The sequence below is a fragment of the Capra hircus genome, chromosome 7, assembly GCF_001704415.2.
Source record: "Capra hircus breed San Clemente chromosome 7, ASM170441v1, whole genome shotgun sequence".
Taxonomy (NCBI): Eukaryota; Metazoa; Chordata; class Mammalia; order Artiodactyla; family Bovidae; genus Capra; species Capra hircus.
In genome coordinates, this window is record NC_030814.1 from 14085167 (window position 1) to 14344999 (window position 259833).

Here is a 259833-nt window from a genome sequence, read left to right on the forward strand (position 1 = left end):
AGAGTTTCCTCTGGCAGTCTTTTTCACCCTTGAAATGAAGAATTCACAGAAATGCATTCAACCAGACCTGTTCCCATATGCAGCTCGCATCAAGCTTTCTCTCAGAGTCTCCAGCCCTTCTCTCAGTTGTTTCTTGAAATGGTTCACATCGGCAAACACCTCACTGAGCAGCACGATGTCCATCTCCGAGCACCCTTGGGTGTCGGTCCCTTTCACATAAGATCCACCCTGTGAAGACAGAGGGCACGATGTGGGCAAAAGCTCAGCCAGCCTTGAGGGGAGTGCAGATCCCTGGCTGTAGCATGTTTTAGGGTCAGTTAACACTGTGAATCGGAGAAGGCGATGGCACCCCACTCCAGTGCTCTTGCCTGGAAAATCCTGTGGACGGAGGAGCCTGGTAAGCTGCAGTCCATGGGGTCGCTGAGGGTCGGATACGACTGAGCGACTTCACTTTCACTTTTCACTTTCATGCATTGGAGAAGGAAATGGCAACCCGCTCCAGTGTTCTTGCCTGGAGAATCCCAGGAGCGGGGGAGCCTGGTGGGCTGCCGTCTATGGGGCCGCACAGAGTCGGACACGACTGAAGTGACTTAGCAGCAGCTGTGAATAGCTTAAATATGTGCTAGTTTACCTTCCCTCAACTTGGAGGAAAAAAAAAAAAGACAGGAGAAAAAGTGATCTACGATGGTTCACAACTGAACTTAGGTTCAGTTATGGGAAGAAAGCAGAATTTGTAGGAAAAGTATGAAAATCCTTATGAAAAAAGAGAGCTAGAAGTTCTCACTTTCTGCTTGAGAACCACTCGATTGTGAGGAGTCCACAAAGGTGGGAGTTAAATTCACCACTAGTACATGTGGTACCTACGTGTCCTGAAATAAACCCATTCCTACCAGTTAGAACCTTAAGTGACTGGTGCTTCGGGAGGGCATTTGTTTGCTATATTTCCAAACAGATCACCAATGAGTTTAATAAAGTATTCTGTCATTATAATTAATGAGTACTTATTGCAAATCTCTTAACTAAATATAATTTTATAAAAGTCAAAACTTAGTTAGCAGCACAGCCTTGCTCTACTTAGCACTCAAAGAAAACTTTAGGTTGCAAATTCCCAAAGGAAGCTCTTTAGCAGTAAAAGAAGCTGTTACCTATGATTTGGGAAACATAACATCCACAAGGTAAAAGCGACCTGTCAACAGACTGTGACAACACGATTTCTCAAGAAGTTTAGAAAACATTGTAAAGCTCTGAGTCCTCTGCCATCTACTGCATGTTAATTTCTTAAGGACTTCCGTCAGGCACCATGTGGCTCGCTCAAGCAAGCAGCAATGTGCCAATTTTACTCTTGGCACTGACCTAGCCAACCTTTTTTTGTTGTTTGGAGTATAATTGCTTTACAATGGTGTGTTAGTTTCTGCTGTACAATGACATGAATCAGTCATATGTACACATAGACCCTCTCCCTCTTTGACCTTCCTCCCGCCACCCCTATCCACCCATGGATGCCATCACAGAGCACCGAGCTGAGCTTCCTGTGCTAAGAGCCTGTTCTGAAAGCTGTGATGGCAACTGCTGACTTTAGGATGATATGCCTCGGTTGACATCTAAGGATCAAGAAGCTGCCTGTGCAATCCCAGAAATGCCGGCCCTGCTACAAATCCAAAGACAGGAAGTCATTGCCAGAATTCTCAGCTTCAGAGTCGCCCTGCACCTGCTACATCTGGACTAGGTAAAACAGGTACCCTGTGCCCTCCTGCCTTGGCTCTGACTTAACTCAGTTCTGGACTCAGTCTTGTGGTAGTGCAACCAATTGAGGAAACCCATTTTGTCACAGTAGCAAGGGAATGTGGGAAATGTAGTTTTTAGCGCTTCCTTAACCAGAGAGCGTTTGTAATGTGCTAACATGTACAGTCAACCCCCAAGAATGGAATAGAGGGCACAGCAATTTCACAACTTAGTTGATCAATGTCCCTTGTTTTCAGCCAGCACCTCGTGGGACTGAAATAAAACTCTGACTCCCCATTTCTAGCTCCTGTGATCATGCTTTATTTCTGTAGAAGAAAATATGCTGCTTCATATTCAGGCTTTTTCCACTGCTATATTAGGTAGCATTTAATCATACTCTTAAATCATCTTTGCTATTGTTACATTAAAAGTTAATACTTTTATTTTAAGTAAACAAGGATTTTCACCTTTTATAACATTTTCACTTTTATAACATTTTCACTTTCATAACAATCATGTGTGTACTTTAAACTGAAGAAATGGAAAAATGGTAACAAAAATGCCCTCAAAACTATGTCCTGTATTTTTTTTTCCCTCTAAACACTGATTAGATAGCATGTAGTTGTGACGCTAATGTTACAAATAATAACGATAGAAGGGAAACCACACCATCGTTGTCTTGGGTTCCCTTCATTGTGTTCAGGGAATTTTCCTTCAGGGCAATTTTCACAGAATGACCCTGTGCTCTGTGGACAACTGTTCCCGGACACAGTGAACTGTCTTTAGGCTGAGAGGAAGTCCATCAAGACAGCACCTACTCGCTTCCATAGACAGGTTGCTCAGGCATGAAACGGGGCTCTGGGGGACAGGCGTACCTCCTTTGCCTGAAATTCCCTCAAGCATTTAAAAGCATCGGTCTAGTGAGAGCCAAGTCCTTGGCCCTGCCAATGTAAAGGCACTTTTGCCCCTGGGATAAAAACTGCCAACTGTAATGGGTTCCAGCTGTCACATGGTTGAGTGCCTGCCCCGCTAGCCGGCAGCCTGCCCTGGCATTTCAAAGGGCTCCTAGCAGGCCTCTTACAGCCGCTGCAGAAGGCGAAGCTGGCCTCTGAACATGTGGCCCTGCCCGATTGATGTCCATCACCTCCAGGAGAGAGGAATGGCTTCCTTAGTGCTGCGTGGTCCAGCCTGAGGGCTGGGGGCTCAGATTACCTGGATCACTCGGGAGGCCGGCACCGGAAAGGAAGTCTGGATCAGCTGGAGCAAGGCACCGATCTCAGCTGCACAAGCAGCTCTTTGAGAACCAGAGGCAGGGCAGATTTTTCGGTCTGCATATCTCCATAGCTCTTGGGGACCTTTACACTCCAACATATTATGAGGTGAAAATCCTGCGGACATTTGGGCTTCATAGAGAAAGGATCAATATTTGACATTTGCTGCACAGAAATGGATGTGTGTGTGTCTAACACAAGCATCTACTTTTGTATGCAAGTTATGTCTAGTTAATTACCAGGACTGCCTTGTTCTGTCACAGGGAGACCTACCCTCTCTGCTGGTAAAGTGTGAGGGGAACCAGCAGAGTTCAGTCCCTGTGGAATTAGCTGGCATGTTAACTCTAAGTCCCAACAGAGAAATGGCTGAATTTCTCTGAGAATAAATTGAGATATCCATTCTTATGTCAGGAAAAGGTCTTTGCCCCGATTCATAAATCACTTTAAGTTTCTAAATGGAAAACATGTATGTTATCAAGTTTCAATAAAATGATCCCAGGATAAAGAAGTCTAAGTTAAGCCATCTATTCTAAAGGTCTTATACTGCCAGCCCACAGGCCAGATTCTACCTGAGGAATGTTTGCTTTAGTCCTGCACAGCGTTTTCAAAATGAAGAAACTGAGTCAACAGCTAGAAATCAAGAGATAGCACATTTTTAAAAATAAGGACATTAGAGGTATGTGAACTAGTGGATGTGTGTGTTTGTGTTTCAAGACAGAAATGCTGACAAGACTGGCCACACATTTCACAGGAAGGAACTGAATAACTGAACTCTTAAGTTCAGTAAATGTGGCATGTGAGCAAAACTGACAATAGACTGATTAACCAGAGGAAAAGCATACAGATTTTATTGATCTTATTTTTTTTTAATGTGTACAGAGTCCTTTCCAGAAAAGAAATGAAAACTACCAAGAATCAGATTCAAGTATTCTAAAGCTCCAATACTTTGGTCGCCTTATAGGAAGAGCCAGCTCATTGGAAAAGACCCTGACGCAGGGAAGTTCAAAATAATCAATATGCTGAATTGGCACATTTTGAGATGGCATATCCTGATGCCTTTCAACAGCTCAGAAGATTTCATAAATTTGCACTCGATAGATCATAGTGTGCGCATGCTGAGTCGTGTTTGACTCTTCGCGATCCCATGGACTGTAGTCCACCAGGCTCCTCTGTCCATGGAATTTTCCAGGCAAGAACACTGGAGTGGGTTGCCATTTCCTCCTCCAGGGGATTTTCCCAATTGAGGGTTTGAACCCGCATCTCCTGTGTCTCCTGCATTGGCAGGTGGATTCTCTACTGCTTTAGACATCAGGATAGAGCATACACACACCAAAAAATCCCTGAGAATTTGCAATAAACTGGCTCTCATTTAGGTTTACATAACAAATTCATATTATCATGGAGAATTAATTTTAGAGAGGCCTCTGGCAAATGCCTTGAAGAAGAACTCACTAATCCTTTCTGGAAATGAACTTTCAACTGATCCTTCCCTTTCACGCACATACGGAAGTTTCATAGAAATTGAATATATACTCAGCTATAGATAAAACTCAACACTTATCAGAGAACTGATATCAGACAGATTACATTCTCCGACCAATGTGCAATTAAATGAGAAATCAGTAACAAGATAGCTAACATATCCCATACTTTAAGAAAGTTTTAAAAACACATACTTCAAAAGAGTCACAGATCACAGAATAAATCACACTATAAATCAGAACATAGGACTAAACAATAATAAATTTTACATCAACACTCAGAGGATACATAGCCCCTTCTTTAAATTTCATCAATTATGCCAAATTAACATATTGGGTTTTTTTTTTGTTTTTGTACATTTTGATTCCTTTGCTTGAAACATAGTTACCCTTCCTTTTATGGACATTTCACCAAAAACTGATCATTTTTCAGTGACTATTTTATATTCGGAGCCAATTATTGTTTCCCGAAAAAATCTTTCTTATCTTAAAAGACTTTTATAGAGCAGCAACCACCAGTTACTTCAGGGGGCAGAACCATAAATATGAGAGCAAAAGGTGTATTACGTTAGTTTTGTGGTAATTTCTGATGGACAGACCATAATCTGACTCCCACTTGGATCCTGACATTCTGTCCCATTTTTGCTGCTTCTGAGTCGTCTCTCTGCACACTGCCTCAGCTTCCCAGCTTCCTCTGCCAACGTGGCTCTACAGAATTATCCCCCACGCCCAAGAGCATGGGCTTCCCAGGAGGCACTATTGGTAAAGAACCCACCTGCGAAGGCAGGAGACCTAACAGACATAGGTTCGATCCCTGCATCAGGAAGATCCCCTAGGGGAGGGAATGGCAACCCACTCCAGTATTCTTTTCTGAAGAATCCTGTGGACAGAGGAGCCTGGCGGGCTACAGTCCTTAGCGTCACCGAGTCAGACACAACTGAAGTGACTTAGGACACATGCATGCCCCAGGAGTATACAATCTCAAGTACATACCAGCTCCACCCTCTGCACTCTCTATTTGCCATTCTTGGAAGCAACCTGTAATGCTCTGATGTAGGGAAGCCACAAGTCGGTTTCTATGCTGCATAAACATCCATACAGAGAAAGTACTGGGCATCTCTGTTACCTCTTTTGCGGGCTGTAAAGTGATGCTCTTGTATTTCGTGGTTCTCCCGACTAAGGACTGTCCCAAAGCATCTAGAACACATCCTGCATGTTTTTGATATTTTTGTAGCCATGTAATTCACATTCCTTTCTTCTAGATTTTCCCAGTGTAGCTTCTGTGTCTCCATGGTTGACCTGTCACGTGGAGACTGAGGAAAAGTAAATACTTAATCCAGGAATTATAAGAGCTATTTCAGAGATCTGCTGGTTTTCATTTGGCTTCTCACTAAATGCTCCCATTCATGGTCACAGAGAATTCTCATTCTATGTTCTCAAAACATAGCAAAGTCCATTAGTTTGGTTTTTTTTTTTTTTTACACAGATGAAAAACTGCTGTAGATTAATAAAGCAATGAACCATGAGAACCATACTGCTGAAAAAAGTATTTTTAAAAAAGCACTAGTTTATGTTTTATAAAATCAAGAGAATGAGAGCCCAGTTCTTTTTCTGATGTTTACTTTTGCAGGCCTTGGGCTAATCACTCAACCTAATTGGGTCTTTGATCCTTCATTTGTAAAACGGGGGAGGGGAAAGGAGGGAAGGGAAGTCAATTAGTCTACCTCTAAGGGCACATTAAAAGTGAAAAATTCTAGGGTTGCAAGGACTCCATCCCCACATAAGCGCTTTGGAATAATAATTACAATAGCGCCTGCCCTGGATACAATGCCTGGGTCCAGGGGATTCTGCCCAGTGCCCTTCACAGCAGCTCTGCAGGATGGGTCGTTTAGAGCCAAGAAGACTGAGACACACGGCTTTAACCACTGCATCTGACCTGTGACCTGTGGCCTGTGGCCACGAGTTTTTCCTTTCAGTTTTCTGTTAAATCTTCATGAGAGAATGAAAAAGAAAACGAAGCCAAGAGACACAAAGCACGAGTATTTTAGGTAAAGGAGGAGGTTCTCGCTCCCTGCCCCCCACTTTCACTTCCTGTACCTCACTGTGACCCTGTTGCTTCCTGCTCAGGACTTCTTGGTCATATTTTTCACGGTGAACTTTTCCAAGATGCTTCTGTTGAAAGTGATACCTCAGAGCCCTGCCGCTGATAAAGTCACTCCCGCAGTGCTCACAGTTGTAGGATTTAAGAGTCCACATCCTTTCCCAGTGAAGTATCAGATTAGATCCTGTTGACGACAAAGCAAAAGATAATAAGCCCTTTGAAGAAAATCCAGTCCCTCAGAGTTAACCAGAATAAAGATAATATTGTTTCTAGTGTGCTAATTTGTGCTCTATCGGATGAATATTTTCCAAGAAGTTTATTTCTCACTGATATCAACTATGATATCATGAAAATAGTCATTTAAACCAGCTGCTGTAACTCCAGTTGATAAACATTAAGGAGGCTGTAAAGCCAATAAAACCAAGTGCAAAGCTGTGTGTGTAGGTATATAAGCACATTTTTTGAAAAAGAGTTTCAAATGAATCTGTGACCTCAGAGATGTGGATTTAGATATTATCTTTACTCGGGGACTTTCTAAGAGGTGTCATTTCTTCAATTTTTATCACTCAGTGAATTCCCATAAATGAGAAAATTATCATGAGTGATGATTTCTACGTCTTTCAAATTAACTCTGTTCTTTTTTAAAGTAAAAAAATGCAGAAAAAGTTTGTACCAAGGAACACAGTCTGGAAGATGTGGGCGATTCTATTCTCCACCTGGCTGCTTCTGAAGCTGTTTATATTCTTGTTGCTAAGTAACTCAACTTGCATTTGTACTAACTTGTCTGAAGCTTAGAGCTCCTTCCTCAGAGGTAAACATTGTGGGATTTGTAGTTACCGGTTTCTTAGCAAGTGGTCAGATTAAATATTTCTAAGTGCACTCAGATTATTTTGAAGCTGCTCCTGCAACAAATTATCACAAACTTTAATGGCTTAAGCATATAACATCACTTGCTTGTCGTTCTGTAGGTCCAAAGCCTGACATGGGTCACGCCGGGCTAAAATCAGGCTGCATTTCTTTCTGGAGGCTCTGGGTAAGATCCACTTCCTAGAGTGACCCACATTCCTTGGCAGGTGGGGCCCCTTCCTCTATCTTCAAAGCCAGCAAAATCCAGCAAAAGCCAGTGGGATCCTGTTCGCATCCAACCATTCTGATCGGTTCTCTTCCCCTCTTAAGGACCCTTGTGGCTCCATTGGGCTCAACTGGATAATCCAGGATAATCTTCCCATTTTAAGGTCCGCTATTAACAGCCTTAATGCTATCTGCAAACTTAACTCTCCTTTGCCTTGTAAGGTAATAAACTCAGAGCTTCCCAATATTAAGATGTGGACATCTTTGGTGGGGGCGCTGGGGGGGTCATTCTTTTTCACCCACCACACTGTAGCTCTAAAGTTCAATCAGGAATAGAAATGAATCCAAAATGTATCTGTATAAGGTGGAAGAAAACCAAAATGTATTCACTCCTTACAAAATCTTTGGTACTTAGTGGGCTCTGGAGACCTTTGTGTCAAGCAAGTTTGGAGTTGCTGGGTGATCTGCTACTGAGCAGATGCTGTTTCCACTGAGAACGGCACGGGTCCTGTCACATAAAGAAGATGTGAAAGCAATGTAGTGGTTCATGGCAGCACTTAAAAAAAAATCAAATAGAATAAAATTAGAGAATATTGAACATAGTGAAGGTAAACAACAATTTGTGAAACATTCTTGGACGACCAACCACCAAGTTTGCCTAGGAGTAAGGGGGTCCCTGTTAAACGCAGGATTTTCAGTGCTGAAGTCAGGAAATTCTCAGGCAAATTGGGACACGTTGGTTACTCTGTCACTACCTCAGAGACCTGGGTTCGATCCCTGTGTTGGGAAGATCCCCTGGAGAAGGAAATGGCAACCCACTCCAGTATTCTTGCCTGGAGAACCCCATGGACAGAGCAGCCTGATAGGCTACAGTCCACGGGGTCACAAAGAGTTGGACACGACTGAGTGACTTCACTTCAGAGACCACCTTGAAAATCAGCTTCTTACCCAGCCCTGAAGCTCCTCTGAATGGATGGATTGAGTCCCTGTAAGACCCAAGGTCGTGGAGTTTGCAGAACTTGATTCGATCTGCCCGAACTGTGATGTCTGCCCTGCCCTAGGTGTTCATTTCTGGGCCAGTCAACCTGGACTGAGATACAGTGAACCCAGGCAGACACATGACTCAATCTTATGTGCCAAGTTCTCTAAGGGGTGCTGAGGCAATGTTGGGCATTTATGGTTTACAGAAATGAAAGCATTTCAATCAGAGCTTCCCAGCTCAAACTTTCTGTCCAGGATCAGAAGAGCAAAAGGATGAAGAAAATGGCGGGATTTCTAGGTTTCCTCCATGAGCTGCCTCTCCACCCTTCTTTCACTTAGCATGATGTTTTCAAGGTTCACCCATTTATAACAGGTATCAGTACTTCATTCATTTTCACAGACAAATAGTATTCTATTGTATGGACATACCGCTTGTATTGTTTTTTAATCCACAAATTATTAGTTAATGGAAATCTGGGTCATTTCGACTCTTTAGCTATTATGAATAATACTGCTATGAACATTCATGCTTTCATGTATAGGTTCCTGTATGAACATATGTTTTGAATTCTTGGATAGCTGAGGGTGAAATTGCTAAGTCCCAGGATAACTCTATGTTGAACTCTTTGAGGAACAGCCAAACTGTTCTCCATATTTCACAAACTATGAAGTGGTATCTAATTGCGTTCTGATTTGCATTTCCTAATGACTAATGCTGCTGAACGTCTTGTCATGTACTTATCGACTATTTGTACATCTTTCTCAGAGAAATGTCTATTTACTTCGCTCATTTTAGAATAGGATTATTTGTCTTTCTATTGTTGAATTGTATGCATTCTTTATATTTTGAAAATCAACCTCTTATCAGATGTATGATTTGAAAATTTTGTGCCATTCTGCAGTTTGTCCCTTCATTTCTTGATTCTGTCCTTTGATGCACAAAAGTTTTAAATTCTGGGACTGCCCTGTTGGTCCAAAGTGGCAAGACTCTGAGCCCCCAGTGCAGGTGACCTGAGTTCCATCCCTGGACAGGGAACTAGATCCCGCATGCTGTAACTAAGAGTTTGCACACTGCAACTAAAAAGTTCTCACGTGCTACAAACTAAGACCTGGCGCAGCCAAATATATAATTTGTTTCAGGTTTTAAATTCTTATGAACTCAAAGCTATTTCCTTATGTTGTTTGTGCTTTTGGTGTGATACAGTGAAAAAAAAAAAAACAACCTGTTGCCTAAGCCAAGGGAAACCATGGGTAATCAGTCAAATTCCTTCACCCACCCTACCTAATCAAGGTTGCCTTTCCCTCATAGCTCAGCTGGTAAAGAATCTGCCTGCAATGCGGGTAGACCCCAGTTTGATTCCTGGGTTGGGAAGATCCGCTGGAGAAGGGATAGGCTACCCACTCCAGTATCCTTGGGTTTCCCTTGTGGTTCAGCTGGTAAAGAATCTGCCTGCAATGCAGGAGACCCCGGTTTGATTCCAGGGTTGGGAAGATACCCGGAGAAGGGATAGGCTACCCACTCCAGTATTCCGGCCTGGAGAATTTCAGGGACTATACAGTCCATGGGGTCACGAAGAATCGGACACGACTGAGCGACTTTCATTTTCACTCACTTTCACTTTCACAAAAGACTTGCTTGTCCTCCAAGTAACAAGCAACAGGTAGCCTAAGCACTAAGTTGTTTGACTGAGTTATTTTCCAGAAACTTGAAGTCAGTTGTATCTAGCTGGAGGTGGGCTGGTTAAGACTGAACAGGACACTCCATCCTCCAGCTGGGAATGCACAAGTGTGTATGCTTACTGACCTGTTTTGTTGCTGTTGTTGTTTGCTTAGTGGCCTTTTGATGGGCTTCAGATCCTGTTAAGGACTTCCATCTCTGAACCATAGCCTAGTTATGCCTGTGCAGAACTACACCAGTGGAGAACTGCGCCCGCGCCTAACTATAACCACCGGCTCTTTTTCCAATCACCTTTCTCCATTGTGTGCACCCCAGTGCCTCAGAGCTCCCCTCAGACCGCTGTTTATTCCAAAATAACCTGCCTCTTGCCTTGCAGGGAGGGCAGTTTGAGGTTTGTTTTTCATTCTTACTTAGCTGCGTTGCAAATAAATACTCTGCTGCGAACTGAAGAGACTTAGCACGCAAGCACTGTGTCTCAGAGTTTTGCCTTGGTGTGTGTTGGGTAGAACCAGATAGTACCTGGTTCAATGACAGGTATGGTGAGCCAGACAGAAGGTAAGTCCAGACACGCCTTTCCTCTGTGGTTCCTTGGCCCCTTGTGGGTATTGAGAGTCCAAGCAACTACCTGGTCGATTTGTTCCAGCAAGCGTCCACTTGATTTTCCCAGCCAGGGGCCGCCAACGTTTGGAATTTAGCTTTGTTTTGCAGTGAAGAAATGGTTTTGGCGTTTGGGGTTTGGAAGACATGTTTGGGGTGAGTAATCTTGTTAAAGAGACACACCTGTACTTTCATTGTCTGGCTGTCCCGCCCAGATGGTGGGTTGGAGGCCCAGCTTACTGAATTCGGATAGACAGTATAAAAGTTTACAGCTGCTGAAGTGGTCCACATCCGGGTTAAAGGCCCAGGGCTGTGATTTTTGATCTTTCTTATCTACATCCAATTGTCTGAAGTGTTAAGGGTTGACTCTTGGAGACTGAGCTTCTTGATGACTATAACATGTACTCTAAGAAAGATTTCTTTGCAGCAACCATCTAGAAACAAAATGAGATTATTTTTTTCCCCATTGCAAAATGAGAAATGTTAATTCAGTTCCCCCTTGAAGCCCTCTGGGCCCCATTCTCCAAAACTGGATGACATTAAGTTTGAATCTATGGAAAAGAAAAAAGATGGTGTCTTTTAATACACTTGCATAGCGCAAACACCCTTTAGGCTCAGAGAAAACTGGCCTTCGATTACAATACAATGTTACAACTGGATTTATTTTGGAAACAGGAAGAAAATGGGAAGGATTCCCTATGTACAGTCTTTTATCAGAATCAACCTGCACAAAGAATATGGAAAGTTATGGCCCAGCAAATGGGAAGGGGAAGAAACCTGTTCTTGATTCTAATGCGAAGGTGAGTGATGGCAGTGCTGCTCTTTCATTGCCACCTCAGCCCACTAGCCCTAACCCTAACTCTAACCCCTAACCCCAACCCTAACCCCTAACTCCTAATCCTAACCCCTAACTCTAACCCACACCCTAACCCTAACCCCAACCCTAACCCCTAACCCTAACCCCTAACCCCTAACCCTAACCCCTAACCCCAACCCTAACCCCTAACCCCAACCCCTAACCCCTAACCCCTAACCCTAACCCCTAATCCTCACCCTCACCCCAACCCCAAACCTAACCCTAACTCTAACCCTAACCCTAACCCTAACTTCCCCCTTCTCTGAAGGCTCCGAGAAATAGGAATGCTGTCTTCCTTTCAACCCTGCCAGGAGTTGGCCTGGGCTCTGGTTTTCAGATTCCACATTCATGATAATATACAGCCTTTGCCTTTCTCTTACTTACTTCGCAAAGGATAATACTCTATCTTGTTGGAAAATACATCTTGTTGGAAATGGTAGAATTTCATTCTTTTTTATGGCTAATATTCCATTGTGTGTACATGTATATTGTATGAGTGTATATATGTATATATGTATGTGTGTGTGTGTGTGTGTGTGTGTGTGTGTGTACATACACATAGACTTCCCAGTAGTGCAAGTGGTAAAGAATCCACCTGCCAGTGCAGGAGATGTAAGAGACGTGGATTTGATCCTTGGCTTGGGAAGATCCCCTGGAGTAGGAAATGGCTGCTTGCTCCAGTTTCCTTGCCTGGGAAATCCCATGGCTAGAGGAGCCTAGCAGGCTGTAGTCCATGGGGTCACAAAGAGTTGGACACGATAAGCACAGCACATACGTACACATATCACACCTTTATCCATTCATCTTAAATTGCTTCCATACCCTGGCTATTGCTGCTCTGAATTTTGGGGTGCATGAGCACTCTTGCCTGGCAAGTCCCATGCACAGAGGAGCCTGTAGGCTGCAGTCCATGGGGTCACCAAGAGTCGGACACGACTGGGCGACTTTACTTTCACTTTTCACTTTCATGCATTGGAGAAGGAAATGGCAACCCACTCCAGTGTTCTTGCCTGGAGAATCCCAGGGACAGCGGAGCCTGGTGGGCTGCCGTCTATGGGGTCACACAGAGTCAGACACGACTGAAGCAACTTAGCAGCAGCAGCAACAATATCTTCTTGAAGTAGTTGGTTTTTTTGTTTTTTACATATACATGGGAGTGGAATTGCTGTATCATATGGCAGTTTTATTTTAAGTGTTTTGAGAAATCTCCAAATTGTTTTCCCCAGTGGCTACACCAATTTCTAATCCCACCAGCAGTGTATAAGGGTTTACTTCTCTCCATGTTTATTATTTGTAGACTTGCTGATACTAACTATTCTGACAGGTGTGAGGTGATGTCTCATTGTGGTTTTGATTTGCATTCTCTGATTAATGATGAATATTTCATGTGCATGTTGGCCATCTGTATGTCTTTTCTTGGGAAACATCTATTCAAGTCTTCTGTCCATTTTTTAATTGGATTTTCTTTTTTTATACTGGTTGGTATGAGCTGTTGAAGTATTTTGGATATTAACTTCTTAATAGACATATTATTTGAAAATATTGCCTACATTCGGTAGGTTGTCCTTTAATTTTGTTGATGGTTTCCGTTGCTGTGCAAAGGCTTTAACTTTAATTGGATTTCTGTTGTCTATTTTTGTTTTAATTTATTTGCCCTAGGAGACAGATTAAAAAAATATATTGCTGTGAGTTATGTCAAAGAGTGTTCCACCTCTGTCCTTTTCTAGGAGTTTTATAGTTTCAGGTGAGTGGCTCCAGTTTTGAAAGTGCAGAGGCCTGTAGCTTAGCTAGGTCTGCTCAGAACAACCATTACCACACCTTTTTCCAATCACCTTTCCTCACACTCCCTGTGCTTCAGAGAGTCCTGCTGCTTTATTCTTTTTTTAAACTTATTTTTTTAATTGAGGTATAGTTGATTTACAATATTTTATTCTTTATCCCATAAATACCTGCACCCTGCCTTCAGGGAGGTGGCTCTGAGACTAATTTTCCCATTTCCTTGCTCGGCTGCCTTGTGAATAAACCTCCTTTGCTCCAAACCTTAGCATCTCATGCACTTTGGGCAAAATGAGCCTGGTTAAGTAAAACGAGGTCATAAATATTTACACCTATGTTTATTCTAAAAGTTTAATAGTTTTAGCACTTATATTTAGGCCTTTAAATATATTTTAATAATTTTTATATATGGTGGTGTGAGTTAGTGGTCAAAATTCATTTTTTACATATGGTATCCAGTTGTTCCAGCACGAAGTGTTGACTAGAGACTATCTTTTCTCCACTGAATTGTCCTGGCATTCTTGTCAGATCAACTGACCATAAATGTATAGGTTTGTTTCTAGGTTTAATTTTATTCCATTGATCTATACGTCTGTCTTATGCCTATACCATGATGTCTTGACTACTGTATGTGTGTAGCTGGTTTTGAAATTGTACATGTTAGCTGTCCAAATCTGTTCTGCCTTCAAGATTGTTTTTGACTATTTCAAGTTCCTTGAATTTCCATGGAATTTTAAATCAAACTATCAATTTCAATAAAGAAGCTGGCTGGGATTCTGATTGAACAGAAGTTCTATCTCTAGATTAATTTGAGGAGTACTGACATCTTAACAGCATTGATCCAATCTTAATTTCTTTCACCAGTGTTTTATAATTCTCAGTGTACAAATCTTGACTTTTTTGGGTTAAATTTATTCTGAAGTATTTTAGTGTTTTTGATGTTATTGTAAATGAAATTAGTGTCATAATTTCTTCTTTGGATTGTTCATTGTTAGTGTTTAGAAATACAACTGAGTTTTGTAAATCTTCAACCTTTTAAGCTCGCTAATTTTTTTTTACATATTTTGCTTATCATCTGTAATATAGTTTGATTTCTTTTCTAATCTGATTGTTTTTACTATGTTTTTTAAATTAATCATTGACTTGTTTAATCTTGTCAAATCGCCCTGGGAACTTCTTCAAGTATAACATTGCATGGCAGTATTGAGAGTAGACATCTTTGTTGTTTTCCTGATCTTAGGAGAAAACCTTTAAATCTTTTACGTGTAGTATTTATCAGTTTCATAGAAACCCTTTAGCAGGTTGAAGAAGTTGTCCTCTATTCTCAATTTGTTCTGTGTTGTTATCATGAAAGTGTGTTGGTTTTTGATAAGGTTTCATCAGATTTTTTCCAGCATCTGATGAGATGATCATGTTTTTATTCTTTTCTGTGATGTGTTAATGATTTGGGTTAAATTCAGAAGTGTTGAACCCACCTTTGAATCCTGGAATAAACACTACTTGGTCATGATGTATAATCCTTCATATATGTTGTTAGATTCAGTTTGCTAATATTCAGTATAAGATTTTTGCATTTCTATTTATACAGGATATTGGATTATAGTTTTCTTCTGCCTCTCCTATTGTATCTTCTGCCTCTCCTATTTTGCTAGGGCCATAAATTAAAAATGAACAGTAGGTAAAGGAAGAAGACAAGAATACACAAGAATTTGAGTACCTGAGCAGCCCCATATATTTGTTCCACTTAGAAACCATGACCCACCTGTTTCTCTCAACCTGCTCACAGTCAGTGGCTGGCCTGCATGAAGCAAAGGAGAGGTGCCACCACCCCAGAGACACTTCCTCCTTTCTAAGAGGATCTGTACAGTGGACTGTTCATATGTACGGAGCATCTCTGAGTTCAGTATTCAAAATCATGGAATACCTGTCTCTAAAACATCACCTTAAACGAACAGTGTGAAGACTGAAGCTGCAAAAATGATACAGGGAATATTTGCCAGACTGCATTCCCACTGAAGTCTAGTGCCCAGTATGCCCGAACACCCATCCCTCTCACTCATATTGTCTGAATGCACCCCCTATGTTTTTCTGCCTGTTTGCAAACCGGCCTGGTAGAGACTGAAAGGACATTTCCATGGAGCAGCTATAGGTCGAGGGGGCCGAGAGGCAGTTCTGTCTGTACTCAGGTGATGTTGCTTGGAACCACATTCCAACAGTCAGTACTGTGAGCTCGTGGGCTCACTTGGGACAACCGTCTACAACCATCTCCCCATCAGTGCCTCACAGGAACACTTCTGAGGACCAGCTCTCTTCCTGCCTCCCCCGTGAGGGCCCTTGTCTCACGGACCCTGGGGAGGACCCCTGCCAGCTCTTTTCCACCTCTGGGACGAGGTGGCTCTTCCTCCCTGGGAGATGCTGCTTCCCTGGGGAAGTGCCACCTTCCAGAACCCCTTCTGCAGCAGGTCCTGCTCAGGACAGTTTTTCTTGGTTGTCAGATTTCTTGAGGCCTTTATTGGACCACAGCTGTGCCTGGCCACTTCACAGGATGGTACAGGATGTCCTTTGGAGCTAGCTAAGCACCCATCTCAGAATACAAAGGGAAGTCCTTCAGTTTTGGCCACTCTATCTAAAACTAGTTTTCCCCAGTGTCCTCCCACAAGCACACTTTCCAGGATTCCTTCCATTTTCATCCAAATTTCCCCTAGGCTCTGTGAAAATCTGGGGTTTGTCCCATGACAGTTGTGTAGACTCTAAGACATTTTGGGACAGACAAGTCTACCCAGACTGTTCCTGGTCACTCCTGGTGAGCGCTGGGCTGAGACAGAAGCCACCAGAGTTCCTCCACCGGCCAGCTGAAGCTGCATCCCAAGCATCTTCTAAAAGACTACTGCAGACTGCCCCGAGTTAAGGTGAGGATCTTGGAGAGGTCAAAGATCAGAACTTCTGCTCTGAATTCCGGAGGCTAGAGGGTTGTTGTTGTTTAGTCACTAAGTCGTGTCCAACCCTTTTTTTGACCCCACGGACTGTAGCTCACAGGCTCCTCTGTCCATGGGATTTCCCAGACAAGAATACTGGAGTGGGTAGCTATTTCCTTATCCAGGGGATCTTCCTGAACCAGGGATCGAACCCACATCTCCTGGCATTGGCAGGCGGGTTCTTTACCCACTGAGCCACCAGGGAACCCAGGCTGGAGGGTAGTAATTAGAATAACTGAGGTGAGTGCCTCTCATCTAGACGCCAAGGAGATGGTACCTTTTCTGTGCAGTGTATTTACCTAATCATACTGTGGGAATTCATCTGTGGGTTCTCAATTATAGGCAGCTACAGGCTGTCTCCGTGCTAATGAACTTAGGTGTAAGTCAAGACTCCTTGGTTTATAAGTTCCTCTTCAAACACTCTCCTTATTCTTGCTTAGCTACACTGCGGAACTCCCACTAGAAAGCACCCTTACAACTTAGGTTGAGGGGAGCCAGGCTCTTTTATTGCTAATTAGAAGTTAGGAGAAACCTAGCAACTGAAACCTAGCAACCTGAAACTGAACCAGGCAATTAACTTCGCGCCTCTGTCCTTTGCTTGGAACGCCCCTAGGGAGGAATACCTGTGTGGTTACTCGGCACAGATCAGAGCAGTCTTTGGTTCTCACCATGGGACAAAAGGCCTTCTAGGCACTTCAACAGCGTCCAGAGAGATGCTTCTTGCATTGCACCCCCCAAATGAGCCTCAGAAGAATGTTGCCTGGGGAATGAGTGTCCCCCAACCTCACCCCGCTCAGCACAGTTGCTGTTATATGAGTGCTGCAGCCGCGTCCATTCTCGGAGCTTAAAACCTCCCACTGCGACACCCCTCACTTCAGTTCCTTGTGAACCCGAGTGCCCTTAACTATTTACCACCCACCACGCAGGCCGTGTTTATAAGACCCAGGTGGCATCCTCCCAGCTGCAGCCAGCTGCTCATATTACACAGTCAGGCCTCATGTACCCACCTAGTGTGGGGGGCTGGAGCATAGTAGATGATTATAAATATTTATTGAAATGATCCATGAGAAGCATGTTAAAAGTATGGCCTGGCTTCCTCGTTCTGCCGGTGCAATATGTGGCTGCTTTGTCTCACACAGAGTCAGGGTGCGCTCCACTATTATAAGCCAGTTTTCATGGCTAGCCTAGGAAAAAACTAGGAAGAAATCCATTCCGGTCCAAAAAGTAGCTGAAGTTTCCTTTTATAAGAACAACGTGTTTGTTTTAAATAGTTGATCAGCTGCTGGGAGGAAGGGTAGAGACTGCAAGGCGTCTGTCCAGAGCACGCAAAGCCACAGACCAGCCCTTTCACACGGGATGCCAGCAGCTAATGACAGGCCATTAGCTTCCTCGAGCTCCTGATGGACTTGGCCTTGTGCACTGAATGCAGATGCTTGAGGCACGATGCCACAGAGGTTAGGGACATGCCAAGTTCTGGGGGATGTCTAGGAGCAAGAGTGAGCAGTCCCCAAGGCCTGTGTGTGTATGCACACGTGCGTGCATTGGCGCTTTGGATGAGGACTATAAGTGAAAACAATTCCCCCAGAAATGACCAGGTAAGAAAGAGGCCATGAAGAGAGAGACAGCGAGTGAGGATGAAGTTGTCTGCTATGGCATGTGAGGATAACTTCTTCCCGCTCAGACTCCCCTGTGGGATCCTAGAAAAGCTCCATCACTCAGGAATGCTCTGGCTTCAGTGAGTTTTCTGGGAAGTCACCTTGAAGAGGTGCTGAGCTTTGAGTTCAGGCCAGCTCGAGGCAGGAAAAGACTACAGGCACAGACTTGGGGAAGGAAAGAGGCTACTGACATCCAGGTTATATCCTCCTAAACAGAGACTAAATGTGTGAAGTAGGTGCTTTTCTTTTTTTAAATCGGAGTATAATTGCTGTAGTCCATGGGGTTGCAAAGGGTTGAACACAGCTGGGCAACTGAACAACAACGTGAATTGCTTTCAGTGTTGCGTTTCTGCTGTACAGTGACGTGAGTCAGCCGCGTGTACACACACACACGAACTCCTTCTTGGACGTCCCTACCCGACCACCGCAGCCCATCTCCCTGGGTCATCACAGAGTTCTGAGCTGAGCGCCCTGTGCTATGCGGCAGCTCCCCACTAACCATCTGACACACGGTGGTGTTTACCCGTGACTCTCCCAACTCACCCCACCCTCCGCTTCCCCCCCTGCATCTGCATGTCCGTTCTGTCTGCGTCTCTGTTCCTGCCCTGGAAATAGGTTCATCTGTACCATTTTTCTAGATGTCACACAATGTGTTAATATGCTAATATGTTAATAACATCTGTTTTTCTCTTTCTGAATTTGAAAACTTTGTTTTAATATTGTCTCTTTTCTAATGACTGTGAACTTCTTTAAGATCCCGTTCTTCTGGCAATATGAGGAGGTCTGTCAAAATGTAGGAAAAAAAAAACCTACAGCAGGCTATACACCCATGGTCAGGAAGATCCCCTGGAGCAGGAAATGGCAACCCACTCCAGTATTCTTGCCTGGAGAATCCCGCGGAGGAGCCTGGCAGGCTACAGTCCATGGGCTGCAAAGAGTGGGACACGACTGAGAGACTGCACGGACACACACACACACACACACACACACACCCCTATGGTCTACGTTTCCCAGCCCCACCTGAGACAGAATGCCCATCTTGGGCTGACCTCATGCTAGTTTAGGAAAATGCTCCATTTTCAGCTTCTACCTGTAGTTGTTGAACATACGTGGAATAGGTGTATGATCCATCCACCCAGCTCATCAACCGTTATGGCACTTGGCCCCTCACTTGTGGTTAACCAACCCCCTTTCTCCCTGGTATCTCCTCTGGTGCTGAGGGCAGTTGGTCTGACACCCCGCTCACATTCGTATCTTCACCCTGAGAGATTGCTTCCATGAAACCACTTCGTGGAAACAAAGGGCTGGCTATTCCTTTGAGATCACAGGGTGTGAATGGTTCACATCCAGTTGCAAAGTTAAAATACTAGAACAGCCTAATTTAGCTTCACATTAAAATAATGAAAACCTCCTCTCAATAGTAAATTCTAATACACTTGTCTCCAATGAGACAGCATCCTGTAGGCAATTGTATATTTGTCTCAAAGGTGACACAAACTGTTTCTAATTTAAACACATAAATTTACCACATAATGTTATGTGATGGGGGTCTCAGATAAGGCATAAATGCCATTATTGGCACCATTACTTTATCTGTAAAAACGGAGTTATCCTAGGTCGTATGGAAGGTTCCTTCAACCACTAACAGATCTTAAAAATTTGGCTAATTTCTCTCTTATGCTGTAAATTATATATAACATTTTCTAGTTAAAAAGGAGACTTCAGCATGCTTCATTCCTTTGCACGTTTAAGGCAAATAAATTGAGAGAAAAGGCAGAAAAGAGTATTAACTGAGCACCTGTGAAGCACCAGGTCTATTTTCCTATATACCCTCACTGCAGCTTAGTCAACCGTCAGGATTTTATCGCATACTTATTTATAATTGCTCAAATTCAGCGACCCTGTGAATGATATTTCAGTCGTGAAAACTATATAACTTTCATGCGTTTTGGTTTCTTACTGAAGTGTAGTTGATTAACAATATTATGCTTTATATTTTCAGATAGCATTCAGCATTTGTCTTTCTCTGACCTACTTCACTAAGCATGATACTCTTTAGGTCTGTCAACATTGTTGCAAATGGGAGAACTTCATTATTTGTTATGACTAATATTTCATTGTGTGTATAGGTGTACATGCTACATCTCTGCCATTTATTGTTGATGGACACTTACGTTGCTTCCATATTTTAGCTATTATAAATAATGTCGCTATGAGCATGGAGTACATGCATCTTTTCAAATTAGTGTTTTTCGTTAATCCTGCAGTTCAGTTCAGTTGCTCAGTCGTGTCCGACTCTTTTCGACCCCATGAATTGCAGCACGCCAGGCTTCCCTGTCCATCACCAACTCCCAGAGTTCACCCAAACTCATGTCCATCGAGTCGGTGATGCCATCCAGCCATCTCATCCTCTGTTGTCCCCTTCTACTCCTGCCCCCAGTCCCTCCCAGCATCAAAGTCTTTTCCAGTGAGTCAACTCTTCACATGAGGTGGGCAAAGTACTGGAGTTTCAGCCTCAGCATCAGACCTTCCAAAGAACATCCAGGACTGATCTTCTTTAGAATGGACTGGTTGGATCTCCTTGCAGTCCAAGGGATTCTCAAGAGTCTTCTCCAAAACCACACTTCAAAAGCATCAATACTTTGGCGCTCAGCTTTCTTCACAGTCCAACTCTCACATCCATACATGATCACTGGAAGAACCATAGCCTTGACTAGAATGAGTACAATTGTGCAGTAGTTTGAGCATTCTTTGGCATTGCCTTTCTTTGGGATTGGAATGAAAACTGACCTTTTCCAGTCCTGTGTCCATTGCTGAGTTTTCCAAATTTCCTGACATATTGAGTGCAGCACTTTCACAGCATCATCTTTCAGGATTTGAAATAGCTCAACTGGAATTCCATCACCTCCACTAGCTTTGTTTGCAGTGATGCTTTCTAAGGCCTACTTGACTTCACATTCCAGGATGTCTGGTTCTAAATGAGTGATCACACCATTGTGATTACCTGGGTCATGTAGATCTTTTTTGTACAGTTCTTCTGTGTATTCTTGCCACATCTTAATATCTTCTGCCTCTGTTAGGTCCATACCATTTCTGTCCTTTATCGAGCCCATCTTTGCATGAAATGTTCCCTTGGTATCTCTAATTTTCTTGAAGAGATGCCTAGTCTTTCCCATTCTGTTCTTTTCCTCTATTTCTTTGCATTGATCGCTGAGGAAGGCTTTCTTATCTCTTCTTGCTATTCTTTGGAACTCTGCATTCAGATGCTTATATCTTTCCTTTCCTCCTTTGCTTTTCACTTCTCTTCTTTCCACAGCTATTTGTAAGGCCTCCTCAGACAGCCATTTCGCTTTTTTGCATTTCTTTTCCATGGGGTTGGTCTTGATCCTTGTCTCCTGTACAATGTCACGAACCTCCATCCATAGTTCATCAGGCACTGTATATATCAGATCTAGTGCCTGAAACCTATTTCTCACTTCCACTGTATAATCATAAGGGATTTGATTTAGGTCATACCTGAATGGTCTAGTGGTTTTCCCTACTTTCTTCAATTTAAGTCTGAATTTGGCAATAAGGAGTTCATGATCTGAGCCACAGTCAGCTCCTGCTCTTGTTTTCGTTGACTGTATAGAGCTTCTCCATCTTTGGCTGCAAAGAATATAATCAGTCTGATTTCGGTGTTGACCATCTGGTGATGTCCATGTGTAGAGTCTTCTCTTGTGTTGTTGGAAGAGGGTGTTTGCTATGACCAGTGCATTTTCTTGGCAAAACTCTGTTAATCTTTGCCCTGCTTCATTCCGCATTCCAAGGCCAAATTTGCCTGTTACCCCAGGTGTTTCTTGACTTCCTACTTTTGCATACCATTCAACTTCAGCTTCTTCAGCATTACTGGTTGGGGCATGGACTTGGATTACCGTGATATTGAATAGTTTGCCTGGGAGATGAACAGAGATCATTCTGTTGTTTCTGAGATTGCATCCAAGTACTGCATTTTGGACTCTTGTTGACCATGGTGGCTACTCCATTTCTTCTAAGGGATTCCTGCTCACAGTAGTAGATATAATGATCATCTGAATTAAATTCACCCATTCCAGTCCATTTTAGTTCGCTGATTCTTGGAATGTTGACGTTCACTCTTGCCATCTCTTGTTTCACCACTTCCAATTTGCCTTGATTCATGGACCTGACATTCCAGGTTCCTATGCAATATTGCTCTTTACAGCATCGGACCTTGCTTCTATCACCAGTCACATCCACAGCTGGGTATTGTTTTTGCTTTGGCTCCATCCCTTCATTCTTTCTGGAGTTATTTCTCCCCTAATCTCCAGTAGCATATTGGGCACCTACTGACCTGTGGAGTTCCTCTTTCAGTATCCTATCATTTTGCCTTTTCATACTGTTCATGGGGTTCTCAAGGCAAGAATGCTGAAGTGGTTTGCCATTCCCTTCTCCAGTGGACCACATTGTGTTAGACCTCTCCACCATGCCGGCATCACTTAGGTTCATTGAGTTAGACAAGGCTGTGGTCCTAATGTGATTAGATTGACTAGTTTTCTGTGATTATGGTTTCAGTGTGTCTGCCCTCTTGCAACACATACTGTCTTACTTGGGTTTCTCTTACCTTGGACGTGGGGTGTCTCTTCACAGCTGCTCCAGCAAAGCAAAATTCTCCAAGCCATGCTTCAGCAATATGTGAACCGTGAACTTCCAGATGTTCAAGCTGGATTTAGAAAAGGCAGAGGAACCAGAGATCAAATTGCCAACATCCGCTGGATCATGGAAAAAGCAAGAGAGTTCCAGAAAAACATCTATTTCTGCTTTATTGACTATGCCAAAGCCTTTGACTGTGTGGATCACAATAAACTGTGGAAAATTCTGAGAGAGATGGGAATACCAGACCATCTGACCTGCATCTTGAGAAACCTATATGCAGGTCAGGAAGCAACAGTAAGAACTGCACATGGAAAAACAGACTGGTTCCAAATAGGAAAAGGAGTACGTCAAGGCTGTGTATTGTCACCCTGCTTATTTAACTTCCATGCAGAGTACATCATGAGAAACGCTGGGTTGGAAGAAGCACAAGCTGGAATCAAGATTTCCAGAGAAATATCAATAACCTCCGATATGCTGATGATACCACCCTTAGGGCAGAAAGTGAAGAGGAGCTAAAAAGGCCTCTTGATGAAAGTGAAAGTGGAGAGTGAAAAAGTTGACTTAAAGCTCAGTTCAGTTCAGTCACTCAGTCGTGTCCGACTCTTTGCGACCCCATGAATCGCAGCACACCAGGCCTCCCTGTCCATCACCATCTCCCGGAGTTCACTCAGACTCGCGTCCATCGAGTCAGTGATGCCATCCAGCCATCTTATCCTCTGTCGTCCCCTTCTTCTCCTGCCCCCAATCCCTCCCAGCATCAGACTCTTTTCCAATGAGTCAACTCCTCGCATGAGGTGGCCAAAGTACTGGAGTTTCAGATTTAGCATCATTCCTTCCAAAGAAATCCCAGCGTTGATCTCCTTCAGAATGGACTGGTTGGATCTCCTTGTCTTCTCCAACACCACAGTTAAAAAACATCAATTCTTCAGCGCTCAGCCTTCTTCACAGTCCAACTCTCACATCCATACATGACCACAGGAAATACCATAGCCTTGACTAGACAGACCTTAGTCGGCCAAATAATGTCTCTGCTTTTGAATATAGTATCTAGGTTGGTCATAACTTTTCTTCCAAGGAGTAAGCGTCTTTTAATTTCATGGCTGCAGTCACCATCGGCGGTGATTTTGGAGCCCAAAAAAATAAAGTCTGACACTGTTTCCACTGTTTCCCCATCTATTTGCCATGAAGTGATGGGACCAGATGCCATGATCTTCATTTTCTTTCTGAATGTTGAGCTTTAAGCCAGCTTTTTCACTCTCCTCTTTCACTTTCATCCAGAGGCTTTTTAGCTCCTCTTCACTTTCTGCCATAAGGGTGGTGTCATGTGCATATCTGAGGTTATTGATATTTCTCCCAGCAATCTTGATTCCAGCTTGTGTTTCTTCCAGTCCAGCGTTTCTCATGATGTACTCCGCATATAAGTTAAATAAGCAGGGAACATTCAGAAAATGAAAATCATGGCATCTGGTCCCATCACTTCATGGGAAATAGATGGAGAAACAGTGGAAACACTGTCAGACTTTATTTTGGGGGGCTCCAAAATCACTACAGATGGTGACTGCAGCCATGAAATTAAAAGACGCTTACTCCTTGGAAGGAAAGTTATGACCAACCTAGATAGCATATTCAAAAGCAGAGACCTTACTTCGTTGACTAAGTTCCGTCTAGTCAAGGCTATGGTTTTTCCTGTGGTCATGTATGGATGTGAGAGTTGGACTGTGAAGAAAGCTGAGCACCAAAGAATTGATGCTTTTTGAAGTGTGGTTTTGGAGAAGACTCTTGAGAGTCCCTTGGACTGCAAGGAGATCTAACCAGTCCATTCTGAAGGAGATGAGCCCTGGGATTTCTTTGGAGGGAATGTTGCTGAAGCTGAAACCTCAGTACTTTGGCCACCTCCTGTGAAGAGTTGACTCACTGGAAAAGTGTCTGATGCTGGGAGGGATTGGGGGCAGGAGGAGAAGGGGACGACAGAGGATGAGATGGCTGGATGGCATCACTGACTCGATGGACACAAGTCTGAGTGAACACCGGGAGTTGGCGATGGACAGGGAGGCCTGGCGTGCTGTGATTCATGGGGTGGCTGGGTTGGACACCACTGAGTGACTGAACTGAACTGGATTGAACTGACTAGAATGTTGAATTATCGTTGTTTTTAACTTTTTGAGAACCCCCATACTATTGCCCATGGAGAAGGAAATGGCAACCCACTCCAGTACTCTTGCCTGGAAAACCCCATGGGCAGAGGAGCCTGGTGGGCTGCAGCCCATTGGGTCTCTAAGAGTCAGACCTGACTGAGCGACTTCACTTTCACTTTCCACTTTCATGCATTGGAGAAGGAAATCCAACCCACTCCAGTGTTCTTGCCTGGAGAATCCCAGGGACAGGGGAGCCTGGTGGGCTGCTGTCTATGGGGTCACACAGAGTTAGACAGGACTGAAGCGACCTAGCAGCAGCAGCATACTATTTCCCATAATAGCTGTACCAATTTACATTCCCACCAACCGTGTGGGATGGTTCCCTTAAAAATTTTTTTTCGCAGTATGTACTTTGATACACATAAACACACACGAGTGAAATGGTGTTTTTGGTGCTTTTATGGAATTATAGTTGATTTACAATGTGTATTCGTTTCAGATATACAGCAAAGTGATTGTTATACACACATATATAGTTTTTCAGATTCTTTTTGCTTATAGGTTATTATAAAATATGGTGTATGTAGATACTTGTGCCATGCAGCAGGTCCTTGCTGGTTGTCTAATTTAATTAATTAATTAACTTTAAAAAAATTAGTTATTTTCGTGACTGCACCATATGGCATGTGGGATCTTAGTTCACTGACCAGGGATTGAACCGAGGCCCTGGGCAGTGAGAGTGTGAAGTCCTAAGCACTGGACTGCCACAGAATTCCTGGGTATGAATTTCATATGTAGTACTGTGTACAGGAGTTTTAATCTCACACTCTTGATTTATGTCTCCCCTGCACCTTTCCCCTTTGGTCACCGTAAGTTTGTTTTCTATGTCTGGGGGTCTATTTATTTCTGTTTTTCTTATTCCACATAAAACTGATAGCATATGGTGCTTGGCGTCCTCTGGCTTGCTTCACTTGGTATGATAATCCTGAGACCCATCCATGTCGCTACAAATGACTGTCGGCTGGGGCCTGGTCTCAGTGTCAATACGGAGACTTCTGGGAGAGCTCATGAGTGAGTATTCCCTGAGTGTCCTTGTCCCCACAGTGAGCCACAGCTGCCTCCCCACAAGACCCTCAAGACCTGCAGGTGGGTCTGGCCCAGACCCCTTTGGAGTTTCTGCTTTGGCCTGGGTCCCAGTGCGTGTGAAACCTTGTGTGTGCTCCCCAAGAGTGGAGTCCCTGTTCCCCCGCTTACTGTGGACTCAAGCCTCGCTGACCATCAAAGTCAAATGCTCTGGGGACTCCTCCTCCCAATGCCTGAACCCCACCCCCCACCCCCAGACTATGTACCCTGACGTGGGGCTCAGAGCTGTCACTCCTAGGGGAGAATCTCTGGGTTATAATATTTTCCATCTCAGGGATCTCCCATCTAGTGGGTATGGGATTTGATTATACCATGAATGTACCCCAACTTTTTGCCTATAGAATATAGTGGCTTCTACTTTGCCTTTGGATAAAGAATATCTTTTCTGGTAGGTTTGAGTCTGTTTTCTCAGTGGTTGTTCAGAAGTTGGCTATGATTTTGGTATTTTCAAGAGCAGAGGTGGACTCAAGCCCTTCTACTCCACCATCTTGTCTGGATAATTTCTTTCAGTAAAGCCAGAACACCCGTGCCTAGAGATGCCCGGCATCCCTGCTTTCCCTTCTCCTCCCTTCCTTCTGCCCTGCTTCCTTTGGCTGGGGCCTCGCTCTGGGGGGAAGGACCTGATCCCCTCTGAGCTCCACACAGGGGCCCACTGGACTCCATCGCCACTGAGTCAGCATAGTTGCAGGCTGCCGCTGAGCCTCCCCTCAAGGCACCAGAGGGGACCAGGTTTTTCTGGTCTCTGCTTTACTGATTCCCTTTGATTGTTATTTCCTTCCCTCTGTTGACTTTGGGCTTTGCTTATTATTCTTCTCAAGATGAGGTTAATTGAGATTTTTTGTTTTCTTGAGATAGGTCTGTATTGCTATAAACGTCCCTATTTAGAACTACTTTTATTGCAGCTCATACATTTTTGGAAAGATGTGTTTTCATTTTCATTTGTCTTTAGGTATTTTCTGACTTCCTCTTTGATTCCTTCACTGACCCTTTTAATTTTTTGTTTGTTTTAGTAGCATGTTGTTTATTCTCCACGAGTTTGTGCTTTTCCCATTTTTCTCTCTGTAATTGATTTTTAGATTCATACCAGCATGCTTTTTCTAATGTATAGTACCTCTCAAACAAAAATACATTTGCAAATTTAAGGCTTAAATTTATAAAAAAGATTAGACTAAAATAACGTTCCTAACTTCCTAACTGAAATAACCTTATTCAATTAGAAAAAACCCACCTCATTTCCATATGTAATGATTTTAACATTCATATGCTTCAGAAAGCCGCTGGCAGTTTAACAACAGCAGTTGATATTTACTGTCGTTGTGATACAAGTAATACGCTAGGTACTTTATAGGCATTTTATTTAATGCTAACAAGCCAGAAAAGTGGATAGAATGCCTGTTTTATTAATGGAGAAAAATAGAGGCTAATAGGAATTAAGTGACAAGTGGGAAATGCTTGAATCGAGAATCACTTCCAATCCTGATTGATGCCAATCTTTGCTCTACAGACTGTCAAGTACTTTAAATTTCTAGAACACATTGACTTTGTCATTATGCAATAATAGTAATATTCTAATAATCTGATTCAAACAAAAAATTCCAAAGGCCTGAGAGGCGAAGAAAATGGAGGTAGAAACAACCACTAAACTCAGAAGCCAGCCAATGTGCAATCTTGCACGAAACACCCAAGGATCAGCTACACTCACGTAGAAGAGCAAGAACATCAGAAAGCACGAAACAAAAAGCCTTCCCATTTCCCATGCTTGGCTTGAGTGCAAATGGCACTGGAATAAGCAACACACTGACCTCACCAAGTACCCGCTTTGATAACTCTATCATTATGTCCTCCCTCTAGAAGAATGAGTGGAGAACAAGAGTGAAGTTTGTTCTAAATGTAAGAAGTCCTGATTATAATTCTGCTCAGCCAACAACAAAGATCACAGGGAGTCCCAAAGTACATTTATGTCAACTGGACTTGGTTGTATGCTTGGATCTCCATCCACGAAGGAAAATAAAAGTGAAGAATAAAATATCAAGCTTTGGAAGCATATGACCAATTGTTGGACCTAAAGGGTGGGCCGTAATAATAAAGAATGTTTTTCTCTGTTAATTGACACCCCTGTATGCCACGTGAATCAAGTGTTCATTTTACATACAAGTTTCAGTACATGTTGGATGCTTTTGTGTTTTATTGTGGGGGTGGGTTGTGATAAGAATTCAAGAAGTAAAGCATAAAAGAAAATATGCCTAATGAAATTCTTTTGTGCCATTAATTCCAAAAATTCTGAAATATTGAAAACGTGTGCCTGCCATTTCAGTAAACGACAAATTATGTCCACCATCAAGCCATCAGCACTGCAGCTGCCCCGGATGGTACACCCTGAGGGGAATTCAGACTGGAGAAAAACAGGATACTGGCCCGGGGTGTTTAAGATTCCTATCAAAGAAGTAATTTCAGTTGGTCTAGAATCTTGCATCTTCTCATTCATAGAAAAGCACTAAAATCATTAAACTTGAAGATGTCTTTTGTGTGTGTGTGTGATTAGTAGTAATCTTCTGATGTTTGACTGAAAAATTTTTTTCAGCGATAACTCCTACCATAGACTTCCACCTGGGCTTAGAGTGGTTTTTTAAGTAGTGGGGAGAGGTAGGCGGGTTGGGACCACCTCAGTACAGCCGCCAGCAGTATCATGGCGACCCAGAACCTCCCTCCCCAAGAATATGAAAGTGATGGTGACTCTTACGAAGTGTTGGATTTAACTGAGTATGCCAGAAGACAACACTGGTGAAATCAAGGGTTTGGCCACAGCTCCAGACCTATCGTAGAAAAACACTCAGTTCAGTTCAGTTGCTCAGTCATGTCCAACTCTTTGCAACCCCATGAACCGCAGCATGGCAGGTCTCCCTGTCCATCACCAACTCCTGGAGTCCACCCAAACCCATGTCCATTGAGTCGGTGATGCCATCCAGCCATCTCATCCTCTGTCGTCCCCTTCTCCTCCTGCCCTCAATCCCTCCCAGCATCAGGGTCTTTTCCAATGAGTCAGCTCTTCACATCAGGTGGCCAAAGTATTAGAGTTTCAGCTTTAGCATCATTCCTTCCAAAGAAATCCCAGGACTGATCTCCTTCAGAATGGACTGGTTGGATCTCCTTGCAGTCCAGGGGACTCTCAAGAGTCTTCTCCAACACCACAGTTCAAAAGCATCAATTCTTTGGCACTCAGCTTTCTTCACAGTCCAACTCTCACATCCATACATGACCACTGGAAAAACCATAGCCTTGACTAGACGGACCTTTGTTGGCAAAGTAATGTCTCTGCTTTTCAATAAATATAAAATACTCAGTAGTCACCCAGATTGTAGAGGGTGGAGTGAGTGGCTGGTGTGCGGGATTTTTGTTCCAGAAAGTTTGAAAACTTGCAGCGAATGCAGTAGGTGGTGGCTTTCTTCTTCAGATTGCCAGTCATGGCGGCTATATGCAAATCGACTAGAAGAGAGTTGAAAAAGATGTAAACAAAGAAAAAGGACAGATGAAGGAACGAGCAAATAAGGCAGCACCCGAAATCAATACTATAATAGAAGAAGCAGCAGAATTTGTCAGACAGAACATTGTGATGTCCAGGGGATTCACGGGAGGCTTTTTGCTAGGGCTTGCGTCTTAAGAAGATGAATCTTCTATCACAGTAGAGTCACCTCTGAGAAGAGACTTGGAGGTGACAAGATGGTCTCAACCTTACACATTGACAGATTCTCCAGGATGGACGCCAAGAAACAGCTAGCTGGGCAGTACCAAGCTCACTGCTTAGCATTTTGTCATCTGAAATTTGGCAGACGAGTATCTGCTGTAAAACAACCTATACAGTATATATATAATAGAATCCCTAAGCAAAACATGGCTTTCATTATTTTTTAAAAATTTGTGGCCATTAAAAATTTGCCCATAAAACGCTACTACTGGAGGTAGATATGGAGAGATTAAAAAAAAAAAAAACCTGTTGCATATATTCCCCAGTAGAATATTATCTTCATTTTATTTAAAAAAAAAAAGATACATGGTGATGACCCAGAGGGATGTTATGGGGAGGGAGGTGGGAGGGGGGTTCAAGTTTGGGAACGCATGTACACCCGTGGTGGATTCATGTCAATGTATGGCAAAACCAATACAGTACTGTAAAGTAAAATAAAGTAAAAATAAAAATTAAAAAAATAAATAAATAAAAGTGTGAACTCCACTGTAATTATAAGATACTTGGAGATCACAAAGTAAATAGTAAAAAAAGAAAAAGAAACAAACAAAACTCCTATATATCCTGTCCCCTCCTTCCCTCTTAGAAATACTCCGTCAGAGCTTTCTGAGGGGATGCCTTCCCAGACTCCAGTCCTCAGTACGAAATATAGTTCTACATTTTTAAGTTGTGTGTGTGTGTGTGTGTGTGTTTTTCCAGTTGACAGTTTTGGCAACCAACCAACAAAGAGATCCAGAACAGACTTCTCTCCCTCTCTTTAACTCTACAAGAAAAGGGAGCATTGGTATCAGCAGAGGCCCCCTTATCCTGTGTACCCTTCCTCAAAAAGTCTAGATGAGTTTAGATGAGTCTCTCTTAGGTCTCAGATACCTGGTTATTAGCTGATGAGATTTTGTCATTGTTGTTCAGTCACTAAGTTATGTCCGACTCTTTGTGACTTCAGGGACTGGAGCACTCCAGGGCCTCCTGTCTTCCACTATCTCCCAGAGTTTGCTTAGATTCATGACTTTTTTTCTTTTTTAAATTCATGACCATTGAGTTGGCGATGCTATCTAACCATCTCATCCTCTGCTGCCTCTTCTCCTTCTGCCCTCAATCTTTCCCAGCATCAGGGTCTTTTCCAGAGTCAGCTCTTGACATCAGATGGCCTAAGTGTGGGAGCTTCAGCAGCAGTCCTCCCACTGAATAGTCAGGGTTGACTTCCTTTAGGATAGACTGGTTTGAACTCCTTGCAGTCTAAGGGACTCTGAAGTGTCTTCTCTAGCACTACAATTTGAAAGCATCAATTCTTCAGCACTCAGCCTTTTTTGGACTTCCTTTGTGGCTCAGACAGTGAAGAATATGTCTACAATGCAGGAGAAAGTGAGAGTGAAAGTAAAGTCGCTCAGTCGTGTCTGACTCTTTGCAACCCCATGGACTATAGCCTATTAGGTTCCTCCATCCATGGGATTTTCCAGGCAAGAGTACTGGAGTGGGTTGCCATTTCCTTCTCCAGTGGATTTTCCCGACCCAGGAATTGAACCCAGGTCTCTCGCATTGCAGGCAGACACGTTACCCTCTGAGCCACCAATGCAGGAGACCCGTATTCAATCCCTGGGTCAGGAAAATCCCCTGGAGAAGGGCATGGCAATGCACTCCAGTATTCTTGCCTGGAGAACTCCATGGACAGCGGAGTCTGGCAGGTTACAGTCTATGGGGTCACAAAGAGTTGGACATGACTGACCAACTAACGTACAAACACACAGCCTTCTTTATGGTCCAACTCTCACATCCATACATGACTACTGGAAAAATCATAGCTTTGACTGTACCGACCTTTGCTGGCAAAGTGATGTCTCTGCTCTTTAATACATTGTCTAGGTTGGTCATAGCTTTCCTTCCAAGGAGCAAGATACTAAGTTTTATTTGGTGGTGGTTCAACTCCTCCCTGAAGAAGCAGGTTTTCTTAGAACCTTACTTGCAAGAAGAGATACCTGGCTTAACCTCCATTGAAAGACACTAGGAAGATTTACTATGTACATACAGAACTTAAACTTCCAGTACTTAACAGGAAATTAAAGGAAATCTTGCCCTTAAGATGGCCAAATTGAGATTCTTTAGAGGTTACAGAATTAATTTTTGTGTGTGTGCGTAGCTAGAGAAAATCTGGCTGGATAAAACATCTTTTCACAATTCTGTCCTTAAAGTAACAAAAGCCTTTCTAGGAAGGACTTGCTTTTTTCTCCCTGTATGTTTGAGATATAGACATTCCACCTGAACTTAGGCACCCCTCCTCGCAATCCCCCTTCCCGCCTGCTCTGGTTTGAGACCTGGGTCTCTTATCCAGAAGGCACACATTTGGTGTACATTTGGCAGCCAGTTGAATAGACTGGAATTCTGAGCTGGACTTCTGTCCAGCTGTGCTGGCTCTCAAGGATGTTCGTCATAAGGGCCCCAGCCCTCGGTCATCTTCCACTTCATTCTGCTTGCCTATACAGTGATGGCCCCTCACTTTCTTAGACTTTGGGGAAGTAACCTTTGTAGATGTTGTGAAGGCTGCATGCTTAGCACTCCCTTGTGGGAACACGCCTTGCATCTTATTGGTGTGAGTTGCTATGAAGATACTACTTGTCAGTGGCCAGGTGATGGACCCTTTAAATTGGAGAAGGTTTTACATTGGTAAATATTTAGAGAGCTCTCATTTTAAACAGCTGTTTTATTGGTACCTTTGCGGGGTGGTGGTGGTGGGGTGTGGAAATTAGAAGGTTTTACATATATGTGTTTGTGTGTGAGTGCTCATTCATGTCCAAATCTTTGTGACCCCATGGACTGTAGCCCACCAGGCTCTTCTGTCCATCGGACTTCCCAGAAAGCCAGCAAGAACACTGGAGACACACACACACACACACACACACACACACACACACACATGCGCGCGCACACACGTATATAACCTAGAAACTCCCTTAGTTTAAAATAAGCAAAATTTGGGAAACTTTTTTTTGTGCTCTAGACGTCCTCTAAGTGAGTCTTACAGTTGCTAATAAAACATGAGATTGTTAATTAACAGGGAAGTAAGAAACTGGTGGAAAGTCTAGACTTCTTGCCAACAAGTGGACATTTTGAAGGGACTTGTTCCAAAAGGATTAAAAAAAAAATCTTCAGGTAGTTCTCAAGAAATGGGGTAGATAAAACAGGTATTAATAGGATTAAAACAAAGGTTTGATACAACACTACCTAATGCTAGGGAACAATAAGGGGTCCCTTTGTTCCATTTAACCTTGAAGGGACCCAACCAAGTCTATTGTGTTTACCTTAAACAGTATATATATATTTAGCAGACTGGAAAAAATTACACTGAGATACCTGACCGGCAATTGCTTGTGGCAACGTTAGGCCAGCTAATCAAGTTAAAAGATTAAGAAGGCCCGCGCCTCACTGGGAACCTCAAAGCCTTTTTACAAAAAAAGTAGATAAAATGGCTGGAGGATAAACAGGAAAGCTTCTGGGACTCCTAGTAAGAGCAAGGCTTATTGATGATGGGGTCCTTGTGAAACCTGAAGTTCAAGGTCTAAAACTGAGATGAAAGTTTCCAAAAATTGGTGTATTTCCATGGGCTTTACATGACATGGTTACATCGCCTGTGCCTAATTAGATCGTGTGATAGACATTGATTCTCACTGGGGAATGTGTCCCCTGCCTACTTTAAGATGGGGCATATACATCTACCCCAAGGTAATATAAATTAAACATACTAGCAGAAACTGGTAGTGTTACCTAAGCCCACAAAATATTAGAAACTGGAAGCTAATACTCTGGGGTTCATAAAAACAATAATAGTTTTTTTTTTTTGCTCTGAGTTTGACTTGTTCCCTCAGCGAGTCTTTGTTGAATACCTTGTGCAAACTTCTGAAGCCCTAAAGAACTGAACCCTAAAATTCTAGAATGTGGAATTCCTGATTTTCAGTGTAGTTGGAAATCTTATTCATTAAAAAAAAAAAGAAGAAAAGAAAAAACTAAAGAAAATGTAGCTGGGCAAATCGATCTTTTTATACCATTTAGTTGGCAAATCGATTCTTAGCAGAGTTAAAAGCAACTGTCTAGCAGATTTCAACAAATCAAAAATTTAAGTACAGTCCACAATGACTTGAGACTGAGCCTGATTACCTCAATCAGATGGAATCTGAAACCAAAGGGAAAAAAGGAGGGGAGAGAGGAAGCCTTTTTAAACTCAAACCTCTGAAAAAATCTCCCTCATCAAAAGCAAATTCACAGCTTCATTAAGGATTTGTCATAGACAAATACAAATCTTAAGTCTTTTCCACAAATAGTAAAGCCTTAATCATCTGAGTAAATAAACTTATTTCACTGTTATAAACTAGTAAGTTTATATTGTAATGCCTGACTCATAACTAAGATTTTAAAGCTCTAAGATCTCTAGTTATGTCTGTTTATGTCTGTGCAAATTATTCATATGCCTCTATCTCCAGATAGGATTCCCAAAATTTATAAAAGTGATCTAATTTACTTAAAAGTGTTTGCAAATTAAATATTTCTAAGTATGAAGAAAACTGGCCAGATAGAATTTTAGGTTCATGTAATCCAGCAAATACTAATATCTGGTATTAAAGCTAGCTTAAGCTTGTTGGCTTAACCAATAGACCTATCTTATTTTTATTGTACCTAGGTGTTTTGAAGATCAGTAAGTTAATTATGTCTGTTGCAAAGTTTGTCAGTAAGCAGAATTAACCTGGTGTATTGTTTTTGCAAGTTATAAAATATAAATAAGAGTGTTCTGGTGAACTCTTTAGGAATAATGTTTTGGATCTACTTAAAATACTTTCTCCAGATTTTTGGTAACTTGAAACTTTAGAACTTTGCTAAGGTAAACGGTGGAACTCACTGAATATCCAGATTATTTCAAGTGAGATAAAATCCTGGAACATTAATTGCTGAAAACTAAAGATGTTTGATTATTAGACACATGTTGTAGCACGTTGAGGAGATACTCTATGAGAAAGCGCATGCTTTTAGAGGTTACAGAAAAGTTCATAAGTTTACCAATCAAGAAATACTGGTGTGTTCATAATTGCTTGCTTCTTAGTTTTCACTAGAAATCAAGGTTTTTAAGGATTGGGAGTTAAGCTACTGGAAATAAAGGAAATATTTTAGTATGCAAGGAAAGTAGGATGTGTGTTTTCAGCAAAAGAAAGTATGAGGAATGGAAATGTATTGTGTTAAGGGAAAAGAGATTTTTGCCCTAAAGCTGATTAATTCTAAATGCAAAAGAAAAATGAAGAATAAACTAAATAGGTACAGAAAATTGTGCAAAGATTGTGGAAGGGGAGGACTGAGAACAGTTTTGCACATGATTAGGCTGAGACTGGATTAAATTTAATTAGGTAAGTGAACTTTGTAATTCAAGGTAGATTGGTGCAGGGCTGGAGTTTCCTCTTCTGTTAAGAGGGAAAAGCTTTCTGGAAATGTTAGGCTACTTTTGATACACGATTATGAGTTTGTCTTCTAAATGATTTGTATTTACCTTAAAAATCTTTTGTCTCTCTTTGGTTGAATAAGTATTGTTTCAGTGACCTATGATTTTATTTGATAGTGTTTTAATGATCTGATAGTGTTTTAAAACTTTGATGTCTCTTACAAACTTGCCTAAGTGAAATTCTAACCAAAATTCTTCTGACCTGTAGCTAACTTTGGGATGCTTCAAAGAGTTCCTGAAATATTCCAAAGACAGATACTAAACTAAATGAATTTATTGGGTATATTACATGGGAAATACAGTCAAGTAAGTGGTGGCAAAATTTTCTTACATGGGTAGATATCATTAATATAGATGCTCCAAAATCTAAATCCTGGTACATCCTGGTATGTTATCAGGTCATAATTCTAGTTCTTAAAATGCTGTATGTCATAGAAATAACCAAGTTTCTTGTCAATTACATTATAGTCTTTAGTCACTTATATTAATAGACAATCATTATTTCACTCAGATGCTTTTATAAAGATCCTCAAGAAGATTCATAAAAAGGACTTTTGGACAAACAAGTTTCTGATGACTTTTATTTCATACTACTAAAATGGGTATGGTTTCAGTGTGTCTGCCCTCTGATGCCCTCTTGCAACACCTACCATCTTACTTGGGTTTCTCTTACCTTGGACGAGGGGTATCTCCTCACCACTGCCCTTCCTGGCCTTTAAAGTGGGATGGCTCCTCTAGGCCTTCCTGCGCCCGCGCAGCCACTGCTCCTTGGACACGGGGTAGCTCCTCCGGGCCGCCGCCCCTGACCTCGGACTTGGGTAGCTCCTCTTGGCCATTCTTGCACTGTCGCAGCCTTGCACTCTCGGCCGCTGCCCCTGACCTCGGACGTGGGGTAACTCCTCTTGGCCGTTGCCCTTCGGACATGGGGTCCACCTGGCTTCTGCCCCTGACCTTGGACTTGGGTAGCTGCTTTCAGCCGCGTTTAGTGCGCCGTCGTGGCCACCCGTGCTGAGTGTGCTATCTAATCACACTAGGACCACAGCCTTGTCTAACTCAATGAAACTAAGCCATGCCCTGTGGGGCCACCCAAGACGAGCGGGCATGGTGGAGAGGTCTGACACAATGTGGTCCACTGGAGAAGGGAATGGCAAATGACTTCAGTATTCTTGCCTTGAGAACCCCATGAACAGTATGAAAAGGCAAAATGATAGGATACTGAAAAAGAACTCCACAGGTCAGTAGGTGCCCAATATGCTACTGGAGATTAGGGGAGAAATAACTCCAGAAAGAATGAAGGGATGGAGCCAAAGCAAAAACAATACCCAGTTGTGGATGTGACTGGTGATAGAAGCAAGGTCCAATGCTGTAAAGAGCAATATTGCATAGGAACCTGGAATGTCAGGTCCATGAATCAAGGCAAATTGGAAGTGGTCAAACAAGAGATGGCAACAGTGAACATCGACATTCTAGGAATCCGCAAACTAAAATGGACTGGAATGGGTGAATTTAACTCAGATGACCATTATATCTACTACTGCAGGCAGGAATCCCTCAGAAGAAATGGAGTAGCCATCGTGGTCAACAAAAGAGTCCAAAATGCAGTACTTGGATGCAATCTCAGAAACAACAGAATGATCTCTGTTCATCTCCAAGGCAAACCATTCAATATCACAGTAATCCAAGTCTATGCCCTAACCAGTAACGCTGAAGAAGCTGAAGTTGAACGGTTCTATGAAGACCTACAAGACCTTTTAGAACTAACACCCAAAAAAGATGTCCTTTTCATTATAGGGGACTGGAATGCAAAAGTAGGAAGTCAAGAAACACCTGGTGTAACAGGCAAATTTGGCCTTGGAATGTGGAATGAAGCAGGGCAAAGGCTAATCGAGTTTTGCCAAGAAAATGCACTGGTCATAGCAAACACCCTCTTCCAACAACACAAGAGAAGACTACACATGGACATCACCAGATGGTCAACACCGAAATCAGACTGATTATATTCTTTGCAGCCAAAGATGGAGAAGCTCTGTATAGTCAACAAAAACAAGACCGGGAGCTGACTGTGGCTCAGTTTATGAACTCCTTATTGCCAATTCAGACTTAAATTGAAGAAAGTATGGAAAACCATTAGACCATTCAGGTATGACCTAAATCAAATACCTTATGATTACACAGTGGAAGTGAGAAATAGATTTAAGGGACTAGATCTGATGGATAGAGTGCCTGATGAACTATGGACGGAGGTTCGTGACATCGTACAGGAGATAGGGATCAAGACCATCCCCACGGAAAAGAAATGCTAAAAAGCAAAATGCCTGTCTGGGGAGGCCTTACAAATAGCTGTGAAAAGAAGAGAAGTGAAAAGCAACGGAGAAAAGGAAAGATATAAGCATCTGAATGCAGAGTTCCAAAGAATAGCAAGAAGAGACAAGAAAGCCTTCCTCAGTGATCAATGCAAAGAAATAGAGGAAAAGAACAGAATGGGAAAGACTAGGGATCTCTTCAAGAAAATTAGAGACACCAAGGGAACATTTCATGCAAAGATGGGCTCGATAAAGGACAGAAATGGTATGGACCTAACAGAAGCAGAAGATATTAAGAAGAGGTGGCAAGAATACACAGAAGAACTGTACAAAAAAGATCTTCATGACTCGGATAATCACGATGGTGTGATCACTCATCTAGAGCCAGACATCCTGGAATGTGAAGTCAAGTGGGCCTTAGAAAGCATCACTACGAACAAAGCTAGTGGAGGTGATGGAATTCCAGTGGAGCTATTTCAAATCCTGAAAGATGATGCTGTGAAAGTGCTGCACTCAATATGCCAGCAAATCCGGAAAACTCTGCAGTGGCCACAGGACTGGAAAAGGTCAGTTTTCATCCCAATGCCAAAGAATGCGCAAACTACCACACAATTGCACTCATGTCACATGCTAGTAAAGTAATGCTCAAAATTCTCCAAGCCAGGCTTCAGCAATACGTGAACCGTGAACTCCCTGATGTTCAAGCTGGTTTTAGAAAAGGCAGAGGAACCAGAGATCAAATTGCCAATATCCGCTGGATCATGGAAAAAGCAAGAGAGTTCCAGAAAAACATCTATTTCTGCTTTATTGACTATGCCAAAGCCTTTGACTGTGTGCATCACAATAAACTATGGAAAATTCTGAAAGAGATGGGAATACCAGACCACCTGACCTGCCTCTTAGAAATCTGTATGCAGGTCAGGAAGCAACAGTTAGAACTGGACATGGAACAACAGACTGGTTCCAAATAGGAAAAGGAGTACGTCAAGGCTGTATATTGTCACCCTGCTTATTTAACTTATATGCGGAGTACATCATGAGAAACTGGACTGGAAGAAACACAAGCTGGAATCAAGATTGCTGGGAGAAATATCAATCACCTCAGATATGCAGATGACACCACCCTTATGGCAGAAAGTGAAGAGGAACTCAAAAGCCTCTTGATGAAAGTGAAAGAGGAGAGTGAAAAAGTTGGCTTAAAGCTCAACATTCAGAAAATGAAGATCATGGCATCTGGTCCCATCACTTCATGGGAAATAGATGGGGAAACAGTGGAAACAGTGTCAGACTTTATTTTTTTGGGCTCCAAAATCACTGCAGATGGTGACTGCAGCCATGAAATTAAAAGACGCTTACTCCTTGGAAGGAAAGTTATGACCAACATAGATAGCATATTCAAAAGCAGAGACATTTCTTGCTGACTAAGGTCCGTCTAGTCAAGGCTATGGTTTTTCCTGTGGTCATGTATGGATGTGAGAATTGGACTGTGAAGAAAGCTGAGTGCCGAAGAATTGATGCTTTTGAACTGTGGTGTTGGAGAAGAGTCTTGAGAGTCCCTTGGACTGCAAGGAGATCCAACCAGTCCAATCTGAAGGAGATCAGCCGTAGGATTTCTTTGGAAGGAATCATGCTAAAGCTGAAACTCCAGTATTTTGGCCATCTCATGCAAAGAGTTGACTCATTGGAAGAGTCTGATGCTGGGAGGGATTGGGGGCAGGAGGAGAAGGGGACGACAGAGGATGAGATGGCTGGATAGCATCACTGACTCGATGGACGTGAGTCTGAGTTAACTCCGGGAGTTGATGATGGACAGGGAGGCCTGGCGTGCTGGGATTCATGGGGTCACAAAGAGTCAGACACGACTGAGCGACTTAACTTAACTAAAATGGGTAAGAAATTAATGGAAAAACCTGACCTCACCCAGATCAACAGGAATTATGAGCAATAAATGATTTATAGTTTTATGATTCTTTTTTTCTAAAACACTGCCTTTTAATCTTTTTCAGAAAGACTTTCTTATGTTTTGACCTGCAACAAGTTGGTAACCGTTATCTTCATTTACAAAAGGTATGATTTAACTCTACTTGATCCCTTTTGAATTTTTCTTCTCCAGCTGCTTCCCCTGTAGACTTGATGACTTACTGTGACCAGATCACATCCAGTTTACCTCAATTATTGTTTTAATCTGTCCTCTTGTTTCTCCAGCTATTTATGCCTTGTCTCTACCTGCTCTACTATGATTTTATTAATGATACTAGCTGTATTTACTCATATCCCTTCTGTAAGATGAGCTTCGCTGGTGGCTCAGATGGTAAAGAATCCACCTGCAATGCAGGAGACCTGGGTTCGATCCCTGGGTTGGGAAAATGGTTTTCTGTTGCATTTTGCAATGTTAACCCATCCTCTGACAAACCTAATGATGCCTGAACGTCTTGAGGCAGTTGATCAAATATAACTCTACCCAGAATAACTGTAATGGTGCAACTGTAGAAATGGAGAGAAGCAACACGGGAAATTTTTCCTGGGTCGTAATTCCTAGTGCTGTGGGAAAATTGGTCATGAAATGTCTCCCATTTATGACCACAAGGAGGTGCTATGGACAAAAAAGTTGCCCGTCATTTCAGTAATCAGTGAATTAGCCCCACCATCAAGCCCTCAGCCTCTGCACCTGCCCCCAACAGTGTACCATGAGGGTAATTTAGAAATGAGAAAAACAGGATCCTAGCGTGGATAAAATACATATCAAAGGAATTTCAATGAGCTCACTCTTTCCATATATAGAAAGGCACTAAAATCTCTTAACTTGGTATCTTTTGTGTGTGTGATTCACAGTAACTGTTTGATATTCAACCACATATTTTCAGCAAAAATGCAAAAACTCCAGTATATCCTGGCCCCTCCCTTACCTTTTTGGAACAGTTTGTTAGAACTGTGAGGCTGCTTTCCTGGACTGTTGTCCTCAAATAAAACATAATTCTCAACGTATAGATGATGCATTTATGTCAGTTAGCCTCTATAAATTCCACTGGAATAAAAACATTTTTTCTATAAGGTTAGCCAAAAAGTCTGTTCAAGTCTTTCAAATATGAATGAACTTTTTGGCCAACCCAATATATCTATAATGGGTTTTATTTCAATTTTTACTGTGCATGTCTGTGAACAAAGTATCAGAAATTGAACTAGTAGCTTCTGCGCAAAAATCTTTTAATTTCTAAGAGAATTCACCCAATAATTATTAATGGTAATAACTTTTTTAACTTTTGTCCTTTTTTTTTTTTCTTTAGAAGGCAGCACCCTGCAACGTGTGGGATCTTAGTTCCCTAACCAGGGACTGAACCCGTGGCTCTGCATTGGACGTGCAGAGTCTGAACTACTGGACCACCAGGTAAGTTCTGGTGATATTTTAAAAGTGTATTGCTTCAATGTGTATTTTTGTATGCCCAGAAATAGTGTCTTAATTCTTTTACCCCAAACTCTGCCTCAAAATGCCTAACTTTAAGTGCTAACAATTTACACAGAAGAATACTGGTTCTAATTCCAACACCAGAGAGCCTAAGATATTCTCAGTTCTCTCCCAAGAATCTTTATGGGAATTAAAACAAAGAACTTCTTACTGTAGATCTGACCAAATGGCTACTCAAGTGACCTGTGTATTTATGAGAATCATTTCATCCTAAAATACTTCCACTACATGGAGGGCATCCACGGAAAACTTTAACCCCACTCCACCCCAGTGAGTGCTTAGCAGTGTCTGGAGATATTTTTGGCTGTCTCACTGGGGGTAGAGGAGTTTCTATTTGCATTAGAGACCAGGGATGTTGGTAATCATCATACAATACCCAGGACAGTCCAACATGGCATTAATGAGTCTGTGAACCCTTGAGTTACACGTAGTAAAGATACCGCAACACTGGTGAGATAGGAAACGCTGCAAAAGACAATGAATATGGTTCCCGTTCTGGTACAGCTGAGATGATAAACCACTTTATATGTACTTTTTAAAAATGAAAATGGTCTACACAATATTTATATTTAAATACTTTTATTTTTATTTCACAAAAAAAGCAACAGTGTTTGCAGGTACACATGCCTTTCAGTCAGTGCTGGTCATATGCAAAACAAGGTATCGGAAGTATAAAGAAAAATAAGCCTTTTCCCTTTACAAGTGACAAAACACAATTTGCATATATAATATTATATATATACATACTATTTTCAAAATCTTTCACAAAAGACAAGATTATGATACAAATTTAGAATTCTACCCACAAGCTCAGATTCAAGAAATTGGAGATCTCTGTAAGTGTTTAAATACAAAAATGTGATACCTTTACAAGTTTTGAAGTAACTACTTTTCAAAGTGTTTGAGAGACTATTCTTCACAGCAACACGGAACACTTGGCTTTAATCAAGAAAGCTGTAAGATCCAGTTTTGTCTCAATGTGAGTTTGTTGATTAATGCAAATGTCCCAATTCTGCTGTAATCGTCACTTTGTACACATGAATATGTTACTGAACTGATGCTTACTACACTTCAAGTTCTGGAGCATTTCATTCAGCTAAGCCCTGACGTTTACTTCCTTTGAAGTATTTCAAATTAAGAACTGTTGAGAAGTACCACTAAATATGACCATGACTAACTCCAAAAAGATGCTCCCTTTTATTTATGGTCAAAGTTAAATGTGGCATGAATAAACTTTTATTTTCCGTACAACAGCAGGTATAAGTAACAGCAAAGTATAAGCAAATTTTTCATCACTAGAACCTGAGAGTCTGATATGGTGAATAACATCTCTTTGCAAATTTTCTAGGAGTCCTACCGTTCAATGTTTCTATAACAGTATGGCAAATCTTCAGCATTATATTGGTTATAAATTGCAGAACAAAAAAAAAACAGTGCTCAGAAGGGAGGGAAGAGAGGGATGGATGGATTTTCCACATGCATTTTCTTTGCGACAGATAAATACGGAGTCGTGACATTTACCATGTGGTGGATGAACAGTCAATGTGAAATATCACTGAAGAATGCTGAAAGTTCACACACAGGTCTGGATGTATGAAATGCATGCAAAGACATAGAGCTAAAAAGGCAACATGGGCTCACATTTCCGAGGACACTTGAAGATAACAGCTAACAGTGCAAGCACGGAAGACAAAAAGGAAAAATGAACAGGAATGCTTCAGCTAGTGGAGAAGGGAGAGGAGACGGATGCAGCCAAGCAGAAGAGCTCTGGGGAGGAAAGGGCCAACTCGCCCTCCCATGTGCAAGGCATTGGGAGTCAAAGAGCTTGCCACCCCAATTCTTCTTGAATTAGTTTTGGGGCCTATGTTGTCATTTACTAGAATGATGGCAATAACTCAAAAAGATTCACTCCAAAACCCAAAATGATTTCTACCGAGTACAGAAGAATATGTAACTGATGGAACTGGAGCCAACTGAGTTAGAATCCAGGGCCTCAGAAAGGAGCTACTCTCAAGGGTCTTCAAATGAGTTTGAATGAGTGCTGCTGAGAGATGAACAGCAAAAAAATTTAACCACGCCTGAATTGCCAAAGAACAGGTCGCTCCCTTCCTACCATTTCATTCAGTGCGAGTCAACCTGAGACCTGCTAGATGTGATTAGCTCTCACAACTCACCCGTATCCAAGCGTCTTCTCCCATCTTACGGGCTACATGCCTGGTGCCATTAGTTATACCACCTCAGTGCTACACCTTTAGCTCAGATGGCAAGGATCTGGTGGGACATTTTTTATTAGATACACTCAGAGCCCCGCAAGGGACTATTCAAGGAAAATAATGGGGGAAGAAAAGAAGCAAATCATGTATGTGCATGTATACATTTACATCTTCAAAGGCATATATCTGAGAGAATAAAAACAGCCACAAAATAGTAACTATACTGGCTCCAGCTGAAGGAGCAAATATGTGGGAAAGGAAGAAAGTAACCTGCTCATCCCGGGGAGCCAATTTTCATCAGTTCCCTACATAGCCATGTAAAGGACTAAACACAGAATAAAGCAACAAATGAAAACATTCATGAAGAACATTCCCCTGCCAAAAATATAAATCTCTATAAAACAAGCGAACATGCAACTCTTCTACTTGCTGTTACCACACAGGCAACAAGGGGAAGGGGAGAAGGGGAGGATGTCAGACACTTCTCCTCAATTTGCATTTGGTAACTTGACATCCACCCAAAGGACTAGGTATAAAATCAGTAACATGGAAACAGTTATATACACTTTTAAAAAGGGCATACCCCATCCCTTCCCACTAACTACTACCCACCCAATAATTCCTCCCTCCAAAAAAAAAAAAAAGATTTCTAAATTGTTGAACTACTGCCCATGTAGGCAGTCAGGGAAGGGAGTAGAGGAGATTTATCATACATCTGGACCTCCATGTTTCATTATGTACCTACAGATCCCAGCAAAGGACTGTGTACTAAATGAAATAACACACAAAATGTAGCAAACATTTATACATTAAAAAGTATATATATGTGTACACTCACACACACACAGACCTCTCCCATCCCTACCTCTCCAAAAGCAGAGGCCAAACATCTATTCCTCTGCCACTGCCCAGTGAGGGAAAGGGAGCAGGGAGATCTTTTATAGAATCAATCTCAACTTTCATAAAGTTCTAAAACAGTCATGCAAAAGACTGGATTCAAGATGAAATGAACACCAAAAGAGGCAGAAACATTTGTATACACTTAAAAATTTATATATCTTGCCTAACAAGCTCATCCCCCATTAAAAACCTCAAAAACAAACAACAGAAAACCAAATCCTCAAGTATTCCTACACTACACTACCGGTATACACAGACTACAGGAGAAGGATCGGGGGTGGGGATTTATTACACCCCGATCTGGACCTCTGCATTATATTTGATATTTAGGAGTCACAAAAGACACTAGGCTTGAAATGAAAGCGCAAATAAATGCAGCAAACGTTTATACACACACACAAAAGCAAACCCAGAAAAAGCTTCACCGCTCTGCGCCCCACAAAAAATTCTTCCAAAAACTATGCTACTAGTCATTGCCTAGACAAGGCAATAAGGGAAGGGGAGAGGAGGAGATTTTTTTTCATAGAATGAACCTTAATTTTCATCATGTACCTAAGAATCCATGCAAAGGTTTAGGTACAAAATGAAGTAACAGGAAAAAAAAAAAGGAACACAAACATTTATATACATTTTAAAAAGTATATATCCCTATGCTCCCAGGCAAGGGAGTGATAGAGGTAAAAATAATCTAGACTGCTCTACAAACATTACCCACAGTGGCGACAAGGAAAGGGGAAGACAGAAGATTTTCCTACATCCATACCTCCACATCTTGTTAGGGACCTACACATCCAAGCAAGGGATAAGTACAAAATGGAATAACATGATATTGAAACAACCACTGTATATATACAGATTTCAAAAGAATATATCCCGCCTCAGTCCCTTCCCAGCCCCGTCCCCTGCAAAATTCTAAAAGCCCAAACTACTTTAAAACTATTGACTACATGGATAAAAAGGAAAAGGAGGGAAGACTGCTCTATATCCAGAACTCTGTGGTTCATTAGCAACCTACCAGTGCAAGCGAAGGAGGGTGAGTGAGTGAAAGTCACTCAGTTGTGTCCAACTCTTTGCGACCCCATGGACTGTAGCCTGCCAGGCTTCTCTGTCCATGGAATTCTCTAGGCCAGATTACTGGAGTGGGGAGCCATTCCACACTCCAGGGGATCTTAACCCAGGAATCAAACCCAGGTCCCCTGCATTGCAGGCAGATTCTTTACCAGCTGAGCCATCAGGGAAACCCCCAAGTGAAGGGCTGTGTATCAAATGAAATACTATAATAAGGAAGTAAAAAACATGAGTATATATTTTAAAAGCATTTACCCTAATACCCACAAAAGAGCCCCTGAAACTAATCAACTACTCTACTAGCCATTGCCCTCTCAGGCAACACGGGAAGGGGTCAAGAGGAGATTGTCATACATGTGGACCTCCACGTCTCATTAGGTACTTTCACGTCCTATGAAAAGGACGTAGTACGAAATGATTAGTTATAATACAAAGTTATAGATTTATTTATATACATTAAGTACATACCCCACTGTCTCCCACCTCACAAAACAAAAACTACTCTAGCTACTGCCCAAAAAGGCAGTAAGGAAAAGAAAGAGGAGATCTCTCATACTCTGAATCTCCATTTTCATTAAGTACATATGCATTCATGCAAAGCAACACACCTAAAATGAAATATTAAAAAGTAGCATAACACTTATATACACTTGAAAAAAAGAAAATACAACCCTCCCCCATCTCTGCCCCCAAGAACAGACTAGATCAAGACAACAGAAACTGCAACTACTCACTTAACGTCCATCCAGGCAATAAGGAGAGGGGCAGATAAAACATTCCTCCAACTTTGGGACCTTCACGGTTCATTAGATCTCTACTTATCCGTGAGGAGGATGAAGGAAATACAAAATCAAACACCCACAAACTAGTGATTTAGATACATTTTAAAAAATACACACTCTGCTCTTCTCCCACTGTGGCCATCTCCTTCCAAAGAAGGAAATCAAGTAACTACTCTGTAGCTGTTGCCCAGGCAGGAAAACTTGAAAGGCTAGAAGAGATTTTCACAGGACAATGTCTCTTTCACTTTTCATCAGGATAAACTATACTAAGATGAAAGAATATAAAAACATCAAAACAAATGCATACATTTAAAATGTATATTCCCCTAAAGAACCCTCAAAGAAATCAGTCAACTAGTCTATGAGCTATTGCCCACGCAGGCAACAAGGGAAGGGGAGAAGAGGAGGGTTATCATACTTTCGGACTTCCACTTTCCATTTGGTACTTAGTTGCCAATGAAGAGAATGCAGCACAAAATAAAAAAAAGTAAAACCCAGCAAAAGTGAACACATAGGCTTTATGAAATACAAATGGGGATGTAAGGGAGGAAGAAAAGAGTCAATTCCAATTTTTTTTTAAAAAAGGCAGAGGAGAACTACATTATACCTATGAAATTCAGGTCTTGTTTTGCAAACTCAGCCCAGAAACTGCTGTCTGCACATCTCCTGAGATGCATACACGTTCCCTGCACCCTCATGACAGACACGAGGATTATGTAAATATTCAGCAACCTGACTACAGATTATCTTTCCACGTGCATTAGATTGAGTAGATGCTGAAAAGCCAACTCAGGAACAGGCAATCTATAATCCAACAAACTCAGCACTTAACTTTCATTTCTTCCTTTCCAGTGTTCAGAAAGGATTCTGTTCTGCACCCAGGAAGACTGATGTGGCTCAGTATCCTCTATATACCCAGAACTCTTCTGACAGCTCTGTTTCCACGGTGGCTAAAGTACACGTGAAAACACGAATGGTGAAGAACAGTAGTGTTAAGTGGAGCCTGCGACAGTAAGAAAGTTCGTGAACACCAAAACAGTGGCAAATAACACAAGTTCACTTAAAGAGATTCATATCAAACAAGATGGAGCAAGGCACAAGCTTATGGTAGCTGCTGACACTACTTCAGTTTAATATAGCTAATCAGTTGGTCTTAACAAGCAATTAGATACCAACAAACTGAACTCCCTGGATTTCTAGTTTTGTAGCCTTTCAGATTTCCAAAGCCTAAGCTTTCTTTTCTTCTACAGTTTCAGAGTTCCAATTTTGCGTTTCCTAATAATACGGTATGATGTGTCTTTTTATTAATTCAAGTCGACTCTCTCTCTACAATGAATGTAATGCTTGTCAGACAGTACTGAATTGTGTCATGGATCTGTGTGCTCATATAACAAAGAACCGCTGTGCTTCTATCTGAGTTCTCAGAAATACAGTGGTGAAATAAAATTCTGGGGGGAAAAACTTCAAATGCTCCAACAATACTTATTATACTACATGGTCTAGCCATTATTTAACCTTATATTCCTGACTTAGAGTTGGTTTTTGGAAGCCCTGTATAGATGGGATAGCAGAACATTAAAAAAGTATGGAATTTCACAGGAAAATCTGAGGTGAGGCCTATAAATGAAAAATACAATTGGTATGGATCTGGTATTATGGGAATGAATGGCTTTGAATACAAAGATAGAAATGGATTTTGAGTTACCTCCTTTTTAGCCCATGTTTTGATAAAGTTTTAATTATAACCCCATTCCAGACACACACACTCACAGGAAAGAATGATGTAATTCAAGATAAGATTTGCCATATGTGGAGCTAACAAATATTATAGAAACAATGTGAAGATGGGCAGGTAAAACATAAGAATCTTAAATGATTTTGAGAAGTAGCAAAGTTTAAACTCTGTATCAAAGTGGACTTTAGTAATATGGTTTTAAAAAAAAAAAACCCAGCAACAAAAAATCCTCCAAAATTTTAGTATTTTTCCCCACTCTAAAAATATAAAAACACACTTTCAAATATCGACTAAATTATCATTCATTTACTGAAGCACAAGAGTAGTAAAGACCTACAATCACCCTAGTTTCAAAAAAACATCTTCAGATGATTCTGTGATTCTCAGATAATAGTATTTTCTACTCTAAAATAGAGAGATAAGTGCTGTTTAGAAAACACTAAATTGGGAGAAACACACTAGGGCTAAGAAGGTTATCTTTAGTTTCTATTGCCAGTCTTTTCAATTTTGCTATATAAAAATATTTTCATAAAATAAAATAATTTTATACATAATTCCATATATTCTCACTTGATACCCGCCGAATAAAAAAAGGTGACCTTTCCCATTGTCTGATTCAGTGGAGTGTTTCAAGTGCTGAAAAATGGGTAAATACCCTTTTTATGTAAGTAGGTGTTTTCAAGCAAAATAAAAGTACAATAAATACTAGGAAGAAAGCTTTTCTCCTAAGAATCAAAGAAACACAACAATCTAGGTATAAGTCTGCATAGCTCAAAAAATTCAAGTACAGTATTTCCCCTTTAGAAGGAGTAAAATTGCCATATAGTTTTGGATACTTTCTTTCCTTCCTTGGCCATTCCCTATAATCTGTTAGTTTGGCCATTACAAAAGAAAACTTTGATTTTTCAACTAAAGAAAAGTACTGTTTCTGACTTTAGAAAAAATTCAAAGCCCACCATATTAAAATAAACCTAAATCAAGTTATTCCTATCCACATTCTCTTTATTCCTTTAAGGTATTATGGTGAACTTCAAATAAAAATGTTCAATTTCTCAAAGGCCCTATTTTAAAATATACTTCTAATATGCAACTCTATAATATAAAATGAAAAACCACCCAATGGGTATGATTAAGAGAAAGTGTCTGTGATCTATCATGCCAAAAAGCAACTTAAACAAACTGTAAACTGTAATTCTTAGTAAGAAAGTCATGATAAGAGATACCAGTATTAAAAAAAATGCCATAAATGCAGAAATACTTATTTGTAACACAAGGGATATCTATGGCAGGGAGTGATAAAGGTGTACAGAGATTTGGAGAACACTGGAATTCATAAGTAAAATAATTAACGCTAACTCGGTTTGAAATATTTTCCTGAAAGATGAAAAAGAAGGTGTTAAATATTTGGAAAATCTACTCTTTTGGCCTTGTTATTTAGCTTTACAACAAAAATTTAAAAATTCGGTAGCACCTCACTATTCTTCGGAAAAAAATATAATAGTTATAAACTTTTTCCAGAAAAGAAAGGATTATTCAAAACCCCCAATCAAAGTAGATCTGCACACCTGAGGTCAGTTCTCTATAGCTGCATGATTCGATGACTTCATTACTATCCTTTTTGATGCTAACTTGGAACCACATTCAAATAACATCTATTAACAAGAAGCAACAAATGGCTAACCAACCAGCAGCCTGCAAAGACGGTGGCTCCCATGGTAGCTCTTTCCTTATTTCATGGTGTCAACATTTAGCCAGAAACTGAGGACAGAATTGCAAAACAGATTTTTTTTTTTCCCATTTGAATATCTTCAAAGTAGAAAAATTACCCATTGTTTTTGTAGATGGTTGGCATACAGGTGAATGTAATTTGGTAATAAATAACTACACACTGCCCAAAGACATTTCAGAAAAGACAGATGAAAAAATACAGACTGGCCCTGAGCAAACTAGAACTCCTAAGAGTGCAAACAACTCAGCAGCGATCCTGGTTTCACCTTGGCTTTTGCAAAAGCAGCAGAGGCCCAGTTAACAAGCTCTCTGAACGGGTGATGAGGTACAGGTGTGCGTGCTACAGCCAATATGTCAGGGTTTTAAGATTCTTCTCCACCCACTGCATGTTCAGCTGAATGACTTCCAAAGCCTCCTGGACACAGCGAAGTTGAAAGGTGGCCTCTGACTGATTTTCAAAGAATGCCTGGACCTGTAAGTTGCACACAGAAGTATTTCAAAAGAAGAAAAGAAAGGCATACCGCAGCTTTGAATATCCTTTTCAAATCAGCTTTGACTTAGTGATGGCCGTGCTGATGTGAAGCTGTTTTAAAAAGGAATTCCCCTTACTCCCACAAGGATGAAGTGTTCAAATTTCAAGTGGCGGGGCGGGTGGGTGGTGGGTGGGGGAGCGGGGGGAGAGCGGAAAGGCCAAGTAACAGTAAATAAGTACAGTCTAAAGTTAGGCCTGGGGCCTAATTTTCCCCTCTGAATGGAACTCTTCAAAGACAGTCTAATCGCCAATTAAAAATAAACTTGGCATATGTTGATCTTAATTCAAAAAATCATCTGTATCAGATGGGAGACAATGCAACACTGTTGAGAATGAAGCAGAACTTTTCCTCCTTGCTGTATATACACCCTTTAGGAATAATCCCGTGCAGGATCATTAGCGTTGATGAAGGCAGACAGAGAAGGGACAGGGCTTTGCAGAAGAAGCCACCATCTGACTAAAACTGAGCACTCTGAGGTTTGGCAAAGGGATGGCCTAATCTCTCCGAAAAGCATCTGATGCAACCAACCTCAGATAAATGTGCCTTTGTTGAAAACAGGTGAGTTGATCCAGCAACGATACTTTGTATGGTATAGGACCCCAGATGGAACCTGAAGAAACACAAAGGTAAGGGCAAAAGGCAAAAAAGAATGAGTCAGCTGCTGGTAAGCCTAGTTCCTGAGTGCAAAGGACATGCTTATTGTAAACTCCACATGCCTGAGGCAGAGTAGAGTCCTGCTCCTGGGAACAGTGTGTGTGTGTGGGGGGGGGCGGTTGGGGCATCAGGAGTCACCGCACACACACCTCTCCCAGCAGGCAGGAGACCCAGAGAAATTAACAGCCCATGTTTGCCTCAAAAACAGCATCATACACCCAGAAGGTGTCATTACTGATTTAAAAGGAAAAAATGAGCGACTTGTGCTGTTGAGCTGGGTCTGAGTTTGTAAATGATCCCTTGGTAATGAGGAGGTGTTTTCAACACATGAAACTAAACAGCTATTGTGAAATAGTCCGCGGCCAAGCCAAGTGAGTTGGCTTCCCTGGTGGCCCAGATGGTAAAGCGTCTGCCCGCAATGCGGGAGACCCGGGTTCGATCCCCGGGTTGGGAAGATCCCCTGGAGAAGGAAATGGCAACCCACTCCAGTACTCTTGCCTGGAAATTTCCATGGACTGAGGAACCTGGTAGGCTACAGCCCATGGGGTCGCAAAGAGTCCCTCACAACTGAGCGACTTCACTCACTCAAGCTAAGTGAGCTGGTGCCAAGTAAGGTTGGGCTTGATTAGTACTATTACTTAAAACACCACTGTTAAATTGACTCGCATTAAGGAATGTTGTTTACAAATGTGACTGTTTCTGTGTTCGTTAAACTATCACTGAAGCATTTTCCCTCTCACAGCAAAGCGTGACTCTTCTGAACCAATACAACCCTGGGAACTGCTTTCAGATGCAAGGCTTGCGGATACTGAAAATTAGTAATTGTCTGAGAAACTTACTTCTGTACAAGCTTACTCCAGTTCTCTTTGACAAAATCCCATGCCAGTAAGTGTCCGGGAAAATGCCGGGCCACCGTTCTAATGATAAACGACAGCTTCTGCGTTCGGATGAGATCTCCATCGAGGCTCTTTTTCATTAACCTGGAGAGCAGAGCAGATTGAGCTTCCAAAATAATTATTCATGATGAAGTGATGACTGAATTTAAATTAATACCGGTCTCCTAATTAAAGCTCTGTGGCAATTCAAGAGATACAAGTTTTGGTTCTGTCTAAGCTTCGTTAACAGTGAAAACTAGTCGTGTTTCTAAATGAAGGAAAACCAATGAGATAAACACATAAATACACTGTTACATAGTAATAAATTGTTCTTGACGTAATAAGGACATTTAGGGGAAAAAAAGGACATTTAGGATATAATTTCCAGTAGAATGTATTATAATTCTGAAAACTGGTACTGTTTTTTTCTGTTAAAAACTTTGAGTAGGGAGGTATCTTATTACTCTTAAAACTGGGCTGTCATATAAAAATGAAGATACTTTTCAGAATGCACTCAATAAATTGATACTAACAATTGAATAACAATGTTTGAAATAGGTCATTACTATCTATCCTCATTTTATAGTTTAAGAAGCTGAGGTTATATAATTACCCCAGGGACACAGCTATTGCTAATAAATATAAAAGTTAGGCATTTGAACATAAGCATTTACTATGTGATAATATCTGCTTATATGAGAACACACATACCCCTAAAAGAATGCAGCAATATTTTTAACAGGAAAAAACCCCAACTGCTCATCAAGACATGATGGGTTGAATAAACTATGATAGGAGCCATATTATGGAATAATACACAGCTATAAAAAAAATGGGAGTAGGCTTTGCAGCAAATCTCAAGGACTGATCATTCACTAAAACGAATGTCACAAAACACTGGGCAGAGAATAAAGCAGCAAGTACACAGACCCGGACTGACAGTGTTAACAGAGGAGGGGATAAGAACAGAGGTGAAGGGTCAAACAAGAGGTCGTTTTATGTGTTGCTCCATTTCTTAGGTACTGTTTAAAGACTTTAGGGTGGAAATTTATCAGCACATTCCTGGTCTAAAACAAAATTATTCCTGATTTAAAAACAAACCTTTCTCTGTTTGCCTGGCTACTACTTTCAAGAAAGTGACCATTCACAGTGCATCCTTTGGAAAGTGGGTCTGGGCAGCTTCTGAAGCCATCTCGGGGACACTATGATTTATCTGAGCAAAACTGCACAAGCGAAGCAACAAGGCCCCAGCGCCTCCGTCCACCCCTTTCCGGGCACTGACTTTGAAGACGCTTCCAGTGTCTCTTGGCAACTCAGGGTGCCTTTCCCCGGTTCTTCCTGAGGGGACACCTACTCACTGCCCTTCTTTCCTCACATGAGCCTTCCAGTCCCAGGTCGTCATCAGCTGAGAAATTCAAGAGTCTGGCAGATTCACATAAAGGTGTAACCTGTAAGCTTTTTAGTAGTACCTTTTTCCTGAAGTGCCTGCATTTTCAAAGAGACGGCTGGGACAGAACCATGCCTTTGCCCAGAAAGAATGAAGCTAGGTGTGGAATTAAAGACAATGAGCCAAGGGAAGGAAGACATTTTTAATTCCACACCTAGCAGGGCTGTGACTCTTGGCATCTCCAGTTCCTTCTGGGCATAGCATTGTCGCCTGTGGGGACAGGTCTGGTCCCTGAGATGAACCCCGGCATGTGGGGTCTCCTCACCACCCTGCCCGGGTCAGGCCTGGCCTGTGAGCAAAGGGAGGAAAAGGGGGATCCCCCCCTCCCAAGGGTCTCCTCACCACCCTGCCCAGGTCAGGCCTGGCCTGTGAGCAAAGGGAGGAAAAGGGGGATCCCCCCACTCCCGAGGGTCTCCTCACCACCCTGCCCGGGTCAGGCCTGGCCTGTGAGCAAAGGGAGGAAAAGGGGGATCCCCCCACCCCCGAGGGTCTCCTCACCACCCTGCCCAGGTCAGGCCTGGCCTGTGAGCAAAGGGAGGAAAAGGGGGATCCCCCCCTCCCAAGGGGCTCTGTGCTCTTATGCTTTCGGTTTCCATAGATCATATTCCTCTGGTGGCTTCATACCAGTAAAGCTTCCGTACATCCTCCGAGCTGGCAAGAGCTTCGAGTATTTTATTCTTCTCTGCTTCAGAGCCTAGAGAGACGTATTTGCTTAAGAGGAATGACCAGCCTCCCTCAGTTTTTGCTCCAGCCTTGAACACGGTTGCCATGACATCCGTAGGCAGGCTGTAAGACAGGTGGTCCGATATGAGAACAGTCAGAAAAAACATTGAACACAAAGGCAAGGACTGACTAGGGGCAGGGCTTTGGGGGACTGAGCAGATAATACTAAAGAGTCTTCACTGTATAATTAATTGTTAGGAAAATGATTAATTCCGTGGCTGCTCCTTTCTTAGTGATGCGACTAAAACCATATGAATTCAACCCTGTAATTATTTACTGCTCACCCACAAAGAACCAGGCAGGTAACTGGCTGGATGCTGTGAGCAGGGAAAAAGAATGAGACACAGTCACTACCTGCTGGGAGGCTCACGGGCTATCATCAGTACAGAATGGTAAATACAGACATCGTAACACAGCGTGGTAAGTCCCATGGTAGAAATCTATCAGCAAGTGCAGCAGGAGGGGCGAGAACAGGGGTAGGAGCACAGTTTTCTGTCTTAAGATCTCAGAGGGCTTCAACAGGTTACCCCAATACCCTACACCCCAAGTCTCCACCTGGTGTTTGAATCTCTTCTCATATAACCAGTAAGAAACCTGGCGAAAACCAATCATCGTAAAACACATTTCTATAACTGCTAATGCCACCTGCTGTGTTTTATTCCTAAATTAAGAGAGACCTGTTTGATGCCTCAAGCTATTAGGAGGATGGCTATCAAAAGCCCAGAGAATAAGTGTTGTCAAGGACGTGGGGAACCTGGAACTCTTGTACACTGCTGCTAGGAATGCAAAGCAGTGAAGCCCCTCTGGAAAACGTTATGAGGATTCTTGTAAAATTGGATACAGAACTACCACATGACCCAGCAATACCACTTCTGGATATGAAAGAAATGAAGCAGGTCTCAAAGAGGTATTTGTACACCTATGTTCATAGCAGCATTATTCAGAGGAGCCAGAAGGTGGAAGCAACCTAAATGTCTATCAGTGGATGAAGAGATAAGACATCCAGTGGGTTACTCAGCCTTAAAAAGAAAGGATATTCTGACGTATGCTACAACATGGATAAATCTTGAGGACATTATTAGGCTGTCTATGACCAACCTGGACAACATATTAAAAAGCAGAGACATCACTTTGCCTACAAAGGTCTGTCTAGTCAAAGCTATGGTTTTTCCAGTAGTCATGTATGAATGTGAGAGTTGGACTATAAAGAAAGCTGAATGCTGAAGAATTGATGCTTTTGAACTGTGGTGTTGGAGAAGACTCTTGAGAGTCCCTTGGACTGCAAGGAGATCCAACCAGTCCATCCTAAAGGAAATCAGTCCTAAATATTCATTGGAAGGACTGATGCTGAAGCTGAAACTCCAATAGTTTTGCCACCTGATGTGAAGAACTGACTCCTTGGAAAAGACCCTGATGCAGGGAAAGATTGAAGGCAGGAGGAGAAGGAGATGACAGAGGATGAGATGGTTGGATGGTATCACCAACTAGATGGACATGAGTTTGAGCAAGCTCTGGGAGTTGGTGATGGACAGGGAGGCCTGGCGTGCTGTAGTCCATGGGGTCGCAAAGAGTCGGACATGACTGAGCAACTGAAGTGAAAGCCAGGCACAAAAAGACTTTCTGTATGATTTCACTTATATGAGGTACTTAGAGCAGTAAAACTCCTACAGAATTCCTTGGCTGCCAAGGGCTGGGTGAGGAGAAAATGGGGAGCAGTTGTCTTGTTCAGTTTTGCAAGGTGGAAAAGTTCTGACAATTCATTGCGTAATCATGTGAATATACTTATACTACTGAACTGCACACTTAAAGATACTAAAGTCTATATGGATTTCATCACAATTAAAACAACAGTCTGGTTTGAAAATCAGGTACATAGAGTTCGCCTACATTAACGCTCGGCTTTATAAACTCCATGATTCAGGACATAAAGATCCTGGTTTCACTACCTGCTGTGGGGCCCACGAGAGCAAGAGAGAAGCACACGTCACCTCTGAGTGCCATTGGACGCCATCCAGTCATTGAAGAGCTTCAAGGCAGCAGCGCTGCAGTTCTCCAGGCTGTGGGTGCAAGCAAAGTCCAGCAAGACCGACCGGAGCTCTCGAGTAGATGGGGTGCCCTCGTCAGTCCAAGTCTGCTGTTGGATTTGGCTTTGAAGCAATTTAAATACCTTGTTCTAGAGAGACAGAATGGATTATAGCAGAGTAGTAACAATGAGGGCAATCAGGAAAATCAGGACAAGATCTTTTTTTCCTACACTTACCCAAAAAAGAAAAAAAAAAGTGGGGGACATAGATATTACTCATTTAAATAACAATTGGCATATGAAGCTCACATGTGGTTGGGATGAAACCATTCAATATCACTGAGGCTATAAATAAGGTTGCTATAGCCAAGAGGGACTTAATGACATAGGACAGAAAGAATTAACGACTTTGTGCAGTAGGGAACCTTTCTTCTGTGTATACTCAGCTAGAAGTTGCTTTCCTGCCAAGAAGTATCATCTATAACCACTGCTGGAAGAAAGCTGAAACTTCCTGACCTGGTGACTGTAGCATCCATAAATCCATTAAGAAATGAGAGAAAAATATACTTCTTTCTGAATGTGTAGCTGCTTAAATGTTTCTGAATCCATTTTTAAAGGAATATTTAAAGTATCATCTAGCTTGATGCTCTAACAAGTTAATCTAATCAAATTAAGAAAATGATGCCTACAGGGAAGAAAGGTTGTTTATTTTTCCTCCTTCCCCAACTTTTTATTTAAAATTTTTCAAGCCTGCAGAAAAGCCACAAGAATAGCAAAACGAATAGCCATATGTTAGATTCACTGTTTTGTTAATACTCTTACATTTGTGTATAACACAAATATACACACACTGGTTTTTCTGGTTTTAGTTCAACCATATGAAAGCAAGTTACACATATCATGAGATTCTATTTATAAATAATTTAGCATGCAAGTCTCAGAAATAAAACTCCTATATAACCAATATAACCTATATAACTCCTATATAACCACAATATCTTATTACACTTAAGAAAATTACCAGTTATTCACTAAAATCATCTACAATGAAAGTCCATTGTTATAATTACCTCTGAATGAGATCTCATTCTTAAATAAGTATTTATGGTGTTAAGGCTTCCCTGGTGGCTCAGTGGTAAAGAATCCGCTTGCCAATGCAAAGACATGGATTCTACCCCTGGGTCAGGAAGATCTGGAGAAGAAAATGGCAACCCTCTCCAGTATTCTTGGCTGGGAAATCCCATGGACAGAGGAGCCTGGCGGGCTACAGTCCATGGAATTGAAAAAAAGTTAGACACGACTTAGCTACTAAAACAACAACAACAACAATGGTTTTAAGAAATCAACAGATCTCTCGTTTCTTTTCATCTCTTCCCATGACAAAAGCAAGCAAGCTGTTCATAATATATGGAACTATTTCCATACTCCAAGCTGTGCTGGAGGGAAGGAAAAGAGGGCACAGGGAACCTTAAAGTCATCATGTAAAATATGCATTTGTGAATGTCACTGAAAGGAACCAAAATTCTAACATAAAAATGCTTATAGGTATTTTTTAGATAACTTTCATGGCAACAAACGAGGAGGATCAAAATGAAACCAGTTTACAGACATCCCCTCCTGCAGCGTTCCTGGCATAAGAGGGTTTTCTGTCCCTGGTCCTGGAACTCTACCATGACCAGTCTTATTTCAAGCACCACAGACGACCGTGTACAAAGCCTCTTAACCGCCCTCCAAACTAGTTCAAATTCTTCACAGAGCGTAATGTTCTAGAGTGCCTCTGTCGGCACTTAAAATGAGTCCTGATCGGAGAGTTTTAAACTGCTGAGGCCGTTTTTCTCAGCAGACCTTTCTCTGAGGTCTGAGTAAGTCTCTTGAGCTGACTATGCGAATGGTTTTGAAAAAAGCCTCTGTATAAGAAGAAGGATGCGAAGTCTGTGATAAGAGGTCAACTCCCTTCTGCTCGCTTGCTTCAAAGGCAATGAAACAGCGAACAGACGCCTTGCGAAATGTGCGCAGGCTTGCAGTCAGGGGAGGGTGTGAAGTGGTGGGAGAGGCTACTTGCCACACTGATGGCGCAAGGAAGCTAACAGTGCGGCGCCCCTGCGGGGTGCCCGTGACCACCGCACACGCCGTCTTCAGCAGGCCTGGCCTTCTCGGTGGCATCACGCTGCTGCTGCTAAGTCGCGTCAGTCGTGTCCGACTCTGTGCGACCCCATAGACGGCAGCCCACCAGGCTCCGCCGTCCCTGGGATTTTCCAGGCGAGAGCACTGGAGTGGGTGCCATTGCCTTCTCCAATGCATGAAAGTGAAGAGTGAAAGTGAAGTCGCTCAGTCGTGTCCGACTCCTCGCGACCCCATGGACTGCAGCCCACCAGGCTCCGCAGTCCCTGGGATTTTCCAGGCGAGAGCACTGGAGTGGGTGCCATTGCCTTCTCCTAGCCATCATGATGGCATTATGACAAATGAGAGTGACAAGCGACTCATAACTGTCAAACAGAAACAAAGGAAGAATGAGAGACAAGAAAGGAACCTCCCATACTTGCAAAACCATTAACAACAACAACAACAAAAACACTCAGTGGAGAAAAATGGCAACCACCCTTGAGAGTTTATACTAAAACAAAGAAAGCAGTGGGGAAAATGGCACTTCAAAACACTGGAAAGTGAGGGAAACCTCAAGTGATGCTGCAGCCAATTCCTGGGTGTTTACTCCTTTGCAGTTATGGGGTGTAACTTTCTTTCCTTATTTATTTTACAATACTGTATTGGTTTTGCCATACATCAACATGAATCCACCACTGGTGTACATAAGTTCCCCCTCCTGAATGCCCCTCCTACTTCCCTCCCCATACCATCCTTCTGGGTTATCCCAGTGCACCAGCCCCAAGCATCCTGTATCCTGCATTGAACCCAGACTGGCGATTCGTTTCTTATATGATATTACACATGTTTCAATGCCATTCTCCCAAATCATCCCACCCTCTCCCTCTGTAACTTTCTTACTTACAGCCCATACCCAAGAGTCAAGGGGAAGTCCCCAAATTGTTGATTTTTAAATATATTTCAGGGGAATTCCCTGGTGATCCAATGGCTTGGACTCAACACTTTCACTGCCAGACCCCAGATTTGAGCCCAGATTGGGGAAGTAAGGTCCAGCAAGCTATGCAGTGCAGCCAAGAAAAAAAAAAAATTAAATGATAACATAAAAGACTTTATTTAAAAAATAATAGTTCTGTTTTTAGAAAATTTCAATTATAAAATATTTTTGTAAGTAACTGAGGTTATATCTTTAATGTTAATAGACCACAGCAAGTGCTTCAAATTATCTTTCCCTTTTATAAGTAAAATTTAACCTGTTTTTCCATTAGTCTACATTAATTTTTTGAAACCTAAACCCATTAAGTATCAGAATTCAATCCTCTGATTTCATAAAGTGAAGATGGTAGGGAGAGAGAATAAACTGATGAGTCTGATGCAATCTACATACACGCAAGAACAATGACACAAGATGACTTTAAAAATAAAACAGGGCAAGATGTTGGCACTTATTTATTACATTTTGATTTACTGCTTTAATTGTACACTGATGTTCCCAGGGAGTTCTTTCTTGGGTCAGCTAAGCTTCTTAAAAGTGAAGTGTCAACTTTTATTACAAAAGGTTTATCCCACCAGTTCCTCACATTAAAAGTGTGACAGAGTTATAAGTGATGAAGCAGGAATATGGCTGAGATCAGATTTCAGGGTCAGATGTGAACACTTTGACACAATTCAAACATGCCTCCAGACTACCCATCACACATTAGAGCAGACATCACAAAATGTGACATATAGGTAATATGTGTTATATGGGTCTGTGTAGCCTGAATAACAAAATGACCAATAAATGCACACAATGCTGTCATGACACTAACTTAAAAAAGTAATTAGACATCAGTCTTAATCACAAATACGACTTGATGATTGGATCCAAGGTCTCAGAAGGTTCTGCCATTCCAATCTCATCTACAGTGGGTCACATTTCATATTTTGAGAATTTTGATCCTACTTGAATGCCCTAAGATCAGAACAAGAATTTTAAAGAGAGAGTTTCTTGTTCCTGAATTAAAGCCATCATGACTTTTAACTTCTGTCATAACTTTTAACTCATCATAACTTTTAACTGTCATGCCAGTCAAGTGCATGAAGACGTACAATGGTAAAGGTCTCATAAACACACACTAAGCCTCCTGTTTCGATTCTCTAACCACCAGTCCCATGGACTGGTACGTTCTGCCACGTCCCGAGTAAACACATACCTGCCCAGCAAACTGGAAATCATCATTTGAGATGAAGATGCAGAGTTAGTTGAGTGTCACAGCAGGAAGATATTCAGAAGATCTAACTGCTGGAATTGAGTTCAGCATCTGTGCTTTCAGCACACAGCCAGCCTGAATTAACTATCAAATGCCTCCTGACACCAGGCCCTCAACACATTAATGGAGGCAGAAGAGTGACTTATGCCATCATGAAGTTTAGCAAGCCTTCAAACTGTTTTAATTTAAAATATTGGTGTAAAAAAGGGGGAAAATATAGCAAGAGGCAGCTTTGATTCTTCCAATAAAAGGGTATCCTCTGATAGAATTCAAGCTAGAACACATGAAAATACGGCCTTAAAACACAAAGAGGAGGGTCTGGCGCTTGGTCTGAGTCTTCAGCTTCATCATTCACGAGGTAAGTGACTTTGGAGAAGTCATTCAGTCTCATCTGTGTTAATGAGGGCAGAAATACCTATCTGCTGCTGTGTGCGGGTTAAACGAGGTCATCGGCATAAGCACTAAGCAGGGTGTGCAGGGTACAGTGAGTGCTGAAGTGTCCTTGTTCTTATATGTCCCACTCACTCATTCATCCCACATTTACTGAGTGTCACTATGGGCCAGGCCACATTCCAGGTGCTGGCTTTTATTAAGGTTGGTAGTTGAAAGCCTTATGAAATAGAAGAATGACAAAAATCTTGGTAATCAGAAGATACCTCAGAAATCATCTAACCGAAGCATCTCACTTCGGTTGGGGGTAGGGGGTGGGGGTGGCTCCTTGCAGGTCAGACCAGAAACTTGTAAGGAAGGGGCTTTGCAAGCTCTGTATGGCCCCCTGCCCTGCACTCCTTCCCCGTCACTGAGAATCACAGGGGATGCACAGTAGGACAGCAGAAAAGAGGATTTTTTTTTCAGGTGCAATCTAGCTCCTTCCTTTTACCAGTGAGGATGCCAAAATTCTAAAAGACTTACTCTAATTCCTGGCCCATCACCTTTTTCCTGAAAGCTGCCTTTTGCCTGCTCTTTGGAAACTCTGACTGGTTGGCAAAGCAAATGTTGTCTGAATGTGATCCAGAGAATTAGATGAGACAAAGAACTCGTCACTCCTCAAGCTTTTAAATACAGTCAAAATTTAATACCAGAAGTGTCTAAAATAACAACTGTTAAGACCAGGCAATTGGTTTTAGAAAAGGTAAAACAGTCTCCAAAACCAGTAGTGCTTTGCAAAGAAACTTATATTAACCAACATCACCATCCTTAATAAGATAGTTATCAGTGAGGACCCCCCAAACCGAATATTCCCAGTACAAACATAGTCATCATTTATAATGACCACCAGGAAATTAATGGGAGCCCTGCTTTGCAAAAGGGCCTATTCCAAGCATTTATTATAAGAAAATAAACCAAGAGTTGAATAGAGAAATTTTTCTTTTCATGTGATCTCATTTTGTCAGCAGTGTCAGAAGTCTATATACTTTGATATTCAGAAAAGGATACGTCATGGTAACCCTTTACCAGCTCCTCACAGTAAGAAATGACATGTTGATTCAAAGTTAAGATTTCAGCACCAGGAAAGTGATGAAAACGGAATATAACTGCTTTTTCAGTCTGTGACAGCTGAACGGAACATGAATAACATCAGTAAAGGCAAGCAACAAAGAGAACTTGGCAAAAAGGCAGACTTACCACCAGTCTTGAGGCCAGATCCATGTGCCCGAGTTTGTCAAGGAGGTTATAGATGAGTTCTGTCTGGAACAGGGCTTCAGAGATGGGTGCAGTGTAGGTCTCATTTCTAAGATAATCAATCAGATCGAAAGCTCTCTGAAGAGACACCTTGCCTAGGCTAATGGGTAAAAGAACAAAAAAGTAAATATGCCAGAAAAGTAAATATGCCAAAAAAGTATGCATGCTGAGAGAGAAACTATGTCTAGATGGGGGAGTGGGAATCCTGAAGACCTAAAATTTAAGCTTTGAGTGGTAGCTATTCTAGGGCTCCAGAGTCTTCAGTGAAGTGAAGTGAAAGTCGCTCAGTCGTGTCTGACTCTTTGCAACCCCGTGGACTGTAGTCCGCCAGGCTCCTCTGTCCATGGAATCATCCAGGCAAGAATATCGGAGTGGGTAGCTGTTCCCTTCTCCAGGGGATCTTTCCAACCCAGGGATCAAACCCAGGTCTCTCGCATTGCAAGCAGATTCTTTAACCATCTGAGCCACTAAAGAAGCCCGATATTCTGTAAAGTTAGATTAAATATCTTTGATTAAGTTCACGTGTGCAACTTAAGGTTAAAGACGCCTTTCAGGAGAAAGATGAACAGCAGCTCAGTTCCTTGTTCTATAAGTCACCTGTAAATTGCTACTGATTCAGGAAAAGTATCATAACATTTTAGATGAGAAATGATGAAGCACGCCAATTTTACTTATCATCAGTTACTTATATTGATCAGGTGTCAGAAAGAGGATTTGAATCAGAAAGTAATTTGTTATTTGTATGGGAATTTTGTCAAACTTGTTAAGGCGAGGGCCACTGTGAATTTTTAGTGCACACCTTTAAAAAATTGACCACTTGACAAAAATCACAACATGGATGGCTGAGATGGCATGAGGTCATCACGTAACAGGAAGGTCAAGAGCCGTCAGAAGGAACGCATTTGAGTGTTCCTTGGTGCTTGGGCTTCCTTGTTCCTCGGGCTTCCCTGGTGGCTCAGAGGGTAAAGCGTCCGCCCACAATGCGGGAGACCCAGGTTCGACCCCTGGGTCGGGAAGGTCCCCTGGAGAAGGGAAAGGCTACCCACTCCAGTATTCTGGCCTGGAGTCCCATGGACAGAGCAGTCTGCTGGGCTACAGTCCATGGAGTCACAAAGAGTCGGACACGACCACCCGTGTGACTTCACTGTCTTTCTTTTCTTTGTGTGTCTGGACCCACTGACGACCTAGGTCAGTGATCTTCCTCTTCAGAGGACATTGGCACATGAGGTCACTGCCATTCTGGGCTTTGGGCTTGTGTAGCTTGGGGGGCAGCTGGGGAGGTGAGTGGTATGCCAGCTCTTGAGACATATCTCACACTAATATATGAACACGAAGCTTTTACGCTGAAAGCACCGGCTTCTTGATAAGAATTCTCTCGTGAGTAAGGCAAACCCTGAACTTCTGTATCCATTTATTCAGCAAATTCATGTGTTGCGCTTGTCAGTATCTACAGTCTTGAAACATGATTTAAATCTTAGTATATAACTGTCCAGTATGCTTGTGCTGATGTTTCCAGATAGACAAGGGATATGTCTTCTATCTTCTCAGTTCTCTGAAATGAATTATACCTTCCAGGCAATACATGCTAGTTCTTTTCAATTGCTTTTCTTAAATGTCCTTTTCCTCAAGAACATTTACTTCAGAAAAAAAAAAAAAAAAGAAACAAAATTAGACCCAAGCCAAGCATACGCTACCCTGCAAGTTCAAAGATGTTGTTGATGAGGTTGGCTCGATCTTTGTCGCTCAGCACATAAGGATTTGTTTTCAGCTGTTTGATCAGCGCTTCCCAGTTGTCATCTGCGTAATGGACAATGTAATAGCCAGTCATGTCTGTATTGACCTTGATCCACTGCACTTCTTCTGTGAGATTGATGACACCTAATACAGACCAAAAAATGAGAGAGAGAGAGGTTAGGCAAAGAAAAGTATTAAATGAATACTATGTTTCAAAGTTAATAAGGTATTATTTTTATATTTTAAAATATTACGTTATTATTTTATATATGAATAATAATATAATAATATTATATATTATTTTTATATTTAAAAATACTTATATTATTTCTACTGAGATACTAAATGTCTGCCTCCCAGGGCAGTCACGTCCATGTCACCAAAGATCACCCCCATTCACTTAACAAGTCTTTATTTAATGGTAAACAAGGTTCATGTGCCTGCTCTCCTGGGTCTTACAACCCAACGCGTGACCAGGTGAGTAGGGTGTCATACAAACGTTGTCGATGGAAAAAGAAAACGTGGCATTCTGTAGGAGAACAGGGTAGAAATGCTTCACCCCCGGGGGAAGGTTAGGAGAGATTTCTCGGGAGAAATGACATCACCATTGAGACTTCAGGATATATAGGTGTTGTGAGCCAGGCAAAGAGGGGCTCGTAAGTGTTCAAGGCCCAGAGAGAAAGTGTGCATAGCACCCATGCACTGAACTGGCTCCCAAGCTCACGCTGGGAGTGTGTGCAGGGCGTGGCGCAGGGCAGACAGTGAGGAACAATCTGTTAGCAAATAAAATGTGTTCCCTCTCAGCCTTTTGTCTTCGGGCATGTTAACGGCCTAAGAAAGGACACACGAAGCCATTTTAAAAAGTCACATAATTCAAAGATAGCAAAATAAACATTAGGGAAGGACGGATGTCTCATTAGGCACAAATAAGAAATAATTGAGTTAAAATAATATAAAGCTGCTAATATACTTTGTGAACCCCTACCATTATATTTTAATGCCGACAGTAGAAATTTATATGGAATGACTTCAATTAATGCACGATTAATAAGAGCTAAAAAATGCAACCTTAAAAATATTACTACAAAAGTTGACTGCAACCTTTAAAATTACTAACCAGGAAACATCCTTTAAAGTTGGCGTTAATCCTTTAACGAAGATGTGAATTTTTTTTTTAATTTTTAAATTTTTATTATGTTTTTAGAAGATTTGATTTTAAAACAACAGTTAAGGGTACGCTTCTAAGCATCTTAAGGTTTTAATATTTATTAGACTATAAACCCCATGAGCATTACTTTGCTTACTGCTCATCTCTCAGTACCTAGAACAATGTTCCTAGGAGGTACTCAAGAGATACTTGGTGCATTAATGAATGAATGAACAAAACGATTATGTTACGGTAAGTGGTTTCAAACAAATCTAAATAAGGTTTGCAGCTTGATGATGTAAGTTTCTTCCCCACTTTCAAGTGGGGAATACAGTTTTTAACTCAAAAGAGAAAAGGGGAGTAGAGATAAGAAAAATCATCTAAACTCAAACAATAAAAGCATCATAGGTATATCTCCTACCAAGATTTTTCCTATACACATTTCAACTGAATTAATATTTAATATACTGGATCTATGTACGTTATTTTATACATTATATTATGCTTCTTTTTCACATATCAGATTCCATTTCCTGCCATTTTCCCTCTGCCTTCATATGCAGGATTCAAAATCTTAAGGATATTTTATTTTGGGACATACCCCAGTTTAACCCATCTTCTATTTGGAAATACTTAGGCTGTTTTAAAATTTTTACTATCATAATTATATATGAGGGGTTTTACACATAAAACGCTTTGGAAACACATTTAAACCTTTTAGTACCTGAAATCTAGGACTGATCAACTTGAAAAGCATGAATTATTTAAATTTATCAGATTTTCTTTAATACCTAAGTCACTCTAATTCTGAGACTGTCAAAGATTTTTAAGATGTAAAGATTTATGTTCTGATCACGTCTTAACATGACATATCAGATAATCAGTCTTTTTCATTAAAAACATTTTATACTAATTTGTTTTATTGCTGATATAGCAACAGATGGAATAGATTAGTCACATTAATTGTGTTTATTCCTTTTCTAAAGCAGAACACAGTTCTAAGGAATATTTGCATTGGTAAGAGTAGCTGCTTCAAGTGGATATATTTTTAACAAACCTATGACTAATGAAATTAACTTTATCAGTAGCTAATGCAAAAATATCAACACTCTCTAGGTCACCAAACAATTTCCTACCAGGCTTTTATCAAGAAAGGACCTTGGGAAAAAGAACTGAACAGCTTCAAATCTCCCTTTCCCAAAACAGGAGGCAAGGAATGATAAGCATGGCAATTTTCCCATTGGATGGAAATAGGAAAATATTGAAATACAGAGTCTCTTGGATGATAAGCAACTCGCTATCTTGTAAACCTAGCCAAGTCCAGATGGCAGAGAGCAGGAACACAGCTGACAGTGTACTTGAAATTATTACTGTCATTTTGATGACAGAATATGAAGCGGTGCAGCCAACAGCATAGAGAGGAGAGTTATCATTAAAGAATCAACATATTGGTCTCTTTCAGGTCTTCTGAATGATTCCCAATAGAGGACCTTAAAACCACAGGTATCAAAAAAAAACCAGCTTTGCACACAAGGGAGGTACCTACATCTTGTAGCTCAAATGTGGATGAAGCTACTCTCATATGTTTTTAATTTATTATAATCATTAGCAGATTAACAGTTCAATTTTCACAGTCCATTGAGTAGTAAAAAAAAAAAAAAAAGAGTAACTGATATTAAATGGCAGAAGCCCAGATTAAGTAATCTAATAGTGATTAAAAAAAAAAACACTTGTCAATGAGTTATGAAAATCAACTACTGTTTTATAAAGAAACATTAAAGCACAGAAACAAAAAAATATGTTTTTACTACAAAGCTGCAAAATTCCCTGTATGGCTTGCTCCAGAGAGCTAGCATGATACACACAGTTGAACTACATCCCCTCCTGTTCAAAAGCATTCCTTTTTCTCCCACACCCCTTTCTCTTCCCCTTTGTTTCATCGGGGGAAAAGGCACATGATAAATACCCAATCCTATCTACATGCCCTTCCTCCCTTTTTTCAACTGCCTTTCAGTTCGGTGCCATGTCCTTTAGTTTCAGAAAAACGTTTATGGCGCAGAGATGTTCTTCTAGAAACATGAATGAGCCAAGAGTTAATATAAAATTTTATAGAGATTTAATATAAAAATATCCTCTAGTGAAACAGGTTAGGTTTGAAAATAAAATGGAAGAGAGAGAGGTCAGGGTGGGGGAGAGCAAGGAAGAGAAGCAACAAGGAGACCCTTTGGTGTAATTTCCTCAACAGGTAGTTTAGAAAAACAGTCCCGTTTCAGCCCTTCTTATGCACAAAAACTATTAACCGTTCAAAATCCGTGGACGTGGGAGAAAAGTGACCAAAATATTGACCACATATAACTTCTACGTCTTACTGAACTAAGGGACTAACCCAGAAACCCTGGCATTAGAACTCATGGAAATAGACTACAGATTTAACAAACCACCAAGTTAACACACTGTACCAATGTCCTAACGGCATAAAATAAGCCTCTGTTATTCACCGTCTGTGCTACATTTCTTTTGAGAAAAGAGAAGACTAAAATTCAGTGAAACCGAAATTGGCTCTTCACAGGAGCATCAGGAACCAAGAAGACTCAGCTGTTCTCAGGGTCAAACACCATTTCGAAGGACAGACATTTGCGGTGTGGACTTTCAAAACCTGAACTGCCAGGAATTAAAACGCAGCAGCAGTTAAGGTAAATAGCACGGCTGAGCAGAGGAAGTGGCAGACCCTGCTTTGTCATATATTGCCTCAGTTCCCCCTCTAGATTAAACCGGCCACATTATAGTGCATGTCACAAATTCTCCTTTACTAAGAATATTTTCAAATGAAGAGAAACAGAAGTTGCCATTTCACCAAGCTTTGAATGCTCTGCTCCTAGAGCTTTTTACAGTGACATCTGAAATGGAGTCACTCCATTATAAACTAAAATGTATTTATTCAATACGTTTTTATGTGCCTACGGGGTGCCAGGACTGCAAAAGTGACTTGTGGAACTAAGATCTCCACTTTCAATGGGGGGATACATCTCCTGTGGGGAAAGATATAAGTAAGCGGCTCAGTCATAAAGAATCTGCCTGCCAACGCAGGAGACTAGAGTTCCATCCCTGAGTCAGGAAGATCCCCTGAAGAAGGAAATGGCAACCCATTCCAGTATTCTTGCCTTGGAAACCCCACGGACAGAAGAGCCTGGCGGCCTATAGTCCCTGGGGTCGAGGAAGAGTCAGACATGACTTAGCAACTAAACAACCAGAGTATATTAAAAGCAGAAAATATCATTAAAACATATAAGGGAGGCATCTAAACTGTCTTGGGATGAGGGAGTGCCCCTTAGAACAAGCAGTGGATAAGCTGAGATCTGAAAAGTGAACAGGAATTAAACCAGGGAGTCAAGAGGCAAGAGTGTTCTTCCAGGACAGAAAACAGCATGTGCAAAGGCCCAGAGACAAGAGGCAGCACAGCGTGCTTGAGCTGCTGAAACAATTTTTGTGCAGTGGAAGGAGAGAGTGCTTAGAAGAAAAGGTCACAGCAGGAAAATATGGGCATGACTTTGGGGTGTGACTCTCAGAAACAGTTTAAAAAGTTGACTTATGAACTGAGTCAAAAGAGTAAAAGGCTAATAAAAGCAGATTTCTTATTGTCTGGTTCTTTCTGATACCACCAAAAACTTATATACTATGGAGTGGTTTGCAAAATTTCTGTACTGGTCCCTTTCAAAAATACAAGATGGGATTATTTGTTCTCTCTTAGGTCAGAGACTCCTTGCAAGGCCCACTGAAAGTATGAGGTTTTGTTTTTAATCAGAGAAGGCAGCAATTTCTTGCACCTCCAGCTATGCTGTGTTAATCAAAGATATGATGATATCATCCATTGCACTTAATGTTTTAAATAATCACTGTAACACTCCAGTTAGAATGCAATGCAACTGGTATGCTCATATAGTTCAATTGGCCTTATAAGTTATTACCACACAAAATAAGGGCAACTTGGATTATGCATTAAACCACAGAAGGTAACACAGTCATCATTTTTGAGAAGCGTTCTTATGAAAAAGTTCATATAATGGGAAAGCATTTTAAAACTCAGATTTTATTGAGGCATTTTTTAAATAGATACAAGTGGTAAATCAAGTATCCAACAGTAATTAAAGATTAAGTCAATTAGTGAAAGTTAACATATTAATACAAAAATCACATGTACACAGCATCAACCCAAGTAAAAAACTATTTTTAAAAAATTAGTAGAAAGACATCAGAGTAGTTACAAGAGAGTAATAAAATTTGTTTTCCATCTTCTGGATTTTAGGTAATGTGGATATGTTATGCTTTAAAATTATTTTTTTCATTAGTAACATTCATAATGATAACCAACACTTCTATAGCACATAACATGTGCCAGGCATTATTCTAGGTGCTTCATATAAATGAACTAAATCCTAACATGAACTATATGAACTAAATCATAACACTATAACTTTACTACAATTACTCTCTCCATTCTATAGCTTAGGGAAAGAGACTCGGAGACTCACCTAAAATTGTATGATTGGGCCAAGCAATCTGGCTCCAAAGTCATATCATCACTAACCTATACTTCCCTCCCAATGATAGAGGGCTGAACACCAGATCCAAATTCAAACAAGAAATTTTCCCTTTCCATGAATCTCAAGTATCACTAATGAGTCCTGCAAAATGCAAGAGCCTCATGTTTTCAGGATGTAAATTAAGACACTACATGGCGTGGCACTTGGTGGTATTTAACAGATGGTCAGAAACTACATTTCAGTTTCTTCTTATAGACCCCTTGTGAGTCTGCATATACAATCTGTACATTTTATCACCCTCCACAATCATACTTTCTAGTGCTATTTTCTCATTATCAAAAAATGCATACTATGTCTACAGGATATCTTGTAGTAACTATTTACTATAATTCTGCATCATGAATCAACCTTTGTCATGCCTAAGAATCATCTAGGGTGCTTATAAAAAAGTAGCGGGCCCAGCCCAACCCATCGAGAGTGGACAGCAGAGTATCCTTTGGAAACTCATCTTCTACTTATTACTTTGTAACATAAAATGGTTATCTTGAACACAAAAACATAGCATTTGCTATTTTCTAGGGCAACTGCTAGCATCTTCAAGGCAGTTTTTCATACCTTATTTTGCATGCTTAAGAAAGACCAGCTTTATGTATGATATTGCGTACAGAATCAATTTCCCTTTACTCACGCTTTCTGTAGGTGTCTCATAGAACTAGCTCATAGAGCTGTGCACATTGGAAAGTGTCATCTCCTTTCTGCTGCCTGGTTAAGATTTTTAGAAAATATGCTGTTCCTAATTCATCAGAAAAGTGTTAAAAGAGTCAAACCTGATTTCTTGTCCAGTAAAGATACCGATCGATGCTTGGAGTAATTTTTTCCATCAGTGACGTAGGATAGCGGAATATGCCACAGAGAGCTGTAATAAAAAGGAAACACTGGAAGATTATTAATTCTTTCCAATAGTTCAGTCAGTTACACATACTTTGTTGAGTGGTTTCTTTTTTGGCAGGAAGGTGAGATTTTTCAAGTTATTTCGAGAAAGGTATAACCTTGTTAGGTTTTCTAAGAACTTATGATTACAAAGCATTTAAAAACACTCTAACCTGAGGGTGCAAAAGAGATTTGTTGCTGCTATTGAGTCACTAGGTTGTGTCTGACTCTGTGACCCCATGGACGGCAGCACAGCAGGCTTCCCTGTCCTTCACTGTTTCCTGGAATCTGCTCGTGTCCATTGAGTTAGTGATGCTATCTAACCATCTCATCTTCTGTTGCCCCCTACTCCTTTTGCTTTCAGTCTTTCCCAGCATCAGGGTCTTTTACAATGAGTTGGCTCTTTGCATTAGATGGCCAAAGTATTGGAGCTTTGGCTTCAGTATTAGTCCTTCCAATGAATATTCAGGACTGATTTCCTTTAGGATGGACTGGTTGGATCTCTTTGCTGTCCAAGGGACTCTTAAGAGTCTTTTCTAACACCACAGTTCAAAAGCATCGATTTTTTTTGGTGCTCAGCCTTCTTTATGGTTCAACTCTCACATCTGTACATGACTACTGGAAAACCAAAGCTTTGAGTATATGGACCTTGGTCAGCAAAGTAAATGTGTTTGCTTTTTAATATGCTTGGGGTCGCACAAAGTCGGACACGACTGAAGCGACTTAGCAGCAGCAGCAACAGCAGCATTGTCATAGCTTAAGGAGCAAGTGCTTTTTTTTTTAAATTTCATGGCTGTAGTCCCCATCCACAGTGATTTTGGAGCCCAAGAAAATAAAATCTGTCACTGCTTCCATGTTTTCCCCATCTATTTGCCATGAAGTGATGGGAGCAGATGCCATGATCTTAATTTTTTAAATGTTGAATTTTAAGCCAGCTTTTTCACTTTCCTCTTTCACCTTTATCAAGAGGCCCTTTAGTTCCTCTCCAATTTCTGCCATTAGAATGGTGTCATCTGCATATATAAAGTTGTTGATACTTCCTAATATCCTAATGATATTAGGATTCATTTAGCCTGGCATTTCAGGCAACGTATTCTGCATATAAGTTAAATAAACAAGGTGACAATATACAGCATTGTTGTACTCCTTTCCCAATTTTGAACCAGTCAGTTTTTCCATGTAAGGTTCTAACTGTTGCTTCTTGACCTGCATACAGGTTTCTCAGAAGACAGGAAAGGTGGTCTGGTATTCTATTCTCTTAAGAACTTTCACAGTTGGTTGTGATTCACACAGTCAAAGGCTTTCATGTAGTCAGTGAAGCAGAAGTAGTTGTTCTTCTGGAATTTCCTTTTCTTCTCTATGATCCAACGAATATTGAAATTTGGTCTCTGGTTCTTCAGCGTTTTCGAAACGCAGTGTGTACATCTGGAAGTTCTCGGTTCGTGCACTGCTGAAGCCTCGCTTGAAGGATTGTGAGCACCACCTTACTAGCATGTGAAGTGAACGCAGCTATACAGCAGTTTGCCATTCTTTGGCACTGCCCTTTTTTGGGATTAAAGAGATAACAGGAGAGACAGTGGGTTCTCACCTTGCATCTGAAGGCTGAATTTCAGGCTTCACATTTAAAGAGAATCTTTCCTGTTGTACCAGAATTTGCTTTCCTTTTCTCTGAACAGTCACTAAAGGAAATCCTTTCTGCAGACTCCAGGTTCTCATCATTTTCTTTACATCTAGTGTTTTGTTTGTGGACTAGAGAAAGAAGAATAGATTATTTTTCTCAGAGATAAAGAGTCTGAAAAGTTCAAAGTATCTTTCCCTCTTTCTCTACCACAATGCACCAATGCTAAGTTGCATTTACATTTCTACTCTAAGTAAATGAGAAATTGCTAAAAAGAAAGTAACCTGGACTAGAAATAAGTGAAAACTAAAGAGAGTGAGAGGCAGCATCTGTTGAAAAAGGCAACACAGATGCTATAAACCAATTCCAGGCACATTAAAATCCCTGAGAAGGGATAAGCACTCTTTTAGGTCCCAATACTACTGTTTAGAAGGTTTTCCTAAGGATACATAGGCGAGAAATCAGAACCACTACTTTTATTCCTGTTAGTCCGCTAGATCCAGAGTTCTCTTTATTCCCCAGACCCTCTGCTTTTACAAAACGGTATGACAGTGACAGTTGCTCAGTCATGTCCGACCCTTTGCAACCTCATGCACTGTACAGTCGATGGAATTCTCCAGGCCAGAATGCTGGAGTGGGTAGCTGTTCCCTTCTCCAGGGGAATCTTCCCAACCCAGGGATCGAACCCAGGTCTCCTACATTGCAGGCAGATTCTTTACCATCTGAGCCACCAGGGAAGCCCATTGCAAATGGTAAAGCTCATCTTTTTAAGAGCTCATCCTGTGGGAGGGCCTTAGAATGGGAGCGGCAGCCGCTGCAGAGGAATGAAACATAAACAGGTTGGCTGCCCAGACTTTAGGTCTCTCCAGAAAACAGTGGTGAACATTTTTCCTAGACACATAGTCCTTTCCCCCCAAAATACATGAATTGATCTATAAAATCTAGAGTCCAGTGTCAGAGGCTCACAGGCCCTCTAAAGCTTACTGTCCCTAAGACATCTGGTATCAATGATTAAGAAGCAATTTTTGAAGCAGGTGAGTTAAATTTATGATTCAAATTATTTTTCTAGATTACATATGGATTTGAATTGCAAGCAACTCAAATCATCAAGTACTTAAAATGGTACAATCATTTGGTCATATCACGCCACTATGACTGGCCTTACCTCAGTTGACATACACCTACGTATTTAAAGCCAAAAAGGATGGAGCAAATCTTTCTAAATGCACTATGATACTAACCTTACATGTTCAATGGCTCTAATCTATTTCTTTCTGGATAAGGGGTTGGGAAGCAAACAAAACTGACCCAAAGCAAGGCACTTCTGGGTCTTTGAAACAGAACTGAAATGAAGAAGCCAGTGCATAATTTGATGCTGATGCTGAAACATGTGAGGATAATATTAGGGGCTAGGTCAGGACAGGAAAGCACCATGATGCAAAAGCTGAAGTCAGCGAGGAAGGCAGAAATATATTCTAACTGGCAGGAGATAATACATTGAGTACAGAGTAAATAATGTGGCTTTCAGTTGAAATGCTACTACATGATAAGAAGAAAAATGATCATTTAGAAGCAACTCTTAGGTGATAAGGACTGATCCTTCTTCTCAAAGAGAACTGAGAATAGGGAAGACACATCTTCTGGGAAAAGGGTTAACAACTAGGAAGTACCAAATCTCTGATAAAGCAAGGAAGCAGAGAGAGCATACAGAAAAGCTTCAGAGCAAGGGTTCTTCACCCAGAATCCAGAAAACTTTGAAACTGTGTGCGACATCTTGCATCTTTGTGGATTTTGGGGGGAATATGTCTATAACTTACATCAAATGTTCAGATATGTCTGTGATCTTCCAAAACATGAAAAACCATTGATCTAGATGAGGGTAACAAATTCAAAGGCTTATAAAGTCTACGCAGTCAGCATGTGTGCGTGTGAGCAAGCTGAGTTCAGGCACTGTTACAAAGAGTAACTTCTAACCAATGACACTACTTGTTAGAATCTGTAGGCACAACCAAATCCAAGCAGCAAAATGATCCGAGGGCAGAGCTCAGCTATGGTCGCCAGACTGTGACATGTCATCTGTAACACTTTAGCGGTGTATGGCCACCAAAGACAGGAGGAGTCGCAAGGCAAAGTACAGAGCAAAAAATTCATGAATGGAAGGTAGAAAAATGGCAAAAACATTAGAAAAGAGAACTTTCCTACAAGGTAGGAATAGAGATTTAGCTATAGACTAAAGGTGCTTATATAAGGCCTCATGCCATTTTTTTTTTGGGGGGGGGCAATTAAGCTTAGTACTTCCGTTTCATGACTTTTAATTCTGTGCTTTTATCCATAAACATTTGTACACTAAGTTCCATTCCTCTTTCTCTTAAAAACTGTCCTTGGTACCATAGCTTATTTACATACCTGACAAAAAAATACAAGAATCCCTCTCTTCTTACTTTAAGAGCTAAATAAATATCCAGGTCACTTACCTCATTAAAACTATCCCACAGGTCATCACTGTGAGTGGATGTATAGCTATGATTATGCAGGTAAAGGATAATGGCATGTTGAAATATATCTTCACTAAGGTAAGTTTTCAGCATCAACAGTAGGGAAGCTCCCTATTCCAAAAAAAAAAAAAAAAGAAAAGAAAAGTGAAAAACGGAGGAAAATAATAGAATACAATAAGACTATCGAAATAAGAACCTAAAATTCAAAATACAGTCATTCTAAGCAAACACTTTAGTAACCCAGTTATAATTTGCTGTTATTTTGTTTCATGTAACCAGTTGTGGACTATGGCCAAATTGTCTTAAAAATTATTTTAAAGACTTTTAGAAAGAATTAATTCTTTAAAAATTATTTTAAAGAAGTTGAAAAATAAAAATGCCTATGTGCACTAATTCTTCTGTGGGCCATTTTGTGCAGTCTATCGATTACTCAATGTTTCAGTGTTAATGTTGAAAAGTTAAGTGTTTATATATATATTTTTAACTTTAAAACTTGCCGAATTTTCTGTGGCATCCCGACCCCCACCCCCTGTGCTTGAAGTCCCAGCTGACTTCATGGGCACATTGCTGAACCCTCAAAAGTCTCTTTGCTAGAAAGTACATTAATTTCCAGTTTTAAGGTGTCAAGTTTCTGAAGTATCCAAGATCTCTCTTCTTCTTGCAGAGTCACTTCAAATATGTTTGGAACATATGAGTGTGTATTTAGGTAGTTGCTGCTGCTAAGTTGCTTCAGTTGTGTCAGACTCTGTGCGACCTCATAGATGGCAGCCCACCAGGCTCTCCTGTCCCTGGGATTCTCCAGGCAAGAACACTGGAGTGGGTTGCCATTTCCTTCTCCAATGCATGAAGGTGAAAAGAGAAAGTGAAGTTGCTCAGTCGTGTCTGACTCTTAGCGACCCCATGGACTGTAGCCTACCAGGCTCCTCCGTCCATGGGATTTTCCAGGCAAGAGCACTGGAGTGGGGTGCCATTGTAAGCACACACTAATAATTCAGAGTCAGACGTGGAACTATTAAGATCACACCATATTATGATGCATGTCACCATCCCCAGTTTTAAAGCAGCAACCACCTCCTCCACATTCAAAGGCAATTTATATCACACCTCCTGCATCTGCTATAGAGATGTATTTATTTCCTCTTCTAGACTGTAAGCTAATTTAGGGAAAAACTGAAGCTAGGAGCTCAACTCCTATGACTAAAATAATGCCTACTACATGGAAGGCACTCAAATGCAAAAAAATTCTGAATGACTGAATTTCTGATAAAAAATGTAGCAATGTTAAGTCATCAAGATTACAAGATACAGATAACTGAACTTAATACTTATTACTCTCTTGTTTTTGTATCACACTTTAGTGGTACTTGTTCTATTAATTTAAATAGTCATTCTTGTTCCCAATAGTCCCCCTCTCTTCTGCGTCACTAACTTTTCCTCTCTACTATAACACTGCAACACTCCATTTGGAAAAAAAAAAAACAAACACCCAGCAGTTCTTATTTTAAACAGAAGATGTGCTTCCCTTCCTTAACCTCACGCCTCCTCCAGTTATCACCGTATTTCTTGTTTCTCCTTTGGGAAGCCAGTTCTTCAAAAGAGCTGTCTGCATTTGCTGTGCTCATCTGTTCTGTCTCCGTTCCCTCTTGAGCCATCTTCCAACCATCATCACCCACTGGCAGTGGTTTTATGAAGGCCACTGGTGAGCCTTACGGTGTCAAACCAATGTCAATTCTCAGGCTCACCCACGAGTAGCATTTGACATGACCGGTCACTCCCTCCTCCGTGAAAGTCATCCTGCTCTCGGCTTTCGCACGTCACTCCTGATTCCTCCCCTGTACTCTGGGCGTCCCTCTCTCTCTTTTGCTGCATCCTCCTTATCGTCTCAAGGACTAACTTTTAGAGTCCCTGGCATTTTATCTTCAGACTTCTTTTCTTCTCTAAAGTCACTTTCTTGTTGATCTTCTCAACCACAGGGGTTTTACATGACCCCCAAATTTATGTATCTAACCAGGCTTTGCTTCAATTCCAGACTCATATCCAATTACATGCCTACTATTTCCACTTATGCGCCTTAAATTTACTCAAAAATTGACCTCTTTTTCCTTCTTATCCTAAATATAGTCTTCCAATAATCTTCTCACTTCAACAAATAAAAATTCCATTTTTCCAGCTCTTCAGGCAAAAATTTTGAAGTCATCCTTGACTCCTCTCTTAACTCGACATCTAGTCCACTAGCAAATTCTACTGGACTAAACTTCCCAATATATTTCAAAACCAAACACGGCTTATTACGTTCACTACTATCACCTTTGTCCAGGCTACCATTTCCTTGCGGCTGGTCTATTACAACAACCTCCTAACTAGTCACCTTGATTCCACGTGATGTTGAAGGCTGACTTATTCCAAAAATAAATAAATAAATCGTACTGTGGTACTCCCCTCTTCAGATGGCTTTCATTCCACTGTGTGTAAAATCAAGGTCCTTATCAAATCTAATAAGATGATCTACAATGATCTGGCCCCTTATAATCCTTCTCACTCCATCTGCTACTTTCCCTTGCATTTATTCCTCTCCAGACACCCTGGCTCCTTGCTGGTGCTTAAACACGCCAACCAATCTTCATCTCAAGTTGTGTGGGTCCCCAAAACAAGTCCCAGATATGGTAGAAGGACTCACAGGACCAGGACTGAGTATACAGTCATATTCACCACCATGATTTATATTACTGTGAAAGGACATGAAGCTAAATCAGCTGGAAAAGTCTCATGGGGTGAACAAGTACAAGCTTCCAAAAGTCCTCTGCAGGATGCGTTTAATTCTCCAAGTGACCAGTTGTGACAACATGTATGAAATCCTGGCTATTGGGGGAGTTCCTTGGAGACTCAGTACCCATGATTTTTACTGGGGGCTAGTCATGCAAGTATTTTCTGCTGCTGCTGCTGCTGCTGCTAAGTCGCTTCAGTCGTGTCTGACTGTGCGACCCCACAGACAGCAGCCCACCAGGTTCCCCTGTCCCTAGGATTCACCAGGCAAGAACACTGGAGTGGGTTGGCATTTCCTTCTCCAATGTATGAAAGTGAAAAGTGAAACTGAAGTTGCTCAGTTGTGTCCGACTCTTCACGACCCCATGGACTGCAGCCCACCAGGCTCCTCCGTCCATGGGGTTTTCCAGGCAAGAGTACTGGAGCGGGGTGCCATCACCTTCTCCGATCTTCTGCCTAGCAAGGACCAAAATTCCAGACTCCCAGAAGGAAAGCAGATATTTACCCTAAACTACACTGTTCGCACAAACAGGGATGGCACAGTGAGTCATTCTTATCAGGGAATGGTGAGAACTCTCCCCAAATCCAGTTTGCCAGAAATTAGCCAAGGTCGAGCCTCACAATAATGCCTTTCTAAGGACAGCAGTCTCAGGCCTACTACGCTAACTGATGTCTGCACACAAGCCCTGTGCACTGGTTATACCCTCTGCCTGGAACATTTCCCCCCTAGAAGTCCACATGGCTCATTCCCCCACATCCTCCAGATGTTATTCAAATATCACCTTATCAGTGGTCTTCCCTAGCCATCTTATACAAAGCAGCCTTTCCCTTGTCATTCTCATTTTCCTTACTGTGCTTCATTTTCATATTCACACTAACCACCAAACACAGTATCTTTCATTCATTTGTATTATGTATGTCCCTATCTCCAACCCCTGAAATGGAAGCTCCATGGTGCAAGCGACATAGTCCGCCTTCTTTCCTGATCTATTCTCAGTACCTAGGAAAACACCAGGTACGTGGTTGGTACTTGTATAATTTGATAAATGACTGAATTATCACAAGGCAACATTCATCAAAATTAGGCTTAAAGATTATGAAGATCAAACACAATATGTCTGCCATATGCATGACTTACTGTCAAACACTGACACTTCTTCTTATACACAATTATCCAGTGAACTATCATCCAGTGTAAATTATCCAGTGAACTATTTTTCTCAGTTCTGCGGATGGGACATTTGCCAGATTCCCAATTCTGAAATAAGTACTTACCATACTGACAGGCATAATGTATGTTATGGAAGCAACATGCTCAGAAGACACTGAATTCTAGGTTTGGAGGGTGGGGGTCAGACAAAGAAAGAGCTCTATAACAAGAGATCCTGAAATAACTGTTCTGTGTAAGAAAAGAACTGCCAAGTTGTAAAATTTTCTTTATTGGTAGCTCCAGTATGGGCTTTAAAAATCACAACCCCTAACAGTAGCTCTAATTGGAATACACTTCATATAGCTAACTGTACTCCTGATTTCCTCATTTAATAACAGTCCTACCATTCTCCCTGCCAGTCAGGCTTGAACCTGGAAAACACTTCTGCCTCCTTCTTCACCTGCTTTGACCTATCACTAAGTCCTATAAGCATTTCCCTCTGCCCAGGGGTTTTTTCACACCTGTCAGTTTCCTTCCACTCTCACTACCGCTCCTAATTTTAAACTTTTACCATTTCATGCTTTGACTTCAGCAGCAATTTCCTGATTTTAGGTCTCTCTCCATTTAAATCTATTTTGCAAACTGAAGCAAGTTAATTTTCCTAGTCACTTGAATCTCAAAGCCATTCCTCTATTTAAAAATCTTTTAAAGCTTCCCACTGATTATAGAAAAAGTCCAGATTCCTGATGGCATTCAGGACCTTCTACAGCTGAGCTCAGACGTACCTTTCTCATCTTTCCCTACCCTACATGTGGCTTCCACTGCAAGCATTTACCCCCTAAACAAAAATTCCCTGCCCATTAGTATTACTGACTCTTTTTTTGCAGACCTCATCGAGCCATTCTAGCCCTATTCTATTGTTCCCATTGCTCTTTACCTATATGTTTTTCCTATGATTTAGTTTCCATGTTCTTCCAAGAAATTTCTCTTCATGATCCCAGGGGAAAATACTCTGTACCGTTCCCTTAGCACACATTCTTTCTTACTGCTTCACAAGTACTCCCTACCTAAACTCTGCATTTCTTGATGACATGAACTATAACCCATATGCTTTGTATATCTTCTTCTCTGTTCAGGATGGGAATTCAGTTTATTGATCTTAATCTGGTAGCCAGACTAAGGAGGCAAGTAAGCTATAACATTCAGCCCTCCTTCCCTACACAAATGTGATACCCCCCTCCCCTCTTCTCTGACTTAGGTGATCCTAATCAGGACTTTAAATTTCTGTTTTTGCTTTACTTCCAAACCTGGAGTCTAGGTTTCTAATTCTACAATAGAGTCTTTGATTCGTAAAAATCTCCTTTTGTTTACCTGTTTTGGCAATTCTGACTTTGGAACACACTTTAGTCCTGAATGACACAGCCAAAGGCTTAGAGCCTCCCCTGGTCATATTCTACCTGTAGATCCGGACACTGATCCAACTTTAAAAGATCTATTACTATAAGATCTGGTTAACTAGCCAGAATACTAGTTAGAGAACTTAAGAGACAGAGAAAGAAAGAAAAACCTAGATCAAGTTAAGATCAAGATTTAAGTAGAAGCAAACATCTTAAAAATTAACAGGAAAATTGAAATAATACTTGTCTAGTCTTTAAAATAATCTAAATCAGTCAGCTTGCTTACATATGAAATTAATTTGTGACCCACTCCAGGTACTTTTTGTGCATGGCAATACCTTAAAGTAGGAAAGAGAATCAAACATTTCCTCAATCTGTTCTGAAGACTGAACAGATGATGATGATATTGGATGGGATGAATTCAACGCATCTTTTCTCATTGTTTTAAATCGAGCATCTAAGAAATCTTCATACTACAAAAAATGAAACAGAATAAAGAAACTGTGAACAATATTAAGGACAGAGGCAAGTTTAGTAATTATTGATAGGAATTAGACTAATTACTGTTTAAGGTCATTATAAAAAAATCAACTAGCTTCACTAAACTTTAGAAATAATCTGTTGAAGATATAGGAATAATGTGACATTTATGCATATTCCTTAAATTTGAAAATAAAATTACAACTTCCACAAAAATCAGTGTTCCCTAAACAACAACACAAGGATAAATTAAGAGTTTATTACTAAAGCGACCATATGCTAAATCCAGATGTTCAAATGATTATTTAGAAATGGCTAGTGAATATTTGTAAAATAAAATCTTAAATTAAAAAAAAAAGGAACTGCTCCTTAAGTTGATTTCTCATACATAATCCAGCTTTTCTATTGAGATAATATACATTTCCCTTGACTGAGGCTATTCTTAAGTAAAATATAAGTCTTAAACAGAAAGGAGTCTGAGAGATCAACATACCAGTTCCTCCAGAATATATACGAAAAGCTTTTAAACATTCTGGGCACCACCAAGTGGTGAAACTGTATATCTCTTTGTTTAATTAAGACCTATACCCAGATTTACATTACTTTGCTTATTAATATTCTAGCTTAAACTGAGTTCATTTTACCATTTGAAATCTTTGAATAGGCCCTACACAAAAATTTCAAACTGAAAGCTCTGAGAGTACTCATCTTTTGAAGCACTTTTGGATCATACAGTCAAGAAGCTTAATAGAAAGTCACAGAATTCTACAGTGGAAACGGATTCTTATACTTTTCCATTTACTGCTTGAATTATTCCGCAATATCTGTCATGTATGACCTCTGCTGCGTGCTTAGTCGCTCAGTCGTGTCTGACTCATTGCAACCCCATGGATTGTAGCCCACCAGGCTCCTCTGTCCACGGGGATTCTCCAGGCAAGAATTCTGGAGTGGGTTGCCATGCCCTCCCCCCATATGTCCCCCTAGTATGTCCAAATCTCTCTAAGGAGAAGAAACATCTCCGGAGAGTCTAAGAACACAGTAACAACATCATCATGCTCTCTGTAACAGAATGGGGTTCCACGGCTTTGAAACGGGCACAAAATATGGTTTGGACCTAAAAAGAGCAAATTATTTGTCTCACTGTGTATCACTGTTGTAAGAATGATCACAGTGATAATAGCATTGCCACAAAATGTCTTAATTTCTTCTCTATAAGGAGTATAAAAAGTTTTGTTTTGCAAATAAAAAAAAATGCTTTTCAACTCTATCTAAATTCCTTACAGCAGAAGGGCCACATCTATTAAACACAGAATTTAGCAAAGCAATTTAAAATGTTCATCTTAATAACAAAGTATAAAATAATTTCACATTATTTCTGCTTTCTGAAATCCATCAGTAACTAAAAGCACAATTTGCACTGTCAAATCTCAAGAGGTATAGAGATCAGTAACAAGTCAGTTTTATTGTATTTTTCTAGAAATATTTTCATTGCTCCAAATGCATGGAAAATACATGTCCAGTATGATTGGACTATTTTTCTTCCTGGCATTCACAGGAGGCCTAACAAACAGTGTACTTACACTGGAGAGCTCTCCGAATATTTTTTCCAAAGAGAAATACTCCATGAATGTAGCAAAGCCTTCATTTAGCCACAGATCATTCCACCACTGCATTGTCACCAGGTTACCAAACCACTGCGGGGAAAGAACAAACAGCTAACCAACTTCACATTCTCAAGACTTTTCTAATAATCGAATTGCCAGATTAATCGCCTATGACCAGATTACCACTACTTAAAAGTATACTTATTGCAGTTAAAGCAAACTATATTCAACTTTAAGTCTTACAAATAAATTGTATTTGTAATATAAATTTACTTTAAAAGTAAAACTGTATACATTGAGTAAATTCACTTTTAAAGTAAAATTATAAATTTAACATTTTACCTTACATAAAACAAACAAAGACAACTGGCTTATTTATCAGTTTAACATACATGCTGTATAGTAGGTAGACAAAAACTGTTTTTAGTCACCTCATTAAAACATTTCCTAGATAAATTCCTCTACTTTCTAGTATCAAGTTAGTAATATTATTTTCCATCATGTCTACAATCATCATGACAACCCAAAAACGAACGTCTGTATGAGGGATGTTCCTATAGTCAGAGAGCCTGGGCTGCATGTTTCTCCTCAGTTACCACACTGAGTATTTACATGATTCAAAACAGAATTCAAACAACATTCCCTAAGAAATTTGGCATGCATACAAATAAATAAAATCAGAAAGACTTTTAAATGGCTTTTTTCCATGAAGTAATAAGAAGGAAAAAGAAGATGAGACACCCCTAAAAAAGTTCATCTCAAAAATCCCTGAAATGAAGCGTGGCCAATAAAAAGCGTGCAGTTCAGGCACTGTGGCCAAGGGCTCGGCTCAAACCATCAGCAAAATGACAAGATTACTAGGTACTGAAACAAAGCTCTATGGAGAATCACAAAAGCATATTTTCAAAGGTTAATATCTTAAAAACCTCTTTCAGAAGAAGATGACTTCTAAGTCATAAAGAAGTACAAAGGAAACACTCCTGCTGTGGTGATGGCCGGCCTCAGGAGTAACAGACCTGGAGCAGATCCCCTAAAAAACAGTTTGAATACGTGTGTAACTGTAAGAACAAATACGCACACGCTTCATAAGCCAGCCTGTCGCGAAGTCCTCACGAGGCCCGGCGCGCTGGGGCTGTGGCTGAGGTAGGCGGCCAACTGGCCAGAGCAAGCCCCACTCTCGCCCACCTCCTCCCACCGTCCGACCCCAGTCCACCCCACCCTGATGAGCACTGCATTGAGGGCACGAGAGGGACCAGGTACCGGGGAAGAAAGAGTGAGGGTCACGCACCCATAAAATTTTCCTTCCTTTTCTCTACATCATCCAGAGTACCCTCCCACTCCCAAATTAAGAACCCAGTTTTTAGCAGGAGAAAAAACGGTAAACCTAGCCCTGACTACTACAGTCCCAGCAGAAGAGGCGTGCAGCTCAGGGAAAACTTTCTTCCCCACCAAGTTATACAATGTAAGAGAGAGAAAGGAAGTCAAAATGCTTGATAAACTGTAAAATCATAGAACAACCGTTAGATAACATCTTCATCCAAAAATTTTAAGTTTGTGTTAAAAAAAAAAGCTCCATTGTATTACGAAAGAAGGCAATACTCTAATATAAAGCTGAGTTATTATTAGCATCTAAAACTCCAGGACATGAAACAGACCAGAGATGTGAGACAGAACAGCCTTGGTTGCCGATACCTGATGGGCCAGCTCGTGAGCGATGATTTTAGTAACCAGCTTCCTATCCGCTACTGAAGAAGTATTACCATCATACAGAAGTGTCTCTTCTCGGAAGGTGAGCAAACCCCAGTTTTCCATTGCTCCTGCTTCAAAGTCAGGAATAGCCACCAAGTCTGGATATAACAGGAAAGGAGTGGTCAACTCTCCTCCATCTAAGGCACTCCCTAGTTAAACCCAAGTATTTTACCCACTGGTCTATCAGCAAGGTCACTGTATCGGTAAGCTCACTTTACATACTCCTAGGGAAAGGAAACATTCTAGCTCATATGCTCCTTACCTACCTGTCAGCTGAGAAGATCGGATCAACCCTCTACAGAGTCACTGTTGCTCTGTCCCTTAGCAAGAGAAGGGAGATCTAACTCCTTCACAGTGAAGAACTTTCCAGAACAAGGAGGACAGAAGGCAGGGCCAACCCTCTTCCAGCTAAAATCAGCACCCGGTTGAATGACACTGAAGTACTCTTGCTTTCCTGAGCTCTCATTACTCCTATTATTATTTGAATTAGGAATTTCTCAGGAAATTGGAATTAGTCCAACTCCAGGTTAAGCCCTAAGCAAATCCCTACTTACACAGCACCTCTGAAATAGTCCCATAAATTTCTAAATGCTTTAAGCTACACATTCAGATGTATCTATGGAATCTAAATAATCTTAACAAATACAAACAATTCTTAAAGCAAACAATTCACAGAGTTTCTTGGTTTCCCTTTGAAATAACTTTGGCAAAAGTTCTTTCTGAAAAAATTTGCAACCCAAATCTAGGTTATTATTGCTAATGAAACTGGAGGCACTCTGATTCTTACCCAATTTCTTTAGCGGGTATTGAATTTCAAAGTAGTTTTGATAAAAGTCAAGAAGCTTCACAGTTGTTTCCAAGGCATGGTGAACTTGACCAATCTTTTCTGGGACAGCATATATAGAAACCTGAAAGGGAACAGGTGTGATGTAAGGACAATAAAAATGGCATGAGGTCAAGTGAACACTGTCAAGATTTAGCATACGTGAGAACTACACAGAGGTATGAGAGAGTTTTTAGGCCGGAAATTCTTGCATATAGTTCTTTTAACCCCTAGAGGACTTAGCAAGTAATTTCCATACATGCAACAACGTTCAGAAAAACTTACTGATTCCTTTTTTTAAAAATTAACATCATACCCAAACTATTTTGTCTTATATAGCAATTATAAACATCTGCCCATTTACTTTCTGTGATACTCTTCTCTTCCTCCCTATTACCTACAGTTGCGCTTCCCTGTCTGTGAACTGTCAAGCTGTGAATTATTTGAAGGGCAAAACTAAATTTTCATCTTTTTAGTACCAACATAGTGCCTGGCATCTTGCAGGCATTCAATACAGAGAAGTCACAGCTTACGAGAGACTTATTTCCAACATGAACACCTGAGACAGAAATGGCACATTGGTTGAAACTGCCCTGAGCCCCCATGAGAGCACAGCACATTCTCTTTCAGTAAGCAGGGCACAGCCAGTTTTCTTTCCGCCTTGGAACTGCTTACTTTTTTTTTTTTTCACGTTGTTGGCTTGTACCCAGCAGAGTGAAAAACACTCAGTGAGTGGCTCACAGTAACTAACACTGCTGTATTTAAAACGGATGGCCAAAAAATAAAATAAAATAAAATAAAACGGATGGCCAACAAGGCTCCACGTAGAGCACAGGGAACTTTGCTCAGTGCGATGTGGCAGCCTGGACGGGAGGGGAGTCTGGGGGAGAAGGGACACACGTATATATGAATGGCTGAGTCCCTTTGCTGTCCACCTGAAACTACCACAGCTTGTGAATCAGCTACACGCCAGTACAAAAGAAACACTTCAATTAAAAAAACAAAGATACACACTTAAAAAAAATTTAAAAACAAGCGATTAAAAGGATAACAGGATTCATGCCCATGAATCCAGGGCACATGCTCCAGGGAAGATGCAACTGCCCACACTACTTAAATTGTTATTCTTTCTTTTTTGATTAAGTGTGTAAGTTACATATGTGTAAGTTACACATTTGGTGTAACTGACTGTACCTGTCTTATCAGTGAGTCAAAAGGCAAAAGTTGAGTAATTACATTAAGAGTAATAGGTTTTAAAAAGCAGTATTTACTGTTTTCAATTTATTGAAAGAAAGAAGTCCTCTGTACTCAAGTTGGTAAAGCAGAATATGGACAAGACATGGCAGAAGACAAAAACCTCAAAAATAAAGATCTTGGCAGGTGGGAAAAGGAGACCTACTGAATAATTGAGCATTTGGAAAAAATACACCGGTGAACTCTAACCACAAGTTAAAATAAAGACTAAAAATAGTCTTTCATTAAAGCACTGAAAAACAGGCAACAACTTCTAAGAGGTCATAATTTCAGCCACAGCTGTCTTTATCTGGGGCCTTAGTCTATAGAACATATGCCCCAATTACAGAAACATGGAGATAACATGGCATAAAAAAGAAAGAAAAAAAATTTTAAGTAAACAAACAACAAAACTAAATGTACAACCAGTGTAGTCAGACTTCCAGGTTCCAATCTCTGCTAGTTGTGTGAACTTGAGGAGGTTCGTTAACCTCAATCGCCTTATCTATAAAAGCGTGATAAAAGTAGCTCCCATCCCCAGATTAAATGAACTAATACATATAGAACTTAGGATAGTGGCTGACAGAAAACAAGTGTTCAATAAAGAGTAGTTATTATCATTATTATAAATAAGAGTCCCATCAGAAGTGGCGTAAAATATGTGTGAGCAGAGCGTTTGTGGCAAAAGTTACAGGGAGAGTGAAGTGTTAGGACTGAAGTTAGCTCATTTAAAATGTGTTTCTTTCTTAAGGTAATTAAGAAGAAATTTAATCCCATATTATGTGGCCAAATTCGTACTTCACCAGCCCAGCACTCAAACATCTGCACCCTTGGCACAGGGCTGTGACCGCAGTTGATTGAATTCCGTCACCACCTGCCATAGGAACACGCCCACTTCCTGCATCATTGCCCCTCTAAAGCGTTAGTGCTTATGCGCACACACACACACAAGTCCAAAATAGTCTTTTTAAATCTAACTACCATGATACATGACTGTACCAAGATCACTTGGAATCTGAGACCAGTCTTTATTACCTCTGCCTGTTCCTTCCAGGCATACACATTTTATGGAGTCAATGGAACCATCTAGAAGAGGCTGTCCTGACAGAAACACCACCCACACACTCCAGATTCCTCCTCAAACATCCTTCTGCCACACACACCATTTGGCTCTCCCATCTCTACGTGTGAAAGCAAGCACCTTTCATCAGAGGAAAGAGAAGGGACAAAAGAGGACGTTCATATGAAACTGAAACCTGACCAAACGATCCACTTCGTCCCATTTCTGGAATACAATGACTAGGGCAAAAAGGTAGATTGGTATTTTCTCTTTCCTTCTATTTCTCTTCCTTAAAAAAAAAAAAATGTGCTATGAATCTCACTAGAGATAAATCATCGGGTCATTATAATTATTATCGTGCTTGTTTTAAGAGCAATAGAAGTAGTAGAAATAAACCAAGAGAACAATCTAGCTCAGCAAAGAAGTTTTGGCAGAATGCTTGGTAGAATGCTTGTGTGCTCAGTCGTGTCTGACTCTTTGTGACCCCGTGGACTGTAGCCCACCAGGCTCCTCTGTCCATAGCACTTCCCAGGCAAGAACACTGGAGAAGCTTGCTAGTGCCTATTCCAGAGGATCTTCCTGACTCAAGGATCGAACCCACATTTCCTGCACGGGCAGACAGATTCTTTACCATGGTGCCATCTAGGAGTCCTCCACCCTTGGTAAGAGCACTCTAAATACTGATAAAGGCAAGCCAACCAGTGCTCAGACTTACATCTTTCTCGTGTGTGTATTCACAGCTGTCTGTGTCGGCAAGATCAAACTTTCCCTGCAAGACCTCTTGCTAAGACCTAGGAGATTTATAAAAGACACAAAAAATGTCCATAAAGTCTCATCTGCTCTCAGAGAAAAGGGTTAAGACTGAGGAATAACAGATTGTTAGGTTTCACTTACTCTGCTCCTTAATAAGCAAAAACCAAATAAAAGTAAAACCAGAACCAAACCTCACTCTCCCAAAAGAACAAGAACATGGCCTGTAAGATTCACAAAGATAGAAAATAGAGAATATTGGAATTTTTCAATACCAAGTTTCCTGAAAAATACCAGCTTTCCTAAACAGACAGCTGAATACACACACAAAAAGCATAATTGTCTTAAAAGTAAAAAACAACAACCAAAAAACCCACCAGGATGAAGTCTATCCAGACAAACTGGTTAGATGGGACTTGGGACTTTGGGAGAATGATATAAATTATGTATAATGTCCTTAGTTGCTGGAAGGCTACTTGAGGAATTTGGAATGAAGTCATGTTTCTGACTGAATAAGATAACTTCACAGGGATAATACTGTTGAAAATACTGTTGAATGTTAAACAGACATAGTGTCTACATCTGACTAACCGCCAATGGATTCTGATTCTACAAATGAGACTGGTTTGTGGTAAAAACAAAATCAGGCAATGGCAAAAACAAAACAAAAACCTCAAGGCAAACTGATAAACCTCAAGGCAGTGTATTTCAAAACTGGGCTAGAATTTTCTAGGTAATTCTGGCATTCCTGAAGGCAGACAGAGGGTTAAGGAAAACTGAAGAATGGAGAGAACTGATAAAACAATTGTTCCTCTTCCCACAGGTCTTTGACATCGTAGTCTTTAGCACTGAACAGGACACACTTTCGCAATTTCAGCTATTTGGTGAGACTGACATTCGTCAATAAAGCTCTACTGCCCTATTCCAGAATCCTGTGAAATAGGGCTAATGTCAAATATTCCAAAATGGAACATAGCCTGGAGATTGCAGCATTTTACTGGGACAAAAATCCTTTATTAGACTCTCAGTCCGAATTTCTAATCACCATACCTACAGAAATTATTGATGTCATTTGGTGTAAGAAGAAGCACATTGTGGTAGACAGTAAATCCTACCATTTATTCGAGGTGATTCCCCTCTGGCTCAGCGATAAAGAATCTGCCTGCAATGCAGGAGCTGCAGGAGACATGGGTTTGATCCCTGGGTCAGAAAAATCCCCTTAAGGAGGAAATGACTACCCACTCCAGTATTCGTGCCTGGAAAATCCCATGGACAGAGGAGCCTAGCAGGCCACAGTCACAAAGAGTCAGACACGACTGAAGTGACCTGGCATGCACACACACATTCACTGTGTAATCTTAGGTCCATCACTCAACCTCTCTGGGACACTATCTCCTCATCAGCAATATGAGGCTAATGCCTTCCGCTCATTTGGTTTATAAAATAAAAAGGTGTTTATAAATAAAAGCTCAAGACAACTTCCAGCACACAGGATAACTCTGCACATGCTGGATTCTTCCCCATTTCCTAATAAAAACAGAAAGTTAAGAAGACTGTTGACTATTCGTATAACATTAATTTCTTCAAACCACATTTGCTTCTGGGTAGCATTAAAAATTATAAAGATTATTTGTATTTATAGACATACCAAGAGTTTATAATACATTTGCATATAGAAAAAAAGAGAGGGGTACTTCCTCTGTGTGTTACTATCTGCGAGGAACTGGAGATTTTATAGGAATTAAAAAATTTTTGTCCCTGTGGCGGCAGGCTAATATAGACAATAAGGTATTAGAGTTGCGGAAGGTGAGGTTTAGAGAACTGCAGAGCAGTCTGCCCAAGGGCATACAGCCAGAAAGCTGTAAAGAGAGATCTGAGCTCAGGCAGATGCCAGGTTCCATGTTTAACCAAGTTGCTTCCAAATATATGCAAATAAAAAGCAAAAAAGTCACCTAAACTACTCTCTCTCTCTCCTTCTAGTTGACCCTTGAACAATAGTGAGGTGAGGGATAACAACCCTCCAGGTAGTTGAAAATCTGAGTATAACTTACAGTCAGTCTTCTGCAGCTAAGGTTCAAACAACTGTGGGTCATGTGGCAGTATAGTATCTACTATTGAAAACAACCCACATTAAATAGACTTGCGCAGTTCAAACCCACGTTGTTTAAGACTCAACTGCTGTAGACAATATATACACACACACATACATATATATGTGTATATATGGGTATATGGGGCTTCCCAGGTGGTGCTAGTGGTAAAGAACCCACCTGCCAACGCAGGAGACATAAGAGATGCGGGATCGATCCCCTAGGTCGGGAAGATCCCCTGGAGGAGGGCGTGGCAACTCCAGTATTCTTGCCTGTAGAATCCCATGGAGAGAGGAGCCTGGTGAGCTACAGTCTAAAGTGTCACAAAGAGTTGGACATGACTGAAGCAACTTAAGCACACATGCACATATAGGTATGTGTGTGTGTGTGTGTGTGTGTGTGTGTGTGTGTATACATATATATATATATATATATATATATATATATATGGTATCTATCTGAGCAACGAATAATTCAGCCTTGCTAGATGAAAGAATTCCACTGGAGCAGTTGGAAATATAACTGAATTTATAAGAGGGCCTTGAATATCACAAAATGATGAGTTTGAATGTAATTCTACAGGCAGTAACATAACTGCCATTTATTTATTGCAGTGAGAAGACTTAAGATGAACTCTTTTAGCAACTTTCCAACATGTAATACAGGTACGGTTAGCTACAGCCACCACCCTGTGCCTTAGATCCACAGCACTTGTTCATCTTATAACTGGACGTTTGAGCCTTTGAGCAGCATTTCCCCATCTCCCCAGCCCCCAGGTCTTGGCAACCACCAGTCGACTGCTGCCATGAGTTCAGTTTTGGATTCCACACGTAAATGAGGTCATCCAGCCTTTATCTCTGTCTGACTGATCTCACTTTGCATAATGTCCTCAAGGTCCATCCACATTGTCCCAAAGGGCAAAATTTCCTTCCTTCTCATGGCTGAACAACATTCCATCGTATATATTACAAATATATGCTCATCTTTATCCATCCATGCACAGACACTAAGACTGTTATTATTGTGAATAATCGTATTATTGTTAGTAATGCTGCAACAAACCAGGAAGTGCAGACATCTCTTTAAGATCCTGTTTTGATATATATCCTGTGGATTACTGTATCATCTGGTGGCACTGTTTTTTAATTTTTAGAGGAACACTCACATATTGTTTTCCTCAGTAGCCGCACCAATTTACATTCCCAGCAACAGTGCACAAGGATTCTGTTTCCTCTACATCCTTATCAACACTTGTTACTTGTCATCTGGGTTTTATTTTATTTTATTTTTTTAATTGGAGGCTAATTACTTTACAATATTGTGGTGGTTTTTGCCATACATTGACCTGAATCAGCCACGGGTGTACATGTGTTCCCCATCCTGAACCCCCCTCCCACCTCCCTCCCCATCCCATCCCTCAGGGTCAGCCCAGTGCACCAGCCCTGAGCACCCTGTCTCATGCATTGAACTTGGACTGGCGATCTATTTCACACATGATAATATACATGTTTCAATGCTATTCTCTCAAATAATCCCACCTCGCCCTCTCCCACAGAGCCCAAAAGATTGTTCTTTACATGTGTCTCCTTTGCTGTCTCACATATAGGGTCATCATTACCATGTTTCTAAATTCCATATATATGCATTAATATACTGTATTGGTGTTTTTCTTTCTGACTTACTTCACTCTGTATAATAGGCTCCAGTTTCATCCACCTCATTAGAACTGACTCAAAAGCATTCTTTTTATAGCCGACTAATATTCCATTGTGTATATGTACCACAGCTTTCTTATCCATTCATCTGCTGATGGACATCTAAGGTGCTTCCATGTCCTGGCTATTATAAACAGTGCTGCGATGAACATTGGGGTACACGTGTCTCTTTCAATTCTGGTTTCCTTGGTGTGTATGCCCAGCAGTGGGATTGCTGGGTCATATGGCAGTTCTGTTTCCAGTTTTTTAAGGAATCTCCACACTGCTCTCCACAGTGGCTGTACTAGTTTGCATTCCCATCAACAGTGTAAGAGGGTTCCCTTTTCTCTACACCCTCTCCAGCATTTATTGTTTGTAGACTTTTTGATAGCAGCCATTCTGACTGGCGTGACATGGTACCTCATTGTGGTGCTGATTTGCATTTCTCTGATAATGAGTGATGTTGAGCGTTTTTTCATGTGTTTGTTAGCCATCCGTATGTCTTCTTTGGAGAAATGTCTGTCATCTGTTTTAGATGGCAGTCATTCTTGCAGGTGTGAGGTGGTATCTCACTGAGGTTTTGATTTGCATTTTCCTTCCTATTAGTGATGCTGAGCACCTTTTCATACATTTGTTGGTCATCTGTACATCTTCTTTGGAAAACTCTGCTCATTTTTTAACCAGATCATTTGTATTTTTTCCACTGAGTTCTATGAGTTCCTTATATATTTTGAATATTAATCCCCACCTGATATATTGAAAGTGTTGAAAGTGAAAGTCGCTCAGTCGTGTCTGACTCTTTGCGACCCCACAGACTATACAGTCCATGGAATTCTCCAGGCCTGAATACTGAGTGGGTAGCTGTTCCCTTCTTCAGGGGATCTTCCCAACCTGGAGGTCAAACCCAGGTCTCCCGCATTGCAGGCGGATTCTTTACCACCTGAGCCACCAGGGAAGCCCAAGAATACTGGAGTGGGTAGCCTATCCCTTCTCTAGGGGATCTTCTCCACCCAGGAAGAGAACTGGGGTCTCCTGCATTGCAGAGATTCTCTATCAGCTGAGCTACCAGGGAAGCCCTACCAGATATATGCTATCTGATATTTTCCTCCAATCCACAGGCTGCCTTTTTACTTTGCTGACTGTTTCTTTTGTAGTGAAGAAGCTTTTCAGTTTAAGATATTCCCACTTGTTGATTTTGGCTTTTGTTGAATGTGCTTTGGTATCATATACAAAAACATTACTGCCAAGGCCCACGTCATGGAGCTTTTTCTCTATGTTTTCTTCTAGGACTTTTACACTTTCAGACCTACAGTTAAGTCTTTAATTCATTTCCAGTTAATTTTTGTGAGTGGTGAGAGATAAGGATCCACTTTCATTTTTCCGGATGTGATGATCCATTTTTCCCAGCACTATTTATTGAAGAGACTACCATTTACCCAGTGAGTACTTCTGACTCTCTTGTCTAATATTAGTTGACCATATTTGCAGGAGTTTACTTTTGGCTTCTTGATTCTGTTCCATTGGTCTGTGTGTCTAGTTTTATGCCAGTATCATACTCTTTTGAATACCATGCATAAGATTTTGGTTACTTTATTTTTGTAACCATTTTGAAATCAGAAAGTGTGATACCTTCAACTTTGTTCTTCTTTCTCAAAATTCCTCTAGCTATTTGAGGTCTCTGTGGTTCCATAAAATTTTAGGAATTTTTTTTTTCCTATTTCTGTGAAAAATTACATTGGAATTCTATTGCACTGAATCTGTAGATTTAAAAAAAAATCATTTAGTAGAATTCACCAGAGAAACTGATTTGATCCTGTGCTTTTCTTTGTTGGGATGTTTTTGATTATTAACTGAATCTCTCTTTACATTATTAATCTGTTTTTTTTAATGTCTTCATGATTTAGTCTTAGTAGACTGTATATTCCTAGGATTATCCAATTTCTTAGCCTATAATTATTTATAGTAGGCTCTTATGGGAGAAGGCAATGGCAACCCACTCCAATACTCTTGCCTGACAAATCCCATGGACAGAGGAGCCTGGTGGGCTACAGTCCATGGGGTCGCTAGGAGTCGGACACGACTGAGCAACTTCCCTTTCACTTTTCACTTTCATGCATTGGAGAAGGAAATGGCAACCCACTCCAGTGTTCTTGCCTGGAGAATCCCAGGGACGGGGGAGCCTGGTGGGCTGCCGTCTATGGGGTCGCGCAGAGTTGGACACGACTGAAGCGACTTAGCAGCAGCAGCAGCAGCAGCAGCAGGCTCTTATGATCCATTGTATTTCTGTATCAAGTGCAACGTCTCCTTTTCGTTTCTGGTTTTGAGGCTTGTTTTTATTAGTTAGTCAAACTAAAAGTTTGTCAATTTCATTTATCTTTCTAAAATCTCTCAGTTTTACCTTTTCTCTCTTCTTCACGTATCCATTTCATTTATCTGCTCTGATCTTTATTTCCTTCTGCTAACTTTGGGCTTAGATTGTTATTCTTTTTTCTAGTTTCTTAAGGTGCAAAGGTAGGTTGTTTGAGATTTTTCTTTTTACTTGGTGTAGGCATCTATCAATCTAAATTTCCCTTTTAGAAATGCTTTTCGATACATACCATATAATAAATATACCACTACGTTACACCATTAGAGCATTCTGAATTTTACTATGTAATTACCTTTTCCAGTGTGTTCTACATTTTCATGTTACTAAGCAGTGTCCATTCAATTCAGCTGCAAGCACTCCTTTCAGCAGTTCTTCTAAGGCAGGTCTAGTGGTAAGGGGCTCACTCTGCCTTTTTTCCATATGGAAAAGTCTTTCTCACTCCGTCATTTCTGAAGGGTAACTTTGCTGGACAGAGTATTTTTGGTTGGCAGTTTCTTTTTTCCTTCCCTTTCCTTTTTCAGAGGTTTTTGGTATGCTACAAGCCTCATTGACGTAGATATCCAAATTTCTCCCCAGATGTGGTAAATTTTCAGCAATTATTTTTTTTATGTAACTTTCTGCCCACTGCTTGTTATGTTCTCCTTCTGAAGCTCCAATAAGTCACAAATTGTTTCTTCTGATGGTGTCCCACAGATCATGCAGGCTTTCTTCACTCTTCTTCCTTTGTTCTGGCCAGATAATATAAAGCTCCCTGTCTTCTAACTCACAAGTTCTTTTCCTTGCTTGATCCATTCTGCTGCTGATGCTCTGTATTGCAATCTTCGTTTCATTCATTTTTCAGACTGAGAATTTTTTCTTTTTAATGATTTCAATGTCTTTGTTAAACTTCTCATTTTGTTCATGTATTGTTTCTTGATTTAATCAAATTGTTTTTTTCTATTTTCCGGTAGTGCATAGCTTCCTTGGAACAGCTATTCTGAAGTCTTTACTGAGTAAATGGCAGATTTCCATGTGCAGAGTACATCATGAGAAACACTAGACTGGAAGAAGCACAAGCTGGAATTAAGATTGCCAGGAGAAATATCAATAACCTCAGATATGCAGATGACACCACCCTTATGGCAGAAAGTGAGGAAGAACTAAAGAGCCTCTTGATGAAAGTGAAAGAGGAGAGTGAAAAAGTTGGCTTAAAGCTCAACATTCAGAAAACGAAGATCATGGCATCCGGTCCCATCACTTCATGGGAAATAGATGGGGAAACAGTGGAAATAGTGTCAGACTTTATTTTTGGGAGCTCCAAAATCACTGCAGATGGTGACTGCAGCCATGAAATTAAAAGACGCTTACTCCTTAGAAGAAAAGTTATGACCAACCTAGAGAGCATATTCAAAAGCAGAGACATTACTTTGCCGACTAAGGTCCGTCTAGTCAAGGCTATGGTTTTTCCAGTAGACATGTATGGATGTGAGAGTTGGACTGTGAAGAAGGCTGAGGCCAAAGAATTGATGCTTTTGAACTGTGGTGTTGGAGAAGACTCTTAGAGTCCCTTGGACTGCAAGGAGATCCAACCAGTCCATTCTGAAGGAGATCAGCCCTGGAATTTCTTTGGAAGGAATGATGCTAAAGCTGAAGCTCCAGTACTTTGGCCACCTCATGCAAAAAGTTGACTCATTGGAAAAGACTTTGATGCTGGGAGGGATTGGGGGCAGGAGGAGAAGGGGACGACAGAGGATGAGATAGCTGGATGGCATCACTGACTCAATGGACGTGAGTCTGGGTGAACTCCAGGAGTTGGTGATGGACAGGGAGGCCTGGCGGGCTGCGATTTGTGGGGTTGCAAGAAGTCGGACACGACTGAGCGACTGAACTGAACTGAACTGGAAGATGACTGAGACCCTTTGGTGGTACTGCGCTTCCTTAAATTGTTGTATTAGTGTTTTCACATCTGAAAAAGCAGTCACCTTCTCTGGTCTTTACTAATTGTTCTCTCCAATGCATCTAAACACGTATGCTTTGCTCCAAAAGTGTACTAGAACTTTTCTGCTAGAAATGTGGACTTCCACAAAGTCTCTATTATCCAAGCATGATTGTCTAAGACTGCTTTACAGAGCTCCCAGACCACAGCCAAAGGGACTACAGTAATAGTGTGGGCCACAACGGGGTCCACAGCCAGGACAGAGTTCTGTATGCTGAGACCTAATGCACGAGAGGGCAAGGCTCCTCCCAGGTTCTTAGGAATATAGTGCTGGACCCCACATCTTCCACAAAGGCGTTTTTGTCCATCGATAGATGCCAAACTACTGCTCCTGGGGCGGGGGGAGCAGACAGGGATGAATGAGGGGCATCTTATCAAGCCATTATGGTGTGCATGTTACTCAGTTGTGTCCAATTCTTTGCGATCCCATAGACTATAATGCGCCAGGCTCCTCTGTCCATGGAATCCTCCAGGCAAGAATACTGGAGTGGGTAGCCATTCCCTTCTCCAGGAGATCCTCCCGACCCAGGGATCAAACCCAGGTCTTCCACACTGCAGGCAATTCTTTACCATCTGAACCACCAGGAAAGTCCCTATCCAGCCACAATGCTGTCACTTGTTTTAAATCTAAACAGTCACATAAAACTAGTGACCACCATGCTGTACAGCACCGTTCTAGAGGCTTTATTGCTTTGACATATTGCCTTACTGAAATTGTCTTAACAAAGTAAAATTCAAAGGAACTTAAAAATCACTGATTTTTTAGGTATCCAAATAGTAAATAACCACTAAGTAAAAGTGACAGTTCTGGTATAAAATGTCAGAGTGGTAAGTCAAAAGCTTGTTTTCCTTCATGAAGCAGTTGCCAGATATCATGAAAGGATTCCTCTCAACCTCTTATAAACAGGTTTTAAGACAACTACCGTGACGACACACATACCAGGGTTCCATTTACGTCCTGACTCAGATTCTTCATCTCCCCCACGATGAAAGCAACCAGGTAAGTGCTCATCTTCACACTCTCAAAAAACTCATCCTGAACAAGTCCGTCTTCCAGCACGACTGATGACTTCTACAAGGAAAGCAGAAAATGACAGTTCTGTAACCATGGGAATACGTGACGGTGACATATAAACCGCGCAACTGAAAGTTCAAATACGTAGTGAAGGTGCTGGCCTATTTTAATTTCTCAGCACAAGTTTCTAAACAGTATGGATCTCAGCCTCAGTCTGCTCTACCTTCCTTCATCTTGAGGACACACTGAGTACAGTAAAATCCTTAAGAAGCTCTTGGTTTCAAACCGTGGCTTTAAATAAATGGAAGTTAGAGACAGTGGCAATGGCTCTGTGTCTCCCCTTTAAAACACCACCGGAGACAAAAAGCCTTCCTTATGATCTGAGAATGCTCCATTCTGCTGCTACAAGATAATACATTCACACAAGGAGGAGCTACAGCTGGTTAATCCCCCCAAATGACCTGAAATGGCTTCATAAAGGACTGTGCTGACGACCGCAAGAAGGCTACGGGATCAAAGGTGAGAAGTCACGACGGAAGTCTGAGTGTGGGAATGTGTGCAACCTTGCAGGATTTGCCAGCCATGAATTTAAAATGTTTTAGGTTCCTAGGCAAGTAAGCACACCATCCCTCTCAAAGAAAGATTAAGGTGAAGAGTTAAGGTGAGGAGTAGAGCTGCTAAAGTGACGTCCTTGTTGAAGGACAGACCATGTCCTCTTCTGGACTCCAGGGGTAACTCTACAATCAGTTAGATGTCGCTGCTCCTCCCCGCCCCCTAGCCCCAGCCACAGGGGTTCTGAGAAGCTTCTATCCAGCTGCATTCAGCTCTCAGGTGTACCAAGTGTTAGCTGCTCAGTCGAGTCCGACTCTTTGCGACCTCATGGACTGTAGCCCACCAGGCTTCTCTGTCCATGGCATTTTTCCAGGCAAGAATACTGCAGTGGGTTCCCATTCCCTTCTCCAGGGATCCTCCCAACCCAGATCTCCAGCACTGCAGGCAGATTCTTTACCATCTGAGCCCCCAGGTAACAAAAGGACCCTCTGAGTTCTGTTCAGTGTAAAAACAATTCTGCCTGGTTTCATTCCCACTACCTCTCATGTGGAGCTCACAGCCAAGAAAGACATCCATGTTCTTGCTGTTAAACCTCCATGTCACAATATCAACTTTTTCAATAACCAGTAAAACATCAAGGTCAATTGTGATTCAACACTTATCAAATATCACAGTTTAGAATAGCAAATTCACCATGTCTCCAAAAATATCATTGTCTCTTTAGTAGTAGTTCATAGTATTAATATTTATAGAACTTTAGTACATAGCACACACTTCATATTTCCTGCCCATGCATTCCACATCCAGTCTTTCTCCTTCCTCAAGTGCTTCTCAAGCTGACTTCACAACTGATTCCAATACATATTTTACTTTTATTAAAGCATTTTAAGAAAGAATAAGAAAGTATATGATTTTAATCATTCTCAGTGGTATGGCAAAGAAGAATCCAAGTATTCATAACAAAGACAGAGACCCACTCAAAAAATTTTACATTCAAGGAACAGAACAGTACCTTAGGCATATTTGATAAAGCAGTGTATTGCTCATCTCTTTTGATCCTGATGACAAATGTGGCTTTAAATGCTGGTTCATCAAAACAAGGAAAAGCAGATCTTGCTGCCAAGGGTTCAAACTGAGTTGCTGCAAAGTACCTAAAACGAATGCAAATCCATCCAACAGTTATTGAGCACCTACTATTCAAGGCACCTTGCCAAGTTCTAGGGATACTAAGATAAATATCATACAAGTCCAGGCGTTAAAGGATTTGCAATCAACTGGGAGAGGCAGAGGTTATACAATAGACAGAAAGTTCTCAGGCTGTAAATCATGTCCTAATGGTGAGAACAAAGCAGTGGGGACAAAGCGTAGGGACTCTGCCCAGTGGTAGAGACACTGTAAGAGAACTGTCGACAAAATATGAAGAGGGCCTTTAAAAATGAGGAATATTTGCAAAGGGAGAGAGGGAGGAAGGTATAGTCTAGAAAGAGCAGAAAGCACAAGCAAGGACAGAGCAGTGCGTGTTCAGGGGCTGGGGGTGGATGTCCAAAGTGGCTGGAGATGAAACCACAGAGGTAGGTGACAGCTGGCCACTGAGGTCCTAAAAAGGTTTCTGAGCAAAAATGATGTTCATGAAAGATGTTCATCCATCACTAAACCTCAAACTCACAATCTGCACTAGAACAAAATGCAAAAAAAACAGGCATCCGACAGTGTGCTGGGGTTCTTTACTCTCTTCAGAAGGGAATCAAAATTTTTCCTCCCTCTCCTACAACACAGCTACAACACTTGAGCATTTAACTGTAAGTCCTCAATTCAAGGTTGGTGGAAAAGCATAAATAGACAAGAAATGTAGATTTTTAATTCAGCAGCAGAATAAAGTAGATCTGCATTTGGGAAATCATCCAAACATGGCCCTCGAGCAATCGGCACAAATGCGGTGCAGGTGTGCACAAATCAATATAATCAATATAGTCAATATGGTTCTTGGACAACCATCACTTCAGAGATGATGGCCTGCTTCCTTAGGGCTTAGTTTCTACTGATAATTTTTAAAAGGCAAGAGTGTAAGATTTAAAGGCAGAAAACCCAAACTCTGCAATTTACCAGCCATGTGACTTAAGCATATCCGTGACCTACATCCCATATCCTTATTTGTGAAACTAGGATTGACATAGGATCCCTTACCAAACATTTAGGGGTGTTGATTCTATTTCAAAGTTCTATTTTGATACTTAATGACAACCACGTTTATGCCACAAAGTCCTACACAGGCGTCTATTATAAATACTAGACAGTCATAACTCTTCCTTCATGCCCAAATAACTATTTCTTAGAGCAAACTGCAAGAATGATAGCAATCAACACACATGAAGCAACGGAAACATGTTTCTGACATTCTATCTCTTCACTCAGCTCCCAAATTCTTACCCAGTTAACAGAAGATTTTGGAAGAGGGCTGCAAAGGACTGGGGCTGGGGGTGGAGGGAGCGGGGATAAAGTCTGATGACATTCATACTATTCATATGAGAGTCTACTTGGACCATCATTTTGGATAAAAACTGGATTATAACGTTCTGAGACCAAAAAGATCTTAAAAGAGAGGTTGAAAGAGATGCAATAACAACTCTCTTACATCGAAGTCCTTGTGAGAAGGCTAACTGATGATACTTACAACCTAAGCTGAATACTGCAAAGCTTACTCTCTCATTAGTGATTGCATTTGCTTTCAGAAATACTAGCTGCAGTTTGAGCACCACCTCCAGCAGCACTGAAGATAGTTATGAATTAGCTGAGGGTCAGGTAAAAGAATTCTAAGCACTGGTGATAACAATGGGTAAAGAGGTGTGAATGGGTGAAGAAGGAGGTGGTGTACCACAGTGGTTAAGAAAATGTGGCCTTTTGTAGTTAAAATGACTGCATTCGAATTCCCCTCTGCTACTTGCCAGTCCAAAGATGCTGAGTGAGTTCTTTCATGTGCCTCTGCTTCCTCATCTGAAAAGTGAATAAAATATCATTTCTACCCCTTCGTGAGTTTGACAGGATAAAAAACTAAACACACAGCATGCCTGCACCAGCTTCTAGCACTTCGGTTCTCAAGTAAATACGGGCTGCTGTTACCATTGGAATCCAGGGAAGGGCACATGAAGTTCATGAAGCCAGGCGAGGGCTGTGAGAAAAAGAAAAAAACACCAAAGCTCCCAGATCTAGGAAGAGATTGCACTAAGTCACCTTGAACATGAGGAACTGCTGGAGGATCATAAACCAAAGACCAACGCGGGCAGGTCTGCGCTTCCAGAACTAGTCTGGCAGCCTACGCGAAAGGTGGAAAGAGAAGGGAGAGCCGCGGCTGGGTTAGAGGTCAGAGGTCAGAGGTCTAGTTAAGAAGACGCTTCAAGAGTTCAAGAAAATGACACTGAGAGATGGAAGGACAAAGAAATAAAACACATCCCCACCCTAAATTTCTTTACGAGTTTGTTTAGTATCAGTTTGTTATCTAGACCCTTAAGTCCATCCTCACAGCTTCTAGATTTAACTGCGAGGTTCCTGACCAGCTCCACCTCATAGATGACACAGGTTAAGTTCCTCTACCACAAGCAGTGTCAGTACATTTGACATTTACACACACTTTGATTTTCCAATCAATAAGGGATATATTCCTTAGTTACTTTGTTTTGAATTACAGTTTTCGGATCCCTTGAAAGGTATAAATAATCTTTTAAACTTTTATCTTGTGTCAATATATACAATTAGGTGGGGCATTCATTCTATTGAACCAGGTAAGTAAATAAATTTATATATGTTTTCTGTAACAGCAGAGTTTGAGAAAATACTCTATTTCTTAATTGCAAGAATCTGTCTTCCATTTCTCTAGCATTTTTCACCACTCAATCCAGCCCATAGCAAGAGTCAACAAGTGACAATATCCAAAACCACCACTCTTCCCATTACATATAGGCAGGCCCAAGAGAACCCAATGGCAATAATCTGAAAGGAAGAGATGACTAGGGTATTTATTCAAAGATTTGCCACATACTAAGAACACTGTTTCTATATATATCCTATAAAATTCCTAAAGGATGATGGAGATTATAGAAGGAGAAGAAAAGCCAAGAAGCCCCAAGCTACCACTGCAACTTAAATTTGCTTTTTATGTCAGATCTCACAGTGAGAGCCAGTAGGCCATTTATTTTTAAAACATTACATTAAGGGGAAAGAGAAAAATTACTTATCTGAATAGGAGTACAGATTTTGCTTATCTCTTTCCCTATTTAAAAAGGATCATAACACTTTAGATTTAAAATATTCATCTATTCTTCTCAACATATGAACATACGTTAGCCAAATGGCCAGCATCAGTAATTCACTGGTTTGCAAAGGAATATGAGAGATTGCTCCAAAGCATTAGACAGATCTGACAAGGAATTTGGACATGTAAGACAACTGACATTACTGCTACTGAAGAATAACCTGTATGCACCTGTGCCCTGCGTCCTTCCAGAAATTCAAGCTATATCTATGAACACTAAGGTTAAACAGAATGTTGTTGTTCAGTCTCCCAGTCGTGTCTGACTCTTTGTGACCCCATGGGCTACAGCATGCCAAAGAACAAAATATGTGGTCTAAATGGGGAGTCTAGGAATTTTAAGTCCCTTTTTTAAAATTAAAATCTCTCTAAAATTTCTTTCTTAAAATTTCCATCAGAAATCCAGAATAGAGTGGCACTAAAAAAATAAATAAACCAGCAAAAATAAAAGATGCTAAAAGTGAGATATATATATATATAAATATATGTAAGTTTACAGCACTTCTTCATGCTTCCTTTCTCTATCTCCGTAAGCACCTCCTAAAAGCTCCACATAATAGCAAAATAAGTCTTAAGGGATAATCAATATTTTCCACTCTGCTTCACATAGAGACCTTGTAAGGGGACAGAAACTAGATTCGTAAGATACGAAAAGCTCAAGCTAACGTAGTTCTTGTAAGTGAGAACGTAACTGATATAATCTTTAGCCATTCCCTTCCGTCAGCAAGCCCCTGCCTCCACCATGACACATGACATAACGTCATGGTATATGCTCAGGGTTTTGACTGAGAGAAAGAGTAGTAGTAGTGATAGTTGCTCGGTCGTGTCTGACTCTTTGTGACCCCATGGACTGTAACCCACCAGGCTCCTCTGTCCATGGGATTCTCCAGGCAAGAATACTGGAGTGGGTTGCCATTCCCTTCTCCAGATGATCTTCCCGACCCAGGGATCAAACCCAGGTCTCCTGCATTGCAGGCAGATTCTTTACCATCTGAGCTACACTATACTCTTTCAAATCCCCATTCTATTATTTTGCACCTAATCTCTTTAAAAAAATAATAATAATAATTGCAGTCAATGTCGCCGATGTGGGCAAAGAGATCCATATTGCAGAAGTCATCAGAGAGCAAAGAAGCAGCATCACTGAAGAGGGCTACATACTTTTTCTCGTTACTTTCGTCTCTGTAGGAGATGCCATAAAACCCATAGGAAGAACTAGATATGTTTGCCGAATACTCGATCTTCAAGGTGTAATTGTGCCCTTCAAGCAGGGTCTCGGGGGCAACAATGGCGATTTGTTCATGCAGTGGGTACTCCAGGACGTCAACTTCTTTTTCCTGGCTTGAAACTGCGGTCATAAAGGTCACTCTGGAAATGTTGTGGCCTGTGCTGTGAAGAACGATGTTCCACGTGGCCTGAAGGGCCTGAAGCGAAATCGTCACGGAACCCCTGAACGTCATCGAAGTGAGGTTTGGGTGGAGGGTCAGGTCATAGCGCACTGGCGCAACGGCAGTGGGCAGCCTGATTTGGGCCCACGGAAACAACTTTCCGTTTGTTGCGATCGGCTGAATCGGTTCCATGGGTTGGTTTTTTTTATGGCAGCCTTCTTTGGTAAAGGTACACCTGGGCAGGAGGTAAATCATCATGATTATAGCAACAGCAACTATGATGATGAAAATACAGACTCCTACGGTCCTGGCAGAGTGCGCTGAGCAAGTCCCATCCGAGTTCGGCCGGTAGCCGGCCGCGCTGTTTCGGAGGCCCGAGCTCCTGTTCATGAAGGACATGCCCAGAAGCTTTGCAGACGACTCATAGTCCTCTTCGTCCTCATCCAGCTCATGCTCGCCAAGGCCCCGCACCAGCAGTCGTGAACCCCGGGGCTCGTATTCCACCTCATCAGGCTCCAGAGGATGTAAACAGGGCTCTTTGGCTAAATCCACCACATCTGGTTCTTCCTCAAACATGCTGTTTTCAATCATATTCCTAGGGAGCTGAAGCCGATCTAAAAAAAACAAAACAAAACACCAAAACATAAGGACCAGGCACAGAGTTAGGGGAGATAGGGCATAATAAAAGGTCTACTAGCAAGACCACATTTAATCTAAGGATTTTTTTTGTAAATCACTGAGACTTATTTCTATTTCAGAGCTACTGAATTAGTTGATGCTTGTAATATTCTGGTATTATTCATTAAAAACTCAATTATAGGTAACAACATATCACAGTAATGAAACAAGAAAGCTAAATACACAGGCTAGTATCAAAAAAAAAAAAAAAAGGCAGCTGAGATTAAATACTGATTTCTTTAATACACTCCTATCCAACAACCTGGACCCTTGTCCTGAGGGAACAGGGAAGCCTGGTGTGCTGCAGTCCATGGGGTTACAAAGAGTCAGACACGAGTTAGCGACTGATTGACAACAAGTCTGAGCAGCCCTGGTCCCAGCCTTCTTCATGGTCAGATCCCGGCAGCACTGGACACGGCATCCCGGCATATGTGCTGGCCATCCCAGACTGCTCACTAATCTGAGATAAGCCAGGCGGCTCTTCGATCTCACCCTCCATGTCTGTTTTCCTCTCTGGTCCCTCTGCTTGCAATGTCATCATTTCCCCCACCCTAGTCCACCTAGTGAATGAACACCTGTTATTCCACAACCCATCTTAACTTGCTACAGTGGAAATTAAGAAAAAGTTACTTTCTTGTTTTTCCCTTTTCTTTATTACCTTTCAAAAATACATTTTTCTTTTCATTTCATCTTGCTCCTTTCACTTCTGGAGGGGCATAGAGACCCCCGTGAGGTTGCCTTTTCCTATCTCCTCTCCATTCCCAAATTTATAAAACCTATGCTACCCCACGTCCAAGGAGCAGTGCCTGCGCAGGGGCAGGAGGGCCTAGAGGAGCTATCCCACGTTCAAGGTCAGGAGGGATGGTGGTGAAGAGATACCCCTCGTCCAAGGTAAGGAGTAGCAGCTGCGCTTTGCTGGAGCAGCCATGACGAGATGCCCCATGTCCAAGGTAAGAGAAACCCAAGTAGGACGGTAGGTGTTGCAAGAGGGCATCAGAGGGCAGACACACTGAAACCATACTCACAGAAAATAAGCCAATCTGATCACATGGACGACAACAGCCTTGTCTAACTCAATGAAACTAAGCCATGCCGTGTGGGGCCACCTAAGACGGATGGGTCATGGTGGAGAGGTCTGACAGAATGTGGTCCACTGGAGAAGGGAATGGCAAACCACTTCAGTATTCTTGCCTTGAGAACCCCATGAACAGTGTGAAAAGGCAAAATGATAGGATACTGAAAGAGGAACTCCACAGGTCAGTAGGTGCCCAATATGCTACTGGAGATCACTGGAGAAATAACTCCAAAGAATGAAGGGATGGAGACAAAGCAAAAACAATACCCAGTTGTGGATGTGACTGATGACAGAAGCAAGGTCCGATGCTGTAAAGAGCAATATTGCATATGAACCTGGAATGTCAGGTCCATGAATCAAGACAAATTGGAAGTGGTCAAACAGGAGATGGCAAGGGTGAATGTCGACATTCTAGGAATCAGCGAACTAAAATGGACTGGAATGGGTGAATTTAACTCAGATGACCATTATATCTACTACCGCGGGCAGGAATCCCCCAGAAGAAATGGAGTATCCATCATGGTCAACAAAAGAGTCCGAAATGCAGTCCTTGGATGCAATCTCAAAAATGACAGAATGATCTCTGTTCATTTCCAAGGCATATCATTCAACATCACAGTAATCCAAGTCTATGCCCCAACCAGTAACGCTGAAGAAGCTGAAGTTGAACGGTTCTATGAAGACCCACAAGACCTTTTAGAACTAACACCCAAAAAAGATGTCCATTTCATTATAGGGGACTGGAATGCCAAAGTAGGAAGTCAGAGACACCTGGAGTAACAGGCAAATTTGGCAGAATGCGGAATGAAGCAGGGCAAAGACTAATAGAGTTTTGCCAAGAAAATGCACTGGTCATAGCAAACACCCTCTTCCAACAACACAGGGGAAGACTCTACACATGGACATCACCAGATGGTCAACACCAAAATCAGACTGATTATATTCTTTGCAGCCAAAGATGGAAAAGCTCTATACAGTCAACAAAAACAAGACCGGGAGCTGACTGTGGCTCAGATTATGAACTCCTTATTGCCAAATTCAGACTTAAATTGAAGAACGTAGGGAAAACCACTAGACCATTCAGGTATGACCTCAATCAAATCCCTTATGATTATACAGTGGAAGTGAGAAATAGATCTAAGGGACTAGGTCTGATAGACAGAGTGCCTGATGAACTATGGAATGAGGTTCCTGACATTGTACAGGAGACAGGGATCAAGACCATCCCCATGGAAAAGAAATGCTAAAAAAGCAAAATGCCTGACTGGGGAGGCCTTACAAATAGCTGTGAAAAGAAGAGAAGTGAAAAGCAAAGGAGAAAAGAAAAGATATAAGCATCTGAATGCAGAGTTCCAAAGAATAGCAAGAAGAGACAAGAAAGGCTTCCTCAGCGATCAATGCAAAGAAATAGAGGAAAACAACAGATTGGGAAAGACTAGAAATCTCTTCAAGAAAATTAGACACCAAGGGAACATTTCATGCAAAGATGGGCTCAATAAAGGACAGAAATGGTATGGACCTAACAGAAGCAGAAGATATTAAGAAGAGGTGGCAAGAATACACGGAAGAACTGTACAAAAAAGATCTTCATGACCCAGATAATCATGATGGTGTGATCACTCACCTACAGCCAGACATCCTGGAATGTGAAGTCAAGTGGGCCTTAGAAAGCATCACTACGAACAAAGCTAGTGGAGGTGATGGAATTCCAGTTGAGCTGTTTCAAATCCTGAAAGATGATGCAGTGAAAGTGCTGCACTCAATATGCCAGCAAATTTGGAAAACTCAGCAGTGGCCACAGGACTGGAAAGGTCAGTTTACACTCCAATCCCAAAGAAAGGCAATACCAAAGAATGCTCAAACTACCACACAATTGCACTCATTTCACATGCTAGTAAAATAATGCTCAAAATTCTCCAAGCCAGGCTTCAGCAATATGTGAACCGTGAACTTCCAGATGTTCAAGATGGTTTAGGAAAGGCAGAAGAACCAGAGATCAAATTGCCAACATCCACGGGATCATCGAAAAAGCAAGAGAGTTCCAGAAAAACATCTATTTCTGCTTTATTGACTATACCAAAGCCTTTGACTGTGTGCATCACAATAAACTGTGGAAAATTCTGAGAGAGATGGGAATACCAGACCACCTGACCTGCCTCTTCAGAAATCTGTATGCAGGTCAGGAAGCAGCAGTTAGAACTGGACATAGAACAACAGACTGGTTCCAAATAGGAAAAGGAGTACGTCAAGGCTGTATATTGTCACCCTGCTTATTTAACTTATATGCAGAGTACATCATGAGAGATGCTGGGCTGGAAGAAACACAAGCTGGAATCAAGATTGCTGGGAGAAATATCAATCACCTCAGATATGCAGATGACACCACCCTTATGGCAGAAAGTGAAGAGGAACTCAAAAGCCTCTTGATGAAAGTGAAAGAGGAGAGTGAAAAAGTTGGCTTAAAGCTCAACATTCAGAAAATGAAGATCATGGCATCTGGTCCCATCACTTCATGGCAAATAGATGGGAAAACAGAGGAAACAGTGGCTGACTTCATTTTTGGGGGCTCCAAAATCACTGCAGATGGTGACTGCAGTCATGAAATTAAAAGACACTTACTCCTTGGAAGGAAAGTTATGACCAACCTAGACAGCATATTAAAAAGCAGAGACATTACTTTGCCGACTAAGGTCCATCTAGTCAAGGCTACGGTTTTTCCAGTAGTCATGTATGGATATGAGAGTTGGACTATAAAGAAAGCTGAGCACAGAAGAATTGATGCTTTTGAACTGTGGTATTGGAGAAGACTCTTGAGAGTCCCTTGGACTGCAAGGAGATCCAACTAGTCCATCCTAAAGGAGATCAGTCCTGATGTTCATTGGATAGACTGATGTTGAAGCTGAAACTCCAACCCTTTGGGCCACCTGATGCAAAGAACTGACTCATTGGAAAAGACCCTGATGCTGGGAGTGACTGGGGTCAGGAGGAGAAGGGGACGACAGAGGATGAGATGGCTGGATGGCATCACCAACTCAATGGACATGAGTTTGGGTAAGCTCCAGGAGTTGGTGATGGACAGGGAGGCCTGGCATGCTGCGGTCAATGCGGTCTCAAAGAGTTAGACACGACTGAGTGACTGAACTGACTGATTGATGCTAGTTTTATAGTTTTCTTTGAATAAAACTTTTAATCACTCTCTAGGTGTATGGGTTCAGCAATCTGCCATCCACCCATCTCATATGAATGATCTAGAAATGGAAGAGGTGACAGTTATGACATTCTGCTTTGGGAATTTAGTCTCCTAAATACCCTTCAGCACTCCAACTTCTTGTGACATAATTGTGTTTTGTTTTGATAGTTGATTGTGTTTGAGACTCACGGACTTCATTAAAAGAGCAAATATTGCCATAATGGAACTGAAAAACTTTTTTTTGTAAAACTATTAATAAAATCTCAGTGGTTAGAAATTTTCTGTGGTATTTTTTTTAAATTAATTATTTTAACTGGAGGATAGTTACAATATTGTGGTGGTTTTTGCCATACATTGACATGAATCAGCCGCGGGTAAACACTTGTCCTCCTATCCTGAACCCCCCTCCCACCTCCTGCGGTAGTTTTAAGTACCTGGTACAGTGGTGCAGACTAGTTGCTTCATTTGCTTTTTCATTAAAAGGCCATTCTGACTTTTTTTATCTCCGATGGGACGATGATGTTCTCTTAGGCATTTGCCCATGCGTTCTCTCAGGCCTGATGCAGACACCCATGGGGTCTGAGCTGCTGCTAAGTCGCTTCAGTCGTGTCCGACTCTGTGTGACCCCATAGACGGCAGCCCACCAGGCTCCCCCGTCCCTGGGATTCTCCAGGCAAGAACGCTGGAGCAGTACAGTTTAATTTAATAAATTTCTACACTAACTGTGAGTATAGTCTCAGCTTAATAATTCAGAGCATCTCCACGCCTGAAGTCCATCCCCTGAGAACTTTGTGTCTTTGAATCCTCAGCCATGCCCTCTTTAAAACCAAGGGGTGTCCTGCAGTCTGACCATTTTAGCGTCTCCTGTCTGCACTTCATTAACTTCCAATCTTTTGACTGGGGCTTAGTCAGATGCCTGCCCACATCCAGATAACCTAATTTAATTATTTATCACCCAATCAGATTACTACCTATGTGGAATTTTAAACTTTCAGAAATAGAGCACACCACCTCATCTGCTATATTTTTACTGCATATTAGAAACAAACTTTTGTATGCATGCACAATCATTATCAAGTTAAATATATCAAACCAAGGAAAAATACTTTTCTTACAGGTAGCCCATGAAGACTGTACTTCCAAGCCTATTTAAGAAATCTTGCTTTGGGTTCTTAAGTGAGTACACTTTGATCTCAGCATTAAAATTTGAGTGTAACATATGACTACTCCTTGCTCTAAAGGGAGTTTTTTCGTATTTAAAGAAGGGATCCTAAAGAAACAGGAAATTTTCTAAAACTTCTTAAATCCACATACACGAGCTATCTATAAGCCCAAGGCAAAGAAGGTCCTAGTTGAACTATTTTGATTTCAAACAACATAGGCCCACGTGGTTATGATCTAGGAAAATGGAAGATATTTCTTTTCATCAGATACTGTGAACTGGTACTCCTTGATGTCGTCTGTGGACCAGCACCAATCTGCAAACTGTTTGTTATCCATCTGCAATAGGCCACGTGAAGAATACTGATATTTAAAAACTTTTTTAGCAGATTTACAGTAATGTTATATTTAACAAATTCAGTAATTTAAAAATGGAGCTTATATTTTTTCAATTTTCCAATGATTCATTTTTTATATGATATAAAACTTCCACAACAAATTAATAAAATTAAAAACCAAAAAAACAAGGAACCTTGATTCTCCAGCTCAGGTACTACGGGAAGCAATGGGCTGGAGTATCAGCATTACTGGCAACTCAGGTGGATACAAAGCTAACAACTGACAGGAGCTGCTGCTGCTACTGAGTCGCTTCGGTCGTGTCCGACTCTGTGCGACCCCGTTGACGGCCTCCCACCAGGCCCCTCTGTCCCTGGGATTCTCCAGGCAAGAACACTGGAGTGGGTTGCCACTGCCTTCTCCAATGCATGAAAGTAAAAAGTGAAAGTGAAGTCACTTAGTCGTGTCCGACTCTTAGCGACTCCATGGACTGCAGCCCACCAGGCTCCTCCATCCATGGGATTCTCCAGGCAAGAGCACTGGAGTGGGTTGCCATTTCCTTCTCCAATGCATGAAAATGAAAAGGGAAAGTGAAGTCTCTCAGTCATGTCCGACTCGTAGCGACTCCATGGACTGTAGCCCACCAGGCTCCTCCATCCATGGGATTTTCCAGGCAAGAGCACTGGAGTGGGGTGCCACTGCCTTCTCCAATGACAGGAGCAGCGGAAGTGAAAAAGAGGGAACAATGGATGACAAGTCATGTGAAAGAGTGAGAATACACAGGAACTGATGCTCTGCTGGGCTGGGCGATGGAGATAGAAGGATGATGGAGACAGGCCTGTAGGATGGAGGCAGAAGGAAGTTTATGTCGACCGCCTATGCACTTTCTGGCTTGGATAATGAAGAGGGAATGCCAGTCACTGAGATGAGAACACGGGCTTCATATTCCCCCTGTTGGTTTTCGGCAGGGTGGGGGGGAGGGGGAGGAGGAGCAAAGAGAATAGAGTTACGAGATGGCATCTGGTATGGGACATGACATACTTATCTGACAGAGAGCCAGGTGGAGACGACTGAGTAATAGCATATTATAGCAGTAAAGGGGCTTCCCAGGTGGCTCAGTGGTAAAGCATCCACCTGCCAATGCAGGGGGTTTGATCCCTGGTCCGGGAAGATCCCCTGGAGGAGGAAATGGCAACTCACTCCAGTATTCTTGCCTGGAGAATCTCAAGGACAGAGGAACCTGGTGGCCTGCAGTCCATAGGGTCGCAGAGTCACACACAATTGAGCACACATGTGTGCAAAGCGTTGAAAGCCTCACTGTAAGATAGAGCTTCAAATCCTGGCTCTTCCACTGACTGCTTGATCTTAAACAGGTTACCCAACATCCCTGAGTTTCAATTTCCTCACCTATAAATATGGAAGACAGTACTACTCTGTAAGTCTGGACTCAAAAGAAGGATCTGGGTGGGAGACTCAGGTTTCAGAATTAGCTGTGTTTATTTAACTTAGGATTAAAATCATGCAGGTAGATGAGACTACTGAAGGGGAGTAAGCGTCAGAGAGCGTTACTATTTAAGAGGGGCCGCAGAGGAGGAGAAGAAAGTACCGGAGGCAGGAAAATCAGGACAGTAGAAAGCAAAGGAAGAGTTTCATGAAGAAGGAAGCGGCTGATGCCTTAGGAAGGTCACGTACAATGAAGCCAAAGACAGGCCACTAGAGCTGGCAACCCACGAACCAGTGACTTTTCACGAGGCACCTTCAGAGGGGCCGGGCAAGCGAAAGCCTGACTGCAGTGGCCCAAATAAAGAAGGGAAAGTTAACAAAGCCAGGCAGTAAGTGCTGCAGGCAGTTCTTTTGAGCACACAGTTGTACATCAAGAAAAAAAAACACAGGGTCAAGCTAAAAGAAAATGTGGCATACAGAAGTGTTAAATCCATTTGCTTTTGTGTGTTGGCCTGTGTCTAAGGTGGAAATAACCTAAGTGTGTATTTGCACGTTTCTGCACATTTTACCATAATTAAAAGGCAAATGAAATTTTTTTTAAAAAAAGAAAGGGAGAGCAGATGGTTAATCCAGGGTTAAACATGTAGGGAGGATGTGGTGAGAGACAAAGGGGAAAATACACAAAGAGTAAGTGATTAACCGAGGTGTTCAATTTAGAAATCAGGACAGAAAGCAAAGCTACGGCAAACGACGTGGTCAAGATTCAAAGAAAGGAGTAAACTTCCCACAGGCATTAATCCCTTTAAGTTGCTATCACATTTTCTGAGAAAATGAAGTTAAAAAGGATGTATCTTCAAATCAACAAGCCAAAACAACTTTAAAAGAATAAATCTAATCTAAATTAAGGCTTCTTGGGCAGATACAAGGATTGGTATATTCAATTAGGTGCTATAGCAACTTGCGATATTCAAACTAGGCCCTAACAATAAAGGATTCTTCTTCTCCCGAGGCCCTTATGACATATTTAAATAGAGGGAAAAGCTCCATGGGTGAGACAGCATTCATATCTTCCAGATGATTTCTAAATGGAAACCATTCGATTTCTGAAAAGATGGCTAATTGTCAACTAAAGTAACTACTTCTCTAATGAGCAGTCCTTTTATATCAAAAAAGAGGTTTTATTTTAAAGAAGTTTAAGGTGAAAAAGAAAATGGAAAGACTAGAATTTATAACAAAAAAAGTGATTCTTCTATACAAGCCTAATCTGGCAAAACATTACCCAACCCCCCGACCACACTCAAAGAAAACCTCTTCCTATCAACCACAAGGCCCACTTTAAGTCCCGAGTTTAGATATATCATTATCTCACCATTGAAGGGCAGTCATTAGCACTGTATATAAGTTTGGAAGTTTTAAGTTGTCCCTTTTTCTAGTAACATCCCGTCTGCTTAAACCGCAAGGTATAAGCAGTGTCATTTAAAACACAAACACAGAGCCCGACAAGCATTCCTACTTTCACCACTAATAACAGTGCATTTTCACAAGCTGCACTTAATTTTTCAGTTGACAGGCCCAAGGTCACAGCCCAGGATGCAGGATCCAAGTAAGGTCATTCTCTCTTCCCTTCCCCTCACCCTCCTTGTCTCCCTTGAGAAGACAGAAGACAAGTGAATGGATAATTAGGGGTGGGAGGTGGGAAGATCATAGAGAAATGGTTCGGTTCATGAACACCGTAAGCTCACTTTACCTATTTGGTTCCAAGAGTGACTAAGATTTATTTTGCCCTTTCATGCTACCCTAAAGTTCACTTTAATGCATGTAAAAATGCCGTGGGAGACTTCCACCTCTAGTATGACAGAGTAATTGGTCCCAGACCTTTCCTCCTCTCATAAACAACTGGACAAAATAATGCAACTATTTTCAGGTACCAGCTAAGAGACAGGGCAAGAATGTGACCTCCAAAAGAAGGAAAAGGTCATCAGGCCACATCTGCTTGGTGCTCTGCCTTGGGGGTATTTTCCTGACTGTAGTACAGTGAGCTGGAGTCCAGGCAGAGGACGGCTGGGAGGCAGAAACAGGGTCCTGGGGAGGAGGGAGTCATACAGAGGGGGGACCAGAGAAGTTTGTATAAGGGTTTCCTGAGAGTCTTTAACCAATGCAGGACATGTAACTACACAGGGCTTACAAAAGAGTGGCTGTATTAAGGTTAACAGAAACACAAGAGGTCGAGCAACTTAAGGGAAAGACTGGCAGTCTAACCCAGTCCAAACAAAGAGAACTCATTAACGCTCTGGGCATGAAACACTAGGAAGGCTTCGCTTTAGGAGTAAAAACATTCCCCAGGATAAGGCCTGCTCTAGACATATGCTAACAAAGTCTAAAACTAAGCCCTAATAGAATCCACAGCAGAAACAGAATTTGGAGGATGAGTCTTGCTAAGGTAAAGGGGCCTGGGGAAAAACCTTGAGACTTCCACAGATCAGCCATGGCAAAATAAAACGCTAAGCCAATACAAGAAGATCAGTCAGTAACTAAACTGCCTACTAAAACAAAAATCAACACCCTACAAAGCCGTTTTTTAAAAATACACTATCAAAGTGGGTAAAAACTTTAGATGAGCTATTATAAATATGTCTCAAAAAGTCAAGGACACTGTGTTTAAAAACAACAGAAAAGAATATATGAACAGATGGGAATCTCAGAAAACTCAAAACTAGAAAAAAGAACCAAATGGGAGGAAAAAAAAATAAATGGAAATTCTAGGACTGAAAGGTTCAATAACTAAAATGAAAGAGTCATTGAATAGATTTTTTTTTTCAACATTTATCAGTATATCCAATTAACAATGCTGTGATAGTTTCAGGTGATCAGCGAAGCAACTTTGCCATAGCTATACATGTATCCAGTCTCCCCGAAACTCCCCTCCCATCCAGGCTGCCACATAACACTGAGTGGGACTGCAGGTGCTAGTACAAACAGAGGTCATTGAATAGACTTAATAGTGGATTCGAGACAGCAGAAGACGAAGTCTATGAACTTGACAGATCACTACCAATTACAAATTTGAGGAATAAAGAGGAAAAAGGAGTCACAGAAAAATGAACATAGCATCAGACATTTGTAGGACCGTATCAGTCTAACACATACGTACTAGGAGCCCCAAAAGAAGACCACGAGAATAAAAGCAGAAAAGATATGAGAAGAAATAACTGTTAAAATTGTACTGTTTGATGAAAACACTATTTTATCATATCCAAAGAGCTCATCAAACTCCCAAGACAATAAATACAAAGAAAATCATATCTAGTTTAATCATGGTTGAACTGCTGAAAATCAAAGATAATGAGAAAATCAGTAAAGGGACCCCAAAACAATATGTTATATACAGGAGAAAAATAATGCAAAGAACACTAACTTCCCATCACAACAATGGAGATCACAGAACAACATTTTTAAAGGGCTAGAAGAAAAAAAATTTTCGCTCAGCATTCTCTATCTAGTGAAAACTCCTTCAGAAACAAGATAAACATATTTTCAAATAAAATGAAAGTTGACAAAGTTCTTCTCAAGCAGATATGTACTACAAGAAATTACAAAAAAAAAAAAAAATAGTTCTTCAGGATGGAGGGAAACAATACCATATGGAAATTCAGGTCTTCAGGAAGGAAAGGAGGATACCAAAAATGATGAATAAGTTACCAAAAAGTAAGTTTATATTTTTTATTTTTCTTAACGTTTCCTTAAAAGACTCTTCTAAACAAGAATAACATGCAAATAGTTTTGAACAGAAATAAAAGATATGACAAGAAGAGCATGAAAAATGGAGAGGGTGAATAAGGAGAGTTATCTTAAACTATATTTGTGAATTGAGAAGATGAAATGGATGTGTCAAGTGAGGGGTTGGAGGTGTGAAGTAGGAAGTGAGAAAAGTCAGGGGTAAAATGTGAAGTGATACAATTCTGACTATAAACAGACTTTAAAAAGTTAAGGTTGCATATTATTAGCCCTAGAATAATTAATGAAAAAATAACTTAAAACATGCATAGCAAAGAAACCAATAGAGTAAATAAAACGAAGTATTAAAAAATAGCCAATTAACCCAAAAGAAGGCATTAGAAGAGAAAAACAAAACGGGACTAATGAAAACAATGGCAAAAGGGTAGACTTAAACCCACTTACATAAATAATTACATGAACTATTAATGGATTAAACATCCAACAAAAGGGCGGAGATTGTCATATTCTAAAAAGCCAAGATTGAACTATACACTGTGCATAAGAGACGAATTAAAAATTAAAAGACAAATAGGTTAACAAAATGGAATAAAATTTATAATGATAAAAGGAGAAATTTATCAGAATAAGACACCATTCTTAAACATGTATGTACATAATAATAAAGCTTCAAAATTCATAAACAGAAAATGGCAAAACTCAAGAGAAAAAATCACAACTATAATGGAGATTTTATCATTTCTCTTCATACTAGTTAGAACAAGTAGCCAACAAATAAGTAAAGCAACAGGATATGTGAAAGATGCTATCAACCAACTTGGCCTAATTGACATTTATAGAACATCATACCAAGTAACTACAGAATACGTGAGTCATTTACCAAGATGGATCACATGCTGGGCCATAAATATCAATAAATTTCAAAAGACTGAAATAGTCTTTTTTTAAAGACTATGTTCTCTGACCAAAAAATCAGTAAATCCAGACAATCTCTAGATAGATCTCTGGAAAATAGAAAATACACTTCTAAATAATCCATGAGTCTAAGATAAACCACACGGAATTCAGAAAATATTTAAAGTAAAAACACAACATATCAAAACTTGAGAGAAATTTACTGCTATATTAGAAAAAGGTTTAAAATCAATGATCTAAGTTTCTACCCTTAAGAAGTTGGGGAAAAGAAGCAAATTAAACCTAAGTAGAAACCTAAGGAGAAACAATAAAGGGCAGAGCTCAATGGACTAGAAAACAGGTAAAAACAGAAAAAAAAAAAAAAAAAATGCTGGTAGAGGGCAAGGAAGCAGTGTTATTGGCTGTAATTCATATTCTCCCAGAAACTGGCCTAAAAAGCCATATATATCAAGTCCTGTTGGATCTCCAAGAGCAGTTTCTACTACTCAAAGGTCTATTTAGGCTCATTACAGAGACAGATCAGAACTGGGTCCTGAGCTAGAGACAGAGGTGCTCTTTAACAAGCCCGCAAGTCTTAGGCATGTCCCTCTTTCAAGAAGACCTGGAAAATACAGAAATATTTAGCCAGTGATAATGCTAGTTATACCCAAATTCAGAAAATACTTATGTTCTACTCCTCCTCTTAAATAAAAACCAGAACTGATGCTTTTGAACTGGTGTTGGAGAAGACTCTTGAGGGTCCCTTGGACTGCAAGGAGATCCAACCAGTCCATTCTGAAGGAGATCAGCCCTGGGATTTCTTTGGAGGGAATGATGCTAAAGCTGAAACTCCAATACTTTGGCCACCTCATGCGAAGAGTTGACTCATTGGAAAAGACTCTGATGCTGGGAGGGATTGGGGGCAGGAGGAGAAGGGGATGACAGAGGATGAGATGGCTGGATGGCATCACTGACTCGATGGGCATTGAGTCTGAGTGAACTCCGGGAGTTGGTGATGGACAGGGAGGCCTGGTGTGCTGCGATTCATGGGGTCGCAAAGAGTCGGACACGACTGAGTGACTGAAGTGAACTGAACTGAATGTTTTTTTGTGTATGTGGGAGTGGAGTGGTAAAACTAAATGTTTAAAATGGATTAGAGAGCTACTATTTAAAGAAAGGGGCTTCCCAGGTGGTACAGTGATGAATCTGCCCAAGAATTCTAGAGATGCGGGTTTGATCCTTGGGTCAGGAAGATCCCCTGGAGTAAGGAAATAGCAACCCATTCCAATAGTCTTGCCTGGAGAATTCTATGGACAGAGGAGCCTGACAGGCTACAGTTCACAAGTTCGCAAAGAATCGGACACAACTGAGCCCTGAGCGCACATACACACACATTTAAAGGAAAGCTCTTATGATTGCTTCAAAAGTAAAGAAAAAAATTCTTAAGCAAAAAACTAAACTTGTTATTTCAATATTTAGATTTTTGTATATTTTTCTCTTAAAAAGTGAACCCCCTTTTTAAGTTTCCATTTAAAATTTTAGCTGAGTACTTTCTCAATAGGAAAAATGCCACGGGTGGGCGGGGGGTGGGGCGGGGAAAGAGGCCTCATTTTTAAGCACTGGATTTAAAGTGCTGACTTCATTTAGGGTAATGACAACCTCGACTCTCATTATGCAGAAACACAACCATCTAGCAGTAGTTCAGGTTACAGTTCTGTGAAAGGAATCTCCACAGCGAGCACCTTTGTTCTAAATCTCAGTGACCTGATGCCCAAAACTATATATAAACTCAGTCAGTCCTTGGCACTAAGCCACGCTTCCACAAATCCTGGAAGCACACACAGCCCCGTGCACAGTGCCTGCTCCGCTTCTGCCCCACAGTGAGACCATCGCATGTTGCAAACATCTCAGTTTCCCTCAAGCACGCGTGGCTGGTGTGGCCACTTCATCTTTCTGCCCATACCCCACCCTCCTCACTTTCCTCGCCCACAAGCCTTTCTTTTCCCTGCCCTCTTTAATACACTGCTGCTGCTGTTGCTGCTGCAGTCATGTCCGACTCTGTGCGACCCCATAGACGGCTAGAGTACTGGAGTGGGGAGCCATTGCCTTCTCTGCTTTAATACACTAGTCCAGTGTAATCTTTGCAAATCCCCAGGTTTTCAGCTTTTTAAAATCAAGTCATCTATTGCTGGAATAAATATCCTACTCTGATCCATCCCACTACTCTCCCTAAAATAGTTCCGTTCTGTTCCGGTCAGTCGCTCAGTTGTGTCCGACTCTTTTCGACCCCATGGACTACAGCACTCCAAGCCTCCCTGTCTATCACCAACTCCCAGAGTTTACTCAAACTCATGTCCATCGAGTCAGTGATGCCATCCAACCATCTCGTCCTTTGTTGTCCCCTTCTCCTCCCACCTTCAATCTTTCCCAGCATCAGGGTCTTTTTTAGTGAGTCAGCTCTTCACATCAGGTGGCCAAAGTATTGTTTGTACACCATAAAAATTAAGATGCCTAACTCTTCTCTTAGGATGAAAAGGTTAGAAGGACTGCAATAACAACATACTTAAATGAGCCCTGAAAAAGTGAAGCCAGTGAGTCTTCCACCGATATTACTTTCTCCCGGTAGGGTAATTCCTTGGACAATCTAGGAAAAGTAACTTGATTTATAGCAAACTTAACATTATCTAGTCATCATTCTAATGCAATCCTGCCAACCTGGAGGATGACCCAAGACAGGTGCCCCTGTCCATGGCGCCTTATTTATAATTAGACTGTGCAGTGTTAATTATGCTGGCTGCCCTGCCAATGTTCTACAGAGACTACAGGGAGAGATCAAAACAATCATTCCTGAATTATGAGTCACTGTACCCTCTCCAACTACACACTGCTGCTGCTGCTGCTGCTGCTAAGTCGCTTCAGTTGTGTCTGACCCTGTGAGACCCCATAGATGGCAGCCCACCAGGCTCCCCCGTCCCTGGGATTCTCCAGGGAAGAACATTGGAGTGGGTTGCCATTTCCTTCTCCAATGCATGAAAGTGAAAAGTGAAAGTTAAGTCGCTCAGTCATGTCCAACTCTTAGGAACCTCATAAACTTCAGCTTACCAGGCTCCACCGTCCATGGGATTTTCCAGGCAAGAGTACTGGAGCGGGGTGCCATCACCTTCTCTGCTACACACCACTGGAAGCCCTCAAACCTGGAAGATGGAAGCTGTGCACACTACATGTGCACACATGCTTATCGAGCTCTCACATTTCGGATGAGTTCCAATACCTGTTGCCTATACTTTCCAAAATACATTTTAATCCTGGCAACTTTTTGCCTATTAAAGGATTAGAGGTTGAGAAAGAGACAGTTTAGAAAATTTTCAAGGCCTGGTTTATCCCATAGAGAAGAGAATTTCTGCATCAGTAAACTATAATTTAAAATTGTGCTTCACACTTAGATAATTGCTCCAGGGAGGGGCTCTTATCTCATTCATCTTTGTGTGCCTGGTGCCTACCATGGCAGAAACCTGCAATAAGCTTGAAATCAAAGTAGCAATACTCAATACATTAAAATGAAGTATTAATTAAAGAAAATTATGTTCATTTTCACTCACAAAATCTTTGAGACCTGAAGCTTGGAATAAAACAAAGTTAATATGCTAGCTATGAGGTTAAGAAAGTTCTTCTAACACCTGCTCTGAGGCTGGGTTTAGTACTATTTCAGTGATTATTAGCTCTGAGTCATTGCAATTCATTTTTACTGGACACTGATTCTTCAGACTACATTTCCTCTTCTTTCCTCAAAGCCAGCATATAATTTAAGTCAATTGTGGTTTAGGAGGCATAAAGTATAGTGAAGAGAAATTGGAGGTTCTAATTCTGACTCCATCACTTGATGTGTGTTGGAACCTCAGTTTCCTCACTGTTAAAATGGGAATAATAACTGCTCTGTCTGCTTTATCATAGGGGGCAAATAAGGTAAGTGGGTCAATAACACTTTGCAAATTATTTAATGCTGCATTAATAGTCTATTGCTAATATACTACCTTGGAGAAGGAAATGGCAACCTAGTATTTTTGCCTGAGAAATTCCATGGACAGAGGAGCTTGAGAGGCTACAGTCGAGGGGGTCTCAAAGAGTCAGACACAACTGAACAACAACAATGTATTACCTAACTAGGGGAGGAATTTCAAAATCATAAGCAAATAAATGGATCGTCTACCTTTCAGTCAAGCACACTAGTATTTCTCTTTAAGATCCACCAATATAATTTCCTCCCTCACATCTTTTATTATAAAATGATGCTTAAATGTCATTACAGTATATATTAGTAAATAAATTTATAAAATAAGAAGAGTCTAGAAACCTCATGCTAACCCCTTGATGTCATTTAGGCTCAGCAACAGCGATGTCCATGGCAGATTTCAGCCAGTGTGGAACAGGATAACTTTAGATGATTATATCTGATTCTCAGAGATTTTAATACACAGGTTTTACGTTTTTAAGTCATCTAGCTCCTAAAACATTTGCCAAATAGCTGCCTTGATTGTAAAGACACTACAACTCTTCCCAAAATATCCTTAGGGATTAAGTGTATCTAAAGGCCATACTCATTTGCTATAATTGCACTTACACAATAAAACTCAGATATCCAATGACCGTTACAATTTCTAAGAAGGCAATTTAAACTTATATAATGCTCAACATTTTCTGGCTGAAATAACCTAAAAGGCAGCATGTAACATAGACAATGATTTCACTTTCTAAACTAAAACATTCAGTTGATAAATTTTCTACCATTTTCAAATTCTACACTGCATATATTTACTGAGTCTAATCACAGCTGCTATTTTCTGTGCAGTTGAGTGGTCCAATGAGCAAAAATCAACATTTCAGTGCTAGAGGGAAGGGAGCAAAGAAGAGGAACTACTTGCTAGTTTTGCTGCAGCTAAGAAGCACATTATTTTAAATATCTATCAAGGAGAACATTTAAGAGGAAAAGGAGACATTCTGCCAGAGAATGCCAACGATCCAGGAGAGTACCAGAGATACAGCACTTAAAGAATCCCACCATGAGGTGCTTTAGACAGAGAAATGCAAAGGATCAAGGAGAGGAACAGATAAACACCTGCAGTTTAAGACAAGAACTGTGACACAGGGATTAGGGCTTCCCTGGTGGTCCAGTGGTTAAGAATTCGCCTTTTGATGTAGGGGACACAGGTTTGATCCCTGTGGGGATCCCACACGCCACACGGCAACTAAGCCTGCACACTACAACGGAAGATGTGTGTCGCACTTAAGGTGCAACACAGCTAAATAAAAAAAAAAAAAAAAAAAAGAATTAAAAAATCAGGGAGGAGTCATTTCCTGCAGGAAAGAAAGGGCGTTTTCTACCTCAACAAACAAGGTAGATGTTCTTTTAACCTATGCCCACTTAACAAAACTGCAAATTAAGCAACATTCTCCGTTCTCTCTGCAACATTTTCTAACGCCATTGCCCACTGTCTCCAACTAAAGGGCTACTCTCTACAAGGTTCAAGCGCGTATGCCCCCACCAAAGCAGCTGCGTCCTTACCAAGAATTAGTGTCTGTTCACAAATCAGTTTATGCTAGTTAACATTATAATTATGGTTATGGAATAACTAAGTATTAAATGAAAAAAATTTTTTTAAATTATTTCTATGAAAACTGAGTTATGCATCAGTAAGACCCTACAAAGGTGACTCCCAAATAACATTGCTACCAAATTAAATATTAGCAGGAAAAACAAAAAAGACTGGGGGGTGGGGGGTTGTCCTAGAAAAATGTTTACACCCAGGCTGCAAAATGTTAATGTTCTCAAACATTTGGAAAAACAAAAAAGAACCTGGAAATGACAGATGCGCCATGGGTAGCACAGAGATATGGAATAAGACAGAAGCAGAACTCTAGCCAGTGGTCCCAGAGGCAAAAGAAAGCTTTAGCCAGTAAGACATTATTAGCAACCAAGTTTAGTGAAATGCTAAAGGAATGTGAAATCTTCTTTAGCTTCCATTTTTAACAAGGTTTTAAAAAGTATGCATCATGTTTGAGATGTGTTAAAGGCAACTGGTGTATAAGGCTCACACCTAAGAATTCATCTTGGCAGTCAAGAGCACACACATTTCCACAAACATAAACCATAATGTATGCACTTACTTGTGAATGTCTAAAGAACAATTTCACTGTAATGCTTAACAACCTAGCTCTGCAATGCTAATACTTACTAATGAACCAGGTAATTTTAAAAATCATGTCGCATCAATACATGTCAAAAGCCTAAAATACATTCTTTGAACAAATAACTCCACAAGAGGAATTTCTCCTAAGAGTAACTGCACAGACACATATGTATAGTGTTTACAGCAGTCTTGTTCACATAGCAAAAAAAAAAAAAAACTTACATATGTAACATCAAGGGATAGGCATATTCACATCCAATAAAATATTATGCATACATAAAAATTATTTGCATCTAGTTTACACATGAAAAACTGTTCAAAATATAGTATTAAGAGGCAGGTTACAGAACTTGAAACAAATAGTCATCTTGCTAGATACACTGTAAATAAAAATATTAGTGGTTATTTCTGGAAGGTGGAATTAAAGGTAAGTTAGATGTTTTCATATTTATATTTTCTATGTTTTATATGTAAAAAAAACCATGAAAAGCCTTCCAACATGTACAGATCATGTTTTAACCACTCAAGATCTAACAGTGATAAATAAATGAAAATTATCAACAGTTGAGGTGTCTTAGAAATGGCCCTAGATAGTGAAATCAAGAAACCCAGATAGCAGGATAAAATTTGCTATTAATCTCTCATGGGACCTCCTATTAGGAATTGGAGACTATTTCCAATCGACACTGGCCTTGTAACTTGTTTTAAGCAATGGAAAGCAGCAGAAGCAACACTATAAAATTTCCAATCCTATGTTTTAAGAGGTATTACAGCGTTCACCATTTCTCTTCTGCTGACCTGGAGAGCCCCGTGAGAAGAAATCTGAGCTAGCCTACTTGTGGACAAGGAACCAAACGGGGAAAAAAAAAAAAAAAAAAAGACCAGCAAACAGACAGCACTCACTGCCAGATACGGGAGCGATGCCATCCTAAATCTTCCAGCTCCCTCCCAATCAGGCTACCAGATGACAGCTGCTACAAGTGACCTCGGGCAAGAACGGTGGAAGAAACATCCAGCTGAGCCCAGAACAAACTGCTGACCTACAAAATCGTAAGCCAATATACGGTTGCCGTTTTAAGCCATTAAGTTCTGTGATTTATTATGTAGCAATAGGGGACTAACTTACCCGTCATCCACACAGTATACCGTTAATGTTTGGGAGGCACTCTTCTTACAGACTAATTTATCCTCCTAAAACAAAAGATTATACTGTACATACTAGTTCTGCGATTCCCTGACATCTTTGAATTGGGACCATATGCAGGGTCTCTTGGTTATTTTAGATTTAAACTCAGACACATAGGGAGAGGATGGAACACTTGGTATACTCAGGACATTTTACATTCTTTATACAAAAATCCTGCATGCAGCTGTGGGCTTTTCCTCCAAAGACCAAGGACCTGGATGCAGCTGACTTGAGGGAGGTTCTCACTCCTTCATCAGTGGATGTGAGGATGCTCTGCATAACAGGTGTCCCAGAGTAAGCCCAGGAGAGATACTGAAAAAAGTAAGACCAAGTTCATAACCACCACCTACCATTTTAACACCTCCACCAATAATGATGGTGATAAAAGTCAGCATTCACTGAGGGGTTTAGCACATGCTAATAACAGGCTGGAAACAGCTGAGAAGTTAACAATGTGTCTGGAACCAGAGTGCTTTGTTACTTCCTGTATAACCTGGAGCAGGTTACTTCGTCTTTCCAAGCTCAGTTTGCTTATCTGTAAAATGGAGATAGTAACAGTGATCTACCTCATTGAGTTGTGAGAATTAAATGAGACACATGTGAAATATTTAGAAGAGAGCCTAGCACACAGCAAGTGCTTAATAATTGGTGGTTTTCTGTATTAAGTAACCAACATTTAACACGTGTCATCTCATTTAATTTATTCCCCACAACATTCTATGGATGAAGTAAGAGGCAGGAAGGTGAAAGAACTTGCTAAGAAGTGGCACAACCAAGTTTCAAACTCACATTTTTCTCAGCTGCAGCAGCTAAACCCTTCAGCTCCATGCGGCATAACTTAAACTAGCCCCTTGTTCAGGAACAGGCCCCGTATCTTCAAAGGCTCTGATCACAGTCACCTCTAGATCAGAGTTGAGGTTCAGGTTGGCCTCAGAGATGAACACAATTACCACAATGTGTCAGACACTCGTGCTGCGGTTCCCACAGTTCTCTGAGCCATTGCTGCTGCTAAGTCGCTTCAGTCGTGTCCGACCCTGTGCGACCCCAGAGACGGCAGCCCACCAGGCTCCGCCGTCCCTGGGATTCTCCAGGCAAGAACACTGGAGTGGGTCGCCGTCTCCTTCTCTGAGCCATTACTTAGTAGATATTCAAACACTGATCTTGTCCAACTATAGTCACCGTGTTACTATTCCATCACAGGCAGTAAGGTGGACTCCCTCCTGCCCCCTGCTCATTATGACTACGAAGTTATCCACATACAATACGTGTCCGACCATTTCACTGAACCATTATTGACTGCTATTTTAGAAAAGTAGAACCTTTTATGTTGCCCAGTCACTAAGTCATGTCTGACTCTTTGCGACCCCCTGGCCTGCAGAATGCCAGCCTTCCCTGTCTTTCACCATCTCCCTGAGTTTGCTCAAATTCATGTCCACTGAGTCAGTGATGCTCTCTAACCATCTCATCCTCTGCCGCCCTCTGCTCCTTCTGCCTTCAATCTTTCCCAGCACCAGGGTCTTTTCCGATGAGTCGGCTCTTTGCACAAGGTGGCCAAAGCATTGGAGCTTCAGCCTCAGCATCAGTCCTTCCAATGAACACCCAGGACTGATTTCCTTTAGGATGGATTGGTTTGATCTCCTTGCTGTCCAAGGGACTCTCAAGTCTCCTCCAGCACCACAGTTCAAAAACATCAATTCTTCGGCTCTCAGCCTTCTTTATGGTCCAACTCTCACATCTGTACATGACTAGTGCAGAAACCATAGCTTTGATTATACAGACTTTTGTCAGCAAAGTGATGTCTCTGCTTTTTAATATGCTGTCTAGGTTTGTCATAGCTTTTCTTCCAAGGAGCCAGCACCTTTTAGTTTCACGGTTGCAATCACCGTCAGCAGTGCTTTTGGAGCCCCCAAAAATAAAGTCTGACACTGCTTTCTCTTTGTCCTCTTCTATTTACCATGAAGTGATGCTTTTTTAAGAGACCCTTTAAACCTATTATGTTTTACAGAGAAAATAATGAACTTTTGTCCAGTCAGCTGACTAGTAAAAATGACTGGAACCAAAAAGATTTCTTTCTTCTCTTTCTTTTTTTTTAAATTTTTAAACTTTAACTACAGGAAGATGGAAGTGAAACAATAAGTGAGTTTAACCCACAGAACTGCTCAGCTAAGTTTAGTTCTACCCAAATTCAGCTGGGTGATTTTGAAAACAACCACTTTCTCAGACTTAGAGGAAATGGTTAAGCAACCTCTGAGAAGTCATTTGTTCTTGCACTGTGGTACATAATTTTTTTTTAATCAGTCCTTTTTAGGTAATAGAACATCCTAACATTGTCCAAGCACTCGTCAACTAAAATAAAAAGTCTACAAGATGCTACAAGTTATTATTTAAATCTAGATATCCTTTTCTTCCTTTAAAAAGCACAAAGAGAACATGTTTCTTAAAAATGAGTTTTTACTTTTTACAATAAAATGAATTCTCAATACTGTAAGCCCAAAGAGGAATATAAAAGTCACTGAAAGAAAGAGAGAAGCTGACAGTTTGAGACTGAGCAACATGGTTTCGTCCTGATCTCAGACAAAACAGAGATCAGATCTGACTGAGAAATCACATTCTTAAGAGAAATTTCTCGTGTCATAATTGTAGTTGATTTTTTGAAAAAATATATCTGCTATTTCTTTTTTTCCCTGTAGTACTAGTTAAATCCTCTTACAGTAAAACATGATAACTAGGGATGAGAGAATCTATAATTACTAACACACACTTTTTCTGGCTATGTGATGAAACGTTACTAAATTTTTTTAAAAATTTTTGATGCAAATATTTCTAATACATTTTTGCTGCTTTCTCATCCTTGTACAAAGACCAGATGCAACATATGGTCATCCCTGGGGAAAAATGACTGCACTGAAGCTTGATGGGAAACAGAACTCAGTGTCCTGGATGATAAAAGTACCTTTATAGGAAATGAAACCCGCATACCTCATCACTTGGCCAATTTGCTCAAAAACGCATTTCAATTAACAACAGTTGACAACAAATCATACTCTATTGGATATTTTTTAAACTTATATTTTAGTTTTATTCACTGAACCAAGTTTCACTGCAGCTGTTTACTCCAGCTATTTTTTAGGGGATTAAACGTTCAGCTGAAGGTCAATATTAATTATGATTCTCATATCAGACAGCAAACATTTCTTAAAGGTAAACAGAAATTATTCAATCTGAAACAGAGAAAAGAAGAAGAATTGAGAAAAAAAGAGAGGAGTGCCTCAAAGGCACAAAAGAACTAACAACACATATGTAATTGGAGTCCCAGAATTACAGGGGGGAAAAAAACACACCTGGGCAAAACAATGATCCAGAGAACCCAGAGCCCCAAACTTTGTAAATATGGTGAAAGACACACATTTACAGATTCAAGAAGTTCGACGAACGTCAAAAAATATTTAGTCCAAAGAAAACCAAGCAAAGAAACAAACTGCTAGAACCCAAAGTGAAAGAAACCCTGAAACTGGCTGGAAAATAAAAAGCTACATGTCACACACAGAGGAACAACAACTCAAATACAATGGGCTTCTTAACAGCCAAGACCAGAAAACGGCAGCCTTTAGTGCCTTTATATATACGGAGCCGTTATATATGTCTGTGCAATATATATGAAACATATGTTACATATGATACACAAATGTCTATATCTTTGCATGGCTTAGTATCCAAAAGACATAAAGAACTCCTACAATTCAAAATAGTGGGCAAAAGATCTGAACAGTCACTTCACAAAAGAAGATGAACTAATGGCCAAAAAAAAAGAAAAAAATGCAAACATGCTCAACTTCATGCCATCAGTAGTCACCAGGGAAGGCCAACTAAAACCGCGGATATATCATTACATACTGATCGGATTGGCTAAATTAAAAAGCTTAATCACACTAAATTTTGGCAAGGATGTGAAGATGAAGCATTATCATACACTGCTGATGGAAATGTGAAGTGGTAAAACCAGTTTGGAGAATCGCTGGCAGTTTCTTAAAAAGTTGAAACATACAGCAACCAGAAGACCCAACCGATCAAATCCTAAGTATTTACCCAAGAGAAACAACAAATGTCTACATCAAGATTTTTACTTCAGAAATCAAGGGAGACTTATATTAACCCCGAACTGGAAACAAATGTCCATTAAGACCTGAATGGATAAACAAGTTATAGTATATCCATAAAATGGAATAAGAAATGAATAAAAAAAGGCAAAAATTAAAAAATAAAAGGGAACTACTGATATTACTTGGATGAGTCTCAAAACAATTACGCTGAGTGAAAGAACCCAGGCTCAACAACAGTGCATGATTTCATTCATGTAAAATCTGTATAATTTCATTTACAGAAAAATCTAGAAAATGTAAATTAATCTATAATGAGGGAAAACAGATCAGTGGTTGCCTAGGAAGGAAGGGAATATTTTGTTTGGCTTTGGCTCTAAGTTTAAAAAATATAACAGCATGTATCAGGAATATGCACCATTACAATACTCTGATTTTAATTACACAAAGACCAATCTGAGAGGCTATTCACGTGAACAATTACTGCACACTCTCATGCCACACTCCAAGCCTTTGTTCCACAATTATTTCTTGTCCACTTACCCAAAGGAACCATGAAGGTCTTCTGTTAAAAAATACTCCTGACACTATAAACACCAACACAGTGATGGGCTAAATTCTCTATAATGTTAGTAAGTATTTCAAAGTACTCTGAATGAGTAGGTGAGGGATCTTTCACAGAACTCTAGTTCACTTGGCTTAACTTAACTTGTACATGCCAGGGTGTACCTGTTTACATCTCACCACAGTTCACCGTATGTCTTATTTGCGGAGTAGGGCAAGAGAAGACAGTTTCTCCCCCCCTACCCACCCACAGGTTTTATTAAGAAATAACTGGCCTACATCAGTGTATAAATTTAAGGTGTACAGTATGATGTTTTGATTTACACATATTGTGAAATGATTACCACGATAGGTTTAGTTAACATCCATCATCTCATGTAGATGTAATTTTAAAAAAAGAAAAAAAAATTTTTCGTGATGAGAACTCATAGGATCTACTCTCTCAACTTTCCTATCATATAGCAGTCTTAACTATAGTCATCACGTTGCACATTACATCCACAGTACTTCTTTACCTTACAAATGGAAGTTTCTATCTTCTGTCCACTTTCTCCAACTTCCCCTCCCCAAAACCCCCACCTCTGATAACCACAAATCTGATCTCTTTGAGTTTGATGTGTGTTTGTGCATGGGTTTGTTTTTTTTTTAAAGATTCCATATATAAGTGAGATCATACAAAATATGTCTTTCTCTGACTTCTTTCACTTAGCCTCTAGGTCCACTCACGTTGTTGCAAATTGTAGGATATCCTCTTTTTATGGCTGAGTAATATTCCATTGTGTGTGTGTGTGTGTGTGTATACACACATACATATAGGTACATATATTATACGCATATATACATACATACATGTGCACACACACACACACACACTCCACAACTTCTTTATCCATTCATCCACAGAAGAACATTCAGGGTGTTTTCACATCTTCACAATTATAAATAATGCTGCTGTGAACATAGGCGTGCAGATATTTTTTGAAGAGCAAGACAGTTTAAGTAGATCAATCCCAGTCATTCACAGCCCCAAAGAACCCAGAGGGAAAAAGAGAGTTGATTCTAGTTCTCTAAAAGGTCTAGACCATTTTATGACAGGACAGGCATGGGACAAAGGATTTTCTATTATTCAATAGATCAGGACAAGTAGAAAAAAAAAAATAATTGCACTTATAAACTTATAGGCCTTGAATTCATCAAAATTAAAGTAAGTCTAAGAATTCACCAAAGGACTGAGAAGATAAATGATATACCCATATTATGTATGTTGGAAGCAGAGGGTGTTGGGAAAGAGACAGCTTGTTAAAACCTCCAGTGCCCATCAACATACAACTCATTTAAGAAGATGTGGTGGATACACACACACATATATATATTACTTAGTCATAAAAAAGAACGAAATATTGCCATTTGCAGCAACATGAGTGGGTCTGAAGAACATCATACTTAGTGAAGTAAGTCAGACAGAGAAAGACAAGTATTACATATCATTCACACGTGGAATCTAAAAAATAATACAAATGAATCTATTTACAAATCGGACACAGACTCACAGACATAGGAGACAAATTTATGGTGACTGAAAAGAAAAGGGAGGATGGGAACAGGGATAAATTAGGAGTATGGGATTAAGAGACACACATGACTACGTAATACAGATGAACTACAGGATTTACTGCATGGCACAGGGAACGATACTTGGTATCTTATAATAACCTATAATAGAAAATAATCAGACATGTATAGATATGTGTGTGTATGTATACATATTAAAAGATGCATGCTCCTTGGAAGGAAAGATATTACCAATCTAGACAGCGTATTAAAAAGCAGAGACATTACTTTGCCAACAAAGGTCCGTCTAGTCAAGGCTTGGTTTTTCCAGTGCTCATGTACGGATGTGAGAGTTGGATTATAAAGAAAGCTGAGTGCAGAAGAACTGATGCTTTTGAAGTGTGTTGGAGAAGACTCTTGAGAGTCCCTTGGACTGTAAGGAGATCCAACCAGTCCATCCTATAGGAGATCAGTCCTGGGTGTTCATTGGAAGGACTGATGTTGAAGCTGAAACTCCAATACTTTGGCCACCTGATGCGAAGAGCTGACTCATTTGAAAAGACCCTGATGCTGGGAAAGACTGAAGGCAGGAGGAGACAGGACGACAGAGGATGAGATGGTTGGATGGCATCACCGACACAACGGACATGGGTCTGGGTGGACTCAGGGTGTTGGTGATGGACAGGGTGGCCTGGCGTGCTGCGGTTCATGGGGTCGCAAAGAGTCGGACATGACTAAGCGACTGAACTGAACGGATGCATACATACATAATGTGATCACCTTGCTGCATACAATATTTTAAACCAACTATACTTCAATAAATAGACAGGCCTGACAGGAACTAATATATGTAAAATGACTGCTGCACGTAGAACACCACAGTTTGGCAACCATCAAAAAATAACGATAAAGTCGTTTTTATTTTTTAATAATAAAGAAGAAAACCTTTCCGGTATAAACACAGAACAGATAAAAAAATCAGTGATTATTTTTAAAGCTAATTTAAGAATGTTAAATAATTCTGTGTCTTCCCAAGCTTACAACTATCCAGAGATGAAATAAATGACTAGAATATTCAGATAACAAAGGCATCTGATGTGTGGTTTGTCGGACATGCCTGGTTAGGCCATTTCCTTCTCCCGCGACCTAGATCTTTCTTCAGAAACTCGCTACCCAATTCCAACAGCTCCACTCCTAAGATAGTCCTCTCCAGTCTCTACAGAAGACAGGTTTAACGTGTAGAGTCACGGTTCTCGAGATCCAGTACAGGTACCACTGGGAATTTCCGATACTCTCTCAGCAGGTCTTCAAGGGTAAAACTATTTTCATAATCAAACGTTATTTCAGTTTTCACACTCATTCTCTCGTGAGTGTTCTGTGGAGATTTCCCTAGCCTATATGATGACACTTTATATAACACACTGAACACAGAAGCAAATCTAAAAATCCAGTTGTATTCTATTACGAGGGGGGGTTCATGTTTGGGAACGCATGTAAGAATTAAAGATTTTAAAATTAAAAAAAATAAAAAAAAATTTTGCAACAATGTAAAATAATGCCTCTCACTAATATTTCTGTTTTGGAAAATTAAAAATGTTGTTTATGTTAATATGTAAAAGGTTTTCATTGTCATCATGAAGTATATTAATATTTTTTAAAAAATCTTTCAGTGTTAATCTCTAACACAGTGAGTATTAAGAGATATAATCCACATAAACGAAAGCTCTTAGGGGTTCACAATAATTTTTTAGAGTATCAAAGGGGTCCTAGACTAAAAAGTTTAAGAAGAGTAACACTGCCTTCAAAGATGAAGGAAAAAATCCCCAAACTCTTCAGATATCTTGCATCTTCAAGCACGCAAGTCTCAGTATACTGGTGGAAGAAACACACGGAGTCAACCCATTAAGTAAGGGAAGTGCCGAAGGTCTGAATCACTCCAAAGGAGGGCAGGAAGGGACATGGGGTTTTAGTCCACTCTGGATTCCTGGGTCCAAAAAAAAAAAAAAATTCTTGAATTTAACTACATATGCTCATTTGAGCATCCTCTGGTAGGAATGTAACCTTTAATAATTTGTCCCTGTGAAAAAACACAGTCTTCTTCACCTGATGGTGTACAGGATTATCCAAAGTGAAGGCGGCCCGTGATGGACTGAGCGGTTCCTCCCCACCCCCGTCCCCAGCGTCATATACTGGAGCACGGATCCCCGGTGAGATGTGTTGGGAGATAGGGCCTTTAAGGAGGTAATTAAAGTGAAATGAGGTCACAGGAGCAGGGCTGAAAGGACTGGCGTTCTTATAAGCGGAAGACACAGAGCTCCCTCTGTACGTGCAGAAGAAAGGCCACGCGAGGACACAGCAAGGAGGCCACCATCTATCTGCAAGCCAGGAAGAGCCTCTCACCAGGAACCAACCGTGCCAGCACCTTCCTCTTGACCTCCTAACCTTCACACTCTCAGAACATTTCTGCTAAGCTACCCAGTCTGTGGGACTTAAGACACCCCATCTGTGGTACCCTGCCTATATACTCTGTTTCCATATAAGCACTCCATAAATATACTGAGTAAGAGGGTGAAAACGGGAGATTTTTTTTTAAGGGGGAAGGAGATATTGAATAGCTATCTGCACAGTTCACACACCATACTGATGCTGTGTGGCCACTAAGGAAATGTTGAAGTGTTGTTCTTCTTAAGATGTCGCCTACTTTTTTCTTTTTCTCCACAGAAACATCCACATTTTTTTCCTATTGGTTAGTGTCAGGTCTAAAATTCACGCCTCCATATCTCAGTTCATACCGTAACTAACTCACACCATTAGCTATTATGTTAAGAGGGCCCCACCTCTCAATGGCTCTAAGACTGACAGCTATGACATGGTTTCACCTCCTTTACTCTTTCCATGAGGGTCACAGGAAGGCTTATGCAAGACCCGTTCATGCCTCTTACCAATTCCAGGAAATTCCTTTTTTTTTTTTTTAAAGTCAAATCTAACTGGCTTGGGAATTGTTTCAGTGGCTCTCTAACGAAGGGCAAAATACCCCAGGGGCAGGTCGGTCAGCAGGCCCTACAGCCCTGCAGGAAAAGAAACTGATTTAACTGAACCACTGTGGTCTCGAATCCGCAGCAGCTTTCCAGCTGTGAGAAAGGCCCAGCAGATGAAAAGGATGCGGGAGGAAAATGTTGGATCAGTCTTACATTTTGATTTTAAAAATGCTTCAGAGTAAGAGACTCCCTCCCTCTCAGCATCGTCTTTCCTCAAACACAGAGACCATGTCTCATTTGGCACTATCTTCCCTGTACAAAGCACATTCACAGTAAGTGCTGAAAAAAAAAGCAAGTGCTCAAAATACATTTCAGTGGAAAGGGAAGCTGAATGAACATTAATAAGAATATTCAAAAAAAAGTGACTTGAAATTACTGTTATAGAGATATTTATAGAAAAAGAAGAGGCACTGAAATTCAACGTTAATTGAAAAAAAAATTTAAAAACCCTCTAAATTAAAAGAACACAGGGACAACCCAGAGGGATAGAGCGGGGTGGGAGGTGGGAGGGGGGTTCAGGATGGGGGACACATGTATACCTGTGGCCAATTCATGCTGATATATGGCAAAACCATCAAAAGTATTGCAATTATCCTCCAATTAAAATAATTTTTTAAAAAGAAAAAAAAGAGCACAAAGCAAAGTTCTTATCTAAATGTTTTAGAGGTTGTCTGATGTAATATTAGTTTCAGATTAACATTTACTGAACTAATACATATGAAACACCACATTAGGTGCAAACTCTAGTAGGAACCAAATACAAGAAAACTGTGTTTTTATCTATTAAATGAAACTGATGGCTCCTGGCTGGCTGAACAAGCATGCATGTTCTTTACACAGAATTTGAAATGTGGTTTGAACCACTGAGAAAACGAATACTAAACAAGTGGTACTTCTGCTGTCATAACATACCTTAGGCTTCTTTGAGCATCCCTGGGGATAAACGTGGACTCCGGTAACTTACTCCTGTGGGAAAAACGCTATCTTCTTAGCCCTGAGGCATCCCAGGGGCACTTACAGCCCACAATGAGGAATTCCTCTACTCTGTTCCTATGCAGCCCACTCACGCGGCCACTTAACACTCTACATATTATTTCTTACATCCTTCACCTTGCTGTTTGGTAAAAATCACTACCTTCTATGTTTCAGAAGTTCAAAATATTGTTTTTAACGAGAAAAAACAAATAAAAACCAGATCTAGAGACTCCTGGCAGGGATGAAGTAAGGAGGTAACTGCCATAATTCAAAATAGATTCTCAGAGCCAAAAGCTGCTGCCAAGTTACATTTAGTTAGCAAAAAATAACAGTAAAATAAGTGTCACAGTCACTAGCAGAAACACAAATTCACTAGTAGAACCAGCTTCTTAGTACGCTTCCTGTGAGGATACATAACAACATAGGTATGAACTTAAATACCTATTAAGCTATAGACATCTTTGTTTGCATTCCTGACATCTATGATATATACAGGCCTCATTGTCAGTAAATGAAGTTCCCTTATCCTACACTCTCATGCTAACACTACCTCTTTTGGTCTTTAATTCCTCACTATTTCAACCCCCACCTAATTAGATTAATATATATATATATATATGTACAAAACACCTACGACTGAATGAATGAAACAAGTTCTACTTGTACGAATAATGAGGTGTTATGTATAACACCTGCCTGCAGGAACCGGAAAAACACAGCTAAGCCAGAATTAAACAGGATGTAGAAATGAACAGGCCTTCTACTCTTAGACAACACTCCCCCGAAAGTGCCACAAATGCGTAATAATTATTAATAAATATGAATTGGAAAGAATCCTCTCCTATAGTAGCCTCAAGCCTTTAATGTTACTAAAACAAGACGTAAGAAATACATGTTCCCCAATTTTCAGAATCTCACTATGGCTGGAATATGCCAAGTGAAAGTGAAAGTCGCTCAGTCTTGTCTGACTCTGCAACCCCATGGACTGTGTAGTCCATGGAATTCTCCAGGCCAGAATACTGGAGTGGGTAGCCTTTCCCTTCTCCAGGGGATCTTCCCTACCAAGGGATCGAACCCAGGTCTCCCGCATTGCAGGCGGATTCTTCACCAGCTGAGCCACAAGGAAGCCCGGGATATGCCAAACCACCCCCCATATCTTAAACTTCAGTGAATATGAGAAAATGTTTTCAGTTACTGTACATATTTTAGTGTTTCATCTAAAGATATTAAAACCTCTTGGTAACATCCTTAGATAAGAATCACAGAACTAGTGAGTGAGGAGCCAGGATTTAAAAGGGGCAGACTGACTGCTCTTCATTATTACAATATACTACACAGTAGTCTTACAAAATGAGGCAGATTCACGGAGAGATCTCTAAAATGAAAAAATAAAACTACAAACCAAATGTATCTAAGGAAAGTGGTGTGGGATGGGACCTGGCCTTCTCAAAGTCTGAAAATTTTTGAAGAGAGTGTACTGATTTGTGCATCTATATACCTTAAAAACAACAAAAAAAAGTAACTCTGCTAGAATATAAGCTCCTCAAGGGCAGAGAGCATTCTGCATTCATAGTTGTACTCCAGCTTTAAGAATAAAGCTTGGAACAAGTGGGCATACGGTGAAGGCATTTATTTGAAGAGGGTTATCTTTTTAGAAAGAGAGAAGTAGGAACCTGTCGAACACTAATTTAAGAAATACTTGTTAATTGAGGCAGTTTAAAACAGTTTGCAAGAAAATCTGTACTCAAACATTCACAGTCTTCTCTGACCCACTCCTGACTCCCCAGAAGGACGCAGCAAAGAGACATGGAAAACTAATTTTGGTTTGTTATATTTTTAGTCTTGGGTGATAAAAATAAGATGAAGAAAAACTGTTAGCATGATGTAAACAGGAAAAAATCCAAAATGAAATAAAACAGGAAAATAATAACAAAAAAAGAGAAGACAGTAATTAAGTAGGTTTGAACCCCATCACTACCTGGTTTCAACAAAACAGAATTAAGCTCAAAGCACTCATCTTCTACAAAGTTTTCGTACTATATATTTCTGCATTTATTTTCTCTGGTTGCTATCCATTAACATAGAACCAAGAGAAAACAAAAAATGTATAATAATTTACAAGGTTATAATAATAACCATTTAGTTCTACTGAAAAGCCAGCACTCAAAAATGTTTGTCAATTCCACATTGGAAATAATCTAGCTAAACAGCTCTGGCTTAGAGGACACCAGAAAGCATCAAGTTATCAGAGCAACATCATATTCCATGGACTAAAAACACAAACAGTTCAGCATATGAAGAGTAGTTAGTTCCTTTATCCTTCTATTTATTATTATGACAATGATCAGATTCACATAAAGATATGCCATTTTGGTCACTTAAAAGTTAACCAATATCTTTGTGAAGAAAAATATTTTAGTTTAATTTTCAACTTTATTTTCCTTTTCTAGGCTAACTTATTTTATCCTAATATTTATATTTGTATCAAACTTGTTCCCCAGTCAAACATAATCTTTATTTTACAAAATATTTCTAAACATCTTTCCTCATAACAAAGGTCCCACAGTCCTTGACCATCCTCAGGGAACCTCTTTGAGAGATTTAGCTATAAAAAGTAATTGAAAATGTCAATGATGACTAAATATTTATGCTCATTAATCTCTCAGGCAAAGCTACAATCCTTATAAGATCCAAAGTTAAAAAGCTTGTTTTTAATTTCAACTACCTAAATATTGTTTCAAAAAATATTAACTGCATGTAATTCCTTATTTCAAAAATGGCATTAGGCATAAGAAACACCTCTGAGTGATTGAACTGAGAATGCATACACTGCATGAGATTTACAGAAGAGATTTATAAGAACTCTAATGTTCTTATAAACATTGCCTGTGAGTTAGAGGACACCTCAGTTGGTGAGTAAATCTGCTAGACTTGATCTCAGATGGATCTGAACTAACACTTACTTTGTTGATATCTCTCTGAAATATTTTCCCATCAGACTGATAAAACACAAGGTAAATGATAGTACCAAATCTATAGCAAAAACTTTGCCATGAAAATACAACTTACTGAGGATCAATTTGATTATCATTAACCTATTTTAAAAAATAGTGATTAACTATAAATCAGGGACTGAAACCACACTTTTTCTACCAGTAGTCATTGTCACTTGATTATCTGTCAAGAAAAGATTCTATGCATGAATTCTTCAAGTCTTTATCTCAACAGCATCCAACTGTAATGAACAAGCACGCTCAAGGCTAGCCACTCTTTAGCGAACATGTGCTTCAGTTCATGTCAGTTCAGCTCAGTCACTCAGTCGTGTCCAACTCTTTGTGACCCCATGGACTGGAGCACACCAAGCCTCCCTGTCCATCACCAACTCCTGGAGTTTACTCCAACTCATGTCCATCAAGTCAGTGATGCCATCCAACCATCTCATCCTCTGTCATCCCCTTCTCCCACCTCCAATCTTTCCCAGCATCAGGGTCTTTTCTAAGGAGTCAGTTCTTTGCATCAGGTGGCCAAAGTATTGGAGTTTCAGCTTCAACATCAGTCCTTCCAATGAACACCCAGGACTAATCTCCTTTAGGATGGACTGGTTGGATCTCCTCGCAGTCCAACAGACTCTCAAGAGTCTTCTCCAACACCACAATTTGAAAGCATTAATTCTTCCGCACTCAGCTTTCTTTATAGTACAACACTCACATCCATACATGACTACTGGAAAAACCATAGCCTTGACTAGATGGCCTTTGTTTGCAAAGTAATGTCTCTACTTTTCCATATGCTGTCTTGGTCGGTCATAACTTTCCTTCCAAGAAGACCTTTCTTCCTACATAGACCTTCCTTCCTACATTGAATTATTCTTCTGTGTGCTTCCGCTAAACAAAAAGTTACTAAGTCTCTGGGAAGCCTATACGAATGCTGATCGAAGTGAGGTTGCTGTTTTAAATGGCAATGCATTTCCTATTTCCCCAAACACTCAACACTCTTATGCTCAGTCTGAGTTGTTTTCTTAATCTAGGCATCAAATCTACATACTAAAAGGACAGTATCAGTGGCCCAAAAGGTTTAGGTACTAAGCATTTCAAAAGCAGAAAAACTACTGCTAAAAGTATAAAGGGAAACCAGCCCAAACTTGTGGGCATCAACCCTTTTGACAATCATGGGACAAGAAGAACCTAGACAAATGTAATACTACTTCTGTCTTCAAATCACACTTAGCTCTCCTTAATCACTCCCACTAAACTCCATTTCTCCATCAAAGAGAACTCTGAAATGGTGCAATGGTGTTGAGGTGATGAGTATTCTAACAACTGTTTTAAATCTTATAAAATAACAATTTCAGCTGTGAGGAATACCATGACCCAAAGCCTTCCTCCCCACCAGAAAGTTCCTCTATGGCACCAAAGGATAGCTGAGGCAGTTGTCTGGGAAAGAGACAACTACAGATAACAGGGCTACCACACAGCCCTGGTCATCATCTGCTTGTGAGATCCAGGGAGCAAAGAAACACACCCAATCCTCAGGGGTCCAGTTCTCTCACTGGATTTCCCATTCTCCTGTTCTCCCAGCTTAAGAAGCTCTCTCCCTCGTAGAAACACTGGAACACCTCCTTAAACACCCTTCCTCCCAGATCACCAGCGCTGACCTCCCCAAATAGCACAGAGGCCTGGAGAATACTCTTGACCATCTAATCTCACCATCTACAGAAGTTCAGACAATTGGCCGGAGTTCTGTTTTGATGACCACACTCTTGAACTATGTGGCAGAAATGCCTGGGAGGACATTCATTCAGGAAAAGAACTTCAGAGGGTCTTTGACAGTTGAACTTGATTCTGCACCATTTTTTCAAACTCCGTTGGAAGACTCAATTTTCTTTATTCAGAACGGATTTCCTCCTAGTCTTTTTCAGATGTGAAGGTCGGAATTTTTTTTTTCTTTAATTGATTCACTGCTCTACCATAAACATCAGTACACAGGTGAGTCAGAACCAGTGAATAAAGAACAGTGACTGCCACCATGATCATCCCACGGTGGGTCAATGAGTCACTAGCGTTCTTTATAGTTTTTTCTTCTTGAGATCTGAAACATTCAGGAAAGTGAACACTAACTTACAAGCAACTGTGACTTTTCTGACTAGGAAAGAAAAATACACAGTATGATTAAACTCATGGCAAATGTTTTCTATCTCCTTCTAGGGCCCTCAAACGCCAGCCTTAACTCATTCATCCCTTTCTCCCCTCAGTTCCTTTTGTCCAACCAGACCCACCTGCTTCACCTTTCCAAGCCCGACTCTTGCCTTTCAGCCTCACACAAGAGTGTCCTACTCTCCAGAAGAGATTCATTCCTAAGCCAAAGACTTGCAAGGTATTGACCATTTTGCCTTTTCGATTCCTCCTTACCTTAAATCTCCATATACTGCTCATCTTCATGACTAATTCTCCTAAATCCAGATTTCCCCTTAAGATCTTTGGATTCAGAGTCTTAGAGGCACTCCCAGGAATAATCACCAATAGATTACAACAGTGAATCGGGTTACAGGGGAATCCTGACTACTCTTTCACAGACTCAGACAGAAACCCATATCTATTGCACAGAAATACCAGGGCAATGAGCAGCCTTCTCTATAAAAACCACCAGATGAAAATGGAGCTGAACCACCGTGGGCTCCAGAATTTTCCTCATTCTTCATTCCTACTTTTCTGTGAATACTCTTAAAGGGCACAAATCCAGGAATTCAAATTAAAAAAAAACAAAAACAAAAAAACACTGTTTCTCAGGTCACTCCAAAATTATGGAAAGGTGTGGGAGTATTAGCTCCAGCTCCAACCTCCTACAGTTTTCAAGACATGAGGTAACCAACAGAATATGGCTGCGCTGTCCTCCCTTCAAGTGCCAAGAACCACAGGCCTGATCCAGCTCCATCCCAACCTCTGGGGTAATTCTGGCTAGGCTTCTCTGTATTTCAATCTCCGAATGTTTCCACAGAGAGTGTCAGAATGCTGTTGCTTCCTAACAGGAGTGTTAATCAATAGAAATGTAAGCTTACTGCTGAAAAATATTATATGAACAGGTTATAAAAACAATCGTACACAGATAAAGACGATTTTTGACAACATGGTCACAATATTTTTTGGACTCCAGAGAAAGCCTGAAGAAAAAAAAAATTATCTCTTTAAGAATTCTTGCCCTGAGGAAGTAATTCCTCCTATACCTGGAGACCAGAGCTCTCACTTACCTAGATCACTTATCTAGACCATCTCTAATCCTGAAAACAAAATGGAAAAAAAAAAAGGGAACAAAGCCTTTTAAAATCTTATTCCAACCATTGTTTAAAACTAGTGAATTTTGTGAGCTTCCCTAGTGGCTCGGAACTTCCTTGGTGGTGCAGATGGTAAAACGTCTGCCTACAATGCGGGAGACCCAAGTTCGATCCCTGGGTCAGGAAGATCCCCTGCGGAAGGAAATGGCAACCCACTCCAGTACTCTTGCCTGGAAAATCCCATGGATGGAGGAGTCTCATAGGAGGCTACAGTCCATGGGGTCACAGACAGTTGGACATGACTGAGCGACTTCACTTTCACTTTCCCTGGTGGCTCAGTTGGTAAAGAATCTGCCTGCAATGCAAGAGACCTGGGTCCAATTCCTGGGTCGAGAAGATCCCCTGGAGACGGGAATGGCAACCCACTTCAGTATTCTGGCCTGAAGAATTCCATGGACAGAGGACCCTAGTGGGCTACAGTCCATGAGGTCACAAAGAGTTGGACACGACTGAGTGACTTTCACTTTATTCATTTATTTAATAATTAGAAAACTGTCCCAAGTTTTATTGTTTTTTTTAACTTCCATATTCTATTATTTTCATATTAGCATGAAACCAAACCTAGATTATTCCCTTTCTTTTCTCTTATTGAGGTTCAGTTCAGTGCCCAGTCCTGTCCGATTCTTTGCGACCCCATGGACTGCAGCATGCCAGGCTTCCCTGTCCATCACCAACACCCAGTGCTTATTCAAACTCATGTCCATTGAGTCGGTGATGCCATCCAACCATCTCATCCTCTGTCATCCCCTTCTCCTCCCACCTCCAATCTTTCCCAGCATCAGGGTCTTTTCAAATGAGTCAGTTCTTCCCATCAGGTGGCCAAAGTATTGGAGTTTCAGCTTCAGCATCAGTTCTTCCAGTGAACACCCAGGACTGATTTCCTTTAGGATGGACCGGTTTGATCTCCTTGCAGTCCAAGGGACTCTCAAGAGTCTTCTTCAACACCACAATTTGAAAGCATCAATTCTTCCGCACTCAGCTTTCTTTATAGTACAACTCTCACATCCATATATGACTACTGGAAAAACCATAGCCTTGACTAGATGGATCTTTGTTGGCAAATTAACGTCTCTCCTTTTGAATACACTATCTAGGTTGGTCACTGCCTTTCTTCCAAGAAGTAAGTGTCTTTTAATTTCATGGCTGCAGTCACCATCTGCAGTGATTCTGGAGCCCCCCAAAATAAAGTCTCTCATTGTTTCCCCAACTATTTGCCATGAAGTAATGGGATCAGATGCCATGATCTTAGTTTTCTGTATGTTGAGTTTTAAGCCAACTTTTTCACTCTCCTCTTTCACTTTCATCAAGAGTCTCTTTAGTTCTTCTTCACTTTCTGCCATAAGGGTGGTGTCATCTGCATATCTGAGGTTACTGATATTTCTCCCAGCAATCTTGATTCCAGCTTGTGCTTCATCCAGCCCGGCATTTCACTTGATGTACTCTGCATACAAATTAAAAAAGCAGGCTGACAATATACAGCCTCGATGACTCCTTTCTCAATTTGGAACCAGTCTGCTATTCCATGTCCAATTCTAACTGTTGCTTCTTGACCTGCATACAGATTTCTCAGGAGGCAGGTCTGGTGGTCTGGTATTCCCATCTCTTTTAGAATTTTCCACAGTTTGTGGTGATCCACACAGTCAAAGGCTTTGGTGTAGTCAATAAAGCAGAAGTAGATGTTTTTCTGCAACTCTCTTACTTTTTTGATGATCCAACGGATGTTGGCAATTTGATCTCTGGTTCCTCTGCCTTTTCTAAATCCAGCCTGAACCTCTCAAGTTCATGGTTCATGTACTGTTGAAGCCTGGCTTGGATAGTTTTGAACATAACTTGGCTAGCGTGTGAGATGAGTGTAATTCTGCAGCAGTTTGAACATTCTTTGGCATTGCCTTTCTTTGGGATTAGAATGAAAACTGACCTTTTCCAGTCCTGTAGCCACTGCTGAGTTTTCCAGATTTGCTGGCATACTGAGTGCAGCACTTTCACAGCATCATCCTTTAGGACTTGAAATAGCTCAACTGGAATTCCATCACCTCCGCTGGCTTTGTTCCTAGTGATGAACTATGAAGGCCCACTTGACTTCACATGCCAGGATGTCTGACTCTAGGTGAGTGATCACACCATCGTGATTATCTGGGTCATGTAGATCTTTTTGTACAGTTCTTCTGTGTATTCTTGACACCTCTTCTTAATATCTTCTGCTTCTGTTAGGTCCATACCATTTCTGTCCTTTATTGTGCTCATCTTTGCATGAAATGTTCCCTTGGTATCTCTAATTTTCTTGAAGCGATCTCTAGTCTTTCCCATTTTATGGTTTTCCTTCATTTCTTTGCACTGATCACTGAAAAAGACTTCCTTATCTCACCTTGCTATTCTTTGGAACTCTGCATACAGATGGTTATATCTTTCCTTTTCTCCTTTGCCTTCCACTTCTCTTCTTTTCTCAGCTATTGGTAAGGCCTTGTCAGACAACCATTTTGCCTTTTTGCATTTTTTTTTCCTTGGGGATGATCTTGATCACTGCCTCCTGCACAATATCATGAACCTCGTTCATAGTTCTTCAGGCACTCTGTCTATCAGATCTAATCCCTTGAATCTATTTGTCATTTCCACTGTATAATCGTAATAGGTCTCCCCATCCTATTCTTCTGCCATCTTGATTTAGGATCAGGTTAGCATTAACTGATAGCAGGTGTATGGGGCTTCTGCTAACTGTGCCTAACAGAAAATCTCCTTATAAATAGCCATTCCAAAAATGGTATCTGCCTGATTCCTGAGAAAGAAATCACTGTTCTTATTCTCCATATGATAATTTCCTTATAACCAATCTTTCTGATTCTGTCTCTTTCAAGTTGAGTTCTCAAGAATCATCTCTAGATAAATAATAATCACTGGTTCTAACAGTTTCTAAAATATGGTATTTATCTTGTTTCAAGACACCTTTTTGGGGAAGTTGTCACATACAGAACTTTTCCACCTCTGCTTTCCAGTTAACAGCTGGACTGGTTTCTAGTTACAGCTTCAACCTTATACTACTAAATGATGTTAATATTCGAATCCTATATACTCCTGTTTCCCTTAACTGAAATAAAGATGTAAGACAGAAAGGTAAAAGCAGAACTTAACTTATATCCTATCATGTAAACTATTATCTTCCATTTTAAAGGTTTTTTTCTCAGTGTGGTAAGTTATTTCAGAACAAAAGAAAACTACATAGGAATACAATGCAGTAAGCTCACATAGATGACCTTTGATAGATGCTAAAAAAAGCTTTTTTTTTTTAAACAAATGCTAAAAAAACTTTTTTTTTAAAAAATAAATGCATGCCTGTAGGATTGGAGTAGGAAATACCAACCCACTCCAGTATTCCTGCCTGGGAAATCCCATGGACAGAGAAACCTGGCAGGCTATGAGGTCTAAAAGAGCTGGACGTGACTGAGCACACACAGGCACATACCTAACAGGATAACTGCTACCTGTAAAGTCAAAATGAGAAATCACAATTTTATACTGCCTTATAATTCATGAACATCTAATTCATTATCCAGACTTCCCATTTTGGAAGCTGGGAAATACTTTCACTTGGAAGCCAATCTAAAAACAAAAATAGTTTTATAAAGACAGGAAAGCCCCCCTTGTTAGATTACACACCAGGATGTAGTATTAAAGTGATTCTTGGGGGCTTTGGGAAAAATAAAACTGTTTAAATTGTGTTTTCAGTGCTGGGGCTTCAAAATATCAATGCTTTTCCACCCTCTGGAGATTTTCGTTGGGCCATACCACAAACTAGAAAGCATTTAAAAATAGACACACACACACATATGGAATTTGCTTATCTAGTAAAGTTCTCAAAAGCTCCCTCCTGGTGAATCCTTTTAGTACACTAAAAATGAAGTGTAGATTCCTAGACCCAACTTCAGACCTTCTGAATCAAACCCGGAGGGTGAGCTCTGCTTCTACATTCCTTAACATAAATTTAAGTTATTCTAAAATGCCCTAATCTTATGTGCAAGTGAGGACAAACAAAACTAGGCAGTCATCCAATAATCGCTTGCCCTAATCTAGTGAAAGTGAAGTCGTTCAGTCGTGTCCGACTCTTTGCGACCCCATGGACTGTAGCCTACCAGACTCCTCCATCCACAGGATTTTCCAGGCAAGAGTACTGGAGTGGGTTGCCATTTCCTTCTCCAGGGGATCTTCCCAACCCAGGGATCGAACCCAGTCTCCCCCATTGCAGGCAGACGCTTTTACCCTCTGAGCTACCAGAGAAGTCCCTGTACAAAAGATCTACAGAGTTTCTATTTTTTGTTTGGTTGGTTTTTGGTAATACAGCAATCACTACTTCTGAATAGTTTCACTTCAGCCTGCCTAACAGAACATAATAGCTACTACCAAACCAACCTTGACTACTAGTCCAGCACATTCCTCTCCCCATAAAAAAAAAAAAAGGCACCAAATATCCAAAGCCAGACTGGATGTCCTGTCTTCAGCATAATAGCCAGCAGTCCCTACCAAGGGCAACACCAAAAATATCTCCTGAGCCAAATGGAAATTCTTGGCAATAATGTCTCTCCTTGTAAGCCCTTTCTGGAGATCTGCATATTAAATGGACTGCAGCAGTGACAGCTTAACACAGGATGGTCATCAAATAAATCCATTATCAGCAGGTAGAAAGCAGGGTACATACAAGAAAAGTGAGCCATTCCAGCAGCAAGTTTTGACAGAAAACACAGAAAGCAGAAAAGGCCTCACTGGGATAGAAGAGTATTGAAAACCAAATCAGCAAAACAAACTAAATTTGCCTCCTTTACAAATTTACCTCTTTTCAGGGAGAGAAATCACTGACAAGATTTTAACTGAAAGATACATGGCCCCGACTTAGTGAACCTTTCCGATAAGCGGTCACACCTCTCTCCAAACATAGAGATACATGACAAAGTGTAAGTGGTGACAATTTTATTAAAAGAGAATGAATGTGTAACAAAAGCCCACGCCATACTTGATAAACCCTCCAAGGATAAATTCTATGGGTAATGAAATATTCTGCACCAGAAGACTGAGACCTATGAGAGAATTAGATGACATATTCTTTGCCCTCAAAAGGATTAAGTACAGAGATAAGTGTACTTTCCACTATACCATGTCCTGTTTGAAGACACTAGAAAATTCTTCAGCTATTCTTCAAAAGTTCCAAAATAATGAGCCTTCCTCAAACCCAAAAAGCACCTCAAAGTGCTAGGACCTAACTTCTTGTTGAGGCTTCCCTCGTGGCTCAGTGATAAAGAATCCGCCTGCCATCTAGGAGACGGGGGTTTGATCCCTGGGTTGGGAAGATACCCTGGACAAGGAAATGGCAACCTACTCTTGTATTCTTGCCTGTGAAATCCCATGGACAGAGGAGGGCTTGGCAGGCTACAGTCCCCAAGGTCACAAAAGAATGGGACACGACTTAGCAACTAATCAACCAATTTCTTGTTGACTTTAGATGTTAGTTTCTATTCCCCTTGCTAAAGGATGCTAGATAAGGTTCCAAGGAGTAATTATTACATTAACTAAAATGATACACTGCTAAACTATCTCCAGCACAGACTGTGAAAATCTGCAAGACAGGAAAGGATTAGAAATCCAATTTCCTACATGAAAGTTGAAGCACTGCCTCTTTTTTACTCTCCTCTCTGGGATTTTTTCATTGCCCTTCCAAATATGACAATTTGCAAATATTCACATCCAGAGGAACATATTCTAAAACTATTCTAAGATGGGAGAAAAGGCTCCAATTTAAAGACTTGAGAATGTACTTTAATTCTATAGGCACAGGTTCACCAAATCAGCTAGCAATGATCTTAACCAAATATGTGATTCAGCCTTGTTGAAAGGAGTTTTTGTTTGTTTGTTTGTTTTAATTTAGAGGAAACTTCACATTTAAAATCCTACCAACACGGAAGCTCCAAGCTTTCTACCTAGAACACAGGATAAGCCTTAGGATGCTCACTGGAAAGGATTTAAGAATCTGTATTAAACATACTTTGTATACCAAAGTACTGGATGTTCTCTAACCTTCCTTTTAGCTCAAATCGTCCTTATTTTTCTTTGCCAACTTTACCAGACTACTCTTAGAGCCTCAGTAATTACAAATAGAACCTGGATGAGAAAATTCAGAATTAAAGCTGTCATCATTAAACCTAATTAAACAGTACAGACAGGAAGATGGCAGTAGAATAAAGCATTCTGAATTAGGGACAGGGAGAATATAATTAGTAGTTCGCAGTCCCAGGGATGAAAACAGCATACAACAAAGTCTGGCTCGAGTTTGGGACATAGTGGACAATGTCTCTGTCTCCCGGGTGGCAAGTGACCCACCCTAACAGAGGCAGACTCTGCCTTCTATTAATGCGACAAACTCTCTACCTTAAGTAACCAACCACCCGCAGGAAAACACATGTCCACTAGGAGAGTGAACTCTCCCATTTCAGCGTGAATTCTCCCTTGCTGGCAGTTTTCCTACTTTCTGTCCCCAAAAGGGAATCTATATACTCAACACCGCAAACTGAAAGGCATCTCACCCCTACATGGCACTGGTGGTCTAAACAAAAGCCACGGTTTTAAGGAGGGTGGCACGGATTCGCTCCCTTCGGTCAGTAAAGGGCTATGACTGTTAGCCGAACCTCCTGCAGGCTCCGGCTTTGGACACTCGCCTCAAGTCACATTGTGATATCACCGTGACGGTCCCTTGATATTTAATGAGTCTCGACTGAAAATTTAAAAACCGATCTTATTGGGAGCCAGGGAGAGGAAGCTTGAACCTCCTGCGGAATGCCTCCGCAACAGACTGCGAGAGCGGCAATGCGGGCAGGAACCTCCCCGGCGCCCAGCCGGGGTGATCCAGCTTTTCTGCAAGTTTTTCTCTACCTTCCACTGAATTAACCTAACAAGCCCCCACACCCACCCAGCCCTATCAGGAAAAGTCACGCCGGCAACTCGCCGAAAGGCAGGGGGACAGCTCCGGGCGCGCCACCCAAGTTGAGGGTTTGACCGCCCTTTAACCCTTCCCGCTCCAAAGCCCACTCTGCACCCGGGGCAAACCCAAGCTCTGCCAACTTTACCGGCAGCCCCTCCTCCAATGCACCGCAGCCCAAACTTTGCAGCTCGCCCACCTGGCTGCGCAGAGGAGCGAGGTGTCCGGGACACCGGGTGTCCCCATCCGGGACGGGCGGTGGCGCTGACCTTCACGCCAGCAACCCCGGCCCTCGACCCCCGAGCCTGGCGATTGCCGCCTCTCGCCCCCTCCCCCGAGCCTCCAACAGCCTCCCCCCAGGGTCCCCTACACCAGCACCGCCCCCCCCCCCACCTCACCGCAAAACCTCTCGTGGGAAAGCTGCGCTGGAGGCGGCTGCAGCTCACCCTCGCGTGTCACGACTCCCCACGACCCTCTGGGCCCCGGGAGAGCCCGGCTCCCAGCCCCGGCCTCCCTCCGGCCGCGCCTACTCACCATTGGTGAAAGGCTCCATTATTTGCGGCCCCCCCTGCCCCGGGCCGCGGCTCCTGAGAGCGGGAGCGCGCAAGCTTCCTCCTCCGAGAGCTCCGAGCGGCCCTGCGCACTGAGCATGCCCGGCGCGGCGCCCAGGGCTGCCGGGGAGGTGCCGCGAGGGGCGGCGCCGCTCCGCCCTCTCTGGGATCCGCCACTCCGGGTTTTGCAGACAGCTGCAGAGAGAGCCGGGGAATCTAGCGGGGGCGGCTCCTGGGAGGCGGCGGGCCTGGGAGGGGCGTGTCCAGAACAAGCCCCGCCCGGGCAGGAAGGCCGGCCGGCTCTCGCTCTCGCTCTCTCCGGTCCAGCGCTCGGAACCGCGCTCAGTCCCTTTAAAGCAAACGGGATGGTCTGTCGCGTCTGGCAGGTGTCCCGGCTCTAGACGGTGGGAGCCCGGCACCACCGCGTAACACATCCCACGGAGCGAACATTCCAGAGATGGGACGAGAAACACAGGCCACAGACGAGGCTGAAACACACGCCCCTCCTGTTGAGCCTTCAGTTAGAGTGATGGGAGGCAGACCCAGTGGGGTCGCTGGTTCGGATGGCTGGGTGAGGACAGAGACCTGGGTGGGAGGTGGCCACGGGCGCCGAGATCTGAAGGCAGAGTAGGTAGCAGGCTGCGGGTGCAGGGCGCCCCGCTGAGTGCCCAAGCTTCGAGTTTCCCCGGGGGAGTCCACCTCCCTTCGGCAAGGCTTCAGGGAACAGGCACTCTGTGTCGTCTCCTTAGGCTACTCGCTCTCCGCACAGTGGTCCCAAGCGATCGATGGCCTGGAGACTGAAAGGGGGGCTACCTCCGGGGGCAGGCACCCGGGGTCCTGTCCCCGGGCGGCTAGCGGGTTTGGGGGCGCCGCCCGTACCTCCCGGTGCAGGCAGATGACAAAACGCGGCGCTGGATCTGCCCGGGCCAACTGGCGCCGCAGGATGTGGGCAGAAGGCCTGGCCCCGCGGAGCCTGAAATCAACACCTGGCGAGGCTCCCCCCTCCACCCCCCTCTCCCCCAGGGTGTCGCCTTAGTGGCCCGGCCGGGAGGAGCTAGGCCCGAGAAACGGAAACTCCCTCGGTCGCTCCGCCGCCCCGCCCGCATCCAGCGCCCCAGCCTCCAGCAGCCCCCCAGCCATCACTGTTTCCGGCGTCAAACCCCGGGCAGGGCCGGCGAACCTTTGGGACGGAAACAAACCGGGGGGCGCCGTGAGCCTCGGGAAAGCTCGGCTGGGCCCCCGGCTTCTTCATCCCTTGCTCAGAGGATGCATCGCCGCCACGGCGCGGAGATCGCAGCCCTCCCAGGGCGCGGCCACCGCCTCACATCCCCTCTCCCCTCCTTCCCCCAGCGCAGCCCTGGCCCCAGCAGCAACTTGGCTCCCGCGACGCCTCCCGGCGCCTGGCAACTGTCACAGGCTCTCTTCCGAGGCTGTCAACAGCAGGGCGTCGCGTGCAAACAAGCTGGAAGAGAGCGCAAACAGCCTGGGCGAACGGGGACGGCCGCGGCGCTGTTTGACCCGAGTGGGAATTTAGAAATTAGGTTTCGAAGAAGTAAAAGCTGCGTGCAATTATTGTATTTTGCAATGTTTCATTTTAAAGTGTCGATCGTATTAAATCGCACTTCCGCTTTAAAACCTCCTGTGGATACCAACGACACTTAGAATAAAATTTAAACTCTGCCTGAACTCTGGGATCGCATCTCCTACCTGTGCCCACGATGCTTTGTGTACGGAGGCCCTTATGGCTGTTCCTGAAAGTCGCCAAGTTACATCCAATCATTCCTGTAACGCGTTCCTCGTGGATGAACTGTTGCTTCTGCCTCCTGCTTTTCCCTGCTTTTTCCTTCTTGTCTTTCAGTGCTCAATTCAAATGTCATCTCTGCAGAGCTCTTCCCTGACCCCCCAAAGGAAAATAGGTCCAAACATGATCTGCTAAGTAAAGACTGACCCCTGCTTTATTATCTTCACAGCACTGTCTAAAACAATGTTTTTGTTCCTTCTTTCATTATTATCAATCTCTCCAGAATACAAGCTCCAGGAAGACAGGGTCGTTACCTTCATAAAGGGCTGTACCCTAGGATTTGTGAATGGATGCCACAGTATTTAGAGTTCTAGGTCTTTTGCAGTGTTGAAAAACCTTCCAGAGAACATTTCTGTATTGAGTGATGTGTTTGTGATCAGTACAGAGAAGGTCTGTATCATATGACACTTCAAAGCTCCCCTCTTCTCTTAGTTTGTTAGTTAGTTAGTGTTAGTTGCTCAGTCGTGCCCAACTCTTTGGGACCCCATGGACTGCAGTCCACCAGGCTCCTCTGTCCATAAGATTTTCCAGGCAAGGATACTGGAGTGGGTTGCCATTTCCTTCTCCAGATGATCTTCCCAACCCAGGGATCAAACCCCAGGCTCCTGCACTGCAGGCAGATTCTTACCAACTGAGCTACAAGGGAAACCACTTCTCTTGACATTGTGTTAAAGATAATCAGAGCCCTTAGGCTGCCTCCTCAGCAACCCCTCCCCCTTCCCCCTACACCTATCTACTTCAGAACCAATAATAGGAAGTGAATCACAGGGGCTGGTACAAAAGTGTTCAAATATTATATAGTATTTGTAGTGCTGGGTTTTGTTAAAAGGACCCCACACATTGTATTGCTTAGACAGGAGGCTCTTACCTATATTTTCAGTTCAGTTCAGTCGCTCAGTTGTGTCCAACTCTTTGCAACCCCATGGACTGCAGCACACCAGGCCTCCCTGTCCACCACCAACTTCTGGAGCTTGCTCAAACTCATGCCCATTGGATCGGGGATGCCACCCAACCATCTCATCCTCTGTCCCCCCCTTCTCCTCCCGCCTTCAATCTTTCCCAGCATCGGGGTCTTTTCCGATGAGTCAGGGTCTTGTCATGTTCCTTTGGAGTTATTTTTGCAGTCAAAGCACTTAGAGATATTTACAACTCCATAGCTTGTTAAATCTCCTCACCTCACCTCACCCATAAGCTGGAGTCTGTCATGCTTTTAAGTGTGAAACACATTAGCTTGTATTTGGTTTTAAATACGTCAATTCTGCAGAGACTTGTAAAAATGCTTCACCATTGCACTAACAAATATAGGTGAATCATCATATCTTTTGTGATTTCTTTGGCATAAAGACAAATAACTTCTTTATCTTCCCTTTGCCAACATTTGCCTCCTGTTCCTACCCAGGCGTGGGTGTGCCCACATGCATGCACACACATGCACACACACACATATGCATGCACACACACACACATACAAAAGGACCATTTAAAGACTTGTGGGTTTGTATTGGAGATAGAGTAGCGAAAATCAAAATGTTTTAGAATCCTATCTACCCTCAAAAGAATAAAAATGAATTTTGTTTTGTTTTAGTCTGAGTTTTTATTTTTTGGATACTATTTTACATTTCACTTCATAAAGCATTTCTGAGGGAACACTGTTTCACAGACCCAAGCTGAAACCCATTATGTCTCAGTCTCTAAGCTCCTCCTATCCTCCCACACAGAACTTCCTCTTTAGTGAAGGGCATAATACTTTAAATTATTATGAAGTAACTATTTGCTATCAGAGGAGATAGTGTGACATTATCTACCATACTCATTTACTCTTTTCGGAATCCTTGATGTCTATTTAACATTTGAAAGCCAAAATTTTGGAGGGCTAATTATAATGTATAATAAATAGCATGAAAGGCAAATATGAGCTCCTTGAATAACAAACAGTGTTTAGTTATAAAGAAGCAACAAACTTGCTAATCAATGAAAATAGGAACTTTTTTTCATCAAAATAAAACACTTCCTATGCCATGGACAGCTAACCCAAGCCTTGTTGAACAGATGAGGGGATTTAAGTCTAAGAGGTTAGAGGATTTACTCACAGGTGGCAGACAGGATGAAGCTCAGGTCGTGCTCTACTTCAGAACTCTGGAGCTTTCTGTTTCTTCCCTATTCCCGCAGGGAAATTAAGGTCAATGACAATAATCCATGGAATGGATATGAATTAAAGAGAAATATAGCTAACCTCAGGCTACTGGATGGCTATTTTACTGTTTAATTGATACTCCCATATAATTTATTGATAGTGCACGTCAAATTTAGGTTTAGCATTATTAAATAAGCTTTCTAATGACTTCGAAATAGACAATTAAAATACATTAATTCAGTGCACGTATTTGAACATGATATTTATTCACTTCTTGAATAAATGGTGGATGCAGCTTCCTGCCAGGACACAGGTGACCACCGTGAAGTCTCCAGTCACTTCAAGGACCAGAGGAGTCGACATCTCATCACTCCAACAACCTATTTGCAGCGCACATATCCTGCATCCATTATAGCAAGTTGAGAAATGTTTAGAGCACAGAGGAAAGCAGAATGATTATCCAACAGAGTTCTTCTGTAACTTGTGCATGCGTGCTCATTCAGTCACGTCCAGCTGACCCCACAGACTGTAGCCCGCCAGGCTACTCTGTCCATGGATTTCCCAGGCAAGAATGCTGGAATGGGTTGCCATTTCCTTCTCCAGGGGATCTTTCCTAACCAGGGATTGAACCTGTGTCTCCTGCATTGGCAGGAAGATTCTTTACTGCTGAGCCAGCTGGAACCCCTCATATTGCATGCATGCTTAGTCGCTCAGTGGTGTCCGACTCTTTGTGACCCCATGAACTGCTCCTCTGTTCATGGAACTCTCCAGGCAAGAATACTAAAGTGGGTAGCCATTCTGTTCTCCAGGGATCTTCCGAATCCAGGGATCGAACCCAGGTTTCCAGGCAGGAAAGACTGCAGGCAGATTCTTTACCCTGTAGTCACCAGGGAAGTCCTTGTATAGCTTACAGTTTAACCAAAAGTTTCAGCCAAATGAAGTAAAAGGTTATCAAGAAGGAGCAGTCATATACTAGTGCAGATGCTTTGGACTACAAAAAAAAAAAAAAAAAACTATGTTGAATCAAACTAGTTTGGAGAATAAGGACATTTACCATCTCATATGACAATTGAGGAAACAAGGCAACCTCCAGTCAGAGCTCCCCAACCTCGTCAAAAACCCAATTTCTCACTCTGTACTCTGAGAAGTTTTCTGAGAGACTGGGGGCCATTTAGTCAAGAAGGTGGTTTTGGCAGGGGAAGAAGAAAGAACCTTTCTCTTGATGTCTCTTTCTTAAGAACAAAGAAACTTTTCTAAGAAATACCCTACTAGAATTCTTCCTGGGTTTCATTTATCAAAACTTTATTATGTACATTTCTAAGCCAGTCTCTGGAAATGAAAATAAAGTTCCTGTGCATGGTGTTGAGACAAAGCAGGGTCTAGGATCACGTCCCTTATTTCATATGGGGTGGTGAAGGGGGCATTCAGACAAACTCGTTTTTCTTATTCAGAAAGGAAAAAGAGATTAAGTGAACCAAAATGTTAGGTAGGCAACGTAAATGTCTACCCAATGTTATGGATATTGATATATTTTAGTAACTTTTGGTATTTAATCCTATATCTTTTTAATGTGATATAGCTCAATAATAACATCCCCACGCACCCCCCTCCCATTTCAAAACTACAGGCATACACACAAACACAAATACCAGGACTTCAGTGCTCCTGAGTCTCTTTATACCCAAAGGAATCTAAATCATAATGTATGTAGGGTAGCTGAGAAGTTCAGAAGGAGACGTGATTTGCCCACAAAGCTGTCACATAGCCATCAAGCTGCTCAATCAGAAAAGGAGTATCATTCTGTCTTTTCAAATCCAGTTCTAAGCTCCTTTCTCAATATTATTCACCATTGTACCTATACAACTTGGCAAGATTCTTCTGACATTTGAATCAAGTTCCCTAATCTGTTTGTATTATATTTGATTGATTGCATATTCATCAAAACTAGCCACCTTATATTTATAATCAGATAGAAATAATTGAATAACATTTCAAAATAAAATAGCTTGTTTCTAACGAGCAAGAAATAATAAGCTGTAATCTAAGAAAATATTTAAAGGGTGTTTTATTTTTAAGGGATTAATTCACATAGTTATGTTGTTAAGACAAGAACTACAAAAAAGGGAGAAAATTCAAAACAGAAATTAATATATGTGGTATATGATAACTTCTAATAGAAAAGATAAATTTTAATTTTATAGTGTCACCTTATTTTACTAAGAGTCTTTATAACATTTCCCTTTGTTAAACTTAAATCTAAAAAGCATAAGATCTGCTTAGGTAGCTAAGAGCCAAATATTTTGATTTTTTTCAAAACCCTAAGATACTTGTGTAAGAAATGTAAAGATAGAGCCCAATTCAATGTAATTTTCATATGATTGATCAATATAACTAGGATCTCAAACCTAGAAATGTTATATTATTAAGTCTTGAATTTTGACTTGAAAAGTGAAAAAGAAAGTGAAAGTGAAGTCACTCAGTCATGTCTGACTCTTTGTGACCTCGTGGACTGTACCTGTCAGGCTCCTCCATCCATGGGATTTTCCAGGCAAGATTACTGGAGTGGGCTGCTATTTCCTTCTCCAGGGGATCTTCCCGATACAGGGATCGAACCTGGGGCTCCTGCATTGCAGGCAGACTCTTTACCATCTGAGCCACAAGGGAGCTGACATGAAAGTAACTACCAAAATGGAAAAATAAATCTTAGGCATTTGTATCAGTTTTTTAAGGCTGCTGTAAGAGAAAAAAAAAAAATTACCATAATCCAAGTGACTGGAATAACAGAAAGTTGTTGTCTCATAGTTCTGGAGGTTGGAAGCCCAACATTAAGGTGTCTGTGGGGCCATGTTCCCTCTGAAGGCACCAGGAAAAGATATGTTCCAGGGCGCTTTTCTAGTTTCCAGTAGTTCCTTGACTTATGACAGTAAAGCTCCAGGCTTCACAAGGCATTCTCCCTGTTTCCTGTCTGTGTCCATATCGCCCCCTTAAACAAGGACACCCATCAGATAGAAGCAGGGGTCCATCCTACTCCAACAGGACCTCATCTTAACTAATTACTTCCCCGGGCTTCCCTGATGGCCCTGACAGTAAAAGCGTCTGCCCACAATGCAGGAGACCCAGGTTGGATCGCTGGGTCGGGAAAATCCCCTGGAGAAGGAAATGGCAACCCACTCCAGTACTCTTGCTTGGAAAATTCCATGGATGGAAGAGCCTTGTAGGTTACAGTTCATGGGGTCACAAAGAGTCGGACACAACTAATTGACTTCACTTTCTTTCTTTTCTAATTACATTTCTGACCCTATTTCTAAATAAAGTCACATTCTGACGTATTGGGGGGTATGATTCAGCATATGAATTTTTGGAGGACACAGTTCAACTCATTGTAACAGCATCTTTCTAATGGAAATAAGACAAGGGTGAAGACAAATTTGTCTTCCAAGGACAGCATCCAAAGAAGTGAAAAGACACCCAAAAAATGGAAGGCAATTTTTGCAAAGCATATACTTCACAAGGGACTTGCATCTAGAATATATAAACAGCTCTTACAACTAAGGAATAAAGGACAAATAATTTAACTAAAAATGGGCAAAATATCTGAATATACACTTCTCCAAAGAAGAAACACAAATGGCCAATTAACACATGAAAAAGTTCAATATTATCATTGATGAGAGAAATGCAAATACAAACCATAATAAGGTGCCCCTTCATGCTATGGCTAGACATAGGCATAGGATGGCTAGGCTCAAGAAGCCAGATGAAAGCAAATGTTGACAAAGATGGAGAGAAACTGGAAGCTCATACACTGCTGGTGGAAATAATGTGTTGAAAATAATGTGTTGAAAAATAGTCTGGTAGTTCCTCCAAAGATTAAACATGGAGTTGCTGTATGATCCAGCAATTTCACTCCTGGTTTTGTACCCAGAAGAACTGAAAATTTGTGCTCATACGAAAACTGGTAAATGAATGATCATAGCAAAGTGAAGTTTGCTCAGTTGTGCCTGACTCTTTGGGACCCCATGGACTGTAGCTCATGGAATTCTCCAGGCCAGAATCCTGGAGTGGGTAGCCTTTCCCTTCTCCAGGGGATCTTCCCTATCCAGGAATTGAACCCGCGTCTCCTGCATTGCAGGTGGATTCTTTACCAACTGAGCTACCAGGGAAGCCCATGGTTTTATAACCATGAGCATTATTCAAAACAGCCAAAAAGTGTGAACAACAAGAAGCCAGACACAGAACATCATATGCTGTATTATTTGATTTTTTGTTTTTAAATGTCCAGACTAGGCAAGTCTATAGAGAGAAAAAAAATAAATTAGTTATTGCCTAAGAGTGAAGAGAGGAAGGAAGTGACTTCTAATGGGTACAGATTCCTCCTGGGGGTGATGAAAATGCTCTTAAAATTGACCATGTTGAGAAGTGCACAGTTCTGTAAATAAGCTAAAGACCACTGCCTCTGACTGGGGCAAGTTGCTTAACCTCCCAGGGTTTCATTTTCTCCTTGCAAACTAAGGACAACTGCCTTCCTTTTAAGGTTACTGTGAGGATAAGATGAACTAACACACCGAAAATGCTTTCAGGCAGAGACTGGCACAAAATAAGCACCAAAGAGGTATTTGCTATTATTATTAAATGTGAATTGTGAAACTTTAATTCCATGTACATTGCGTGAAAAGATAAAAGAGTAGACTCACAAAATATACTCTAAGAGCAAACCAGTTTTTCTAACACCTAACGGTTTAAAATAACCGTGTCCTGAGAAAACCAAGTTTTTGGTGTCGAGTTGATACGTAAGTCTGGCAGAGATGGTAGGCCCTATTCCAGCTGTGAAAACCAAGCACAGGCCCTACAAATCAGAGGATATAAAAAAATCTTTTTAGAGATGATCTCCAGTGGGAATTTTTGAACGGCTTACTCTTTCTAGGGAGATGTTTACACTTCTGAAGATGCTGATTTTCGTTTTCCTTTATTTCTTACAGCTGTGCTGAAACAGACGCGTGCCTCCGGTTCATTCCTATAGAATGTGTCCTTCAGGTTTTTGTTTGTTTTTGACCAGGGGAAGGTCCTGCAATATTTATGCAGGAAATGACACTTGGCCGCAGTTCTTGGCTGACTCTAGGCTGACTCAGATGCCTTCTTCCTCCTCCTGGCTGACAGTTGCCTGCACAGCCTGTTATTCAGCCAGCATTGTTTGTAGGATGCCCGTGGTATGCAGAGACCAAAGCGAACTGAAAACAAAATGGGAGCTAAGGTTTTGCTTTAAAGGCTTTACAGTCAGGACCAGCACATGGGGTTCATTCACGATGCATAATACATGATGCGCAATTGTACAATCATGTACTGGCAGGAACCTCTGAGGCAAAATTGCCAAGTGGGCTTGTCTCTGAGTTCTCCAAGGTCTCATTTTCTATTTTCCTTCCTCACTTCTAGGTGCTGCTTCACATAGTCAATACATATGCATCAAATGCCCTCTGTATACAGTATCCATAAATAAGTAACAGATCCTGCCCTCCCGAGCTTCCTACCCAAACAGTCCTTTCTGGGGATATTGTTTTCATTCCAAAATCCACTCCCCCAATCCTCTTCCAGCTTGAGGGTCTTCTCTCCTTACAGCCCTTTTGCTGTAAAGAAATAAATATTAATTTTAAAAAAAATCAAGGAACTTCCTTGGTGGTCCAGTGGTTAAGACTTTACTTTCCAATGTACGGATTGTGGGCTTGACCCCTAGTCAGGAAGCTAAGATCCCACATATCTCCCAGGGAAAAAATCAAGACATAGAACAGAAGAAATATTGTAACAAATTCAATAAAGACTTTAACAATGACCCATATAAAAAAATCTTTTAAGAAGTCACACTAAAGCATGATTAATGAATTACAATTTAATATTTCAACTTTCATTAACCGAAAGGGATGAATCTGTAATTGTGGACTTATAGAAGAAGAGGCCACTAGATAAGGAGGGATGTATTTTGGGGGAAAAAAAATCCATCAGTTTCCCTTTTTAGGCAGCACTTAGATTTGGCTTTGCAAGGTCAGTAATGGAGGTGTTATTTCTTTTCTAGGTCCTCAGCGAGGTGGTGGAGCCAACACCACCTCCCTTGGACTTAAAATCCAAATACTTTGGCTTCCCAGAGAAATGGTCAACTGAAAGCAGGTAAATAACATGCTTTTCCTACCTGGTAATGGCATTTCTAGAATATAGAGCATTATTTTTAAGACTGTGCTTTGATCAGAGGTACCAAAACGATTTTCTAGAAGAACTGACTTATTAGAAAAGATCCTGATGCTGGGAAAGATTGAAGGTGGGAGGAGAAAGGAAGGATAGAGGATGAGCTGGCTGGATGGCATCACTGGCTCAACAGACATGAGTCTGAGTGAACTCCAGGAGTTGGTGATGGACAGGGAGGCGTGGCGTGCTGCAGTTCATGGGGTGGCAAAGAGTCGGACATGACTGAGTGGCTGAACTGAACTGAACTGTGCTAAAGGGGCTCCCCAGGGGGTGCTAATGGTAAAGAATACACCTGCTGATGCAAGAGACCTGGGTTGGATCCCTGGGTCAGGAAGATCCCCTGGAGGAGGACATGGCATCCCACTCCATTATTATTGCTTGGAGAATTCGATGGACAGAGGAGCCTGGTGGGCTACAGTCCATGGGGTCTCAAAGAGTCACACAGGTCTGAGCGTCTGAGCACATAGCAGATTGTATGGTTCTAAAACAGAAATAATATCCTTCCTATCTTTTAAGTCTTTTCATAGGCAACTTGCTTTGCCTACTTTAAAATGAGGTTTGTGATTATAATTGAGGACTGTTTGGATGACTAGAGGGACATGCCAGGTGGTATTAACATGGGAACTCCTTACAGAGGCATCAACCCAAAATACTGTATTGAAAACAAAAAATATAGTATAATTCAAAAGAGGAAGATATGAGCTTTGAAGTGCAGGAAATCGTGTGTGTAAATACCTAAAGATGAGAATTAATGAGTCATGTACTGAGAATAGAAAACTGGTTATCTGAACTTATCTGGGAGTATGGTAGAAGAAAAGGACTTTGGGAGGGAAGAAAATAAATTAGCAAAAGATCTTGAAATTACAGTTGTGAAGTAAAGTTTGCAGAAGCGATTGAGACAGAAATGTTTTCCTATCTTGTTAAGTCTGCATTTCTCGGCCTTTCTAACCATTTCTCTTTAATGAATATTGGAAAATTTTCCTGATTTAAATTCTGAACAGTCTGTTTATACTGCTAACTTAAGTTTGATACACGATTAGGCACCCCACAACATTATTTCTGAGAAATCGATATTACACAATCAATACCACAAACTAATTGCCACCCTAAGGAGCCTCTCATGTAAGCGTCGCTGCTGCTGCTGCTGCTAAATCGCTTCAGTCATGTCCGACTCTGTGTGACCTCATAGACGGCAGCCCACCAGTCTCCCCCTCTCCTGGGAGTCTCCAGGCAAGAACACTGGAGTGGGTTGCCATTTCCTTCTCCAATGCATGAAAGTGAAAAGTGAAAGTGAAGTCGCTCAGTCATGTCCGACTTCTAGCGACCCCATGAACTGCAGCCTTCCAGGCTCCTCTGTCCATGGGATTTTCCAGGCAAGAGTACTGGAGTGGGGTGCCATTGCCTTCTCCACATGTAAGTGTTAGGCATTTGCATATTGGAAAAAAGTTATAATGGTTTCTGGGAATATGCTAGACTAGGTACCCTGACTAACCTTCTTGCTAAAAATAACCAAAACTGTAAAATGAAATATATTTTTTCGAATGATTTGAGTGCATTGGTCACCTGAAAAGTAGTGGAGAACAGTCGTCTATAAAAAACTAAGTGCAAGCAGGAAAGCTGGGTTAGCAGAAGGCTGAAGCCGATGTTAACATGAGGGCTAAAATTTCAGTTTTCAAGGCTTGAGAGTGGAGGGGATTAAGGTTGAAGCTAGAGCCAGCCAGGCTTATGTTAGGAAGCATAATAGAAAACAAAATTTAGGTGTAGGCTGTTTACAAACGACTCATATGAAACTAAAGCATACAGAAAAATTCAGACAGGGTTCAAGAAGATGCGCAAAGCAAATACAAACCAAAAGAAACCAGTGGGATAGCTATGTTAGTAGCTGGAGAATGTCCCTTCAGTTCAGTTCAGTTGCTCAGTCGTGTCCGACTCTTTGCGACCCCATGAATCGCAGCACGCCAGGCCTCCCTGTACATCACCAACTCCCAGAGTTCACTCAGATTCACATCCATCGAGTCCATGATGCCATCTAGCCATCTCATCCTCTGTCGTTCCCTTCTCCTCCTGCCCCCAATCCCTCCCAGCATCAGAGTCTTTTCCAATGAGTAAACTCTTCACATGAGGTGGCCAAAGTACTGGAGTTTCAGCTTTAGCATCATCCCTTCCCAAGAAATCCCAGGGTTGATCTTCAGAATGGACTGGTTGGATCTCCTTGCAGTCCAAGGGACTCTCAAGAGTCTTCTCCAACACCACAGTTCAAAAGCATCAATTCTTCGGCGCTCAGCCTTCTTCACAGTCCAACTCTCACATCCATACATGACCACTGGAAAAACCATAGCCTTGACTATGCGGACCTTAGTCGGCAAAGTAATATCTCTCCTTTTGAATATACTATCTAGGTTGGTCATAACTTTTCTTCCAAAGAGTAAGCATCTTTTAATTTCATGGCTGCAGTCACCATCTGCAGTGATTCTGGAGCCCCAAAAAATAAAGTCTGACACTGTTTCCACTGTTTCCCCATCTATTTCCCATGAAGTGATGGGACTGGATGCCATGATCTTCGTTTTCTGAATGTTGAGCTTTAAGCCAGCTTTTTCACTCTCCTCTTTCACTTTCATCGAGGCTTTTTAGCTCCTCTTCACTTTCTGCCATAAGGGTGGTGTCATCTGCATATCTGAGGTTATTGGTATTTCTCCAGGCAATCTTGATTCCAACTTGTGTTTCTTCCATTCCAGCGCTTCCCATAATGTACTCTGCATAGAAGTTAAATAAGCAGGGTGACAATATACAGCCTTGATGTACTCCTTTTCCTATTTGGAACCAGTCTGTTTTTCCATGTCCAGTTCTAACTGTTGCTTCCTGACCTGCATACAGATTTCTCAAGAGGCAGGTCAGGTGGTCTGGTATCCCCATCTCGTTCAGAATTTTCCACAGTTGATTGTGATCCACACAGTGAAAGGCTTTGGCATAGTCAATAAAGCAGAAATAGATGTTTTTCTGGAACTCTCTTGCTTTTTCCATGATCCAGCGGATGTGGGCAATTTGATCTCTGGTTCCTCTCCCTTTTCTAAAACTAGCTTGAACATCAGGGAGTTCCCAGTTCATGTATTGCTGAAGCCTGGCTTGGATAATTTTGAGCATTACTTTACTAGCATGTGAGATGAGTGCAATTGTGCGGTAGTTTGAGCATTCTTTTGCGTTCCCTTACTTTGGGATTGGAATGAAAACTGACCTTTTCCAGTCCTGTGGCTACTGCTGAGTTTTCCAAATTTGCTGGCATATTGAGTGCAACACTTTCACTGCATCATCTTTCAGGATTTAAAACAGCTCAACTGGAATTCCATCACCTCCACTAGCTTTGTTCATAGTGATGCTTTCTAAGGCCCACTTGACTTCACATTCCAGGATGTCTGGCTCTAGATGAGTGATCACACCATCGTGATTATCCGAGTCATGAAGATCTTTTTTGCACAGTTCTGTGTATTCTTGCCACCTCTTCTTAATAGCTTCTGCTTCTGTTAGGTCCATACCATTTCTGTCCTTTATCGAGCCCATCTTTGCATGAAATGTTGCCTTGGTATCTCTAATTTTCTTGAAGAGATCTCTAGTCTTTCCCATTCTGTTGTTTTCCTCTCTTTCTTTGCATTGATCGTACTGTGTGTAAAATATACATATACTTCAAATCCAGCAAACCCACTTCTTTCATAATCCCTTTCACTCTTCTTTCTTTAGGACTTGGAGACATAACTGATAAGATTAAGGTTTTAGCAGGCAGACAACAGATGGTTGATTCAAAGTCTATAAATATAATTACGTGTAGAATGAAAGATAGTGACATAGTCAAATGGAAATCAGGTCACAATGAATTCAGATAAAAGGGTATTTTGTTGCAGAATATAAATGTGACCACTATAAACAATCTTGTATTTCACAGACATTAATGTTTAAGAAGAAAACTAGGCCCTGTGGCTACATAGAGGCTCTCATAGCTTGAAATAGAATAACCCCTTTCCCTGCCAAAAACATTTTCAAAAAACAAAACAAACCTAAGAACTTCCCTCAGAAAATTAGGATCTCTCCAGGAAGTTCCTTGCCAGGCTTGCTTTTCTGAAACTTCAAATAGACCCCGGTGACACAGCTAAGAGTTAAATGCAGAAGCAGGTACATGAAGTAGGTAAAGAAATTCATATCATGGGAGTGAGTTGGACTCGGAGGGCTGAAAGACCTATTCTGTCCGGCACAGACACTAAAAGGGAACAAGCCATTGCTCTGGGCTCCCCTGCCTGGAAGGTTTTCACTCTGAGTGGGCTTTGGAAACCACAAAATTTTCCCTGTGCCTCTGTGGGGAGTAGGAAAGCATGGTGAAGTTGGGTCTGGTCGGTCACACCATCATTATCCGTGTATTGTATATAACCTTTTCATGGCTTGTTTGTCCATTCAAGGTGAAAGTGAAAGTGAAGTTGTTCAGTCATCCAACTCTTTGTGACCCCCATGGACTGTAGCCTACCAGGCTCCTCCATCCATGAGATTTTCCAGGCAAGAGTGCTGGAGTGGGTTGCCATTTCCTTCTGCAGGAGATCTTCCCGACCTAGGGTTTGAACCCAGGTCTCGCACACTGTAGGCAGACACTTTACCCTCTGAGCCACCAGGAAAGTCCTCATTCAAGGTAAGAGAAACTAAAACTAACATTAGCCAAGCCTTAGTTTGTTTTAGGGGTCTGACATCCACCATAAAGGTTTTGAAATACCACACTAATAAAAGTGTTTCTTTTTTTTTAAAAAAAAAACCTCTTTATTTGTTAAAACATCATTGGCACAGCACTTCTCATGTTCAATCTCATCAAATAATAAAATTTTCACTTTCTGTACTCAATTCTTAAGAATCTGAGAGATTAACTAAAAGGAGGAGAATTAAAAACCTGGAAACTTATGGCAGATAAGTTATTACACAAGAGAAAGAACTTTTCTTACTAACGGCAATATTAATGGCACAATTCAACCAAAACTCATATATATTTTACTGCATAATTTACATATTATTTTAGTGGAAAAAATAGTATTCTTTATTCTTTCAGTTTCTTTATGCAAAAGTACACTTGTACAGGGACATCACTTAGATGTTATACAAACCTGGTAGAGCCATGAACAGGCCAACTCTAGAATCCAAGATGCTTGAAAGACTCCAAAAAATTATTCAAAAACAAACTTAACAAAATATGAACTGGATCACGCCCATGTCCATCTAAAATGTATCCTGGCTCTTACTGTGGCAGTAGAGAAAGGTCTACAGACCTTTATGATATGAAATAATTTAAAAGGGATTGGATAATACCCTACCACCCTACTCCCACCCAAATAATCCCAGCCTTCTTTGATAACCAAGATAAGCCAGTAATCTTGTGTACTGATTCAAATTTTTCAAGAACTTATTATACTTTATACTGACTTATACGTGGATCATGAATTTAATAAATTTACCACCTTTATTTAGAGTGACGTTTTATTTCCTACTACCTTAGTCAAACAGTTAAGTCAAACAATTTCAAAGATGGAGATTCCCTTAAAATATGAAGAAATGCCAAAACTGGTTTACAAAATATAGTGATACATTTAAACATTTACATCAAACTAAGCCAAAATATATACAAAATATATTTAAGCCAAAATAGATCCAATAGTATGATCTAACTCAGCAATTTTCAAAAGATTTATTACAAATCCAATAGGGCATGGGTTAAAGTGGGGTGATATCATCTTTCTCTCCTGTACCACTGTGACTTCAGATTTAACTTCATTTAGAGATGACATCAGAAGTCTGTTTTCCAGGTTCTTCGTTAACGTGAGGCTCAAGCCAGAAGGACCTCCTCGCTTCCCTGATAAACCCTGATGTCTAGTTTGTAATAACCTGAGATTTGGTGATAAGTCTGTTTTCCTGATTCACATGCTTCATAATTTGATTGAGATTTTACATGAATGATAAAAAATAAATAAACTATTCAGGCTGAGCTGAGAGAGCAGAAGGGTGAGGAGATGGAAAGATGTGAAAGAAAGATTTTTTTTTTTTTTTTTTGCAGACTGGTTATGTTTCCTTGGAAGTAACCTGGTTGGGAAAACTCCAGGATACTATGCAAGACTTAAAAAGCATCAAAGAAGCAAAATAGTAGTTGCCTCAAGTGGGGCAGTGTAGACAGTCTGTGTTGTGGCAGCTATTTCTGTCTATATCTCCACATATCTCCATTATTCAGGAGGTTTAATTTAAAATAGGCTACTGGGGCTCCACCCCAGCATATGTCTGTCAGCTAGAAGTGATAGCTGAGCACAGGTAGCTGTGTAGGCTGACTTCTTGAGGCTTCTTACAGGTTGCTGCTGTTGCTGCTGCTAAGTCACTTCACTGCTGCTAAGTCGTGTCTGACTCTGTGTGACCCCATAGACGTCAGCCCATCAGGTTCCCCGTCCCTGGGATTCTCCAGGCAAGAAGACTGGAGTGGGTTGCCATTTCCTTCTCCAATGCATGAAAATGAAAAGTGAAAGTGAAATCGCTCAGTCATGTCTGACTCTTTGCGAGCCCATGGACCGCAGCCTACCCAGGCTCCTCCGTCCATGGGATTTTCCAGGCAAGAGTACTGGAGTGGGGTGCCATTGCCTTCTCCGTCTTACAGGTTAAACTATCTGAAACATTGGCTTGAGCTCTGCCCACTTCCCACAGACACAGCGTCTGATGTGCTGTTTCTATTGACCATTTAAGTAGTAATCAGTAGCCATTTCCTCAGGGTGGGAAGGTTCTTCTCCAGCCACTTAATATTTTTGGATATGGTTTCCAGAATAATTTGAAATATATCTAGATGTGATCCTTGGGCCTTAAGAGATTCAAAGAACAGTTCCACCTGAAAGTAAAGCCAGAGAAGAATTACTGATATGGTTCATAAAACACTTTCTCTTTCAAAGGGCTTCAAAACAGCTTGCAGACTATACAAGCACAGGTGCAAGCGTTTTTCTGCCAACCTCTAAAAAAGTTATTTTCTTCATCTCTTTTTGGGGCATAATTATTTCACTTATCTTCAAACAATAGGTAAAGCAAGACAGGAATGACAAATCTTACAAGTAAGCACTCTGTAGGTAAAAAAAAGGTAAGAGACTGAGTCAAGTTCATAGCGTAAGCAGTGATCTGGGATTAAAGTTCTGAATTTGCTTTAAAATTAAATAAATTCAAGATTTATTGTGGAAAGACAATGTAAAACACAAGAATGCTTTTTAAAAAGAGGTTAGTAGAACTACCATAAAGGGTAATATTGTTAAAAAGGACCTTCAAGCATTCTTTCAAACATCAATATAATCACTCAAGTGATGATACAATGCAAACTAAAGAATACAAAAGGACTCATCCCTCAAGTGTGATTTTCATTTTGAACGCTATGAACATTAGTTCTGTCTCTTCCATTTACTTTCTAGGTGACATTGGACAAACAGCTTGTTTTCTTTTAATAAACTAACAACTTAAAGCCAGATTGCATCTAAATTTACTTTCAATTCTATAACTTGAACTTTTAATTTTAAATTGTTGGCAATAGAGAGTCACAAACCTCCTGCAACTCATCCTTGGAAGAAAAATCAGATGTTGTACCAGAGACGATCATTCTTATGGGGAATGAGCCCAAATCAAATCTGAAAATAAAAGGAATTTCATAGATGTAAGTAATAGGAACAATGACCTTATGTTTATAACATGCTATATATATTTAAACTATGTAACATTAGTAACTGTATGATAAACTTGTACATTACAATGGATACTATCAATTACCACAAGATTAGCTCATATGTATCTGGGAAAATCTGAAAGCTATGAAGTTTGTCAGATTTGACCATAAGATTAAAATTTAGATAAAGCTTTTATAGGAAATATGATGCATGTTTATGTTTAAATTTAAGTTCATATTTAAAGCAGCACCCTACAATTTTTGATTATGCATGCATTCCATCAACAAAATTTTTGACCAAGAATTTCCCAATATGCACATTTTTATTTATGAACTATATGTATATACTAACTTGAAGGTAAAAAGGAAAACATAAAAATAAGATAAGAAATGATACATATGGTAGTATTTTTTTCTTGCACTGTAAGGCATTGTCTTGCAAACTTCCCCAACTCATTTTGGACATCACTGTGTTTAAACATCGTATTTATTGGGGCATTGTTGGTGGAACTCTTGTTCAAAGCCACAGATGGCATCCTTTACCCCCCTGTCTTACGTAGAGAATCTGGCCACAGGTCTAAGGGGTTCATGCTATAAAGCAGAGCACAGATACATCTCAGACATGCTGCCAAATCTGGGCTCTGTACACGGTCGAAGAGGAGAATAATTTCCAGTTACAAAATAAATCTGTAGCTCTGCAGAGAAATCTGATCATCCAGGAGGGAATGGAGAGTCACGCAAACCACAAAACCAATGGTTCCAGTAGGGTGTTTAAGGAAAGTGTTTTTTGTTTTGTTTTAAAAAAACAGTTTCTAACTAACTTGGTTTCATGTGGATGTCAACCCCTTTAAGGTCTGGAAGCGGTAGAAACGTGCTTTTTGCTCACAAAAAGCTATCGGTGAGAACCCTGAGTCCTTTATGACTAAGAAATGAGAGGGATGAGAAACTGAGGATGACTGACATCGGACATGCTAAATGACACAGAAATCAGCAAATTGCACAGCTCTTTCATTTAGGGTATTTTCCATAGAGTTAATAAGTGATATTTTGGATTGGGATGAGGAATGGTTGAGCACCTTCGCAGGCGGTCTGTTGTGAGAGAAAGCCATGCCATCCTGTATGTTCCGAGGAAATCTAATCTTTATTGCTTTTGTTCTGGAACTATCTTAGGGCCAGGAGCATATTGTAGTGAGCTATAGTTCTCCCAAAAGTTGAAACCCCGGAGAAGACTCATAACCTATCTACTTATGGAGGGGAGCTCCCCAGGCACTTCTGATTAATTTCTTCTATTGCCTCCAAGCTCTCCACTGTGTTACCTCTCCAAGGGAACTGGAGGTAGGGATTAGTTCTCTTCAAAATTTCTGAAGTTTTTTTCCCCCCAGAACAAAACTGTATTAACAAAGTAAACGAAATATTTTGCTGTGCTATATATGGCTTCCTTGCATTCTTCTGGGCTAGGGAGAGAGCCAGAAGGGAAAAGGGCATGGGGTTGATGACTGGATTTAACTCAGCTCTTACTTGTTCCCAGCAATTTGTCATGGCCTGAGATGAGTAACAGAAATCTGTTTCCCATCCCCTTTTTTTCATTCTTCTCCCTTATATCTGGACAGCAGGCAAGTGAGTTTTAAAATCGACACACTTCATCAAACCATTTGAGTAAAATTAGTGTCATTCATATGCTTTAGGGAACATCTGATTACACTTGGTTTTAGGCAACTGAAATATCTGGGTAGAAGAATACACATTGTGAAAGTCACTCAGTTGTGCTCGACTCTTTGTGACCACGTGGACTATACAGTCCATGGAATTCTCCAGGCCAGAACACTGGAGTGGGTAGCCTTTCCCTTCTCCAGGGGATCTTCCCAACCCAGGCATCGAACCCAGGTCTGCCGCATCACAGGCAGATTCTTTACCAGCTGAGCCACCAGGTAAGCCCAAGAATACTGGAGTAGGTAGTCTATCCCTTCTCCAGCGGATCTTCCCGACCCAGAAATTGAACCTGGGTCTCTGCATTGCAGGCGGATTCTTGACCAACTGAGCTATTAGGATATAAACAAATACCAACTTTTTAAGGAGATGGGTCCAATTTTCTTTTACAAAGTTCCAGGCTAGTTGCTGCCCCTCTGGATTTCTGGCAATCGCGAAAAGAAGAGCTGCCAAGTCCTGTGTCTTGATAACCTTTCCTTCCATTCCTAGTTCAATTAACCTGAAGAAGCAAAGATCACTTAATTTTTCACAGCATGATTTATAATGGAAATTAACTCAGGCTATCGGTATATTGAAAGCATCAGAGAGAAAGAGGCACAACAAAAGTGTAATGTACCAAAAACAGTAATAAACTCTCTACTGGCTAACATTTTTAATATTCCAGTTAAACGTTTACTTTTCTCTAGAAGTAATTTTATCCTCTTATTATTTCAGTAAACTTCAGTTAGCATCTTATACACAAAAATGTATTTTTTAATAATAATAATTTTCCTCCAAGGTTCTGACAGTAAAACATAGCTATTTGCTTAGTATCAATCACATGATTAAGGAACATCTGTTTTCACTATGTGTATTTTGTCAATACATGGTTTTTGGAAAAAATTCAAGATGGTTCAAATTCTGATTTCGTTATTATTACATGCCTTTGGAATGGATGGCTGAATTTTAGTAACTTTCCTGAATATGTGTAAGTTTACTTTTAACAACTTAAATTCACTTACTTCATTAACTTTTCCTGATGTTTGCTGGTTGACAGTGCATACAGGATCTTGTTTTTTTCAGCACCTGACAATGACAGTTCATATTGCTCTAAAAGGTAATTCCATCCTGCTGTTGTCTGAGCCCCCACGGAATACACGACCTTTGAAACATCTGTTGGGATACTGTAATATTAAGCACAAAAGTGAAAAAAAGTTCTATGAAAGAAAAAATTAGTTTTTCTTATGACGATTTTAAATTCTAAAACAGAATCAGCCTTATTTCCTTAGTTATTTAATTTAGTACAGTTGTTTAGAGTTCAGTCATTTATACTGTAATTCTGTAAAATGATAAGATGCAATATTATTATTTTCTGTCCCCCTAAAGAAGACACCATGGTTTTCAAGTTTTATTGTCCTAAAGGACACTAACTAGTCTTTACTTTAATTTAGTTATGATTTTTAATTCCAAATATAGTTGATCAGTAATAGCCAATATCAATATTGATGGCTTGGAAAACCCACAGTACAGAGAAGCAGGGATGGGACAGGAAATTTGCATTTATCATACAGGGTCCATAACATTGAACTCGTCTCTATACAACTTACTTAACTGCCAAAGCTACCCAGTGAGATGTAAAAGTTACCCTAGTTTTTTAAAAGTGGAAATAAAGTCCAGAAAGTTTAAGTAACTTGCACCGAGGTGACGTATTAGCCTTTTTCGAGATGGGATTTAGACCTATGATTCTAAAACTGTACTATTTCCACTGTACTATATGTACATAAATATCCCAAGAGCCTTTGAATCATAAAACTAAAAGTAACCAAATTATAATCCACATTATTTTTCATTTTAGTATATTTTACTAAAGGAAATCAGTCCTGGGTGTTCATTGGAAGGACTGATGTTGAAGCTGAAACTCCAGTATTTTGGCCACCTGATGCAAAGAGCTGACTCATTTGAAAAGACCCTGATGCTGGGAAAGATTGAAGGCAGAAGGAGATGGGGATGACAGAGGATGAGATGGTTGGATGGCATCACCGACTCAATGGACATGAGTTTGGGTAAACTCCAGGAGTTGGTGATGGACAGGGAGGCCTGGCATGCTGTGGTTCATGGGGTCTCAAAGAGTTGGACATGACTGAGCAATTGAACTGAACTATACAAATTTACAAAAATTGGCAACAAATGAATCATGAATCCCTTGAAGATAGGACACCTAGCTATTTCTTTTACTAGCTTATTCTTAGCACTAACTGTGGTGCCTGTCACAGAAGCAGCAGGCAAAGCATTATATTCTGAATTCATGAATAAAGGAAGTATTTATAAAGGATTAATACTGATGGTCTTAAACTTAAAAAAAATAAACCTACAGTATTTGATTAGGTACTCTTGATTACAATCTTAAATGAGATTTTCCTAGAATTTGTTCATAGTATAGCCTCCTATACTATAAGATGTTGAACCATCGTATCTACTGGACTTGAGTTACTTCAGGTAAGATCATTCCTCTTGTAAGTACCATAAAGACAGAATATATTCTGATGTGCTATAGGGCGGCAAACTGTTTATATTTTAGCCTCATTCATACAGTTTATTCAAACATGAACAAAAAGAAGAGAAAAATACAGCTAAAAGATTTTTTTCCTGAAACTGATTTTAGGCCTAAATCCTACAGAGTAAAAAAGTCCAAAAAGAAGAAAACAAATTGCTTTTTTAAAAAATAAGAAGTCAAGAAAAGATTTCAAAAAGCTCATGGAGATTTAGTTATATGGAGACAAATTGTGATAGCATTTCATAACAGTTTGGCAGAGGAAAAATTGACTCTATTGCTTTCAGTTCAGTTCAGTTCAGTTCAGTTGCTCAGTCATGTCTGACTCTTTTGGACCCCATGAATCACAGCACGCCAGACCTCCCTGTCCATCACCAACACCCAGAGTTCACTCAGACTCATGTCCATCGAGTCGGTGATGCCATCCAGCCATCTTATCCTCTGTTGTCCCCTTCTCCTCCTGCCCCCAATCCCTCCCAGCATCAGAGTCTTTTCCAATAAGTCAACTCTTCACATGAGGTGGCCAAAGTATTGGAATTTCAGCTTCAGCATCAGTCCTTCCAGTGAACACCTAGGACTGATCTCCTTTAGAATGGACTGGTTGGATCTCCTTGCAGTCCAAGGGATTCTCAAGTGTTTTCTCCAACACCACAATTCAAAAGCATCAATTCTTCGGCACTCAGCTTTCTTCACAGTCCAACTCTCACATCCATACATGACCACTGGAAAAACCATAGCCTTGACTATATGGACCTTTGTTGGCAAAGTAATATCTCTGCTTTTCAATATGCTATCTAGGTTGGTCATAACTTTCCTTCCAAGGAATAAGCATCTTTTAATTTCATGGCTGCAATCACCATCTGCAGTGATACCTGGTATTAAGCTGTGAATTTTTTTTCTATTCTAAGAAATGAATTTTCCTTAATTCACATACAGATTTGATTTCTCAAAACATCCAGCTTGAAAGTCAGAGTTTTAATAGCAATGATATAAAATCATGTGTTGCACAGCAATTAAGGCTTACATTGAAAAGACTGTGGAGTCTTTTAGTACTATGGGTTGCAGCTGTTAGACTGAACTACAACAGAATCGATCTGATCCCTGGGCATCTACCTGATTACAACAACCAATGGAATCAATTTTGCCACCGTACACACCCTTTAGATGGCCCAAATCATCAGTTTCCTATCAAAGCTGAAGCTTGAGACTAAGATGTTGTATGTGGTGTATGTGGTATGGTATTGGTTAATGAGGAAATAAATACACTGAACAAAGCTCCCTCCCCACCACCTCGTTTTTTGTTTCATCAATTGATCATTGGCATTTCGATTGCATGTACATTTCACATTGCTTTTTATCTTTAAAAGGCATTACTCTTGGCAATCGGGCAGCACTCTAGTCTACCCCACTTTCACCCCCTGGCTGTCTTTCTGAAACCATGCTAATGCTTATTAGCTTTTCCCTGCAGGGAACTAAACCTCACTTCCCACAAAAATCTATTGAGCATTTACTATGTGAGAGTATGAACCAAGGGTATGTAATTCCCAGCATGTTTTTCTTTTTTCCTATCCTCACTAAAAGGTTTTAGATTTAATGTCTCGCATGATCAAAGACTTTTACATCAAAGTGAAAGGAACAAAGAACAGAAGTCCAGATTTACTTTAATTTTCCACTGGATTCCATCCACTGAGAGAAGAGTTCAGTTGCCTTGTGGATGCAAGGAGCATGGTTCAGGTAACAGGCCAGCTTCAAGACAATGGAGCGAAGCATTCTGTCCCAGACGGAGCCCTCGTCAACCCAGCTTTGCGTGTCAATCACTGGCTTAAAATACTGGAGAAGGTAAAGCTGCAGAAAGCATAGGATGGTTTACAGAGAGGCTAAATTTAGTTCTTAACACAGCTCTCACTCACCCATCTAATGGGTTCAACTCTAAACAGTCTGCATGAACGTTTCCTGAAGCATAGAACTACTAACTCCTACATTTTGCTTCTCTTTTTCTGGTGTGTGGTCTCCGCCCACCCCAGTTCGTGTCTCCATTAGAAGCACAATTTAATTTCTTATCTGAGAAGGGACTATCAATTAATGTAAGATAAAACCCCCTTAAGAGGGATGCTTTGCTTATGACCCTGGTACCCAGCTCTTAGGCTGATGGTGACAACGACCAGGGGATATCCAACCATTAGATACTAAGTGGTGACTGTGCTCCTAGGCTATTTCCTTAGATTCGCCAAGCTTTAACCCCAAGAGTTCACACAAAAATAGAACAAGTCTCACTGATCGCCCAGCTGCTGTGTCTTTTACTTAATGAACCTTCTGAAAGGAACACAAACCTTGAGATTTTCAGTGACATCTGAAATGTTCCTTCTTTCCACCATGCGGTAAAGCAATTCTAGGTATTCCAGACCTTTGAGAAGCGCGGGAATGCTCGTTTCATGTTGGAGGTAGCGAGTCAGGTCAAGGGCTTTGTCTAGGGTCAGCCTTCCTGCACTGAGGTATGAAACAAACGTCAGAGGTTTGTGCATATCTGACAGTTCTCAATATTTTAAAGGCAGTAAGACAAATATGATACAGAGAGCAATAACCGAAGCGGCTCGTTATATTCAGACCATTTGGTTTAAATCCTAGCTCTCCCACTGATGTGGGCAAATTAACCTCTAAGCTTCACCTGCCTCCTGTATATAATGGGAGTAATATTAGTATCTACTTTAAATCTCTGTTGTGAGGGTTAAATGAGTTAATATAGGTAAAGTGCTTAGAATAATTGCCTAAACATAAATAAGAGTTTTCTAAATGAAATAAACAGCTAATATTAATATCTTGTGCCAAATAATATCAAACTTTTCATGTATTAGTCATTCTCTAATTGCTTAATTTGTGGTTTTGAATTGTTCCTCTGTGTGTATTTGGAAATTTTGAGGACAGGTGCCATATCTTTTTTCTTTTTTTTTTTCTTTGATGTCCCTTCCTAGAACCTAACAGAGAAGCCACAGTTATTCTGAATGGGACAAAACAAGGATTTTCTTTGTTTTTAACGAATCTATTTAGATTCTAAAGTGATGTCTTCTTTATATTTCCCTTTAATGCAAACAAACAACAAAACTATTATTCTGAGTACTAAAACTTCAGTGTCTCTTTTATAAAGGAAGTAAGTTTTTATATTGTCACCTTCATAAAGTGGTTGCTCACTTATGTTTCTGAGAAGACCTGTGTCCCTGCAGCGTCTATAACCCATTCTTGCCAGCATCCAACTCCCAAATTAAGCATAATAGTTAGATATGGAAACAGATTCCGGAACAAAGATACCTGTGTTGAATTTTTCATTAATATAATGCCCTATCTCCATTGAGATTTTTAAAATTTTAAATGCTCATCTGAAACAAGGGAACTGAAACTAGAAAGAAGTGGCATCAAAAAGAACCAACTTGTGTTGTGACTATACTCTTCTCAGTCACAATGACATAGTGCTTTAAAACAGACCCACAAGAAATTTTCTAAAAATTTCATCTGAAGACAGAGGGCTGGACCATATGCACTATGATTTTATAGTCTGCTGTATTTTTAAAAATACAAACCCACAAAATGTCACTATTCCTTCCACACGTGAGCTAAACATAAATATAGTCACAACCTTTACAATTTTAAATGTTAACTCTAGTACACAATCCATTCATTACATTGCTCACACTGGGGAAATCAATATGAAACTGGTAGAGAAATTAAGGAGGAATTGGCTGCTTATGTTTAGACTTGCCTGGAAAGACAAGCTCTTTCCTTCTATTTACCATCAACAGAATAATATATAGAATAAATCAGGTCACAAGGTCACCAACAGAAAAAATATTAAGGATCAGGTGGAGTATTATGCATTGGAAACATTTCCTATTCTGAGAATTACTGCAAAGTACTCACTTTATTCAGCGTGACATATTTTTTCTTTACCGGTACTATAAAGATAAGCAACAGGACAAAACTAGGTATTATATTCTAGGGTCTAAATTCTGAAAAGAATGTTTAACACATGTTTATATTAATCTTTTTTTTCTTTTTGGCTCAGCCTAATTTATATTTTACTAAGACAAATGCCATTATTTACTCATACTTACTTACTTAAAACACTTTAATCTTAACACTCATCAAAGAGGGAATCATTTTCACAGTTATTATTTAATAAAAATCCAGCCCCTCACCACCTGCCTTCTGCTTCAATTAATGCACAAAATGTTATCTGAATGTCTGTTTACCTTAAAGACTAAACCTATGTATAAGCATACATTTTAGCCCAACAAAAAAATCTATATCTACTTATTTGTATAAGGTTTCAGCTAAATGGTACCTTTGTGAAATAAACTATATCCCTGCGGAAACAATCTGGGACTTCTTTCTAGGGTATTGGAATAAAAAAAATAAATAGTTTACCTGTAAGGAAATTACAGTTGTCATCTTAATTCCACTCAACTCAGAAGAGATTCAAGTATTAAATATTTAATAACAAGTACAAAAACTCAGTTAAAATGAATATGCATTCCTGGGTCAAATTTTGTCTCTAAACTCCATGCAATCACAGATTATATCCTGAAACTCTTAAGTAGATATTTCACAAAGCAGGGAAGGAAAAAATACATATCACCAAAGCAGAGGAATAAGAAAAAAAAAATTTAGACCTATTATGAGACTTTAAAATTGTTTTCTTATACAATTACTTTTCCTATAAAAGTAGCATAAACAAATTACAAGACAACTAGAAATTAAAGAAGGGGAAAAACACATAATTTCATTATCCCTACATATTCAGTAATAGCGCTTTGGACTATTTCTTTCTGCTTTTGTTTTTTTCACCATCAGCTCATTTTTCTTCATGTAGTTGCTAACCTAAGCTTACATTCTGCTTTTTATTTTCACTTTCACATTATTTGAAATGCATTTTTCTATGTTGTGACCTCATCTTCCTATTCGATACGTGATCTTTTAAACAATTTATATTAGATAAGACTACTAATGCTAACAGCTACCATTTATTGAGCATTTATTACTGTACTTAGGGCTGTATCTACATCACCTTATGCAACCCTCAAAACAACCTTGTATGATAGACACTATTATTACTGGAGTTTTAAAGACTAAAAAAGTTTTGAAGACTAGAAAATTTAGGTTTAAAAAGGTTAAAAAGCTTGTCAAAAGTCAAACAATAAGTGATCAGGTAGTACATATTGATAGTTGACCTGTTTTAAGCCAAAATTTGTACTCAGAACTTCATTAACCTATCTAGTTGGTAAAGAAATGATGATTGCTTTTCCACTGATACATCAATAACTGCAGGGTTCCTGCTGCTAAATGGAGAAACCCGTAAATTTATAGGCTAGAAACAGCAGAAAAGACTTCAGCTACTGGAAAGATTGGCTTTCATATTCTGAGTTGTCAACATTCTTCATTCTGCTTAGTTTTAAATTTTTAATCTGTTTTCTTTGCAGTCTTCTCAGAGTTTCTCCTTTGAGCAGACAAACCTCCCTTAACTAACCATAGTCTGCTCCTCAGCTGGTCTCGCATGCATCCAGTCAGAAGCAGGACGGCTCATGATAGTCCTGAGACCTCTGGGGCTGGGGGTTAAGCTCCCAGTCCTCTCCCTTTTCTAACTGGGGAATTCTGTTGTACAGGGAAGCTCTGCTTCAGAGACGTTTTGCTGGTTACTTTTACTGAATTTGACCTAAATAAGCATGTGAAAGAAAATAATATGTCACACTGAATAAAATCAGTGCATTACCGTAGTTCTCAGAATAGGAAAAGTTTACAGAGCCTGATATGTCATGGGAGCCCCAACTTTTTTCCACCGGTGACCTGGTGACTTGATTTATTCTACCTTTTATTCCGTTGATGACAAGTAGGAAAAAAGAAAACACTGTATCTTTCCAGGAAAGTCTAAAGAGGAATAAACAGAAGTAGCCAATTCTTCCTTAATTTTTCTACCGATTTCATATTGATTTCCCTGATGTGAGCAAAGTAAGGAATGGCTTGTGCACCAGATTTTAAAATTACAAAGATTATAACCTTTTGTCTAATAGATTATGTCAGCATTTAGTGAAACAGCAAGCTTCTGGCATAAACAATTTAAAACTTGAGGTCACAAGCGTAAATGCCTGGAGGCTACCATAAGGGAGTGAAGCGCACCCCCACGTGTGTCATTTAGGATTTGGGCACTGAAGGGATGCAAACCTGGCTTAAAGGAGGATCTGCCCACAGTGCCCTCCTCTGTGGCTGCCCTGTGGGAACGAAGACCGCAGTTGCCAAATCTTCTCATTATTTAAGGGATTCCAGAAGTCAGGGTTTTTACATACATTTCTCCACATTTTGAAATGTTGAATTAAATTTTTAAACATTAGGTGAGTAAAAATATTTAATCAGTGGGTAGGCTTTGACCTCATGGCCAGTATTTGACCTCCATTCGAATACATATCATATGAATGATTAACACTGAACGTTTGATTTGAAATCTAACATATTTGGTTAGGGAGCAGTGATTTCCTGTGAAATCAGTTGAAGTTTTGCATTACCTTACTAGCTGAAATGCATCGTGAATGAGACCTAGTCTGTCCTTCGGCCTGAGAAGTGTGTGGTTCTGATTCAACAACGTAATGAGCTCATCCCATCCTTGTCCGTCATAATGAACGATGTAGTAGCCATTGGAGTCCACGTTGAATTTCACCCAATCGGTCTTCTCGGATAAATCCAGAGTATCTAGGAGGAGAAAATTGGTATGGGTATTTCCTCATCAAAGAACACATCATGAATATCTCCAGAAGTAGTCTTCTTCATATCATTAGTAATAAATCAATGGAGAAAAAGTTCTGGAAGACTCATGATGATATTTATTTTCATAGTCTGCTGGATGGCTTATTTTGGGAATGATGATTTTATTAAATTAATGAATAAACTAATTCCTAGGAAACGGGCTGATGAATGTGTTCTCAAAAGCAGCCTATGCCGGTCTAAAAGGCATCACTGGTAGCCTTGTCTCAGGGTTTAGTTGCTGCATGTTGAAATATGTATATGCAAGTAGGTGATCCATTTGTCCAGTTCTTATCTGGGGCAAAATAAGGACAGCAGGTTGACCATGAGATTATGAGGGAAACATTTTAAAATTTCAGTGATGTGTTTAAAGGAGAAATTAAAATTATATTATTTTTAATATTTCAGACATTGTAGTAGGTGGTAAAATAACATTACTATATACTCTCAAAAACTCTGAGGCTCAGTCCTCATTCAAAATAAATGAGAAAATTGAAGCTCAGGAGTTAAAAAATTGTCTTAAGGCCATACATCCAATAGGTGACAGAATCAGGATTTGAATCCAGGGCCAATCAGTTCTAAAGTGAATACCTTTTCCCACTGAATTAGTAGGCATTAAAAGACATAAGATCAGACACCATCAATTCTTGAAACCCATCTCTAAGTGCTAAAAACACAAGAGAACTTTCTCCTGAATTAAACACCCAGACTTTTTAGCTAAAATGTTCTTTTAGTAACACATAGGTATAGATAAATGAGAATTTCCTCAAACATACATCTTTCATTGTCGGATTGACCTACAGTAACTCTTCCCTATAGCTCAGAACACATTTAATTTCAGAATTAAAAGGTTTTTTGGCTAACTAGTTCATTTTACCTGTCTTCAGTTTCAGAATGTGTCTGTGAATCGCATGAGAGGAACTCGTGGAGTAGGTCACTGGGATATGCCAAAGGTACCTACGTTAGAAAGTAAAGACTGTTACAGACCAAATCAATAGCCGTTTCAATGTCCACATTGTCAGATTCAGAGAGGCTATAAGACACCTAATCGCCCGTCCTTCACACCATTACTGGCCTTATAAATTTTATAGGATAAGACTAACGGTTCCTTGGGTGTGCAAAAATTCTTTAATGATTATGAAGCAGCAGTAATATATACCTAGTTGAACTCTGTCACAATTACCTGGGACATTTACAGTCCAAATTTTATACCACCACAATTCCTGCTGATTGTTTTCTTCTAAGTAAAAGGAAAAAAAAACAATCTTCGTTTCACATTTCCAAAAATTCTCACTGTCTGATAGTAATTCAAATAACTAAATCAAAGCTGTAGAAAAAAACCCAAAAGGTGAAGATCTTCCTCTAGCATGATTCTCCCACTTATCCTTTTGTTCAGTGAAGCTATCCGCATTCAACCCCCGCCTGCTAAGTGGTCAGCAAGCAGCAATAAGTCAGGAGCTGCTCATTGGCCAAGTCCTGAGAGCAGAGAAGCAGAACGGATTGAAGGAAAAGGCCTCAGTTACTTTGTAAGGGCCTTCCTATGGTAAATAACTATTAGCTATTTTTTTCTCTGACTAATTTCTAGCTGCCTCTAGAGCTCATTTCCTCTAACATAGTAAGCCATATTAGCAATAGTAATCCTATAAAATCAGATGCTTGAAAATACCAATAGGTATAAAACAGAAAGAATAGTAACTGAGGATATGCCCATTAGTCCTTAGAAAAACCTAAAATAGTAAAAGAGACAACAGACACAGACTCAATTTAATAAAAGGTCAGAAGAAATAATCTACCTGCCAACCCAGAATACCGATAATCAACAAAGCAGTTAAAATATTTGCACAAAAAGGTAAAAAGAGACACACAGATATCACTAAGATGTAATGGATCAAGATTCATGGATAGATTTTGGCTCTAGAAGGACAGAGATTTTTCCAGATAAACCCACCTGGGAGTAAAGAGAGAAAGAGTAGCAGTTCATAAGTTTGGATAAGCATGGATCAGAGGGCAGTAGTTTTATAAGAGAAATCCCAATCCTGCTTCAGATAGATGCTTGTTATTCTGAGCCATTCACACTATTGAACTCTCTTGTGACATTTTGATAAGTTGCAGCATTGTGAGTCCTGCTTTCCCAATAATAAATCAAACATTAAATTTTCCAGCCTGTGTTGCCAAGCTTCAACTTGTTTAAGCTCTCTGAGGTTTGGACTTCAAAAGGGCAGACAGAGAAATGCATGGATGTGTACATAGATAAATGGCATAAGGGCTGCTGTTGGATGGAAATAGACATCTGATGAGATCAAAATGGAAAATGTTATACTCTGTGTGTTAAAGGCCTTGAGTTTGCTTCTGATTCTCAGAAAAAATTCTAAAACCATTTTTAGACAGCTAGATTTTAGAAAGGGTAATAATCATAAGAGCCAGCACTGATTCACATGGATTATTTCTTTTCAAATTAATCTCATTCATCTTATTGAATGAGATCAGAGGGAGGTGGACAGTGTTGTATTTCTTGATTTTAGTAAAACCTTTAGCAAGTTTTCTTAGGACAGGCTTGTGAGCACGATAACAGAGTGGGTAATTGGATTTGCTTTTATTGTTACCAAGAACATCATGTTTTAAGACATTGTATTTACAGTCTCTTACTGAAAAATAAAAGAGAGGTGAAGGTCTTATCTAATTTAACACGTGTGTGCATGTATGTGTGTGTGCATGTGTGTGTGTGCGTGTGCATGAGTGTGTATGTGTGTGTGTGTGTGCTCAGCCATGTCTGACTTTTTGTGACCCCATGGACTATAGCTTGCTAGGCTCTTCTGTGTGATCCCATGGACTGTAACTCACCAGGCTCTTCTGTTCATGAAATTTTCCAGGTAAGAATACCAGAGTGAGTTGCCATTTCCTGCTCCAGGGGATCTTCCCAATCTAGGGATCAAACCTGCATCTCTTGCACTGGCAGGCAGGTTCTTTACCACTGCACCACCTGGGAAGCCCATGACTTAACACAGAGGGAATGCCTTTTCTGATAAGATGTATAGCTGTTATACATCTTATCTTCCTAGGTATGGGTCAGTCTCATAACTTGAAGTGAAGTCACTCAGTCGTGTCCAACTCTTTGCGATGCCATGGACTGTAGCCTACAGGCTCTTCCATCCATGGGATTTTCCAGGCAAGAGTACTGGAGTGGGTTGCCATTGCCTTCTCCAGGAGATCTTCCCAACCCAGGGATTGAACCTGGATCTCCCGCATTGCAGGCAGACGCTTTACTGTCTGAGGCGGCAGGGAAGTCTAATCTACCGTCTCATAACTTATTAGTGCCCAGTACTCTTGCCTGGAAAATTCCAGGGACAGAGAAGCCTGGAGGGCTACAGTCCATGGGATTGTGAAGAGTTGGACACAACTGAGCAATTGAGCACACACAGCATAAAGAAGGCTAGGATACAGTCAGGGAATATTATATTAGAAATATAACTAACAGCCTTCTGCATTAGAACTGAGGTCCTAAGGGTGGCCGCAGTATTACCAAGAATATGCTGCTCACCAACGCAGTCTGGGTCACCTGAAGCTCTTAAAAGCTGCTATTGAGGCTGGTTTAGCCTATTAAGTCCTATGTAGAAATAGCATTGGAGAAGGAAATGGCAGCCCGCTCTAGTGTTCTTGCCTGGAGAATCCCAGGGATGGGGGAGCCTGGTGGGCTGCCGTCTATGGGGTCGCACAGAGTCGGACATGACTGAAGCGACTTAGCAGCAGCAGCAGCAGCAGAAATAGCATCCCATAAAATTGCCAGAGAAGCTGAAAGAAAGCTAATGCAACTGTCAGTAAACTGAGATGAAGTAATCTAGACCGACAGGAAAAAAAGCAACCACCTTTCCTGCAGAGTCCCCCATTCGGGGTCCTCTTTGGAAACCCCGGACAAGAAGCGCTCTTGCTGCAGTCTGAGGGAACGCCCTTCTCGTTTAACCACCACGAGGGGGATGCCTTTCTGCAGAGTCCATGTAGCCATCATCTCCTTGAGCTCTACATTTTTCCGCAGAAACGTGAGCTGAAACGACAAGTGACTTTGGTAACCGGAGACACAGGAGAAAACCAGAGAGAGATCAGATACTTAGACCTCCTCGGATGCTAGGGACATGGCTTGGGCAGGAAGAGCGGACTCCGACTGCAGTCTCCCAGTGGGGCCATGTAGAACCTGGGCTGGACCTGCCCCTTCCCTCCCCATCCACGGGTTCCTGGAAAGTTGCCTGAAGGAGGGACATGTCTGGGAGCTTGAGGGTTAATACAGGGCAAGAAAGGCCAAGAGGAAGGGCTTGAGACTGGGACCCCTCTCTGCTCCCTTTCAAAACAGAAGAAAAAAAGGACCCACCAAAACAAAACAAAAATGCCCCTCCATTTCATTAACGATGGAATCCAGAGGTTTAGGAAGAAATGTCTCTTAAAAATTCCAATAGAACAGTATTATATCAATAGAGGTATATGGAGTGGAGGACAAAACCTCTAGCTTTTTATTAACAGCGTCTAGTACGGGTTTTTGATCACTGCCTGATGCCGAATCTTCCTTTAAAACCATACTTGACGGGATTACCGTGACGCTTTTTAAAAAGTTTGCCTTTTCTTTTTTTTTTTATGATAATCTTTTTTTTCTCTCTCTCCTAAAATGTTCCAATAACTTCCCAGAAGTAAACAAAAAGACGAGGCCTCAAGAAAGCCATTCATACTATTTCCAAACCTAACATATTTGGTTTGGCATTTTGCAGAGCCCTGAGGATACCAGTGCAGCAATAACCACTCAGAGGAATTTGGAGCTGAGATATTTTTAGCCATTGGTGGGATTGTGGGAAAGCTGAATTATAACAACAAAAATAAAGTAGTAAGAGCAGCATCCTCCCCTTAATGGCCTGAGCATTCCTTCTTCAGTCAACTCTGTTTCAAGGAAAATTGTGGAGTTTTTTCTTCTCTCCAGTTATTTAAAGGGACAGCTGGACAACTTTACAGACTCACTCCAGGTCTGGAGATAAGCCAAATCTCTTTCACCGTCCAAGTCTCTTTCTACTTACTGTGTTGCTTGTCTTCTTGGAATCAGAATAACAAAATCCACCCGATGCGGAATCGCTTTCTAAACAATTCTAGAAAACAAAAATAAAAGAGCGCTGCCATTTGGCCTCTGAGAGTTGGCTTAAAATGAGTGAAAACATTTGACATGAGTGAAAACATTTATTAACATAAATGTATGAAAATGTAATTCATCTAGACATGATAATGAGCATAGCAATTCATTAAAACTGCATAAAAGTTACTCTTTTAAATATTTAATTGATATTATGTGACACCGTGCTGAGTTAGGTTTTTGGGGAAATTTATCATTTTTGTGCCACCATTTCGTTTGACATCAGAAGGGGGTCAACTAAGAATTTAGGACCTTTAGGGGAAGGTTAGATGGGAGACTCCTACAGTAACTGGAAAGAAGTTGTGATGTCATTGAGAGAGTGAGTACTAGACTGAACAGAAGACAGATTTTAAGTAACAGCTCCATCACTCACTTGTACAAGATCTTTAACGAATCTCCATTAGCATTAGTTTTCCCATTTAAAAAATGGGAAAATCCATTGGAAAAAAATGGGTTAAGACTGCCTACCTTACTTTCTTGAGATGGTAATAAGCACAAAGTGACAAAAATTAATATAGGATTGTTCACAGTCCTGTAATTCTTGGCCAAATCTCTCCTTTAATCCCCTTTCCACTCACTAACTGCACAAAAGATGGATTCTTCCTCTTGGAAAAAAAGGCTCAGGCAAGGTCTACACAGACACACACACACAAGTACGCATCCTTAAAGGAGGAGGGAAGGAAAAGGATGGGAGAGAAGAGCAATGTAAGGCTTGTTGAGAACCTGGGAGGGAACCGGGACGAGATCAACTGGATCACCTGCAGGAGGTGATGGAGAAAGAGCGTCTTCTTGAGACTTTTTTGAAAGTTTAATTTTGTTCCTTGGCCGCCCTGGGTCTGCCCTGCTGTGCGGGCTTTTCCCTGGCTGCAGTGAGCAGGGGCGACTCTGGAGCTGCAGTGGGCGGGCTTCTCGCCCGCGGTGGCTTCTCTTGCTTCAGGACACAGGCTCTGGGGACTTGGGCTGCAGCAGCTGCAGCTCCCTGGCTTGAGAGTACACACCCGGTCATTGCAGTACGTGGGCTTGGTTGCTCCGCAGCTTATGGGATCTTCCCAGATCAGGGATCAACGCTGTGTCTCCTGTGTTGGCAGGTGTATGTTTTACCATTGAGCACCAGGGTAGAACCTTCTTTATAAGTATTATGAAGGATGATATATTTGATCCCTTTTAGGGTTTTCGAGAAATGTCAGTAAAAGTTTTGAGCTACTGTGAAATTTTAATTACTTGCACTTGCTTCTTTGACCACAAAATCACACCTTAAGTTAATCACACCTTAAGTTAAACCTTAAGGATCCGGACTTAATAAGGGCACAGAAAAATCAAATAAGATAATGTGCATGAATTTTTTAAAACTATGACATGCTGTACAAATATTGAATAATATTATTATTACCCCTGGGACAAAAGTGCTTACAAAGAATAGAGGACCTCTTTTGTGTACAGGAGGGGCTTCCCTGGTGGCTCAGAGGGTAAAGCGTCTGCCTACAATGCAGGAGACCTGGGTTTGATCCCTGGGTCAGAAAGATCCCCTGGAGAAGGAAATGGCAACCCACTCCAGTATTCTTGCCTGAAAAATCCCATGGACAGAGAAGCCTGGTAGACTACAGTCCATGGGATCCCAAAGAGTTGGACAGGACTGAGCAACTTCACTTCACTTTCGTGTACAAAGGGCTTCCCTTGTGGCTCAGCTGGTAAAGAATCCACCTGCAATGCGGGAGACCTGGGTTTGATCCCTGGGTTGTGAAGATCCCCTGGAGAAGGGAAAGGCTACCCACTCCTGGCCTGGAGAATTCCACCGACTGTATAATCCAACAGGTTGCAAAGAGTTGGACATGACTGAATGACTGAACTGAACTGAACCATGATTATAGGGTCAATAGAATACTAGGGGCCTGACATGATTCTTTCTCTTAAGCAAATTTTGTTCATTATTATCACTGCTATCATTAAATCAATGGAAACCAATAAAAGAGACTGTCACTCGCTGTAGCAGATTCATGAGTGCCCTTCTAGGTACTCAGCAGAAAGGCAATGAGTGCTGGAGTTGGCTATGAGGAGGAGGTGACCCCTCAGCTGGATCGCAAAGCATGCATAGCACCTGAGTTTTTGAAAAGAAGAAAGAACACTTCAGGCAGCAAGTGCACCGGAAACAAAGGCGTGATGACAGGGACGAGCAGGATTTCTTGCGGGAGGGAGAAGGTGGGTCTCACTCAACCAAATACGGGTTGGGACATAAAGCTGAACAAGGAGAGTTTAAACAAATTTGGGAAGAGAAGATTAGGAGTCACATGAAGGAATTATGAAGTCACGAAAGGTTTGGAAACAGAAGACAAAATGTAGGGTGAACCAGAAGAGGGACATCAAAGAGAAGCAGGTCAAATACTGAACCCCCGGGGCTAAGCTAGTGCAACATCTTGGGTTAGCAAGGTGCCAGAGGAAATAGACAGGTGCTACCTGCTAAACCCTGGCAGTGTGGCAAGTGCAATAAACATCTGTTGTGTGACACTGTAACTATTTATAAGCCTTCCTAATTAGCTTGTCACTGTTCAGGCTTACCAGCAGTCTCCTGTAACTCAGCTGATGACTTACATTTGACAGGCTGTGCCACAAATCATCATTCTTTGCATTTCTATAGCTGAACTTCTTTAAGTAGCGAATAATTCCTTTCCTGAATGTGTCCTCGCTCAGAAAATCCTTGAGCATATTCAAAATACAAGCTCCCTAAATAAAAACACAAAGAAAAAGAAGGTAAAGGGTAGCGTATGTTTTTAAAGGAAGCTTACATGCTGCGGAACATGTGTGATGTCTGATAAATGAACCGCAAACAAAACAAAAAGAGACACAGAAGTAATCTGGCACCAACAACTTGAACTGTTGATGTACTGGCCTCATTATATGTCTCCCAGGGCAGAGCATTTACTACCTGGTCCACAGTATCCCCTACCTTGTTGTAGGAAACGGCATCAAACATTTCCTTTATTTGAATAGCAGTTTTTGCTTGATTGGAGATAGGATGGGATGAATTTAATGAATCTCTTTTAATTACTTCAAAACATGTATTCGAAAAATCGTCATCCTAAACAGGAGAGAACATTTGTTTTTTCAATTGCCATTTGACTCTCAAAGCAATAGCAAAGATGCTAGGTTTAGTAAGATAGTCTCAGAAGGAAGTATTCAAACAATATTTCTTACAAAATGTTTCGTTCCCCTTATATAGCCCCCTTTCACCAATTCTCTACTTTGTTAGAGGTATGAATGTGATATTTCCTCAGACACTGCCTGAATGTTTACCACGAGCAAGGCCCTTGGACACAGAAATAAAACAAAGGTTCCCTCAGCTGCAGTCCTTTCAACACTCTGCAAGGAAGAGGCATTGTACACATTTTACAAGTGAGAATGCATGAAGCTTTTGGATTAAACCACAGACTCAGCACATAGCAAAAAAAAAAAAAAAAAGACACTGACTTTGAATCCATGTCTGTCCGCAACTGTACTGGGCCAAATATTTACCCCAAAAAGCGCGTTATCCATTACTAGTTAGCACTATCTTGCTATGTGCTGTTCAGGCCCCCTTCGTGCTTGCTAAGTGGCTTCAGTCATGTCGGACACTTTTCGACCCTATGAACCGTAGCCCACCAGGCTCCCCTGTCCATGGGATTCATCAGGCAAGAATACTGCAGTGGGTTGCCGTTCCCTTCTCCAGGGGATCTTCGCAACCCAGCGATCCAACCCTGGTCTCCTGCATTGCAGGCAGATTCTTCACCATTTGAGCCATCAGGGAAGCACCATCTTAGAATTCATTAGGTTAACAGACATATTGCTTATAGACTCTTGGATAAATATAGAATAATGCCTGAAATTTTCATTTTCTTTTTGGCAATTTGGAGTATTTTGACAGCCTCCAGATCAGTGAGAAAATAAACTGGCTTAAGCCACCCAGTCTGTGGATGGCAGTGCTAGCAAACCAATACAATCTGTTTATACAAAAGAAAATACCACAGATTCAAAAACGCAATGCCGTGTTCTCTTTGGCATTTTCTAAAAATTATAATAGTAAATTAATGATTTCTTAGGACATATAGTATGAGATACAAAGTTGTGACTTACAAACTGTAGCTCTGGATATGTGATATTGAGAGAGATAAGTTCCATGTACGTTGCAAAACCTTCATTGAGCCAAATATCATTCCACCATTCCATTGTAACCAGGTTACCAAACCACTGGGAGGTAAAAACTCAATGTTAAACAAATATAAACAATTATTAACTGCAGCAAAAAAATACGACGGGTGGTAACTTCTTTTAGAAGTTGAGGCCTCTTCTCTGTCTTTGCTACCCTTTTCTCTCTGCACAGCATCTTTCTGCTGGTTTCCCTGCCTTCTCCCCTCACCACCACATTTTTGCTTGTTTCACTTATTTCCTTTGTGTCCACATTGCCTCCAATGCCCTACCTTCCATTATATCCTCCCTTTATTTCCTAGATATTAGACTTCATATTAAGGAAGAGAATGAGACATTTTATTTTAGACATTTTGCACAATTAGTATAATCTCACCTTGTCACTGACTCACAGTGAGGGTCTAAGGAGAAATATAAGCCAGAATATTCTTGATGAAGTCATCTTTTTGTATTAAGTAGCAGGTACTTAAAAGGATAAGAATTCATTTAGGACTTTCAGATTGTTACATAATATTACTAATGAGCAAATGTAGTTGTTGACCTCTGTCCCAGTTTACTTCTAGGGATCAATTTGGCCACTAATGAGAATAAAATTCTGAGATTTTAAATATATATAAATAAAGAATGCGAAAAGATAAGCTAAATAGAAATTTATCCTTGACCTATATTTGATCTGTAACACATTTTAAATATTATTTTTTTATATATTATTACATTTTACCTATTTGGCCTTTGTTGTTTTAATGTGCCTCTAGTTTATCTATTTTAAGAGTGCAGTCTCCAGATGGACTGGAAGCTTAAATAATAAGATTTTAGGATTCAGAAGAGCCTTGTTATAGTTACAGAACAGAAATCACTAGGTCCATAGCTACTAGAAACTGCCCAAGCTCTATACCTTTTCTTACAGCTTTCAGATCACATTGAAAATGCGCGCCAATCTTCCAAAGGACATCTGTGAGAAAGAATGGTGGGTGTTTCCTCAATTTGAGAAGTGATGAACACAGGAAGTTCAAGCTGGTTATGGTGGTCATTTCACCAGTCAGGAAGAGTATTTTATTCATTCATTCAGCCAGTGAATATCTATTGAGAATCTACTATGTTCCTGGCACTATGCCATGGCAAAATCTCTTATTTTTTAATTTTCAACTTTACCCTTTATCATGGCCATAGTAATAAGAGGGTTATTTTTTTTAAAGCAGCAAACAAAAGACCTTGTTATATAGAAGAAATACAAAGATGTATGTAATAGAGCTACTACCTTAATACAGATGGTAGAGGTCAACCAGTGGACACATACATGCACTAAAATGTTACTGGCCCTGTGATTTATATCTGTACAAGAGGCAGAGGGGATTCCAGAAGGAAAAAGTCAGTTTCGCTGAGAGAGTGTGTAGGATAACTGGGAAATGATTCACTTCCTGAGTCTTACAAGCAGTCCCCAGGAATGTTGGAAGTGGGGTGTGCACTAAGCCGATCAGGTAGCAGGAACAAAAGCACAGAGAAGTGATACGACCTGGGCCTGTCGAGATAATGGCAGGTAGATTGGGATGGCTGACGCTGAAGGTGTCATTCAGAGAAGAGACCGGAGAGGTGGCGGGGAGCAGGGTTATCTGGGCCTTATATGACACACTGTGTATCCTTGACTAACCGAGCATTGAGAGTCTTTGCCAGGGCTTTGTGCCGAGGACTGACATGCCAGATGGATATGAATGGGAAGACAAAATAGTCAAGGCAGAAACTCCAGTGGGGCCTGCTGCTTCAGCCCTGGACTCTGCGTTTTAATGAAAGAGAAGCTTTCAAAGGAAGGTCTTAAGGCAGCATGGAGCCTCAAAAGGAAAGCTCTCTGCTTATTTCCCTATGAACACTGGGTAGAAAATTAGGAATCCCCAGACTCAGTTAAGTGCTTTAGAGCTTCCAGAGACTAATAATCCAAACTCCTAAGATGAACCAGCGGGGAGATGCTAAACCAGAGGAAGCTGTTCATATGCTCTCAAAGTACGGCGCTGAGCATGGCTCCGGGTTCTTCATCTGCTGCTTAAAACAAACAAACAACCCCTCTTATTACTATGGTCATGATAAAGGGTAAAGTTAAAAATTAAAAAATAAGAGATCTTACCAGTTTCTACAATTGAATGATATGTGCCTATATGGTGAGAGAGAATTTCCGGTGTCTTTAATAATTCCCTGCATATCAGGGAACTTGCAGAAATAAAACAGAATGAAAAAAGTCTCTGGTATCTGAAGAGCTGACTTTACTGTTTCGTAGTTGTATGTAATACTGGGTTGATGGACAGGCCTTGGAAATCTTCTTCTGTAAGAAATGGTAGCAGTGGCGGTCACTGCCACTACTGTGACCAGCTAACAGTTGCTGGGTACCTAGTGTGTGACAGACACATTTATCTGTAATCCGCACAACAGATTCAGGAAGCAGGAGCTATTATGAACGTAATTTTATAGATGAGGACACTGAAGTTTAGAGAGGTAGGTAGTGCGTTCAGGGTCAGTAGCCTGGGAGTACAAGGACTTGAAATACTTCATTATGGCCAAATAACGACAAACTCCAATTGAAGGGAGCTTGATTTTGTCCTAGACTGGAATGCCGCTGTGCTAGAGGGTGTATGGGGAAATAAAAATCTCTATTTGTAGGGGTTTCTAGTACTGTGCTCTATGTACCTGTATGATCTCTACCCTTCTTTACTAAAAGACATTTGGAGGCTTTGCGCCTTGAAAGGTTTTAGAGGACATAGTGGCCAGTTCTCCTGTGATAAAATTCTTGTGTGAGACCCATAGTCTAGAGATTGAACATTCTGCTACTCGACATGCAATATTCGGTTTGATGATCCCTAAGGTGCCCCCAGGAAATAAAATGACATGATTTTCCATTGTTTGGGGAATCCTGGGGGTGTTCTGCATGATGCTCTTTAGAACCGACACCAAGAGAATGCCGTGAGAGCCAGGTACCTGGTGTGCTAGTTCATGGGCTATGACCTTGGTGACCCACAGCTTATCGGAAGTAGAGGAGGTCTTGGGGTCAAAGAGCAGCGACGTCTCTCTGTACGTGACGAGGCCCCAGTTTTCCATGGCTCCACTTGCAAAGTCAGGAATGGCAACGAGATCTAAGGAATAAGAGCAATGCTTAATCATTACGGCTCCTACACCAGAAGTGGGATTTGCTTCCTTCTTAACTACGCTACGATCCTTTCAGTGTATATAAGCAGACATTCTAAAAACACTATCTCTTTTTCTTAACATTGATATGGTGTCTTGTAGTTATGGAAAATAATCAGTATCCATCATCAAGCAGAATAAATTTTACTGGTAAAGTTTCATTTCTAGGTGAAGTAGCCTAGTGACATAACCATTATTTCCTAATACTAAACTGTGAAATCACCTTAGGTGCATTACTGCTGAGAAAATCATTCATTTGAAAACATTCATATTGTATTTTATATTAGTATTACAGAAAGACTTTGAAAATATAAGGTATCAAATGATCTCTAAAATATTTGGATTCAACAAAACATATAATGAACTCATTTCTATAAAAAAGAGAAAATAAGGGACTTTTAATTTCAGGAGAACACTGTTTAGAAGCATCTCTATAGTCAATATTTCAAGCACATACAGCCTCTAAGTGTCCTTCTAAGGCAGTAAAGGGAAAAAACTGTAGACATCAATTCTTTCTGACTTCAATTTCCTTTTCACTGTTAATATTTCCTCTACTTCTTGACAAAATTTTAGGGAAAAAATGTAAAATTTCATCATCTTTTAGCCCCTCAGGTATAATGTATATTCAGTTCAGTTCAGTCTGTTCAGTTGCTCAGTCATGTCCGATTCTTTGCGCCTACATGGACTGCAGCACACCAGGCTTCCGTTTCCATCACTGACTCCCGGAGCTTAATTAATATATATTAATTTATATCATGTCTGTGTGAGAGTGTATATATTCATATATATATATATATACCCTTTGCCGATGAATTCATGTTGATTAGAAAACTTCTGGCTAATATTTAATCTTAGACTTCTTTTTATTCTGCCAGGTCATATTGGAAAAAATACTGTTCTTTGGCTGAAAAGCCAGGTAATTTAAAAAAATAATAATAATTTGAAATAAATCAAGTCACTTGGCTTGACATCTCATTGTCTCGAATTAGTATTGTTTAATTCTAGTGGATAAAAGCAAATGTGTATATTGCAATCAAAAAGTAAACTAGCACTAATCAAGATTAGTATTCATTAGCACTTCAAATATGGGAATGATTCCTTTTCTGACTTGCATCAATGATTTTATATTAGTTATATTATTTCCCAAAGCCATTAGAAATGCTTATATCTGTTCTACTCTTTCTTTTTTTTTAATTTATTTTTTATTGAAGAAAAATTGCTTTACAGAATTTTGCTGTTTTCTGTCAAACTTCAACATGAATCAGCCATAGGTATACATGTATCCCCCCCTCTTGAACCTCCTTCCCCTCTCCCTCCCCATCCCACCCCTCTAGGTTGATACAGAGCCCCTGTTTGAATTTCCTGAGACATATGGCAAATTCCTGTTGGCTATCTATTTTACATATGGCAGTATAAGTTTCCATGTTACTCTTTCCGTACATCTCACCCTCTCTTCCCCTCTCCCCATGTCCATAAGTCTGTTCTCTATGTCTGTTTCTCCATTGTTGCCCTGTAAATAAGTTCTTCAGTACCATTTTTCTAGATTCCATGTAAATGTGTTAGAATACAGTATTTATCTTTCTCTTTCTGACTCACTTCACTCTGTATAATGGTTTCCAGGTTCATCCACCTCATTAGAATGGACTCAAATGTGTTCCATTTTATGGCTGAGTAATATTCCATTGTGTGTATGTATTACAACTTCTTTATCCATTCATCTGTCGATGGACATCCAGGTTGCTTCCGTGTTCTAGCTATTGTAAATAATGCTGCAATGAACAATGGAATACGTGTGTCTTTTTCAATTTTGGTTTCCTCAGGGTATATGCCTAGGAGTGGGATTGCTGGGTCATACGGTGGTTTTATTCCTAGTTTTTTAAGGAATCTCCATACTGTCTTCCACAGTGGCTGTATCAATTTACATTCCCACCAACAGTGAGAGAGTGTTCCCTTTGCTTCACACCCTTTCCAGCATTAATTGCTTGTAGACTTTTTGATGAGGGCCATTCTGACCAGTATGAGGTGCTATCTCATTGTAGTTTTGATTTGCATTTCTCTAATAATGAGTGATGTTGAGCATCTTTTCATGTGTTTGTTAGCCATCTGTATGTCTTCTTTGGAGAAATGTCTGTTTAGGTCTTTTCCCCACTTTTTGGTTGGGTTGTTTGTTTTTCTGGTTTTTAGTTGTATGAGTTCCTTGTATGTTTTGGAAATTAATCCTTTGTCAGTTGTTTCATTTGCTACTATTTTCTCCCATTCTGAGGGTTTTCTTTTCACCTTCCTTATAGTTTCATTTGCTGTGCAAAAGCTTTTAAGTTTAATCAGGTCCCACCTGTTTACTTTTGTTTTTATTTCCATTACTCTAGGAGGTGGGTAGGAGAAGGCAATGGCACCCCACTCCAGTACTCTTGCCTGGAAAATCCCATGGATGGAGAAGCCTGGTAGGCTACAGTCCATGGGGTCGCTGAGGGTCGGACACAACTGAGCGACTTCACTTTGACTTTTCACTTTCGTGCATTAGAGAAGGAAATGGCAACCCACTCCAGTGTTCTTGCCTGGAGAATCCCAGGGATGGGGGAGTCTGGTGGGCTGCTGTCTAGGGGGTCACACAGAGTTGGACATGACTGAAGTGACTTAGCAGCAGCAGCAGCAGGAGGTGGGTCATAGAGGATCTTGCTTTGATTTATGTCATCAAGTGTTCTGACTATGTTTTCCTCTAAGAGTTTTATAGTTTCTGGTCTTACACTTAGGTCTTTAATGCATTTTGAATTTATCTTTGTGTATGGTATTAGGAAGTGTTCTAATTTCATTCTTTTACATGTAGCTGTCCAGTTTCCCAGCACCATTTATTGAAGAGGCTGTCTTTGCCCCATTGTATATTCTTCCTCCTTTGTCAAAAATAGGGTACCCATAGGTGCATGGGTTTATTTCTGGGCTTCCTATCTTGTTCCATCGGTCTATATTTCTGTCTTTGTGCCAGTACCATACTGTCTTGATGACTGTAGCTTTTTAGTATAACCTAAAGTCAGGAAGCTTGATTCCTCCAGCTCCATTCTTCTTTCTCAAGATTGCTTTGGCTATCGGGGGTCTTTTGAGTTTCCATATGAATTGTGAAATTTTTTGTTCTAGTTCTATGAAAAACGCCATTGGTCATTTGGTAGGGATTGCATTGGATCTGTAATTTGGTAGTATCGTCATTTTCACAATATTGATTCTTCCTACCCAGGAACATGGAATGCCTCTCCGTCTGTTTATGTCACCTTTGATTTCTTTCATTAGTGTCTTCTAACTTTATGTGTACAGTTCTTTCATCTCCTTAGGTAAGTTTATTCCTAGGTATTTAATTCTTTTTGTTGCAACGGTGAATGGGATTGATTCCTTAACTGTTCTTTTTTATTGTTAGTATATAGAAATGCAAGTGATTTCTGTGTATTGATTTTGTATCCTGCAACTTTGCTAAATTCACTGATTAGCTCTAGTAGTTTTCTGATGCTATCTTTAGGGTTTTCTATGTACAGCATCATGTCATCTGCAAACAGTGAGAGCTTTACTTCTTCTTTTCTGATCTGGATTCCTTTTGTTTCTTTTTCTTCTCTGATTGCTGTAGCTAGGACTTCCAGAACTACATTGAATAATAGTGGCAAAAGTGGACACCCTTGTCTTGTTCCTGATCTTAGGGGGAGTGCTTTCAGGTTTTCACCATTGAGAATAATGTTTGCTGTAGGCTTATCATATATGGTCTTTACTATGTTGAGGTAGGTTCCTTCTATGCCCATTTTTTGAAGAGTTTTAATCATAAATAGATGTCGAATTTTGTCAAAGGCCTTTTCTGCATCTATTGAGATGATCATATGGCTTTTATCTTCCAATGTGTTAATATGATGTATCACATTGATTGATTTGTGTATATTGAAGAATCCTTGCATCCCTGGAATTAACCCAACTTGATCATGGTGTATGAGCTTTTTGATGTGTTGCTGAATTCTGTTTGCTAAATATATCTGGTCTACTTTTTCTTAATCTGCATGCTGCCTTTCAGTTAACTTTATTTTAAATGCATTCATTTCATATGGTCTTCGAGGTTGCATTTTTCAAGAACAACTTAGGATTTTTGATGGCTGTTACTTGATCTTTCCTTGATTTTTGACATAGAGGACAGCAATGGACTGTGGTAACCTGATTTAGCGTGTCTGTGCTAAAGGGTGTATAGAACCTCCACTGTAATGATACCACGAGACTCAAGAACTATGGGAATAAGCCCCTGGAGATGTCTTCTGATAGTCCTTTAATTCTCTAAGAAAAACTGCATGAAGTTGGTCAGGAAAGGGGAAGAAGGACATGTTAAGGTGTGTGTTGTAAAGTTCCAAAGGAAAACAATGTTTTGTCACTGTCCGAAACTCTAAAAATTAATCTACATAACTTATAAAATTTGTCAGTGTTTTCATATATTCTGCAACATCATAAAAATCACAATTTTTATTTTTTAAGATAGAAAATGGAAACCAACAAAGATGAGCTATTTGTATCCTCTCATAAAGATCAACTACTACCACATTCAAATTATCTATTTCCTTCAAATCTCTCTCTTTTTTTAAAAATGCCTGTGCCGCAGTCTTATCTTCCAGCCTCAAACACTCTGTAGATAACAGATGGAGGGACAGTTTTCAGCTATTTACATAAACCTTTGGCAAGTTTTATAAAAGATTGCTAGTCTTATATGAATATGATATAGAAGGAAATATATGCTCCAGAAATTCATCCATTTAAATCTAATATAAAATGCAGATATTTTAATATTAAACCTGATAAAAGAACAGCAAAATGAACCCAAGTACTTGGGCTTCTCATAAATACTTTATTTTCTACACTCAAAGACATCTCTCAGGTATAAATTACTGCTTTCTGGGCTAACTGAAGTTCCTCAGTGCTCATTTTAATCACATATAAAGAGAGATGAAATCAAAGCAAGTTCTAAAAATAAAGACAATGATTTAGAATTTGAACCTACCCAGTTTGGGGAGTGGATAGTGGATATCAAAGTAATTTTCATAAAAGTCCAGCAGCTTCAGTGATGCTTCCAAAGCATAATGTGTTTGACTCCATTTGTCTGGAGATGCATAGATGGACACCTGGGAATTTTGGTGAGAAGAATGATCTTTGAATGACAAGCTCCTTGGCATGATTCCACTCCTAACAACCTTCACCCAAAAATGGAGACTATATTTTTCAAGAAAGTATTGAGATACCGTTAAACATGTCATCAATAGGGGGTAAGATGTTCTGTAAAGTATTAAAGAAAAAGTGCCTCTTGAAAACTATAGAAAATCCAGTACTTTCTGTTACAGTTAATCTGTACATTTCAAGCTATATAAACCCTTTTACATCATGAGACCTCACTTCAGTTCATCGCGATCATGTATTCTAGCATTTGAGAATTAGCTTTCCAAAATGATGACCACCAAAAGAGTTTCGATAAAACACAGTTGTATTAGGTGGAAAAGCCTTCATGAACTTGTTGGAACCACCCGCTGCTGTGTTTTCTTTAAACTCAACGCCCAGATAGGTTCACTCTCTCCCTGCACAGTAACTACTAGCTAGTGGAAAAAATAAAGTTAGATTCCAGTTTTCTTGGGTTTCAAGTACAGTAGTGCTTTCATTTCATAATCTGCTTTCATGCTCTGATTTTACTGAAATCCCTCAGAAATTTTATAAGCAAGATGTTAGTGGCCACAGTACCTTACCAGGCGCTGTGCTAAATGTGCCCTTGTAAAACTTGTAAACTCTAACTTAGTCCTCTCAACCACCTCCTGAAATAGAAGCTATTTTCTTCATGTTAGGAATGAAGCAATGAAAACACATGGAGATTAAATAACTTGCTTTAAGTCTCGCAGATGGAAAATTATAGAGCTGGGGCATGAATCCAAGGAAACTGACAGGACCCTGCCCCCTAAAGTAAAGTGCAATCTGACCTCACACACACCTATATCAATCTACATATATATCTGTGTGCAGCAATGTATGTAGACACATTGCAGATAATAAATATCTGCGTATCCATGGTTAGTATGTATGGAAATTATAATCGATGTTTTATTGCTATTTTTCATAAGCACTATTTTATGGCTCTTTGAATATATTTTTTGTGTCTGTAATGCATTGGAGAAGGAAATGGCAAACCACTCCAGTATTCTTGCCTGGAGAATCCCAGGGACAGAGGAGCCTGGTGGGCTGCCGTCTATGGGGTCGCACAGAGTTGGACACGACTGAAGTGACTTAGCAGCAACAATTCCTCAGGATAAGGAGTTCTTTTCTATTTTTCATGTATTCATTGATATTCACAAAACTTTGTCAGATAATTATTGTGTGTGTTTGTGTTCAGTCACTCAGTCCTGTCTGACTCTTTGCGATCCCTGCCGGACTCCTCTGTCCATGGACTTCTCCAGGCAAGAATACTGGAGTGGGTTGCCATTTCCCCCTCCAGGGGGTGGTGCCAACCCAGGAGTTGAGCCCGCGTCTCTTGTGTCTCCTGCACTGGCAGGTGGATTCTTTACTGCTGCACCACCTGGGAAGCCCCAATTATTGGGTATTGTAACCTTTTGTAAACAACGAATGCTCTAAAAATGATGAAGACCTCCTTTCATTAAGGAAATAAAATTATAGAAAACAATTGGAAAAAATGTAAATATCCTAGAATAAGATGCTGATTAAAAAATCCATATGGTACCTCTATGCATTAGAGTACAATACTATGCAATCATTAATATTATAGAAAAATACTTGATGCCATTTAATTTTTATAGCATATTATGGTGAGCTAAAATAATTGCATATTATTTGCAAAAAGTATATATAGATTTATACAGTATATATTGTTATTATATACAGTTGCATACTGACAGACTTACAGAAAATACTTGGAATATACCAGGACACGCCCCTGTAGTGCTCACAGGTTATTTTACTTTTTATCTCTCTCCATTTTTGTAAATAATATGTATACATGATATTTTGATAATAAGGGGGGAATTTTAAAGAACAGTTCATTGCCTTCAGGACACTATTCTGCACTGTGTATGAAATGAGAACTCAAACTCACCTTGACCCCTGATGAGGCTGTACCACTCACAGAGGTGAAATCACAAACTATGTAGGCTACAAGGTAGGTACTCATTTTTACAGTAGTTTCAAAATGATCTTCCAAGAGGCCTCCTTCAAGTTCAATCGTCTTAACCTACAGGAAGGGAAAGAATTGGTATTTGAAAACAAGTAATTTACAAGAATGCCTACAATGTAGGCTATGTAAGTTAGAGGAGAGCTTGATGCTCTGAAGGATGTGTGATGTCCATATAGATTAGAGGACTCTTCACAACATTCTGTGGCTTCACCTCCCTCTATTTCTTTTATCTCTAGACTTCCTCGAAGACACAATGTGCTACTTTAGGGATCTGAAAATGATGCCTATTTTGTTGCTTGAAAGCATAGAAATATCTTAGATGGTTCCATATTCTTGAAATGCAATCATCTCCAACACTGGCATCAATCCAACATTTGTACTTCTAAGCAAAAGTGCCAGAGACTAGTCCCCTTCCCTTTGTTATATAATAAATAAAATCTCTGTTGCAGAAGGAAATGGGAAGCAGAACTGTGCTGGATGTCTTGTATCATCTTTTAAACCTCCTATTTTGTGTGTATGAGGTAGGTATAATTTCATAGGTGAAGAAACAGAGTCTCAGAAATGTTAACTGATTGCCCAAGATCACACGGCTAGTTTCACGGTAGGACCAAGATGTCGATGTGGCTGTGTGACTCCACAGACATTGCTCATTCTGGCCCTTGCTGTGTGACAGCTTGAGTCATAGCCTTATTTTATCTTTGCTTCATTGATTCAGCCATGAAAGCAGTCAGGCCAAGGAGGTCATTAGTAATTTAAGCTTCTGCCTATCTACTGAGGAAGTAGCAAGTTTTAAGTCTATAGACTGGTCAGCTGCATCCATCAAGTTCACTGAGTAATTCCTGAATTCTATCTTTATTTGCTCCGGATAGCTGGTTCCAAAGATGGTCTTCACCATGGTACAATGCCCCTGAATTCTGAAAGGACACAGATCCCGTTATCTGAAAATACCACTTTCTTCAAATTGGTAACGTTTTCAACTGGCTTGTTGCTCATCCTCTCCAAACCCCTTTTAAGGCATCAGGGTTGTGGCAGTGCTAACCACAGATTATTAAGCATATTTTGTGTGTTTGTATAAGATTGCAGTTTGCTTTGGCGAGAAAAAATAGCCTGAAGGATTATCACAAACTGGCTAGCCTATGTCAATGACAAATGTTTGTGCTATTAAATTGTACAGAATTTGATTCTACAGAATTCTATCAAAAATTCAATTCCTAAGTTCCAATAAAGTAGGAAACACTGACCAAGTACCCTAAAAAGGTGGCAGTATATATAGGGCTTTAAGTTTCACCTCTATCTGAAAGGTTAATTTTGTCCAAAAACAATCTCCTTTGTAAGGAGTCTGATTGAACCACAGTTCTATGGGTACATACCCCTAGCAGAGGAGAGGTTATGGTAGGGGCTGAGGAGGGGACACTATTATTGTGGTCCTCTGACCAAGCTCAGCAGCAAAACCATTTAGTCGAGAGTGTAGATGGCTGAGGAGAGGAAGAGGAAAGATTGTGGGGCCATGGAGAAGTGGGTCTGTGGCAGGGCTGGTGAGGACACAGGTGGGCATTCCCTCTGATTTATTTCTTCCTCCCAGGTAAAGATGTAGCCCATGGAAGCTGAATTTGGTTCAGGAACCTGGAGTCACTCGTGTAGATTAGCATGGCCTTAAACAGAAGTGTTTGCGGTGTTGGCGTAAGTTCTTCCAGGATGGTGATGTAAGCTCCAGGTATAACACACGTGTTGCTAGAGAAGGGTTTAGCGGTTTTCCCAAGTTCGGTAGGACTCTACTTACATAGCAAGTGTCACCCGCAGGTGTGTGTCCTCTTAAGGATCGAAGGGGACAAAGGAATGCCCCAGAGATATACACTGCCTCTCCTAGCACTTGGCTGACTGCCTCACTTTCTCGTATTCTTAACTTGTTTTCTTTTCTTATAGAAATAAACCAACTGAGAACTTATTATGTGTTGCTTCTCACCAGTCCACAACCCATCTTAAGTGCCACAGGTATTATCCAAAGAGTGTGATCATAGCATTATTTCAGCTCTCTTTCCCCACCCCACCCCCTTTTTTGGGGGGTAACCATGGAAACCTGGGTAGGGCACGTCAATATGGAGCAGAAAGTTAAGCCAGTGTTTGCTGAAAAAGCCATGATCCAGAAAACTGGCCCAGTCAACTGAAGCAATGCAAAGTCCAAGGATTATATAAAATATTTTAAAATTTTTCACTTATTTTTCTTAAATATGAGACACTGAACATTTCTGAACATTCCAGAAAGCTGAAATTCTAATATAACAAAATGACAATTTATGTTTGCATCACATTTTAATTAAACGGCATTACTATTTGTATTTTTACTTTATCCTCCATGATGATTCATGTGAAAAATTATAGTAATAAAAAGCTGCCAGGAAACAGACTGAACGGCCCTTAAATGAACATTCCATTAAAAAGAAAACTTGGAGTTAGGCAGCAAATCCTTTTTACCTGAAAGGGAGTAGGCTAATTAAATTGCTGTCTGCACGATCATGAAAAAAACGGTGGGATATATGTCATGTGGAGTATGTTACTTTCCCCCTTGATCTGCTCTGCAAGCATTTCAAAGCAAAAACTTTTCCAGTGTTAAACAGAAATCTGGGGGAAATTCAGTTTCTAGCTTATGGACTCATTTCCTGCTTTATCCTCAGAAGACAGTCACTGAAGAGGGCAGAGAGGAAAACGGGCTAGAGTCACTGGCTGGGTTGTGATGATCTGGCTGCTTCTGAGCTCATCCTCCCGAAGCACTGTCAGGAAGGCCTCTATTTTTATCCAACTTTCTAGGTAGCAATGGAGACACATTTTACATTTCGTTCAACAGCAAAAAAGGCAAGTACATCATTAGTGAGGAAATATCAAATAAGACTCAAAGGTGTACTGTGTCATTCAGAGTCTCTGCATTTTGAGCATAAATGTGAGCCAAATAAAAGTGTGCAGAGGTCTCTTTCAATTAAAAAGTTTGTAACTTTTCATATGATTTTCAAATAATTTTCATAAATAATTTTAAGGACTACTCATGGAACTTAAAAAGATTTCTAAGTTCTATCACAGACTCCTAGATCAGAATTTGCAGGATGGGCCGATGGAGCATTCTCTAGATCCTTACTACTCCAAATGTGGTGCCTGGATCAGCAGCAGTGGTACCACCTGGGAGCTTGCTATTAATAAGAAGGCAGAATTTTGAGCCTCACAGCAAGGCCAACTGAATCAGAACCTGAATTTTAACAAGATCTTCAGATGATTCATCTGAACATTAAAGTTTGAGAAGTGCTGTTCTGGGTGATTCTGAATTTCATCGCTGGCCAAGTAACACTGATTTAAAAGAACACTGCTTCCATATAAACACAAGTGAAATATAAATCACTTTCTTTAAAACAAAAAGTTGCTTATGTAACAATGCCCAAACAGAATGATTTTAAAATATAGACGGATTGGAGTTATTATACAATATGTAGATGGAGTAAGGACAAATTAATGGCTTAAGTCCTGCAAAAAAAGGCAAATATTAAAACACAACAAAAACCAAAGTTCATTTTGAGAACAATTTCCCAAAGTTTCTGAAAGTGGCAATACCTTTGGCATGTTGGAGAGGGCAATATGTCTGCTCTCTCTTCTTATCTTGATTGAAAAGTTGGCTTTGAACAATGGTTCATCAAAGCAAGGGAAAGCCATTCGTGCCTCGGTTGGCTCAAAATCCGTTACTGCAATCGTTCTATGAAAAGAAGCACATTCCAGTCGGAATACACAAGTGAAATCATAAAAGAAAGGGAAAGAATTTTATCTTCAGAACACAGCTTATCAAACCTGGAAGTGATCTGTTTGATTTCTCAAACTATAACCTTCGTGACCCTTAGTTTTTGAAGAAAATGAAGGTAAAATTTGTTTAGCAGCTGCCAATCATAACAACGCACTGTGCCGGGCACTCTGTTAACATGGTTATCTCCATATTTACAGCAGATAAGGATACTGAGGCTCTGAGAACTTAGGTGACTTTACTAGGATCTTTACCTAGTGGCTCAGAGGGTAAAGTGTCTGTCTGCAATGCTGGAGACCCAGGTTCGATCCCTGGGTCGGGAAGATCCCCTGGAGAAGGAAATGGCAACCCACTCCAGGATTCTTGCCTGGAAGATCCCATGGACTGAGGAGCCTGGTAGGCTACAGACTACTGGGTCACAAAGAGTCAGACACGACTGAGTAACTTCACTTTCTTTCACTTTACTTAGTATTGACAAATTGCTGAGATAGTGAAAGGTTGTTGCTGAGCTGTGAAAGACGCTGGGATTCTTGCCTACTGGAGGAGAGGAATTCAAACTGGGGCCAGTGACGAGGCTTGAATGCTCAGAGTTTTTGTGTAATAAAGTTTTATTAAAGTGTAAAAGAGGTAGAGAAAGCTTCTGACATAGACATCAGAAGGGGGCGGAAAGAGTGCCCCCCCTGCTAGTCTCTAGCTGGATGTTATATAGCTATTGCTGCTGCTGCTGCTAAGTCGCTTTAGTCGTGTCCGACTCTGTGCGATCCCATAGACGGCAGGCCACCAGGCTACTAGCAGTCTGCTAATTAGAGAAAGGAAATGTGTCAAAACTCAGAGTGACTCCAGGCCCCTCACCCACATCATGAATTTTGGAGATAACATTGGCACAAGGTGAGTCATCCTAGGCCACGAAATCTTGAAAGGCAGGTTTCCAAGCAAATACATGGTTTCATTGACATAGATTAGGAGAGCAATTGTATGAGTAAAACTTAACTGGTTTGTCAAGTTGGTTCTGAGTCTTAGGTAGAACCAACTTGAAGACAGAGGCTAGGGTAAATACATAGTTCATTAACACAGCTTAGGAAAAACATTTCCGTAAGAAAAATGCATTGGTTAGCTCAAGGCGTGAGAAAAGTTAAGTTCAGGTGGAACCAGGTGTCATTATGGCAACACAGAATTTTAAAAGAAACCTCCTGTTAAATTTGTATGAGACGGGAAAAATAAAAACAAAACTAACACTTGTAGTTTGTTTCCTCCTGCTGCTTAAGAGAGAGATAAAAACAGTCTGACACTTGAAGCCTATTTCCTCCATTTGGAGACTCCTGACCTTCCTGCCTGTTTCCCTCTCAATAGATATGCCCAATTTGACTTCAAAATTGACTAGAAGTTAGTAGTTTAGTATCATCAATAAGCCCGAGCAGGTCTCAATCAGCCCTTTGCATATTTGCGAGATGAGTGATGTCTTAGGTTGTGTTCCCAGGAAGCAGACCCTGATTTACGAGAACGTGCTGCCAAAGAGGCAAGAAGCAGAGGAAGCAGGACAGGGAAGAGGAAGAAGTCAGGCCAGGTGCCAGCTTTAGCTTCATCCCTGGGCAGCTCTGCATGGAAACTACATCTTCAACTTCCCTCCTACTAGAGGCAGGAGCTGGGCTAAGGTTCTTCCTGGAGGACCCAAGCTCCGCTTAGACATTTCTAGCTCTCTCCACTTGCAAGCAAAGCAGCTCCAGTTTTCAGACTATAACAGGTAGGTAGATATCCTGGCAAACCTCTATACCCCATCGCCTTGAAGATGCTTGAAATGGTATAATTACAAATGTATTCTTTGGACCTGAAGACTTTAATTAGGAAGCAAACCTAGAGAGCATACTTCCACTGGAGGAGGAGGGCATAATAGAAAATCTCAAGGGACAGAGAAAGGGTGAGAAGGACCAGGAGGGGAATAAAAAGAAGCTGCTAGGATATTTTTTGCCTCAGTTTAATTCCCTACTTCAGACCAGAAAAATCAGGCTGGGGATCTAACTGTCTTATCTGGGCCTTGATGTTACTTGGATTTGGTAGCAGGTCCTACACATTTAAAGGAATCCCAAGTACCTGGAATAATTTTTATTAATGTGAAATTTTGGTTTAGAAAGCCTAACACTGAAAAAGTCAAAAGTTTAAGATTGTCTTTGCTATTTACACAATTAATTTTAGTGCTGCATGTTGAGTATGTAAAGTGCTGCATGGAGAAGTAATAGCAACCCACTCCAGTGTTCTTGCCTGGAGAATCCCAGGGACAGAGGAGCCTGGTGGGCTGCCGTCTATGGGGTCGCACAGAGTCAGACACGACTGAAGCGACTTAGCAGCAGCAGCAGCAGCATGTAAAGTAGTGACTCCCTGCTTCTCAAAGAATTATTGTTGACTGAATTATTTTTGCATTTTAAGTTGTGTGCGTGTACATGCGTGTGTAAATAAGAAAAAGACAGAGAGGTCATAAAATTCCATTGACATTGTCCTGCAAATCATCCTACACGTTAAGACCTACTAGGTAACTGAATATGAAGAAAGCTGACAAATTAATCATGGGACGAGTTGGAAATAGCCTTCAGTTAATTATGAGAGACACGCTGGAACGTAGTTACTTTTCAAGCTGATACTCTAAAAAACAACCCTCTCTGCCAGCAAAGGTCCATCTAGTCAATGTTACGATTTTTCCAGTAGTCATGTATGGATGTGAGAGTCAGACTATAAAGAAAGCCGAGTGCCAAAGAATTGATGCCTTTGAACCGTGGTGCTGGAACAAACTCTTGAGAGATCCTTGGACTGCAAGGAGATCCAACTAGTCCATCCTAAAGGAGATCAGTCCTGAGTGTTCACTGGAAGGACTGATGTTGAAGCTGAAACTCCAATACTTTGGCCACCTCATGCGAAGAGCTGACTCACTGGGAAAGACCCTGATGCTGGGAAAGATTGAAGGCGTGAGGAAAAGGGGATGACAGAGGATGAGATGGTTGGATGGCATCACTGACACAATGGCCATGAATTTGGGTAAACTCTGGGAGTTGGTGATGGACAGGAAGGCCTGGCATGCTGCAGTCCATGGGGTCGCAAAGTTGGACATGACTGAGCAACTGAACTGAACTGGTCTCCCTAAATGATATCCTTAAAATGTATTTCCTTTAAGTGAAGGTTTTGTCAGTTGAGAAAGTGAAATAAATCATCACTAGTCCTGTGGCACCTCAGTGAGGAGTTGATAATTTTCCTATCCAATACCGTGCCAGACCTGAGAACAGGCCTCTGAGAACTGAGGATACAATGAGGGGAACGCATTCCCAAGGGGAGGGCAAGAATGGGCTGGGGAAGGGCTGTCCTCAGTGGAGTGCTGGGGGGCTGTGGGGTGTGTGCGTGAGTCCCAGAGGGCAGGGAGCCCCTGGGGTGGGGAAGGGGAGAGGAGACACTCTGGCAGGAGACACTGAGCTGCTAAAATCACCTACCAATACCCATTCCCCTTCTTCAGTTTCAGTAGAATCCTGATTCTGTTCAGGAAGGTGATGAGTGAGTGAGTGAAGTTGCTCAGTCGTGCCCGACTCTTTGCGACCCCATGGACAGTGGCCTGCACCAAGCTCCGCCATCCATGGGATTTTCCAGGCAAAAGTACTGGAGTGGGTTGCCATTTCCTTCTCCAAGGAAGGCAATGCCTCTGGATAAAAGAATCATTTCTCCAGATTCTCTTGCAGCTTGGTGAGCACATGACTCGTTCTGATCTAGTTGAAATTTGGATGAGAAAGCTTGGGAAAAGGTGTCAGACTCGACTGGATGTTTCTTTTAGCATTTTTCTCTTTCCCATTTCCCTCTTTTCCTGCCTGGAATGTGAACTTGATGCCTAGAGGTTCAGGAATCATCTTGTATTAAGAGGAAAGTCAAGTCATCTACCAAAGATGGCTAAGCAGAAAGTTAAAAGGAGTCTAGGTCTTGGATAATATTAGTGAACTCTGGAGAAAACCTGGGAGGCTCTGCTTCTGGATTTCTTGTTGCATGAGAAAGACACCCCTTCCCCCTGTATGCCAAAGCCATCGTACTGGGGTTTCTCAAATTGGCAATTGAAAAAAAGAGGAGAACACCAAAGCCAGATTCCTTTTCACCCCTGAGATGGACCCTGGCCAAGTCAGTCATCCCTCCCTGTGACGCATCCTTGATTCCTCTTGCCTTACATAACCAGTGTCAGCAAATTCTGTTTTACTCTTCTTTGGAACAAATGCCGAATTCAATCATTTCATAGGAAGCACTACCAGCCAGTCCAAATCAACATCCTTTCTGACCTGAACAAGAACAACTGCAACGACCTCCTGAAAGACCAGTTTGCTTCTTCCTTTTCCTCTCTATAATCTACCATCAACATATATGTTATCTTTATAAAGCATACGTCACATCAGAACTCTCCAATGACTTCCCATGGTCCCTGAGTCAAAGCCCAACACAACAGGCTCTAAGTCTCTGCACGATTTGACCTCTCTCTCCTCTACATCTCTCCCTCACTCACGCTGGCCTTCATCTCTCAGTTACTCCTGCCTTACAGACTTTGCACTTGCTGATGCCTTTCCTGGGAACGCTGTGCACTTAGGTGTCTTCAGGATTGTCTCCTTTAAAAATAAAAGTTCAGATCTCAGATTAAGTATACGTCCTCCATAGCAAGAACTTCTCTGACCACTCAGCTAAATTATTCCAAACTCCTCGTCTATATCTCACTGCTATATACTCAGTGCCTGGAATGGTGCCTGGCACATAGCATGTGTTCAGTATAAGCTGATGGAATAGACTATATTTCTCATTTCTCCAGACTGACTTGTTCCTGCCTCCTGGATCTGAGTTATGCTGTTTCTGGGCAAAGTACATGATCTCACTTCCTCCCTTCCAACCCAAATCTTATGCACATTTCCTTTTGGTCTCAGATCAAGGCTCACCCCCTTTGAGAAGCCTTCCATACTTTAGCTCTCTCTGCACGGATCATTTCCCCTAGCAGATAAGCGTGTCAGTCTTGTCATAGTCAAATACTGGCCTCTCCTCTTGGTTATTTTTCCTCTAGCAATTTATGCCTCTGCGTTCTGTCTTTTCATCTTTATTGTGACTTACTTTAGGAATGGCAGAGCTTCTCCTTCTGAGTTTTCCAGGTTTGTTTTTGACTTTTCATAAATGGCTACTGAAGCCTGCTCCTGGTAGAGACATAACCCATGAGGAAAGTATTACAAAAGATGGTGAACAATTGGAGCTGCCTCTTACCTTGTTTCACCACCAAGAGTTCTGTACGTGCTTTTATAAAAGCCTTCAAAACCATCAGCTAGCTTGGCCTGGAAGTCAATAGCCACGGAGTATCTCAGGTCAGCCCTAAGTTTCTCTGGAACCAGCAGGGCAATTTGCTGATGAGCAGGATAACTCAAAACACTTAGGCTTTCCCCTGGTTTCCTGTATCTCACATCCTCCTCTGACTGAAGAGAGGCATTTAAGATTTCAAGATCTTTGCTGTGCAAGACGATGAACTGGGTAGCATCTCGAACCAAGACTTCAATCTTCTCAGATGCAACGAAGTCCAGGGAGGTGAGATTTGGGTGAATGAGAAGGTCATAGTGGAGGGGAATGACCACAGTGGGGAGCCTTAGCTCATGCCAAGGAAATATTTCCCCATTGGTGGCTATTGGAAAAGCCTTGGGGTCCTTATTGAACTGATCAATAGGTGAACTTGTGAACTGAGAACAAATACATATTTGGGGCATGATGACTGCTGAGCAGTAAAATACGATGTATATATTAAATATTAATTTTCTGCATGAATTAGCCATGATAGAGGGATAGAATACTAAATCAATTTTCTGGAAGACAAATGTTCAGGCTAAATCTCCTAGTCCTCCATAGCCCCGTGTTGGCTCCAGTTAGGCCACTCAGGATCCGAACAATATGTTTCAATAAACAGATTTAATCTAGAAAGAAAAAAAAAATGTATAGCATGAAAATAAAGACATTTCAATTCATAAATAAAACTTTAAAACAACAAAAGGATATATGTGAAAGGGGAAAATCTACTTTGTCATAATGAGGCCAAATCTCCACGAAATAAAGTAGAAAGTGAGCTATCATCTGGTTATTACAAATAAACACTTTTAGAACTCAAATGAAAGGATTCTGCCTTAAAATTGCATCTGTGGAATCCCCTCTGCATTTCTGTGCAATGAAGAGATGGTAGGTGCGTAAATTCATTGCATGCTGAACGTTAACATTTGTCCACATCATTTCACGAGCGTGTCTGGTCATCTGAGAGTAAACTGCACAGCTGCCTCTACTTTGTCTTAATAATTCACAAAGAATAGTCAATATTCTTGGGATATTAGATATTACTATTATTAATGGCATTGGATTTCACCTCTTTTGATAAATAAAGTTGGCTGAATGGCCCTGTTCTATTGGGACTTCCCTGGTGGCACAGAGGTTAAAGCGTCTGCCTGCAATATGGGAGACCTGGGTTCGATCCCTGGTCGGGAAGACCCCCTGGAGAAGGAAATGGCAACCCACTCCAGTGTTCCTGCCTGGAGAATCTCATGGACAGAGGAGCCTGGCAGGCTACAGTCCACGGGGTTGCAAAGAGTTGGACACGACTGAGCAAGTGAAGTTACTGGTGTACAGAACGCTGTTCAAGCTAAGTTTTTATTTCAGTTTATTTCCAATGTATCAAAAACCAAGGAAATAAGCTTTGATTTATAATATTCAAACTGATTATTGTTATTATTAAGTAATTATTAAATTATTAACTAATGTTAAGTTACTTTGGTCTTCATCGCAGGCTACCTTTGAAAACACAAATCCAATTGAACTCACTGCCTCTGTAAATAAAACTAAGGCAATTTCTTCTCATTAGAAGGGTAACACTACAAAACATATAAAATAAGGACAAACAATATACGTTGTAGTTCAGGTATTCAGTTCTGACACCCACCGCTAAATAATTTAGGTATTTAGTTCATTACACACAGCATGTAATGAATGTTAAACATTAAATTATTGTGATTATTATAACTCACATTCTCTGGCCTAAATTGTGGAACTTCTCCCCCATGTGTAGTATCTAGATATTAATATCTAGTATCCCAAGAATATTGAACATTCTTCGTGACTTATTAAGATGAAATAGAGACACCTGTGCAGCTTACTTTCAGATGTCCAGACACGCTCATGAAATGATGTGGGCAAACGTTAAAAACATTGGCCTCTATTTACCTCCTCCCCACTTCACCTTAAATCCAAGAATGGCTCTCTTTCCATTTCCTTTTCTCAAATCAGTAACATATTCTCTTGAATTAATTGTCTAAAGAGTTACTGCAATTTGCAATATTAATCCAGATCAACAAATATTATTGAAGAAGCAAAGAAAATAATGGTTAAATATGGTTGAATAAGAACACTTCTCCCCTCTTTTTTTAGACAAGCATTAAATTATTGCTACCAAATCCCGATGTTCCAAGGGCCCCTGTTACATAAAACCATAACTGGTCAATTAGCTTGAATTTCTGATGATTTGAAAAATGAAATAACTTGTTTGTTAGGTCCCAGGCCTGGGAATCAGAGTGCAAGGGTTCCAATTCTAGGGTCATCGTGCTTATGCTGAATGATCTTGGGCAAATTTTCTGATTTTTTTAGCATCAGTTTCCTCACCTATAAAATAGTGTAATGACTTACACTAACATTGGAAGGATTAAGTGAAATAATTCACATGAAGAATTGGGTACAGCCCAGCAACTAGCGTGCAGAAAGCATGTAATGAATGTTAGACATTAAATTATTGTGACTATTAGAGCACATTCTCTGGCCTAAATTATGGAGCCTCTCCCCCACGTGTAGCAGACACACCAAAGGAAAAGTATATATATATACATATATTTCTTTTTTGGTAAGAGAAGAGAGAAAGGCCTCAATATTTACTGATGTGGCCTTTAACTTTAGAACTGGTAAGAATCTTAAAGGCTGGCTAGCACGAGTTCTCAGTTAGATAAAGTAACTGAGAGTGAGTGTGTCTGCCAGAATCAAACAGGAAGTCTGAAGCAGAATCAGGGCTGAAATATAGCTCTTGGCCCATTTGTCAGTGAAGCTTTCCTTATATGGCGCTTTGCTGTGCTGAACAAAATACATGGAGATAGAAGATCCAAGAACTGCAGCAAACATTTGGGAAAAGCTAAGAGACTCTCCAAAAGAGAGTGAGTCAGTCAAATGGATTCTTAAATCTCATCCTAACTGCACAATCGTCCTAAAACAGTAGTACCAGATACACGCACGTTCCCCAGATCCCTGGCTTAGATTACAAGAGCTCCTCAACACAGAAGTTTCGAACCTTCAGTGCAGGCCATTATTCTCACCGAAAAATGAGGATTTTAAGACAGATTCAAGAGAAATGTTGCTGTGTTACCTCAATCCACGTCGTTGCAGATTTGAATGGAGGGGAACTTATTTCTGCTTTCACTTTCTGTTCAGGCAGGATTCAGAAATTTGCATAACTGCAATGAACAAGCAGCTTCAAAGTAAAAGCCAGACCAGGCAAGGCCAGGTAGGACTCCAATATCCCAGTGGCTGCGGCTCCTGCTGTTTCATCTTCCCCACCCCCGTGTCCCCAGGTAAAAAACCTTCAGAACCTAGTTTTGTTTTGTTTTGATGCTGGGTTATTTTAAGACACGATATTGAATTCCTCCCCGTGGTGTGTCCATATGTCTTGCCACTTCCACTCTTCACTGAACCCAGGGTAGATAAGGCGTGACCGGGGAAGTTGGAAGAAGACTCGGGAGCTGTGGGGTCTGCACACATGTTTATTTTCTCCGGGCAGCAGCAGTAGCAGCAGCAACAGCGAGTCTTCAAAGAATGTTGATATAGTAAGACAGACAAAAGGGGCCCGTGGCCGAAGGGGCACGCAGGCCCATTGCTACCAAGGTCAGCAATATTGCTGTTTACAGAACATAACGTATGAGGCTGTGAGAGTGCGGGGCAGGAGAGCCGGACTCACTCTGTGTTCTCAGTTAATTTCTCCATACCATATTACCGTGAACTCTGACCTTTGTCCACCCACTTGGAAAAGATAACAAATCTGACTTTGGTCCAGCCACTTGGAAAGGATAGCTCCCAGCCGGGTTTAATGGCCTTTAACAGAGGTGCTAGACCCCCTTCCCTCCGTCCGTAAACTGCCTGCCTCCTGGGCATAAAGGGGCTGTGTCCCATCTTTACGTCTCTCCATCTTTCATGAGTCTTCTCTTCCTTTCCACCCTGTGTATGGGCCTTCCACAGAGAAAAAGCCTCTGTTCTCTGCTCTTGTCCCACTTTACTCTTTCCCTAAGAGAATATGTTCATTAAGGAGTTTTCTCACTTACCCTCAGCCATCCCACCTTTCTCTCTCCCAGTCTCTCCTTCTCTGCTGCTGTAATTCCAGCAGCCCGATGGACGCCCTTGGCATGGATGTTCTGCTAACAACTCACACGTTGTCTTCTTTTGCCAAAGCAAAAGGACCGGAGCCTTTTGATTTAGCTTCAGCTTCTTCTGCTTCACGTCTTCCGCTGCTCTCCATGATTTGGACCACATCGCTGTTTTGATTCAGCTTTGCTCTGATTTGCTACCAAGTTCTGTTGATTCTTCCTTCTTAATCTTTTTGTATCCAACATAAAAAAATTGGTCTCCACAATCGTGAAAGCAGATCATGTCCTCATCACTCCTCACCATGGCCTTCAAACAAGATTTGCTGCTTCTCGAGACATGTCCTTGCAGTCTACCCATACGGTGCCCAGCAGCAGATTATTTCAGACACTGCTTGATCATGCCATGTGGAGAAGGAAATGGCAACCCACTCCAGTCTTCTTGCCTGGAGAATTCCATGGACAGAGGAGCCAGGTGGGCTCCCATACTTGGGGCTGCAAAAAGCTGGACACAGCTGAGCGACTCTCACACACTCACACTCACGCACTCACTTGATCACGCCATGCCCCTGCTCCAAACCTTTCCATGGTTTCTTCCCCTGTTTGCACACAGAGGCAGCTCCCATGTAGAGACTGTGCGTGGCCCACTGGCAGCCTAAAGGCTGCAGGACCTCGTACAAGGCTCGTCTGGGACTTTGTTTAGATCCTAGTACGTTAGAGGGCCACACACACACACACACACACACACACACACACGTTTTCTCACGTGAAATGTAACCGGCCTGGCTCCTGCTGTCCTTAGGCCTCCACGCACTGGTTTTCATGCCTTCTCTGAGGTGCATCCCTATACATGACCTGTGCTTTGGTTTGACGTCCACACCCTGCCATGGTTAAATCCTACTTAGCTCTCAAGGCTTCATTTCTTTCCTCTCTTTATATTTTATCATTCCAACCCTCATAAAGCAGAAGTAGCAAAACCAAGGAGGTGGCCTATACTTAGGGCCAGAGGCGCAGGCCTGAACGGAATCCCTCAGAGTGGAATTTCCTGTGGTTAAAGGGGTACCGCGGGGCAGGGCGGAGGATGGAAACAGATGACTGGGGTAAGTGTTAGTCACTGAGTCGTGCCTGACTCTGCGACCCCATGGACTATAGCCCACCAGGCTCCTTCGTCTGTGGGATTCTCCAGGCAAGATTACTGGAATGGGTTGCCATTCCCTGCTCCAGGGGATCTTCCCGACCCAGGGATCGAACCTGGGTCTCCTTCATTGCAGGCAAATTCTTTACCATCTGAACCACAGGGAAGACTGGGGTAAACTGGCCCTTGGTGCCAGTTCTTGGAAATCTCATTTTGCAGTGGGGGAGCGGTGGAGGGGAATGAGGAAGTGTAGCAAGCTGGGAGTGGTTCTGTGACTTTATCACAAGAGCCAGCCCAGTCGTGTGTGTCTGTGTGCGCTCAGAACTACCCCCTACCCGTGAGAATGGAAGTGATGACAGAGAATGGAGAGAAGAGGCTGTCAGATTGAGCTACTGAGTTCCAGAAGAGGAAGATGAGTAGGGTCCAGGTGACTTCATAGTGTATTATTTAAAACTGCTGCTGCTACTGCTGCTAAGTTGCTTCAGTCGTGTCCGACTCTGCGACCCCATAGATGGCAGCCCACCAGGCCCCTCTGTCCCTGGGATTCTCCAGGCCAGAATACTGGAGTGGGTTGCCATTTAAAACTATTCCTCACCAAAAAGGGTTTCTAATCCTTTTATTTCCTGATAAGGGAATAAGCTTTGGGTGTTTGCTGCACAGAATTCACATGCCACTTCCTTCTGGTCTTCTGATCTGTCTCTTGCTCAGAGACTCTCCTTTTTGGCTCCGAACAGAGTAGCAGTCTTCAGTCCACCCCTGCCGCCATCCAGCATGTATCCAGCAGCTTGCTCTTTTATTCCTTAGCATTTATCAATTCCTGAGTAACTATGTATTGATTTATTCGTTTTATTTGTCTCCCCACTAGAACTTGGGCTCCCCAGGTGGCTCAGGGGGAAAGAATCCACCTCCAATGCCAGAGACGTGGGAGACCTTGGTTCAGTCCCCGGGTCAGTAAGATCCCCTGGAGGAGGAAATGCACCCCACTCCAGAATTCTTCCCTGGTAAATCCCATGGACAGAGGAGTCGCACAGAGTCAGACACGATGGAGCACAGCTTGGCCGCAGCATGCCTCTAGAACAAGCGCTCCTTGCTGGCAGGGAGTTTGTCTGCTCTGCTTGCCTCCTAACACCCGGAGCCTAGAGCAGAGCCTGGTGTATGAGACCTTCAGGAAACACATATAAATATCTGCTGGACAGGTGAGCGCATTTGCAATACTTTCTGTTTTTTTCTTTCTAGATTGCGCTATGTGTACCCCTTGTTTCAGGCAAACCAGGGAACTTTCCATTTCTGTGCGAACCCAGTGTTCCCTCACCTTTACTGAGGCTGCCACTGTGAGCAATTCTTTCTCAATGTCCCCTGTGTAAACTTCTCACTGTCAGGCAAATGCCTCCTCCAGGAAGTCACCTTGGAACTGACACCTTCCTTCCATTCCAGTCCCTAACTGCAGGCACCTCTTGAGTCAGTTCCATTGGCCCTTACTTCACACTCTGATGCTTGTTCTTCACGTCCTTCCTTAAACTATCAACTCCTGAAGAAGCCTGGGGCCAAGCACTATGCCTGCACCCTTCTCCAGCACCTCTCAGAGCATCGCGCACCGCGGAGGCCCTCAACAAATGGGCAAGAGTGAGTGAGTCGAAGTTTCCAAAAAGGTGAAACACTTATTTTTCAAAATGCTCAAAGTTTTTTTTTTTTTTAATTAATTTTAATGGAAATCTTTCTCATGAAAATCACAGCTATTTCTATCCCCTTAGGGTATCCCCAATAGATTTAGAATCATAGTGACCCAAGTTTTTAATTACAAACTGGACCTAGAATCAAGAGAATTGGACTTAAAGCCATCTTCTGAAAATAAATCATTTCTTTTCCAAATTAGAGGCATGAATACTTTACTAATTATTACACAGGATTATTGCCTATTTGGAGAAGGAAATGGCAACCCACTCCAGTATTCTTGCCTGGGGAATCCTGTGGACAGAGGAGCCTGGTGGGCTGCTTGCTGTCCATGGGGTTGCACAGAATCAGACACGACTGAAGCGACTTAGCATGCAAACATACATTGTCTACTGGAATCAATCTGAGGTTATGTGGAAGACGGTTTATAAATGTTTTAGAAAATAAACTTTAAACTTGTTGACATGTATCAGCTACCTTAATAACAATAATCAGTGATTCTGTTGGGTTATAGTAAAGTGCTGCCCTTGAGGCAAATGAAAAGTAACAAATGCTCCCGTGTTGCTAAATTGTTAAGGATATTATGCAACGTTTATTCCAGGTCCCACATTATCATCAAATTTTTATTTGCCTTTTGTTGTTACCTTCAGACATCCTCAGCGTTCTCCCTAGACCTGTGTCCAGACTGTCCCTTCTACAGGGCCACAAGGTGAAAACTCAGCAAATGAAGCTAGCTGGACGCTATTTCAAACACCCAGATGCCTTCAAAATTATTTTCTAGTGCTGCCTGTGTTGCAGGTGGGGAGAATTCAGGATAAATGAAATGATAAATGGCCTCCTGACAAATGCGATGTCCCTGAATCTCCTCCTCGCTTTCTGCTGTTGAATTTCCTCCCCTGAACACAGCTCTGCATTTGTCCAGGCTAGATGGTATCACGCTGAACACCTGCCAACTTCCGGGCTTAAAACCACTTCCTCTTCTCTGCCTCTCACTTCTTTTCAAAAGGATCTCTAAAATTCTGTTGAAAGCACTTCATGGAATTATTCTATGTCTCTGTACAACTTCAAATAAAATGATGTCAGAATCTATAACATGGTTTTAAAAATCTTAAAAAAGAAAAAAAGGTTTCTAATACCACAAAGACCCAGGGTCTATGCAAAATACAAGGTGGTACATTTTATCGTGAAAGCATTTTATAGTTTTTCAAAAATTCAGCTTCAGCAGAAAATTAAATGAGCATAATGGTAGAATTTTAAGTCAGTAACTGATAGATGGATTTTCAAAAATTTAGAGCTTTAGTAAGTCTTACACAACATTTACTAAAAGTAACAACAGAAGGCTGCAACAATAAAAACAATCTTGCATTGCTGAAGTAGAACACAAATTAAGCAAACCTGACTTTGAATCACGAATGATACACAGGTGGGTGAATGCATGGACACGAAGCCTGCAGCTCCTGGGGGCTGACTGTGGTCTTTGTGATACCTTTCATAGCAGGGACTTGAGCACTGCAGGGTCTTGGTGTTTGTGGGGCTCCTGGAACCAAAGCCCCAGGTGTGCCGATGGGTGACTCTACCCACATTTCGAACTTTTAATAGCCAAGTGAAAATTTTTGGTGCTTCTGGCGTTTTCCAGGGAAAGATTATCTAAATAAGGGATGACACACTTTCAAACAAGAAACATTGTTGCAAAATAAGCCAGTGATTCTGAGCTTGTTATATACCTTATTCTGAAAGGAAGATTTTGTGCTTCCAATTGATAAAACCAACGGATTGAAGTAAATGAGTATTGCTTGGGTTCCCATTACTTAGAAGACTTAAAGGTCTGTGAGAATTTCTACTCTGGCCATTAACGAGTAGGGGCGGGGATTTATCTTCTCACTTTAAACACCACCTCACCCCCGCCCCCCAAAATGGATAAAAGACCGTTTTCAGGTGAGTGCAGGCAACCATCCCCGAAAGATGCACCCAAAGGCGTTCAGGGCCGCAACTGTCCCAGCTCAGCCCCCTGAGACAGGTTCTTCGCGCTATGCAGAGAGAGAAGCCCGCCGCAGAGCCCGGGGAACTTTTAGGTCGAGGGAGAGCTGCTGAGTCTGGGAGGCCAAGAGGAGAGTTCACAGGACGAATTCAGAGAAGATAGAGCTGGAGAGATAGACGGAGGGAGGAGAGGAGAGAGACAGAGAGGAGAGAGAGACCAGACAGGGAGAGAGAAGAGGAGAGAAGGGAAGAGAGATGGAGGCTGAGACAGCGAGAGGGAGGAAGGGAGAGAGCAGCACTTGGGAGACCCGCTCCCTTTGCGTATTCAGCTGATCACTGAGCTGCACAAACATGTGCGGAAAACACCGAGTCCGAGGCTGAGCCACTGGAAAAAGAGCAGAGGCTGCGGGCTCATACGACTCTCCGCCCAGAGCCTGGGGAGTGGAAGGACCTGCATCCACCGGTCAGACTGGAGAACCTCAAGATCTGCGGGCCCGCAGGTAAAGTACCCAGAAGGGTCTTGACTCCGCAGTGGGGAGCAGTTGCTGCTGCTGCTAAGTCGCTTCAGTCGTGTCCGACTCTGTGCGACCCCATAGACGGCAGCCCATGAAGCTCCCCCGTCCCTGGGATTCTCCAGGCAAGAACACTGGAGTGGATTGCCATTTCCTTCTCCAATGCTGGAAAGTGAAAAGTCAAAGTGAAGTCGCTCAGTCATGTCCAACTCTTCGCGACCCCATGGACTGCAGCCCACCAGGCTCCTCCGCCCATGGGATTTTCCAGGCAAGAGTACTGGAGTGGGGTGCCATTGCCTTCTCCGGGAAGCAGTTAGCTCTAGACAAAGCCCTGCTTCGGTCCCATCGAACAAATCGTTTTTTAAAAAATTAATTTTTGATTGCCCCCGGTCTTCATTGCCGCGGGAGGGTTTTCTCTGGTTGCGGTGAACGGTGGGGGGCTGGGAGCTACTCTCTTGGGGGCACAGAGCTCTAGGCACAGGGTTTCGGGAGTTGTGGTTCTCAGGCTCAGTAGCTCCGCTGCATGTGGGATCTTCCCCGATCTGGGATCAAGTCCCATGGCCGATGGTTATCCGCTGCACCACCGGGAAGTCCCCATGGAACACATCTTGAAGGCAAGATCCAAAAGTATCACACTGTGTCCCAGGGTAACCGAAATGGGGTCTGGCTGCTCAGGCTCAAATCCCATAAAGAGCCCAGGTTGATGGGAAGAAGTTTGCTTTATTTTGGATGCCAGGTGGTGCAGGGTGTGTGTGTGTGAATCTTAGCTTCGTAATTCTTAGTCTCTGATGCTTTAAAGATGTTTTCATACATTTTGTCAGCGTTTATTGTTGTCTTCAGTGGGAAGAGGTTGGTCCCTCCCTGCCCGTTTCCCCAACTTCCCTAGGTCTCAGAAAGGCTCTTACAAGACCTTTTACTTGGATACCATCCTCATTTACCAGAACTGTTTCAATCTGGCTAGCTGTCTGATTACTTTATAATAGCTCCCCAAAGTTGATGGTCAGAAGACTGAGTAGTTTTTATCCCACTCAAGTTCAGTCTTTCCTAACTCAATGCTCATCACCTCCTTCAGCTCTCTCTCTGAACTCTCCAGAGAGTCAGGTAACCATGTCCTTCGTATGCCATTGCAGCTACAAACACCCTGCCATCAGTCCTTCTTGCAGCTGGATTGCTCCTGCCACCTTCTTTTATGGGAATTTTCAGACTACCTGTTCCCTCTAGTAAATCTGTAAACTATGTAAAAGTGGGTGGGCTTATGGTTACACTTTTGAAATTATGTTAAGTAGGCAAATTCTCCGTTTTATCCAAGAGGAATTAGAAGCTCTCTCTTTCCACTAATGTACCTTGTTTATACATCCCCCAAATCAGTAATTGGTATAAAACTAGTCAGTATAGAGTAGGGAATGTAGAGTAGGAAAATTTATTTTTTAAAAATAAATTTATCAACCAGAGAAGTCATGTGTTAGTGTCAAGGCCATTTATGTGTACTTCAATACTTAGCCCTTTGAGCTGTAATAATTAGCCCTTTGAACTTACTGAAATTAGCAAAATAGACTTGTCACCTTGCTCTCAGAACAAAGCAACCCTAAATTTCACATCAATGTCATCCAGTAGCCAACCAACAAATTCTCTTGAGAGGAGACCAAAAGCAGCGGTAGCTTCACCTGGTGGTGACAATGATAACTGCAGAGGGTCATTTTTCATAGTGCTGGCTGGCCCTTCAGGCAAACATACGTCCTACGGTAAATCACACAATCCTAAAAGCAATTAGACGCATTCATCCAGTGTACAGCCCAGACCTAAGATAATCAGATTTATAGGCTTGGATTTTTGACATGTGAGCTTGAGAACTAGGGATCAGAACTTACAGGAGTCTACTACTAAACATAATTTGGAAACTTGAATAACTGTGCTTTGGAATTCTAGCTTTCTTTATATCTGTGGGGACATTAGAAATGGAAGAATTGGACCTCCCTTCAAACCTGTCCTGGTTGGGTACTTTAACCACATTTTTTAAATAGAAAGTTTTCTACCAGTTGCAGATCTTGAATGATTTTTCCTGTGTCTGCAAGAATATTCAGAGACCTTTTCCATTATTTGGATAAGAATTTCACTTGTTTTGAAGATAATAAGGAGGATTGAGGAGGTCACATGTCAGTTCAAGGCAAGAAAAGCCAGCATTATCTCGGGGACCACACTCTTGTCACCCCCGCTGTACTTGTAATTATTGCCTAAAAGACCCATAGGAAGAGTTCTGGATACAGAGAACAAAGATGAAATGCTGAAACACAATATTAGCTTTAATCCCGGATTCTTTTTCTTCTGGAGAGAAATATGTCTTTTATTTTTGGCTTCAGATATGCTTTTTTGGTATTAAAAAGTTGACAAGAAATTGACCTTTTTCTTCTCTTTTTCCTCCTCCTTGTATTAATAGTAATTAAAAAGCTAATTTGCATTGCCTTTAATAATTTTATATTCTACTTTTCATTTTGTCCACCTCCTGTTTTTCTCTGGATCTTTCCTATGATCAGCAGTGGAGGCAGGTGACTGGAAGCAAAGGGGAAAGGTCCTTTTGCTTGTCAGGATACTGCTTACCCAGCTCTCTTTGGTCCTTGAAGCTGTCTGAGTGTAACATGCTTGCATACGCGTTCTCTTCTGTGGATTTGTTCTTAGTGTTTTTGGCTCTCTGCTCTTTTCTAAATGTCTTTCAAATTACTAGGCTAGTTTTCCGCATATCAATACGGTTATCACTGAACACACACATGATTCTATGAATTGGATGGCTGCTAAGAAAATGTTTAAAGTTTTAGCCTACACCTAAGTAAATCACTTTGAAAAAAAAATATTGTTCTCTTGCACAACTTATTAAATCTTTCCAATATTCTAACAAAGTTACTACTGAAATTGCATCTTCAAAACATCCAAATCCAAATGATCAGATATAATATAGCTGACTGAAAACAGAATTCCATTTCAAAGCATTGTATCCCTATAAGAGCTTAGATAAGTCCCTTTTATAATTAATTGACTTTTAACATTTTGCTTTACAATTATATTTTATGAAAAATAACCTTAAACCCTGAAATATGACTTCTGTTTATCATTTGCTAGAATGTTTCCAAGCAATTTGTACCAACTTGATGCATACTGACTATGCAAAAGCCTTTGACTATGTGGATCACAATAAAGTGTGGAAAATTCTGAAACAGATGGGAATACCAGACCACCTGACCTGCCTCTTGAGAAACCTATATGCAGGCCAGGAAGCAACAGTTAGAACTGGACATGGAACAACAGACTGGTTCCAAATAGGAAAAGAAGTATGTCAAGGCTGTATATTGGCACCCTGCTTATTTAACTTATATGCAGAGTACATCATGAGAAATGTGGGGCTGGAAGAAGCACAAGCTGGAATTGCTGGGAGAAATATCAATAACCTCAGATATGCAGATGACACCATCCTTATGGCAGAAAGTGAAGAGGAACTAAAAAGCCTCTGGATGAAAGTGAAAGAGGAGAGTGAAAAAGTTGGCTTAAAGCTCAACATTCAGAAAACAAAGATCATGGCATCCAGTCCCATCACTTCATGGGAAATAGATGGGGAAACAGTTGAAAGTGTCAGACTTTATTATTTTGGGCTCCAAAATCACTGCAGATGGTGATTGCAGCCATGAAATTCAGACGCTTACTCCTTGGAAGGAAAGTTATGACCAACCTAGATAGCATATAGCATAAGCAGAGACATTACTTTGCCAACTAAGGTCTGTCTGGTCAAGGCTATGGTTTTTCCAGTGGTCATGTATGGATGTGAGAGTTGGACTATGAAGAACGCTGAGTGCTGAAGAATTGATGCTTTTGTGGTGTTGGAGAAGACTCTTGAGAGTCCCTTGGACTGCAAGGAGATCCAACCAGTCCATCCTAAATGAGACCAGTCCTGGGTGTTCATTGGAAGGACTGATGCTAAAGCTGAAACTCCAGTACTTTGGCCACCTCATGTGAAGAGTTGACTCATTGGAAAAGACCCTGATGCTGGGAGGGACTAGGGGCAGGAGGAGAAGGGGACAACAGAGGATGAGATGGCTGGATGGCCTCACTGAGTCGATGGATGTGAGTCTGAGTGAACTCCGAGAGTTGGTGATGGACAGGGAGGCCTGGTGTGCTGTGATTCATGGGGTCTCTAAGAGTCAGACATGACTGAGCGACTGAACTGAACTGAATTGATGCATACAAAAGGTAGCAAAGTAAACTGAAAACTTTATCACTATCATCTCTCTCTTTTTTTTTTTTGTACTGAGAAACATGTCATTTTCAATGTACATTCATTTTCCCTGAAGTTCTAAGAACACAGAGTATTACTTTGAGAGAAGAAGGAGCATTTGTTTGATAATCTAAGTGAAAACACAAAGACTCACAGGCTGATGTATTTGGCATAAGTTAAATAATGTTTTGGAGAAGGCAATGGCACCCCACTCCAGTACTCCTGCCTGGAAAATCCCCTGGATGGAGGAGCCTGGCAGGCTGCAATCCATGAGGTCACTGAGGGTCGGACACGACTGAGCGACTTCACTTTCACTTTTCACTTTCCTGCATTGGAGAAGGACATGGCAACCCACTCCAGTGTTCTTGCCTGGAGAATCCCAGGGACGGGGGAGTCTCATGGGCTGCCGTCTATGGGGTCACACAGAGTCGGACACGACTAAAGCGATTTAGCAGCAAATAATGTTTAGCTCAGTTACTATATTAATAAGGCAATCGTAATTGCTTTGGAAGGTAACAGTGTCAAATAACAGTGTCAGACCTCACTCAAATACAAGTGAAGGTGGCAACATTATTTAACAGATGCGTACTGTGTTTACATTTTGGCAAAATGCTATATTAGCTTCATCCAGGGAGTGAAACAATCCTTGTGCCTATTTTATGGATCTTGTACATTTGAGTGTGAATGTGCATGAATGCTTCCACATTTGAAAAACCACAGCGATATATGCACGTGGTAAGAAAAATCAAGTATTTATAGTAGAAAATCACAATGAAAAGCAATGGAAACACTCTGTCCTCCTTCCTTCTTCCAGTCACATTTTCCAGAAGCAACTATTTGTAAGCTTCTCTCTTTTGTTTTCTGGGGGTTTTTTAGCCGAATTTTCAATAGTATTTTGGAACACTGTATCTTAACATGGGGCTTCCCTGGTGGCTCAGTGATAAAGAATCTGTGTGCCAATGTCAGAGACGTGGGTTCGATCCCTGGGTCAGGAAGCTCCCCTGGAGAAGGAAATGGCAACCCACTCCAGTATTTGTGCCTGGAGAATCCCATGGACAGAGGAGCCTGGTGGGCTTCAGTCCGTGAGGTTGCAAAGAGTCAGACACGGCTAAGGGCTCAGCACTCGTCCTAGCAGAAGCAAGTGTGCCAGCACTACTTTTTCTATCTCTTGAAATATTTGAAGGCCTTGCTTCATTCATTTCTTCCTTTATATGATCAAGAAATCTTTTTGAAAACTTGCTAAGTTTTGGAATATACAGAAGGAAGGTAGAGATGACTATAGTAAGAAATACAGTACTGTCTAGGCCCTTGACCCTTGCCCTAGGAATTTATAGTACAGAATTTACAACATACCTGGGGTCAAAGAAGGCTTTGAGGAGATGAGGGAGTATAAACTGGGCCTTAAAGAATGATAAGAATTTGAAAAGGGAAATGATACAAAATGAGCAAAGTGATAGAGATGGGATTTTTTTTTTTCTAAGAGATGAGATTGCTATATTGCCAGCTTAGAGCAAGTGGTTTGCACTAGAGGAGTGTATCAATGAAAATTCAATTAGCAATCAAGCTAATCAGAAAAAAGAATTTTATTCAAGTCAAACTAGAGGTTATAACTTGGGAGACAGACTCTCAGAAGCTCTGAGAGTTCGTCCACTGGTCAGAAGCTGAAGTTTCAACTTTATACATTTTCGAGACAAAGAATTGTCAATCACGTTGACAGGTTAACGTTATACATAAAATTTATCAGGGATTTTTTTTGGTCAGGTATGCACATACAGAGCAAGCCTTTAGGTCGGTGGGACCTGCTGTGCAGGATGAAAAAGTAATTTTAGTCTTAAAAATTACAGTGCTGGCCTTAGGGAAAAGGGATCATTTTTCTCCAAGGTTGCTTCTGTCCTCCTGCCTTGAGGAGGTCTGGTTAACCTGTGGGCTTCCCTGGGGGCTCACATGGTAAAGAATCCGCCTGCGATGCAGGAGACCTGGATTCGATCCCTGGGTCGGGAAGATTCCCTGGAGGAGGGACAGACATACACAGTGTATTGAAAAGGCCGACACAAATGGGGCATGTTATGTGTGTTTCAATTCTGACAGTTAGTTTGATTGTCCTGCCATAGACAAATTTATGATTTTTCCTCGTTATTTCCCCCCTTTGGAGCATGAATCTTTGGAGAGAAAGTGTTAAGTGATCAAACATTTTGTCCCCTGATGCCAGGGTGTTTTCTTACCATCCTGAATCCATGATGTCCCTCTAAGCTGGGTCTTGATAGTTTGGTTTTTTCTTTCTTTCTTCTGGGGATTATACTATTAATAGTACAATGCTTGGCAGGGACTGGATTTTCAATTCTAGGATGTCCAATAGAATTTATGCCAATTGTATCCCACATGTGCGTTATGTGTGCCCATTACCCTAAGTAGAACTATAGATATGACCAATAGTTTCAGATTATTTAAACATTGTTATTTTATTTGGAATTGCAAATATACATCAAAAAGCACAAGGGATTATTACTCTATAAATAATATAGAACACAATCAATATAGCCAAAAACAATAGTAAAGTCATGAACAGAGATTAGACCATAAATCCTATTGCTGAATTATTTATCTGAGATTTCGTTTAGGCAGAGTATCCTTCAATGTAGAAATGTGATTTTTCCTGGAAGTCATTAAATGAGCCATATTAGAGGGCTCATCTGGTATGAAAATACAACATTCATTTGGGATTAGAGTATAAATTCCCCCCTGTAACGAAGATCATGGCATCCGGTCCCATCACTTCATGGGAAATAGATGGGGAAACAGTGTCAGACTTTATATTTTGGGGGCTCCAAAATCACTGCAGATGGTGACTGCAGCCATGAAATTAAAAGACACTTGCTCCTTGGAAGAAAAGTTGTGAGCAACCTAGATAGTATATTCAAAAGCAGAGACATTACTTTGCCAACTAAGGTCCGTCTAGTCAAGGCTATGGTTTTTCCAGTAGTCATGTATGGATGTGAGAGTTGGACTGTGAAGAAGGCTAAACACCGAAGAACTGATGCTTTTGAACTGTGGTGTTGGAGAAGACTCTTGAGAGTTCCTTGGACTGCAAGGAGATCCAACCAATCCATTCTGAAGGAGATCAACCCTGGGATTTCTTTGGAAGGAATGATGCTAAAGCTGAAACTCCAATACTTTGGCCACCTCACGTGAAGAGATGACTCATTGGAAAAGACTTTGATGCTGGGAGGGATTGGGGGCAGGAGAAGAAGGGGACGACCGAGGATGAGATGGCTGGATGGCATCACTGACTCGATGGACGTGAGTCTGAGTGAACTTCACGAGTTGGTGATGGACAGGAAGGCCTGGCATGCTGCGATTCATGGGGTCGCAAAGAGTCGGACACGACTGAGCAACTGAACTGAACTGAAAGCTGTTTTTAAATTAAGAGCCATTCAGTTTTATAAAACTGGTTCTCTCATCATGGGCTTCCCTGATAGCTCAGTTGGTAGAGTCCACCTGCAATGCAGGAGACCCTGGTTGGATTCCTGGGTTGGGAAGATCCCCTGGGAAAGGGATTGGCTACCCACTCCAGTATTCTTGGGTATCTCTTGTGGCTCAGCTGGTAAAGAATCCTCCTGTTATGCAGGAGACCTGGGTTTGACCCCTGGGTTGGCAAGATTCCCTGGAGAAGGGAAAGGCTACCTACTCCAGTGTTCTGGCCTAGAGAATTCCATGGACTGTATAGTCCAGGGTCACAAAGAGTCGGACACAGCTGAGCGACTTTCACTTCCTCTCATCATGGAACTTTAGAACTGAGTAAATTAATCAAATGTAGTAAATAAGCATGCTCAGTTGCTAAGGTGTGTCCCACTCTTTGCAGCCCCATGGACTCTAGCCCACCAGGCTCCTCTGTGCATGAGATTTTCCAGGTCAGAATACTGGAGTGGGTAGCCGTGCCTTCCTCCTGGGGATCTTCTAGACCCAGGGACAGAACCTGTATCTCCTCCACTTGCAGGCAGATTCTTTACTACTGAGCCACCTGGGAAGCCCGACAAGCACAGAGAAGGATATATTGATGGGGAAATATTTTGTAGATTATAGACTTGATCAATCATCTTGGTTTGCTGTACAATTGTACAACAGTGCTGTTGGCAGCAGGCTTGAAGCAAGAAGTGATACGTGCCATGAGTAACTTGGTAGCTAGGAAAAGAATAATGACACATTTTATGAAAATAGTGATCATCTGTAAAGCGGAGCAGGAAAAATTGCCTAGTCCTGAAAGGAACCAACTGAACGGATCATTTAAATGATCAGTCTTTCTTACATCTTGTAACCATTTTGCAGTTTGGAAATTTTTTTTCTAGGTACATCTCAACTTCTCCGGAAGTCTTGATGGAAGTGCAACAAATAATCTGAACAGTAGTAAAAGCACTTCCTTTTTTAGGCCAGTAGAAAATCTACAGCGATTCTGTTATCTAGTACTACTGGGGCTAAGGAGTTTAGGAATGTCTGTTATGCTGCAAGGCTTTTTGTAGTCTCTTGGGCCATTTGACCAATGGTGGCTGGTAGATTTCTACACATACCCCTGTTTACATATATTCTTGCAGTAGGAACCAAGAGTCCCCAAAGCTGTTGCCATCAGTTCTCTTGATACCCTGCTAGTATGGATCTCCTGACTTCATTGAGAAGAGAGAGAAGATCCGTCTGTCTCTGTGTATATAGACAGTGGGCTAACATAACACCCCAGTAAGTGTAAACTTTCTACCTGCTAGCTATTAATTCATTTATGTGCCCATCCTTGGGAAGGTGGGTCAATTCCAGTATTACATATGGAGACAGAACCTGGAGGAGCACAAGTGATTCACTTAGTGCTCTCATTGGGAGCATCATCAATTGGAAGTTTTGTTAACACAGTATTAAATCATGGGCCACTTTGCAGGCTTTCCGACATCTATTGTATGACGTGAGAGAGTTGCTGGCATAAGTGACCTGTATGCTTCTCTTTGGAGAAGGCAATGACACCCGACTCCAGTACTCTTGCCTGGAAAATCCTATGGATGGAGGAGCCTAGTAGACTGTGGCCCATGGGGTCGCTAAGAGTTGGACACGACTAAGTGACTTCACTTTCACCTTTCACTTTCATGCACTGGAGAAGGAAATGGCAACCCACTCCAGTGTTCTTGCCTGGAGAATCCCAGGGACAGGGGTGCCTGGCGGGCTGCCGTCTATGGGGTTGCACAGAGTCGGACACGACTGAAGTGACTTAGCAGCATGCTTCTTTTTAAGACACTTGTTAACTAAGTAATGGACAGAGTGAGGTGGTCTTAGGACAAGTTGTGTCCAGACTCTTAAGGACCTATGATAGTGTTGAGCAGGAGATGGGCATATTAATACACTGGAGAATTTGGACCTGAAAGGTTAGAGGGAGGCCAATCTGAGTAAATAGTAACATTAGGAACATCTGAAATCAGTGATAGGAATTACAAGGGGTTTAAAGCAGCCTTGAATTGAATGAGAAGTTGGATAACAAATCAACAATCAGTTAAATTGCCCCTGTGATAACTTTACTAAGAGTTTTCTTTCTACTTTAAACAGTGGGGCAAAACATGGCTAGAAATAAAACAACTTGCAATTTTGATAGGCGTTTGGTAAATGGCACAATTTGAAAGAATAAAAGAGGTCTTAGAGTCCTGGTCTGGACACATGGGTTAGCTGTCTGCCATTGCCTTGTCTTCTTCTCATCCTGGCTTGGTGGCGTCAGTCTCAGTGGAAGCCAGGTTTTAGAAACGGTGCATTCAGGGAAGGAGGCTTTTCTGAGGCAAGAAAGGTGAATCCAAGAGTTTACTCCTTTGAGTTTTGCAGCACAGAGGTTTGTTTGTAAAATCTCATATGGTCCCTTCCAACACGGCAGTAAAGAGTCCTTTATCCGATGGTTTTCCAATAGACAAAAATCTCTAGATTGTCACCTGTAGTCCTTAAGGTCTTTGTATTCACGGAACTCACTTTTGAAGGAGTCAGTTAACTAAAGTTTCATCTTCTTTAAGCACTTCAAGTCCCTGACAAAAAATTAAAATATCACTTTTAAGAAGCGGTTCATATATAACTTCATCTAAATACATCAGTTCAATTCAGTTCAGTCGCTCAGCTGTGTCTGACTCTTTGCGACCCCATGAATCACAGCACACCAGGCCTCCCTGTCCATCACCAACTCCCGGAGTTCACTCAGACTCACGCCAATCGAATCGGTGATTTGCCACCTTCGGGGCAGGTGCAGGGACTGCAAGCCGCCAGATGGTTGCATTCTTTATGTGTAAACCAGACTGCGGGGAAACAAAATCCATTCCTTCCTCCCGAGGACCTGGCTTCCCCACGTCCAAGGAAGTAGCAGCTGCGTGGGTGCAGGAGGGCCCAGAGGAGCTACTCCACGTTCAAGCTCAGGAGAGGCGGCTGTGAGGAGATACCCCTCGTCCAAGGTAAGGAGCAGCAGCTGTGCTTTCTGGAGCAGCCGTGAAGAGATACCCCACGTCCAGGGTAAGAGAAACCCAAGTAAGACAGTAGGTGTTGAGAGAGGGAATCAGAGGACAGACACACTGAAACCATAATCACAAACAACTAGCCAATCTGATCACATGGACCACAACAGCTTTGTCTAACTCAATGAAACTAAGCCATGCCGTGTGGGGCCACCCAAGATGGGAGGGCCATGGTGGAGAGGTCTGACAGAATGTGGTCCACTGGAGAAGGGAATGGCAAACCACTTCAGTATTCTTGCCTTAAGAACCCCATGAACAGTATGAAAAGGCAAAATGATGGGATACTGAAAGGGGAACTGCCCAGGTCAGTAAGGTGCCCAATATGCTACTGGAGATCAGTGGAGAAATAACTCCAGAAAGAATGAAGGGATGGAGCCAAAACAAAAACAATACCCAGTTGTGGATGTGACTGGTGATAGAAGCAAGGTCCGATGCTGTAAGAGCAATATTGCATAGGAACCTGGAATGTCAGGTCCATGAATCAAGGCAAATTGGAAGTGGTCAAACAGGAGATGGCAAGAGTGAATGTCAACATTCTAGGAATCAGCAAACTAAAATGGACTGGAATGGGTGAATTTAACTCAGATGACCATTATATCTACTACTGTGGGCAGGAATCCCTTAGAAGAAATGGAGTAGCCATCATGGTCAACAAAAGAGTCTGAAATGCAGTCCTTGGATGCAATCTCAAAAACGACAGAATGACCTCTGTTCATTTCCAAGGCAAACCATTCAATATCACGGTGATCCAAGCCTATGCCCCAACCAGTAATGCTGAAGAAGCCAAAGTTGAATGGTTCTATGAAGACCTACAAGACCTTTTAGAACTAACACCCAAAAAAGATGTCCTGTTCATTATAGGGGACTGGAATGCAAAAGTAGGAAGTCAAGAAACACATGGAGTAACAGGCAAATTTGGCCTTGGAATACGGAATGAAGCAGGGCAAAGACTAATAGAGTTTTGCCAAGAGAATGCACTGGTCATAACAAACACTCTCTTCCAACAACACAAGAGAAGACTCTACACATGGACATCACCAGATGGTCAACACCGAAATCAGATTGATTATATTCTTTGCAGCCAAAGATGGAGAAGCTCTATACAGTCAGCAAAAACAAGACTAGGAGCTGACTGTGGCTCAGATTATGAACTCCTTATTGTCAAATTCAGACTTAAATTAAAGAAAGTAGGGAAAACCACTAGACCATTTGTGTCCAACTCTTTGTGACCCCATGGACTGTAGCCTATCAGGCTCCTCCGTCCATGGGATTTTCCAGGCAAGAGTGCTGGAGTGGATTGCTATTTCCTTCTCCAGGGGGTCTTCCTGACCCAAGGATCGAACCCAGGTCTCCCACATTGCAGGCAGATGCTTTACTGTCTGAGCCACCAGGGAAATCCCACTAGACCACTCAGGTATGACCTAAATCAAATCCCTTATGATTATACAGTGGAAGTGAGAAATAGATTTAAGGGACTAGATCTGATAGATAGAGTGCCTGATGAACTATAGATGAAGGTTCATGACATTGTGCAGGAGACAGGGATCAAGACCATCCCCATGGAAAAGAAATGCGAAAAAGTGAAATGGCTGTCTGAGGAGGCCTTACAAATAGCTGTGAAAAGAATTGAAAAGCAAAGGAGAAAAGGAAAGATATAAGCATCTGAATGCAGAGTTCCAAAGAATGGCAAGGAAAGAGAAGAAAGCCTTCCTCAGCAATCAATGCAAAGAAATAGTGGAAAACAACAGAATGGGAAAGACTAGAGATTTCTTCAAGAAAATTAGAGATACCAAGGGAATATTTCATGCAAAGATGGGCTCAATAAAGGAGAGAAATGGTATGGATCTAACAGAAGCAGAGATATTAAGAAGAGGTGGCAAGAATACACAGAAGAACTATACAAAAAAGATCTTTACAACCCAGATAATCATGATGGTGTGATCATTCACCTAGAGCCAGACATCCTGGAATGTGAAGTCAAGTGGGCCTCAGAAAGCATCTAAGTGCATAGGCCATCCATTTATTATTTCTAAAGGAGACAATTGATGTTTACCTAAGGTTGAGGAGAACCAAGGAAAGAGCTTTTGTCCATGGAAGATTAAAAGCCTCTGAAAATTTAGCCAGTTGGGGTTTAATATCATTGTTCTTTTCTTCCAGCCCTGGAGATTGAGGGTGATAAATATAGTGAAAATACAGCATTATCAGCCACGTGTTACAAATGGATTTAATAGTCTGTCCAGGAAAATACATTCCTCAGTTGCTTCGCAATTCAGAAGGAATTCCCCACACTGGAATTATTCTTTCCAAAAGTAATTTGCCTACTGTTAAAGCCATTTCTCCTCTGCAATGAAATGCCTCCACCTGATATGAAGGCATACATACCGTTACCAGGATGTATTTGCAGCCCTGTAAGGGAGGTACCTGGATGAAGTCCAACTGCCAAATTTCAAAGGGCCCCTAAGGGAGGGGAAAGTGGCCTTGAGAGGGATTTACCAGAATTATATTTAGACAGATAGACCATTGATCATAAACCTTATGAGCTACAGTGGGAGAAAGTTTCTAGAAACATTGCATTCTCCATAATATCATTTCTTTTCAGGTGTCCAGTGGGTCAAGGAATGCACATGTTTGAGTGAAAGTAACTGGGCATTTGTAAGTTTTATAGGCCTTTTATATTTGTGGGATGGGATTAAAAAAAATCCCCCTTTTTTCCTTTGAGGCCTGCTTTTCACTTTCTGAAGCCAGTTCTTCAGCCTGCAAAAGAAATTTCTTAATAGTTTCATCAGAATCGTGTTTGAACAGAGGCTATTCTCGAAAATGGACAGAGGCAAGGCTTCCCAGGTGCCACTACTGGTAAAGAACCTGTCTGCCAATGCAGAGACATAAGAGATTCAGGTTCAGTCCCTGGGACAGGAAGATCCCCTAGAGGAGGCCATGACAACCTGCTTCAATATTCTTGCCTGGAAAATCCCATGGACAAAGGAGCCTGGTGAGCTACAGCCCATAGGGTTGCAAAGAGTTGGACATGAACAAAGAGACTTAGCATGCACACATCAGCCACTTGACTCTCTTTGGTTTCCACTGGATCAGGCTTGAAGTGTCCAGGTATTTTAATGATAGCCAGCTGTTTGGGAAATTGCATGGGTTCTAATAGTTTTGAAACTAGTTATCCTTTTATTTTTTAATGGATTGGCCAGAAGAGGTGAGAAATCCTCTTTATTTCTACAACATTCCAAGATCGCGAGCCACTCCAAAGGCACAGTGACTGTCAGTGTAAATTTCTATTTGATCCTTAGATAATTGCCAAGCCCTAATTAATACAGCTAGTTCAGCCTGTTGAGTCAATCTGATGTCTGGTAAATAAGAACTTTTATTTATACCATCAAGGTTATTGTGTACCTAGTTTGATAATGCCTTGTCCTCCTTTAAATAGGATCCACCTGTAAACCAAATTAAATCAGCATTATCAATTGTAATTTCTTGAAAGTCAGTCCTAGCAGTAGGAAGTTAGTCAGTTAACATAATGTAGTCATGGTTGTCGTCATCTTTAGGTGCTGGAAGCAAAGTTGTTGGGTTATAATTGTTATAGCAAACAAAATAATATTGATTGAAGAGAGTAACAGTATTTCACAAGAAGCCAACTGGCTCACAGAATAGTGCTAAGATGAGAATTTAAGAGAGATTCAACAGAGTGAGGAACATAAATAGAGACCCCATTACAAATTCTTCACCAGCTTTGCATAAGAGAGCTGTCACTGAAATAGTTCTCACACAGGGTGGGAGCCCTTTTGCCACCTAATCTAGCTTCTGATTATGCCGTCTGTGGATCGATGCTGGTCACCAGGCCTCTGAGTTGGTACACCCAGGGTGTTTCCTTTTCCTTCATGCCAAAAGAGGAAAAAAGAATGGCAGTTTATAATGAGAATGGCCTACTGCTGGAGCCTGAGTCAGTGCAGATTTTGAAGTGCCTATAGCCTTTTCTCCTGTCATCCATGCAGCTGGGTATGGTTCGACAGGTTTAAGTAATGCATAGAGAAGTTGGGCAATAAAGGGAAAAAGAGCTACCCAAAGGGAAGCCTGGCATGCTGCAGTCCATGGGGTCGCAAAGAGTCGAACACAGCTGAGCAACTGAACTGAATTCCTACAATATCTGGTTAGACCCCAAAATCTCCTCAGTTTGTTTTATTTTGTTTTGAGAAGTTAGAAAGTTAAGATTCTCTTAATTCTTTCAGGATCAGTTAACTAGTCTTTCTTAGATAACAGACGACCTAAATATTTCATAGTTACTTAACAGAATTGTCTTTTGACTTTGGAAACCTTAGGTCCCTTAGAGGTTAATTATTGTAGCAGATGGATAGTGTCTGTTTAGGAGTCCTATTCTGTTCTAGAACACAAAACAAGATTATCTACATATTGAATTAAAGCAGAGTCATTAGTAAAGTGTACATCAGTCAAATCAGCTTTAAGTATTTGAGAAAAATAAGTAGAGCCTTCAGTATAGCCTTGTGGCATAATTGTTCATGTATAGTGACCATCTTCCCACATAAAGGCAAAGAGTTACTAGCTTCCTTCTTCCCCTGGAATACTAAACAACATCCTACCTGTAAAACAACAGGTAGGATGAGAGCAGGGTATGAGGATTAAGAAGCACAGGGTGGCAAGGGATGACAATGTTATTTATGGTGCTCACATCCTGAACAAACCTCCAGCCTTTTTCATTTTGCTTTCTTACTGGTAAAATTGTGGTGATGGGGTGGGGTGGGGGTATTGCCAAGACTGGTACAAGGAATTACAAGTCCTTTCTCAGGGAATTTCTGAATAATAGGTCTTATTCCATTTAATTTAACCATCCTTTGATTTAAGTGGATATTGTCAAATATTGGGTAGAAGCTTGGAATTATCAATAGTTGCTTTAGTTAGAGTGGCTGTCTTAATTTTCCCAGTATTTGAGGAAGAAGATGACCATAAGTTCTCAGGTACAATTCCTCCCAACCTGTTTTCATAACCAACAATCTCTCAGTTATCACGCTCTGACCTCTATCTACGTCTTCTAAAAATCATTTCACCCTCAGGTGAGAAGGCAATATGGGAATTCTATGCCTCTAAAAGGACTCATCATATTAACTGGACCACAATCTCACCAAAAGAAACACGTGTTTTCCTGTGATAGTTCCTAGCTGAAACGTTACTGGCTCTATTTAAAAACCTGCACAGGAAAATTTGAAACCTCCGCCATTTGAATTCTTTATTCTGAGGGAGAGGTCAGTGAATAAGGACTTTTGCCCAATCCATTCTCTTTGGGAAGATTTTTGGTATAGCCTGATATAGCTTGTGGGCAATTTCTCTTCATTTCTGGTGGTCTGAAGCCTCATGTTTATGAAAATCTTCCATAGGCATCTTCTAATTTAGCTCTCTGAGCCATTCTTTTGATTTATGTCCAGAGACTAGTAAATGTACGAGCTGGTACAAGTCTGAATATCCAGGCTTATACATTCGTACTGCAAGAAAGATCAAATACTTTAGAAAAACTCAAGGGATCCTGTAAGGGATCTGGAAAATCCTTAGTTAGGCTCTGTCTCAGTCCAAGGAGTCTATTTAAGAGTGAGTTCCCTTTGTCTCTGGACTTCTTAAGGGAAGCTGCTGTTACCTCTGGGCTGCTTTCATTTTCTGCCTTGGACTCAGATTTTTTTTTTTTTTTTTCCTTTTGGTGTTGGAGGTAGGAAAGCAGGCAGGGCAGGGCAGGGGAAAGGCAAGAATACAAAGTTCGGGGGAGACTTCTGAATGGAATGGCTTCTCAAGTTTTTTGCTAATTTGGCCACCATTAGTCATGATTTTTCCATTTGCATCATTGAATGAAGAAGACATTTTCTCATTTCCCTATGTTGAGGCTTTCAGGTACCTACTAAACATGTCTCCCATTCTGGTTGTTGGATCTTATAGCCTTTTTTTTTTTTTCTGAGTATGCAAATAAGCCAGTTTAGATCAATCAGTAGTGCCCCATTTTAACAACAGGCCCCATGGGGGAATGGTTAGCACTCTGGACTCTGAATCCAAAAGTGCCCCGTTTTGACCATCTCAGGGAGAAGTTATCTTTGTTATATCTTTCCGTTTAGTTAAATGTTGCAAGTGTTAGGCCCATAGGCCACTATACAGAAACCTAGCTGGTGTTCCGTCATGTGGCTGTCTGTCTGCCTTTGAAGCATGGTTTCCCATTATTAGTTAGGTAGCCTGATTCAGATATGATCTGAACAACTTTCTAAGGACCATGTGATAGATTGGATGTGCGCTGCTTCTGAGTCTGGCTCTCTAAGGAGCTCCCTTTGGGTCGATTTGACTCTCTTATGTCTCAGTTTCTCCTTCCAAGAATCGAAAACCGCTGTGGGTTCCCCGAGTACTAGCTGATCAGTCTCTGTCCTGTTCCCTGGAAGAGCAGTGCTTACTTAGTGGTTATGGCGGGGTTCTCTGGGGGGCCACTGCGCAGCACCGGGATTAATCCTCAGACACCTCCACTAGGCTCTGTCATCTGAGAATGCTCTGTGCCCGGAAGAAGCAGGTATCTGTTCGGAGGTGAATTCAGGCACAGTTTCTCATTTCACTCTCAGTCTGTTCAGACTGTATACCAACTTGTTTTTCGATTTGAGCCAACTTCAGCCAAGATTGACTTCCCTGGTGGCTCAGATGGTGAAGCGTCTGTCTACAATGTGGGAGACCTGGGTTCAATCCCTGGGTCAGGAAGTTCCCTGGAGAAGGAAATGGCAACCCACTCCAGTACTCTTGCCTGGAAAATCCCATGGATGGAGGAGCCTGGTGTTCATGGGGTTGCAAAGAGTTGGACACGACTGAGCAACTTCACTTTCTTTCTTTTCTTTCTTTTAACCAAGATTAGTGACTTATGTTTTCCTAGTTGCCTCCCTAGATCACCCTCTAGGTCCTCGCCCCTGAAGACTCCAAGTTTTAAGTAGAAACAGCTCAAAATTCTTAGGATCATCACTTCAGCATGAGGTCCTGATGTCAGGAGAACTCACCAGAATGCCTGAGAGATATGGGGAAGCCTGTGGGGCCCGATGGCCCCATGCTGGTACCGAGCACAGGATCCAGGCATCCTCTAGAGGTGCTCTGGAATCCTTCTAACTACACTGTGCAAATGTTCCAAAATCCAATTAGCAACCAAAATCTGTTGCAATCTCTTTTTTTCCTACGAAGGAAAAAATAGAATTTTATTCAAGCCAAACTGAGTATTATAACCTAGAGAGACAGACTCTCAGAAGCTCTGATGACTGTTCCACTGGTTAGGTGCTACAGATGCAGTTTTATACATTTTTTGAGACAAAGAATTATGAATCATATTGACAGGTTAACATTATGCATAAAACTCATCAGATGTTTTGGTCAGGTATGCACAAACAGAGTGAGACATTAGGTCAACACAACCCCCTGTACAGGATGAAATAGTAATAGTAATCTTAAAAATTACAATGCTGGCATCAGGTAAAAGCGACCATTTTTCTTGAAGGTTGCTTATTTCCTCCTGCCTTGAGGATGTCTGGTTGATGTATAATGTATATGCACATAGTGTGTTGAGAAAAGGCCCATCACAAATGTGTGTTTCAGTTCTGACTTAGTTTGATTATCCTGCCATGGAGAAATTTAAGATTTTTCCTCATCAAGGTGTGATTTGAGCCTGATCATTTGTGGCTTGAACTAAACTGCTGAAGTATTGTTCAGTCGTGTCTGACTCTTTGCAACCCCGTGGATGGTAGCCCACCAAGCTCCTCTATCCATGGAATTCTCCAGGCAAGAATACTGGAGTGGGTTGCCATTCCCTTCTCCAGGGGATCTTTCTAACTCAGGGATCAAACCCACGTCTCCTGCATTGCAGGCTGATTCTTTACCATCTGAGGAACCAAGGAAGCCTGCTGTTAAAAGGAAGAAGAAAAACAGGACAGTGTTTGGGAAGTGAGAACATGATCAGAGGTTGAAGAAAAGTTTACATTAATAGTACAGTAGAAATCACTGCAGATGGTGACTGCAGCCGTGAAATTAAAAGACGCTTACTCCTTGGAAGGAAAGTTATGACCAACCTAGACAGCACATTAAAAAGCAGAGACATTACTTTGCCAACAAAGGTCTGTCTAGTTAAGGCTATGGTTTTTCCAGTGGTCATGTATGGATGTGAGAGTTGGACTGTGAAGAAAGCTGAGCACCGAAGAATTGATGCTTTTGAACTGTGGTGTTGGAGAAGATTCTTGAGAATCCCTTGGAGTGCAATCCAACCAGTCCATCCTAAAGGAGATCAGTCCTGGGTGTTCATTGGAAGGACTGATGTTGAAGCTGAAACTCCAATCCTTTGGCCACCTAATGGGAAGAGCTGTCTCATTGGAAAAGACCCTGATGCTGGGAGGGATTCGGGGCAGGAGGAGAAGGGGAAGATAGAAGATGAGATGGCTGGATGGCATCACTGACTCGATGGATGCAAGTCTGAGTGAACTCCGGGTGTTGGTGATGGACAGGGAGGCCTGGCGTGCTGTGGATCATGGGGTCGCAAAGAGTCAGACACGACTGAGCGACTGAACTGAACTGAACTGAACTGAAGTGAGAAGAAACTTGAACATATTGTTGAGCAAGGGGAAAGAGAGGAAATGACAGAGGAGTGAGACTCTGGAGGAAGCACATGGAAATAGGGTAGAAGTTTAGCTCTGGAGATAAGCCCACAACATATGTTTTGGGTGTTTTCCATAAGTGCATTGGAAACCCACTGGGGGATATAGAGCAAGAAAGTGACATAATCCAATTTGCATTTTGAGAATACCACTTTGCTATATGGATGCTGGGTTAAGTTCAGTCGCTCAGTCATTTCCGACTCTTTGCGACCCCATGAACCACAGCACGCCAGGCCTCCCTGTCTATCACCAACTCCCGGAGTTCACCCAAACTCATGTCCATTGAGACGGTGATGCCATTCAGCTATCTCATCCTCTGTCGTCACTTTTTCCTCCTGACCACAATCCCTCCCATTATCAGGGTCTTTTCAAATGAGTCAGCTCTTTGCATCAGGTGGCCAAAGGATTGGAGTTTCAGCTTTAGCATCATTCCTTCCAAAAAAATCCCAGGGCTCATCTCCTTCAGAATGGACTGGTTGGATCTCCTTGCAGTGCAAGGGACTCTCAAGAATCTTCTCCAACACCACAGTTCAAAAGCATCAATTCTTCGGTGTTCAGCCTTCTTCACAGTCCAACTCTCGCATCCATACATGACCACAGGAAAAACCATGGCCTTGACTAGATGGACCTTTGTTGGCAAAGTAATGTCTCTGCTTTTTAGTTGCTGTCTAGGTTGCTCATAACTTTCCTTCCAAGGAGTAAGCGTCTTTTAATTTCATGGCTGCAGTCACCATCTGCAGTGATTTTGGAGCCCAGAAAAATAGTCAGCCACTGTTTCCACTGTTTCCCCATCTATTTCCCATGAAGTGATGGGACCAGATGCCATGATCTTCGTTTTCTGAATGTTGAGCTTTAAGCCAGCTTTTTCACTCTCCTCTTTCACTTTCATCAACAGGCTCTTTAGTTCTTCTTCACTTTCTGCCATAAGGGTGGTGTCATCTGCATTTCTGAGGTTATTTGATATTTCTCCCGGCAACTTGATTCCAGCTTGTGCTTCTTCCAGCCCAGCATTTCTCATGATGTACTCTGCATAGAAGTTAAATAAGCAGAGTGACAATATACAGCCTTGATGTACTCCTTTTCCTATTTGCAACCAGTCTGTTGTTCCATGTCCAGTTCTAACTGTTGCTTCCTGGCCTGTATATCGGTTTCTCAAGAGGCAGGTCAGGTGGTCTGGTATCCCCATCTCCTTCAGAATTTTCCACAGTTTATTGTGATCCACACAGTCAAAGGCTTTGGCATAATCAATAAAGCAGAAATAGATGTTTTTCTAGAACTCTCCTGCTTTTTCAATGATCCAGTGGATGTTGGCAATTTGATCTCTGGTTCCTCTGCGTTTTCTAAAACCAGCTTGAACATCTGGAAGTTCACGGTTCACATATTGCTGAAGCCTGGCTTGGAGAATTTTGAGCATTACTTTACTAGTGTGTGGGATGAGTACAATTGTGCGGTCGTTTGAGTATTCTTTGCCATTGCCTTTCTCTGGGATTGGAATGAAAACTGACCTTTTCCAGTCCTGTGGCCACTGCTGAGTTTTCCAGATTTGCTGACATATTGAGTGCAGCACTTTCACAGCATCATCTCTTAGGATTTGAAATAGTTCAACTGGAATTCCATCACCTCCACTAGCTTTGTTTGTAGTGATGCTACACTTAACTTCATATAAGTAGGAGAGGACAATCTTATCTTAAATATACACACCCAATACTGGTATTGAAAATGTGATTCAGTGAACCTTTCAGTGTATTCCAGAGGGGTGAATGAATTGGGCAATCATAAAGTGAAGTTGCTCAGTCATGTCTGACTCTTTGTGATCCCATGGACTGTAGCCTGCCAGGCTCCTCTGTCCATGGTATTTTCCAGGTAAGAAAACTGGAGTGGGTTGCCATTTCCTTCTCCAGAGGATCTTCTCAACACAGGGATCGAACCCAGGTCTCCCACATTGTAGGCAGATGCTATTACCGTCTGAGCCACCAGGGAAGTCAGGCCATCATAAGTTGAAACTTAACCCTTGAGTATCTCCTTCTACGTTTCCTAAGTTCCAGAGTGCTGGGTCTAAGTGGCTTCTATAAGTGCTGATGTAGTAAGGAGTTAGTCTCTCAGTGGTGTCCAACTCTTTGCAACTCCATGGACTGTAGCCTTCCAGGATTATCTGTCCATGGACTTCTTCAGGCAAGAATACTGTAGTGGGTTGCCATTCCCATCTCCCAGGGAATCTTCCTGACCCAGAGATCAAGCCTGGGTTTTCTATATTGTAGGCGGATTCTTTACCATGTGAGCCACCAGGGAAGTCCAGAGTGGACTTTGACATCAGACAATTTTGGACACAATTCTTGGTTCTACCATTTAAAAATTGTGTGATCTGAATTACTTCTCTGAGTTTCAAATTCCTTCTCTGGAAATTGCAGATAAAAACCACTTCAGTTCAGTTCAGTTGCTCAGTTGTGTCCAACTCTTTGGGATGCCATGGACTGCAGCATGCCAGACTTCCCTGTCCATCACCAACTCCCAGAGCTTACTCAAACTCATATCCATCATGTTGGTGATGCCATCCAACCATCCCATTCTCTGTTGTCCCCTTCTCCTCCCACCTTCAATCTTTCCCAGCATCAGGGTCTCATTGGAAAAAATGAGTCAGTTCTTCGCATCAGGTCGCCAAAGTATTGGAGTTTCAGCGTCAACATCAGTCCCTCCAATGAACACCCAGGACTTTAGGATGGGCTGGTTGGATCTCCTTGCAGTCCAAGGGACGCTCAAGAGTCTTCTCCAACACCACAGTTCAAAAGCATCAGTTCTTCAGCGCTCAGCTTTCTTTATAGTCCAGCTCTCATTGTATGTTCATTGTAATGAAATAGAATCAATATCTCAATAATAGTTGTGCAAGGAAGCTCTTTATATTTTTCCATATCTTTCACATTTGCTTCGTAGTTTTATAGTGTCTCAACTTTAATATGTTCATCTTAAAAGGAAGTGCAAAAGGTAGAAAACTCCATGACTTCAAAGAGAAAGAGCAGTAGAAAAAGACTCAAGAAGGGTGAGATCAAGCCTAAGATGAGTGAGGCTGCGACCGGTGTGACAGGTCCCAAGGTGAAGACAATGGCAGGAAGACAAGAGCAGAGTGAGGGGCCCTGGGAACCTGGGTGTCCGGCAGCAGGAGGGAATAAAGCACGCACCAGCCTGAGGTGGTTGGAAGGAGGAGGGCTGGTGATGGGAATCCACCGAGCTTGTGGTGGAGAGGCTCTGCCACTAACTGAGGGTGACTGGCTGAGGGCAGGGCAGGCGATGAGACCCACTGGGCAAAAACCTGAGGGGCTTGGGAGAGGAGCCTGAGATGGTAAGGTTGAGAAGCCAAGATTAAGGCAAAACAGTGGGTTTAGAGATGTGAGATTGGAGGGCATAGTGCAGGTGGGTCTTGAAGAAAAACATATTTATGTCAAGAAGGAAGTTAAGCCTTTTTTCATGTTCCAAGAGCCTAAGTTAACACGGCAGTTGTGCCGCTTTTATTAGACCCTGCTTGACCCCGACATGAGTGAGGACAAGGCAGGTGAGGTCTGAAGCAGCTCAAGAAAGGAGTAATAGCAAAATGGCAGGGAGATGGAGAGGGTTTGAGAAATGAGACCCCCCTTCCTGGGAATAGGCCTGGAGAAGGGCTCAGGGAAGGTCTGGCAAGGAAAATTCCTCTTTCTGCTTAACCTCTCAGTTGCTCCATACCCATCCTGGGATGCGGCAGGGCCTGGAGAGTAATATATAGTCAGTCCCTGATGGCTTCAGAGCAGGTGACACTGTGGCCATCAGGAAAACACCAGCTTAAAATGTAACACAGGCAGTCCTTAGAACTCATTAGCTGCTGAAAATCAACCATTCACTAGATAAGGTATTGAAGGAGTCTTGCAATGTTCTTTGTTCACACCCACTCAAAGTTCAGCTCAGTTCAGTCGCTCAGTCGTGTCTGACTCTTTGTGACCCCATGAACCGCAGCACGCCAGGCCTCCCTGTCCATCACCAACTCCCGAAGTTCACCCAAACTCGCGTCCATTGAGTCGGCCATCCAACCATCTCATGCTCTGTCGTCCCCTTCTCCTCCTGCAGAGACTTTCAGAAGTTCTGGCTCGCTGTCATACACTGAGAGGCATGCTTCGAGCTGTCTTCTGATATCAGTGGATGATTGGTTTAGCTCATTCTCAGGCAGCTTGGTGGGCAGCCTCAATATCCCTAATAAGAAAACACATTAGTTAGCTTAAGGAGTTTGCTTTTTTTGAGACATGGCACTCAGGTGACAATGTCTTGTCAACTAAAGAGCTTAAGAGCAGTGATCGCCCTTTATAAAGATTTAGTTCCCTGTTTATGGGAATGATTTCCTAGTTCGAGCTAAGCTTCACAATATACCTTGGTTCACAAATCATACAAGTTGTTTTAGACAGGAAAGGTATTGGGATGCTTCAGACTGCAAATTTATTTTGATCATAAAAAGTACTGGGTAAAATTAGTACTAAGTAATTGTCATAGAATTTCCACAAGACATGACCTCTTCTCTGCTCCCCTAGTAATGTTCTGTGGAAATCCTTTGGCGTTTTATTTTACCCAGTACTTTTTATGATCAAAATAAGTTTGCAATCTGAAGCATCCCAATACGTTTCCTCTTGTAAAATAACTTGTAGTAAAGAGCAGGGAAGCCTGGCATCCTGCCTGCCGTTCATGGGGTTGCAAAGTCAGACACAACTTAGCAACTGAACACAAATGCCGTAGAATTTCCACAAGACATGACCTGCTCCCTTAGTGGAGTGTGGAGTATAAAGGCTTCGGAGTTAAATAACCTGAGTCCAAAGCTGTGACATGCACTTAGATTAGGTCAGTTAGTTAAGTTCTGTTGCCTCAGTTTCCTTATTTGTAAAGGGGGATAATTAAAGTACCTTGTTTGAAGGATTAACTAGATCAAGTGACATGGTATGCTATAGAGCCTGGTGTATGGTAAGTACTTGGTACATATTAGTCATTACTCTTACTGATAGTGACGGATGTTAGCAGAAGCATCAAAGGAAACAGTACCAAATCAGGTTAAGACTTTCAAATACCTTCCATTTTATTTGGAGCTGCTTCTGAACATTGAGACTGTCTACATGAAACCTTTAAATGAGAATCAGCAAATAGCAATCCAAAGCCACTTAGGTTTTTACCATTGGGGTTCATGTTATTCTTCATAAACTAAGATAGTCCTTCGTTTTGCCTGAGAGTTAGTTGCCGACTGCCCTGCTGAAGGATCCATGTGTTCTTTATCTCTGTGACATCAAGATGTTTGCAGGGAAAACTCACACCCATGCCATTTGCTTCTGGATGCTGCCGCAGATAGTAAGACTCGTGAATCCCAAGGTCAGGCACTGTTTCACACACCTCCTTTGCTGTGAAATGATTGGATGCAGTATCTGTGATGTTCAAAGATAAATCGGGGCATATTAAAAATTGTAAGAGTTTCACTTGCACAAAACTAGCTTCCAATGGACCAGTGCCAGAGTAGAAGTGATTAGGAGTGTTCCACTGATGGGAGCTGGGACGCATGCGGGTGAAGGAGAGGGGATACTTTTATGGAGAAGCGTGTGAGTGCTAAGTCACTTCAGTCGTGTCTGACTCTCTACGACTCCATGAACTGTAGCCTGCCAGGCTCCTCTGTCCATGGAATTCTCCAAGCAAGAATACTGAGGTGAAGAAGAAGCAGAAGCAAAGTAAGGAAATCATTTGCCTGCCTATAGTTTTAGCTGTTGCGTTACGAGGGCAAGGCTTGTTGGCTGCTAGTCACTGGTTGTCCTTAGGTTTCCATTTCTCAACCTTAAGGCATTTTATAGGCTTAAGCTTTGGTTCCCTTACATAGGCTGCTAAGAGAACTACCTCAGACTAATGGCCTCCTTGTTTAACTCATTTAACAGTGGAACTTTTTAAAGGGCTTTTTTGGCAGTTCAAAAAATTGTTATGAGGTTAATAGAAATAAATTGACTTGCAAACGTGCCAGAAAATAACACCACAATTTAGCCACAGGATCATGTCAGAATTGTGACCTTAAATAATTGCTCTCATTAAGTAGCTAGATTGCTCTGCCTACACCATGTTTAGGGGAGAAAAATGAGGCTGCAGCTACCTGAAAGCTGGTTACCATGAAGTGTTGCTCACTTCTGAATCAAAGTACATTAGTGCAGAAGACTGGAAGAGCAACTTCGCTGTAAGGGAGGCTGTGTAGTTAAGTTCTTTGGGTCTGTGGGACTGCAGTGTGAGACAACCCCCGTGAAGACGATAAACAGCTACTGAATGACACCGTCTCAGCAGATTGTTCCACCTCCCTTCTTATCCTCCTTCCCTGGACCCTAGACAAGTCCTTCTCATTGAAGTCTTCCATAAACTAACTCTTGCCAAAGGAAACCTTCCTGATGCCCTAGACTGCACCTTGTTACAAGATGTAATTCATAAAGGTGGGGACCATGCCTGTCTTGCCCAGTGCTCTGTCCTTAGTATCTAACACAGGCTGTTTAGCACAGAGTAGCTGCTCAATAAACTTGTTAAACGAATGTTCAGTTGCCAAAGTGGAAGGAAGTGAAAGTCACTCAGTCATGTCCAACTCTTTGGGACCCCATGGACTTATACAGTCCATGGAATTCTCCAGGCCAGAATACTGGAGTGGGTAGCCTATCCCTTCTCCAGAGGATCTTCCTGATCCAGGAATCAAACTGGGGTCTCCTGGATTGCACACACATTCTTTACCAACTGAGTTATGAGGGAAACCCCAGTCGCCAAATCATCTCCAACTCTTCTGACTCCATGGACTGCATCCCACCAGGGTTCCCTGTCCGTCACCATCTCCCTGACTTTGCCCAAGTTCATGTCCATTGCATTGGTGATGCCATCCAGCCATCTCATCCTCTGTTGCCCCCTTCTCCTGCTTTCAGTCTTTCCCAGCATCAGGGTCTTTTTCAATGAGTCAACTCTTCGCATGAGGTGGCCAAAGTATTGGAGTTTCAGCTTCAGCATCAGTCCTTCCCATGAGCATTCAGAATTGATTTCCTTTCAGACTGACCGGTTCGATCTTCTTGCAGTCTAAGGGACTCTCAAGAGTCTTTTTCAGCATCACAGTTTGAAGATATTGATTCTTTGGCATTCTACCTTCTTTATGGTTGAGCTCTCACAAACAGTTAAATTAATATGAGCTATCTATTCTCTTCTGTAAATCCAGCCTAATACCACCACAACCAGCAACCCAGGCCTGATTTATAATTAGGGCATGTAAAATACAGTCATACTGGTAGAGATATATGTATTTGGGGGCTAAAATTTGTCTCAGAGTGACACTAAATTACACACATGGAATGCCATCCTATGTCAAGTAACTAACCCTTAGCCCTGCCCGGCTGCCCCAGGCAGAAAATATGCTGGCCGTCCTTCTATACCATTTGGACTGTATTTCCAATTTCACATGTGAAAAATCTCCCTCCAACAGTAACACAGCCTACTTGACATTACTGATTTCATGAAGCTGAGGTCACTAGGTCAGAGTCACAGAAAACAGCCAAGACTGAGAATGCCACAAATACTACCAATAATACCAGTTACATTTATTAGGCTTGCTTTACAGCTGTAAAAGCACTTTCATATAGATTATACCATTGATCCTGAGACCAATTCTGTACAGAATTCACGGCATGTATTACCTCATTTTACAAATGAGTAAACTGAAGCTTGATGAGGTTAAGTGACTTGTTTGGATCTTACTAGTGACCACTGGAAGCATCAAGGCAGGGGTCTAGCCTTCCAGCTCTGTCCAGGGCATTCTCTACGATACAATGCAACCAGAGGGACATTGAGGCCCAGATGGTCCCCACTCTGGAGAGAGCTGAGCAAGGACCACCCTCCTCCTAGAGGAGAACGTTCCTCCTGGTTCAGAGCACAGTCTGGCAGCACTGGGCAGCCAGCAAACCCCTGCTCTCAGCACACAGTTGCCAAAGAGTAGCTGGGAGGGTGAAGCCAGAGCCCGCCTGCCATGGGCGGCTGTCCGCTGACTCTGAAGGGCTCTGTGCTCATGTGGAAGGGCCCGGGAACAGCCTGCACGGGGCAAGAAGAGTGCTCCTGTGTGGCTCAGAGACCAGGTCAGCAAACCTCTGATGCCTAATAAGCCAGCCTCTGTGCTAGTTACGGGGGTCCAGAGGTGAGGAAAGGAGTTCTGTGCATGTGTATGGGGTGGGGAGGTAATCTAACATGAGCTTCATATTTCTCATTTGAAGCATCAGTTAGTTCAGTCGCTCAGTCGTGTCCGACTCTTTGCGACCCCATCGACTGCAGCACACCAGGCCTCCCTGTCCATCACCAACTCCCAGAGTTTACTCAAACTCATGTTCATTGAGTCAGTGATGCCATCCAACCATCTCATCCTCTCTCATCCCTTTCTCCTCCTGCCTTCAATCTTTCTCAGCATCAGGGTCTCTTCCAGTGAGTCAGCTCTTCACATCAGGTAGCCAAAGTATTGGAGTTTCAGCTTCAGCATCAGTCCTTCCAATGAATATTCAGGACTGATTTCCTTTAGGATGAACTGGTTGTATCTCCTTGCAGTCCCAGGGACTCTCAAGAGTCTTCTCCAACACCACACTTGAAAAGCATCAATCATTTGGCACTCAGCTTTCTTTATAGTCCAACCCTTACATCCATACATGACCATTGGAAAAACCATAGCTTTGACTCTATGGACCTTTGTTAGCAAAGTAATATCTCTGCTTTTTAATATGGCTTCTAGGTTTGTCATAGCTTTTCTTCCAAGGAGCGAGCGTCTTTTAATTTCATGGCTGTAGTCACCATCTGCAGTGATTTTTGGAGCTCCCCAAAATAAAGTCTGTGACTGTTTCCATTGTTTTCCCATCTATTTGCCATGAAGTGATGGGACCAGATGCCATGATCTTAGTTTTCTGAGTGTTGAGTTTTAAGCCAACATTTTCACTCTCCTCTTTCACTTTCATCATTTGAAGCACAACAGCCAATAATATGTTCTGAAGGAGCAGCCTTCAGAGCCAGGCTTCTTAGCATTCTTTGGTGGCTGATACCATTTGATTTGTATGCGCCTATGAATGCAGCACACACGGGAGTTTTAAAATGAGAACATCTTGCCAGTATTCAACTTTGTTATTCTTTCTTTTCTCACTTGTATTCCCTTGCTGGCCTTCCATTCTGGGCATGAAATATTAGGGATATTGACTATTTATTTGCATACCATGATTAATCTAAGTTAGGGGCTTCTCTGGGCCCTATTAAGTCAGCACATCTGACAAGTGAAATGCTGGCCCGGGGGAGCATTGCCATGTGCTGTAAATCTGGTTAACTCTGTTACTGAAGACAAGCACTGTCAGCCAAATTTAAGGCTCAGAGATATCCGAGAAATGCTCAATATTCTTTGGCATAAGCCACAAGTCGAATGGCTGTCACCAATCATCAAGTTATTAGTTTGAGGTTATCGGGTGCAGTGTAAGAAAGAGAAAGTTCATGACTGCACCATGACTCAATGTTTGCCATAACCAAACTGATCTCCCATTGTGGCTTAACGGCAAAAGCATGTAGAAGCTACAGTTCAGCCCATTTGCCCCTCCAACCTGCTGCTCCCTGTTCTTGTTCTCACAAATTCCCATCTCAGCTCTGCCCTCTGACCCATTTTGAACACATTTTGGAGACCTGATCTTGGCTTAGCCTTTGGACATAATTTTAAAAATATTTTCCCTCTGAGCTCACTTGTTTTCTTAGTTACTCTCTTCTCCGGCCCCGAGGGATCTGCCATCTAGGTCTGTATGTAAAATAAATTTTATTGTCAGGATTAAGATAGGCTGAATAAATACATTTTCTCACCAGATACACATCTTTTAAATTTAAGGGTATTTTGAGCTAATGGGAAACAATACTGTATTAATGGTATGATTTTACCCCTAATAACTCACAAGTAAGAGGCATAGAGTAGTGATTATAGAGTCTCTGGAGACAGGCTACTGGGATCTGAAACTTGGTTTTGTATTATTTGATTGTGTAACTTTGGGAAAGTCACTTCCTTTCTCTGTGTTCACTCTCCTCACCTGTAAAGTGGGAATGATAGGATAGCTGCTTCATGGTGACATGAGAAATCTTAACAGTTTATGTTACATCTTACTTTCGTAGTTCGTTACAGAATAAAATGTGTTGAGAGTTTTCTATGTCAGGCAGTGTGCTAGCTATTGAGGAAAAATGAGCACAAGATGCCATTTTCCCCCCAGAGAACTCATCTCTATTGGGAAAAACAGAAAGGTAGCAATGGCTTATTGTGATAAGTGTGTAGGAAGAGTAAGACAAGATGCTCTGAGAGCATGTAGGAGCCTAATTGAACCCAGCCGTGGGCAGTCCAGGAAGGCTTCCTGGAGGAAGTGATGACATTGAGTCCTGACAAGATGAGAGGGCGTTAGCCAGGCAGAGTGAAGATCACATCCTAGGCAAAGAAAGCAACACGTGCAGAGGTCTGGAGGCAGAAGAAAAAATGGGTCACACTGGGAGGGATAGTAACTGGTTCAGTGGAGTGACTGTGGTACAACCTGAACGAGAAAGATCCGTGAGGATGAGGCTCTGAGGGAAGGAGCCCGCTGAGACTGCAGCCATCAGGATGCAGAAAGAGCAGATGGCAGTCAGGGTCCAGAGGGGGGCGATAAAAGAAGCGACTGATCAGTGTTCACAAGGTCCAGAAGAGGCAAGAGATGCAGGACCCAGCAGGAGACCGAAATTAGTAAAATGAAGACATTTTAATCAGAAAGTCAGTTCACTTCAGTTCAGTTGCTCAGTTGTGTCCAGCTCTTTGGGACCCCATGGATTGCAACATCCAACTCCCAGAGTTTACCCAAACTCATGTCCATCGAGTCAGTGATGCCATCCAGCCATCTCATCCTCTGTCGTCCCCTTCTCCTCCTGCCCCCAATCCCTCCCAGCATCAGGGTCTTTTCAAATGAGTCAGCACTTTGCATCAGGTGGCCAACGTATTGGGGTTTTAGCTTCAACATCAGTCCTTCCAATGGACACCCAGGACTGATCTCCTTTAGGATGGACTGGTTGGATCTCCTAGCAGTCCAAGGGACTCTCAAGAGTCTTCTCCAACACCACAGTTCAAAAGCATCAATTCTTCAGTGCTCAGCCTTCTTCACAGTCCAACTCTTACATCCATACATGACCACAGGAAAAACCATAGCCTTGACTAGACGGACCTTAGTTGGCAAAGTAATGTCTCTGCTTTTGAATATACTATCTAGGTTGGTCATAACTTTCTTCAAGGAGTAAGCATCTTTTAATTTCATGGCGGCAATCACCATCTGCAGTGATTTTGGAGCCCCCAAAAATAAAGTCTGACACTGTTTCCACTGTTTCCACTGTTTCCCCATCTATTTCCCATGAAGTGATAGGACCGGATGCCATGATCTTCGTTTTCTGAATGTTGAGCTTTAAGCCAACTTTTTCACTCTCCTCTTTTACTTTCATCGAGAGGCTCTTTAGTTTCTCTTTACTTTCTGCCATAAGGGTGGTGTCATCTGCATATCTGAGGTTATTGATATTTCTCCCAGCAATCTTGATTCCAGCTTGTGTTTCTTCCAGTCCAGCGTTTCTCATAATGTACTCTGCATATAAGTTAAATAAGCAGGGTGACAATATAGCCAAGGGCTAATTAATGGGATGAGAGCAACAGGGCAGAAGCAGCAGCTAAGTTGATATGAATGGTACAGCGAACTGTGAACTAGCTCTTTCAATGTTCCCGAGCACAGGATGGGTGCTGGGATGTGAGACTTTGAGCATGGTGAGAGCAAGGTGGAAGTTGACATCAGAGTGCTCAAACTGAATTAGACTCTAGCATATTCACATTCTAGAGGAGCTAATAACTTGTCTTTTTCCAAACTAATATTCTTTAAATATTGATATTTGGAGAAAATATATTTGTAGGGGAGGTTGAATACTGCATGTAAGGAAGAGAGAATAGTTTTCTTCCCCAATGGTCCCAGCAATTCAGATGTGGGCCACGGTCTTTCCCAACACTGTACTTAACAAGACCCTCTCTTTCTCAGATGACAGTCAAGCACATTGCTTGAGGTCTCATCCTGTTTTGCATCTCAGGAATTTTAACACTGTTCCTCCAAACTCCATACAGTGGTCTTCTTTACAAAAATTTCAGCATTTGCAAATTCCCCCCACCTGTGACATTTCCCATGAGGTTTAGCAAGGCGTGACATTTAAAGTGTTTAATACTCGGTGTTATACACACGGGCTTCCCTGGTGGCTCAGCAGTGAAGAATCTGCCTGCCAATGCAGGAGATGCAAGTTCGATTCCTGGGTTGGGAAGATCCTCTGGAGAAGGAACTGACAACCCACTCTAGTATGCTTGCCTGGACAATCCCATGGACAGAGGAGCCTGCAGGCTACAGTCCATGGGGTCACAAAAGAGTCAGACACAACTTATCAACTAAACAATGATACACATACCGATTAGAATGGCATCTGTGTGAGTGCAGAGCAAAGCCAGGATGCCTGCTGGGCCAGACAGTAAACCTTCTGTGCCTGGTTGGTGAAGGAGTCCAGAGGGGCATGAGCTGGGGTGGTGGGGAACTTCTGGAAGGTCCCGGGTGGAAACTAGGGAGAACAAAACAGGGGTCAAGAAACCTACAGGCTCAGAAAAACCGTATGGAAGTACTTCAACATTTGAAGTACTGGGGCAGTTATGCTGTTCGTATCTGTTCGTCAGCAGCTCTGGTTTTGACACCCATCAGAGGTTGGTGCTGCGGTAAAGTACTTAGTTCTACTATTTTCTGAGTCCAGCTGTGGGCTTCTGTGATGCTGAGAGGAGATGTCCTGGGGCAGAAAGGCAGGTAATCTACATGAGACACGCTGGGTGTTTACTGGAGGAGAAAAAGCACAACCTGCAAACACATACGTGCGTACATGTGTGCGTGTGTGAGTGAATTTGCACTGATTACCAGAGAACCAAAAATTCCCTTCCTCTTTATCTTCCTATTCCTTTTACCTATAAGACCAAGAAGGAGATGCCTTAGAGTTCAAATTCACTTGACTGTGAAGGCAGATTTAAGTGTAGCTCAAGCTCTTAAATGGGAGAAAGGTGGAAATAACCCAAAGGTGACCAAAATTCTGCTGCAGTCTCTTCTGGTGGTGAGCTGAAGCTTAAAAACTGCATCACCATTTATTTTTTTTAGAAAAATGCCTGGTTGCTGTGAGTCATGGAGAGGGACCATAGTCTTTAACCTAAAATCAGGAGTTGCTGTGCAATTCACTAGGGAATCCCCGCAGCCACCTTTGTCAGATAACAGCTCTGCCCACCAACTTAGGATGAGTTTTCCTCCAAAACCTTCTTAATACATTGTTGTTTCAAGAGTGAGAGAGTCAATGTATCTTGTGAAAATAGCTTTGACAGAATTACTGTTTACATTCTTGCAGCTCAAGTTCATGGGATATTTCTTCAATTTTCCTCACCACAGGTAAGAGGTCCTAGTGGTGAGTACCTTCATTACGTTGTTATTCTGATAATGATGATGTGAACATGTAGTCTGTTCTCTTAGGTGTTTCTTTAATGCCAATTCACTCAAGTGTGTTAGAAAATAAACCGAAGCTTGTTGAAAATGTTGAGAGTTTGAGCGACAATTTGAATCAGGTAGCATCAACCCAGACGTGTCATGCATGCTGTACCACCAGGAGCTCGGGGAAAGACTTTACAGAGAAGAGATAGAGGCAAAGCCAGAAAATTACTTGATTGGCTGGGGTTTAAGCAGTTGCTTTCTTTGAATAAGCCCGGTTGGTGATTTGTGATTGGTTGTCCTTCAGTTTCCATTTCTTAACCTTGAGACATTTATAGGTTTGTGGTTGGTTTGCTTAGTAGACTGCTAACATGTTAGAACCATCTCATTCTGTTGATTTCTTGTTTGATTGACTTACATAGGTATTTGTAAATTGGGAATAAGGGCAGTATATTGTGGAAGCTGGGTGGGTTCATACATAATTTTCCTCAGCATGTTAATGTTTCAAAGCCAAGCTTTCTTACAATTAGTGAGGAAGCTTCTGAGAGTATTAAAACTTAAGATAAAAGCTAAAAATTCTGTAGAAATACCTTTTCTTTGTATGAAATGTGGCTTGTTAGAGGCTTTAAGAATCACTGCATTTTCTTGTTAAGCTCTCTGGGGAGTTTCAGGTAGAGAGGAGAAGTGGAAAGATGTTTACTCCATTTTAAAAGAAAAATTAGTGATAAATTAGGCCATTCTTGGATTGTATTTTAAATTTTGGTTAAACTGATTTCTGTGGAACTGCTTGTCTTAAAGGACATTCATTTCAAAAGAAAGAAAGCATGATTCTAGTTCAAAAGGCCAAAAAATTTGAGTGACTGAGGTTCTAAGGCAAATGCCCATAGAAATTTAACCATGCTAGCATAATTATATTAGAATTCTAATTGGTTTTGTTAGGATGCTGATTTCAAAATTGTATTTTTATCAAAACATATTATTATATATTATATTATATATTATATTAGTTTCAGATGTACAACATAGTGATTCAACATTTTGATAGATTAAACTCCATATAAAATTGTTATAAAATATTGGTCACATTCCCTGCACTGTACATGTATCCTTGTAGCTTATTCATTTTATATATAATGTATGTGATTAGTCACTCAGTCATGTCTGACTCTTTGTATGGACTGTACATGTATGGACTGGCATGGACTGTAGCCCGCCAGGCTCCTCTGTCCATGGGGATTCTCCAGGCAAGAACACTGGAGTGGGTTGCCATGCCCTCCTCTAGGGGATCTTCCCAACCCAGGGATTGAACCCAGGTCTCCTGCACTGCAGGCAGATTCTTTACCAGCTGAGCCACCAGGGAAGCCTATATCATATACATAATCGTTTGTGCTGATTAATACCCTACCTCTATCAAGCCCTTCCTCGCTCTCATCTCCCCAGCAGTAACCACTAGCTTGTTCTCTGTATCTATGAGCTTGCTTCTGCTTTGTGATATTAATTCATGTGTTTTATTTTGTATATGCCGCATATAAGTGATAACATAGAGTATTTGTCTTTTTTCTGTCTGACTTATTTCACTAAGCATAATACCCTCCGAGGCCATCCATATTGTTGCAAAAGGCAACATTTTCACACTTTTTATGGCTGAGTGATATTCCATTGTGTATATATATGCACCACATTTTATCCATTCGTCGATGAACACCAGATTGCTTCCGTATCTTGATTATTATAAATAATGCTACTATGGACATCGAAGTGCATTAATCTACTCCAGTTAGTGTTTTCTTTTTCTTCAGTTACACAGCTAGGGATGAAATTGCTGCATTACACGGTAGTTCTATTTTTAGTTTTTCAAGGAACACCCGCACTGTTTTCCATAGTGGATTTTCAAATTTACATTTCCACCAGCAGTTTATAAGGGTTCCCTTTTATCTACATCTGTACCAAATATCTGTTATTTGTGGTCTTTTTTGATGTTAGCCATTCTGATAGGTGTGAGGAGATATCTTTACTGTAGTTTTGATCTGCATCTCTCCAGTAGCTAGTGATGCTGAGCATCTTTTCATGTGCCTGTTAGCTGTCTGTCTTTTTAGGAAAAATGTCTTTTTAGGTCTTCAATTTTTCAGTTGGGTTTTTTTTTTATATTGAATTGTATGAGCTGTTTATACATTTTGGATTTCATCCCTTTATCGGTCACATTATTTACAAATCCTTCCTCCCATTCTGCAAGTTGTCTTTTCATTTTGTCTAAACGGTTTCCTTTGCTGTTCAAAAGCTTTTAAGTTCAATTCAGTCCCATTTGTTTATTTTTGCTTTTGTTTTCTTTGCCTTGGGAGACGGATTCAAAAAAATATTGCTATGATTTATGTCAAAGTGTATTCTGCCTATATTTTCTTCAAGGGGTTTTATGGTTTACAGTATTAATATTTAGGTCTTGAATCTAGTATCTGTAAATGCTGTGAGAAGATGTTCTAATCTACATGCTTTTACATGTAGCTGTCAGGTTCTTCAGGCACCACGCAGTGAAGAGAGTGTCTCGGCCCATTGTGTATTCTTACGCCCTTTGTTGTAGATTAATTGACCATAAGTGCATACGTTTATTTCTGGACTCTGTTCTGTTCCATTGAACAGAACCATATGGCTCTGTTTTTGTGTCAGTACCATACTGTTTTGATTACTGTGAATTTATAATATGGTATAAATTCAGGGAACATGATACCTCCAGCTCTGTTCTTCTCAAGATTGCTTTGGCTATTTGGCATCTTTTGTGTTTCCATACAAATTTTAGAATTATTTATTCTATTTCTGTGGAAAATGCCATTAGTATTTTGATAAAGATTACATTGAATCTTTGATTGCCTTGAGTAGCATGGTCGTTTTAACATTAATTCTTCCAATCCATGCACACAATACAGCTTTCTATCTGTTGTGTTATCTTCAATTTCTTTCATCACTGTCTTAAATTTTTTTAAGAACAGGTCCTTTTCCACCTTAGGTTGGTTTATTCCTAGATATTTTATTCTCTTTGATGTGCTGGTAAATGGGATTATTTTCTTAATTTCTCTTTCTGATAGTTTATTGTTATTCTATATAAATGCAATAAATTTCTTTATATTAATTTTGCATCCTGCAACTTTACCACATTCATTGACATGGTCTGGTAGTTTTCTGTTGGAATCTTTAGGATTTTCTATGTGTAGTATTGTGTCATCTCTAAACAACGTCAGGCACATAGATCAGTGGAACAGAAGAGAGAGCCCCAAAGTAAACCAATGCACTTACGTTCAATCGATCTCCAACAAAGAACATAGGAATACACAATGGGGAATAAAAGTGACAGGAGTGGGCATCTTTGTCTTACTTCTGATCTCAGAAAGAATGCTTTCGCCTTTTCACCATAAGTGTGGTGTTAGCTGTGGGCTTATATCCAGCCTTTACTATGCTGAAGAACGTTCCCTCTATACTCCCTTTGTGGAGAGTTTGTGCCATAAATGCATGCTTACTTTTGTAAAAAAGCTTTGCCTGCATCTATTGAAACAATCATATGGTTTTTATTCTTCAATTTGTTAATGATCTATATCCCATTGACTTTGGTTTGTGAATACAGGGCCATCTTTGCATCCCTGGGATAAACCTCATTTGATTGTGGTGTATGATCCTTTTAATATACCATTGCTTTCATTTTGCTAATATTTTGTTGGAGAAATTTTACATCTATGTTCATCAGTGATAATGGCCTATAATTTTGGTTTTTTTGTGTGATATATATGTATCTGTACATATATATATGTGTATATATATATATATGTATATATATCTGCTAAGTCTATTTAGTCTAATGTGTGATTTAAGGCCAATGTTTCATTACTGATTTTCTATCTGGATGATCTATTGATTTAAGTGGGGTGTTAAAGTACCCTACTATCGCTATGTTACTGTACATTTCTCCCTATGTCTGTTACTATTTGCTTTATATATTTAGGTAGTCCTATGTTGGCTAACTATCTTCAATCTATTTATTTATGTATTTATAATTGTTATATCTTCTATGTGAATTTATCCCTTGATCATTATGTAATGTCCTTCTTTGTTTATTGTTAGAGTCTTTATTTTATAGTCTATTTTATCTGATAGAAGTATTGCTGTGCCTTTCTTTGCATGGAATATCTTCTTCCATCCCCTCACTTTCAGTTTGTGTGTGTCTTTAGATCTGAACTGAGTCTTTAGTAGGCAACATACATATGGATAGTGCGTGTGTGTGTGTGTGTGTGTGTGCGTGTGTGTGTGTGTGCATGCATGTACATACAGCCTGAAGTAGTGGCAATGGTTAGAGAATGATTATTAAAAACTCAGGAATCAGAAATGTCCTTGGCCATGTATTTCTTCCAGTGAGGTTGTGTCCTTCAAAAACCCATCTTTTATCAACATTTATAAATAAGTGTTTCCTCCTCTTTGGGCACAAATGAAATGGCTACTATTAATAAAAGTCTACACTGCTTTGCTTGCCTTTCTAACATTCAGGAAAGTCATTTTCTAAGAACTTTAAGTACTTTGAGGTTGATTGGTCTTCAGACTTGTTACACTGTCTTGTATCGCCTTAGGCACTTGAAACATACTGTGTGGAGAAAGCAATCTTTTCAAAGTCAGATTCCAATGTGAGTTCCAAATTTATGACTGCCACTGGTATGTACAGGAAAGAGAGAGACAATTCCTAGGCAGGCTGATAAGTCTGGGGTCCCTGAGGAGGAGAGAGGGATCTGGGGCTCTTGAAGAGGAGATAGGGTCTGGAATTCTCAAGGAGGAGGAAAGAACAAACGTTTTTTCCCTACATTCCTTAGTAAGGATTATATAACAACAATGTTCTCAAGGCAACAATACTGAAGTGGTTTGCCATTCCCTTCTCCAGTGGACCACATTCTGTCAGAGCAACATTGCATAGGAACCTGGAATGTCAAGTCCATGATCAAACAAGAGATGGCAAGAGTGAACATCAACATTCTAGGAATCAGCGAACTAAAATGGACTGGAATGGGTGAATTTAACTCAGATGACCATTATATCTACTACTGCAGGCAGGAATCCCTCAGAAGAAATGGAGTAGCCATCATGGTCAATGAAACAGTCCGAAATTCAGTACTTGGATGCAATCTCAAAAACGACAGAATGATATCTGTTCGTCTCCAAGGCAAACCATTCAATATCACGGTAATCCAAGTCTATGTCCCAACCAGTAATGCTGAAGAAGCTGAAGTTGAACGGTTCTATGAAGACCTACAAGACCTTTTAGAACTAACACCTAAAAAAGATGTCCTTTTCATTATAGGGGACTGGAATGCAAAAGTAGGAAGTCAAGAAACATCTGCTGTAACAGGCAAATTTGGCCTTGGAATGAAGAATGAAGCAGGGCAAAGGCTAATAGAGTTCTGCCAAGAAAATGCACTGGTCATAGCAAACATCCTCTTCCAACAACACAAGAGAAGACTCTACACATGGGCATCACCAGATGGTCAACACCAAAATCAGACTGATTATATTCTTTGCAGCCAAAGATGGAGAAGCTCTATACAGTCAAGAAAAACAAGAGCAGGAGCTGACTGTGGCTCAGATCATGAACTCCTTATTACCAAATTCAGACTGAAATTGAAGAAAGCAGGGAAAACCGCTAGACCGTTCAGGTATGACCTAAATCAAATCCCTTATGATTATACAGTGGAAGTGAGAAATAGATTTAAGGGACTAGATCTGATAGATACAGTGCCTGATGAACTATGAAATGAGGTTCATGACATTGTACAGGAGACAGGGATCAAGACCATCTCCATGGAAAAGAAATGCAAAAAAGCAAAATGGCTGTCTGGAGAGGCCTTACAAATAGCTGTGAAAAGAAGAGAAGCAAAAAGCAAAGGAGAAAAGGAAAGATATAAGCATCTGAATGCAGAGTTCCAAAGAATAGCAAGAAGAGATAAGAAAGCCTTCCTCAGCGATCAGTGCAAAGAAATAGAGGAAAACAACAGAATGGGAAAGACTAGAGATCTCTTCAAGAAAATTAGAGATACCAAGGGAACATTTCATTCAAAGATGGGCTCAATAAAGGACAGAAATGGTATGGACCTAACAGAAGCAGAGATATTAAGAAGAGGTGGCAAGAATACACAGAAGAACTGTACATTATGACCCAGATAATCACGATGGTGTGATCACTCATCTAGAGCCAGACATCCTGGAATGTGAAGTCAAGTGGGCCTTAGAAGGCATCACTACCAACAAAGCTAGTGGAGGTGATGGCATTTCAGTTGAGCTCTTTCAAATCCTGAAAGATGATGCTGTGAAAGTGCTGCACTCAATATGCCAACAAATTTGGAAAACTCAGCAGTGGCCACAGGACTGGAAAAGGTCAGTTTTCATTCCAATGCCAAAGAAAGGCAATGCCAAAGAATGCTCAAACTACCGCACAATTGCACTCATCTCACATGCTAGTAAGGTAATGCTCAAAATTCTCCAAGCAAGGCTTCAGCAATACATGAACCATGAACTCCCTGATGTTCAAGCTGGTTTTAGAAAAGGCAGAGGAACCAGAGATCAAATTGCCAGCATCTGCTGGATCATGGAAAAAGCAAGAGAGTTCCAGAAAAACATCTATTTCTGCTTTATTGACGATGCCAAAGCCTTTGACTGTGTGGATCACAATAAACTGTGGAAAATTCTGAGAGAGATGGGAATATCAGACCACCTGACCTGCCTCTTGAGGAATCTGTATGCAGGCCAGGAAACAACAGTTAGAACTGGACATGGAACAACAGACTGCTTCCAAATAGGAAAAGGGGTATGTCAAGGCTGTATATTGGCACCCTGCTTATTTAACTTCTATGCAGAGTACATCATGAGAAATGCTGGGCTGGAGGAAGCACAACCTGGAATCAAGATTGCTGGGAGAAATGTCAATAATCTCAGATATGCAGATGACACCACCCTTATGGCAGAAAGTGAAGAGGAACCAAAAAGCTTCTTGATGAAAGTGAAAGAGGAGAGTGAAAAAGTTGGCTTAAAGCTCAACATTCAGAAAATGAAGATCATGGCATCCGGTCCCATCACTTCATGGGAAATAGATGGGGAAACAGTGGAAACAGTGTCAGACTTTATTTTTGGGGGCTCCAAAATCACTGCAGATGGTTACTGCAGCCATGAAATTAAAAGACGCTTACTCCTTGGAAGAAAAGTTATGACCAACCTAGATAGTATATTCAAAAGCAGAGATATTACTTTGCCGACTAAGGTCCGTCTAGTCAAGGCTATGGTTTTTCCAGTGGTCATGTATGGATGTGAGAGTTGGACTGTGAAGAAGACTGAGCACTGAAGAATTGGTGCTTTTGAACTGTGGTGTTGGAGAAGACTCTTGAGAGTCCCTTGAACTGCGAGGAGATCCAACCAGTCCATTCTAAAGGAGATCAGCCCTGGGATTTCTTTGGAAGGAATGATGCTAAAGCTGAAACTCCAGTACTTTGGCCATCTCATGCGAAGAGTTGACTCATTGGAAAAGACTTCGATGCTGGGAGGGATTGGGGGCAGGAGAAGAAGGGGACGAGAGAGGATGAGATGACTGGATGGCATCACTGACTCGATGGACGTGAATCTGAGTGAACTCTGGGAGTTGGTGATGGACAAGGAGGCCTGGTGTGCTGCGATTCATGGGGTCACAAAGAGTCAGACAGGACTGAGTGACTGAACTGAACTGAACAACAATGTATCCTGCTTGAGGACAGTTTCTCCTTCTTGAAAACTTTCTGCCTAATCCTGTTAGCTTAGAATGTATATTTTGGGAGTGGGTCTGGTAAGATCTTTACAACCTTGAGACATTCTTTTGATTTATTGTAAGAACTAATTTTAAAAAGTATATAATTCCCTTGCTTAGACTAGCGAGGGGGGCACTCTCTGTCCCCCTTCTGATATCTATGTCAGAAACTTTCTCTGTCCCTTTTTCACTTTAATAAAACTCTGCTACACAAAAGCTCTTGAGTGATCAAGGCTGGTCCCTGGTCCCGAAGCTAAATCTTCTTCTTCGGAGACCATGAATCCAACACCGTTCACCATAAGCTATCAAAAGGAACTTTGACTTTCTAAGTTTGTTCTCCTGTTTACAATTTGAATAAATACAGCTCATATTATTTGAACCCTTTCTGGGGAAAAATGGGTCCATTGGGCGCAGTTAAGGTGGTCATAGCTGCCCTTCTTACCTAAGGTGATTTTATAGCTTCGAGTTCTTGGTGTTTGTCCCTTTTTACACATTTCTAACTGGAGATAAGTATACAACCATTGATACTGCTTTTTGGAATAATTTTTGGAACGTTTCAGCATTGATATGAGGTGAAAGGAAGGTTAGTCTTTCTGTTTTGGCAGCTTCCCTGGTGGCTCAGAGGTTAAAGCGTCTGCCTCCAATGTGCGAGACCCGGGTTCGATCCCTCGATCAGGAAGATCCCCTGGAGAAGGAAATGGCAATCCATTCCAGTATTCTTGCCTGGAGAATCCCATGGAGGGAGAAGCCTAGTAGGTTACAGTCCACGGGGTCGCAAAGAGTCGGACACGACTGAGCGACTTCACCTTACCCTTACCCTAATCATTTACCTGTAGACTTCTGGTCTATTTCTACTACAGTCTGATTTGGTTCTACCTTCTGTCTACATTTTGTTTCAAACTAGGGCAGAGAGCAAACAACCTCTGCCCCGGAATCAGTGGCCCCAATCCTGTCCGAAGAGAGCATTGGTTTTCCCACCCTTCCTTGGTAGGCTTCTGGGTGTAACAATTAGTTTTCTTTTTCTGGTTTCAGCAGAGGTTTTGGCCTTGATCCTTTATCTGCTTTGCTCTGTATTTGCTGAGTGAATGAACAAGTACACGTAGGTCAGTCCAGTCTCCCAAGCCTGCCTCGTAACACAAATCAAAGGACATGATTTTTAGCCACCTAAGAAAAATGTTTTAATAAAGTGTCTCTAGAAAATCACATTTAAAATCATCTACAGCCTGTAACGTATTATTCTGCCTTATTTTACTGCGTGTACAGTGCATTCATTTTTCAAGGTGGATGAATCATAAGCTAATTTAAAACAATTTAGCCATGAAAATCCCTGTAGCATGTGCAGAACAAAGATTAAATTTAAGGCAATAATAATCCCCTGTCAGGAGAAAATGAATATATTTCATCACAGTACTTCACTTGAAAAGTAATTGAGTCACCATTTCTATTCCCATTACCATCTGAACATTGTAAACTAAATTACAAACTATGAAATTGTAATATAGTTATTTGAAAAGTCTATTTTAATTGTCAGACTTGAATGTGAGACTTTGCATCTAACACAAGTTATTTTTTCAAAAGCAGGAAAGCCCTGAATTATATTTATGGAAACATAATACCATTGGGGGCATTAAATGAAAGTACTATTCATATATCTGGGCATAAAATTTTAACTAGAAAATTCTGGGAATGGATTTTTTTCAATATTTCTCTCAAAAGTAAGAACAAATCTTTCTTAAGCTACAGACTTAGATATTAAAAAATTGTATTTTTTTCCTATCTTGAGTTCCCAGTATATCCAATAATAAAGAATTACTTTTAGAAATTCAGGAGTTTTCTTAGTGAATTCTGGGATTATGTGTTTCTTGTTCAGGGTTTATTTACTACCTGGAAGTGGGGAGAGGGCTTTAAGTTACACACAGATGGGGCAGTTGTTGGAGACAGGGGCCTGGTCCTCAAACAGCATTCATCTTCTCATAAAAATGATATTCGTTTATGTTATCACTGTCAGATTTCATGCTCCTGAGTGTACATGGCCAGAAAAATGTAGTGACGCTTTCCTTGTTACAGCAGATCAGGGAATCTGATAACCTTGGTCCATGGCAAAAGAAGTAGGGGTTTTGGAAGTGAATCAGGCTTCTACTGCCGATGTTGGATGAATGAATGAACGCATAAATAAGTAAATGTTTCCGTTGCCAAAGTTTTGAGAACCGGGAAGCTATTTGTCTCTCTTTCCACAGGACAGAACTGGTCTGTTTGTTTATCGCTTGTTCTCAGCTCTCAGAGGACTTGCTGCTTGCCTTTTCCCTGTGCTGTTCCTGCCGCTGGTCTCCTTTTCTCTTCCTGTTTTGTTTTTTGCTTTTGCTTTTTATTCCCTCTGGCTCGTAGTCTTTCTCCTATGTGCCTTGGCTTCCCTGAGAAAAGGTTAATATTGCGTTGCCTTTTTCGGCCAGACTAGTCTTGCACCAGCAGCCCCAGTGTAAGGAGCAGAGTTGTCTTCTTTGGCTCCTCATGACTGTGTATCTGCTGCTTCTGTGTCATAATCCAGTCCCAGGGCTCGCGAGGCAGACTGCCAGAACACAGAGATTGTACTCACAGTGCTGGCTGCAGACATCAAGCAGAATCAGCATTTGTGTGTAGGTCTGCTGTGTCATGCTTGCAGGTTGTTTGAACACAAACCTGTAGGGCCCAGACTGGGCAAACAAAACCCAAAGAGGAAAAACTGCATATACAAATGTTTGACATTGTCTGATGATCAAGCATTCCAGTCTAATTATAGTGCTAGACCATGCCAAGCATTGATTTGTCTCCTAAGTTTGCAGAGGACGCTAGGCTTTTGTTTTCTCATAATTAGTTTCTAACCTAATTATTATGTAGGTTCTGATGAACTGGCTCATTCTTCATCAGTAGAAGGAGACCCCAGTGTCAGGCTTGTGTACTGTAAGTTCACCCCATTCTCAAACTTGTGCTTTAATAGAGTAATTGCTTAGAAAATCACTTTCAGATAATCAGCTCAAAATCCTGCCTTCAATTAGAAGAAAAGTTCATTTAATTACTATAAAGTATTAATTAAACGCAGACCATAATTTAATTATCCCAGACCTACTGAATCCAGAATCTGCATGTTGACAAGAGTCCTATGAAATTCATATGCATGTTAAAGTTTAAGGAGATCAGTTCTCAAACTTGGTGGCATAGTGCAATAACCCCTGGAGTTATTAAAACTTACTGCTGCTGCTGCTGCTGCTGCTGCTGCTGCTGCTAAGTCACTTCAGTAGTGTCCGACTCTGTGCAACCCCATAAACGGCCTCCCACCAGGCTCCCCCGTCCCTGGGATTCTCCAGGCAAGAACACTGGAGTGGGTTGCCATTTCTTTCTCCAATGCATGAAAGTGAAAAGTGAAGTGAAGTTGCTCAGTCGTGTCCGACTCTTCGCGACCCCATGGACTGCAGCCCACCAGGCTCCTCCATCCATGGGATTTTCCAGGCAAGAGTACTGGAGTGGGGTGCCATTGCCTTCTCCGTTAGCTTCCTCTTAAGAAGATTCTGATTCAGCTGGCATGGGGTCTGGTTTAAGCATCAGGATTTGTGAAAAACATCTTAGGTGTTTCAAATGTGCAGAAAACTTTGAGAATCACTGGTCAAGGAGAGTGAAAGGGTCAATAGACCAGAACAGTTGTCCTCAATCTTTGTGGGTATCACCACCAAATACAGAGAGCCAGGCTGACGGACTAGGATAGACCCTGAGCTCTTGTATGTGCCAAGTTTCCCATTGGCTCTGACGAACACCAATGTTTAAGAACCACTCAACCAGGAAAGCATGCATACCCATCAGGCAGCTTTCAGGGTCTCTTTGACGTTGCTGGGGCATCTCCCTTTGGTTCTGTTTTTATGACTTGGTGAGAACACTGGTACGAGTATCTGTGTGACCATCCTATTAACTCCCTATTTTATCACCTAAGAAGTATCTAGAACTGATTCTTGAGGGATTAAATCATGCCCTGATTGTTTGCTGCTGCTGGTAAGTAGCGTAGTGCTACTAAGAACATTTTTTATGTGAGACGGAGTGAGTGAGTACCCCAAGGTCACACAGAGAAAGGCAGAGTATGAGCAATAGCTCTGATAATCTTTAAAAGTTTGAGCAGATAAGCCTGCAACCTCAGCCTAAACCATATGGTTAATTATTACAAAGATAAATTAGTCCAATAAAAGAATGAAGTTTACCGGTAATATATTTACTGACATGCACGTACCATCATTTGTAGCATAATTATGCCCAAATTGTGAGGAGTTTGACTAGATGGCTATAATTAATGTTGCTTTCATACTGGCATCCTTGTTTTTATCAATTTTTCTATCCCCAATTTAAGTCTGTGTTATATATCAATACAATCAGCACAAGAGTTTGGTTTTCCCCCAGTAGCGTACAGTTTGTCCTATGAAACACACATGTCATTCTGTAGGCATTTGTAAACGTGGAGGAGAAGAAGCCTTAGCATCCCAGCATATCACTCAGTTGACTTTGCCCCATTGCCCTATAACTCCCCTGGCTCCCATCTCTGCTCCTCAAAGCTGCTGTCTCTCAGCTTTCTTACAGAATCGAAGATGAGTTCTTGTAAACAGACAAACCTGGTGTCCATAGTGTTTGGATCAATTGCCCTTCTTAAATGTTTGAGCAATTCTCTCCAAAGGAAGTCGAGCGTGCCCTGCTGGGCAGATTTCTGAAGATAAGGCTCCTTTCTCCTGCTCCCTTGCCATCCACTCCACCTGTGACCTCCTCAGTGTCTCCCAAGAAGCACACGGTGCCCTTGAGCTGCCCTTTGGCTGCTTGGTATTTCCCCACTGGAATTCTTTTACCAGGCCCACCCTCTAGTAGTTCTTCCTTCATCTCTCAGGGACTTGAGTAGCTGATGGATTTTGATCTTAGATTCATATAGGTAATTCTGCTAATTCTGCATTAATGAGTGACCACATTATTTTAAGTTGGTTTTTTTTTTTTTTTTTGGCACACACAGAAAAACTGGTTGTAACTAGCTTAAATTTTTAAAAAAGATTTACAAAGAAAAAGATTTACAAAGATTTACAAAGGAAGGAGGGAGTGTCTCAGAGAATTTAAGAAAGAATTGCACCACTTTGCCCTGGAAAAGGCAAGGAATAGGGCAGAAAGAGTACTTGAATCTTACCAGAGGAGCTGAAAGTAAAGTGACTTGTCTCCGCGGCTGTGTTGGAGCTGGTTCAGAGAGGCTTGGCAGAACAAGTTATATTTTCTGGAGTTTTGCAAACCAAATGACATTACGTGAGTACCTTGAAATTGGCCGTAACGTATTTACACCAAGGAAATTGGCGACGCTACAAAAAGCATTACCAGCATACCACCACTCAGGTCTATCTTTGTTCTGAACTTCAGATTCCAAAGGGTTGTATTGGAATGGGGCATTTAAAATGT

At 41.2% G+C, this 259833-nt stretch overlaps 2 protein-coding genes, 1 long non-coding RNA gene and 1 pseudogene across 4 annotated transcripts; 2 read left to right on the forward strand and 2 right to left on the reverse strand.

The window, feature by feature from the left end:
* On the forward strand, positions 28782-29753 carry LOC102186687 (annotated as a pseudogene).
* Positions 41639-147915, reverse strand: LNPEP (leucyl and cystinyl aminopeptidase). 2 transcript variants are annotated; one of them, XM_018050013.1, is made up of 18 exons: positions 147774-147915; positions 102425-103265; positions 97973-98111; positions 96334-96465; positions 84188-84308; positions 83344-83498; positions 81628-81741; positions 79906-80040; positions 74237-74368; positions 71733-71893; positions 70042-70130; positions 63487-63670; positions 61736-61892; positions 55723-55907; positions 53636-53797; positions 51529-51669; positions 50564-50645; positions 41639-49974 (listed from the first exon to the last, which is right to left on the reverse strand). In XM_018050013.1, exons 2-18 carry the CDS (start codon positions 103240-103242, stop codon positions 49843-49845), a joined length of 3039 nt encoding a protein of 1012 aa, XP_017905502.1. In that variant the 5' UTR covers positions 103243-103265; positions 147774-147915; the 3' UTR covers positions 41639-49842. The 2 variants fall into 2 exon arrangements, with proteins under 2 accessions (XP_017905502.1, XP_017905501.1); XM_018050012.1 differs by lacking the exon at positions 147774-147915 and adding an exon at positions 146577-147603.
* ERAP2 (endoplasmic reticulum aminopeptidase 2) lies at positions 161537-207535 on the reverse strand. Its single transcript, XM_005683453.3, has 19 exons — positions 207349-207535; positions 204180-204874; positions 198746-198884; positions 195074-195208; positions 192986-193106; positions 187771-187925; positions 184738-184851; positions 183575-183706; positions 183220-183351; positions 180524-180592; positions 179336-179511; positions 176350-176429; positions 175238-175421; positions 171023-171179; positions 170353-170537; positions 167164-167325; positions 166521-166661; positions 164339-164420; positions 161537-163642 (listed from the first exon to the last, which is right to left on the reverse strand). The coding sequence occupies exons 2-19, from the start codon at positions 204734-204736 to the stop codon at positions 163499-163501; spliced, it is 2865 nt and encodes a 954-aa protein (XP_005683510.2). The 5' UTR covers positions 204737-204874; positions 207349-207535; the 3' UTR covers positions 161537-163498.
* On the forward strand, positions 210446-212220 carry LOC102185919. The gene is made up of 3 exons (XR_310184.3): positions 210446-210667; positions 210906-211120; positions 211793-212220. It is a non-coding gene; the product is annotated as an uncharacterized LOC102185919 (long non-coding RNA).

Excerpts from the sequence above, each read along its gene's own strand:
- ERAP2 (XM_005683453.3), bottom strand. The coding sequence starts at position 204,736 with ATGGCTAATTCATGCAGAAAATTAATATTTAATATATACATCGTATTT. Across the intron at positions 187,926-192,985 it reads CTATCCACTCCCCAAACTGG|ATCTCGTTGCCATTCCTGAC; the intron begins GTAGGTTCAAAT and ends CTTATTCCTTAG. Across the intron at positions 183,707-184,737 it reads CATATCCAGAGCTACAGTTT|GATGACGATTTTTCGAATAC; the intron begins GTAAGTCACAAC and ends TCTCCTGTTTAG.
- LNPEP (XM_018050012.1), bottom strand. The coding sequence starts at position 147,027 with ATGTGTTACGCGGTGGTGCCGGGCTCCCACCGTCTAGAGCCGGGACAC. Across the intron at positions 81,742-83,343 it reads CTCACGAGCTGGCCCATCAG|TGGTTTGGTAACCTGGTGAC; the intron begins GTATCGGCAACC and ends CTTTCCCCGCAG. Across the intron at positions 74,369-79,905 it reads ATTCTCTTTCCTACTTTAAG|GGAGCTTCCCTACTGTTGAT; the intron begins GTATTGCCATGC and ends TTTTTGGAATAG.